Source organism: Pituophis catenifer, unplaced genomic scaffold (genome assembly GCF_029215685.1).
Source record: "Pituophis catenifer annectens isolate HBS135680 unplaced genomic scaffold, rPitCat1.0.hap2 SCAF_1, whole genome shotgun sequence".
NCBI classification, from domain to species: Eukaryota; Metazoa; Chordata; class Lepidosauria; order Squamata; family Colubridae; genus Pituophis; species Pituophis catenifer.
The window spans coordinates 12,912,046-13,171,181 of record NW_027256881.1 but is presented as its reverse complement, the minus strand read 5'-3'; the positions used below and the strand labels follow the sequence as shown (position 1 = coordinate 13,171,181).

Here is a 259,136-nt window from a genome sequence, read left to right as displayed (position 1 = left end):
ATTAAAAACGTAGGCTCCTTTTTGGATACTGAAGGATTTTTAAAAATAATAAATAGGTGCATCCAGCATATTGGAGGCATAATGCCTCTCTTTGTTTTTATATTCCTGAAAAACAATGCCAATTTGGGAAACTGGACTGGGGGTCAGCTATGTAGGCAAGAGGAGCTGTCTCCCCTTTAGTTCAACCTAGTTTGTTAACTTCGGCAACTTTCAGATGTGTGGACTTCAACTCCTAGAATTCCCCAGCCAGCCTTACTTACAATCTGAAAGTTGCCAAGATTTACAAACACTTATCTAGCCTATATAAGACCAACACCCTCTTTTCTCCTTCTCCTTGTTGTTTTTCTCTATCTCAACCTCTTGCCACTGTTTCTCTGGGCCTTTCTCCCATCCCTAACCATGGTAATATCAAATGATTCTGGAAGATCTGAATCTACTTATAGAAATTCTGGGTAGTTGACATTATAGCAACAGCATTTTGGCTCTCAGTTTGGTTAGACAACCAAAAGATTTTATTTTATTTACTTATTTAACTTGCATGCCTCCCATCTTGCCTAGAGGCAACAGACAGACAGATAAACATACACTCTTGAATTTGTCTTCTGGGCCAGTTACGTTTTCTTGGCAGTAGTTCAGAACAGATTGCCATTGTCTTCTTCCAAGGTTTTTGGGGGGTTTTTTTTAGTAAGCTTCCTTCAAGGATTAAATATATTCAATCCTCCTTACCGGTAGTTTTTTTTTCAAAATCAGGTCGGTGTTGCTATCCCCTGCTTTAGCTGTCCAACACTCTCCTTTATCAATATTATTGGAAGGAATACTAGGAAGAAAACCAGGTGTCAGTCAGAAACTACATGTGTGTTAAGAAAATAGGTAGAGGCTTAACAATGTATCACATCATTGGGTCTCTATTGCTATTATGGATTAGCAGGCCTCTGCAGTGATTAGGGAACACTGTGCCGTTTGTTAAAGCTGTGTTTTTTTAAACTCACTATCAACCCAGCCCTGTTCAGTTACAACTAAACATATTGTGTGAACCCAGAAAAGGGAGTTGAGCAAGTTATATGAAGGCAGTCCATTTATCTTATTTGTAATTCTATTTTATTTCTTTAAAGCAAAGTGGTGTGGTCCATAAAAGGAACATTTACAGGTAGTCCTCAGTTAATGAGTGTAATTGGGACTGGAATGTCCTTCACTAAATGATAAAGTTATGAAACCCAACATGTCACTGCATCATTTTACGACCACAATCACAGCAGTTCCATTGCTAACGATAAGTGAGGACTTCATCGCAACTTGTTACGGGCTTCTAACAAGCAAAGTCAGTGGAATCTGGCAGGAAGTTCCAAGTCCCAGGTGGCTTGCAAGGAGGCAGGTACGTAGCTGCTATCAGGAGAGAGAGGATACATGAGAGACTGGCAAGGCATGGTGTGAATGTAGCAGGCCTGAGGGAGGCTGTGAAAGTGCGCATTGGCAGGGCTGGGGGTGGCTGCTGCTGGTGAGGGAGAGCTGGCAGGGATGCAGGCAACCCCAGGGCTGTAGTGCAGCAAGAAGCCCCAGAGCCATGGAGTTTTCCCATATGTGTGGCTGGGATGGCAAGCCCAGCAGAGGGAAAGGCAGCTATGAGGGCCTCTGAGAGGAAGATTGGTTTGAATTTTTATCATAGTAACAAGAGTTGGAAAGGACCTTGTAGGTCATCTAGTCCAACCCCCTGCCCAAGCAGGAGACCCCACACCATTTTTGACAGATGGCAGTCCAGTCTCTTCTTGAAAGCCTCCAGTGATGAAGCTCCCACAACTTCCGAAGGCAACTTCTGTTCCATTGGTTGATTGCTCTCACTGTCACAAAATTTCTCCTTATTTCCAAGTTGAATCTCTCGTTCAGTTTCCATCCATTATTCCTTGTCTGGCCTTTGGGTGCCTTGGAAAACAGCTTGACCCCCTCCTCTCTGTGGCAGCCCCTCAAATATTAGAACACTGTTACCATGTCTCCCCTGGTCTGTCTCTTCACTAGACTAGCCATGCCCAGTTCCTGCAACCATTCATCGTATGTTTTAGTCTCCAGTCCCCTAATCATCCTGATTCCTCTTCTCTGCACTTTTTCTAGAGTCTCAACATCTTTTTTATAGTGTGGTGACCCAAACTGGATGCAGTATTCTAGGTGTGGTCTTACTAAGGCTTTATAGAGTGGTATTAGTACCTCACTTGATCTTGATTGTATCCCTCTGTTAATTTAGGATTGCATTGGCTTTTTTGGCTGCCGCTGCACACTGCTGGCTCATATTTAACTGGTTGTCCACTAAGACTCCCAAGATCCCTTTCAGTTACTGCTGTTAAGCCTGGTTTCACCCAGGGGGTCTCTGCAATTGTCAAAAGTTCAATGACTGGTTACAAGTCCATTTTTTCACCACCATCGTAACTTCAAATGGTTGATGAATGAGTGAACATTGAAGACTTATCAGTAATAAAAATGTCACACAGAACAGCAGACAATCATTATTCTCTGCAAGGCTTTCTCAGTCTAAGCCTAGGGTGTCCAATTTTGGCAACTTTTAAGACCTATGGACTTCAACTACCAAAATTTCCCAGCCAGGCATGGCTGCTGTTGAATTCTGGAAGTTGAAGTCCACAAGTGTTAAAGTTGCCAAGGTTGGGCACCCTGGGCTAAGCAAAGCAGGGGGCTGCATTCCTGACGGAAGTTCCCAAATTGTCTTTATAACTGTGACAGTTCAGTTGGTGTTCCTCCAGTCCCAACACCCAGGAATTCTGGACTGTAATGAAGACCATTTTGAAATCACTAATGGTTTCGTTTAACTGTCAACCTTATGAAGAATTCTGAGAACTAAATCTTGGTTCACAATTTTATTACTGTACATATATATATAATTCTGTCACAGAACATCAAGAATTTTGAAATGGCTAAATGAGCTTTGAACCAATCGGCTCTTTTTTCAACAAGAGCCAAACAACATGTTATGATTAGCTACATTGTAAATCAGTGTTTCCCAACTTTCGCCATTTTAAGATGTGTGGATTTGAACTCCAACATCTTAAAATGTCGAAAGGAAACACTGATTTACAATGAAGGTACATGAAAAAATGTATCAGGCAAGATTCTAAATCCGGGATATGCAATGTAGCACTATCCAAAACCACAGGAGGACAACAGATTACCAGGCCTTGCTGTCAACAGTAAAAGTTTGCTAAGCTCACACTGACATGTCAATAGATTCCAACCTTTGCAGCAAGCCAAGTAATTCCATTACAAAAAAAGATGTCCATAGAGTTTAATTTATTGACTGCAGTTAATAAACAGGGTGCAAATAGGTGAACATAGCTGTAGTGCTGGGGTTTTCTCCAGGACAAGTCACGATGCAGTTCAAAACAAAAATTCATTTTTTTCCTGTACTCGATCAGTTCTCACTCTCTGGACACGGGACTATAGGAAAGCAGCAGATATAGCAGCTTTGCCAAAAGGGAACTGAGCTGCATCCAGGGATGTATGGGGTGTGTGAATGTCAAAAGGTAAAGATTGTGGCTGAGACTGTATGGTCTAAACTGGTATATCAGTAAATGATGTTAATGGTGTGTACAGTTTTTTTTAAATTAATTCTGAGATCTGGATTGCCACATAGCATCAAATTAGCAAGAGAAAAAAGGATCAAAATGTCATTTCCCAAAAAAACAATATACCACAATCTTAAGGGTTCATAACAATGACTATAATCATGGAGGATGCTCAAAGTAGATATAGCTCTTATTATAGGTCCAAAAACAATTTCTATTCAAAACCCTTTTCTTGCTTGCCATTCTTATTTCTGAAACTAATTTGGCAGTTGTGGCTAGGAGAGCCTTTGCACAACTACATTTAGTGCACCCTTTTCTGGATTGTGAGGCCATGTACTCAATCACACACGCCCTGGTCATCTCCCACTTGGATTATTGCAACACAGTCTATATGGGGCTATCCTTGAAAAGTATTTGGAAGCTACAATTGGTTCAGAACACAGCGCCACATACAATTCTGGAGGTACGACATGTGTAACACCACTGTTATACAAGCTGTACTGGCGGAGACAGCAAAAGAGAAGAGAAAGAACGAGAATATAACAAAATACAAAGACCTGCAAGTAGAAATAGAACAATTATGGCAAAAGAAAGCAAAGGTAGCACCAATAGTAATAGACATCTTGGGCTCAATCTCAAAACAACTGAAGCACCACTTGAACATCAGCATTTACAAAATCACCATCACTCAAAGCAGGGGTGGGTTCTAAAATTTTTTACTACCGGTTCTGTGGGCATGGCTTATTTTGTGGGCATGGCTTAATGGTCATGTGACAATTATTTAGGATTTAGCAGAGGTACTGGTCTACCAGGCTTTTAACTGCTTGCAGAGCTGTACCGATCTACCCATTTATTTTTTGCAGGCACTGATCTACTCATGTATTTTTGCAGGCACCGGTCTACTCATTTGTTTTCTTTTAACACTGATCAGCTGTAGAGCAGCCCTTTGAAGCCCCCCAGCAAGAGTTTAAACAGTTTTTTCCCCTCTAGCCATCAGCTGGGACTCAGGAGGCAGCAATAGATTGGGGGTGGGGCCAAATAAAAGGTAAGAATAATGTGGGGGGTGGGGGGGCGTGGGGGGCAGAACCAGTTTGGTGACATCATATTGTCACCGCTACCGGCTCGGAAGAACCGGGCCGAACTGGGAGGAATCCACCACTGGCAGCTTTACTTTGAACAGTTTACATCCTACACCATCAAACAACATCTGCCTATCCTAGGTCCTTGGGAAGGACTGGATAGGTGGATAAAAATGCTAAATCCAGTCTAAGCATCTGGCTGATTGTGTGACCAACCATAATAATAATGTATTAAACTAGTATGGTGACTTCTAGGCAACTCATAGCAATCACAGAAATGAAGGCTGGCTTGGTGACTTTGTGCCAGTGACCCTCTTTCAACTCAATCCACCTCCCAACCTTGTAGTGGGGAAAATAGGAGGAGGAAATAGTTCATACATATTTTGCCACCTTGAGTTATTTATAAAAATAAATGACAATAAAACAAATAAAAGATGATAAGTGTGATAGACCAGATAGAATGAAGTGAGGAGTCTCGGTAACAGTTCTGATTTCCCAGTCTGAATATACTGTACCTTTAATTTTTACAAGGTTGCTAAGCTTAGGTCAACCCCCCATGAATTTAAAAGACAAATTCAGTCAGCAGATTGGTACTGAAGATTTGGCTAAGTCAGAATACAATTGATTTTATTGTTAACAAAAATATTATTTTTAATTTGTCCTGGGCCAAATTATTTAATGTGGTTTTATACTGTCTTTTAAATTTTGTAATCTATGTGTTTTATTTTTTGGCTGTTCACCGCCCTGAATCCTTCAGGAGTAGGGCGGTATATAAATCTAATAAAATAAAATAAAATAAAATAAAATAAAATAAAATAAAATAAAATAAAATAAAATAAAATAAAATTACTAGTAGTAAATATTAAGTGTAAGGCCGTGATGGCGAACCTATGACACGCGTGCCAGAGGTGGCACACAGAGCCTTCTGCTGACATACGCACCGTTGCCCCAGGTCAGATCTCCGTGGCATTTCTTTTGTGAACTTCTGTTTCCATGCAAATGACTAAAAAGAAGCTCACGAAAGAAAAAGAAAGATCTTACTTCTTGCTGTGCTGCTGGTGTTGGGATGCCCCATCTCCCGCCAGCCTGCTGGTCTTCGGGTCTCTGCTGCACATGGCCACATGCCCGCATGTGCATGCACCTTTCAGTTTGTACAAGCACGCACGTGGAGTTTGGGCACTCGGTGTCTAAAAGGTTCGCCATCACTGGTGTAAGGGATACAAGCACCTGTGTGAATACACTAGGAAGAAGATACAAGCTTTATTATACATTATTATAATAAATTATTATAGGAACACGCATAGTAATTGTACATTATTGAAATCAATACTACCACACTTCTTGTTGTTAGTTGCGAAGTCGTGTCTGACCCATCGTGACTCCATGGACAATGTTCCTCCAGGCCTTCCTGTCCTCTACCATCCTCTGAAATCCATTTAAGCTCACGCCTACTGCTTCAGTGACTCCATCCAGCCACCTCATTCTCTGTCGTCCCATTCTTCTTTTGCCCTCAATCTTTCCTAGCATTAGGCTCTTCTCCAGTGAGTCCTTCCTTCTCATTAGGTGGCCAAAGTATTTGAGTTTCATCTTTAGGATCTGGCCTTCTAAAGAGCAATCAGGGTTGATCTCCTCTAGGACTGACCGGTTTGATCGCCTTGCAGTCCAAGGGACTCGCAGGAGTCTTCTCCAGCACCATAGTTCAAAGGCCTCAATTCTTTGGCGCTCAGCCTTTCTTATGGTCCAACTTTCACAGCCATACATTGCAACTGGGAAAACCATAGCCTTGACTATACGCACTTTTGTTGGTAGGGTGATGTCTCTGCTTTTTAGTATGCTGTTGTAGGAAGAAATATCCTTCTGGGTTCAGCTCCAAGTGGGGAAAAAGACACTGGAAACATGGGGACTGCTTGGAAAGATGGTTTAATGGTGGACAGGATCACATGGTTTGAGTTCCTGAACAGAAAAGGGGCAAGATACAGCAAGTCCCCAGGTTTTATGTTCTCTCTGGCTTTGAACTTCCTGGGGCCCAGAAAGAGTATCCTGATTGGTTGTCAGACTCCCAGGGGGTGGGGGTCTTAGCTAGCCTTGCTGGCTGATATAATCTTCCCAGGTGCCATGTGGTGAGTTTCTGTTGCTAAATGGGTCCCATTGTGTTGCAGATGATGGTCCATTGACAAAGATTGAGTTTCTGCCTCTGGCCCATTAACAAAGGGTGGGGGGCAGGAAGGTGGGAGCTGTTTTGTCTTTAAAACATGCTTCTCCATTTCTCATCCAGGGAAACATAATATTCTGCCTTTTTAATATTTCCAAAAATATTTCATTCTTCTAGGAAAGGGGTGGGTGCTAACTTCCTACACTGTCTAGCTTTGTCATACCTTTCCTCCCCAGGAGCAAGTGTCTTTTAATTTCTTGACTGCAGTCCCCATTTGTGGTAATCTTGGAGCCCAGGAAAATAAAATCTGTCACTACCTCCATTTCTTCCCCATCTATTTGCCAGGAATTGAGAGGGCCAGATGCCATGATCTTAGTTTTCTTAATGTTGAGACTTAACTACCACACTAGAATATATTATTAGGGTGGAGTTACACTTGAAACAATTACTTCATTATGTTAACACTATTTTTAATATGAAGCAGAGTAACAGCATGCAACCCGCTGTCTTGTTTTAAAATCAACCTGCAATTCCATTTTGTTTTAAATAGAAGATGGAATATTATGAATTTATCTAAGTTATATTTGGAAATAAATGATTTAAAAAGCAGAGAACTGCAGTTGTAACATTTTCAAGGGGCGACTTCTCCCAAGTGTAAGGCAAACGATCATTCCCAAAAACTAAATATAGTAGGTCTAAATTCCGTCCAGTCCCAATGACCTTGAGAGAAAAATACTGTACTTGGGCAGTTTTTTTTTTTTCTCAAAATGCTTGGATTTATTTTCATTTTCCCGTAAATCGACGATAGCCAGAGATGGGGGCAAAACACTACTGTGGCGACCCTTGCCGTTTTTATTAAGAGCAACTCTATAATCAGCGACGGGGAAAAGGTGATCCTGCCCGTCCTCAGAATCCATGGAGGACGTGGAAGGAAGGAAGGACCTCCTTTCTGAGGCCTTCCTCTCCCTTGCCAAATCTCCGGCCTCTGCAGCAGATTCCCTCATTGTTCAGCGAGAAGCGGGTGGGACACGTATGTGTATGTCTCTCTCTATAGGCGCGCCAGTCTGCCAGGTCCTTCACCTCACAAACAAGGTGTGCAAAGAGTGTGTGGTGTGTGTTCATTCGTTGGCCATCCCGCAAAGGTTTTTTAAAACGCCTCAGGAGCCCCATCCCCGCTCCTTTCCTTGCACCCGCGCCTTTCTGACGGGAGAGCGCTCTTCCCATGGGAAGAAGCTGCAAAGGCCTTAGCAGGTCCACTCGGCTGCCTGGGCTACAGACGTCTTTTCCCCAGCCAAGGTTGTCTCTTCCCCCGCCACCTCCTCCTCCTCCTCCCTCACCCCCCCCCCCCCGCAGCCACTTCAAGCTATGCACAGCCATGTTTTTCCCACCCTCCCACTCCTCATTGACTCTCTGGTCCTGAAGAAAAGAGGCCAGCGTAGCCTTTCCAAGCACGGCCCGCGCGCGCTGGGCTTTCTGGGAGTGGTAGTCCTCCTTTTCCCTCCCCGCCGCTCGGAGGGGCTCCGGCAGAACTACGTTGCCCGAAGTAACCCCGCGGAGAAGACGCATGCGCAGAGGCGGGTTGGAGGAGCAGGAGAGGGAAAAAAAAAAAAGACCACCCTCGCCCTATTCAGCCTCCTCCTCCCCCCTCCCCCCACCTTCTGCTCGGTTCTGGGTTCAGGGTGAGCCGTTGAGCTGAGGCCCGCGCGCCGCCCGAGACTTGAGGATCGAAGAGGCGAAGAAGCAAGCCAAGCGCGGGAGAGCCGAGTCGGCCAACCCCCGGGAGCTTCAGCCGAGCGGCCTGCATTGTTTTTTTCGCGAGGGTGGAAGCGCGGAGGGACGGGGACGGGCTACTCCCCCCTTCCTCCTCCTCCCCCCCTCCCGCGACTCCGGAGCGACGAGTGAGTGGGGGAGGGGAAGAGTTCGGGAGGGGGGGGCGAGGAAGGGGGCCTCGGGGAACGAGCGGCTTCTTTCTCCTCCTCGCGCTCCCCCTCCTCACCCCCACATGGAGGGGCGAGCGAGGGGGGGGGGAGTGAAGGGGAACTTCCTCAGACATTTTTCCGTAGGCGCGTGAAGGGGGGGGCGAAAGGGCCCCTCCCTCGCGCGGTTGACGGGGAGGGGGGTGCGTGCGAGGAACTTAATTGGCTCTTTTACCTCACAACGGGCTCCGTGGAGGTGGGGGACACACACACACAATTCATTTTAATTCATTTCTGTCTAATGAGGGCTATCATCATCCTGATCTTTCCCCTTCTTGGGAGTTTTCTTTTTTCCTTCTCACACTTCTGCCTATTTCGGTGGGGAAAGGCTTGCTCCGCTTTATTTTATTTTATTTTTTTTAAAGGAATCTTCCTCCCAACCCCCCCCCCCCAAAAGCCCCTTCCTGGGAAACGAATGTCGTCCTTGTTTGCTTTTCGTGCCGATTTTTCTTAGCTTAAAAAAAGAGGCGATCTGAGGATTTTTCATGGTTCCCCACCACGGTGACTGTAGGTGTTTAGTTGGCCCTCTCAACCCTTTTCCCTTTTTCATTTGATCGCTTTTGAGAGAGTGGGGAAAGGTATATTCCTTATTAGAAAAGCAACCCATTTCTCCTTTTTTTTCACTAAAAAGGTGGTAAGCGCGTTTTTTTTTAAAAAAAATTATAGATTTAATGTTTCCCTCATACTTCTTACTAGCTATATTTTCCATTGAGCAGATTCATTTTCAAAGTCTGGGATAGTATTATTATGGTAAGCATATAATGTTTTTTATACTGTTACGGACTTTATAAAAACCGTATGATGATTTTTAAAAAAAATTATATGCCTTTTAATCCTGTTTGCTACTCTACGAATTTTTCTGCCCAAAGAGAGGGATCCATACTGTTAAGTAAATTAATTAAACAAAATTAACTTTCCTCCCACTGATGCTGCTTGTTGTTCAGGAAGGGTAATGTTTTGAAAACATTTAAACATAAAAGTTTCAACTCCTGTCCTTTCTGGAAAAATAGCATAACACATGCAAGGATTTCAAACAGCAGTAAGCTTTTCTTTCTGAAAAGTTGGGGCTAGAGATAAAGATAAATTATTTGTATCTAATAATTAATATAAATTATTCAGAAACTGCCCCCTTGGAAAGGAGTTAAGGTAAACTGTCAGAAAAATTGACGAGGAGCTCCCCCAATGGCCTAGTGATTGTAATTGATAATATTGCATTTGCATCAAAATGTAGCTGCCTTACTGGAAGCAAGCAAGCACAATTAGGACTATTATAACTATTGAAGTTCCCTCTGGAAAATCAAGGGATCCCCTGAAAAACGTGCTGGAAAAATTATTCTATTTTTCTTTCACAAACCTAAGTTCCTGTTAATAAGGGGTAAACTTACTTATTTTTTTTAAGTTTATATTCCACCTCTATTATGTCTATAAATAACTCAAGACAGCAAATATACACAGTACTCTTTCCTTCTATTTTTCCCACAACAATCATGTGAAAGTGAATTGGGCTGAGAGAGAGTGGCTGGCCCAAAGTCAGCTTTCATGGCTAAGATGGGACTAGAGCTCAACAGTCTGGTTTCTAGCCTGATGCCTTAATCAGTAGACTGAACTCTTTCTATATGGAAAAAGAGATGTATCTTGAGCAGTTGGGTAAAAAAATCTTGAAGTGAAATGGAGGCGAGAGCATTTACTTTTTCTCATTCCTTTTATCTCCATGTCCACTTTCCTTATTGTAGCAGAATTTTTGTGACCAATTTGGTTGAGGGGCCATCTCTTAGTATTATGCTATTTTTACTATCATCAGCAACATTGAAGCCTTGGGCTTTTTGCCGAAGGGACAGGGAGACATTTTTAATGAGTTTTCTTCAAACTCTTCTTCCATTGTCCAGAGAAGGCTTCTTCAGCCAACTTTCCGAAGGGAAGTTAAAACACCTATTTTGAGAAAGGGCAATGAAGCACTTTCATTTCAGATAAAACAGGGAGGTATTTGTAACCATTTACCATGAATGGTCGTTTAGTGGTTGGTCCTTTATTATTTTCTTTTTAAAACTGACTGAAAAAAGAATATTTGAATATGAACATCTTCCACATATATTTTTTCCCAAGACGAGGAAAAGAACAAATCTGCAACCTTTATTTCCCTGTGTATTTGTGTTTCTTCTTCACATGGTTATTTTACAGTGGCCAAATGAAATAATAATAATAATAATAATAATAATAATAATAATAATAATAATAATAATAATAATAATAATTTTATTTCTATACCGCCCTTCTCCCGAAGGACTCAGGGCGGTGTACAGCCTAATTAAAAACAGAATAAACATCAATTTAAAATAATTTAAAAATATTAAATAAATTTGGCTTAATTTAAAACCCCAAAAATTTAAAACATCCAATTTAAAATTATATTGCTAACCCAGCCTGGCGGAACAATAGGGTCTTGAGTGCGCAGCGAAATACCCGGAGGTCAGAAATCTTACGAATTTCCGGGGGCAGTTCATTCCACAGGGCTGGGGCTCCCACAGAGAAGGCCCTCCCCCTGGGTGTCGCCAGCCGACATGACTTGGCCGATGGCACCCTGAGGAGACCCTCTCTGTGGGAGCGAACTGGCCTGTGGGAGGCTATTGGTGGCAGAAGACGGTCTCGAAGGTACCCGGGTCCTATGCCATGGAGCCTCTTTCCCATCTTGTTTCCTTTCTCAAAAGTAGAGGCGACCCATTCAATTTTTGTAATCATCTTGGTTTTTAAATGTAAGAGTTTTAGTGTATTTTAAACAAAAATTACCAATTTTGGATATGAATGAATCATAAATGTGGGCCCTTATAAGCTTCTTTGGTCATGTAGTTCAGAAAGCAGAAAACTAAATAATTAAATAGGAATAATTTATATCCCCCCTCAGTTGTCCATATTCTCTTTTTTCTACTGTCTTCCCTTTACATTGTTTTTCTTAATATGGAAAGCTTTTTTCCATATATGTAGGATGGAAAGAGATGAGTAATATGATTCTCCTTTTCTCTGTTCCTAGAAGTCAATTCTTTAAAAATTTGTCAGTTTATTGGCAGAAAGTGGTAATGTAAATAAATACAGGCATAGTTTCATAGACACTACTTTAGTATATAGATAACAGCCTATAAATAATCATTCAGAAATAAGTTTCATTTTCCACATATATTATTCCCAATTCTCTAAATAGCTTTGTAGTTGCCCTTAACCTATTTCCAATTTGGGAGATTCATGTACATCTTTGTTTCTGTTTCCTTTTTATGGTCTTTGAGTGGAACCTTTCGTGTTTTTTTCCCTTGGCTGTGCATTTGATTAGGAATTATATCAGAATGGGCCTTTCCACCTAGCTTTCCTCCAGTCCTCAAATGTTTTAATGAATCATGGTACAGGTAGTCCTCGATTTAAAACAGTTCACTTAGTGACCATTCAAAGTTACAACGGCACTGAAAAAAGTGACTTACGAACATTTTTCATACTTAATGACCATTGCAGCATCCCCATGGTCACATGATTTACATTTGGATACTTGACAACTGATTCACGTTTATGACGGTTGCAGTGTCCCGGGGTCATGTGATCAATTTTTGCAACCTTCTGACAAGCAAAGTCAATGGGGAAACCAGATTTACTTAAATCGTGTTACTAATTTAACAACTACAGTTTTTCACTTAACAAATGTGGCAAGAAAAAGTATTAAATGGGGCAAAATTCACTTAACAAATTTCTCTCTTAGCAACATAACTTCTGGGCTCAATTGTGGTCTTAAATTAGGATTACCTGTATATCTTTTCCCTTTATTGCTTTAATTAGGAAAGGCCTCTGAATGAAACCTTTGCTACCCCACCACAATTTATGCCAGTTTATATAAATATTGTTGCCTAAATTTTCATTCCTGCTTCTATGATAACTTCTGTTTTCTGCTGGCACCATTTTGCATTTCTCTTCAGAAGTCCAATTACTGCTTCTTGTTTGTGTATCATCTTGATCTTTTTATGCTGAAAATTTAGAGCTAATCACACTTCCCTCATTTCCCTTTCATTTTTCTTCAAACCTCAGTTCTGCAGATAAAGGAGTATTACTGCTGGTGGTGTTTGACTTTGTGCTTCTCCAAATTAATGCTGTTAATGGGAAATGACTTACTTTAAACACAGCTGATCTTCCTTTTTTACCTTGCCAGAAGTACAAGGGATGAGCAGTACTAATTTGTTTTTGTTCTGATCCTTGGTTCTTCTCTTTCTTTCTCTCCCTTTCCTCTATCTGGTTGAAGATAAACCTTTGAATTTTGTCATGATCCCCTCCCACCCACCTAACATCAATGAAAGCAGTATGCTTTGAATAAACATTTATTTTTGTGATGTTAGGGAACACATATAGGTTAGTTAGAGCAGGGTTTTTTTTAAAGAAAAAACTCTTCTGAAGAATGCACTTGACTAATTGGGTTTTATCCTCATTTTTTCTGTTTGCACTACTTCATTGTAGCCCTTGATACTTTTAATACATGTTATTTAAATGCTTCAGTGCTCTAAATCCAAATAGAGAAGGGGCATTCCAAATTGTTTTTTGTTCAACTGGAATGGAGCATAGATTTTGTTATTAGAAGATCAGATAAGTTTTGAGGTTTTCTGTTTACCTTCAGGATTCTGAAATAAGTTTCTGGACATCTGGCCCTTTATCTTTTTCCTTTAAACCTGAGAACTTTATTCATTCCACAAACTGTTTAAATATTGGTGTGCCCCAAATCCTTGGGCTGAAAGCCAGTTTAGTATACTGCTTAAGGTATCAGGCTAAGACTGAGTTTTAGTCCTGCCTTAGGCACAAAGCTAGTTGGGTGACCTTGTGCCACTCATTCTTGCAGTCCTTGGAAGGAGGCAATGACAAACCACTTCTGAAAAACCTTGCCAAGAAAACTGAGTGAGTAGTTCAGGCAGTCTTCAGCAGTCAAAGACTGATTCAAAGGCACGCACAAACAGACATGCATACACACAAAAATTCTTGAACGAGATATGCAAAATATGTTTTTCTTCACCAAAATATGTTGCATACTTTTCAACTGAATGCTATTTTACCTGGGGCAAAAGATAAGACATTTTTCATAGTCTATCCAAGACCATGTTTTCTCTTTATTTTATGCATTTAATTCAACTTCAGTGCTGGCCAAATCCAAGACAACTTTGGGTGGCTCACAATATAAAAATAATACAAATAGAACAAAATAAATAGAAAGACACTAATAAAAATAAGTTGGCAATCCGGACTAATATCCAAACGTATGTAGCATGTGACAAACATAACTAACAAAGAAGTTCTATCCACTACTCTGAGGTATTGGTAGAACAGCCAGATCTTTAAGACCTTCTAGAATACCTTCAGGGTGAGAGTTGCCCAGATTTCCAACTAATTCAAATATTAGCCATATTTTAGTATGTTTTGTTATGTAGGGTTTTTATTTGTTGCATTTGCATCATGCATTTTGATAAAGGTACATGAAAATTTGTCAGATGAAAGAACTTTAATAGATATTTTAATATGTCACACTAAAATTTTCCAGACACTATTAAAATTTTAATTGCCTGTTCTTTTTTAAAAAAATCACTTTACAGTTTGCAACACTTTATTTTGAAATGTATATTTTTAACATTGGCTAATTGAGATTAAATGGATTACTTTTCATAGAGGTCCTTCCCTATACAAATGTGGTAGAGCAAGTTACATTTCTAGCCTTAATAATGTTAATTTTCAGGCCAGTCTTGGCAAAAATATGGCTGAAGTTTCAAGGTCCTAAAGGTATAAGTTGCTAAGTCCTTACATGAGATTCTAATTGGATTCTTCAATTCCCTTCTAGAGCTTTTCTTAGAGGGGAACATTTTACCTTACTCAGTTGAGTGGCTGGGAAAGATTAATTTTACCTTTTGTTTACTTAAGTGTAGAGGCTAGACTACTATTATTGGACCTAACACATAGTATAGTGAATTAGCAAGACTTACTGTTAGATTACATTTATATCATATCTTTCCTCTGAGAGCTCAAGGCAGTATACATTCTGGGCGTCCATCCCCCCCCCCAAAAAAAAATAGCCAGTCTATTCTTAAGTCAACTAGGAACTTGAACATGGGACTGTGTAATCCTCATTGAAACCATAAACTACCACATATTGATGTATTGATGTCGTCTGAACTATTTAGTCAAATATATGTTGCCTATTTTTGAAACATCCTTTGTCGATATTGAAGCCTTCAAATATAGTACGTACAATTATTTAAAATCAAACAACAAAAGCGGGAAGTAGAATTATGTATGCATATATTTCACTGTATTTATAACTGTCCCAATTGGAAAGACTTTTCACTTTGTAATGTTAGAGATGCTTAGCATTAAAAGAGCAATCATAAGTATATTTACTTAGAAACAAATCTCATTATATTTAGATGCTGCAGTCCTAGCCATAAGTTTTGTTAGTAAAGATAATTAAATTAAGTGGGATATCTGAGTAATGATGCATGAGATTAAGAAGTAAATGCAATAAAATAGGGAGGCATATTTGTTTTCAAACATGTTTATTACATTAACAGGATGACAGGATCCTGATTCTATGCAGCAATATATACTATTAGGCTATTTGTATGGTCTAGCACTCATAACACTTCACATTAAGAATTACATTGCCTAGCCCAGTGGTCCCCAAACTTTCAGTTCACCATTATTCAGATTGTTTATGGACTCCAAATATTTTCAGGTAGTCCTTGTTTTATGACTGTTTAATAGTTTGAAGTTAAGATAACCTTGGAAAAAGTGACTTACAATCCATCCTTGAATTTACGACGATCCCTACGAACATATGAGCACAATTGGGGTACTTGGAAACAGGCTTACATTTAGCATCTTGCAGAATCTTGTGGTCATGTGATGGGGATTTGTGATTTTCCTAGCTGGTATATGACAAAGTCATTTTTGGGGAAGCCAGATTCATTTAACAACTCTGATAGAAATGGTAATAAAATTGGGTCTAGTCTTGTAATGATTTGCTTAATGACTACATTTCTTAATAACTGAAATTCCGGTTCCAATTGTGGTTGCAAGTGGAGGGTTACCTGTATTATATGAAACTAATTTCATAAATGCTACCTTAATCAAAAAATACTATGAATAATATTATCGACCCCTTGGATAGTTCCATCAAACCTTGGGAATTGATGTTGATCACTTTGGGGCACCCAGATCTAACCCCTCCCCCCAATCTAGAAAAGTCATAGAACAATACTTTTCAAACTTGCCTTGTGTACAAAATACCACTTTTCAGATACAATTTTTTTTTTGTTATTTCAGGTTCCATTTTATTTGTGCAGAATTCTTATAATGCAGAGAATAGGTATGAACATAAAAACTGAACTTTTATTAGCTTTTGAAAATAAGGAGTGTTTGAAATTTATTTGAATGGTAATAGCTTGGGTTGGTAGTTGGGCTGTTGGTCTAAGCTCCGAGCTTGGCAATTCGGTTGCAAACGTTTTGTTACCATTTGAGGAGACATCATCAGTGGGCTTTGAATTGTGCTCATCTGTCTTAACACTGGCCTTTAAATATCTTTTTATGTGATGCAAATTAGTGTAGGTGTTGCTAAACAAACAACAGTCACACTAATGTGCATCAATAAAAAGGTATTTAAAGGTGTTCTGACAGATGAGCACAATTCAAAGTGCACTGACTATGTTGCCTCGAATGGTGATGAAACGTTTGCAACCAAATTGCCAAGCTCACAGGTCAGACCAACAACATATAATGAGTGTTTCTAAAAATGGTATATGGATGGGGATATCAATATATATTGATGTGCATTTGTGGATGAAAGATGGCAAATCTGCTTTTTATTGGTACTGCCTTAAAAACCTTCATGATTATGAATCTTAGAATCTTATAGAAAGAAATAGATAATACTGTCAATGTTACTGCTTTGAGCATGATAACGGAGTATGTAGCGCTTCAGATTTAATCTGGAAGAATGATTTAGAGTGTAACATACTATAGAACTAGATAAATGGCAAAAACTTTGGGATAGAAATTACAAATGGACAATGGCTACTACATATAAGAAAAATCTTTATAAAATCTTTTACAGGTGGCATTTGCCACCGGCAAGGTTAGCAAAAATGTTTAACAACATGTCCCACAAATATTGGAAATGTAATCAGACTCCAAGTACCTATTATCATATGTGGTGGACATGTATGAAAGCAAGAAAATATTGGACGAAAATACACACGACTGGAAAAGATGATTAAGCAGCATATAGATTTAAAGCCAGAAATATTTTTGTTAGATATAATACTAGAAAGTTATGATAAAGGGACTATATACTTAATGCTACATGTATTGACAGCAGCGAGAATAGTATTTGCACAATATTGGAAAAATGAGAACACCCACCAGATGAAAATATAATTTGGAAAATATTGAACTGTGCAGAGATGGATAGATTGACATTGAAAATAAAAGATAAAGGAGATGCATTCAACGTGGAATAGGTTTTATCAATGGTTAGGGATAAGAGGTAAAAATTAGATGAAAAAAGATCATTGTTATGTGTAAGTAAAATATAAACATTTATAACAATATGATCATAAATAAGCTAATATAAATATGGTTATAATTATTACTTGTATTATCATTATCACTATCAGTATGTCTGTTACTTTTTTTTCATTATTTTGTAAAATGGAATGCCCGGACAATACACTGTCTTGAAAATATTTATATATAAATACGGTAAAAAAATTGACTTAAAAAAAAAGGAATGTAACAGGGTGGGAATGCAGTATCTATCTGCGACTTATTAAACCAACTCTTATTTTTTTCCAGGAAAATAACATGGGTACATTAATAAATCACAGACAGGTATTACATTTGTCCTGCTTCATGTTCTGAAGTATTTTGAATTGAATCCAAAGTATTGTGCAGACTCTAATTTTGTTTACAGGTAGTCCTCGACTTATGACCGTAATTGAGCCTAAATTACAGTTGTAAGTCATGCCAGTAATTAAACAGGCTGTCGTGACCGATATGATTTTATGATTTTTTTTGTGCCAGCTGTTAAGTGAATCAGCATGTTTGTTATGCAAATCTATGGTCATTAAACAAATCTATTGTCCAAAATGGGCAGTTTTTGCTGGAAACCCGAAGTAAATGCCAGCTTCTAGTAAAAAAAAAAAAAAAGTTATAAATTGTGATTATTTGACCATGGGATTCCACAAATGGCCATAAATGCAGGATGGTTTCTGAGTGGCCAAAATAGGATTAGTTGAGTCCGGGGGCTGGCTTCAGAATATAGAATCCAGGACGTTAGTTGGAATTTTGAACAGTTGCTAAGTGATCACTCATAAGTCAAGGACTATCTGTACTTATTAGAATGATATCCTAACTTTTCTCCAAGTTCAGGGTGATTTATATGCAAACCTCCATTTTACTCCCAGAGCAGCAATCTGATCAGAGAGGTCCAAAATTATCCAATGATTTTTTATGATTGATGGCGGATTTGAGCGTAGATCTCTCAAATCTTAGTCTTAGTCCAGCACCTTAACTACTACACTACATTGGCTCTTATCTAAAACAAAAGAAAAGAGGACAAAAAGGGAGGAAAGAATGGGAAATTGGTTTAGTAGTGCTAGATATATATTTTGTAAAATCGGGGAATAATATCCACTATAGGAGCCTTCTGCAAAAAAGGTGGATGATGCCATCACAAAGGTGTATTCTTGACTTAACAACCAAGGTTTGTCTTTACTGGAGTAGGGCAATACAGTAATCAAAATCTTCAAAAAAACCACAGTGCAATCACATTGTGAATGGGTTGTTTGTGTTTTATATCTACACTTCAATGTAACTATATAGCAAGGATGCTAAATCATAGTGTGAACATTATGCCCTTGGTTTTGATGGCCTGTTAAAAGAAAAATAGTGAAGATACTTTGTGTTTGACTTATTTATTTGTTTACACACATTTATACTCTACCAAGATGTCTTCAAAGAGAAAGAATCTTGAGTCAACTGAAGGAAATAGCAGGAAGCAAAGGAAAGCCATCAGTTTCAGTTTTAAGACGACGATCATCAAAGCTTATGATGCCAGGAAAAAGGTGAATACTATAGTACGAGAAGAAGGCCTGGCCCATTCCACCATCCCACTATTGAAAGATAAGAAAAGGATGTCCAGGAATGAAAGAAGTTATAATAAAAGAGTGAAAAGGCCTGATTCACAAAACAGAAAAACTTGCTATATTTTGGATCAAAGATCAGATACAAAAGAGGATGCTGATTGACCATCTTATTATTCAGGCTAAGACACATAGAAATGAGGTGAGTGCACCAAAACATTCATTGCCAGCCATGGTTTCAGTGAAGATTTTAATTACCACAACATACACAAGAGGTGAAGCTGCAAGCACTGATGAAGAAGCTGCCAAATATTTTTTGGATGATCTTGATGATAACATAGGGAATTATTTTCCTGAACAGATATTCTACATGGGTGAAACTGAATTATAGTGGAAGAAAATGGCAAAGCGGACCTATATGCACAAAGAGGCCAATGCAACGTCCAGATGTAAAGCAGTTAAGGATAGAGTAGCCTTTCTGTTAGGCAGAAATGTCACCGGATTCAAGCTGAAGCATTTCTGATCAAGAAATCATATAACTCCCATTGTTCAAAAGTAAGCATATGCTGCCTATCGATCTAGTTGGAAAGTGAGTGATCCATGTCCGTTTCAAGGATTAGTTTATAAATCACTTTATAGATCAAGTAAAGAAATATTGTTTACAAAAGAAAATTCCCTTTAAAATTCTGTTCCTTGACAATGCTCCTGAGCATCTCCCACATCTTGATGACCTCCAGCCAGTTTATCTACCAAAAAAAACCAATCCCTCTCCACAATCCCTATGGATCAAGGAGCCATCCTGATATTCCAGGCATAACTATATATGTGTAATATTTGCCAAAGCCATAGTTACAATGGAAGATTATAGGGTAACATTACATGAATTTTGGAAAGGCTATGCTATCCTCCATTATATGAGAAATGTTAAAGTAGCATGGCAGGATGTTAATGTGAAACACGTGTGACATATTTGGATATAATGTTTTAAAACATTTTGCTGTTCTTGTAAATAATTTTGAAGGATTTGACCCAAATGAAAATAAAATGTCAACTCATAAAATTCTTTGATTCAGAGCCTGATACTGCATATGTGAAAAAAATAGTAGCCAACATTGAGGGAGAGCTTTCAAATGAAGGTTTAGTTGAATTGAAGGAAGAATTGGAAGCACAAAGTTTTGTGGAAGAAAGGAAGAAGAGGAATCCAAGATATCAACAAAATTTTATCAGAATTGGAAAGTATGGGTCTAAATTTAGAATGTTTTGGAAAGGTACATTGGGAAATGTATGAAATCTCAAAAGTAACCGTGACATATAAAAAGAAAAAAAGGGCTAACTAAGCTTAATGGATTCTTTAAGAAAGTTACTCCTTCCTCAACTTTGCTTTCCTTCCCATCACTTTCCCCATCCACAGGACTAGAAGACCCAGCCAATCCTCAGCCATCAGCCATCATATCAGTGTATCTAATTTTTCCAAGAACAAAGAAAAATAGATAATTTATAGATAATTTAATGTTTGCTGGTACTGTAATTGTAAATTATTATGCCTAATTTTTTACTTAGATAATAAACCAACTTTTCAAACACAGTTTCCATTTAACCTTTTTTGTTTCTTTTTATTTAGGCTGCTTGTTAAAAATGATGCATTAAACCAAAGCTTAAAAAATATAACTTTTAAATTGTCATAATCTTTTATGACAATCTTTTATGATTGAAAAATAATTATTTTTCAAAGACTGAAAAATAATTATTAATACAGTGTATTTTTATGGCAAAAATGGTTAGAATGAAAGGAGTTGAATGTATATGTTACAACTGCTTCATGAAGGCTAAAAAAATTGAGCATGGAACGCTGAAGTAAAGTTGTGAGCTGAGTTGCATTCATGCCTAGGCTATCATGATATTCACTTAGCTACCATTTCACTTTAAAGACCTAGTGTTTGGAATGAACCTTGGTTGCTAAATAAGGAATGGGTGTAACATGAATTTCTAACAAATCTAATATCTTAGTGGAGTTTTTCTTGACCACAAAATCACTTTGGCTGTTCAGTGGTTGCTTTCAGCCAGGCTATCCGTGGTCTTAGAAGAAGAAGATGGGAGAACAACAAAGACGATAAAGAGGGGGAGGGCTTTAATTTTGCATCACCTTTTCTTTGTGCCATAATTGGTAGGCGTGGAATTGCCTGTTTTATAGTGGGTGGTAATCCTTTGTTCCAAATGTCTAATGAGAAAAATGGGGAAAGATTTGGAAAACAAGTGGCTCAACTGATAATTGTCCCTGCTCCAGTAAATTTATTGGGTGACTTTTAAGATTTTCATTAATAAACCGTAGCTCATCTCCCAAATCATCTTCTGTAATGTGGTTCTCACTGTGTGTGTGCGTGTGTATGTGTGTGTGTGATTGTCTTATAGGAGGGTAAATAATTTCCTTCCATTCAGGTATAATTTTGACTCACAATACAGTTTTTTCTTCTCTGTTTGTAGCAAAAATGGCTCAAGCAGCAATGGCGGCAGCAGCAGCAGCATCCAGCCATGATGAGGACTCGTCTGAAAGCAGAATGGTGGTTACCTTTCTCATGTCAGCCCTTGAGTCAATGGTAAGATACAATATGAATCTGCTGCAGAGGTAGGTTTCAGCAGGTTCTGACCAGCTCTGGAGAACTGGTAGCGGAAATTTTGAATAGTTCAGAGAACTGGTATATACCACCTCTGACTGGCTCCGGCCCCATCTATTCTCTGCCTCCCAATTGATTGGGAGGAAATGGGGATTTTGCAGTATCCTTCCCCTGCCACACCCACCAAGCCACACCACCAAGCCATGCCACGCCCACCAAGCCACACCCACAGAACCGGTAGTAAAAAAATTTGAAACCCACCACTGATCTGTACTGTGACTTTTCCCACAGAGCTTATATCTCCAGGGACTTTTTTATATATGTTTGTCTGTTTCTCTTTAATCATCAATTCATTTGCAAAACAGACTAGAAATATTTGACAGTCTAGACCATTGTTTCCTAACATTGCATCGGAGTATTGTACAGGTAGTCCTCAATTTACAACAGTTCATTTAGTGACCGTTCGAAATTATAATGGCACTGAAAAAAGTGACTTATGACCATTTTCCACAATTATGACCATTGCAGCAACCCCATAGTCATGTAATATCCATTCAGATGCTTGACAACTGGTTTATATTTATGGCATTTGCAGTGTCCCGGGGCCATGGGATCCCCTTTCGCAACCTTCTGACAAGCAAAGTCAATAGGAAAGCCAGATTCACTTAAATCGTGTTACTAATTTAACAACTGCAGTGATTCACTTAACAAATGTAACAAGAAAAGTCGTAACGGGGCAAAATTCACTTATCAAATTTCTCACTTAACAACACAAATTTTGGGCTCAGTTGTGGTTGTAAGTCAAGGAGTATCTGTAGAGGGGAAAATAGGAAGCAGAGTTACTCATCTGACTCAGTACAGAAACCAACAGTATTTCATTTCTCCTGTATAGAACCTTTTTCATTCCAGGTGGATGTGGTTTGTAAGTCAATAATTCTCAGCTACAAGAAACAAAAGAAAAATGTTTCCCTTCTCATCCTCCTTGACATCTTGAATGATAGTTGCTTCATACATGCTTTAACTAGTCTCTCTTATAATCCCTCAAATTTGGCAATGAAAATATAAAATTTGGGACATTTACTTAGTGCCTCTACTTTGAGTCATGTTGTTTCCCCAGTGTAGGCATGTGAATATGAACAATCGGTTCTTATCAGGACCCTCATGTGACTAGTGGTAGTCAAACACTGCCAGTTTAATGTTCGAAAAGGACTTTGGTTTTTCAGAACGTTTCCTCTTGTGTCACATGTGTCTTTGCTAGAGAAACAGCAGGTAATTAGGCTCCTTCATTTGGTTTGTCTGCACCACTAATTAAACAAAAGCCCTTAGAAATTGTACTTGGATTTCTAAAACATTTCCAATTTCCAAAAAATTGGAAGTGGCTAAATTTAATTTTCAAATTTCAGTTTAAGAACTGCCATTGTTAATGCCTATAACATTATTTCAGTAAAATGGGTTATTTTTCACTGCTATATGTTGCCTGTCAGGGTTCCAAGTAACACCCCCAACGAAATTAAACTCCAAGGCTTGAAAGTTCTTCAAAACTAACTTTCATTAGAGATGTCATATTGGCACATCTGGGAAAACCAAATCTGAAAGCTTCTCACCCACAAGAGAGTTCAAGACCTTTCCCACATGTCCACACAGTTCCAATCAGTTCTTTCCCGAACAGAAGACATCCTCCAATTTCTTTTTTGCACAGCTGCCGGACACCATGGCCTTGAACTTCTCTTAGAGAAGTTTGTTATGGCTATCTCTACTTGACTCATGCAATCCCCCCTCCCAACTTCCCACAGTATGATTGTGGCAGGCCTGGATCCCCAAGGCACACAGATAATATGGCTTCCAGGTATGACACTGCCCACAGTCACATTTTTGTGAGATGAGTGGGCATATAAATATGGTAAATAAATAAATATTAATTATGCAATTCTATCTTTTACTATATTCTTGATGTTAAGAAACCAGTAAAAGTGAATAAAGAGGAATACTGTATCTGATCTAGCACCTACAGCAGTACTGTAGATAAGTTGTCACATTCTTTTATTGCTGGAACACTTTCATGTTGTTTGTAGAGGTCTCAGATTGTGCAGGTTTTTTCTGTGAAAAGGTTCTCTTTGCAGAACAGGCTGTAGTTGTGGTTTTAAAAAATAAAGCAGTGCCAGAGAGGGAAAAAATATTAAAAGAGAGTATATATACGTTTTCATATTAAATCTTAGGCCTTGCTGTTACAGTTCTAAATGGCGACCTTTTATTTCCATAGTGCAAAGAGCTTGCCAAGTCTAAGGCAGAGGTTGCCTGCATTGCTGTGTATGAAACAGATGTGTTTGTGGTGGGCACTGAGAGAGGAAGAGCCTTCGTCAATACGAGAAAAGATTTTCAGAAGGATTTTGTAAAGTATTGTAAGTCTGAATCAGAAGTTCACAGACTTCTTAACTTACTTGTGCAGTTGATTAGAATCTGCACATAAACATTTTTGCTCATGTAACATTCCTTTTATGTCTAGTAATACTGTAAACAAATAAGGTGGGCTATTTTGAGAACATTCATGCAACATTCATGTGACCATTTTCTGTAGCAGAAGGGAACAGACTATGCATTTAGTAGCATTATACTTTCCCCCCAACAGAAAGTAGGGCAATATAATATGTCTTACTATAATTGCAAACTATGGTGCTGAGTATTGAGAGGACCAGTGAGGAATGAACAATTGACATGCTTAGATTATGGGTTGTTAAGGACATTGGAAAAATGTCCAATTAGTGGGTTTTCAGAAACAGAATATTGGTATCTCATATTTTCTCTAAAAAGTGAACCCCCCCCAAAAAAAATCTTCTGAAAATTATATATAAAAAATTAGTCATACATTACATATAGAGCCTTGGTGGTACAGGGGTTTAAAGCACCCTGTTATTAAGCTTATTAAGACCAGCTGCCTGCAATTACTGCAGGGTTCGAATCTCGCCAAGGCTCAAGGTTGACTCAGCCTTCCATCCTTTCTAAGGTAGGTGAAATGAGGACCCAGTTGTGGGGGCAATAAGCTGACTTTGTATAAATATACAAAAGGATGAAGGCTATTGCTGAGCACATTGTAAGCCGCCCTGAGTCTTCGGAGAAGGGCGGCATATAAATCAAATTTAAAAAAAAAAAAAAATATGTAATGATAATTTACAGAAGTTCCTCAAAGTAGTATCAAACCCATAATGCAAGTAGTGTTTCTAAATAATGCCTTTTTCCCAAACAACTGTATTCCTAGATATCTAATTCAACAATGCTGGTTGTGTAAGAAAATTTATTTTATATGATTTATTTTTATAGAGCCATGGTGACACAGTGGTTAAAATGCAATATTGCAGGCTACCTCTGCATTCCCACTGCCAGGAGTTCAATCCTGACCAGCTCAAGGTTGACTCAGCCTTCCATCCTTCCGAGGTTGATAAAATGAGGACCCAGATTGTTTGGGAGCAAGATGCTGACTCTGTACCACCTAGGGAGGGCGCTAAAGCACTATGGAACAGTATATAAGTCTAAGTGCTATTGCTATTATTGTGGCAAGGTGGTGTGAACACAAGGAATGGGATGTCTGAGAAAGGTCTTAATATATGGATAGACTCGTGATTTAAATTAGTTTATGAATAGTTTCAGATTTCATAATTTCTTCCTAGGTATTAACGAAGAGGCAAAAGCTGTAGAATTGCAGAAGACAAAATCATCCTCTCTTGATAACAGAATGACTGTGGATGTTGTGGAAATGGAAGCTCTCAGGAAGTCTGTGGAGGATTATTTCTGTATTTGCTATGGTAAATATTTAATTTTAAATGCAAATTGCTTTTCAGAGCAGAACTGTGATGTTTCTCATTCTAGATTTAAATGCAGTTGATTTTGATTTGAGGAAGGCAGTTAAACCATCAAGATGGAACGCATGATTTGAATTCTAATTCAGTGATGAATGCGAGTTGCTGTCTGTTTCATGGGATTGGTATTAATTAACTAGGTATATATAGTCAGTTTTATTCCTTTTAAGAACTATACAGTAAAGGCATTTTATAAATTCCTATATAAATAAAATATACATTGTACATAAAGTTAACCTCATTATAACTAATATCATAATGAATTAGTTCTTGAGCATGCTTTTTATTATTTCCAAACCAGCAGAATGTTGGAAAGAACTTAGGTTAAAAAAATCTCGGTCTCTACATTGATTTCAGCAGGTTAATTCTATGAAAACAGAACAGGACCAAATTTGATGTGATGAAAAAAACTGAATTTGACTGCTCCATTCAAAACTCAAAGATGCAATTTGAGGAAAAAGCAGAAATGTCCCCCCCAAAACCTTACACACTAATCTTGGTTAGAATCATACATTGTCAGAGAATCACATTGTCTGATTTGGAAAGAATTTATTTGCAAATTATGGTGGAAAATAAGCATTTGGTCACCTACAAACAAGCAAGATTTCTGGCTCTCACAGATCTGTAACTTCTTCTTTAAGAGGCTCCTCTGTCCTCCACTCATTACCTGTATTAATGGCACCTGTTTGAACTTGTTATCAGTATAAAAGACAACTGTCCACAACCTCAAACAGCCACACTCCAAACTCCACTATGGTGAAGACCAAAAAGCTGTTGAAGGACACTAGAAACAAAATTGTAGACCTGCACCAGGCTGGGAAGACCGAATCTGCAATAGGCAAGCAGCTTGGTGTGAAGAAATCAACTGTGGGAGCAATAATTAGAAAATGGAAGACATACAAAACCACTGATAATCTCCCTTGATCTGGGGCTCCACACAAGATCCCACCCCGTGGGGTCAAAATGATCACAAGAACGGTGAGCAAAAATCCCAGAACCACACGGGGGGACCTAGTGAATGACCTCCAACGTAACAAAGGCTACCATCAGTAACACACTACGCCGCCAGGGACTCAGATCCTGCAGTGCCAGACGTGTCCCCCTGCTTAAGCCTGTACATGTCCGGGCCCATCTGAAGTTTGCTAGAGAGCATTTGGATGATCCAGAAGAGGATTGGGAGAATGTCATATGGTCAGATGAAACCAAAGTAGAACTGTTTGGTAGAAACACAACTCGTCGTGTTTGGAGGAGAGAGAATGCTGAGTTGCATCCAAAGAACACCATACCTACTGTGAAGCATGGGGGTGGCAACATCATGCTTTGGGGCTGTTTCTCTGCAAAGGGACCAGGACGACTGATCCGTGTACAGGAAAGAATGAATGGGGCCATGTATCGTGAGATTTTGAGTGCAAACCTCCTTCCATCAGCAAGGGCATTGAAGATGAAACGTGTCTGGGTCTTTCAGCATGACAATGATCCCAAACACACCACCCGGGCAACGAAGGAGTGGCTTTGTAAAAAGCATTTCAAGGTCCTGGAGTGACCTAGCCAGTCTCCAGATCTCAACCCCATAGAAAACCTTTGGAGGGAGTTGAAAGTCGTGTTGCCCAGCGACAGCCCCAAAACATCACTGATCTAGAGGAGATCTGCATGGAGGAATGGGCCAACATACCAGCAACAGTGTGTGCCAACCTTGTGAAGACTTAAAACGTTTGACCTCTGTCATTGCCAACAAAGGATATATAACAAAATATTGAGGTGAACTTTTGATATTGACCAAATACTTATTTTCCACCATAATTTGCAAATAAATTCTTTCCAAATCAGACAATGTGATTGTCTGGATTTGTTTTCTCATTTTGTCTCTCATAGTTGAGGTTTACCTATGATGACAATTACAGGCCTCTCTCATCTTTTTAAGTGGGAGAACTTGCACAATTGGTGGCTGACTAAATACTTTTTTGCCCCACTGTAGGTAATATATGCACGTTTGCTGAGTTCCTGTAGAGAAAGTGTGCTGATATGCATATGTCTACACACAGATTCAACTTGTACTCCCTCCCAACCCCCCCTGCTTTTAGGATTGACTTAAAATCTTTATCTGCCTCATTCACGAAATTTATAACTAAACCCCACAAAATCAAATATAGATGATAAATGCTTCCACAAAGGATAACTAGGGGTCAAAGCTCACTAAAATAATTAAGCCTTGGAATGCTTATGGGCATACAGAATGCTTATAATCACATAGAGGCTAAATGCACCTTTGAAGAGAGAGTTTCATAATGTGGGAGATGCTACAGAGAAGGCATGTCATAATAATAAATAAAGATGATGCTACAGGGTGAGGCTTTCCTTTGAAGTATACCAGCTGCTCATTTAAAAAGAAAAAGAAAGCCAGTAGTCTGTGTGGATAATTAGTTATGTTCACAGTGCCAGATCAGAGAGCTCCATTGGAGACCTGAGGCTAGTGAGTAGTTAAACTATTTATTTCATCTACATAGAAAGAATTATTGGCTGATTTTTGTTTCAGAACAAGTTCACGCATCAAAGAAAACGACACATTTGCTATTGTTTTGTTGTTTTACGAACAGAAATGTTACCTCATTGGTACAAATTGATTTTCTCCTATCTAGGTAAAGCTTTAGGAAAATCAACAGTAGTTCCTGTGCCATATGATAAGATTCAGAGGGATCCATCTGCTTTGATAGTACATGGGCTTCCAGAAGGACTTGCTTTTAAGCATCCCTCCAGCTATGATGTCACAACACTGAAGTGGATTTTGGAGAACAAATCTGGGATCTCATTTGTCATCAAAAGGTACAAACTGAATTTCGTTTTCTATTTCCTGAGATACTTAGAGCTTGCAGCAAAATGTTCTTAAATCACTTTGCATAATAAAGTGTAAATATGGATTATTAAAGCCATTTAACTTTCTAGCAGGATAGCTGTTCCCATGTAGAAACAGACTCCCATGCAAACCTATGCAGATTCCTGGAGAGCAACCCTTCCCAGGAAGAACATATCCTTCCTAGTTCAAAAGACCAAATTTGGGAATAGATCGGATGCTTTTATGAGGAGGACAGATCATTATCACTACATATTTTTTCTCTTCAGATAATTCAGTAGCGGTTAGAAACTTCTAAGAAATCAATTGTTCTGGCATTGGAAAAGAGGAACATTTTAGTAAAGAACAGTGATTTCACAGAATCAAAGAGCCTGGATAGCTCAGCAGACTAATGCATTGTAATTTAACACCAGCTGTCTGCAATTACTGAAGGTTCGAATCTCGCCAGGCTCAAGGTTGACTCAGCCTTCCATCCTTTCTAAGGTAGGTAAATTGAGGACCCAGTTTGTGGGGGCAATAAGCTGACTTTGTATAAATATACAAAAGGATGAAGGCTATTGCTTAATGCACTCTAAGCCGCCCTGAGTCTCCGGAGAAGGGCGGCATATAAATCAAATTAAAAAAAAAAAAAAAAACAGAATCACCAAGACTTCTCTATAAAGCTTTAAATTAATTTGTAATAGTTTGGAAATTTCCTTTCTAAAACAGAAATGATATCATTCAGCTGTGAATCAGATATGTTTGTTTATGATACTATTTCCACCATTCCTTCATCTTCCTTCTATGGTCCAAAATGGACCTTGTAACATTGGTTGTAGGAAATATGGAGAAAATATTGAAGATGTGATCTGAACCCTCTTAATGCCATTATCATGTTTATAAATAGAACTTGTAGAATAATAGAATTTGTTCTTTCTTTATGTAGGCCTTTCCTTGAGCCAAAGAAACATTTAGGTGAGTCTTAATTTGATCTAAATTAAAAAAATCATTTTCTATACAGTACCAATTATATTTCTGTAGTTTTTTTTAACATAAGTTGATACCTGAAAAGAAGTGTACAATACTGAAAGTTCTAGTTTTTGTGAGACCAGAATAATTTTCCTGGTTTCGCCACCCCTGCTCCCCCCCCCCGACATCTCATGCATAAATTTATTTTGGGTAGTCTCTTATAGTAAAACAAATCCTATTGTTGAGAAGCTATGTATGGTAATTGTCTCAGATATTACAGACCTTAAAATGTATGACTGTGGAAAGCCTGGGTAGAGTGGGAGGAAGACTTTGTGCATAAGCATTACAGCACCTCTTTTCAGATAATCAAAGAAACTGTCATATTTGCAAAGTTAGCCTGGCTGTTTCACAACTTATTCCCTATACATCTGTATATACATTTGTATATATGCACTGGAGACAAATTCCTTGGGTGTCCCATCACACTTGGCCAATAAGGAATATTCCTATTCCTATATGTATGTCAGTGCTGTATTGCTTCTGAAGTAGCTGCTGGACCCTGCGAATGACATAATTTTTTAAAAAGTGCTTTTTGTACATCTCCTACATGTTGCAACACATCTCTTTCTAAGATTTTGCAGTTGCTTATTCATATTGAAAAAATATATGCTATCAAAATTTTCAGTAATGATAATTTGGAAGGAATAGAGCCTTGAATAATATTACCATGACACAATATTACCATTAGAATTTGGGTGGAGGTACAAAATTCTCCTGACAAAATTCTGAATGAATTTACAGAGAGATAAAAGTGGATAGTCCAGATATTTTTTAACACAATCAAGAGCTATCGATGCTAAATGGAACTGTAAAAGTTCTATACAATTACATAGTGACAGGAAAAATATGAGTTTTCTTCATCAACTGTATTATTTTACATTTACATTACATTTATATTCTGTATTCACTTTAGTGTGTGTGTGTGTGTGTGATTAGATTCTTTTTTCATTTTTTTTTTTCAGGCCGTCTTTCAGATTCATCACACATGATGACATCTCCAGTTGTAAGGTATAAATCATTTTATGGCTTTTTTATTTTTTTTCCTACAGTTTTTCTACAAACAATACAATAGTATTTTTTCCAGTATCAAAGCATGAGGTGACAATATTCAGTATTTATCTTCTATCTTTTATCTGTAATTCACAAGTCTGTGAATTACAGCTAAATTCACAGATGACAGATTTGTAAGATTATCATAACAACCCTAACACTAAAAATTTAATTTTATGGTTTAAAATCAGGGTTTGAATTTAGTGCCAGAACACCTACAACTGGCTTGTGCAAATCATCTAATGAGGAATTTGGATTGAGTTGCATATCAGATGTCTAAAAGTTTGCTATAACTATTTTAAGGCCCTTTCAAAGCCTTCTAAGCATAGGAAGTCTGGAAGGAATATTTCTTTTAGCATCCTGGACAGCCAGTTAGCCTAGTAAGTGCTAATTTAGTTGAATGAAACAACAAAATAAATTCATATGATATATTATACTCACCGAGAATTGTCTATTCTCTGTTTGTCTAGTTGCCCTTCCATTCAGGTGAAGACTGAGCCCAATGAAGATTCTGGTACGCATTTCTGTTTCTTTTGAAAATAACAATTCCTTATAAAAAAATAAAAAACTTTTTTTAAAAAAGAGTCAGCACTGACTTCAATGGCACATAATCAGTTATCTTATATTGACATTGTTGAGTGTCCATTTGTTGCATAAACTTGGGCTTTAACATGTTAATTGCAGTTAACTCAGAATGTGTTGATTTTTTTTTAAAGCATATGAAACAGCAAAGGATGAGCATTCATTTAGATTCCTAATTACCCATGTAAATGGAATATTAATTGTTTTTATTTCAGGACTCGAGATGGTAACAGTTAAAGAAGAATCGGAAGACCCTGATTATTATCAATTTAATATTCCAGGTAACAGTGAATATGAACCTTCTTTTATATAGTCTGAAATCTTGAATGGTAAATTGTGCAGGCAAAAAAATGGAATGAAGGACAACATAGTTGGAAAACAACATAGGGTTTCAGTTCCAGTATAATCATATAGTATTTGAAGCAGAACTTATTTTGGTTTAGGTGACCCTTGTCTGGTTCCTGCTCATTTGTGTGCTGCATTTGCTCCCTATGCACCGTTGTTTATGGCCTCCTCCCCCATTTCTTAAAAATTGAGTGGTGTTTGTGGGTGTTTTAAATAAATTAAAGTATAATAACTATCCTATCAATAGTCAAACTTGCTGCCGAATACCAAGTATTACAAATGTGTCATGTTGGAGGGAAGGATGGAAGGATAGTCTGCATGCGGCAGTGCCATATGAAAGTTTTATATATTTATTTATTTGTTCAACTTGTATGCCGCTTTTCTCCGAAGACTCCGATATATCTCAACACTTTATCGATTCTTATTAATGATAGCTATCGAAAACTATGTGGGCTTGTGTGCTTTTATTTATTTAAAAGACACAAAGCCACCCTTGTTATGGACCATAATTTTGGTCTGCTTTCAAACATCAAAAGTCATAAAAACACATAAAACCTGCCAGTTCCTCCCAAAACAACACCCCACACATATCAATAATAACTTTATCAGGCTCTGCTACAGTGTTTGACATAAGAGCCAGCTTTTCAAGGCTTTCTAGAAAGCTAGATGGATAGTAGCTTATCAAAGTTCAGGAGGAAGAATGTTCCAAAGCGTAGGAGTTGCTACCAAGAAGACACTTCCGAGGCCAAGCTAGACAGCAGAAGGCCCTCCACCTTATCTGTCCTGGTGAAATAATCACTTTGCTTAAAAATTACGGGGAAACTGTTTTTGCCCTCTTGGAATATCCATTTGGAAGTGGCATCCTGATTGCAAGCTGTACATACATGGGATTAGCATGGTTTAGTTGACATACTTTGGCATACAATTAAGGACTAATGAATTGTGTAAATTTGTAATGGAGCTTTTGCAGTAGCTGTATACAAATTATTCTGAAAATCATTTCAAAGGACAGCATCATTCGACTTGCCCTATGGGCAAATATATATATATATATATATATTGCCCATGGGTAGCATATATATTCAATAAATAAGTAATTGTTGAATGATCTCAGCCTAATGTAGTTTCCTGGGGCTAGGGTTTAAAATAAAATGTTAAAAATGTAGTTTCATTTCTTCCTTCCATAATTTACATTTATCTTACAGGAGGCAATTTTAATGAAAAGCTAGTCATGTTCAGTATCCTTTGTTGCGGTATTTCTTCTTTCTCCTTCCATTCCCCTGATCCAGATAAGAGTTTTGTAGTGCCCTTTTGGGCTGGTTTGTAGTGCCCTTAAAAAAAAAAAAAGACCCATTCTGAGCAAGATGCTCTGTGAGGAGACAAACATTGAGGATGGCAAATGCTAACTGGACAACTGTCCAATTGTGACCCGTCGCCTAGTGCTGGCATTGCAAAACATCACAGCAAGGTTGGTTTGCACCAAAATGCTGAAAATAGTGTGTATGAGCTGACAACAGAAACGGTATAGGATGGAAGTGTTAAAGCATGGATATTCTTTACAGAACCATATCAGGCTTCGTTTATGCAGCCAAGAAATAACAACATTAAAACCTACTTTGCTTACATATATCTACTTTCATGTCTTGAGAATAATACCACATTGCTCTGTTCTCCAATCTCTATAGTCCTTGAAGCCTTCAGTTATAACAGGCAGTAGTGAAATCATAATCTTTTATCAAGGGCAAGTGATACATGTATAGGGCTGTGGTTCCTTTCTGTAGACTTTCTTTTGACTTTATTATATTTTATTTCATAAAATAAAACTATATTAGTGATGGTGATCACTATACAAAAATAGTAGTGATGATGATACTATACATTGTCAAAGAGAAAAAAACCCCTAAAGTTAACAAAACAAAAAAGTGAAAAAAATATGACAAAGAAAAATATATAAAATAATCACAATTTCAATATATATCTAATGCAAATTTATCAAATGCAAATCTTATTGAAGTACATATATATTTCTGTACATTTATACCCTTTTTTAAACTTACTGTATTCTGAAGGTCCCATATTTCATTATACTTATTTCTACAAGTGAAATGTATGACTCCATTTAGTCAATGGATTGAACACCTGATTGAATTTATGAAGCTACAGACATAGACATAAGCAACCTATTGACTTTAAAAAGTAGCTGTTTGGATTATAGAAGAGATGCAGATCGGGCATTTGAAAGCAATTTCTTAATATGTAACTGACCTTTTTCACTCTGTGCCTACAGAGTTGAAGATTTCTGAAGTACCCTTAGACAGTTTCCATTGAACCATAAATTTTAAGCAAAATCTTACGGTGCGAATCTCATGAGACTTCAACGCATTGTCACATTAAATTCCCAAAATTTCATGATCTTTGTTTTTTTTTTTTTTTTTTACAAAATAACATTGCAGAATAACTTCCATCTATTTATTTGCAAAAGGGCATAAAGAAGCCCTTCGCAGGCAAGGCATACCTAATTGAAAATTCATTACTGTTCTAAAATGCCTTGAATTTGGATTTAAGAGGTCACCTTGGATAAATGGACACTATATACAAGCATATGAATCACTGATAAATGATCCCAACAGTATAGCCAGAAGACTGTACCTAATCTTGCTTACTGACACTGGAGAGTGTTCCTGCCTTTATATTTCTTCACAGTTTTCTCTGTTGATGGGATTTGTCGTGAGATTGATAGTTGGTTAAAAGTCCATTCTTATATACAGAAGAAAAAAGACTGTTGAGTAACAATTGCCCCCAAGAAAATAATTGTATAAGTCTTGCATTGAGATGCTGGCTGAAGAAGTTCTTATCTGTCTTTCTTGCTGCATTGGAAACAATCTGGAATTCAAATAGTAATGAAAGGGCATTCAAAATGGAAATTCCATTGGCTAGATTTGCAAAATATATTCATGTTTCTATGCTTTCCATGTCAAATGAAGTTTTTAAAGGATGGACCGAAAAGGATATTAAAACATTGTGTGTCTATTTAGGTAACAGGTCAACAGAGGAAACTTACCAACAATTTAGTGTTATCTGAAGTGACAAACTGTGGTTTATACAGTTTGTTAAAATTGAATTGGAAGCCATGGAATTATGTAGTTATGCCATTGCTTGACTCCCAGAAATTATGTGCAAAGATTAATGTGTTGAATGAATAGGCAACTTTAAATTACTGCTTGTTTTAATGGTGCTGAAATGGTATGGAGTGCAATATAATTTGCTTTCATTCTAGGATCCTGCGGTAAATGACTCATGGAATTCTTCACACTGCTGTAATTCTTAATTGCATTTCCATGTTACATCAAAAATGCTGAATACAAATACTTCCCATAGATGCCAACCATAATCTTCTCACCTACCATATTTTTCGCACTATAAGACACACTTTTCTCTCCCCAAAAAGTGGGTGTAAATATCTCTGTGTCTTACAGAGCGAATATTGCGGCGGGGGGAAGGGGGTTAGTGCAACGGTAGTGTTTGCTGTTATTGCCTGTCACTGCTGCCGCCGTTTGCCGCTGCCGCAGAATGCTAGAGCCTTCGCCGCCGAGCAGCTGATTGGCGGTTGGATCGGCCTCCTGGAATACCGCCGATCAGCTGTTCTAGGTGGTGGGGATTGCCGCCGCCTATCAGCGATAGGCAGTGATCCCCGCCACCTAGAACAGCTGATTGGCGGTATTCCAGGAGACCGATCCAACCGCCAATCAGCTGCGCTCGGCAGCGAAGGCTCCAGTGTTCCCTGATGGCAGCTCAGCTCGGAGCTGAGCCCTGACAAGCCACATGCTGGGGCTCTAATAACGTGCGGAAGCTGACCAGGCTGTTTGCTGTTTGCTGTTTGCTGCAAGGACGCTAGCCAGATGAATACCAGATGGATGCTGGGAGGCAGAGGCAGATTTTTTTTTCTTGTTTTCCTCCTCTAAAGCTAATGTGCGTCTTACGGTCCAGTGCATCTTATAGTGAGAAAAATACGGTATTTAGAAAATGTATATGGCCACTCATCTGAGACAAATAATTCTAGGTAATAACAATATAAACAATATAAATCTGAATGAAAAATATAATTAATAGCAAATATATTAGCTATAAGAGCTGAAAAATCTCACAAAAAATTGACAATCCCAAATATGCTTCAGCTTCTGCCGGCAACTCAGCCCCAATGTCTTAAGACAGGGGTGTCAAACTGGTGGGCCACGGGCCGGATGTGTTACACACAGGTCATGCCCACCGCAGCTCCACGAAGGGAAAAAATGAGATACCTCACGTGAGAGCAATGTGATGTGGCGAGTTTGACACTCGTCTAAGAGAATCGCCAGATTTTCATAGCCCTCTGGAAGGCCAACAGAATCGGAACCATCTGGATCTCAGAAGGAAGGTTGTTCTTTAGAGTGGGCACCATGATAAGGAAGGTATATCTCCTGGATCCAACAGGATTGCATTGTTTCATTGAGGTGACCCGAGCATGCCTACCCAATAACATCTGGTGGGGTGGGTAGAAATTACTGGAGACAAGCGGTTCCGAAAATAACCTCTGTGTTTTATGGAGCTTTAACAATCGATAATCAGCATCTTGAATGACACCTGGAAGCCTACTGGAAGCCACTGCAGCTTGTTCAGCAGTAGGGTTACATGGGTGAATCTTGGTGGACTGCTGCCTTCTGGACCAAATGAAGCTGTCATCTGTATTCCAGAGAGTCCCATTTAGAGAGTGCTGCAGAAATCCATATAGAAAGTGGCTCATCTATCTATGGATTGTTCAAAGGAAAATCTGGATTTCACAAAACTCATGACTTCTCATGTTAAACTGCGCAATTCATTGCAACTTGAAAGTACATCACAAACACATAGGCGGGTATGTGTTTTATGCAAATGACATTTAGAGGGAGGAAGCTGTAGATGCATTTGGAACTTGTTCATGCTAACCATTAATAGCGGTTTCAATATTGTTCAAAACCTCTCCCCTGTTAATAACTACTCTTTTCCCCGTAATTGCTTGATTCAGCTCAGCATGCTCTCATAATGGAAATGGAAAAATCTTAGTGATTTTTTTATGGCTATCTTTATTTACAAAGCAGGTCCTTCAGAAACTTCGGCGATTGATGAGAAAATCGCCATGGCAAAGTCTTACACAGGTATAGCAATTCACTTGTTCATTATCATGGTATTATTTCTCACAACATTAATGCCACAAAATCATATCCTGCTTGCCAGGAACACTGTTCGTCTAAATTTGATTTCATATCCATGGCCTGAATTATATTGACTAGTGATTTCTCCCCCTCATTACTTTCGTATTTTGGATTCATTCAGAAACTTAGTTTCTGCTTACAGCTGCTGTATTCCTCCTTTTTCCATTTCTGGGAAATAAAGAGACCTTTTTAAATGCCTTTTTTGCACACTTTTCTGTTTTCCATATTTTCTAATCCTTCATATTGGCAAATTAGGAGGTCTAGCAATTCAGTAATACAAAGGAAATCTATTGAATATAATGGAAAAATGTTTATATTTTCCCAGCTACACGCTTTCATCCATTCCCCATTTCTTTTTCAAATCTATACTATCTGGATTATGTGAAGAGAACTCTTCCAAATTATCAGTGACCTAAATACTGTACTTTTAGATTTTTGTTTTGGATTGACTTTTTCCATAGATTTCTGTTTGCAGTGATCCTGCTGGAGGCTGGATGCCAATGTGCCATAAAACTTATACTTAGCCTATTATTTAAGAAACTAATTCTGAAATTTCACGTTTTGATTAGCATCCTCCACTTTTTTATGATGGTATGTTTATATTTGTCTAAAGGGAGCAACCAGGGTTCCGATTGCAGTGAAGGAACAGATGTGGAATTACCAGTAGAAGGTTAGAAATATGTAAATTTTAAAAAATAAACTCTGGTAAGGTATTTCAAAAATTAAAAGAGCACAGTGCAAACATATCCATTGTGTCTGTGTCTTGCATTCTTTTTTCATATTCCACATGGTTGTGTATTTATTGTCCTCCCCTTGAATTGTGATCCTGCATGTTTATTGTGGAAAACTATTGAGAAATATTTTCAATATAATCTCCCTTTCCCCCTTCTTCCATCTTCCAGTAAACTATAAAAGCTATTTGGAAAGATTTGATAGTTGGTTTCCTCCATCCAATTTGTTTTCTCTATCAGCTTCGGTGGATTTTATTTATCTTTTTCCTACTGAGTGGGCAATAGTGCTGCTACATAATAGAAGATCTGGAAAATATGAAGGCAGATATGTGATTTTTTAAAAGGTGGCAATGAAAAGTTAGATATGTGTTTGTAATTAATTTACAATTATTAAATTTTATAATTAGGCCTGTCTTATTTCAATTATTTCAATATTTGGAACTAGCAGTGCAAGATTTGGTGCAATGGGATGCGAAAAAAGTATAAACAGTTATTTAGTTGTATGATGCTTGCTAATACGAATTTTATTGAACAGATTTTCTCTTTCAAATTTAAAGACCTCATTTCTGAAAAGGGATTGTTGCTGTTGCTACTACTGAGAATGTGACTGGTGCTTGCCAAAGCATATATTAACTTTCCAGTTGGTTTCAGTGCCATAATATTAAGGATTCTTGTTTAATAAAAGCTGAATTGGTGGGCTACAAATTGTAGTTCATAGGAACATTTCTATTATGGAAATATTTTTTGAATCAACATACTGCTGAACAGTTTTATGAAGCATTAAGCATGTCATTAGATTTATCTCCCTGTTCATATTTTAAGATCATATTGTCAAATTACTGTGGTTCCTGAGCCTCTTTTGTGCATTGTAAAATAGAATCTGAAAGTAATACTGTTTTGGACTGATCCCAAGATAACGTTACTGAATAAGCCAGTATTTATATCTATTAATATATTTATTTTGAATGTTGAAGGAACCTCCTCTGTTCCTTTAGGGTTGTGTTACTTATTTTGATGGAGTGAATCTGAAAAACTGTTGTTGTTTTTTTATTAGAATCTGAAGAGGAAAATTCAGCAGGTGAAAAAGGCAGTCAACATTTGTATTAAAAATAGTACCCTGTTTTCCCCAAAATAATACATCCCCTGATAATAAGACCAATTGGGCTTTTGAGTGCATGGCAATAAGGCCAAGTGCTTATTCAGGGTTCAAAAAAATATAAGACAGGGTCTTATTTTGGGGAAAACATGGTAGACTTAAGTTAACAGTTGAAGTAGCTTAATAGAAACTTTTCAGAAAGCCTTTGGGGATATGTATAGGGTATTAAAGGATCCTTAATTCTGTACAGTGTAAAATGGCATATTATTGTTTGGACATAGAATCTTTTCCATGTCTTCTTTTGTTGGTAACCTTTTATGCTGTGTAGATCACTTACCTGTCAGTGTAAAATTTTGAATCTGTTTGAAACATGCTTCATTTAAAAAAATGATCACTTGCTGTCCCTTTTTTCTCTGATTCAGATTAAAGAGGAATTCAGAAGTTTGTTTTTGTTCTTCATTAAACAGAGATGGGTCTACTATCCATACTGATTAATCTTTACTATGGTTTATTTGAAAGAGATGAATTTCAACTTTTGTTCTATAATGTTGGCTTGGGTCAACATGCCTAATAGCAATAGCACTTAGAAGTTTATACCGCTTCATAATGCTTTTCAGCCCTCTCTAAGTGGTTTACAGAGTCAGCAGATTGCCCCCAACAATCTGGCTCCTCATTTTATCGACCTTAGAAGGATGGAAGCCTGAGTCAACCTTGAGCCAGTGAGAATTGAACTGCCGGCAGTGGGCAGAGTTAGCCTGCAATTCTGCATTCTAACCACTGTGCCACCATGGCTCTAAATTGTTGAGTTTAAAGTTGGAAAAACTTGTTCTAGATTGTGTGGCTATATGAAGAGAACACCACATTATGTTTTGTATATGTTATTCCCAAAGTCGATATCCTGCACAACATGTTTCCTGACATGCCTTGCTGGTAGGCAAGAATGGGAAGTCTTAACTTCAGAAGAAGACATGATAAGGAAAGTACAACCTTAAAACATTAAGCAAGGTTCAGCAATTCCTAAATTGGAATGGAAAGCTGAATTCAAATCCTTCATGCAACTGTCATTTATATATGCTGCTTTCTGATCCTTCTTGAAACAAGTGACTTACTAGAGCATTATGCATATATAATGTTAGTAAGGTTTGTTTTGCTACGACAGTGAAGAAAAGTCATGCTCTAATACAGCATTGAGAATTCCACGAACCTTTACTAACTAGTCTTCCTACTCACATGGGCCAATACTAGATTTTAAATTGAAAAGCTGAGTGAGTTACCTAATTCAAAACATATTTTCATGCTTACATGCCTGAAATTTAGCAGACTATACCTGCTTTGCTCTCCCAGATTTTCATTAACACAATGGTTACATTTCTATATGTATATTTCTAACTGACTCTGGAGACAATATAAGAGTATAAGTTATATTGTTAGAAATCTCCTTCAGAGAATAATCTATATGTAACCTCTTTCTAAAGTGCAGTTTTTGGACTACAATTTTGGGGTTTTTTTTCCATTTCTGCCAAAGGACAGTGAGCATGGTTAAACATGTGTTTGAATAAATGTTTCTTAGTATATTGAATAAATATACTAAGTATATTTCAGATACTTTAAAATTAATGACTAAAAATGATGGAAACAGTTCTGCTTGAAGATATTAGTAATTTAGTACCTTACTTCTGCTTGAATCGGACATTAATTTTATTTTCTAACCTTTTTTCATGTTATTTACATTTCCTAATAAAGATGGACTCTTTAATGTTATATGCAGGTGGTCCTCAACTTAAGACCACAGTTGGGACTGGAACATACATTGCTAAGCAAGGTGGTCATTAACTGAGTCACATGCCCAATTTTATGATTTGTTTACTATGATGATTAAGCAAATTTCATGGTTATTAAGCGAATCTGGCTTTCCTTGTTGTAAACTACCTGGGAGGATAGCAAAGGATGATCACATGACAATGATAAAAATATAATTTTTGAAAAACTGGTCCAGTGCATGGATAGAGCCAATTGTAGTTTGGAAATATCAGCTCTTTGAATCAAACTAGGTTAAGAAATGCTGGAATTTCTTCCTGTGTTATTGATACAGGCTTGTTTCTCCACCAGGTCTGCCTTGAAGAGCTGAGTGGAAAAAATCAATTGAATAATGGAAGTAGTGGAGTCCATTATCCTTGTTATAACCCCCTTCTCTGAGTCTTTTGACTGTTAGAAAGAGCTGTTGATTTGGATTTGATATGCTTTCTGACTTTGGCACTGGGAATAGGAAAGAAAATAAGAACAAGAATGTCTTATGTTGACATATGATGCTGTATCAATACTTTATGATACTTCCATTATATAAAATGTTACGGCTGATAATTGATGACTTCAGTGTGGGGAAAAAGGTGAACCACTCAGTAGGTTTGGACAGCTATAGAATACAAATGAACTGGAGAAAATACTATTTGCAGTTACAGTTCTAACCTTTAGACAACAGTTGTAGTGTTAACATACATTTTTAGAAATATTACTATAATCATTCTCATTTGTTTGCATCATTGTAATTGTCTTGTGTGAGAATTTGTGAATTTCCTATATTCATCATTTTGAAAATGTTTGACAGCAAAGACTCAAATGAATCTAGAAAAAAGCTATTAATCTTGCTACTTAAACATCTACACGTTTCTATTTTCATTTCATAGATTTTAAAACTTGTGATAAACTATTTTGGCTTATATGTTATGGGTCTGTTTTATCCATAGTGTACAAGATATATGTTGACCTGCCCCTGTCGAGTAAAATCAGTCTTACAGTGTGTCTGCGCCGTTCAGATTTGGTTTTTTGTTCTGCTTTTTTCAGATTCTTCTCAGCATGCCACTTCTGAAACAAGTGAGGATCCTGAAGTGGAAGTGACCATTGAAGGTTGGCCATTTTCTCAACTAATTTTATTTTGCTCACTTGTTTCAGAAGAATCTCAGTCATGTGGCATTGTGTACATCACTTCTATCCTTCCTCCCAAACCCTTCCCATTCCATAAGATAAATTGTGTTGGGCAAGCTAGACTTTTGTAAATGCTGAATTTGAATCATCATGTTTTCTAGAGCGGTTGATGTCAAAAGTGTAAAAAAAACGGGGGGGGGGAGAAATATTCTTATCTGATATTACTGCTTACCAGAAGGAAGCCATTTCAGCAGGTTCTCTTTCAACTGAGGATGTTTCATTGGGCAATGATTAAAGCTATGGAAGTTCTCCAGAGTATTTGAGAAAGATTCACTCATTTGGTAAAACCAAAAGACGTGTTTGTCTTTAATGTCCCCACATCATTTTGATCTTGCTGAAGTTTGTAAGATTTGAAGCAAATAAAACAAAGTGTTCACTTGAGAAATTCAAACGGTAGATTTGGGAAGTAGAAAATACCTTGTGAAGTTGACTGCCTAATGTTAAGGTCTGATAATGTACCTCAGAGCAAAGTCTTCTCAAATCTGTTTCTTCCTATACTTATCTCCTCTCCACCCACTCATTACCTGTAACAAATTGCTATTTTAAAAACTACACGAATCTCATAAAAGAAAGAAAAGTGAGATGAAAGAAATTGAAGAACTGAAAGGGCGTTCAGATTTTGCAGTTCCACAGTAATAACTACTGTGCTAAGAACTGTGAATTTAGTAAACAAGGTTGGTTGAATTCTGATAAGACTATGTTTAGATGATGTATGACTTGATCATGCTTAGTTATTTGGATATCCCTGGATGAGAAATAGGAAAATAAGATATATTTCTGCATGTGAAGAAAATAATATTGATAGTTTTTCCTGCATGAAAAACAAAAGCACCATGTTCTGTGATGTAGTATCATATTTTGTAAATAAAGTTAATAAGAGTAAGTCTCTCAGTGTTAAATTGTGTTATTTTATTTACTTTGTCATAAATTTGAAGGGTGTGACATTGTAGAAATATAATCTCAGAACATAGTTACAATGCATTTTTTCTTCATCTGTGTCTGTTTTATTTCTAGTAATGGCAAAAGTCAGTCTCTTAATTTTTCGAAAAGTATTCAAGAATACTAGTCACTATTTGCTAACAACCGACTCACACTGGAACATCTGTTCATTTTATTTTGAGCAGCTGTTGAATTGTTCCTGGTGGGCTAATTTAGGTTATGGGGGGGAGAAAGGGTGGAAACAAAACTACAAGGGGTTTTCCTATTTATGCATGTGTATGTTTGCATCAGACATCTTCTTTTCTCTTGCCTCATAACTTTTTAGTTGATAATTGCATCCTTGAATATATAGTTTAACATACCTCTTAACATAAATATGCTTTCCTTTTTAAATGTTTTGTTGGACATTATTGATTTCTTTCTGTTTAAAATGCAAGCTTACTCACATTTATTAGATCGCTAGTGACATTTTACACATCGATTCCTCTTAATTTCAGTGTTTATTCATTTATTGCTGGAATTGCAACCCAATTGTCTCTTATCCCACAATCTACCAATATATTTATTTTGTATTCTGAGAGAGATTTATATCCTCTAACTTTAGGATATTTTTATTTTCAAGTCATTTAATCTAATGTGGAAGCTTTATATTTGGTTGAAACTCCAAACTGAATGGGGTAGGATAGGGCCTTGTTGAAAGAAAGATGGGAAAAGCCAGGGTGCACATTCTAATCCTACTGACCTAATTTGAGTTTTAAGTGGGAAAGTTAGGGTTAGGGTAGAATTGATAAAAAGAGTTGATAAGTGTATCCTTATTTTGGAATAGTTCAACAGCAGATTATTTGTCATGATTTTTAAAGACAGTGAGATAATGTCAAGTAACAGCTGTGATGCATATGTTTGTCTCTCTGAAGATGATGATGACTATTTACCACCACATAAGAAGACAAAGAGCATAGAACCAGTTAATGATGCTTCCAATGTGGGGAGAAGAAAAGCCAGAGAGTTCAATTTTGGTAAGTTTTAAATGATATTATTATAAATCTTTCATTTTGAACCAATTCTGGTTTAGACCTATCCATTGGGAAAGTTTCAACAAGGCTAATTAAGAATGTCCTTCACAAGACCTTTTTTGCTAGATCATTGTGGCAAGATGGTACGCCTGGGAGGGGTGAGCAAATAAAGGTAGGAGTATATGCCAAGGGTATATATGTTGAGAACCAGAATATAGACATATTCATTAAGTTCTGGGAAGGAAGATAGTATTGAGAAGAGACTAGGCCTTATTCTTGTCTCACTGAGGCATAAGAGGAAAGGGAGGAGAAGCACAATAAGATTTGCAAGATTGTATTATAGCTACCATATATACTCGTGTATAAGCTGAGTTTTTCAGCACATTTTTTATGCTGAAAAAGCCTCCCTCGGCTTATACTCGAGTGAGGGTCCCACTTACCTGTTCTCCGGTGCAGTGCGGGTGTTCTCCGCTCTCTCCCTCTCATCTGCGGGCACCTGCAGCCTCTGTGGGTGGTCCGATAACTGCTGATATCACCACTCTTCTTTTCTCCTGCACGCTGGCAGCCTCTGTGTTGTCCGTGCCATACTGGGCAAGAACCTCTTTGCTTCTGTGTGCTGGTACCTGGGGCGCACCGCATCCTTGTCAGATGAATGTTGGATGCGTCCGCTTTTCTTCTCCCGCTCTTCTCCAGGGCTATGACCAATGACGTAGCCTTTACAGTCTTACCTGTGCTTGGTCATGCCCCCTTGCTCCGCCCAAGCATTGCTGAATACAAGTACTGGTATATCTCTGGTCTTGGATATACAGTACTTTATTTACAGTACTTAGTCTGCTATATTTTATTTTTTTATTTTCTTACTAACCCCTATCTGGACCCAGTGTTGACTATGCTTGCATAGAGCAGCCTGTGTTAGGGCTCATAATATACATGCTGTGTTGTGTATGCACTGTGTTACTGCATGTGTTGCATTAGCACTTCCCATACATATGCGGTAACTCTGCGTATGCAGGAATGCAGCGCATGCAGTAACACAGTGTGTACACAACGCAGCGTGTATATTATGAGTCCTAACACAGGCTGCTCTATGCAAACAGTCATGTCATCACATTCTGGAATATCATCAGCCTGCGTTAAACTATACTCAAACTATACAAGCTGCGTTGTATACATGTGGTAAGGCAGCCTATGTAGTAATGCAGCGCATGCAGTAACACAGCGTCTATAGTATGAGCCCTAACACAGGCTGCTCTATGCAAACATAGTCATGTCATCACATTCTGGAATATTATCATACCAAACTCTCCAAACCCTGAATTACTGTCAGCTCCCTTGGTGATCCAGCATGTTTTGGGTCTCGTGGTGTCTTTTGAGTGCGATTCTTTTGGGGGATATCTGTTTTCCATGGTGAAGTCTATCTGTCTTGCTGCATTCTATTGCCAATTGTTTTTACTTGTATAGTTGCCTGGACACCACCGTTTTTACTGTAAATTGACCTCTTTTAAGAACTATAACTAGGGCTTATTTTTGGAATAGGGCTTACGGTATATTTTGAGAATTCAATGGCTATGGTACGGCATTCTTTTTTAAAGTCTTTTTTTTTATGATGTTAGAAATGGATCCCAATACTTCTAATCCTGGACCAAAACAAAAATGAAGGTCATATGAAGCTGATTTCAAATTTAAGGTTGTGTCAAGAGCAGAAGAAAGCAATAACAGTATTGCAAGTAGGGAATTTTGTGTTGATGAAAAACAAGTGAGGGAGTGGCGGAAAATGAAAGCTGACTTGGAAAAGATTCCAAAGGCAAAAAAAGCACAACGTGGTTTAACGACTTCATATGGGGCTCTAGAGACTGAATTGCATAAATGGGTTATGGAGTGTCGTCAAAATGGTTACTGCGTAACACGCATGGGAATTCGCTTACGTGCCCTTCAAATGGCTAAAGATGACAAATTAAAAACACCAGGCATTGAAAATTTTGTTGCATCAGCAGGATGGTGTACCCGCTTCATGAATAGGTTTGGCCTATGTTTGCGGCAAAGAACAAAGATTTTACAGAAGTTGCCAAAAGACCTTGATGAAAAAGTGATGTTATTCCATTCATTCATCATAAAACAAAGAAGGACCCATAACTATGACCTGGGAGATATTGGGAATATGGATGAAATACCTATGACCTTTGATCTTCCAAGCAACAGAACTGTGGCAAGTTTGAGAGACAAAACTATTTTACTCAGAACCACAGGAAATGAAAAAAACCATTTCACAGTCATTCTGTCATGTTTGGCTAATGGAACTAAGCTGCGGCCTGTCATTATTTTTAAAAGAAAGACCTTGCCTAAAAAGGTCAAATTCCCACCATGGATTACAGTGCGCGCACATATTAAAGGCTGGATGGAAGAAGACGGAACAAAAAATGGCTGGAAGAAATTTGGAACAGACGACCAGGAGCAGCCTTAAAGAAAAAAACCATCATTGCTACTTTGGGATATGTTCAGAGCCCACACATCTGATGGCATAAAAAAATTGGCAAAGTCTTTTCAAGTTACTTTGGCCGTTATTCCAGGTGGGCTTACATCTGTATTGCAGCCCCTAGATGTGTGTTTAAATAAACATTTCAAAGACCGTGTGCAAATGATGTGGCATGAATGGATGTCATCTGGTCAAGCCCAACTGACAAAAGTTGGAAATCTGATGAAGCCCGACATAGAATTGATAGCAAAGTGGGTTCGTGATGCATGGGAAGAGATTCCAGAGGACATGGTGCAACGCGCCTTCAAGAAATGTGGCATTAGTAATGCTATGGATGGCAGTGAAGACAGCGCTTTGTATGAGAACAACAGCAGTGATGGTGATGACTGCGAACTCAGTGATGATGACAATGTCTATGCTGATAACCTCACACCAGCTAAAGCTGAAGCTCTGTTTGGACATACAGATGAGGAGGAGGAATCCAGTTTTGAAGGATTTTAACTCTTGTGTTTTAGCTTGGTTGCTGGTTGAGCTAAGGTTTTTGTACTTTTAAAGTTATTGTTGATACCATATTGTTTTTGTTGACCCTCTTTTCCATTTACAGAGCTAGTTTACTGTTTTTCTTTGAAATAAATATTCAAAAACATTTAACCTACTGATGCCTCAATTAATGTAATTTTATTGGTATCTATTTTTATTTTTGAAATTTACCAGTAGCTGCTGCATTTCCCACCCTAGGCTTATATTCGAGTCAATAAGTTTTCCCAGGTTTTTTTGTGGTAAAATTAGGTGCTTCAGCTTATATTCGGGTTGGCTTATACTCGAGTATATGCGGTTTCTTAATATAGTTCTGCTTTTCCTGGGGAGTGTGGTGCCTGATCTGGTCTATCTCAAAGGGATGACTATAATACAGGTAGACCTTGACTTAGGACCACAACAGCTAAGATATCGGCGCTCACTCCAGAGCCCCAGAGTTTGCGTTGTTCCACTAAGTTACAAGCCACGCCCTCCCTTGCCTCAGTTGTTAAGTGAATCACTGTAGTTGATAAGTTAGTAACCCGGTTGTTAAGTGAATCTGGCTTCCCCTTCTGACTTTGCCTGTCAGAAGGTTGCAAAAGGTGATACATGATCTTGGGACACAGCAACAGTCATAAATATGAACCAGTTGCCAAGCTTCTGAATTTAGATCACATGAGCATGGGGATGTTGGAAAGGTCGTAACTGAAAAACGGTCATTAGTTACTTTTTTCAGTGCAGTTGTAACTTTGAACTGTCACTAAAGGAACTGTTGTAAGTCAAGGAGTATAAGCAGAGTCACACAAGGCATAAATGTCATCTCAATTCCTCAGCTAAAACAAGCAGGAACCTGTATTGTGCAGTTGTGATATAGGAAGATGCTAGAGGTGAAATATGATTTAGTGACAATGGCAAAGGGATTGTTTCAAATTGCACAAGAGAAGGCAATGGTAAACCAAGCTGTGTGATAAAGCCAGAGTTACAGGATTGAGAGGAAAAAGAGACAGCAGAGCTTGGAATGGGCCAGGAGAGAGCAAAGTCAGACCTTCCCTAGAAAGTCACAGAGTATATCTATAATTATTGCATATATGCTTTAGAAATTTTATATAGAAAGAGTGGTACCAAATATTCAGTATGGATTTGGAAAAGACAGAGGAACGTGAGACATTCCTGATTCAGACTGGATTATTCAGAAAGCCAAAAAATAGCAAAAAGAAGTCAGTATGTGCATTGTTTATAGAACGTTCTTTACTTGTCAATCATACAAAGCTGTGGAACATGCTTAGAAAAATGAGAATTCTGGGGGTGATAAGATGAACTGAAGAAGGCTCCATGAAAGCAGAGCCAATGCAAGAGATGACTCCCACGGAGAGGGAGCTGGTATGATTGTCAGGGAGAGGGCATCCGGGGGGGCAGTGCAGGGAGGATGTGCGATGGAGGGTTGGGCCAAGGTATGTGTGAGAGATGCCATGTATATCAGGGAGGATGTGTGGAGGTATAAGTGAGGGTGCTGCACAGGTGGGAGGGTGTGTGTGAGAGGCACTGTGGGGGCTGAGAATTTCTGAGGATGGTGAGTGCACTGGTCAGGGAAGGTGTGTAGGGGTGCAGAAGTTATAGGCATAAGCCCAGGGGTGGGGGAGTCTTACACCAGCAATGTATGACCTTCTCTGCTGGCTTCCCCATTGACTTTCTAGGAAAACTGGGAGGGAAGGTTGCAAATGGTGATCACTTGATTGTGGGGCACTAAGCAACTAGTCATAAATGTGAGTTCCAAGGATTGGTTGTAACTGTTCAATGCCGTTGCAACTTAGAATAGTTTCAGACTGAATACCAATAGCACTTAGACTTATATACCGCTTCACAGAGCTTTACACCCCTCTCTAAGCAGTTTACAGAGTCAGCATATTGTCCCCAACAATCTGGATCCTCATTTTACTTATCTACCTCGGAAGGATAGAAGGCTGAGTCAATCTTGAACCTGGTGAGAGTCGAACTGCCAAATTGCAGGCAGCCGGCAGTCAGCAGAAGCTACTAACCACTGTGCCACCGTGAATGGTTCTTTGTTGAGGACTACCTGTACATGTCTGCAAGATGATGCAAAATCTTGAGACAACAAAACACTGAAAGAGACTTTTGAAGAATGAAATCCAAAAGGAGTAGCTACAATATCAGACAGATGATGAGAATGAATTAGAAAAAGATACTTCATTGGATCTACAAAAGAAACTGGCTGTGACTTTAAAATTTAAAAAGGAAATGTACAAATGAGAAACCAAAAAAGGGATCTGGATAATTCTTTCCTATTGGATTTACAAAAAAAGCTTGTTAAACCCTGAACTCTTGGTGAGACAAAGAAGAAATGAAGAGAAATCAAATTCTACAAGAATGACTGAAATACCTTGAAGTTCTCTGACACATAAAATCCAAGATTGTCATACTGGCCATGGGGAAAAAGTATATATTTTGTAGAACTAAATAATATTGCCTAGACATATATTTTAAAGATTCAAAATGTTCATATGAGAGTAGATGTTACAATAGATGTAATCAAGCTCTTCATCAGGCTTCTTTGAATTTAAATATCATTGAAAATATGATAGAAGGAGGACAAGAAGGTAGTGATTTGACATCATGTACAAATCAATAAGCTAGACTTTTATAGAATGTAGTAATGTGGTTGATAGTGTGGAGTTAAGCTAAGTGGTCTTGGACTTGTTTCATGTTTGTTATATAATTGGGGATAGCCTTAATTCTGACATGGAGATGGATTGATTCTAAACCAAGCCCAAATTTTATTTGGGCCTAACATTTAAAATACAAGTTTTGTATATAAATTCTTCCATAATTTAGAAGGTCTCCTTAACTTTAATGGAAATAAGCTAATGACTCACTTGCTAAAGAGAGATAATTTTTGTTTTTAAAAAACGTGATTGATTGTCTGGGAGATGGATGGATGGATGGATGGACGGATATAGATTTGTTTGTTTGTTGCAGGATTTACTTTCTATATTCACACATTAGCAACTAGATAGAATTAATACTTAGAATGAAATAAGTTAAAAGGTTTGGTATATCTTCTAGAGCAGAGGTGTCAAACTCAAGGCTGGCCTATGGGCCGCCCTGGAAACAGCAATGGACTGGCCCACAGTGCCTCTGTGAGTGAATACAGAGCTCGGGAGGGCCATGGAAGGCCCTTCCAGAGCTCTGTTTTTGCTGGCAGAGGGCTAGCAAAACGAACTAAAAACAAAACAAATGGAGAAATGTTTCCCCTTTTACATTTCAGCATCCAAAAAGGGACAGGAAAGGAGAAAGGGAAAGGAAAGACAAAGAAAAAGAAGGAAAGATAGGAAGAGAGCAAGGAAGAAAAAATAAGGAAAGGGGGAAGGAAGAAGAAAGGAGAATGAAGAGGGAAGGAAAAAGAAAAGGAAGGGAGGAGATTATAATGAGAGGGAGGGAGGGTCTGAGGGAAGTGCTGCCTTAGCACTTGACCACCACAGGTGCACCCGACATGAGTGATGTCGAACTGGTCATGCTTCCTCTGGCCACGCTCCCAAGGTCAAACATAACCCTGATGTGGCCTCAATGAAATCGAGTTTGACACCCCTGCTCTAGATGCTAACAAGTGCTTTTTTCCTTTCAGAGAAATGGAATGCCCGAATTACAGACTTGAGAAAGCAAGTTGAAGAATTATTTGAAAGAAAATACGGTATATGTCTTCCTCCCCCATTCCCCAGTTGTCCAGTTATATTTGAATACTTCTAATAACTTCTTAAAAGTTTGACTTCTTTATGCCTTTGAGTCTTTTGGTGTATTGTTCTGCCATTGTCCAAGAGCTGTCAATGCCAAAGAGTGCTTATAACTGATTGGTTCTGCAGACTTAGAGAGATTGCAGTAGGTTTTAGTATTTTCTGCTTTACTGAAGGGCCTGCTGTTGGAAGTTCTGCAAGGTAATAGTTTTTAGATTTGGCTTCCTAAGAATGCAAATCCTCTGCATGGAATTTAAATACACTGCCAAGAAGAGCTGTAGCCTGGGACCTGCACAAAACAAAATATTGCATATTTTGTGCGAATTAATTTTTCTCCTGTGTGGTTTGAAAAAGGCATCTATATATGAGTTAATCTCCTATACTGCTTGGAAGGCAGGAATCTCATGACAAGCAAAGCTAATGTTAATGATGGTACTCTTAATCTCCTCCTTCAATTCTGTTTCCCACTTTACCCAGTTTAGGCCTCTCAAAAAGTTTTCATATTCTACTACAGCTCAATTCTGTTCATAATTTTATTTCTCTTACTTTTTTTTTTTTTTGCACACTTTTAAAAAAATTTCTATATTCTTTAGTTGTAGAGGTATAGGTAAAGAATCTACCAAGTATCAAATTAAGGCTGAAAAAAAGGCAAAAGGGCTTTTGTCTAAGATATTTTACTGCTGGAGCCAGAGTGCTTTTTTTTTGGAAACTGGAAAATAATTATCCAAGGTTGCTGGATCCAAGGAAGGCTTCTTCTGAACGGGGTATGCAATGCCTACTTAAATACAGTGAGACAACCCCTGGTATCAAAGAGATTCTGCCAGCTTTCTGAAACTGGTTACAAATACATGCTAACTGCCCAAAAGAGCCAGGAAGAGCATGGATTCCAAGCTCCTTTCCACTTCATCCAAATCTAACAGCCGGAATGAATCCAAGATAATAAAACAAGTTCCTCCACACACCCCACCTAGGAAGAGACATAAATTTTGCCAAATTTAAGTATATACAGGACTCATTATCACATTGTATATTTAGGCATGAGCTTTTGTGCTCAGTCATGTTCACTTTTAGTTTACTGGTGCTCCAGGTGTAATTTCTGCCACATCTCCTGAAGACCCTTAATATAAACCAAGATCTTCTATCAGAAAGAGGTAATTTAGGAGCAGTCTTGTCAAGCTGTCATTCCTAAATGTTTTGGAGAATTACACTCTGACTATCAATACAGTGAGCTCTAGCTGCTAGCTCCAAACAGAATGCCAGCTCCAGCCTTTCAGTACTGCCAACACCATAAAACAAACACTTTGTTGTTGTTGTTAGTCGTGAAGTCGTGTCCAACCTTTCACGGCCCCATGGACAACGTTCCTCCAGGAAACAAACACTACCTCAACATTCCTCCAGGAAACAAACAAACACTACCTTAAAGTAAAAACAAAGCAGGGAAAAAATAATAAAACAATAAATTAACAAAATAGAAAATTCCTGGTGAGTTTCCTCTCAGAGCCAAGTGTCAGGGTTCCAAGTAACACCCCCAACGAAAGAAAACTCCAAGACTTGAGTTTCCTCAAAGTTACATTTTATTAGAGATGTCATATTGGCACATCTGGGAAAACCCGCTGGAGATGCCTCCCAGTTACAGCCTTCCAGGTGCAGGGCAAGTTGGCCTTGACTTCTTGAGAAAGGAATGTTATTATGACTATATATCACCCATGCTCCATACAATCCCCCCTCCCAGTTTCCCACAGTAGTAAACATGGCAGGTCTGAAGGCCTAATACAAAAGATGGATTCCAGGCCTGACATCAAGTGTATCTGACATTTTGAAGATGTTGATGTGCAGTTTTTGTAATCTCCTATGTCTGTAGCTGCCTAACATTTAAAAAGTGGAGTTTAGAGGCAAAGGAAGGGAATATGAAAAATGTATGAAAATAGGATGTTTTTATATTGACTGCATAGACGTCTTTTCCTTTGGGTAGACCTTATTTACTCCTAACCTATCTCCCCAATCCACATATTGCATTGTTCAGCAGCATTTCCTGGCTCACAGATACTATTTCAGACTGTAGTACAATAGACCAGATGTGCCATATTCCTCAAATGCTAGAAGACCTTGCAGTATTTAAGACCAGCAAACATTTTGCTATTCTGTTATTATTTTACTTTGGGGTAGCTGAGATCACGGTATGAGGCTGATTTGTTTTTTGATAAAAGAGAACAATTGCCAGACTAAAAAACATTAAAAGCCAGTTTTCCAGCAGTGGTAAAGCCACTGCACAATTCAAAGATTCTTGAAATTTTAGAGGATCCCAAAATAACAAATTACCTGTCCTGTCAATTTTGAATCTACAATTCTCCCTTGATAATTTTTGGATCAGTCCAATCTCTATGCATTGGCAGAATCCGTTAGATATTGAGGATTCTGAAGTGAACTGTAGTACAGTGTCTTCTTTGCCTATGCAGAAGATTGGGAGACAAAGCTGTCTTATTTTGAGTCACCTTAAGAATAAGAACTGAAACTCCTTCTTTCTTCTCTCTTTTTACTTCCTGCCAAATGCAGGTGTTGCTCTGTTCAATGGGTTATTTGCTCCCACCTCCTCTCCCCCTGAGAAATGATGAGAATACAGAAAGAGGGAGACGTAAGATGGTCCTATTACATTTTTACATCCTGACTCTAGATGAAAACATCCTTTTGTAGGTGTGATCATCCAACTGCAGGCCTACATATTTGTAAATAGCAAGTAAACTCAACTTCTGGGTTAACATGGACATGGCATAGATTTATAGTTGAGGTTTGGTATCTGTGTGAACTAGTGTGATATTTCTGAATCAGAAAAATAAATGAATCAGAAAATAAAATATGAATTGATCTGGATCTGTACCATTTATAGCTTGATGGAATAGCTACACTAGCAATCCAGATTTATGATCATTACTATATCTGTAGAGGACTTGCGCTGAGAGATTACAATGTTAAACCGATCAGAAAAAATAAAATTAGTTAATTCTGAATCATAGTTTGACTATATTGTATGTGTTAGAGCTCAAAACCAGGGTGCTAATATATTGTTAATGAAAATTGCTATTGGTCATTGATGCTGTTTGGCATCGGTTTCAGGTTTGGAACCTTGGGGGGGTCCCTCCTTTTATTTAAAGTAGGCTCCATTGAAAATTGTCATTATGGTGGTTACATTCAGCATCCTTTGGGAACAAATAGTTTGGCATTCTTTATTTAAACTGTAATATAATTTTTCCTTGTTTACATTAAAGCTGAAGCTACTAATGCAAAAGGGCGTGTATCTATCCCGTATCCACTCTTCCAATCTCATGTTGAAGATCTGTATGTGGAAGGATTACCAGAAGGAATTCCTTTTCGTAGACCCTCCACTTATGGGATCCCACGTCTTGAACGGATTTTACTGGCAAAGGAACGGATCCGATTTGTGATTAAGAAGTAAGTAAGTTGGATTTAATTTTGTGAAGCAGCCTTTTCTCTTTCCCCAAAAGAATTGCTGAGTTGTGGTGATCTCCTCCATCTCTCTTCACCTTCTGCAAGAACTAGAATTGAGTCAATCGCACACTGAAATTTACTTATAAATAGGGAGGATGCAAAAAAAAATATGTTTCAATCTTGGAACAAATCACTACTTTCTACAAATTCTGGGAAACCATTCTAGTTACCATTTGGCCAACATCATACCCAGAATGTTTTCACTGTTCCGAATTTTGGATAAAACATAATTGGATAGGGCAATAGAGGAAGCTGCCTATATATTCCTCTCTCTCTTCCCTTTTTTTTCTCAGCAATGTCATATCTCTCAAGCCTGCTCCCCCTTCATCCTAGAGTCTTCGCTTTCCTCCATCCCTTTTGCTGTCCCCATGTATGCATCAGTGCAACATATACTGCTGGCCTGATCCTCAATCTTCCCAGTACTTGGTACACTGGTGACTCATGGCAACATCGCCCAACCCTCTCCACAGCACCATCTCATATTCCAGAATGCAGTCACTATTCATGCCAACCCAAAAGTGCTTTTTCAAGAGGCAATTGGACTTTCTGTTTTTTCTTTGAAGACGTTTCGCTTCTCATCCTAGAAGCTGCTTCTTAGCTGAAGAAGCTTCTTGAGTGAGAAGCAAAACGTCTTCAAAGAAAAATCAGAAAGTCCAGTTGCCTCTTGAAAAAGCACCTGTGGGACAACAATGACCTGGATGACTGAGAATTTCCATAGATATTCATGGCAACATTCCCCTGTATCTGCATAGGAGGGAAGGGAAGATAGATGTTGAGAAAATTGAGGAGAGCAGTCTGTAGAATATTCCACACTGGACACTAGACATGATTGAAGGGAGGGAGAGACGGCATAGAAGGCACTGGGAAGATCAGGGCCTAGGTAGGCTGATGGGATACGCCATGCTGGGAGCTGCTGAGGGGAGAGAGGGAGTGACATACTTCAGCCATTTCTTCCCTTTTCTCAACCACCAATCCTAATGTCCATAAATTCCCCCTCCCTTCTCCCTCCCATGCCCTCTTCAGATTAGAAACAAATTTGTACACAAACCAAAGCATCTGAAACATAGGTTTGACTTGAGGCACAAGTCATCCAAAAATAGCTGTCTCATGCTTGAACAGTTTTAGGCACAGATCATTTGGCTAATCTTTACCTTTAAATTAAAGACAGACAGAAAAATGAAATTTGCTTTTAAGAAATCTAGGAAAATTATATTCAATCCTGAACCTAGGATTGAACCTAGGCTCTCCTCTTTCCCCCCCCTCCCCCCCCAGTTAGATAACCAGAGGGAACTGCGTATGCAATTTGGACATTGAAAGCAGGATTTGAATGATGGAGGAGGTCCCGCGAACAAGATAAGCATAAACACAAGCACATTTAACATGATCCTTGACACAACCACTTTGAATAGTAAACATTCAGAGAAAGGAGGAGCTAAATGGAGCTGTGTGCATGTGGTTTTGGCTCAACTATAACTATATCTGCTGATTATGCTAGAGGATTTTAAGTTTCAAAATTCCATGGCTATGCGTTTGATTTGTTGATGGTTCTTAACATCTATTTAATGTCACTATTGATAATATTGAATTATGCTGAGTTTATTAAAGGATTCCTAAAACCATTTGCATCTTTGCTTGCCAGTGAGGAAGCACTTTGACCATTTTGCCACAGTGGAGCCAGGGCACCCGATAGTGAGTATCTGCTCCCACTCATCCTAGAGGCAGGGCATAGTTTTCTCTTAATCCTTCCTCCTATGGGAGGGGAATAGTTCCCTTCCCCAGTTCTAGCCTTGCCTTGCTTTGAGGAATAAATCTATACAAGGGTTCTGACAGCTATCCACATGTTAACATAGATCAGTGTTTCTAAACCTCAGCAACTTTAAAATAAATGGATTTATGCCGGCTGGGGAATTTGGGGAGTTGAAATCCATACGTTTTAAGAATTGTTGAGGTTGAGATACACTGTTATAGATAATAATTTCTTTTCTTTTCTTTTTTTTTCGCCTTTCCCCTTTACTTTCTCCTTTAGTTTCCTTTGTTAAAAAGCCTAAGTGGCTCTCATGACTAACAACTCACAAATGGAAATTCCTATCCATGGACAGTAGAGAATTTCTCTGATAATTGCAGCCAAAGAAGGGATTGCCCTTCAACTGCCACATTCCCTTCAGCGAAACATGACCAGTATTGCAGTTACCAAGCCATGTGTTGTTTACAACTGCCAGTGGATTTGTCATTGGTTCTCTTTGGAGTTCGTTGGCCCAGACACTACACGGAGTGGAAGATGGGGTCCTGGATACTCAACACCCCAAGCCCCCTCTTCCTCTCCATTATTGGACCATTTTCCTATAGAGAAGAGGAAGAAGAATTGTCCCAAGGTAAGAAGGAGAACTTAAAGCCAGTCCCTGAGTCCACCAGGATTTTTTGAAAGCAAATTTTCTACAAGTATTCAGGAAAGTCTACAGGACTCTTGCCTGTAGAAAACAGCCCTCTGTTCCTGTAGATCTTCTGGTGAACTCACTGATAGCAGAGGGGTTCCTGATGGCTTGCATCCCCATCATCTGTTTTCCATTTCCTGAGATATTTAACAAACTCTTCAAACTGGAGTGGAAGGTCTCGGGGGGAATAAGGGGCACTCCTGCCTTGCTATTAAGCTTTCAAGACCATTCCTTTACTAGATACCTTTCTGGTGGCACTAGTCTTGGGGCCACAAAGAATAAAGATAGTGGAAATACCTCCAAGCTTGTAGTAGTCAAACTAGAGATAATCCAGTGCAATTCTAATAAGGCAGCAAGAACTCCCTCACTACTACTGTCTCTGCCTGGGCTTCTGTTCTCTGGCTCTAGCAATTAACTCTATTTGTCTTAAGCATAGAAAACTCAAGACTCCCATGTCTTCTTAATCCAGTTGTCACCTGGAGGCAGGACAAGTCAGTTTATCCACTTGAAAGCAACTCTGATTGAAAGACTGACATTTCGAGAAAATATCTGCCAAATGCTCAGGTGTAAATAACTATAGACATCTTTTTAATGCTCTATATGTCAAGGTCCCTATTTGGAACTGGGCTGTACAAGCGGCAGGTCGGCATGCACATTCACGCATGCACGGAACTGGACTGCACAAGCGGTGGCCCAGGGCGTGTACACGCGCACATGTAGCTCAACTTGTGCAAGTGCTGGCCCACTGTTCGTACAAGTTGAGCTGCATGCGCACACACTGGTCTGCCACTCCCATGGCCCAGTTCCCCTCTTCTCCACCCACCCCAGCCAGACTGCCAAGCTGCAAAGATTGGGGACCACTTAGTCTTATATACTGCTTCATAGTGCCTTTACAGCCCTCTCTAAGCGGTTTACAGAGTCAGCCTATTGTCCCCAACAATCAGGCAGATACTTTTTCGAAATGTCAGTCTTTCAATCAGAGTTGCTTTCAAATGGATAAACTGACTGTCCTGCCTCCAGGTGACAACTGTGCATTAAGAAGGCGTGGGAGTTTGAGTTTTCTATGCTTAGGACAAGTAGAGTTAATTGCTAGAGCCAGAGAACAGAAGCCCAGGCAGAGACAGAAGCCCTTTTGTGTTACTCCCCTGTATATTCATGAGAGAACGAAAGTGAAAAAGACAAACAATGTCTCAGTGTGATTGTGGAAATTGTTTTGACATTGGGAGCCCCTTGAAAGTGCCTTGGGGACCCTCTACACTATGAAAACCACTGTTCTATTGGATGCCCTGTCTTTGTAGGCAAACAGTCCTTGGATTTACTGTGAAAGTCTGTAGTTTGTAGCAGAGACAAGGCCTCCAGCTCCCACCTAATGATTACGGCAGAAAAGTTTCAGCCCCCCTCCCCCCCCATCTATATCTGCCTCTTTATTCCTAATTTTCTCAAGTATTTTATCTTTGCGTCTTTTTCTGGCTTATTCTGAAACTGGGAAATAGCTTATCCTTTCCCACTGGAAAGTAGGATTAGAAGAAATCTAAGCCCTGCCTCCAAGATGTGTGGGAGAAGATGCCCACTACCAGATACCCTCTCTCTGCTTAGAAAATTAACTTTTATGGTAAGTTCAGTGTACCATCTTCTCAAGCCAAACTTGGTTTATCACATTCCTGCGTAGTGTATTTTCCTGTTGAATGATGGTGTTCTTATTTTAGGTTTATAAATCTCTGCTATAATTTGGACTTCTCACATTGTAAAACATATTCTTGTTTAATTTCTCTGTTCGTGGGAATGAGTAGAGGTATATAACAAGTAAAACAATATTTGCTATGGGCTAAAGTTGGTGATCAGAGTGGAATGTTGATTGCTGAAACACAAACTTTGTTTGAATGTTTGCAGGCATGAGCTGCTAAATTCAACACGAGAGGATTTACCATTAGACAAATCAGTTACAGGAGGTAAGTGTGTGTGCACCCCAGTTGTGGCTACAATTGATGTAGATTTGTGCACAATTTTTGATGGAAGTTGATGGTCAACCATTGACAATATATCCATGGTTGTAAAAACCTGAGCTTGGAATTCATCTAGAGAAGTCCACTGACACTTATCTTAGTGTTTGTGGGGAGAGCTAAGCAAAGATGCTTTCTTACATTCTCAGGCCTTTAAATTTGCTTTATGTCAATAATCATCAATTTTAGATTTGTAATTTTTTTAAAGTTTTTTTTTATGTATATCTTTTTAAGATTCTTCATAAACTGTTTTGAAAGATTCATTAAAATATAGTAAACAAATTAAAGCATTTCAGTAAATAAGTCACTGTAATAAAAATGTAGATGCAAAACATTTGTTACAGAAATTATCTATTAACAATTACATTATTTAACGATGCTTAGCTGAGGAGAAACGGTTATACAATCTGATTTATCTCTAGTGGATTGACCCTGCCCGCCAAAAATCAACCCAAATTAATTTCATTGCTTTGAAAAATCTATAACCTGTTTTTAGAGAACTTTTCATAAATAAACATAAATGAATTATTGCACACAGTATCTTTTTATTCCTAGCATTTGCAATTAGTGAAATTGAAATTGTACCAACTAAAAAATGGAATACTTAGATCAGTGGTTTGAATAAGTTTAAGACTGTGTTTCTATAAGTCATAGGCATCTCTTCCTAGCCACAGTGCTGCAAAAATGACAACTTGTCATGATACTATGACACGTGCTCCACCTTTTGTACATATGCCAAGTTTGCAGTGTACATATGCATTCTCTTTTTTCCTCAGATGTACATACATACCTGAGGTGGGTTTTAGCAGGTTCTGACCAGTTCTGGAGAACCGATAGCAGAAATTTTGAGTAGTTCGGAGAACCGGTAGTAAAAATTCTGACTGGCCCCGCCCCCATCTATTCTCTGCCTCCCAAGTCCCAGCTGATCCAGAGGAAATGGATTTTGCAGTAACCTTCCCCTGGAGTGGGGTGGGAATGGAGATTTTACAGTATCCTTCCCCTGGAGTGGGGTGGGAATGGAGATTTTACAGTATCCTTCTCCTGCCACGCCCACCAAGCCACACCCACAGAACCAGTAGTAAAAAAAATTGAACCCCACCACTGATACATACATACCGATACTAACATCTCTCCATGTACATTGTGGATACCTATGCTACCGATACGTTGTAAATATTAAAAGAGCTGAAATGTAAATAGGCTTGTTTCCTGCTGAATTAGACATTTAGTAATAGCTACTCTGAGATTAGAAGTTCATTTTCTGGTTATCCTTTGCCCTGGTTACCCTTGTCACATGATTAGATCTGTCTGGTGCTTAGAAAAGCTGCAATATCTGCCCATATTCGTTGTTCTGTCCCTTATAGTTGCATTATCCTTGATAGCTATTGCTTATAAATGCACTTATCAAAAGCATCTTCCTCTGGCCTTTTCCTCTACCAAAATTATTCATCCTTCAAGATGGAAAGGCTGGCAAAGTGAAATGGAATTTTCTTAGAAAATAAGGAATTGCCTTTGGAATGTTAACTATTTTAGTAAAATCCTTGTTTTCACCATTGATTATAGTGAAAGAAGAATGGTACGCCAGAATTACAAAACTAAGGAAAATGGCAGATCAGTTATTCTGCAGAAAATTTGGTAAGTACAAAAAATGCTATTTTATAAATCAGGACATTTGTAGTTTATGTCTTATTCTTGCACAGAAACTGAGTGCTTTGTGTTGCTATGTTTTTTAATAGCTGAGGCCTTGGGAAGCACTGAACCAAAGGCCGTACCTTACCAGAAATTTGAAGCTCATCCCACTGATCTTTATGTGGAAGGTTTGCCAGAGAATATTCCATTTCGGAGTCCCTCTTGGTATGGAATCCCTCGGCTGGAGAAAATTCTTCAAGTGGGGAATAGGATAAAGTTTGTAATAAAAAAGTAAGACCAATTACTTGTGCATTTCAGTATGTTCTTATTACATTTGCAGGATAAAAAACAATCCAATTTTAAGCAATATAATATATATTAAGGGAATAAAATAATTGTATGGAATTTATTTCTGGTAGGCTTGTATGTGTTAAAATTACAATGAATGATGCCATTCTCAAGGCTTTTCTTTTTTTCTGTGTCATGCTGTTTAAATAATGGTTTCCAAAATATATACACACATATGAACTTTCATCCAGTCTCCAACCTACCTTTTGTGGGAAAGGTTGTAGAGAAAGTGGTGGTACTTCAGCTCCTGCGGTCATTGGAGGAAACGGATTATCTAGACCCTTTTCAGTCTGGCTTCAGGCCTGGCTACAGCACGGGAACTGCTTTGGTCACGCTGATGGATGATCTCTGGCAAGCCCGAGATGGGGGTCATTCCTCCATCTTGGTGCTACTTGACCTCTCAGCGGCTTTCGATATCATTGACCATGGTATCCTTCTGGGATGACTAAGGGAGCTGGGAGTGGGAGGCACTGTGTTACGGTGGTTCTCTTATCTTTCTGGTCGATCACAGTCGGTGTTGGTAGGAGGACAGAGGTCGACCCCTAGGCCCCTCGTTTGCGGGGTGCCTCAGGGCTCAGTCCTCTCTCCCCTCCTATTTAACATCTACATGAAGCCGCTGGGTGAGATCATCCGACGATACGGGGTGAGGTATCAGCAATACACTGATGATACCCAGCTGTATATCTCTACCCCGCATCAATTCAGTGATGCAGTGGATGTGATGTGCCGGTGCCTGGAGGCTGTGAGGGTCTGGATGGGAGTTAACAGGCTCAGACTTAACCTAGACAAGACTGAGTGGCTGTGGGTATTGCCTCCTAAAGACTATGTTGATTGTCCATCCTTGGTTCTGGGGGGGGGAGAAATTGTCCCTCTCAGAACGGGCTCACAATTTGGGTGTCCTCCTAGACTCACAGCTAAGATTAGAGCAACATCTGACAGCTGTGGCTAGGGGGACCTTTGCACAGGTTCACTTGGTACACCAATTGTGACCCTACTGGATCAGGAGGCTCTCCTCATGGTCATTCATGCCCTTGTTAGATTATTGCAACGCGCTCTACATGGGGCTACCTTTGAAAAGTGTTTGGAGACTACAGTTGGTCGAGAACGCAGCCGCGCGAGGGGGAGGGCCTTCTCTGTGGCTGCCCCAGCTCTCTGGAACCAGTTACCTCTTGAGGTCTGGACCATCCCCACCCTATTGGCCTTCCAAAAAGCGGTGAAAACCTGGCTTTTCCGGCAGGCCTGGGGCCGTTGATCTCGCTCTTGCGATCCGGCGAGATCCGGCCATGAATGGTGTGAATGAGTTTTAATGTTTTTAATGTTTTTAATTTTTAAATGTTTTTATGATGATTTTAAATGCATTGTGAGCTGCCCTGAGTCTTCGGAGAGGGGCGGCATACAAATTGAATGAATGAATGAATGAATGAATGAATGAATGAATGAATGAATACATACATACATACATACATACATACATACATACATACATACATGTAAGAACTAGGATATGTTGAATCTGGTCATTTGTGCTTCAAGCAAGAATTCTGGGCTGATTGATTTGACGATCCAGTTTTTGTTTCGTTTTGTTTTCTTGCCTGTCCACAATATTCTCAGTCTTCTCTGGCACCAAAGTTCAAAAGTCAATACTTTTCTGATCCTGCCTCTTCAAAGCCCAACTTTGTATAGAGTATTTCAATGAATAATGTTTCTTGACCTGTTTTGATCATTTCTAGTTACAGATGCATCACAGCATTTGAGTATCTCTTTCAAGGCTTTCTGGCTGCTGTACCTTTACCAAGTGCTTTGGAAAGTACATCCAGTTTGCTTTCTTCTGTTTCTTCATATTTGGCAGCATCTTTTCACATTCATCTTTAATATCTTTAAATTCCTTCCACTATTCTTCTGGCTGTCTATCAATTATGTTTAGTACTTCAAAGCGATTCCTAATGTTCTCTTTGAAAACGGTGGATATAAGATCAAGATCGTATTAGAGAAACTGGTTGGCTTTTTCTTTCTTAGTTTAACTTGTGCAAGTTCCAAGTTGAGTGCTTTATGAACTGTTGCATATTTCAGGTTTTTCTTCAGATTCTTTTAATTTAAAATAAAGCAAGTCACCATATTGAAAGCATCAGAACTTACCTTTATTCCAACCAAGCTTATAGGCCTTGTGTACATCCCAGAAATGTTTTTAGAAAATAAAATTTTATATAGGTTTTGCCTAACAAGATAAAAATGACATATTTCAGAGCTAAAAGAGAACCCCCTATCTTCTTGACTTTCTGGTAAATACATGTGCATCCCTTGTGTGAAAGTTGGGGACTCCAGTTGAAACCAGTTTATGAATTGTAACATTGTAAGATTATAAAACAATTTTTTGTGTAGTCTTAATGATGAGTAAAACAAATAGGGTTTATATGTTTTAAATGCATTTAAAATTAATGACTGGCCTCTGTTCTATTTTGCATTTTGAGCTGCTATAACCTAATGGAGTTGTTTCAAAATAATTTTCATAATATATAATTCAGAAAAGAGGCTGTAAATATTTGAAGGATAAGTACCGTAGAATCATTGTCTATATTTTTTAAATTCTAGGCCAGAACTACTCACAATCACTTCCACAGAAGTTACTCAACCAAGAACAAACATGCCAGGTAAGATAAGTGTTTCTTAAAATGATAGGAACACTTTTCCCCCTTCAGATAGAGGTGCCTTTCTTTGTTTTTCTTCCCATTTTATATCTAAAGATAGAGTATGGAACTTCATTTCTTTTCTTTCTGAGATAGCTTGATATTCTCCTTTGTTCTTACTTACCTACTGTGATTTTAAAGACAAAGGTTTGATAATTCTTACCATATAAAATTTGCAATCTTTCAAATGTTATAATTCCCAATATCTCTTATCATTGGTCATGCCAGCTGGGGGCTACTTTGACTTAAAATTAAGTGAGATCTAGTGAGCCATTGGTTCCACTCCTCTACCATAGCTTCTTCACCTCTGGCTCCTATTATTCTTATAATTGGAAGCATGTTACTAACTGATTTCTGACTCTGTCTGGCACATTTATCATGGTGGGAAAATAAAACCAATAATAAACTGAGTTAGTAACCTCTTATGGGCTGAAGTGACAGTTGCTCTCGTTTTACTCTTCAACTTAAAAAGACATGGTCTAATGCAAATTCTAAGACAGGCTATTCATTATTTTTGATAGAATTTGAAAACTAGCTTTAGTAATTACAGTCTAGATTTTTAAAAGGAACAATTGATTCAATTAGCAATAGGAACTTAAAATGTTTTGCCTAAGTAAATCTAATCCAGTTTAAAATCTTGTGATCTTTCATCATTTAATACTTTTTTTATCATATAAACAAAGTTAGATTATTGACTAGTTTAGAGTACTATTTTGAAGTTGAGCAAGTAAATGGTATAATTGCATTGTCTCTGTTGTTGCAGCTAAAGATGAGATATAAACACATCTGCATATTTTAGCTTTGCTGAAAATATTGGACCCATCCTGATAAAGTTAAATCAATCCAGATATGTTGCTGCATATGTAGGATTAATTACAGTAGTGGCCAAAATTGTGGAAACCTTTTGGGAAAAGTGTATTTTTGAGATTTGATGACTAATAACACCACTTTTTTGGAGTAGTACCATAAAAATATATATCAATGGAAAGATAATTTAATCAAGAATGTAATGCAACAAAGTTTGTTCAATTATCTGTATTCTATGAAAAGTTATAGCCAAATAACCAGAAAAAGGAAGCACAACTTGCTTAGGTTGATACAGGTAGCTTTCCTTCATCTGATTGTAGCCAGTGAGCATGAGAGCCAATCAGGTGTCATCTTGTTTTGGCAATGAGCCAATCAGATCACAGTAGGATTCAGTTATTGATGTCATGTAGTGAAGCTGAGAGGAGGACATTTGTCAGTGTGTTATGTGATCACTATCAAGCTGGTTGGGGGTTTTTGTGTTCTTTCATTTAGTGAGCTTGTAAAACGTAATAAAATTAAAGTAATGGTGCAAAGAGTTGACTGGTTGCCCAGAAAGTGATATAAAATAGTAGTATTAAGTGAACAAGGCTACAATTATAAAGAAATTAGAAGAAAAATTGGTGGAAACTTAACCGAAGTTTTAAGTTCTAAGTTTTTGAAGAGGTATAAGGAGACTCGGTCACTACAAAACCACATTGTTAAAGGCAGGAAAAGGTGCACAACAGCAAGTGATGATAGAAAAATTAAGAGACTGTGCCTCCGTGACAAAAGAAAATCATCTGAGTGTATAAAAGATGAAATAGTGCAATGCAGTGTGAAGTTGAGTGCAAGGACTGTTCAGCACAGACTGCAGGAATTTAGCCTAAAATTGTTTTGTAGAATTCCGCGAAAAAAGCCACTTTATCTCTCAAACAAGGGTTGAAAAGCATTACATTCTTGATTAAATTATCTTTCCATTGATATATAATTTTATGGTACTACTCCAAAAAAAAGTGGTGTTATTAGCCATCAAACCTCAAAAATACACTTTCCCCAAAAGGTTTCCACAATTTTGGCCACTACTGTAGACGGAATGATTGGGATGATTGGGTCTAATCATAACTTAGACCTTAGCCTGAATTTTCAAGCACACGTATTATTGCTTTTTGTTCTCTGCAACAACACCATCATCTAAAAATTGACTATAAATCACAATACTCCAAATCTGATGTGAATGATTGCCTGGCCCAAGATAATTATAGATGGGAAAATAATATTTATGAGACAATAAGATCTAATAATCAGTAAATGACAGATATTTTTTGTAACTAAGCTTTGATGTAGAATGTACATCTATTAAATATTATTGTATCTTATTATTAAAGTGCAATCTATATTTTTTGTATTTTATTTTAATTCCAGTCAAAGAAGATTGGAATGTCAGAATCACGAAATTGAGGAAACAAGTAGAAGAAATATTTAATATGAAATTTGGTAGGTGAAACATTGTTTGCTCGGTAGTACTGATGTTTCATGTAAACATACAGAATAAACTATAAACTGTATTCATAATTCTTGCGTTCTGATTAATTGCTTGTTTTTGGAAAGGGCGTGAGTGAAACTGCATATGCCAAAGTTTCTAGAACTCCTATAAAATAATGTTAATGGATTATTTAATAAGAAATGTAATATATAAAGAGTACTGCATATTGCTGTATCTGTAGAAGAATTGCGATGCCTTGCCTTGATCTTTTTTTGGATATAGAACACCATTAATCCCAGTAGATTTTTGAATAGCTTGATCTGATTTTCACATGAAAAAAGTGGGAAAAGACAGCAAATAATTGTATTTATTCAAGGAGATACAAATAGAGTGGTATAAGTGCTTCAAATCCACTTGGAGAACTGTGTCTTTATACCATTCTTACTCTCTCTGAGTCAGTGGCAAGGAAATTAGTCATGCTAGCAGAGAAAGAGATTCATAATTGAGTTGTCTTGCCATGCTAAAATGAAATTTATATTGGATTAATGTCTGTAAGATATTCTGAAAAGACACTCTTGGGATTGGAATTGTCATTCCTGCTTTAAAAGGATGTGTAAGGCCCAACCTCTCCCCCCTTCAAGAAAGTATAGTCTCTTGAAAACTTTGTGGTTCAAAAGGAACCTTTTATTGAAAAGGGGTGAAAGCAAGTCAGAATTCAAAGCAGGCTCTAAGGTCCCTCAGGGCATACAACTAGGGTAAAGGAAATTAGGAACCCTTCCCAACAGTCCGATGTGGATTCCACCAATCTGTAGGTGTGAAGATGTTATTGTACTGGCCTCTCTGAGAAACCGATAAGAAAAGTGTCTCAAAGCCATCTTCCGGAGTTGTAATCCATATGGCCCTCCCTCCCCTTGCATTCTCCAAGAGGTGAGAATTTTCCAGGCATCGGAGGCACCAGCCAACAGTTATAAATAAGGTGAAAGGTTATAGAAAAAAGGCAAGGCAAGAAATAGGATACCTAAGATGCATAGAAAGGAAAAATAACTAAATGTATCAAATCCAACCCCACCCCACTCCGCTTCTTCCACCGAAGAATGGCAGATAAACTGATCTGACAGAATGACTGACCAGAACATATTTTTTTATTGAGAGCCCTTTCATTTGACTAAAGGAAAGTTTAGTGTTTTCAAGTTTTTGTATACTTGGAATGGTATCACCAATACAATAACGAACAAAAACCTGAACTTAATTAACTGTTAGGTAGCCTTAGAAAGATTGAGTAAATATCTCTGCCTTTGGTGGGTGAGTTTTATCTTTGAACGCCATTTCTATGACAGGAGTTTGATCCAAATCAAGTTCTTGCCTCCTTTGCAGCACAAGCTCTGGGTCTCAGTGAAGCAGTGAAAGTACCTTATCCTGTCTTTGAGTCAAATCCTGATCATCTATACGTAGAAGGTTTGCCTGAAGGGATCCCCTTTCGAAGCCCAACCTGGTTTGGAATCCCACGCCTGGAAAGAATTGTGCGGGGCAGTGGAAAAATTAAATTTATTGTAAAGAAGTACGTGGATAGTTACTTTTTATTTTTTAATGAGTTTGTTATTTGGTATTTCTTGGATTTCATTTTTCTTGTGCTGTCTCTGGTAGGTTTCTTAATTTAACAAGACATCCGTTTAATTGTGATCTTAGGCCATGTTATCAATAGAGATAGTATGATTTTTAAATGGTTTGCTGAATCTTTGAGGCTAAGACACTTGGGGACATTAAAACTTGCATTTTGAATGAGGCGCAGATAGTCTTTAGAAAGCTTTCCTATTAGCATAACAGATGCCAAAAGCACTTTCGATTATCAATTATTCATTTCAAATGTGTGAATAGGATTGAAGGACATAATACAATCATAATGGGATCAAGATTAACAATGGTTATGTTCTAATTTCACCAATTAGAATTAGATGAATTCTCAATTATCTGGCTCAGTTATCCACCTCTGGCTCTGCTGGGGCATTGTGTACATTTCTGCTATATAAAATGGGTACAGTTTGAGGTGATATTTATGAAGTGTTGACTAATTCTTAATCCTAACAAAAGAGATCATTTCCTTCTAGTCCATTTTCCTTGCAAAATGTCCCCAAACATTATTCCCTACAGTTGTAACCCCATAGACAGATAACCTATGTAACTTGAATGACTGTGAGAATGCTTTAGTAAAAATAAACTTGTCTGATTTGTAGGCCAGAGCTTGTTACCTCATACTTGCCTCCAGAATTGGCTTCTAAAGTGAACACTTCAGGTAAGTGACTAAGAAGCTGAAATACTACAAAAGGAAAAAAAAATCTGGTGTTGAAAGAGGATTTAAAGAGCATTTAAAAAATAAATGCAAAGAAAGAGGCTTTCATTCTCTTAATTGATTGCATCATACATTGGACTTTTGAAAGCAGTACTGCTGAAATTTGTGATGGCTGATGAATCATATGTATTCTCTTTCCTACATAGTTTCCTATTTAAATTTAAATTTAGATTTTGGATTAGCATTGATTTGATGATGTTACCTAATTTCGCAATGAAACATTTGCAAGAAAACAACCAAGCTTGGAGAGCATCAAGAACCCCGCTGTTTTGTATGAGTAGTGCTACTTTCTGTGGGTTTAGGATGCTGGTTAATTAAGATGCATTCATTGAGGGATGCTCCATGGAAGAAATGTTTTCCAAAGTATGCCCCTCTTGTTCTAGTAAAGGGGTGTCAAACACAAGGCATGTGGGCCAAATCCGGCCCGTGATGTGGTTGGATCCAGCCCACTGGGCCATCCTGGAAAATGTAAGGTGCCAGCCCGCATCGCTTCGGCCCGGTCTACCCAATGTGAAGAGAAAGTGTCGGGCCAGCATGGCTTCGGCCCTGTCTACCCAATGTCAAGAGGAAACGTTGGGCCAGCATGATTTCGGCCCGGTCTACCCAATGTCAAGAGGAAATATCGGGCCAGTGTGGCTTCAGCCTGGTCTACCCAGTGCGAAGAGGAAACATGCCAGCAGTTTGAGGAGTGGCGTCAAGCTGGCCATGCCCGCCTGTCCCCCTGAGGTCAACCATAGCCCTGATATAGCCCTCAGTGAAATTGAGTTTGATACCCCTGTTCTAGTAGAAAGATCATTGGAATAAGATGAGCATGTTTTTTTCTATGATCAAGAAAACAACCCGAATTCAAAAGCATATCAGGTGTTAGATGCTTGTATAACAGATGGGAGCTTTAGCTTAGTTAGGAAAGAACGTTTTGCTTCATTAACATTTAGTGGCAAAATATAATTGGTTGTAGAAATAAAGAACAAGTTACTTCTTTTTTTCCCCAGTAGACTTAAAGAATCTTATTTTATTTAAGGCCCCCTTGAATAATGCTTTGCTTACATAACTATATCTCCCTATGTGCCCCTTGTCTAGGTCACCATAAAATGCAGCTTAACGGTAACTCATTGTTAGAAAGGACAAAAGCCATTTAGTTTTATACTGTGCAAAAAGAGGAACGTTTCTCAACCTATTAAATCTGCTGGCAGAAATGTAACACATTCATATTTTATTAATGATGTTAAACAGTTTTCATATATAGCTGCATAAATCATGCAAAAACTAATGGTTTTTAATTTAAACAAATAGTAAACATCCCTGATGGATCTCAGAGTCCCAGCAGCTCAAACTCTACACGAAGTCCTGTAAGCAACTCTAAAGTTCCAGAGATTGAAGTTACTGTAGATGAAGGTATGGAATTCGCCCAATTATTTCCCCTTAAGGATAACTGTTTGGGATTATGTAGGAAATACTGTAAATCCACTTGGAAATTTTTATCAGAACACGGCTCAAAATAGCCTGGGTATTTTGTCAAAACTTTGAAAAAAAAAAATCATTCTTCGAACCAATGTTCTTTGATGATCTTGGAGAATTTGAAATGATCCATTTCAAGTCTGAAACTTCACATTTTAACTATCAAACAATCCGAATATCACTGCTTAAAACAAATAATTTTGTTTCAACCTGGACTCAGAATTCACAGAATGCATGTTCTTTACTATAAATTTTGAAAACCAAAAGTTTGCTAGAAGATTGATATGTTTTGCCTTCTCTTGGAGAGCAGTTTCCAAATCTTGCTGAATCTTACCCTATCAAGAGAGGTTTCTATATAGTTCTTAATTTCCCCATATGTATATTGGAATAGTGGCTTACTGAAATATTTTAAAACTGGGAATCATATTTCTGGATCCTTGGGCAGTGACCTTTGGAAAAAGCCTTAAGAAAAGTTAAGGAACCAAAACAGGTATTTTCTTTTCCCATCATGCAATCAATCATCTTGCACGAACAAAGCAGTTGATGGGGCATTGCAGCCTTAAAAGGAATTATTTAGATAGCTGTCTGTTTTTCCTTTTTAAATATATGCCGTATTCAATTGCAACTACTGTGAGAATAGTTTAGGGTAGATTGCCTCTTGTGGTGTGTCTTTACATTCTCAGATGAAGATGTGCTATGGAGACTAGGTTTTTAGAAAAACACTGGAAATTTTGACTGCATATTCAGGATATGCACCATGAAATTGAAACTTAAAGCTAGTTCTAAAATGGAATGTATTCATTGTGTTTCAATATACTGTATAGGTCCTGCTAATAGGGTATCAACCTCAGATGCTAGAACTAATCCTCAAACCAATGGATCCAATACAGGCTTTAAGCCAAGAGGAAGAGAGTTTTCTTTTGGTAAGTTCATAAGGAAATGTTCTTTTATGTTAAATTAAGCTTCTTAATTTTATTAGAATGGTTAATTAGAAGACGGGATATTTATATGTCTACTAGGTTGTGCATTAATACATTCTATATATCTTCAGCTATCCATTCTGGTTTGCACTCAGTAAATTAGATGTTGGTTGTGTCTTGGTAGTAAAAAACCTTTGACATTTTAAGGTTTGTAGCCAAAACGTTAAAGCAATGAGGGAACAACACAATGTAATTTTATTGCATATTATGTGTTGTGGAATCTATCAGAAACTTGTTCTGAAGAAATCCATCTGAGTGGTTAGGGAAACAAAAATATAATAGGATTGAATGAAACAATTTCCATTATATTTTGACAGAGGCCTGGAATGCCAAGATTACTGATTTGAAACAGAAAGTTGAAAATCTTTTTAATGAAAAATGTGGTAAGTGCTTTTTATCTTATTAAATATAATATGCCTAGCACTTTAGAAAATTTTATTAAGAAAATAACTAAATTCAGTAAGGCATCAACTGTGTATGTAATTGAATTCCCATTTTCTGAAATGTTTGGCTGAATAAAATGGACTTAATGATGTAGAAAATAAAATTGAACAAGCTCCAAATGTTTCCTGTGGAAGGAGTTCTCTATTGCTAAGAATGTGCTGTCTCTTATTCCATCTAGTCTAACCACATAATGGTTAAATACATTCATAATTCTGCAGCCTGATTCTCAAAGAATTAAATCTGCTATGTCACTTCACATTGCAGATAAGAACTCTCATTAGATAATACTCATTTCTTTCCACTTATATTTACTACTTTAAACATTACTTTTTCAAAATTTTATTTGCTTAAATAAATAGAAGAAAAAAACCAAAATGATCAGAAAAAGAAAAGAAAAGGGACAAAAGACCAAATATACTTAAATGGCTCAGTCTTGAAACGGAGCCCATACACTGCAGCATGCATGCAGAAACACTACAACAGTTTGTGTTACAGCACTTTAAAGCTTCCTAACTTTAGTGTGATATAAGGGTCCACTGACTATAATCCATACAGAAGATTAATTCCTTAATAACAGGCTAACATTATCAATCTTCTGAAATTAAAAAAAAAAGACATTTTGGTTCCAAGAATGCCTATTGCCACAAATTGTCTTATTTCAAAATTATAGCTGCAGTTTTAAAAAGTAAATATATTTTGCCTATGTGCAATGTGCCTACCTTGAGATTGGAATAGAAATACTTTGTGGTAGATGAATCATATCTTTAATTCAAGCATTATTATCCTGCTCTTCGCTGAAACAATTCTGAAATTGCTTCATGAAACATTCCTGGATTCACCCATTTTGGCTCAAACCTACCAAACAGACGTGAAAAGCCTATTAAATGAAAAACAAATAACTCACATGTATTATTTTATTCTAGGGGAAGCTCTTGGACTGACAGAACCTGTTAAAGTTCCTTTTGCGCTTTTTGAATCTTACCCTGAAGATTTTTACGTTGAAGGCCTTCCTGAGGGAGTGCCATTCCGTCGCCCATCCACTTTTGGCATTCCAAGATTGGAAAAAATCCTCCGAAACAAAGCTAAGATAAAATTTATCATTAAAAAGTAAGCCAGATATAATGTATACCACATGAGTGGCCTTTTCTACAAAAGTTAAATAAAGATGGGATTCAGATTAGTCAATTTCAGGATTCCTTAAACAGTTGTATGAAGGGTTGAAGTTTAGGCCTTCCTAAGAGAGCAGAACTGTCCAAATAATCAAGTAACATTGAATTATATTCCTTAAAAGAAGATTCAATTTTACAAGTATGTGAACATTTACTTCCTTATTTTTTATTAGAAATAATTGGCAGACTTACCTTTTGAAACATTGGAAAAGAACTTTATCACTGTCCAGACTACACAGATGTGAGGAAACTGAATTATAGAATATGCCAAAATTCCTCTTAATGTGTGGCTATCTATTTGTGACAATGGTAGTTTAAATAAATTCTATTTTCATTTATAACTTCCCAAACAAGCTACAGGTACTACTATATGAACTTCCCAAGTAAACTAGTAAAATAAGAGACTTTAATTGTTTTGATTTTTCTATAAATGAATGCAGAATTATTCAAATTAATTAAATGCAAGAAGCTAAATATAATATCATTAAAAGAGCCATGGTGGTTAGATAGAATGCAGTACTGCAGGCTACTTCTGCTGCCTGCTGCCTGCCAGCAGTTTGATTCACCAGCTCAAGGTTGATTCAGCCTTCTATCCTTCGGTAAAAGGTCGGTAAAATGAGGAGCCAGATTGTTGGGGTCAATATGCTGACTCTGTATACCGCTTAGAGAGGGCTGTAAAGTGGTATATAAATCTTATTGCTATATTAATGATTTTCTCCAGTTAATACATGCTGTATATAACTAGCAATATAGTAAATTGACTGAGCGGCATGCTTGCCTGCTACTCGGAAGGTTGAGAGTTCAAATTTTAGGCAGCAGCAAACATTTCTCTCCTAGGACACAAAGAAGAAATAATCTGCTATGAACTTTTGTGTTGCATCCAATCAGTAAATGCTCAGCTCCAACGAGTTGCTCCGGCTCTACTCTGAACTAAGGGATTGCAGGGTTGTAAAAAGGGAGGACAGTAAATTGTTTGCAGGCTGCAAATTGAGAGTCACGTTACTGATATTGTAATTTGTTGGATAGTGACAAGAACTATCATTCTTGCAACCAATTAAATATTCTGAAATTTCCCTGAGATTTTGTTTCCAAGCCTGGGATTAGCATGTTTGAGGAGCCCCTGCCAATTGTTTTTCCTGGATATTATTTATGTGGCTTTGTCTAGGCAATCATGGTCCTTTTAAATTATGTATTCTTTCAAATTTCTGTAAGCCACCCAGAGTCTTTTGAGAGTTAGGGAGCCTCAGAATCCAATAAAATAAATAATAAAATTCCCTTCTTCCTACTCCTCCTTCACCCATTGGGATTTTGGGGTAGGTACCAAATTCTCTTAATAAATATCTGAAAGATTTCACAGAAGGATTTTGAAAATTAAGCTATGAGTCACCTTACATTCATAGGACGGCCATCCTCACTCCAGTCTCATCCACACTTTCATTCTGGGGTGAAAGCAATAAATGAGCAGCAGGAAAATGGCTTTTAACTGGGAGGGTTTGAAGCTATATGAGTTGAAAGATCCTCAAAGTCTATTGAATTGGAGAAATAAATTCAACATGGTGTCCATATAGTATTCTAATGGAAGTTATTAAATCCATTCAGAAAGCAAAAGGAAGTTTGTGCTTCTTTAATGCAAAGGAAAGTAGGCAAGAAAAATTCCCATTTCTCCCTTCTTTATGGAATCATGCCATTTTCATTTGTTTCTGAATTCAGAAATGGTGTGGCTCCAAGGAAAACTCTTAGTTTCATTAAAATTAAATAAAACATTGGCTTTGTGCATTCTTCCACATCCTGGTGATTCCAAATGTGTTGGATTCCAGTCCACAATACAGTTGTCTGTAGGGCTTCAGTTGGAGTTCCAACACTGATGATGGGCTTCAAATTGGAGAAAACTAGATGTCATGGAAATTTTTGTCTAATCTGTTTTTATTCCTTCAGCATGTCATTTTTACCCCTCCCCTTTGGGGGGGGAGGGAATCCCTTTCTAGATAATTCTTGCTATAATATCATTAGGAATTCAATTTCTGTTTTTGAAACACCACAAAAGGCGCCTCTATGCATAGCATTTGGGTAAAATTACAATGAAAGTCTCTGTTTAGGATGCCCATAGAGCAGCTAAAGTATTCCCTGAGTTTTGTTTTAATCTTTGGCTCAAGGATTACCTGGCATTTCTGAGCTTCTGCGAATGGGACAGGGTTTGAAAAGGAAACAGAAATGATTGTGTTGAGGCAATAATTATCCTTGCTATCCTGCGATCAAATTTAGGATTGTACTCTTGTGACACTTACATTGAGCTGCTTGTAATTTCTTTCCCCCTTCTTGTTGATTTTACTTCTTTATTTTCTTATGCCAAATCTTAACTGTGTTTCTCGGCAGGCCAGAAATGTTTGAGGCAGCAATTAAAGAAAATGCTACTGCTATTCCCAGTCCTCAAAGTGAGTTTCACTTCTGCTTTGGCAGTAATTCTCTTGCATCAAAAGTTCACAGCTATGTTGTTTTTTCTCAGGAATTGGATGCTCAGATAAATCTACAGTTTTTGGAAGAGTTCCTAGAATTTGCTAGAGACTTTGGGCCAATCTATTTCCAATCCCAGGTAGCGCTCGAGTCACAATGGTAATTGGGACCAGAATTTCCATTGCTAAGCGACTGGTCAGAGCATGATGTTAGGTGACTGCATCACTTAGCAAGAACAGTCCAGCAGTCCCTATTCTCATCATTAACCAAGGCAAGGAATCACCCCAATCTAAACCTCTCCCAGTTTGGTCTCTCCCAGGCATGACTCTCAGTAAAGTAAAGACTGCCTCAGAGTCTCCCACCCACCAGGACCATAGAGATGGCACAGTACAGAGGGGAGTGCCTCTGCATTTGTAAATGCAAGTGGGCTGCCAAGCACTTGAATTTTGATTATGTGACTTTGGGATATAACTACCATTTGTTCAGCGCTGCTCTAACTTTGAATGGTCACTGAATGAATGGTGGTTAAGTGAGGACTACTTCTATATCGTGTGAGAAGCCCCCATATGTGATACTGAGCTCCCACAATAAAAAAGAATACATCCGTTAAGTAATATCTCTGTTTCCTGTGTATCATGGTGTTCTCTCCATGCAAAATTTCAGTAGATGAGCATGAAAACTGGGAGTGGGCACTGCACATCTGAGCTGACCAATAACGTTTCAATCAGATTCTTGATCCAAAATGGATCTGTAGCTACAAGGAAATAGATTCAACATCAGCTGTGGTTTACTGACATTTTGCTTCATTAATTATTTATCCAGATCTCTAGCTGCCATTCTGTATGCTGGTCTATATTTCCTTTCTAGTGCTTTTAAAATTCAAAAGCTGCAAATCTTCTGCAGCACTTTCACCCTACTGTTGTAGTAGGAAACAGTTTTGATCCGATTCTAGTTACAGCTGTCATCTTTCATCTAATGCAATCTAATTCTTGCGTAGTCATTTTATTCTTGGTTTATTCTTTAACCTTTTTTGTTGTGCAGTTTCATTAATAAAGATGAAAATGGGGTTCATTTGAGAAGTTTTGAGCTAACGTTTTGCCTCTGCATCTTTTCTAAGGAAGAACCAGTTTATGTAATACTGTGATAAATGCTGTAAGTGTGCCTGACCCAGTGGTGAACACAGCTGCTGGAGTAGAAGACCTTAACATCATTCAGGTGACAATACCAGGTACTCTGCCCACTTCCTGTAACTGAGAGGTTTTAAAATCTGTTGAGTAACACTTTTAAATTCGGTTTATATTTTTGTTCTAACTCAAAAGCAACATCACTTTTTAAAAAGAGGTAAGGGTAATTAATAGTATTTAGAACATTATTTTCCTTTGGATATAAAATAGACTCATATATGCTTTGGGCTAACCATGAATAAAGGTGCCCAGTAGGCACTCAAACTAATCAGCTGCTAGCAACAGTTTATCTCAGGTCTCCTTTTTTACATTGGTACTTTAAAAAAATTAGACTTACAACACATGGCCGAAATTACAGCCATTGCAGTGCCCCCAACTCTCCAGCTGCCTATCTCTCCCCCCCCCCACACACACACACAATCTATGCCCTTCTGGTTGCCCTTCAGCCTGACTTGCGGGAGGGCAAACAGTCCCAGAAACACAGTTGCCATTCCCTGGCAAATGCCAGCAAGCATTCATTCATCCAATTACCTTATCGCCCCAATCCCTCAGCGGCAAGCAACTAGTAAGCATTTGTTCATTCAGCTGTCTTCTCTTCACGTTCCCCACATTAACCTTTTACCTTTTGCAGCCAAAGCAGAAGTGGTTCACTACCCATGGTATTTCCTTTTCAGACCCACCTTCTTCCACAAACATTTCCTATATGTGACTAAAGCTGCATTTAGTAATGTAGCATAGTTGAGCAGTGAAGAGGATATGTTCTGTGCTTCTGGTCTTCCTTCTCTTCATTTCTTCAAGACCCAAAGAGCAAATCAGCTGGGCCAGGATTAAAGCACCATCCACTACCAGGAGATAGAACAACCCCAAATAGTTGATCATTAGGTCGCCTTAAATCTTTAAAAGTCATTTTTAAAAAACCATAAAAATGCAGTAATTGCGTCTTTACATTTTGCAGATGACGATGAGAGAACCTCCAAAGTAGAGAAGGCCCGGCAGCTGAGAGAGCAAGTGAATGATCTCTTCAGTCGAAAATTTGGTAATTTGTGCATTTCAGATAGTCAAAATACTTGCCTTCTCAGCCTTTAAAGCCATCATTCTGCTGAATCAGCAAAACAATCTTCACCATTTTTAAAGTTCAAACAAAGGGGAGATGTATAAACAAATAACTTAATTCTTATGTTTTGTTTTAAGCAGTTGTGGGTCCATGTCCATATGAATGGAAAAGCACATGCTCTGTGGTAAAGAATGGTTTCCTTTAGCAAGCCTCTCCTAGTTATAGTAGCAATCGGTTTTAGACGGATTTATGTGGTATCAGATGGATTTCTTATCAAAATCACTGCATAAAATGGCAGATGGGTCTGTGCTTGAAACTACTGATAAGATGTCCCAAAGGTGCTTTTTCAAAAGCCAACTGGACTTTCTGGTATTTTCTTTGAAGATGTTTCACTTCTCATCCAAGAAACCAGAAAGTCCCATTGCCTCTTGAAAAAGCACCTTTGGGACAACCATGACCTGGATGACTGAGAATCTCCACAGGCATTTACTGATAAAATGGAGGGTGGCCATGAAACCACAGATGAAACATTGACTGGGGTGAGAGGCATTCAAGATTGCTTGATGCATCTATTAGGAACTGTATGCAGTGGTAACATGGTTTTCTTCTAAGCTGCTACATGAGAAATTCTAACATTCAGTTTTTAACTTAATGTTATAATAAGTAAGAGCAACACATACAGACACACGGTTTAAAAGGAGAATTTACTTAGAACAGGGTCACACCCTCTTCCCTTTCCTTCACAAAACTAGTGCTCACAGCCAGCTGCCTTCTAGTTCAAGGCCCAAACATTTAAACTGCACTTGGTCATGTCTCTCCACCCCCCACCAAATGAATCCTACTTCTAGAGCCAGAGCTACCCACCAGGAAGCACCTGCTGCTACTATGGCAGCTCAGGATTCTTGCTCTCTTTTACAATGATTTCCCCATCCCAATTTGTTCTATTATTGACTTTGTTACTTTTAACGCTTTGGAAAACAAAAGTAAAGCTGAAGCACTAGTATCAAAATTATTTTAAGACTGTAGCAAAGTTTTCTTAGCTCTTAAAAGAAATCCTATCCCAAACCGTATAGAATAACAATCAGAAAAAACAGCCACAAATCTCCAGCAGAAATTATCACAGTGCAAATAGAAAATGAAGATTAAAGGCTTTAGGGAATAAAAAGGAATAAACCTGGGGTCAAGAAAGACACCAGGTAAAAAGCACTTTGGGGAGGATATGCCAAAAATGGGGAGCTGTTTCCTTAGCAGCCATTGGCCATATCAAACAGGGCAGGACTTCCATCTGACAGTCATATCTGGCACAGGAGAAGAAAATCCTTCAGTGTGTACAGTGTATAATTATGATACAATGTTGTTTGACACAAAGTGTGCATTTTGAGATTTTGATTTTTCATAATGAGCTTTGAGAACTACATTTTTAAAAACAACTGTTCCTCTAAACAAAAATAAGAATTGCTGAGAAGCAAATAATAGGCAGAAGTGCTTTCATTTCCTGATCATGAAGTTCAAAAACATCAAACATCTCTTTGACTATTGCGATAAAATTGATGTGTGCATGATGGATCTTATCAGGATTTAATTTTTAAAAAAATTATTAATAGATCATGTGAGGTTTTTTTTAAGCCACACTATTACTACCTTGAATGAACAAATCAACATGTAATTAAAGGAATATTTGGTTTCTCGTTGTGTAAAAAAATAGTCATTTGAAGTTTTTTCTCACAATACTGTTCTTTCTCATAACTACTAGGCAGTTATATTCCAAATATGTTGCTTGTTCCTCATGCACTTTTATCATCTTGTTCCCCAGGAATATGTACACGTTTCAAGAAACGCCTCTGAACCCAGAACCGTTTACTTGCCTTCTTTGATAAGCTCCCTTTTCTCTTCTGTAGGGGAAGCTATTGGTATGGGATACCCTGTGAAAGTCCCATACCGAAAAATCACTGTCAACCCTGGCTGTGTGGTGGTGGATGGAATGCCCCCTGGTGTATCTTTTAAAGCTCCCAGCTATCTTGAAATCAGTTCCATGAGGAAGATTCTGGATTCCGCGGAGTTTATTAAATTTACTGTCATTAGGTATGTGACTTTCAGCAGTACAGTATTTAGTGTAACCTACATTGTACACCGTACAATTGTATGTTGAAAGAAGCTGTTGTAGATCAGGATGTTGGCACTCTCAGGGCTGGGAAAAGCCAGCAGTCTTCCCAGTGGCAGGTAGCGTGTTAAGAGAGCCCATCTTGTCTTCTTCTAGCCTCTGTTGCACTCAGCAGCCCAGCCCAGCCTTCTGCAGAACTCTTAAAAGAGGATGTGGTGACTGCACTGGCAATTGGCCTAGGAAATGGACCACAGTCAAAACAGTTCTAAGAAATTTTGAAAGATCAGGAGGGAAGGATCTCTAAATTGAGGCTTGGCCTGGAGATGAACAATTCCGTTTCTGCCCGTTACCTGTAGAACTCTCTTCACATTCTTAGGCCCTACAGGTAGTCCTCGCCTTACAACCATTCATTGAGTGACCATTTGAGGTTATAACTGCACTGAAAAAAGTGACCTACAACCGTTCCTTGCACTTATGACTTTTGCAGCATCCCCACAGATGCTTGATCAAAATTCAGAGGCTTGGCATATATTTAGAACAATTGCAGTGTCCCAGGGGCACATCCTCGCCATTTTCGACCTTCCCAGAAGGCTTCTGACAAGCAAGTCAGTTGGGGGAGGGTGGGGGAGATACCAGATTCTCTTGATGACCATATAATTCATTTAACAACTACAGTGTTTAGCTTAGCGGCTGTGGCAAAAAGATGATAAAAATGGGCACAACTAAAAAAAAAAACTCCCTTAGTAGTAGAAATTCCAGTTCCAATTGTGGTCATAAGTGGAGAATTGTCTATAATTTCTAACCACTTTAAGTAGTGCAGAATTGGAAGATCAACTCTTTGATATAATGGTTAGAATGCTTTATAGCTATCAGGCTTTGTATAATCCATCTTGAAAAAGGGTTTGGCGGACAGCTTCTCTCATCCCTGCTTAAGACAAAGGAGAACTGACGTGAGGAGATATTTTCAATTTCAGAGATAAGTGTTTTGTCCTTGAGGTTTGCCCTGGATAGAGACAGAAATAGAATTTTTGGAATACTTGTGATCTAGGATGGAGATAGCCAAGTTCTAGAATTCAAGTACAGGGTTTTTTTTTTTTAAAAAAAAGGATAAATACAGGTATGGTATTAGATATTGAAAGGAATATGCCAAAAGTGAAAGAATTAAACAGAATTCAATAAAACAGGAAATATGACGATGATTATTAGTTTGAACTGGGCATAAAGATATAAAACTAGGGCTGTGTATTTTTTACGTTGAATATTTCTTATTGGACTTGCTGAATGGTTTAGGAATTATAGTATTGGTAGAGCACAGTTGAAGTTTCTAGATTCCATTAATTCAACTATTTGTTGCATTTATATCCCGCCTTTCCTCCAGGAGCTCAAGGCCGTCTACATTATCCCCCTTCAATTTTATACTTGCAACAACCCTGTAAGGTATGTTAGGTTAAAAGTCACCCAGGGTATTTTATGCCGGAGTAGTGATACAAACCTGGGTCTCCACATTCCTAATCCAACACACTAACCACTATTCCAAACTGTGATTTGGTGGCTGGGGATGAAAGAAGTTACAGTCAGACATATTTGGAGGGCATCAGTTGAGGAAGCCTGAATTAAAGTAACATAGAAAAAAGAAAATCACACGGTTTTTGAAGATTAAGAGGGCTTATATTGGTTCTAAAATCAGACACTTAAAATATTTCTTGGAAGTCATCAGTGGAAATTTGGATTAAATAATTTATTTCTGAGCATTGAAATGTTACATTGTTTTCCAACAGACCATTCCCTGGACTTGTAATGAACAACCGTAAGTATTTCATTAACAAAATAAATCTTTATAACCATTTTATAAATTGCATTAACTCATCTTACTGTTGTATACAGCTCTGGGCAGTGTACAAACAACTATGCATTTCTATCATTTCTGTGGTCAGTTTAGAGGTCTTTTCTGCTGTTTTACCCATTTTAAAAATAATCCATCATTGCCTAGATACAATACAGTATGTCACATAGCAATTCAGCAATATGCTGAAGGATAAATTTCTCAACTCTTTACCAGTAGCAGCTTTTCATATTGGTTTGGCAGCATCAGCATCTACAGTTCAACCCTACATATTATTTTATTTTAGCAAAATCTCTAACCCTTCTAAATTGTAGGGGGTTCAAATGTATCAAAAAATGTTATTGCAGAAAAGGGAAGTGATTTTAATAAGCTCAAATTTTATACGGACAGCAACATTGTTCTGGAGTTTTTCCTATCTGAACTGCCAAAACATTTTAACAGTTTGCACCCCGAAACTGAATAATACCTTATCTCTGATCCTGATTCTGATCCTGTTCGTTCTAGAAATTACTGAAAAAGCAGAAGCAGAAGTCCCAGCAGCCACTGTGCCAGCTCCTGAACAGGTGGTACAAGGTAAATGTTACAGTTATATTCATGGCTCAGTAATTACCAGCATGAGTTCTAAGGAAACTTGTGCTTTCATGTGATGCTGATGATTGTATTGTTATGTTAATGCAATGCATTCTAATGTTTATTTATGTTGGGAGGACATAGCCCAACCTTCCACTGCAGTATTGTGGTAGAAATAGAATGATGTAGTTTTAGATGCTCTTCTCTTATAAAAGAGGCTTTAGAGACTTTGTATAGAGTGGAAACAGTCATTCAAAGGCTACAGTCATTGACAAGGCAGGTTGATAAAAAGTTGGCTACCAATATAGAATTAATACCAATATCTGTACGTATTTTCTTCTAGAACCAATTGAAGCAGACCAAATAGTACAAGTATCTGTGGAGGAAGGTAAGGATCTGTGATCTAATGAGAAGAAAGCACTTGCTATTTCGATATGTATGTCATGTCCACGGAGCTAAAAATAAAGTTAAATCAGTTTTACACCCTTTGTAAACAATCTTGCTAGCTTTTCTAATTATGAATCAGTGACCATAAAGTCATTTGTGAATTGGGTTCCCATCCTTAAATTGCAATGTGTCTTAAGTTCAGTGGATTTTATGAATCATATCCCATTTGCTGCTTTTCTCTCTTTCTTTTTTTAAGCTACTCTTTCAGAGTTTATCAAGATAACGGTATTCGCATCAGGGAAATTTAGCAGCCCTTCTGATTTGTTAATATTTGGACAAATAGAATATAAGATCTCCGTGTCTCTTGTTCTTCGGTGTCCTTAGTGTTGGTCTAAAAGCAGCCAAATACTCTTTGTCTCCACAGATTCAGTACAGACTGAAGAACACACTCAGATAAAGCAGGAGCCAGATCCAACGTGGTAGACCTGACTTGCATTAGGGTAAAGGACAGTTATAACATGAAGCGGAGTGGTGGGTGGTATTCAGATACTTTTCTAGGTAGGAGATGGACCCCCGACTGCTGCTGTGAATGCAGAATCTATGATCTGACTTCCATTTATATTGATCCTGTAACTATGTAGATCACTTAACTTGGCGGAGTCCCTCTTACAGTCTTTTAAGTTGTGCTCCTTTCGTCCTTGGGCCACTTGCTTTGACTTCTAGTCCTTCTGAACCTTTAGAGCAATCTTCCACACCCTCCATTTGTTTTGGGTGACATCCTCTCTGCCCATTGGCTTTGCTGGCTGGGGCTGATGGGTGTTGGAGTCCATGTCTGGAGGGCTTGAGATACCTAACAGGAACCAAGTTAAACTGAATGAAATATGTACAGTATGCAAAAATAGCCATTATTTTCATAGGGCTTCTAGTAGCAGTTTATTTAACTTCCATCTCTGCCATTTTGTTTCTTCCTCCTCGATCTCCAATCAAAAGCAAAAGCATCAAGGCTTGAGAAGAGTTTGTTGGGATGGTTCTGGCCTGTGTAATATAATTGTATAAGAGAAGTACCTTCTGTCTGTCCTGTCCTAACGTCTACGGAGATTCTCAATCACCCAGGTCACAGTGGCCCCATAGGTGCTTTTCAAAAGGCAACTGGATTTGTTTTGTTTTTTTCTTTGAAAACATTTTGCTTCTCATCTGAAGAAGCTTCTTGGATGAGAAATGAAACGTTTTCAACGAAAAAGCAAAGTCAGAGTTGCCTTTTGAAAAGCACCACTGGGATGTCCTATCCTAACCTATCCCATTCCTCCCTTCCTTCCTTCCTTTCTTCCTTCCTTCCTAGATAGAAATCTCTACTTGGGTCAAAGGTCCTTGGGAATTGTTACAAAACAGAGATACTTTAAGTCCCAGGCCTAATTGAGAAGAGAGCCGGAGCATAGCTCACGGTTGTTACTTTTTTTGCTTTTGCTAATAAAAATCAGCAGGGATTAGCAAATAAGTAAATTTGCCTCCTAGGTGAATAGCCCCTAGATGCATTTTGATCTTTTTTTTTCCCCCTTGAAGAAGGATGTCCACCATAGTTCAGGTTAATTTAAACTAGGTGGGGTGGGAGTTGAAATTTCTCCGATTTTAATTTCTCTTTCTCCTTTAATGGCTAATTGGATAATAGTATCTGTATATTTGAAATAATTTTTTTCCTATGATATATCTCTCAACTCATATGTTTTTAATAAATAAATAAAAACTGGTTTCCTGAGCGGCGGTTTCATTTGAACGTATAAAAAGAGTATGATGGTGGGATCCAGATCATAATATGGTGGGCTTCTTAGGGAGGAGAGTAAGGCCAGTCAGTGGTTGTAACCTGTCCTCTCCAGCGTCCCACAGATTCACCCCAAGGGAGGAGTTCCTGCGGCTTTTGTACAATAGGATCAGGTCTCATTGGGTGTTGCACCTGTTGATTTCAACAGCCACGGAATCCAATACAATAACCTTTTCAAGCCCCTCTTCAGCCAGCACCTATTCTTCTTTAGCCAACACAGGTGGCAAGAGACAGGGCAAACTTCCCTACCCTGAAAATTCTGCAATATTGCAGTGGTCAAGCCACGAGATGCCCAAGGCATGACTGTCTGAAGGCTTCCAATCTAGGAAAGGGCACAATTGATTCATTAGAGGAAACTGTACAAAAGCCACAGCTGCTACCTGCTCATCCAGCAGGACCTGTGAACACAGAGAAAAAACCCCAAATTGCACACATCCTTGTACTATTATTACATACAAGGTCAAAGATGGAATATACCCATATCTGGGCAACACCCACAGACATTGGATAGACTGAGTCGGAGAGGGTTCCTCCTGTTATGTTTCTTCCGTCTTCTGACCAATGAAGTTATAGGCAGGAAAGGGCAGGAAATTATTAATTCTCTGATTAATTATTAATTCTCCTGGCTGAGTCAGATTTCCTGCAAATCCATGGATACTTGAAATCTCCCATTACCAGTATCCACGCACCTCTTTGCAAACGAGAAAGACCTCTTCTGCATCTTCCACTCTTCCAGGTGATGTATTAAACAGTCCCACAGCAAATACTGTTTTTGTTTCTATCCTTCTACTCTTAACCCAAACACACTCATCTGGATCAGCATGTTGTGATGAATGAACTTTGGTACAGTTGTATCGCTTCGTTAAATTTAGAGGACCTCTGACTCCAGATCACCCTTTTTACACTTTAAGAACTTAAGGAAAAATCCCTATTAATTGGAGAAAAAGAACCATGTATGTTCAGAAAAAGCATACAATATAACAACAACAGAAAACTCACCTGAAGCCTTAACACCCACCCTACCACAACTCGGGGGAGAACAGATCTTCAAAGACTTTTGAAACTTCTTCATGGAAGCCATCGGGATTAGGGTCATGGGACCCTAATCCTGATGCTGTACAGCTGGGGTCTTCAATTTTGGCCACTTTAAGACTTGTGGACTTCAGCTCCCAAGGTTGGCCACCCCTGCTATAACACAATGCTGTTTTCAGTTTATTTCTTGCAATTGGAACATTTATTATATAGGTAATCCTCTACTTACAATCACAATTGGGACCAGAATTGCCAAGCAAGGCAATTCAGTGAGTAGTCCTGATTTTATAACCGCTTTGTCGCAGTTAAAACGAACCCCTGCAGTTGTTAAGCAAATTCTGTAGTCATTAAGCAAATCTGGCTTCCCCCAGGAATCGGTGTGAAATGACCATCGCAGGAACTTCAGATGCTGCAATCATTGTAAATACATGCCAGTTGCCAAGGGCCCCAATGTTGATCATATGATTATAGGGATGCTTCAGTGGGCGTAAGTGCAAGGAACAGTCATAAGTCATTTTGTTCAGTGCTGTAACTTTGGTCACTAAACAATGTAAGTCAAGGATGTAGCTAAAAAGCAATTTGGCTACATGGCTTATTGTCCAGGCGAGCAAGCATTTTCTTCCCTCAAGCATTTCATTTTGACTTCTTCCTCTTTAATTGAGCCAAAATAGATATTTTATCTCATTCTGGTTTCACACCTGGCCTCCTGAGAGGCTGTATGTTAATTAGACCTAGAATTTCCTCTCACGTGTATTTGGCAAGTCACATTGTTTCTTTAAAAAACAATGTTTGCACCTTTGTCCTTTGTGGTCAGATAGAGCTGGCTTTTTTTTTCACTTTTTGCGTGTCTAATAAAAAAGAGTGAAGCACAAGAAGGTAAAACTTTTAAAGTTTTGTTAGCAGCCCCTTTCCAGAATGATACCAAGAAGGGGAAGTGGTCTTGCTAATAATTTTTTTCCTTTCCTCGGTTTCACTCTTAAAGCCAGGTGTTGGTGGGAGTCACAATGGAAGATATCAAAAAGACATGAAGGCTATTCAGAGTGAGAGAAAGAGAAAGCTACCTTTGATCTGATATTCTTGCTGTCTCATCCTATGAGAATCTCGTATAGTACAATTGGTCTCATATAGACCAATTTCCTTGTTGAATGTAGATTTGGCACTACAGTAATGGCTGACAAGACTGAAGAAATGTGTTCTAGATGTTACAAACACTGGCCAAACAGGCACACCAAGTTAAAATCTAAAAGAAAATTGGTATTAAATGTATACTAGTCCATCAATATTTAAGTTTAAAAAAAAATCATATCGCAGTCTCTGCGTGTCAGGAAGCAGAAGGAATGTTTTGTCACGTGGACATGAGAATATGTTTTCTAATGAAAGATAATGCTTTTGCACGCAATCTGGCTTTCTTGTTTATAAAAACAAAATTATCAGATGTTAAATCCGAATTGACACCTCGGTCCAGATTGTTTCAGCTGCAAGAAATCAAAGCAGAACATCCCTCTGTGTTGCCTATACGTGAGGAATAGCAACAGCAGCTTAATTTGGCAACATGCAGACCAATGAGGACACTGCAGCCATCACTTCTTGAGTCCTTGTTTCTAACCAAGGTCAGTCTCGTCTCCTGAAGGAAGGTCACTTTACTCAACCATTTCCACAGCACTTGTTTCAAAGCAAGCAATCCGGCCTTGTCCTACGCATAACCCTATGCAACAATAGTGTCTCGGTTATGGTGCAATAATTCATTTCATCCTGTTACAATAACCACACCTAGGTCACCAAAAGCAGAACTTCTGCAGGCACGTAGGCCTGTGATGTGAACTCCTGTCCACCGGCTTGTCTGTTTGGGGATGTGTAAAACCCAAATACGAGAAAAGTAGGCAAACAGAAGTGTAACACAGTAACAGAGTTGAAAGAGACCTTGGAGGTCTTCTAGTCCAACCCCCTGCTGAAGCAGGAAGCCCTACATCTTTTCAGCCCAATGGTTGTCCAATCTCTTCTTAAAAACTTCCAGTGTTGGAGCACTCACAGCTTCTGGAGGCAAGTCCTTCCATTGATTAATTGTTCTAACTGTCAGGAAATTTCTCTTTAATCATAAATTGGATCTCTAATACTCTTCCATCTGTTACTTCTTGCTCTGCCATCAGGTGCTTTGGAGAATCGGTCAAGCCCCTCAAATACTGGCATACTGCTTATCATGTCCACCCTAGACCTTCTCTTCATTAGACGAGACATTTCCAGTTCCTGCGACCCATTCTTTATATGTTTTAACCTCCAGTCCCCTGATCGTTTTTGTTGCTCTTCTTTGCACTTTTTCTCTACATCTTATTTGAATCGTGGTGACCAAAACTGGACGCAGTATTCCAAGTGTGGTCTTACCAGTGCAGTATGAAGTGATGCTAATAATTCATGTGATCTTAATATACAGGGCGTACGCTGTGAAATTGATCTTAAAAATCACATAGAGTTGGATGCTGTACTAGAAGCTAGAATGAGGTCAGCCCTTTACCCAGTGCTTCCTAAACCTGGGTAAATTACCCAAAAATGGGCAGAACTACATTTTCTTGGGTAATGACTCACAAACTCATTACCCAATCAATCACAACAGAGACATTTAAAATGACTTAAAACGTTATACCTAGAATTTACTCATACTGTATAGGGTTTCTGATAAATGGTTTCAGTAATGGAGGGAAAAAAGTATTTTATTTCGTATGGCGTAGCAAAATGCAGCATATACAATCCACAGAAACAACATATAAAAATGTGTATCAAAATATAAAACACCAGGGCAGTGAATTATTTTAAAAACACACTATATGTGTGATGAATTAGATTATGTACTATAACAGGTTATTCTCATAGATTAAAAAAACTCAGTGGTTCTCAACTGATGGCAAACCTATGGCACGCGTGCCCGAAGTGGCACTTGGAGCCATCTCACCTGGCACGCGGGGCATTGCCCGTTCCTCTTCCGGGTTCCTGGCGTGCATGCACACACGACGATCAGCTGGCCTTTTTGCACATGGCAGTGCCAGAAAATAGAAGATCAGGTCTTCTGTTTTCCTGCGTGAGCATCCAGCTGATTGTCACGTGCGCACACATGCCAGAAACCCGGAAGAGTAGCTGGCTGAAACTGGAAGTTCAGTAACTGAAACCGGAAGTTCATTTCTGGGCACGCCCAGGTGCACTCCTCTTCCGGGTTGCGGCCCAGGCACACGGGCGCAAAGCCCAAGAGCAGACACGCGCTTCGGTTCGCCATCACTGGCCTATGATTTGAAGGCCGCTCAGGGGGCCGTGATGTCATCACAGGAGGTCTGGGAAGCTTGAAGAATTTATAATTTAAATCTTGAGTTAAGCCTTGGGGGTTCGCAGCCATGGTCCGTGGCCATAAAAGCAGGGGTGAAATGTAAAATGTGTTACTACCAGTTCTGTGGGCGTGGCTTGGTGTGGGGGGGTAATGTGACTGGGTGGGCATGGCCAACTTTTCTTTTTTTAACTTTTCAGAGCATTTTTTCTAATGCTTTGAAAAGCCTCTGGCGATCAGGCAACTCAGCTGGGATCGTCAGAGAGGTTTTTTAAAAAATGCCTCTCTGCCAATCAGGCAACTCAGCTGGGATCCTCAGAGACTTTTCAAAGCATTTTTTTTACCACCTCTTCGGCCCAGAGGTTGCAGAAAAAAATGCTTTGAAAAGCCTCTGAGGATCCCAGCTGAGCCGTGCAATCATCAGAGGGTTTGTTTTTTTTTACTTTTAAAAGCATTTTTTCGTCGGAAGAGGTTGTAGAAAAAATGCTTTTAAAAGTAAAAAAAAAAAAGCCTCTGATGATCGTGTGACTCAGCTGAGCATGGGGGGGGGGCAGGGATTTTTGCTACCGGTTCTCTGAACCACCCGCCGCCATCGCTACCGGATCGGGTGATCCGGTCCAAACCGGGAGCATTTCACCCCTGCATAAACGGTATTTAAAGTGGGTCCGTTTGGAAGAAAAGGTTAAGAGCCACTGGTCTAGCCTTTTAAAGACTTGTAAGCAAAATTGCTCTATCAAAGCTATATGGGGAACAGGCAGCCAGTGTGATCTTTTTTTCAAGGCTGGTTTTTGCATGGAGGAGTGGAGAAAGAACTCTACTATGTAGTGTTGTATCTATCACTTCCCTTCACTAACAATCCTGGTGGCTCAATGATAGATGTCATCCATACCACCTGGAAACTCAGCTGTTGCTTTCCTGCTTTAGGACTCTGGACAACCATGATCCTTTTTTGTTATAGTGGACTTTTCAACATGCCAAAATCTTGGTTTCAGATCCTGAAACTGCTTTTCAACGAGCCAAGATCCTGGTTTTGTACAACGTGGCAGAGCCTCTTTCAGGGTTGCTTCCCTAGTTCTGCAAATAGGAAAAATCATGGAGGAGCAAAATAAATTTTATATTGCAACTTACATTAAAATTTAGCCTCTTTCCCTTTATCCAGCAGTGGGAAACCTGCAACTTTTCAAATCCTGAATTTATAAGTCCTAGCATTTTTCTGCCTTGGCCATTTTGAATGAGGGTTGCTCAGCATTATAGTTTAGCCCTATCTGGGCAGACTTGGGTTCTCAGCTTAATTTCACCCGAAGTAAATTTAATCAGGGAGACATGGATTCATGTAATTGCTCCAATTTGTAGCACACCTTCCTGTTGATTTTCCCCCCTCCTGTGGCAGGTTCATACAAAAGCTGTGTTTGCATAACATTATGGACCACTAGTTACATTTTAATACATCAGAACATGGGTAATTTGTTAGTACAGGTACCGGTAGTCCTCTTTTAGTGACCACTCGCAGTTACAACAATGTTGAAAAAGCAACTTAGCGACCAATCCTCCCATTTATGACATCCATAGATCTGCAAAGCCAAAGAAAGTTGAAGTAAGATCAAAAGCATGATTGCAGTTTCACTTAGTGACTGCTTTGCTTAACAACTGAGTTGCTAGTCCCAATTGTGATCATTAAATGAGAACTCCCTGTATAAGCAACCTATAATTCCCCATTTGTATACTGTAAGTGAGTAAAGAAACCAGAGTAGAGAAATTGGGGCTAATTTCCAAACCTGGAATTACTTTTACTGATCCTTCTCTTAGGATTCTTAGAAATGCTGATCTCAAACTCTTAGTTGGACACAATAAACTATCATCCCAAAGCTTAGGTAATTTTTAAAAAGCCTTCTCAGCCATTCTCAAAGCCAGTGTGAAGTGTCCACCAAAATACAAGTGGTGAATCTTTTAGCAGTTGGGATGTCGTTTTCTTTTTTTAGAGCAACAGAGGATAATCCACTGATGTAACAATGCTCCTGAGTCATCAGGCTGGGGTTTCCTTAGAAGGGAAGGTTGCAACTTTTTTTAATTTTCCTTTTAATTTCTTGGCTGTGGAAAGCCTAGGCAAATATTGCTCATAGTTGGCAGTGCAATTGCTAGAGGTTGTATTTCACTTACCGTATTATAGTCAACGTCAGAGAAAATGTAACAGCAAAACAAGCTGTCAACAGAAGGGGATGTTAGGAAGAAACTTAAACCAAGTCCATCTTAACTTCCTTTAAAAGATGGCCACTTTTTAGAAGAGGAAAGAAAAACACTGCCAGCCTTCCAAAAATCTTTTTGTTATACCTTATAAAAATAAAATAGAGATCAGGAGTTCTTCTGATGTCTGTTTCCGGATGTGTCCTACCTTCAAAGGTTGACATTTATCCAGCCATCCATTCACTTGGTATCACTGTCCATTCACCGTGCAACTCTGGGTAGTTAACATCCAATTGAAAACAAGAACAAAATAATCAAAAATTCAAATGCACCCTATCTAAAGCAAAAGGCTTCAAAAAAAAAGAGGGGAGGGGTTTAGGGCAGGGAAGTCCAACTTTGGCAACTTTAAGACTTGCGTGACTGGCTGGGGGATTCTGGGAGTTTATTTATTTATTTATTGGTTCGATTTATATGCTGCCCTTTTCTGGACACTCAGGGCGGCTTACAATGCGTTAAGCAATAGCCTTCATACTTTTGTATATACCTGCTTAGTAGGGCTTTCGCCCCCCGCCCCCCCTGCCCCCCCCGCCCCCCGCGGTGTTCTTTTTTATACAAAGTCAGCTTATTGCCCCCACAAACCGGGTCCTCATTTTACCTACCTCGAAAGGATGGGAGGCTGAGTCAACCTTGAGCCTGGTGAGATTTGAACTTGCAGTAATTGCAGGCAGCTGGTGTTACTTAACAGTGCTTTAGTCTGCTGCACCACCAAGGCTCAAGTTGAGGTCCACAAGTCTTAAAGTTGCCAAGGTTGGTTACCCCTGGTTTACAACCATATATTAATTGCTGCCTAGAATCTCCTATGTGAAATGAGCAGCTATTAATCCATCAATCAGCCCCAAGAGCAAGGACATAAATTTCCTGCAGCTCACAGGCTGAGAGATGCCTACTGCAAGTATGTTTAACCCCAGGCAGCATTCCCTAAACCTGTGATGGCGAACCTATGGCACATGTGCTGCAGGTGGCACGCAGAGCCATATCGGTAGGCACGCGAGCTCAACTCTGGCGTGTATGCGCGTGCCGGCCAGCTGATTTTTGAGCCTTTTGGGCCTACCTGAAGTCAGGAAAAAAGCTGTTTCTGGGCTCCAGGGGGCTTCCGGGGGAGGGGGGAAGGCTGTTTTCACCCTCCCCAGCCTCCTAGAAAGGCTCTGGAGTCTGAGGAGAGTGAAAAACGGGCCTTTCAGTGGGACTGGAAGTTGGCAAACGGGCCATTTCCGGCCTCCAGAGGGCCTTCAGAAGGCCTTCGGGGGGGGGGGTTCGGAAGGCCGTTTTCACCCTCCCCAGACTCCTAGAAAGGCTCTGGAGCTTGGGGAGAGCGAGAAATGGGCCTACCTTGCCATTGCATGCCAAAAGTGGCGGGAGTGTGGGAGGGTCGCGCACGCATGCACAGGGGGTGGGGGGCATAGAATTATGAGTTTGGGCGCATGTGCGCGAACGACCTCCCCGCACTCCCTCCACTTTTGGCACGTGATGGCAAAAAGGTTAGCCATCACTGCCCTAAACCATATTCCCCTCCCAGTGGTGCAAGTTGAAAACAACCTGGCGGCACATAACCAAACAATCACAACATTATGAGAAGACACTATCTGCAGGATGTGGTCAAAAAGGCCATGATGGTTACCATATTTGGTACGTGCTGCATTTGCTGCTGCTTCTGGCAAAGCTCATGTGAAGGCTTAAGCTAGGATTGGGAAGTCCAGGAATCACACATGACCATGACACATTGTTCTGTTTTTATCCCTTTTCAAAATATTATGATTGCTATTAATATTATTATCACTTCCTTTATGTACTAACCCATGGGCCTCAGCAGGGAGATAACAAAATCAGCAAGAGGTCAGATGTGTCACTGGGATTGAAGCCCCGCCCTTTTTGCAGGTGCATGGAATATTGACAAACATACAAAAGAGGCGGAGCTTGGGCCATGACATCACACTTAGCATCTTCCAGATTTGAACATTGGGTACAGTCAGGTGTTTTGTTCTGTTTGTTTATTTGACATATTTCTGTGCTGCTGCAATCAAAACAACTCTTAACAGGTTATGTAGGAAAAGACAATACGATTTAAATATGCCCAGTACAATAAAAACACACGAAGACTCTAAAAAAAGTGCAGAGAAGAGCAACCAAGATGATTAGGGGCCTGGAGACAAAAACATGAAGAATGGTTGCAGGAACCATGGCTACCCTAGTGAAGAGAAGGACCAGGGGAGACATGATAGCAGTCTTCCAGTATTTGAGGGGCTGCCACAGAGGGGAGGGGATCAAGCTATTTTCTAAAGCACCTGACGGCCAGATAAGGAACAATGGATGGAAACTGATCAAGGAGAGATTCAACCTGGAAATAAGGAGAAATTTTCTGACAGTGAGAACAATCAACCAATGGAACAGAAGTTGCCTTCGGAAGTTGTGAGAGCTTCATCTCTGGAAGCTTTCAAGAAGAGATTGGACTGCCATTTGCCAGAAATGGTGTAGAGTCTCCTGCTTAGGTGTGGGGTTGGACTAGATGACCTACAAGATCCCTTCCAACTCTGATAATCTGTCCAAAGACATTTTTACAAAAATTAACACCAGAGCACAGAAAGTTTCTTTGAACTGCCCTGGTCTTTCAAAACATCTGCAAAATCAGCAAAGCAAAAGTTAATTAATTTAATTTTTTTTTAATTTTTTGATTTATGTGCCGCCCTTCTCCGGAGACTCAGGGCAGCTTACAATGTGCTAAGCAGTAGCCTTCATTCTTTTGTATATTTATACAAAGTCAGCTTATTGCCCCCACAACTGGGTCCTCAATTTACCTACCTTAGAAAGGATGGAAGGCTGAGTCAACCTTGAGCCTTGGCAAGATTCGAACCTGCAGTAATTGCAGGCAGCTGGTCTTAATAACAGGGTGCTTTAGACCACTGTACAGAAGTTGGCCTGATTTTTATTGGGCAGATGTTCCATGTTGGGGTAGAAAACTGGCACCTCCTTGCCTCACTGCCTGAACCTCCACAAAGTATGAGGTTTGCAACTGTTTCTCCTGGCAGATCTTACTGGTCAGGCTGATGCTGACTGCAATAAATGGTCCTGCAGGAGTCTGATACTGAGCCATAAAGGTCTTTGTAGTCCAAACCCGTTTGCAGGTCTGAGAAGAGGTCTAGATCCGCAACAGGTGCAACTGAACAGAAATTAATGCCCAATGAAAGAACGAATGAAAACACACAGGAGGAAGGAAATTGAAAGCAAAATCCTGGGTCGGCAATGTGGGAAAATCGGACTTCCCCCTTTTGTGGTGTATAAAAGCTGAAGTCAGAACGGCACGAGGTTCAAGAGACAAGTACCAGGAGGACCATTCCTACCACAAATTCAAAGGACAGTTCCCAGCAGCAGAGATGGGTGAATCGATCATCTACATCCGGCATATCGAGTTGCTGGGATTTGAGAAGAGATTTTTCCCCAGCCAACACTATGTAAGTACTTGGAGGTCAAAAAACCTGATTTAAGAAGCTGAATTTGACTTCTGGGGGGGCTGGGAGTAGAAGAAACCAATAGATTTCTTTAATAGCTCAGAAAAAGTTATTTAAAAGTTATTTAAAATGTCTTGGAGAACAGACTCCATTTGGAGGTTAAGTGTTGCATTCCACTGTTAAAAGGTCTCTGGTTTAATCCAAAATTTGGGCAGTTATGGAAAGGAGAAAGATAGCAGTCTAAACATCAGAACAGACAATATTGAGCTTGTTTTATGCTTATATTTATTGCTATTTCATCTTCCCCCTTTAAGGCAGATCTTTGAGACAATGATAATTCAATGGAGCAGAATAGAACACACAACATAGTGAAGGGAGAGGATTTTTCAAAGAATCTTAGAAGAACAGGCTTAATCACATTTAATTTTGCCAGATAAAGACCCAACAGTGGCACTCAAGAGTCTAAACCTGGTTAATTTCTAAGCTTAATTAGATGCCTTGATGGCTTAACCTACATTAACTTATCTTGCTCGGTTAGCTTACATTTCAGTGTAGCGCACAAAATGAGAACATTGAATAAATTCAGTGTGCCAGTTAAAGGAGTGCTGTGCACAGCTGGAAAAGGGCATTTTTGGCTATGAAGTCCGACTTCCAGATTGGGTTGAGAATCCTAATGAAAGTATCCCAATCAGATTGAGCCAGATGGCCTCCACCTAAATACAACCTGTAAACAGAAACCTACAGTTTCGCAGTTCCATTGTCAAAGTGCTTTTATCCCTTGGAAATTTTCTCCTAAACATTCAACATCTGCCTTCTTGCCAGTGAAGGCCATTGAAGGATGATTGATTGGGGGGGCGCAGAATATGCTACCACATTTCAAGTATCTGAAAGAGTTCCTTGCAACCTGAGAAGATGAAAAATGAGTCTCGATTCCCGTGTTATGATACCTCTGCAGGGATTTGAAAAAAATGCTACCATGTCATACTCAGATTGAGAGCAACGAGGATCTTTTGAGAATTCTTGTTGCTCTCTTTCTACCAATCAGAGTTTCTTGGATTCTTCTTTCAATGTGGGGTCTACAACTAGACATGGGAAATTGAGGTTGAGGATTAATGCTGAATATATTCCTTTATTTCCAGCCCACTTCTCAAACTTACCAAGATATTCTTACTACTTAATAATATTATTACTGTCGTCTGCCCTCCTAGCCTTCCGAAAAACACAGAGACTTTCCCCGCTTAGGACAGAATGAAATGGATGAGAGGATGCAATGAGGGACTGTATAGTGGAAGTTTAACTTTGGTGCCAGGTTTTTAATGTTTATGGTTTTGATGGATTTAGTGGGGTGCTATGTTTTTATTATTGGTATTATTTTAATTGTTGATTGGGAGCTGCCCAGAGTTTGACTTAAGATGGGCAACTAAATGTTTTAGCTAGCTCATCCGAAGAAGTTTATAATTATCACCTGCAAATGGGATAATAATTCCTCGAATTATTAATTTAAAAAAATGGAGAGAACAAGGTCTAGGACTGAACTTTGTGGTCCTGTTCAATATGTAACTTTCAATATTCAAACCCCACTGTGGTTTGATGAAGAACTATTGACATGCCTCTTTGAGTGTTAATGTTTTATCTATCATCTATCAACCTACTATCTATCTATCTATCTATCTATCTATCTATCTATCTATCTATCTATCATCTATCATCTCTCTCATTTCTCTCTCTCATTTATCTATCTATCATTTTTCTCTCTCTCTCATCTCTCTCTCTCATTTATCTATCTATCTATCATCTCTCTCATCTATCTATCTATCTATCTCTATCATCTCTCTCTCTCTATCATTTATCAATCTATCAATCTATCTAGTCTGTCCATCTCTGTCTCTTGTCTCTTGTCTTTATCTCTCTATCATCTCTCTCTCTCTCTATTTATCTACCTATATCTATCTATCATCTATCTATCTATCTATCATCTATCTATCTATCTATCTATCTATCTATCTATCTATCTATTATCATATAGCACATTCACACTGTACTTCAGTAAAAAGAAACAAAAGGGGTAAAATAAAAAACAGAATATAAAATCCAAAAACTTAACAAGAAGATTACAAACCTATATCTAAGTTGCAAATATAATATTTTACTTCATTTGTTGCAGCCAGGAAATCAGCGAAATCTGCATTATAAGCTCTGTTTTGACACACTGTCACTGTGTGTTGGATAGTTTATTTTTTAGCCCCACAGTCACAATTTAGTAATGGTGTTTTGCCTCTCTTATAGAGGGTAACTGCGCATCTACCATGACCAGTCTGAATGTGGTTCAATGTTATCCATATCATAGAGGGCTGGTCAAATCCAAGTGGTTTTTTCAAGATGTAGGAAAAAGCTTTGATACGGTGGGGGGGAGCAATTTTCTGTCCAATGTTGTTTTGAGTGTGACTGTAGAGCCAGTATGCACCGATACTTTATAGTGCCCCCTCCTCTCTAGTCAAACCCACACATAACTAGCTTTCTAATCAGAATGCCATGACAAAGGTTTTGTTGAAATCAAGATAGAAGTCAATCATGATGTATTATCTTAAAGAACTTCCCTGGCTGGTCAGTAAGACAGGATACATATCCAGAATATAAAACTATCTTTTCATATTCTGGAACATGAATGAATCATCAGTAGATCAAAGAAAAAGAAAACCAAGTAGTTGAAAATCATTGTTGATTTTAAATGCTGTGCTTTTCTCAGGTTTATATGTTTCTGGTGAAATGGCAAGATCTGTCAGAAAAAGTTGTGTATCGGAAGTTCACCGAGATCTATGAGTTCCATGTAAGTATGGATTGGATCCATGCCGCCTGCAAGTTTTATTTTTAGATTAGGTTTGGGGGAAGGCTGAGGGGAAAAAAATAATGCCTTGAATTAAGTTTCCACCAGTCTTAAACTTTGAATCTAACCGCAGACTCCCCATTCATAAGTTATGAATAGATATGAAGATTGTTATCTATCCCAGGTTCTTAGGAAACATTTTATAGGTAGACAAAAATACCAAATCCAGTCTAAACATCTGGCTGGCTGTGTGACCAACCATAATGCCTAGAACAGGGGTATCAAACTCAAGGCCCGGGGGCCAGAGCTGGCTCCCGGGGTGCTTAGATCTGGCCCATGGGGCCACCCTGGAAACAGCGAAGGACTGGCCGCAGTGCCTCTGCCAGTAAAACAAAGAGCTTGGGAGGGCTGTGTGCAGCCCTCCAAAGCTCCATTTTCACTAGCAGAGGGGTGCAGGAGGCCGTCGCAACCGAAAACTGAGCTTGGGAGCCCGTTTTCGCTGGAAGAGCGCTCAGGGCACCAAAGGAGCCCCGACATAAGTGATGCTGAGCTGGCCACGCCCACACTGCCCACGGCTACACTGCCCCCACCCCCAGGTCAAACACCATCCTGATGCAGCCCTCAATGAAATTGAGTTTGACACCTCTGACCTAGAGCCATGTGGCAAGGAATTTTAGGATTTCAGAAGGAATCTTAGGACCTGCTCTATTCTGATTGATTGATTGATTGATTGATTGATTGATTGATTGATGAGAAGTGAGCATAAACTCAGGCAGAATCCTCAAGGCCACCTCAATGTAGTTCCAACATATTTGGCTCCCCAAAGTAGAAATTAATAGCTTAATAGCTTTTTATTTTTTTTAGCTTAACCTACACATTTGCTGAGCATATTCCCAGCAGAGAATAACTTCCTGCAGTTAACACGGACGGGACTTTTTCTCCTTTGGATAGTTCCCATACCAAGATTGGTCTTGTGTTTTATTTTTTTATTTTTTTTAAAAAATGCAGTTGGTTGGAATTTTTATGCCTTCTGATTTGGGCAGGATTATGAAATCATGAAGCTTTCCCATGTTGTGAAAGTGGAGGAAACCCACAAAGAAGAAATTGGTTACGACTGTCTTTTTTTATGTAGCCTGGGTGTTTTTTTCTTTTTGTAGTATGTACGTGCATTTTTGAAAGAATTAGGAAGGTACTTTCTTAGAAAGACAGACTTTTGGATTCTGTCTGCTTCAACTCCCTTTTTTCCCCTATGACTGTTCCTGGTTCCTTTTCCTAGGAAAAGAAAATCGATCCAGGGCTGTGAGGCAGAATTGGCACAAAATGCTGTCAGAAGAACGATTTGGGGCTCCAACTAAAGCCAGGGTTGTGCAGGAATAAATTCAAATGAAATCCAGACAGCTGTGAGGAAAGGAGAAATATTTATTCCCAAAAGCAAAGAGGTTTGCTTTGGGGGCAGCTGCAGAGAAATGGGATACAGGAAGATTGTATTTATAGGGGAGCTGGTCCTAGGTGTGGAAGTGCATACGTGCTGCTTCTAGGTAGGGTGACACTTGAGGGGCATGTGCAGTGGTGAAATGTTACCGGTTCGCACCGGTTTGGGCAAACCGGTAGTAAAAGAAAAGCTACCGGTTCCTCCAAACTGGTATTTCCAACAATCAGCTGTGCCGCATGAGCTGGCTGAGGAATTCTGGGAATTGAAGTCCACAAGTTGTAAAGTCGCCAAGGTTGGAGACCACTGTATTAGATAATAGAGCTTAATGGTGAAATGACCTCGACTTTCAGTTAGATTCTGAAACTGATCTTTTGTTCTTTTCTGTTGCTAGAAAGTTTTGAAGGAAATGTTTCCGATTGAATCTGGGGAAATTAACACAGAGAGTAGGATAATCCCTCACTTGCCAGGTAAGTAACCTAACTGTAGCTGCAGTTCGTTGTGACTAAACTGCATAAAGTTGAAGTTGACATGGGTTAGTTCCACCTGCTAATTTCAAATATGTTTTCCTTGTCCCATCCATGATTGTTTTGGGCATCCAAAGGAAGTGTCCTTGGGTGGACCAGTTCAACTGGTTTCCTGATTGCCTAGGACAAAGGCGACATGGCCATCCTGGAGTTGCCCTCTAGCTGCAACCAGATTTACTTCTGGTGGAGGTTACTGGGAATTGTAGCTTAAAAGCGCTTAAGGGCTATAGGTTCTCTGCTTCTGGATTAAATTAAATCAGCTAGGTTTATAACACAGAATTACCTGCTGGTCCACATAGTTCATTTTTCTACTGCATAGCTCTTCCTAATTCTAATTCTATAATTAGCATATCAAATCCAATATGTAATTACAATATAGCAATAGCAATAATACTTAGATTTATATACCACTCCATACTTAGACTTATATACCACTCAAGCACTCTCTGAGCAGTTTACAAGTATCAGCATATTGCCCCCAACAATCGGGATCATTTTACTGACCTTGGAAGGATGGAAGGCTGAGTCAACTTTGAGGCAGTGAGGTTCGAACTGCTGGCAGTGAGCAGAGTTAGTCTGCAATACTGCATTCTGTGTCACCAGAGCGCCTAGTGATATAAAACTCCACAACTCCTGTAATCTGATACAAAACTCAGACTGTGGCTTCTTTTCCCAACAAGCCAGATTTTATAGGTCAGACATAACAAAGAAGGAGATTTGCGGCACGTTAAACTTAAATTCCTTCTTGGCCTAAGATTTGTTCTAATCTTGCACCAATCTAGCAATGAAGTTGTTGCGCAGTTGGGTAATGAAATGTCTAAGAGAAAATATCTAAAGAGGTTAAATTAGGGCAACTTTAACTTTTAACCTTTTTAGATACTTTTGGCCTGGATGATTGAGTCTTCATTGACATATCTACAAGAAAACAGCCATGTTCACCGAGCACCAAGGATTCCACAGTTCAACCCTGAGCTACATACTATATATTCCCTTCTATTAGTGTTTGCCCCAATATAGAAAAGGAGCCATATGCAAACCAAATACAGACAAAGTTCTTTCATACATGGCCAGATGCCATCAAGATGTTTGAGCAGTACTTGTGTTGTTGCTGCAACAGTCCAGCTAGCTAGCAGAATATTTTGGTTTGATTCCTGCTTCACAATGGAAATTATGACACTGGTTTTCTAAGGCGTAACCAGAGAAAAATCCATAAAACTAAAAAAAGCACACCAGGTATTGTCTATAGGGATTCTCAGTCATCCAGGTCATGGTTGTCCCAAAAGTGCTTTTTCAAGAGGCAACTGGACTTTCTGGTTTCTCTTGGAAGACGTTTCACTTCTCATCCAAGAAGCTTCTTGGATGAGAAGCAAAATGTCTTCCAAGAAAAAATGGAAAGTCCAATTGTCTCTTGAAAAAACACCTTTGGGGCACACTAGATATCGTATTCATGCTGGAGCATTAGATTTGCCAATACTGATTTATGTCACTGGTTGGGGGGTTTCCTAAGTTTTCTAGCTCCCAGTGGTCAAGGCACTGAATTAAAAAAAACAAACGAAGGACTAGCAGCATTTCATGAAATGACAGCAGTTAAACTGATGAAAAAAGTGGAGTGGTTTCATCTTGATTTCTGAAAATTCCCCCGTTTGCTTATATATATAACCCAACATTTTAATGAACGAACTATCTTTGTCATTACTGGATTATTGACCTGCTGTGACTGAAATTCTATCTTAAAAGCCAGCTCTCCTTCCAACCACCAGATGTCTGGAACTTTGTCAAAGTGGAACTGAGACCATGATAGGTTCAAAAGAAATCTTTCCCAGAGATTTTCTGGCTTCCTTAAACTGAAAGGTTTCGATATTTTCACGATGTGCCCAGATTTTACACTAATTTTGGGAAAGGAATGATAGGATTATTAACGTCTACATGCAAGTTCTGGGTTTTTACACACTAACCTAACATGATATGTAGAGGACTCCTGGAAAAGTTGTATTATGGGCCAGAGGCAGGTGGCTGACAAGCAACCATACATGGTCAATGCTGAGGACAGGTGGTTTCAGAATTTGGGACCCATGCTTGCAAGCAAGCAGCCTTGAAACTGCCTTGTATTGAACCCATTCTGTCATAGAAGGTCAGCAGTTATGAGAGCTCCTTCATATTTCTCCTGCTTTGTCTCTAGCCTCTCCTGGCAGGAACAGACTGTTCAGAAGTTCTGCCTTAGAGCAGTGATTGAGACCTGTTTTCAATTATCGTTCTAAGCCCATGATGGTGAACCTATGGCACGCGTGCACGAAGTGGGACGCAGAGCCATCTCACCTGGCATGCGTGGGGTTGCCCGTTCCTCTTTCGGGTTTCTGGCACGCAGGCACACGTGATGATCAGCTGACCTTTTTGAATGCGGCAGTGCCGGAAACTAGAAGAGCAGGTCTTCCATTTTCCTGCATGAGCATCCAGCTAATTGTCACGTCTGCATGCATGCCAGAAACCTGGAAGAGTAGCTGGCTGAAACTGGAAGTTCAGTAGCTGAAACCGGAAGTTCATTTTTGGGCATGCCCAGGTGCACTTCTGTTCTGGGTTGCAGCCCAGGCACATGGGCGCAAAGCCCAAGAGCACACACACACTCCCTTTTTGGCACTCAGCATGTGCGCATGCATGCCAGAAACCCGGAAGAGTAGCTGGCTGAAACCGGAAGTTCAGTAGCTGAAAACAGAAGTTCATTTTCGGACGTGCGCATGCGCTCTGGGCAGCTCCTCTTCCGGGTTGCGACCCAGGCACACGTACACAGATTGGAAGCACACGTGAGCGCGAGCGCTCCCTTTTCAGCAGTCAGTCCTGAAAAGGTTCACCATCACTGTTCTAAGCCATTACTTAATAGTGGTTTATTGATTAACCACATTTGGTTGGGTTCACGCAACTTCCTACACCATAAACATTCATAAAGGCCAGAATTGGAATTCATATACCAAGCTATAAGTCTAAGCCAAACAAGCTGCATTTATTGTTTAGAGAACTCAGACTTAGGAATGTTGTCAGGCTGCCATCATATGCTTGAACTTTGCATCTGCTAGCTGTCAGTCTGCCATGAATTATGGGAGCAGGGAACCGGACAGGAAGGAGAAAGTGAAACTGATGAATGCTTGTGGGGGAAATGAAACTGATGAAATTGATGGGAAGAAGCCTACTTCTTAGAGACAAGTTCTCAAGGTTGTTGCCCTGGGAGAAGAATGCATGACCAGTTTCAAAAACACCTCTTTCAAAATTGATTGGATGATGAGGGGGACCATCCATGGGAAGTGAGGGGGAAAAAAAATTAAAGATTTGGTCCGCGAACTTCAGTTCTGGCTTTGCTATGCTGTAATCCACTTGTCTTTTAGTAAAAGTCTATCTTTCACTACAAATGGAGTTGTGGGACTTTCTTAACTAAAGGACCAAGTCGGGACAGGTCTGACAAATGTACTCAAAGCTCTTCTATTTCACCCAACTCACAATCTGCATTGTAGAATGTAATTATGGCATTTCTGAAAGGTGACCCATTCCTTGTAGGGTTTAGCTGACCTTCTTTCCTTTAATTTCCTTTCCTTCCTTTTCTCTTGCGGGAAGCTCAAAACACACAAAGAGGGAGAGATATCCAAGAGTTGAGAATGTGGAGCAAAATCTCGGTCTGGGATTATGGGGAAGTACACCAGTTTAGACAGTGGCGGGATTCAAAGTTTTTTACTACTGGTTCTGTCGGTGTGGCTTGGTGGGTGTGGCAGGAGAAGGATACTGCAAAATCTCCATTCCCACCCCACTCCAGGGGGAAGGATACTGTAAAATCTCCATTTCCACCCCACTCCAGGGGGAAGGATACTATAAAATCTCCATTTCCACCTCACTCCAGGGGGAAGGATACTGTAAAATCTCCATTTCCACCCCACTCCAGGGGGAAGGATACTGTAAAATCTCCATTTCCACCCCACTCCAGGGGGAAGGATACTGTAAAATCTCCATTTCCACCCCACTCCAGGGGGAAGGATACTGTAAAATCTCCATTTCCACCCCACTCCAGGGGGAAGGTTACTGCAAAATCCCCATTTCCTCCAATCAGCTGGGACTCAGGAGGCAGCGAATAGATGGGGGCGGGGCCAGTCAGAGGTGGTATTTGCCAGTTCTCTGAACTACTCAAAATTTCCGCTACCGGTTCTCCAGAACCGGTCAGAACCAGCTGAATACCATTTCTGAGTTTAGTCTTGGGTATCCTGGAACAGATGGATAAAGAGCTTCACCTGCGATAAGATGTATTTTCTTCCTTTCTCTCTCTAGCTCCACGGTGGTTTGACAGCCAACGCGCCACTGAAAACCGGCAAAATACTCTGTCCGAATACTTCTCTGCCTTGATCAATCTTCCACGCAAGATCTCCCGTTGTGTGCACATCTTAAGCTTCTTCAAAGTCAGACCAGATGATTTGAACCCTTCTACTGCAAACCAGTGAGTATTGGCCAGGCTCTGGAAGATGCAGATTGGGACCATCCATGTTTTGGATGCAACCAATGCTAATAGAATCAACCAGAATTGCTTGATAAATATGGTAATTTATTTATTTATTTATTTATTTATTTATTTATTTATTTATTTATTTATTTATTTATTTATTTATTTATTCAATTTATATACCGCCCTTCTCCTAGTGGACTCAGGGCGGTGCACAGCCAAAACTAAAATACATAACAATACAAAATTTAAAATTAATTAAAAGAATTATATACTTTGGCCCGAATTAAAACAGTGCGAATTAAAACCCATTAACAAATTAAAACTAAACAATTAATAACCATTAAAAACTAAAAAAGGGGGGGCGGGGTTCACGCCAGCCCTGCTTGCTGGAAAAGAAGAGTTTTCAGGGCTCGGCGAAAGACCCGAAGATCCGATATCCTTCTTATCTCCGGGGGCAGATCGTTCCAGAGGGCGGGGGCTGCCACAGAGAAGGCCCTCCCCCTGGGGGTCGCCAGCCGACATTGCCTGGCCGACGGCACCCTGAGGAGTCCCTCTCTGTGGGAGCGTACTGGACGGTGGGAGGCTATCGGCGGCAGAAGGCGGTCCCGCAAGTGGCCTTACAGTGGCTTACAATCATGGCTTCGTCCCAGATGTGTGTACTGTATCCAGTGGTGGGATTCAAGTAATTTAACAACCGGTTCTCTGCCCTAACGATTTCTTCCAACAACCAGTTTGCCAAACTGCTCAGAAAGTTAACAACCGGTTCTCCCAAAGTGGTGCGAACTGGCTGAATCCCACCACTGACTGTATCTATGCAAAATGAAATGACTGAATTCATGCAAACACTAAGCCCAAACCAAACAAAACCACACGATGCGTGACCGCAGGTATAGATTTAAATGGAAACTAGAAGAACTGCAATAGGGAATGGTTTTTTTTCTTATCTTGAGCCTGACCTTGACGTTATTGGCCCTGTTTGTTACCAAGTGGTTTTTCTGGACAGATTTTGATAGGAAAATTGCCGGAGGAGATAAAGAGGATAACAAGGAAGGAAATTCCCTAAAAGTGATTCATTACCAGAAACACAGTCAGAGCTGGAGGCTGGCTGTACTCAAACAAAGCCTTACCCAAATAAAGGGTTCTTATTTTATAGATTATCTACCTAACCCTTAAGGGTGGTTAAGTGCCACATGAAATGGTCCAGGGCTTTGCAATTTCAGAGTCTGAGGACATTTATTTTGGGAAATCCTGCAGCGAAGCCGGAATTGCAAGAACGAAACAAAACACACACAAAAAATCCACCCACTTTTTTTTTTTTGTGGTCTTTTTTTGGTGATGCAAGAGTGTAGCTCTGCAGAGCTTGTGGGCAAATTATTTCTGCAAACGTATTGTCTCATTCCTTCTCCAGGTCCTGAATCTGCTTTTATTAGTTTGAGAGGCTGCACCAGGCCACTCATGGAGGGTTAAAGGCCACAATCCAAAACAGTGAAACCAGGAAGTGTTTGGGACTTAAGACAGTGGGAAAATCGGGTGTCCTTAGGTCTCTGTATTTCGCTCTGTTGGAAGAAATGTCCATCTGGGTTCAGTTCCAAGTGAGGAGAAAGACACTGGAAACACAGAGACTGATTCAAAAGATGGTTTAATGGTGGACAGGACCATGTGGTTTGAGGTCCTGGGCAAAAAAAGGGCAGAGATGCTGAGAGTCCCTGGGTTATATGCCCTCTGTTGGGCTTTTAATTTGAGCTTGTGTTCTCATTGGTTGTTAGGCTCCCATGGGGCCATGCAGGGATAACTTTGTAGGTTGTCTTTTGAGTCCCAGACTTGGTTGACTCTTGCTGGGTGATGATGTAATAGAAGGGCTTTGGGGAATTCTTTGTTGTAGATCTTTGTTATGTAGAATAGACTGGCCCAGGCCTTAATGGCCCATTGACAAAGGGAGGGGGCTGAGTTTCTGCCTCCCTTTTAGGGGAAATATTCTGCCCTTTTTATCTCTCCTAAAATATCTCATTTTCCTAGGAGAGGGGTGGGTGCTAACTTCCTACAGCTCCTTCACATCGCCAGATTCCTCTCCAAATACAATCAAAAGACTGAAACTTTTGGCCCACCTGGAATTTGCACTTTATCAATTGGAAGCTCAGTTGATAAAGAACAACATGCACAAGGATCCCGCTGTTTCCACCTTTTCTTAGCCAGCAATTAGTGGAAATGCAAAGTCTCAGGGAGCTTGGCTATTTCCCCTTGTCTTTCCCTCTGGTGAAATGTGACTGCTGAGTGAGGGGGAAACAGTAGTGTTGTGGAACTACCCACCGGCAATTTTAAAAAGTTTTGCATTTTGTTTAGAACTTACCACTTCCTCTTCCTTTCTTCAGCTAATGCTGCAGCCACTGACCATGGTTTAAAGACTTTGAGAGAGAATCTTATTGCAGATTTATGAGAGATCGTACCACGCTGCTTGCAATGTGGTTTTTTTTTAACGCAAATCGAATGATGATTTAGCAGCCAGGGAACTTTCCCTCGTATACATTCTCAGTTGTTTTCTTGATCATATACTTATCATGTCAAGGTCATCTCTTATCCACCATATGGGGAGACTCCCCTAGGATGATCAGTTATTTTTTCATTAATATGAAGTCCACTCTCGATGCTGGCTGGGGAATTCTTCTTTGTTGAAGTCCAAAGTTGGTGAGATTGAGAAACATTGCCTTATAGGGATGGGGATTTTCAATGTCAGCTGACCAGCCCCATCCTTTCCACTGAATGTTAGAAAACAGTGCCGTTAGAATGGAATGGAATGGAATGGAATGGAATGGAATAGAATAGAATAGAATAGAATAGAATAGAATAGAATAGAATAGAATAGAATAGAATAGAATAGAATAGAATAGAATAGAATAGAATAGAATAGAATAGAATAGAATTCTTCATTGGCCAAGTGTGATTGGACACACAAGGAATTTGTCTTTGGTGCATATGCTCTCAGTATACATAAATAAAATATATTCGTCAAGAATCATAAGATACAACACTTAGGGATAGTCATAGGATACTAATAAGCAATCAAATCATACTAGGAAACAATAAAAACAATATAAGTTATAAAGATACAAGCAACATGGATATAGCCATAAGTGGGAAGAGATAGGTACTAGTAAGGATGAGAAGAAGAATAGTAATACAGTCTTAGTAGCTAATTTGACAGTGTTGTGGGAATTAGTTTTTAAGCAGAGTGATGGCATATGGGAGAAAACTGTCCTTGTGTCTAGTTGTTCTGGTGTGCAGAGCCCTATAGCATCTTTTTGAGGGTAGAAGTTGAAACAATTTATGTCTAGGATGTGAGGGGTCTGTAGATATTTTCACAGCCCTCTTTTCGACAGGTCCTCAATGGAAGGCAGGTTGGTAGCAATTGTTTTTTCTGCAGTTAACATCCTTGGATGCATTTAAATGAATGTATTACAAAACCCCATCAAATTCTCAGGAATCTTCAAAATTCTACGGGACTCTGTTTGACACTCCCTGGACTAAAGCATAGAATTTCATCAATCTCATTATATCTTAACCAGGCTCAGAGGCCAGTCTAGGAATAAGGAATAATTCAATGGTTTGCTAAAGGCTATTTCATTTACATTGGTGGCTAATCGGTAATGCTTGAGAGAGTAACAAGTCTTGCCTTTACCCCCTGCAGCCCCAAGAAACCAGAAACATTCCTGATGCCAAAAGATTCAAAGAAGATTGCAACAGGTAAGTCAATGGGAATCAAAAGGAACCGTTTGTGCAATCTCTTGCCTTTGTTCCTGAGTCAGTTGCATCTGTGTTGAGACTGAAAGGGTTCTAGGATGTTTCTGCACTAAATCCTGGTTCCCTAAGGCATCAGGTGCAGTAGTGGGTTTCAATTTTGTTCGCTACCGGTTTGCTCGTGGGTGCACGCGCGCAGCACTTCTGTGCATGCTCAGACATGTCCGGGTGGGTGGGCGGAGCCTCCCACCGCCGCAGCTACCAGTTCGCCCAATCCGGGGGGAATTGGTAGCAACCCACCAGTGATCAGGTGCCCACTGTGAGGTAAAGCAGAATACCAGATTAGATAGGTCTTTGATCTGTTCCAATGGAAGATTCCCATCTCTACGCTGCCCTTTCTGCACAATTTTATTATCATTTTCAGGAAGTTTTAATTCATAGTTTATCATGAGGACTAGACCCCTGCATTTAAAGAAGAATAGCATTGGGAAAAACTTAAAAATGAAAATTCTCAATGATCAAGTCTAGCTTTTAGGTTATGTGAAATCTCTTATTTTACTAGTTCGGGAAATTATTTCTTTGTTCTGGAAAGAAACTCTTCATACTATATGTATGCTGCTCCTTTAAGATGCTTAGATTCCCTTTTTTAAATTGAAGTGGCACAAAATAACATATATGGCGGTAAATAAACTAAATAAATAAACTGAGATTTCCCCTCGCAAAAAGATAGTCCCCGGTCTCAGGTTTACAACTTGAAAAGATAACACTGCCAAGGAAAAAAGGGATGGGGAGGAAAGAGAGGAATCTATTCAGATGGACACAAATCAGAGATGATCCCATTCCCTTCCAATACCTCTGGGCCAGTGGTGGGTTCCTCCCGGTTCGGCCCGGTTCGGACGAACCAGTAGCGGTGACGATGTGATGTCACCAAACTGGTTCTCTTTGTCCGGGAGCTGGGCCCTCCCACCCACCCCTGTGTTATTCCTACTGCTCTGGGTGATCATGCACAAAGCGCGTGCACGAAGAGAACTGGTAGTAAAGCCAGTTGGAACTCACCACTGCTCTGGGCTAACCCTGTTCTGTTAAATGTTGGGTCCTGTCTGGGCTTCTCATTCCAAAGATTTCTCCTTTTCTGTAGACATCACCGGCCCAATCATCCTACAGACCTACCGTGTGATTGCTGACTATGAGAAGAACTCTAGCACTGAGATGGCCATGAAGGTGGGGGACATAGTAGACGTGGTGGAGAAGAGCGAGAGTGGTAAGAAAATAGCTGGCTACATTTTTTCCCCATCGTGTGTTGGTTCGGGCCTTTTGCTCAGTGAAAAAAAAACCAATCCTTTTTGGTTATTCATTTCAGGATGGTGGTTTTGTCAGCAAAAGAATAAACGAGGTTGGGTACCAGCTGCTTATCTAGAACCAATGGATAGTCCAGATGAAGCTGAAGAACAGGAGCCCAACTATGCAGGTAAATGAACTTTACTGTTGGATTAGAAGTGGTCCTCAGTCTAAGGACCATGCAGAGCAAGGCCCCAGTTTAGTTCTAGAACCGTGATGGCGAATCTACGGCACACGTGCCACAGGTGACACGCAGTGCCCTCTCACACGAGCCATCACCCCAGTTCAGCTCCACTGCACACATGCGCATGCGCCTCCCTCCAGCCAGCTGGTCGTCAGGTCTCTGCCACGCATGTGCAGGGCGCATGCGGGGGGCCACATGCAGGGGGGTGCACGCACATGTGCAGGGGCCGGGGCACATGCGGGGTAGTGGTGTGTGCATTGCATTTTGGGGATTTGGCGCACACACATTCGCACACACTTTGGGCGCTCGGTCCGGAAAAGGTTAGCCATCACTGCTCTAGAACAGAGGTGGGCAAATATGGCCCCTTTATGACCTGTGGACTTCAACTCCCAGAATTCCTGAGCCAGCTTGGCTGTCTCAGGAATTCTGGGAGTTGAAGTCCACAGGTTGTAAAAGAGCCACAGTTGCCCACCCCTGCTCTAGAAGGTAGAGGTAGTCCTCAGTTTATGACCACAATTAAGACTGTAGCTTCTGTTGCTAAGTGATCAATTATTGAGCGAGACCTGATTTGATGACCTCTTTTACCACAGACATTATGTGATTTCTATGGTTAAGGGAATCACACAGTTGTTAAAATGAATCCGGCTTCCCCCATTGACTTTGTGAAAGTCACAAAGGGCAGTCGTGTGATTTTGACATGCCACAACTGTGATAAATACATGCTGGTGCCCAGCACCCAAATTTTGATCATGTGACCGTGGGCACGGTCATAAATGTGAGGACTGATCGTACGTCACTTTTTCAGCACTATTGTAACTTTGAACAGTTTTTCAACAAATGCTCAAATAAGTTGAAGGTTGCCCGAATTGCGTTAAAAAAGAAAAGGAAATGATTTAGGCATTCATATTATAAAATATGCTAAGGATGTCTCCCTATTGCTTCATTCCTGTCAGATTTTAATGTAGTATATTAAAATAATTAGCAATAAAGGCCAGACTGGTTTTAAAACACAAAGTCAGAGATGACTCAGTTTAACAACCATAGAACAAGAAATGATAAACCTTTGTTAGTTTAATTTGAGGCAAATATAATTGGTTTAGACAAAGGAACTGAAGGAGAGAATCTTCATCCCAAGGGTGCTATTGTGAGGGGAAATTAAGGGACAGATGCCATTGTGAGATTTCTTAAAGGGTACTTTTATGTATATTATACCTTATGTAATATTTATTTTATTTATTTATTTTATTTTATGCAATTTATATGCCGCCCTATCTCCGAGGACTCAGGGCGGCTCACAACGGTAAAATGCATAGTTCCTTATTAAAACGATATAAAATTAAAATCCAATTTAAAACAGTTTAAAATTCATTAAACACCCCCCCCCCCCATCAGTCCAGGCTACGGAACAACCAGGTCTTCAACTCGTGGCAGAATGAGCAAAGGTCAGGGGCCATCCCGAGCTCCAAAGGAAGTTGGTTCCAGAGGGTGGGTGCGCCCACAGAGAAAGCTCTCCCCCTGGGGGTCGCCAGCCGACACTGTCTGGCCGACGGCACCCTGAGGAGGCCCTGTCTGTGGGAACGCACCGGGCGATTGGGGATTGTCACAGGCTGCAGGGGGTCTGACAGATATCCCGGACCTAGGCCATGAAGGGCTTTATAGGTGATAACCAGCACCTTGAACCTCACCTGAAGGGCAACCGGTGATATATAAGTGAAAGAAATCATTAATATAGAATACTACAATATATCTGAAAAATTTACAGTGATATTTATTAATGATCAGTACATACTAAACAATAGTACAGTATGTGTGTTTCAGTGATCAATAAGCAATGAAAATATCAAATTATTAATCAATATTGAGTAAAAATTAAAATAAATACGATCAAATTAATATAGATATATAGTCTAGTTCTACTTCAGCTACATGATTTATAAATCAGCAGTAAGTTACTGTACACGTTGCAGCTTCCTTAACATAAAATTATACATTTTTGTAAAAAAAAAAAAAGTTGCCATTAATCACTTCCTTCCTGCATTTTTTCTTTTGGGGGCTCACTAAAAGAAATCTAGTGTGTTTTGAAAATACATATTAACAATCCAAATTGTTTAATTTATTTTCTCATTAAAATGCCTCATTAACTGATAAAATATTCACCATTATAAAAAGACATTTAAAAGAGGTTTGCTGGTTGAAGCTAATTTAAATGAAATATAAAAATATGAAAATTCGTCTGAAGTGGATATTGTCCCTCAGAATTTGTTTCATCTCTAACTTTGAGTTCGTCCCTCTTTTGGCCTTTCACGCTTTGGATGCATAAGCAGGTTTACACACTCCACAGTCCAATCTGTAAAATGGGTAACTGATTTAAAACATGAATGAAAGCAGTTAAATGTTTTTGGGGCACCTGATATCAGTTTCAATTCAGAATCACTTCTTGTGAGATGGGTGGCCGTATAAATTTGATCAATCAATCAAATACTCTCTGTTTGCAAGGTGAGCTCCATGTTGTCCGAAAAGGTTACACAGCTGCTCAGGAAGACGAGATTTCCCTGAAGGAAGGAGAAACCATAGAAGTTATCCATAAACTGCTTGATGGTTGGTGGGTAGTCAGGTAAGGCTCCAGCTATGACTCTTGCAAATGCACTGGGACAAATTTCAGAATTCTGACTGGGGAATCTAGTTGCCGGAGTCCTAACTTGCTTGGAGGACACCAGTGGTGGAATTCAATTTTTTTTTACTATCAGTTCTGTGGGCGTGGCTTGGTGGGCGTGGCTTGGTGGGCATGGAAGGGGAAGGATACTCCAAAATCCCCTTTCCCACCCCATTCCAAGGAAGGATACTGCGAAATCCTCATTCCCACCCCACCCCACTAACCTCCTTTCCAGCTCCGTTCTCCTATGCATGGCAACAAAAGAAGACCCAGCTGATCAGCTGAGACTTGATCAGCTGAGAGTCGGGAGGCAGTGAATAGATTGGGGGCGGGGCCAGCCAGAAGTGGTATTTGCTGGTTCTCCGAACTACTCAAAATTTCTGCTACCGATTCGCCAGAACCGGTCAGAACCGGCTGAATACCACCTCTGGAGGACACCTCATTGAAGGCTCCTGCAGCTGAAAGTGGGAATGACACACATCAATGCCAGCTTTCCTGTTGTGCAAAGGTGGCCCCAACTTATTGTTTGTTGAGGAGATGTTTTCACAACTGAGAACTTGATTTTTTTTTTTCTTTGAAAACGTTTCACTTCTGAAGAACTGAAGAAGTTCCTTGGATGAGAAGCAAGATATTTTCAAAGAAAGAAAGAAAGAAAAGAAAGTCCAGTACCCTTTCGGAAAAAGCACCTTTGGGACAACCATGATCTGGTTGATTAAAAATCTCCATAGACCTAAACCCAATCCAATTGTTTTAAGATCTGAGAATCCCTTGTCTGCAATGATGAATCTGTCAAAATCAATTTTCTCCAGTTTGGTTTCTCTCCAGTTTCTCTTCACGTTTTTCAAGTTCTTCCTTTCTCCCATACATGAAGTCATCTGTGAATGTAGTTGGAGTGCTTCAGGGTGAAACTTTTGAGTGTAGTCTTTCGTATTTAGTCATAACTCAGAGGCATAGACATGACCTGTGGGCAGAAGTTCTAGGTTAATTCTGAGGTAGACTGGGAAAAACCCTTGATAGAAATTTTGCAGGGCAATTGCTGATCCATGGTTGATTTCCATGTCTTTGACAACACATGGAGGCAGAACTCTAATTGTCCAATGTCCATGCATTATTGTACTTTTAGTGTGATGCTTAAAAGGCAATTTTCAGTCAACACAGAATAAATACCCGGATAGAGCCCCAAAGAGGCCCTCAAAAATCTGAAGTGACAGGTGTCTATGGAAATTCTCCATAGACTCCATAGATTGAGAAATTCTCAATCATCCAGGTCATGGTTGTCCCAAAGGGGCTTTTTCAAGAGGTAACTGGACTTTCTGGGTTTTCGTTGAAGATGTTTCATTTCTCATCCAAGAAGCTTCTTCAGAAGTGACAGGTGTTAAAAAGAGGAAGTCTTAGCTGACAGCCATCTGATGAGCGTCTATGTATTGCAACACGGCATTAAATTCAGAGCTAAATTAATCAGTGTGTGGGAGATAGCCCTGGAGCATGACATATTCTGTTCAGCATTATGTACCAATAGAGGAGAATATATATAGCTCAGGGTTGAACTGTGGAATCTTTGGTGCTCTCTGAGTTTGGTTGTTGGCTTCCAGATGTTTTATTACCCAACTAGGTAACATCATCAGTGTTTATGTAGACTTCATCTTTCTTAGAAGGATCTTGCTATGCAGCGTGACCATACTGTAGTCCAAGCTATCTCTGTTTGTTTATTTTTATGTTTCAATAAAATGGTCTTCTTAAATCTTAGGAAGGAAGAGATCACAGGCTACTATCCCTCGATGTATCTGCAGAAAGCAGGAGAGGAAAACATGACCGAGAACAACCAGCTGAGGAATAAAGCAGCACCACCTCGAAGGTACAGTTGGGGGTCTCTGGAAGTTTGTTTGTTTGTTTTGAAGTGTTGAATTAAGACTGGTGAAACCAAACTTCGAGTCCATCCTCAGCCACGGAAACTCACTAGGAGATTTTGGGCTGACCTAATGTCAGCCCAGCCTACTTCACAGGTTCTTGTGGGGACAAAATGAAGAGAGTTCTCTTTAGAATCAATTTGGAGCCCCTAGATCAGGGGTCTGCAACCTTAAATACTCAAAAGAGCCATTTGGACCCGTTTCCCACAGAAAAGAAAACACTGGGAGCCACAAAACCTGGGTGGGTGTGGCCAATTCAATGTCACTCACTTCCACCAGTCACATGACACCCCCTAGCCACGCTTACCCAGCCGGTCATTAGGGCAGAGAACCAGTTGTTAAAAAACACCGGGAACCACAACATTCTTTTGATCTCTCTCTCTCTCCCCTCCCTTTCTCTCTCCCCTCCCTTCCTCTCTCTCCCCCCTCTCCCCCTCTCTCTGTATCTCTCTATGTCTCTCTCTCTCCCCCACTCTCTCTGTATCTCGCTGTCTCTGCCCTAGCTGCTTCTCCATCCCCCGCCTTCGCCCTTACCTTCTCAGGCCAGGCAAGGAGTGACTGGGAGGGAAGGGTGAGGGGCGGGGCCAGCCAGTGATGGGATCACCTGACATGGAGCCACAGCAGAGGGCCAAAAGAGCTGCATGCGGTTCCAGAGCCACAGGTTGCTGACCCCTGCCCTAGATGTAAATGTAAATCAAGAATTAGTTTACTTTGGCCTTTGGCCATAAGTAGACATTGTCAGGCACTCGCCGAGACTAATATATGAATCAGGAGCTCAGATAAATGCTGGTTACTTCAGCAGGAAGTAAGCAAAATTCACATTTTCTTGGGACAAAGAAAATATGAGGGTTTAAGCCTGGAAAATTAGCCAATTGCATAAAATTCCATAATCGGAAAACTGGGAAGAAGAGGTCAACGAATCTGACATTTCGCTCAATGCAAGATCCAGATCAGATCATCCCTAGCCAATGGAACCATGGGGATTTTATAGGAAAATATGCGGAAATTACTCTGCTTGGAAACAATGAGAATTTTAGTCCATACAACCAGGAAAATGACAGATTGGAGAAACCTGTTTTAGCAGATTCTAGTTATTTAGTTATTCATGTGTTTATAGTTTCATTGATGATTTTCCTTTCCTTCGGATGACCGGGCAGGTCTAGCATCAGCAACATCAAGAGCATCCACACGCAAAGTCGCAAGCAGATCAGCCAGGAGACGTATAGGCGGAACAGTGTGAAATACATGCAAAGCAGAAAGAAGCTGAAGACCAAATTCTTGGGCAAAACCAATATTATCGGTAAGTGTGGGGAGCTTCAGAAAAATGTCCTTCCAAAATCTCTAATTTGGTTAAATATGAACAGGTGACAAGGCACAAAATGGCCTTCTCTGACCACCTAAGCCAGTGTTTGTCAACCTTGGCAACTTGAAGATGGGTAGGCTTCAACTCCCAGAATTCCCCAGCTGGTGATTTGTCAGCTGGGGGATTCTAGTAATTGAAGTCCACCATCTTCAAGTTGCCAAAGTTTTTTTTTTTTTAATTTGATTTATATGCCGCCCTTCTCCGAAGACTCAGGGCGGCTTACAATACGTTAAGCAATAGCCTTCATCCTTTTGTATATTTATACAAAGTCAGCTTATTGCCCCCACAACTGGGTCCTCAATTTACCTACCTTAGAAAGGATGGAAGGCTGAGTCAACCTTGAGCCTTGGCGAGATTCGAACCTGCAGTAATTGCAGGCAGCTGGTGTTAATAACCAGCTTAATAACAGGGTGCCTTAAACCACTGTACTACCAAGGCTCTTCATTAAGAAACACTGCTCTAAGCCTTTGTGAACTTGGTTTCTTTGTGTTTTAATTATTTCCTCTTTTTAATATGACTGTCCAACTCAAACAACATGATACTGGCCATTGGGCAAAAATCACCCGGCTGGGGAATTCTGGGATGTGAAGTCCACTCATCTTCAAGTTGCCAAGGTTGGCAAACATTAACCCAAATATTTAATTCTGGTTAAAGGTTGAGAAACACTAACCCAAACATTTAACTCTGGCTAAGCAGGTCCTTTCCTCTCCTTTTAGCAATAGCAATAGCATTTAGATCTATATACTGCTTTACAGTGCTTTACAGCCCTCTCTAAGCAGTTTACAGAGTCAGCTTATTGCCTCCAACAATCTGGGTCCTCATTTTACCCACCTCGGAAGGATGGAAGGCTGAGTCAACCTTGAGCCTGGTGGGATTTGAACTGCCAAATTGCAGGCAGTCAGCAGAAGTAGCCTGCAGTACTGCACTCTAACCACTGTGCCACCTCGGCTCTATTGATTTATTTATATCATTTATTGATACAAATGTCTTCATATGGAATATTTGCATGGAATATTCAACCTGACATGATAGGCAACACAATTATTAGCCTACTCTAGTATTGTGGCAAATTAAGCCTATGAATATTAATTCTCTAATGACCTCAGGGTTACACCATTACAGATGCCAGATATGAAAGAAAGTAAGTCTTGCTTTTCTCCACCACAAATCAGGAAGTCAGTTTGGAATGATGTAAAAAGTTTTGCTGTATCATCTCAAGGCTGTTTTCCCCTCCCCTCCATTTTATTTTATACAGAGGAAACAAATGAGAACGATGAACCCAAGCCTGTAATTCCTCCGAGACCCAGTAAAGATTTGATTCTGATCCGTTGTTCTGAGAGCACAAAGAAAAAAATCCAGTGAGGAAGAAATGGAGGAATTTATCACTCCATCTTTGCTACCATCACTAAAAAGAGTTCACAAAGAATCACAAAGAGTTCACAAAGTTATTCACAAAGAATTGTCTGAGGATCTCTGTTTTTGGAAGAGTTCTTGCAAACCATGTCTAGTGATCTCTTTGCAGCTTTTGTGTTCAGAGAGTATGATCCTTTTTTCTGCTTGCTTGATCAACCTTACAGAGAAATGTTTAGAACATAAAGTAATAGCATACGGCTATTACAACTCTACAGTAATTATATAATTATCAGTGCACATAGAATTTAGCACTGATGACTTCTTACATTTTTTTCCACAGTCTCTCTTATTGTATAATCAGTTGAATCAAGGTGGTGAAGCTATGCTGAATTGACTTAGTGTTAAATCAGTTAACTTTCCTTTCCCCTGGGTTTGTACATTTTGCCAACCCAGCCTGCGTAAACAGAATATTATAACTCAGTGTTCTTGGTTTCTCTGAGCTTGGGTTGTTTTCCTGCAGATGTTTCCTTACCAGATTTGGTAATATCATCAGTGTAGGGGGCAGAATGGAGTTTGTTGGTGGTTTATATAATAGTGGCCTGGTTTATATAATAATGGGCAGCCCTGCCAGTTGTGATTGGAGTGTGATTCCTTTCTTGGGCAATCAACGACTTTCACTCTCACCTATCACCAAAAATACCATGAACACAATGAGTCTCTTTAGCTAGTTTATGACTCAAATGTATTGTCTCAATCCAGAAAACTGGTTAATTCAGTAACCAGGTTAAGTATGTAATAAGAATTGCATCCATGCACTATTCTTGGCCATTTTAAGACCTGATAATAGTATTTTTCCTACATTCAAAGTCTGCTGAGTTTTCACTTCCATCTAGAATTTGTCTAGATGGAAGTGAAGGAGGGAACAAACAAATTTATTTATTTGGTTTAGCTCCCTTGGTTAGTTTGTGTTCAATATGTTAATGAAGTTAAATGGTCGGTTTAGGTTTTATGATTAGTTTATTATATATGACTAGTTTCATTGGGATTATAATTTGTAAATACATGACAGTATATTTTATTCTTTTTGCATGTGTCTAATTACTGTTTAGATCTGATGGTTTTTGTATTGTAATTACAGCACCGAAATTGGTTTTCTTTCTGCAAATTCAGAAAAAGGGTTTCCATAGCCACAGAGTGAGTGAGCACATATGTCCATAGATGTTTTGAATCTTGATCAGTGGGGTAGCTGGCACTATAGGGCAGACACATGCATTGAGCTTATGATTATTAATTATGATGCACAAGTCTATCAACTTAGGGTATTTATTTTTCATGTGCCAACGGTTGTTACCCATACATAAGATAGGTTGCTTTCTAAAATATGTTTTGGGTAGATGGGATCTTGCTTTGCATCCATTATATTGCACTTGTAACATCTGTGGCTATATGATTAATAAACAACCTGGAGTAAGCAAGAGGGCCTTTTGTCTTCTTTTCAGCAAGTCATTTCCAATCAGCAGCGGTTGTGACACAAAGGAAACCCTTCAGTTGTACTTTAGACCTGCAGATTGCTCAAAAAAGCCTCTTGCATAAAATTCTGGGCAGAAAAGAATTTGCAAAACATTTAAAAAAAAGGCTCCTTTTGAGTAACGTTGGCCAACAAACTGAATTTTCAACCGCAAGGTTGCATAGGACCTCTCAACCTCACGCCTTCTCCGGTTTACCATTTCAACTTCCAACCAGTCCGATGTCTGGCTGTCCAGAAATTAATAAAAACTTGGGTTTTCCTAAAAGGTCCTGGGACTGACTGTGAAATTGCAGCTTACTTTATCAGTGTTTGTGTGCATTTTTTTTAAAAAAATATGCCATACGCTTTGTTCATATTTTTGTAATAAAATTTTCAATCATATTTTCCTTATTGCTGTTTTGATCTCACTGGACAGAGAGACGGGTGGCATATACAATAAACACACACATACACACACACATACATAAAATCTGTCAACTGCCTGGAGTCCATGAAGATTGGAAACATTGATTTTTTTAAAATGCCTTTCTGCAGGAAACACCATTGCTTTCGTTTCCTCTTTCTCTTTTTCCAATTGACAAGCAATATGGCTTTCTTTCTTTCTTTCTTTCTTTCTTTCTTTCTTTCTTTCTTTCTTTCTTTCTTTCTTTCTTTCTTTCTTTCTTTCTTTCTTTCTTTCTTTCTCTTCCTTCCTTCCTTCCTTCCTTCCTTCCTTCCTTCCTTCCTTCCTTCCTTCCTTCCTCTTATTTTTTTTTACAAATACTTCAAGGAAGATGTGTGTATCCAACACTTCTTCCTCCTCCTGTTTTTCCCACAACAACAGCCCTGTGAGATGGGTTGGGCTGAGAGAGCGTGATTGGCTCAAAGTCAACCAGCTGGTTTTCATGGCTAAGACAGGACTTGAACTCACAACCTTTCTAGCCTAGGGCCTTAGGCCACTAGACCAAACCAATTCTGTGGTCGGTTTGATGCTTGAACATGGTTCCTGCTCTTGTGCTATATTTCTGCCAATTGTCGCCTTCCGCCTAGTTGGTGGAGACGTCGTCAGCCATTCAGTCGTGTCTGATCCTCGGTCACTCTATGGATCAGTACTTTCCATGCTTCTCTCCCTCACACTGCCTCCTTCAGATCCGCCATGGTCATTCCAGTGTCATCTTTTATAGCGTCCAGCTAGCGGGTACTAGGGTGGTCCCTTCTCCTTTTTCTGCTGACCGCTTCAATCGAAAAGTCGATTGACTTTTCGAGTGAGTCAGCTCTCATGATATGAGACAGTTCTCTGTTGTTGGTGTTGTTATTCTATATTATTCTTCTCTGTTATTTCATAGTGGATTCATGTTTAATCAGTGTTCTTCACTTAAATTCACAAGTAGAAAGAGGGGGAGGTACCATATTGACATCAATATAGGCAGTGGTGGTATTCATCCGGTCCTATACGGTTCAGGAGAACCGGTAGCGGTGGCTGCGGGAGACTCTGCCCACCCGCCTGGACGTCATCACGTCCCATTTTTGACGATCTGTGCATGCATGGAAGGCTTTGCACATGCACAGAGGTGGTGCGTGCGCTCACATTTGCGAACAGGTAGCAAAAGTAAGTGAATACCACCCCTGAATACAGGTAGTCCTCAAGTTACAACTATTCAATTAGTGACTGTTCAATAACAGTCAACAGCACTGAAAAAAGTGACTTACAACCGCTCTTCAGACTTATGGCCATTGCAGAATCTCCATGGTCTCATGTTCAAAATTTGGGCACTTGGCAACCAGCTTGTATTTCTGATAGGGTCATCCCAAGATCGTATGATCTCTGTTTGTGATATTTCCGGTTGGCTTCCAACAAGCAAAGTGTTCTGACCCAGTTCCCCAAACATGACAAACCCTCTGAAGTGAACTCAAAGATTCCTTTAATTAGGAGTGCCGACAGCCCAGCAAAAAAGTTTCTCTCTCATTGCAGGCTAACAAGTCCAGCCGGCCAGAAGAAGAATACTTGTCTGCCACATCTATTCATCTCCGCCCCCTGCCTTTTATCCCCAGAGCTGGGTGTGGCCTTGCTAGCAGCAGTGGCTCTTCCTTCCCAAGGATCGGCCCATGGATTTCCACTGCTCTCCTCTCCTCTGCCTTCTGCGCATCCATGTGTCAGGCACTGGACCCAGCTGTTCCTCCTCTTCCTCATCAGCCACTTCCAGATCTGAGCTCTGTTGACTCTCCATCTGGGGGCTGACGTATGGCTCAGGCTCCGCCTCTGTCTTTCTATCTGCCAGCTCCATTCCCTCTTCTCCCTCAGAGCTCCCAGGTTGCCTTGACTCCCACGCCTTCTCCACCTCTGATTCGGTTGCTGGAGGGGCCGGCAGCCGACAGGCCACAACACAAAGTCAATAGGGGAGGCTGGCTTTGCTTAACAACTGTGTGGTTTCACTGTGTGAAACAGCTGCAGTGTTTCACTTAACAATCATGGCAAAAGTTATAAAATCAGGCGCAGCTCACTTAACGACTGAGTTGTTTAGCAATAGAAATTCTGGACTCAGTTGTGGTTGTGGGTTGAGGACTGCCTGTAGTGTGTTCCTTCCCTCCTGTTTGCTTTGCTATTACAATGTTAATGGCTTCCATGTAGGATGGTAAAGACTCTTGTGCTAAAGACTTTAGAAACCAATTGGACAGGACAAAAACTGGAGGAAATTCCTGCTTAAAAGACCCCACCTGCTCTGAAGAACTACAAAAGGGAAGATCGCTGTTGTGTGATTTGGATACACAACAGTGGAGCCAGAAATAAATGACAATGGCAAAACTATTGTCGGGGTTCCAAGTAACACTCCCAACGAAATCAAACTCCGAGGCTTGAAGTTATTCAAAGCTAATTTTTATTCGGGATGTCATATTGGCACATCTGGGAAAACCGGAATCTGAAAGCTTCCAGGTTTTCCTCATCCACAAGAACATTCAAGACCTTGCCCACATCTCCCACATGTCCACACAGCTCCAATCAGTTGTTGCCTGAATAGAAGACATCCTCCAATTTCATCTTTGCGCAGGGGTGAAATGTAAAATTTGTTACTACCAGTTCTGTGGGCGTGGCTTGGTGGTGGTGGTGGGTAATGTGACTGGGTGGGTGTGGTCAACTTTTTTTTTTTTTTTTAGCTTTTCAAAGCATTTTTTCTACAACCTCTTTGGTCGAATAGGTTGTAAAAAAATGCTTTGAAAAGCCTCTGCCGATCAGGCAACTCAGCTGGGATCGTCAGAGGCTTTTCGAAGCATTTTTTTTTACCACCTCTTCAGCCGAAGAGGTTGCAGAAAAAAATGCTTCGAAAAGCCTCTGACGATGCCAGCTGAGCCGCGCGATCATCAGAGGCTTTTTTTTTTTTAACTTTTAAAAGCATTTTTTTTTCAGCAGAAGAGGTTGTAGAAAAAATGCTTTTAAAAGTAAAAAAAAAAAGGCTCTGATGATCATGCGGCTCAGCTGGGCATGGTGGGGGAGGCGCAGGGATTTTTGCTAGCGGTTCTCCGAACCACCCACCACCATCACTACCGGATCGGGCGATCCGGTCTGAACCGGGAGCATTTCATCCCTGCTTCCAGGCATGACAACTATAGGACCACATTAAAACAAAGATGTTTCTGCAGTGCTGCAAACTAGGCATAAAGGTAGTCTCTTACTAACAACAATTGGGATGGGAAAATTCATCATGCAATGGTACGGTTGTTAAGCAAGATGCCAGGTGATCACGATTTGTGACCTTCCCTGCTGACTTCTGTGTTGACTTTGCTCATCTGGCTGGGAAGCTCACAAATGGCAATCACATGACAATTGTCGTTAATGCGAGCCAGTTGTTAAGTGCTTAGGCTGTGATCATGTGATCACAGCGACGCTCCAACAATTGTAAGATCCAGTTGTAAGTTACTTTTTCCAGCACTGTCATAATTTTAAACAGTCACTAAATAAATGGTTGTAAGTAGACTACCTGAATTTCCACAGCTTACTAACTAGCTCTATCAGACCAATAATTTTTATTAAAAGGTATCAGCTTTCATGAGCTCCCAGTCATTTCATCAGAATGGCTAGTATGTTCATGCGTATTAATAAAGAGCACAGAGAAGAGCAAGAAAAATTATTAGGGGACTGGAGGCTAAAACATATGAAGAACAGTTGCAGGAACTGGGTAAGTCTAGTCTAATGAAAAGAAGGTGTGAGAAATTTTATATCCAAATGTATTTTATTCTTTATACTGTTTCCATCTTTCCTTAAAACATTAACAGAATCCACAATGGTCTGAGAATCAGTGTCTCCACTGGATAATTGACAGTCAAGCTGGAACTAAATTAATCAAGTAAAAACAGCAAACGGGGAAATCCTTTACCCAAACTTCCTCAAACTCCCAAATAAATTACCAAAACCTAATCCACATATCAAAGGATAAGGTCTGCAAACAGAGTTAATTAAATTAGGTCTCACAGCAGAATTGCACGTTTACAAGAACACACACACACACACACCCCTCAAACGTCACTCTAGAATCAGCATGTAGATACTTCCACACCCCGGACAAGCTCTCCGTATAAAAATCTGCTGCTGTACCCCATTTCTCTGCAGCTGCCCCTAAAAGCAAACTCTTAGTTTTTAGGAATACATGTTTTTTTCTTTCCTCACAGCTGTCTGGCCCTAATTTTTATTATATTGTTGCACAGCCCTGGCTCAATTTGCAACCCCAAATTATTCTTTTGACAAAGGACTGGGTGTGTGTGAGATGATAGCCATGTTCCAATATCTAAGGGGGTTGCCACAAAGAAGAGAGGGCCAACTTACTCTCCAAAGAAGTTTAAGGCGGGAGAGGTACCAATGGATGGAAACTCATCAAGGAAAGAACTGAGGAGAAATTTCCTGACAGTTAGAATAATTAATCAGTTGAACAGCTTGCTTCCAAAAGTCCTGGGTGCTCCAATACTGGAGTTTTTTTAAAAAAAATTAATTTATTTATAACATAACACAATATAACAAACACAAGACACATTGTATAAGTTCCCTTTTTACAACTGTTTCGTAACAGTCATCTTCTAATATTTACATCTTCCCTCATTTCCCCTTATACTGCTCTTTTCCTTCTTGTTCCTTTTTCTCTTATTTATATTATAATTCCCAACAATCATGGTATCAATTTTGTACATTTTATACCTTGTCCTATAAACATTTTACATTTATAACTTCTTCCCTGTTCTTATTGTTCACTATTTCTAATCTTCAGCCAGTTGTACTATTTATTCCATACTACATAGTATTCCGTATCTTTCTTTTCTTTAAATTCTTTTGTTAATTTGTCCATCTCGGCACACTCTAAGATTTTTTTTATCAATTCTTCCTCTGTTGGTGTATTTTTATTTTTCCAATTTTGTGCAAATGATATTCGTGCGGCTGTTATAATATGTAAAATCAAGTATTTTATTTCTTTAGTATATTTTCTAGTGAATATTCCTAATAAAAATGTCTCTGGTTTCCTATCGATCGGTTGATCTGTTATTTTTTCTAGCCATTTCTTGATTTTAGCCCAAAACTTTTTTGCGGCCAGGCAAGTCCACCAAAGATGATAATATGTTCCAGAGATCTTGTTGCATTTCCAACATATTGGCGAGCTGTTCGGGAACATCTTAGCAAGCCTTGCCGGTGGGAGATGCCCAATAGTGGAGGTTTTTAAGAAGAGACTGGACAACAGGAAAGAAGAGTCGGAGTATTACAACATATGGGGAAAATTTTATCAATGGATAGAAAGTGAGTATAGACAATAAACATGGTAAAGATAAGAACGTTGGGATGAATAAGTTGTAGTATATTAAAATTAAATGAAAAAGGAAAGACAAATGTATGTATTAAGAAATGATGATAAATTATGAAGACGATGGCACAAAAATGTTATACCAGATGATACATGGATTGATTAATAACGTACAGGAATATAAGAAGAGATATAATTATAAAGCAAAAAAGAAATCTGAAATGAAGATGTATGTGAATAGAAATCGGGGCTGCTCAAATACCATCTCAGATTGAATTGAAAAAGGAAACAACAAGGGAGTGGAAAAGGGGAGAGGAGTAGAGAGGGGGAAGGAGGGGAGTTGGGATGTGAGAAGAAAAGAAGAATGGAAAAAGGAGGGGAAGAAAGAAGGGGAAAAGAAGAGTAGGAGAGATGGTAAGAAAGGGAGGAAGAAGAGAGGAGAGGGGAAAGAGGAGAGGAAGTAGAAAAGGGAAGGAGAGGAGGAATGAGGAAAGTAGAAAGAGATAGAAGAGAAGAGAGAAGGGAAGAAGAAAAGGAAAGGTTGTATTAAAATAAAGGAAGGAGATAGTAGAACAGCAGACCTGAACAACTAATTAGCAAATGGAAGTTAAAGAATAAGCTGAATGAATAATGATTAATGATGGACAAAAGACTGTACATTTAAATATGTTGATTAAAAAAATTAAAAAAAAACTTTGATTAAAAAAAAAAGAAGAGGAGACTGGACAACCACTTGTTTGAAATGGTATATGGTTTCCTGCTTGAGTAGGGGGTTGAACTAGAAGACCTCTGAGTTCCAGTGGTGGGTTTCCAATATTCTTACTACCGGTTTGCCGCGCGCATGCTCGCTTCGCACATGCGCCTGGCCTTCCATGCATGCACTTTGCTCGCTTGCGCACCTTCCACACATGCGCCCAGCCTTGAAAATGTGCCTAAATAGGATGGCATAGAACCGAGGCAGAATTTCCACTACCACCCGCAATTCCGCTACCGGTTTGCCTGAACTGGTACGAACCGGCTGAATACCACCTCTGCTGAGTTCCCTTCCAACTCTGTGGTTCTGTTAAAAGTTGTTCGCTGGAATAGGGCTACTGGACTCCTGATTTTTGGCTGCAATAGATTAACATGGGTTCTTCTCTATAAGAAAAAGTTATCTCTCTCATTGCATCTCTATATCTTTGTCCTCTCTGAAGACCGTTCTTTGTGAAGGGGATTGTGCAAAAGTTTACGATAATATCTTTGTTAATCCTTAAATTGCTACAAGGCTCTTGGTTGATTTTTCTGCAAAAGGCAAAGCCAACTGCTAGTTTTCTGGAAACTGGACCAACAAGCAATCTTTGCGGTAGACTGCAAACCCCTTTTTGGTTTCATGCATGCATTCTGCTTTCAGACTTTTTCCCTTAAGTGAACTCCCCTTCCTGTTACAACACGGAAAAAAACCTCTCTTTTTTTGCCTATATGACCCCACCATTTCAAGTTCTTCTTTCACTCACTTTTCTGCTGATTCAACCATTTATTGGTGAGGCTTTCTAATCTCCATTGCGGTCAAATTATTTTGGTGCTCTTGACTGGAAAAATAATGGTGGTTTAGGTTCCAGTTTTGTTTGCACCCAGCACACTCCTGGCCAGTTCCTATCCAGACCAGAGCAAATGTACACCCAACTCAGTTCAATTGGGCAAAATATTATGTAGTTTGATGATTAATTAAACTTCAGCAAACTTCAGAAACTGGAAGAAAACAGAGCAAAAGTAAGGAAAGAGAATCATGGATAATCATGAACAAGGAGATAAAAGGAGAACTTCATATTTATTTATTTATTTATTGGTTCGATTTATATGCTGCCCTTCTCCGGAGACTCAGGGCGGCTTACAATGCATTAAGCAATAGCCTTCATATTTTTGTATATACCTGCTTAGTAGGGCTTTCGGCCCCCCCTAAGTGGTGTTCTTTTTTATACAAAGTCAGTTTATTGTCCCCACAATCCGGGTCCTCATTTTACCTACCTTGGAAGGATGGAAGGCTGAGTCAACCTTGAACCTGGTGAGATTTGAACTCGCAGTAATTGCAGGCAGCTGGCAGCTAAGTGCTACTTAACAGCACTTTAGTTCGCTGCACCACCAAGGCTCCTCCACAGACCATTCCACAGCTGCTGGAAACAGATGGCAGATAATTAGCTAAAGATAAGAGTCAAGATAATAGAACCAAGAAGGAAAATACAGCTAGTCTTCGACTTACAACAGTTCATTTAGTGACCATTGTTGTAACAGCACTGAAAAAAGGGACTTTTTTCACACTTACGAGCATTTTAGCATCCCTATGGTCATGTGATCAAAATTCAGACACTTAGCAACTGACTCATATTTATGGCTGCTACAATGTCCCGGGGTCAGTTGATCACCTTTTGCAACCTTCTGACAAGTCAATGGGGAAGCCAGATTCACTTAACAACCGTGTCACTAGCTTAATGCCTGCAGTGATTCGCTTAACAACTGGGGCAAGAAAGACAGTAAAATGGATCAAAACTCACTTAACAAAATGTCTCACTTAGCAACATACATTTCGGGTTCAATTGTGTTCGTAAGTCGAGGACTACCTGTATGCAAGGATCCTGTAGTTAAACTTTCTGATATTTATTTGATTTCTACAACCGCCCAATTCAACCAATACCCAACTCTCATTTCCATATAATAAAATGGATAGAAACATATTGTTGAACCCAAACATTTTTGAAAAGCTCTTTCAATTAACATTGCTTGCTTGCAATAGGTTGGAAGATGTGGTCCTGCAGGTATTTTGCTGTCCCACCATACAGTCTTTGGAGTTTGTTTATTTATTTATTTATTTATTTATTTATTTATTTATTTATTTATTATTGCGATTTATATGCCACCTTTCTCCCTAGGGACTCAAGGTGGCTTACAAAATGACAACTTCAATACAAATCACAATACAATACAAAATTAAAATCAGTAACCCAATTAAAAAACAGTTTAAAATTATACCAGTGTACCCCTAAACGGATCAGTTTAATTGGCGGAAGAGCCACGTCTTCAGCTCGCGATGGAAGGAAAGAAGGTCGGGGGCTGTGGAGTGACTTCCGACTTCCTGACAGTTTCCCCATTGTTTTTGCTTGTTGGATGCTTTAGAAATCATGATTGTGTGACTGTGGGGATGCTGCAGCGGCCACAACGTTGCACATAAAACTGTTCCTGAATATCATAAAAATTTCAATTCCACAGGAGTAACGGGTGCCACACTGGCATTCTTCAAGTTAGCGAGTTTTAGGCACCTTGATTACAAAATAGTTGTGGCACAGTGTACTGCTTGGGTTAACTTGAGGGTACCAAAGATAGATAAACACCATGAGAATTTTAGTACTGCAATATATAGATAAGGGCAGGGGTGAAATTCAAAATTTTTCCCTACTGGTTCTGTGGGCGTGACTTGGTGGGCATGGCAGGGGAAGGATATTGCAAAATCTCCATTCCCACCCCACTCTGGGACCAGCCAGAGGTGGTATTTGCCGGTTCTCCAAACTACTCAACTTTTCCACTACCGGTTCTCCAGAACCTGTTAGAACCTGCTGGATTTCACCCCTGGGTAAGGGGAATAAAAATATACCTTTGGGAGGGGTTTGGCTGCTTGAAATGCATGTTGCTTCATAAACTCTGATTTATGCCACATGTATGAGACATATGATGTGAAGCAAGGTCTTCTGTGGAATAAGGGCGTTTTTCAAAATTATAAGGTAACATTTCCTTTGTATTGAGCTTGAAGTCCAGGAAGCGCAAGGCCACATCTGCACAATTTTCTTGTTAGCAGTTTCCCACAGCCCTCTTCTGGGAAGTTGTGTGACTTGCAACACTTAAAAAAAGCCAATATATTGCATTTGTTACAAGCCTTCCTTCTGGAGCATCTTTAAAGAAACTGGTTTCAGTTTCCCCTTAGTCTCCCTCTGTGTTTCTATCAACCCAAAGGAATGCAAATTGAAAATCCTATACAGGTAGTCCTCAACTTTAACAGTTCATTTAGTGACCATTTAAAGTCACATCACTGAAAAAAGTGACTTATGACTATTTTTCAAACTTGCGACCCTTATGGCCACTCATTACCTTTATAAAGATAGAATCAAGATCACCTGAAGTGTTAATACCACTTTATAATGCCATGGTAAAACCACATTTGGAATACTGCATCCAGTTATCAGTCACCACAATTTTTAAAAAAATGTTGAGATACTAGAAAGAGTGCAGAAAAGAGCAACAAAGATGATTAGGGGACTGGAGGCTAAAACATATGAAGGCTGGTTGCTGGAATTGGGTTTGTTTAATGAAAAGAAGGACCAGGTGACATGATAGCAGTGTTCCAATATCTCAGGGGTTGACACAAAGAAGAGGGAGTCAAGCTATTCTCCAAAGCACCTGAAACAGTGGTGGGTTTCAAAATGTTTTACTACCGGTTCTGTGGGTGTGGCATGGCTTGGTGGGCATGGCAGGGGAAGGGTACTGTAAAATCTCCATTCCCTCCCCAGTCCAGGGGAAGGTTACTGCAAAATCCCCATTTCCTCCGGATCAGCTGGGACTCAGGAGGCAGAGAATAGATGGGGGTGGGGCCAATCAGAGGTGGTATTTACCGGTTCTCCGAACTACTCAAAATTTCTGCTACTGGTTCTCCAGAACTGGTCAGAACCTGCTGAAACCCACCTCTGACCTGAAGGCAGGGCAAGAAGGAATGGATGAAAACTAATCAACCTAGAACTAAGGAGAAATTTCCTGACAGTGAGAACAATTAATCAGTGGAACAATTTGCCTCCAGAAGTTGTGGCTGCTCCAACACCGGAAGTTTTTAAGAAGAGATTGGACAATCATTTGTAGGAAATGGTATGGGGTTTTCTGCCTAAGCAGGGGGTTGGACTGGAAGACCTCCAAGATCCCTTCCAACTCTTATTCTGTATTCCTTGACTTACAACAGGTTGTTTAGTGACTGCTCCAAGTTGCAATGGTACTGAAAAGTATCTTATGACCATTTTTCACACTTACGACCATTGTAGCAGCTCTATGATCACGTGACCAAAATTCAGATGCTTGATCGTTGCACTCTCCTGGGGCCATGTGTTCTCCTTTTGCGGTCTTCTGACAAACAGTCAGTGGGAAACCAGAATCACCTAATGACTGTGTTACTAACTTAACAACTGCAATGATTCACTTAACAACTGTCGTAAAATAGATCGTAAAATGGGGCAAAACTCACTTTACAATTGTCTGTCTTGTTTAGCAACAGAAATGTTGGGCTCAATTGTGGTTATATGTCAAGGACTACCTATACATTAAACTAGCACTGCATTCTCCTTTCGTTAAATTTTTAATATGTGGTCCAATTCATCACAGAGTTGCCTCTGATGTCTGACAGCCACTGGCCCAATAGGAAATCATCCGGTGGGCGTGCGCCCTGGCTTTAATGAATGAAAGGCTGAAACTGACAATTCACATTCATCTTTTTTTTTTTGTCGATCAGAAAGGTCGGCAGTTCAGTGGTTCAAATCCCTAGTACAGGTCTCCTGCGTGAGCACGGCGTTGGACTAGATGACCTCCAAGGTACCTTCCAACTCTGTTACTGTTAGTCTCTTGGTTATAGGTATGGCAATCTCTACTGAGTCCTTGGTGCGCCTGCGCAGAGCGAAATAATCTCGAAATTACAGCTCAGCTCCCAAAGGAGGCGCTAGAGATTCGGATGCGGCCACGCTCTTAAAACCAGGAAAACATTCCTAATAAAAGTACCCCCTGAGGCTTTGACTGGACAGTACCTTTTGCGTCTGCGCAAACAAGAATAGCTGCACTGAAAACTACCACCGCCACTGCGCCTGCGTTAGACTACCAGCTGGCTAGCGATACCTCGGGCTATATTATCATGGCGGTTCTTGGAGGGGAGGAGTTGCGCCTGCGCAGAACAAGAAAGGGTGAAAGGTTAACAAGATGGCGCTGCCCATGATCCCAAGATGGTGATATTTTTTCAGGGGGTAGAAACGTGATCCGTTGGTCTCTCCAGGCAAAGGGATCTGGGATGGGGCTTACTGGCTGCCTGACAGCCTTCCAGACAAGGATCTGGGTGGGGTCCAGGAAGCAGCTCCTTCAGCGATCCACAAGCAAGGATTTCGGTGGCCTGCCTAGATTCTGCACAAGGGGGCTGTCTGGGGGATGTCCGAGAAGGGGACGGGCCTCTTCCGGGGTGCCATCGCTGAATCCTTCCCTCCATGGTCCCCCCCGGTCCTTCCTTGGCCTTCCCCTCGGGCTCTTCTTTGAAGGCCGGCCTCGCGGCTTCGCGAAAGCTGCCAAGCCAAAGAGTGTCCGGCACGCCAAAGCCGCCGACGAGGCTGCCCCCATTTTCCAATATGTGGGAGACCGAGCCAAAAGGAAGGACCGGGTCTTCGTGTGCGGCTTCACCTACTCGGGAGCTCTGGGCATCCCTTCCTTTATCGTCCCGGATAAAGGGAAAAGGCGAAGGCGGATCCAGCCCACGCCTTACCGCCTGGAGGTGAAGGAGAAGGTGAGAGAGAGAGGAGGGAAAGCTTCCTGCTTTCTTGGAGTTGGGTCGTTTCAAGAATGAGAAGGGAACAGCAGCACCTACTTCAGTTGCCACTGAAACCCCAGTCAAAATCAGACCTAGTAAGGGTTGGGATGGATGACCACTAGGAAATCCCAGGAAAGCTGGTGTAAACCCTTTGAGGCAGTCCAATTGGGAAACCAGAACAGAAGTACTGCTACTTTTGTAAGGTTACAGTAAATAAATTTAACAAATAAATAACAGGAACTTGAAAGTCACTTCTCCCCTTCCTTTATATGAAGTATCTAGAGAGTGAGGGAAGGTCCCTTCTGAGACACTTCCCAGGTCTATTTTCCTTTCTAAGATACCTTTTGCATGATGGTCATCTAAGCTGTGGCTCTCCCTCCTACCTCCCAAGGTTGTTCACACAACCTGGTACATCCAGACAGTGACATCAGCAAGGAGATCCCAGAAGAAGGCAAAAACAAGCCATTTCTGAACTTTGTTTTCCATGAAATCAGCAAGAGTCAGGCTTGACTTTAAAAATGGAGATCCCGGAGGATATTGCTGTCACTTAGGGGTTAAAGGATATTTCAGGATTGCTACTGGACTTTTCAGAACAGCTTTCCAACTAGGTAACTTTCAGGTATGGAAAGCTGGTGCTGCTGATTGTCATACCATCTTAGGTTAAATACTAAAATTAGCTTGATTTTAATTATGTTTCATAGGTTTCTTCCCCTCACTCCCTACTGAAACAATCTTATAATTCCACCAAAGTCTTTTTTTTCCCTTTGTTTTAATTGCCTGCTAAGAAGTGTATCCAGCCAAAACTGATCCTATGCATTATATTAATGTATGCAAGAAGATTTGTTTGCAAAAGAAAGAAGATCCCTTTATATCTAGCCTTTAAAATTCCTCAAGTCTTTCTAAATGAACAACGGATCTTTGAGGGACCAAAAGAAGCACTCTTTGTTCATAATGAACATAATATAAAGGAACAACTTTTCAGCATACGTCTCCCTGTTCTAATTCTTGAACATTATGCATCAGTTTCTCAGAACAATATATGAATTGTTTTCTCAGCTATAGTATATAGGAGGAGATTTTTGAAGCACCAACTATCTCTGTAACAGTTGTTGCTAAAAGAACAATGATTCAGTTTATTATTTATTTGTATTCTGCCTTTATTATTTTTACAAATTACTGAAGGTGGCTTTTGACATCTCTAATCAGCATTCCTATCCTTGAAAATGCAAAGGAGAAAAACAACTGACTTTTTGAGTTGCTGAATGAGAGCCTGATTAAGTTTCTGTATACAGTATTCTTCGCTTCTTTCTGATTCAGAGAGTTGGATAGACTTCTTATTTCCTTTCCTTTTTTGACATTAGAAATGGGGAATTTGTGTTTCCTAAAAATAATATTAGAGTGTCTTTCTTGTTATATCAAAGCCTATTAGCTTTGATGAGGATTGTGATTCAAAAATAGTGGAGAACTACAGATTCCCCATCTTTATTGTATGCTTGTATATATCAAACTAGGGCTAAACATCTAACATATATTGTTTTAAAGATTTCTTCTGCTGCCTGTGGCTACGGGTTCACACTTCTGTCATCCAGAACAATGGATATTACCAAGATATGGGGAATGGGACTGAATAAAGATTCTCAGATTGGATTTCACAGGAGCAGGAAAGATAAATGTATGTAAAACTCTGGTAATTTTAAAATGCTGTACGCTATCCTTGTTCTTTCACTCCATGCTTTTAATGGATTATTACATATTTATTCCATCCTTTAGTCATCTTCCCAGAATGCTTGGCAGAAAAAAAAATAGAATTTTTAATGTTAAAATTATACATTAAAAATAAACACGGATAGTGAAGTCAGACTAAAAAGCAGTCTCTAGACTTAAAATTAATATCTATAGTTCTCAAAGAATGGGAAAATGTCTTTGCATGGCACTGGAAAACCGTTGGGCAGTTGTCAGGCAAACCTGTTGCAGGAGAATCTGACATTTGGACCAGATGAACATTTGGCACAACCCAGTAAATCTTTCTGTAAGTAGTAGCTACAAATAGAACATGTGTTCAAAAGTATATGACTGGGGACAATAGTTGCCCTAATATCATTGGTGGTGGTCTTATGGAAACATCTTTCTGTCTTTTATTACAAACACAATGCTATGAATAGGCCACCTATGAACAGGTGTTAAATTTTTAGATTTTTAAAAAATGGGCATTGCAAGGCCTGCCTTGAAATACATATTACAAGTAGTGATGGTGTGCCTAGCCACAAATAATAGTAATTGTACCATAAATTGCAGAGAGTTTGAAAGCTAATAATTAATAACTAAGCAGTAGTTGAAGTAATTTAAATCCATTTATTGTGACATTTGTTGAATATTAGTAACTTCTGTAGCAGATTAAAGGTACTCTTTGTGTAATACATTGCAATAAATTGTCTGTTTCTTTATTTTTAAGCTAAAGGCTATGAATATGTCTTGGAGCCAAGCCCTGTTCCCTTGCCACTGGCCAAGCCACAGCAGAGCAGAGTTTTGCAAGTATCTTGTGGGAGAGCACATTCTTTGGTGTTAACAGAAGAAGGAGGTTTGATGGTACTTTTATACTTTATAGAAAGAGACTGACACCAAAGTTAATATATAACTTTGTCATCTTAGAGATGAGCAGCATCTCATCTCAAACAAACCTCTGGTTTTTAAAGTACTGGTTTAAATACACCAATGTGGTGTAGTAGTTAAGTATTGAGCTGTGACCTGGGACATCCTGTTTCAATCCCATCCTTAGCTGTGGCAGTTCATTGGGTGATGTTGGACCAATCGTTCTTTCTCAGGCCAGCCTATCTCATGGAATTGCTGTTCTAGAATTTAAAATAAAGGGAGTTCCATAGCAATCTATTACCAGCCATGATGATGTCAAATGCCATCGTAATCCATCGTATCATCAAAAATGATATGAATTGTGCAGTTTACACCAGCAGTGTCATGTCTAATATCACTCCATAAATTGTGCAGTGATGGCATGTGGTTTTCTCATTTGCGGATTCCTATGGAGAGATCTTTCTATCTCTTAAGCTCCTGGAGGAAAGATAGGATAAAATTATGAATTTATTGATTCATGAACAAGTGGCTGTATTGGTGCATCATGGTAAACTATAATCCATAGTTTAGCAATCATATCATCTGGGTTTGATATTGTGGCAAATCAAACTAAAAACTGTACAGTATGGTAAAAGCAAAGGCTTAGCATTAGGTGTCAGTGCCAATCTTGGACAGATTAAAGATTAAGCTGGCTAGTGGTGATTTTATGTTCAGTACATCTTCCCTGATTATGGACTTTTGTTTTTTAGGATGTCCATTTTCTCAAACTTTTACTGGTGATGAGGGAAAGGGAAGGTTAACTTATTTGACTTACATCTTCCTTAGCTCTAGTTCCAGAACCAAACTCTCATGTGTCTTCGTGTGAAAATCCATACTTAACAGTTAAATGCACATGGTTCTAGGAATATTTAAAAGAATAAATAATTGCATATTCCCTTTCCAAATTTGAGGAAAGGAAAATCTTTCTGAAAAGACATTTTTTTCAGCTAAGCAGGATATTGGATATTTACCATAATTTATAATTATGATGGTGTCTCATAATTTTTCTTTCAGTCTTTAGCATGGGCAACAATGCTTATGGCCAGTGTGGCCGAAAAGTGATTGAAGGTGAAATATACAGGTGAGAGAACCTGTTTGGTTCCATATAATGGTTCTTGCTGGAAATGTATCTCTAAGCAGGCCTAGGAGGCGTGTGATTGACTTTGTTTTAACGGGAATTCTGATTCAAGTTCTATTGGTACTTTGCATTCTAGAATGTTGACATCTGAAGTTATGTAAAAAAGCATAATATGCTGTCATTGGCTCTCCCTCCTAGTTATTGCTTCATAACATCTCCCACCAGGCACCACCAATGATGAGGGATGCAGAGAAATGTTGCCTAGCAACACCTAAGGATCAGATCCCTATTCCTGTTTTAAAGGATCCACAAGTTTTCCCTGAGCTCCTAACATGCCCCTGGAATGGAGGAATAATTGTTCTAATATTACATCTAATGTAGACCATTTTCTTTCTATTGGAACTTTTAAGGGAAAAAAAAACAGAAAAATTCTACCTCAAGCATTTCCCCCCTCTATCTGTTGATGGGAGTGCTCTGTGATTTCAACTTAATATTCAGCTGAGATTCTTTTAATCTCAGAACAATTCCATGCTATAGTTTCAAATACTAAAAAGCCCTTATGCAGTATCAGGAATGTGCTGTGGAAAATACAGGAAGCTGTATACAGTGAGCGCTTTGAAATTTTGTCGGTAAAATTTCAAAAATTGCCACAACTGTATTTTTGAAAGTTTCACCTGTTCACTTTCTTGTTATGACTTTTTTTTTCGTTGGCAAAATGCAGTGAGAGCCAGATCATTAACAAACTGCAAGGATTTGAAGACAGAGTGGTCCAAGTAAGTCGTGCCCCAAAACCTGTATCCTCTTTTTGAAGGAAAAATGTTGTGTTGCACTGCATCAGCTTTTGCGTGTGTCTTTGGAGAGGAAACTGTAACAGGTTGAATCAGACCAGAGATCAGTCTAGTTTAGCACCCAGACCCTAGTCAAATTTCATGTGGTCTTTGGCCTAATTTCAAACCCCTAAAGCAGTGGTGTCAAACTCAAGGCCCAGGGATCAGATCCAGCCCGCGGGGTATTGAGATCTGGCCCACGGGACCACTCTGGAAACAGTGAAGGTCCAGCCCATGGTGCTTCTACCAGAGAAAACAGGCTCCCGAGCTCCGTTTCCGGCTGCCACGGCCTCCTGCAACCCTCTGCCAGTGAAAATAGAGCTCGGGATGGCCCATTTTCACTGGCAGAGGGTTGCAGGAGGCCGTGGTAGCCGAAAACGGAGCTCGGGAGTCTGTTTTTGCTGGCAGAGCACTTGGGCCACCACAGGCACTCCCAACACAAGTGACATTGAGCTGGTCACGCCCCACCTGGCCACACCCATCCCGGGACCCCAAAGTCAAACACAACCCAGATGCGGCCCTCAATGAAATCGAGTTTGATACCCCTGCCCTAAAGCAAAGAGATCATTTCAGAATTTGCATAGAAAAAGATGCCAAAATGAAAAAAAAAAGTTTTAAAAAAATATGGTGTTTTTACTTATTTTTGGTTGGGGTCCCATCTTCTGCTTTTTTCAGCTCTGCCCACAATTACCTTAGAGGGGATGCGATTGACTAATTAAAGTCAGCTTTTAGCTGCAATCTAGAATTTTTCCCAACTGGGCTATGAGAAATAAGTGAGGAATCTTAAAGCTTGGATTTTATCATCTTCCATGGCTTTCTTCAACTCGGCACCCCACAAAGATTTTGGCTGCCCAGCACCCATTGTCTCCTGTCCAGCCTAGGTATGATAGGAAGTTGTAGTCCATAAAATTAGGAAGGATCCAGGTCAGGAGAAGACTGGCCCACATTGACTACATTCAAATAATGTAGGCTTAACCAATTCAGCTAAAAAAGTAGTCACTGCATATTACAACATGCTAAGTTGGGTTAGTATTAAACTTGGGTTCATTTATTTTGGGATGTCTCTATTATGTGAACTCAGGAAATGGTTTAATTCATAACCAGCCAAAATGTGCAAACCCAGCCAGTAAAAATTAGCAACCCCACAACTTTTCTCTTACTTGTTTTAGTCTCAGAAATCTTGGTTTCATTGATTTATTCCCCCCACCCCCCATTAGGCCTCTATGCCACTCCAGTCATATATGATTCCGGTTCTTGCAGAAGATCTTTTAAATTTTAATAATTCCACAGTAAGGTTTGCGAACTACAGGTAGTCCTTGACTTACGGCTATAATTGAACCCGGAATTACAGAAAATCATGATGGCCATTAAGCAGGTCATCACGTGACTCTGCCTTAATTTTACAACCTTTTTTGCAGCAGGCTTTAAGCGAACCCTGCAGTCATAAAGTGAACGCCAGGTTGTTAAGTGAATAGAAATAGGAACGAAATGCTACTTTCCAGCAAAAAAAAAAAAAAAAAAAGTGACCGTATGGTGTTGCAGACAGCCATAAAAGTGGGCTGTTAACTGAGCACCCAAAATGTGGTCACGTGACTGCCAGGGGGTGCTGTCTGTCAAAACTTTGAATCCAGGTTTGAATCCAGCTCTGGGGAGGTTTGTCATAATTTCAAACAATTGCTAAGCGGCTGGTTGTGAATGGAGGACTACCTGTAAATGCCAAGTTATAATAGAAACGCCTGGTTAGGGAAGGTTGTTTTAATCCTGGTTCCTTCCTCAAACCTACCCTTCCCCCCCCAAAAGGGGGTGAAAATTTAGTTTAGTTTAGTTTAGTTTACTTAGATTTATATACCGCCCTTCTCCCGAAGGACTCAGGGCGGTGAACAGCCAAAGATAAAACACATACAATATAAAGTTTAAAAACAATTTAAAACATATTAAACAAATTTGGCCCATACTAATTAAAACCCCATTTTTAAAAGCAAATTAAAATTAAACAATTAAAAGGAGTTAGGCCAGCCCAGCTTGTTGGAATAAAAAAGTCTTGAGGGCACGGCGGAAAGTGCGTAAATCCGGGATCCTCCGTATCTCCAGGGGGAGCTCGGTGCATCTTATACACCGAATGTAGCCCCGCCCACCCACTGGCCCCCACCCTTTGGCCTCTGCCTCCCAGCAGTTACCTCCTTGCAGCAAATATCAAGAAGAAACAGCTCCTTTCAGCTTCAGCACAGCCTAATTAGCACAAGTTGATTGGATTGGCCTCCTGACTCTCAGCTGTTTTGCTCTCAGCTGTTTTGCGCATGCCTCTGCTGCTTGCTCCAAGGAGGTAAAATCCTGGAGCAGATTTTTTCCCCCTTGTGCTAATCAAGCTATGCTGAAAACGAAAATGAAAGTAAAGCAGGGTGTTTGCTGTTTGCTACAGGGAGGCAAAATTGCTCAGAGGCAGAGGGAGATTTCTTTTTCTTCTTTTCCTCACTAAAAAAGGTAGGTGCATCTTATAGTCCGGTGCGTCTTATACTCCGAAAAATACGGTATTTAACTTTGATTTGAAATAGAGTTGTTTGAGCAGCAAGCATAGCGTTTAAATTCAATAAATGTTTATTTTTTATTTTGCCTAAAGGTTGCCTGTGGGCAGGATCATAGCCTTTTCCGGACTGAGAAAGGAGATGTCTATTCTTGTGGTTGGGGAGCTGATGGCCAGACAGGTAAAGTGTCTGAGATGGATCATGCCAGCAATTTAATTATTTAATTTAATTTTGATTTAATAATTTAATTGAATTTAAGCAACTAGGAAAAAAAAGAAAAAGGAACAAGAAAGAAACACAAAAAAGAGGTTTACAAGCCGCATAAAATTGAATAAGAATTTTCAAATTAGGTTAATGCTACATATAAGGGTGATTTTTTAATCAATTTTGCACTTGTTAAAATCAACTACATCATAGCAAAGGCAGCCAATATATGGCCCGAACTGTCAATCAGAATAAACAGTAGCAATTGACCCAATCTAATATACTATGTCCTTATAATGCATCAAACAAAATCTAATGTTGCATGTTTATGTTGAGAGAAACCTGAATTTTGTATACGGTGTAATTCCATGTGCAGAATATTAAATTCTATAAATGGTTTCCAGAACAATTAACTTCACTATCAAACACAAAGGTTTTTTTTACAACAGTGCCAACTCTTGAGGTTTACTCTGTTATCCCTCTTAAAAAGGAATTGTATGTAATTTCAAGTTAGAAGCAAAGTATTCTAGCAGCTGTCAAAGTGTAGTGCTAAAAGTGTTGTATACTTTGTAGGAATCTAAGGCTATTAATGTTCAGTGGAAAAAGAGCTGGCAAGAAAATAAATGGGAAAGTTGGATATTTATCATTGTTTCATTCTGAGGTAAATCGTTTTCCAGAATCGTTGTGGTTTATGACATTGCCGCCAAGCATGCAAAGAATGATTCAGCCTGATAGCTGCATCGCTAGCAGTGTTTTTGAATCTGTTCAAAACCATAGAAATGGAGACTGGGGCATTGTTGGTTTTGCTTCCGAAGTAGAAGTGATTTTAAGTATTTTGTACCTATTGAGCAAGTTACTTTGGAAGACTGAAGGGTGCTGCATAAAGTGAAGGAAAGGCAATAGAAATGGTTCCATCAGATCTGACTTGCAGAATAAATACATTAATTAAAGAAGAAGGCGGAGCTCCCTGACTGGCTCAGTGGTTAAAGATCCTGAGCTTGCCAGTTGCAAAGCTGACAGTCTGGGGTTCAAGTCCAAGCACGGTGTTATGGGGTGAGTTCTCATCTTTGCCTCAGCTTCTGCCCACCTAGCAGTTCAAAAACATGCATATGCAAGTAGAAAAATAGGTACCACTTCGCTGGGAAGGTAACAGCGTTCTGTGCACCTTGTCATATAGTCATGCTGGCCACATGACCATGGGAACGTCTTTGGACAATGCTGGCTCCCTCAGCTAAGAAATGGAGATGAATGTTGCCCCCTAGAGTTGGATATGACTGGACAGGGGAAATCTTTACCTTTACCTTAAGGAACAAAATTTTTAGAGTCATGGATGAAATAGACCAGAGGTAGTCAAAGTGTGGCTCATAGAAGAGCTTCTGGCTGTCCTTTATCTTCCTTCTGATGATTAAGATCAAAACCATTTTGAACTAGATTGGATTCTATAGGAGGCTGACCACAGTCTGGTGATTTTCATAACTTTATTAATTTTGCCCTAAACATTATTTATCAGTTAAAGCCAAGGTTATGGTTATAAATATTACAATAACTGTGCTTTAAGTTGTAGCATGAGTTTGTGTGCATGCATACAAAGATGCACACATAGTTTATGCGGTGATCTGCAAACAGTCCTTAATCATCTTTAGTGGTCTTTAGAAATTAACGCAACATAATTTAGAAGCATTGCTTCATTAATTCCAGGAATACAGTACATATATAACATTAACTTGAATAGAGCCATTATAATGAAAAGTCTAAAGCCCTGAATAATTGATGCATCATGTATGCATTTACCTCCTATCTATTTGTTCATATTCTGTAGAAGTGAACAAATCTTCTTGCTCCTTCGTCTTTTTTTTCAGGAGTGTCCTCAGGTTGTGGTACAAAAAAGACAGTACCTGCAAAGTTCACTTCAAAGCTCTGCCTATTTTTGGTTTGTGTTGCTGCCATCTTGACTATGGAGCACACCCTGCGGATTATCCCATTCAATAGAAATGAAAATCATCATCTTCTTTCTTATATATATAAAAAAGGCTGTATGTATGTATGTATGTTTCAGCATACCTCTGGAACACCTCAAACAATTTCAACCAATTTTGGTACACAGATGACTTACCCTCTGGAAACAAATACTGTGGGGGTAAGACACCCCTAGCACCCCTAGGTGTGTGTGTATGTGTATGTATGTTCACGTATAACTCTGGAATGCCTTGAGCAATTTCAGGATTAGGGTAAAGAAATACCTGGGCAATGCTGGGTTATCAGCTAATCAGCCTATAAAATGCCCCTTGTACCAGCTCCTGGGGTGTGGAATCAGTTGTAGTGGACGAGAACCAGGAAAAAGGTCCCATTAGATTAGCCCAGATTGCTCAATTTTGGAGAGAGCCAGTTTGTCTAGTGGTTAAAGTGGTGTCCCAGAAACCAGGAGATTTGTGAGTTCTAGTCCTGCCTTGGGCACGCAAAACTACCGGGCGACTTTGAACCAGTTATACTCTCTCAGCCAAGCTCACTTCATAGCCTATGTTGTTGTGGGATAATAGGAGAAGGAAGGAGTATTGATAAGTTCACTACCTTGAGTTATATATGAAGAAAGGGATACATTGTAAAAAAAAATACCCTACTTTACAGGATTGTTGTGAGGATAAAACTGGCAGGCGGAGTTCTTTATGCTTAAAGAGCAGTACGGATAATCCTTGATTTACAACCACAGTTGAGGCCAAAATTTCTGCTGCTCAGCAACACAATTGTTAAATGAGTTTTGCCCCATTTTACAACCTTTCTTGCCACAGTTGTTAAGTGAATCACTGAACTTGTTAAGTTAGTGCCATGGTTGTTAAGTGAATCTGGCTTCCCCATTGACTTTGCTTGTCAGAAGGTCACAAAAGGGGATCACATGGCCCTGGGACACTGCAACCGTCATAAATATGAGCCAGTTGCCAAGCATCTGAATTTAGATCATGTGACCATGGGGATGTTGCAGCAGTCCTAAGTGTGAAAAATGATCATAAGTCACTTTTTTTCAGTGCTATTGTAACTTCGAATGGTCACCAAATGAACTGTTGTACGTTGAGGACTACCTGTAGTGCTTAACTTACCACACTTCAGTGAAAATATAAGGGAGCTCCAGATCAGAGAAGGTGAACAGAGGGTTTCTCAACCTTAGCAAATTTAAGACATATGGACTTCAACTCCCAGAATTCCCCAGCCAGTTATACTATGCTGGCTGGGGAATTCTGGGAGTTGAAGTCCACTTATCTTAAAGTGGCTAAAGTTGAGAAATATTGGTCTACAGCATAATAGAAAAATAAGCCTAACCTAATACAATATAATCCAAAAGATGTGAACCAGAGCTATCACTAAACAAATAGTAAATTGAGGGCTACCTGCATGTAATTATTAACTGTTAATTATTAAGTGGTTGATTTGCCATGAGTATGCATATAATGCCCTGACTTTCCTTCTCTTTCTCTCCCAACTAGGCCTTGGCCACTACGATATAGTGAGTGCTCCCACAAAACTGGGCGGGGACATTGCAGGCGTCCGCATTACACAGGTCACAACCTATGGAGATTCGTGCCTGGCTGTGTCCGAGAGCGGCGAGCTCTTTGGCTGGGGAAACTCGGAATATCTTCAGCTGACTTCTGTTACTGAGACGACCCAGGTTAAGAACGGTTGCCACTTGCACAACTCGGCAAGCCTTTTGTGCCACAGGAAAAGAAGGAGATTGGATTGGCGGCGGGGGGGGGAGTATGCACTCATCCTCTGGGTAGCATGCTGAGGTCTCCTTTCGCAGAACTCTAGACGTGGCTAAGATTGACAGGCGAGAGCAGGGAGAAAAAAAATAAATTTCTTTGAAATGTCAGGGTAATTAGAACTACATTAATTAAAATAATGAATATGTTATAATCTTTTTTCAGTTCACCCAAGGTTTTCGCAGGTTGGGGGCTCGAGTTCTGAACTTCTGCATTAGGCAGAATGAGGAGGCCTATCCTAATGCTCCATAAGGTAGAAATCTATAGTAGGCACAGCATAACTTTCCAGGTGTTGTGGCCCGTCAGCAGCCTGTGCAGCTGGCGCTCGAGTCGGACAGTGAGGAGGCTGGAGAAGATGTGGTGCCAGAGGCGGGGATTCAGCCAGGGCCTTCAGAACCTCCAGAAGCTCCTTTAAGTGAAGAGGACGAAGAGAAGGAGCCTCTTCTCAATGCACGGGTGTGCAGAACTGCCAAAAGGCAGGAGTGGCTCCTCAGGAGGAGGTCTCCTCAAGAGTAAGGCTTGGGGCTAATTGGCCACTCCCTTAGCCTATTTAAGGAGGAATGCCGCTTGCAGCAAGCTGTAAGGAACAACTTTAGTTCACTCTCCTTTGCGTCTGGATTCTCTGCAAAATTGCTTCTGGGCTTTCTGCCAACTCTAGTAAGACTGTGATTACCTTATCTTAGAATTCTGGTAGGCTGTTAAGACAGTTTATTAACAGCCTTTGGTTGATAAAGACTAAGTTATTTGAGTAAAATAAGCTTTGTATAGAGTTTGTGTGTGCTGCGTTCTTTGGGGTCAGAACACCAGGCATCTGCTAAAGGTCAGTGGTCCCATCAGGCTGGTGGCATAGTCAAAAGATGTCTAATTCTGGGAATGCCTACAGTGTTATCTTCATATTGGACACATATTGCTCTGTCCCGGGCTCAAACGAAGAGCTGGTGGCTGTATATACAGATAGTCCTCGACTTCCAACCAATCATTCAGCAACTGTTTGAAGTTACAACAGCACTGAAAAATGATTTACAACCAATCCTCGCCTAACCGTTGCCGCATCCTTGCAGTCACATGCTCAAAATAGGGACACTTGGAACTGGCATGTATTTATGTGAGTTTCAGCATCTCAAGGTCATCTGATCACCATTTGTGACCTTCCCAGCCAGCATTTGACAAGAAAGTCAATAGGGGAAGCCTGATTCGCTTAACGACTGCATGATTCACGTAACAACTCCTTGGTGGCGCAGCAGATTAAAGTGGTGTTAAGTGACACCAGCTGCCTGCAATTACTGCAAGTTCGAATCTCACCAGGCTCAAGGTTGACTCAGCCTTCCATCCTTTCGAGGTAGGTAAAATGAGGACCCGGATTGTGGGGGCAATAAGCTGACTTTGTATAAAAAAGAAGATCGCTTAGGGGGGCCCGAAAGCCCTACTAAGCAGGTATATACAAAAGTATGAAGGCTATTGCTTAACACATTGTAAGCCGCCCTGAGTCTCCGGAGAAGGGCGGCATATAAATTGAACCAATAAATAAATAATAAATAAATAAATTCCAGTGATTCGCTTAATGACTGACAAAAAAGGTCGTGAAACTAGACACAACTCACTTAACGACTGTCTTGCTTAGCGACATACTATTGGGCTCCATTGTGGTTGCAAGTTGAGGACTACCTATACCCGGGCTGCATTTTTTGCAGAGCTCAGGATGACACTGTTCAACCTCACTGTGTATGCATGTGTATAAATGAGATTTCATAGCTGTCAAAACTTGTCAAGCCTTGAGTTTGTCTTTGTAAAAGAGACTGTAATGCTCTTCTTTCAGTTCAGTTCAATACCGTTTATTGATGGCCATTGACCAGTACATAAAGCTCTTTTTTCTGAATGTCTTAAAATAACAGCCATGTCACATTCCATATTTCTGCTCGTTGTAGGTCAACGTCCCCAGACATTTGCACTTCGATGTTGGGAAAGTGAAGGAAGCTTCCTGTGGTGGAACTGGCAATGCCATCTTAACTGGTGAGCCTCTTGGTCATTCCCCCACCCCCAAAAAAACAAAAACAAACCAAAATAAGATAGAAGTCAGCAATATTGTAAGTTGCAATCCTTTAATATGGGTTGTGCTGGCCGAGGCTGATGGGGATCGAAAGACTAATTTTCAGAAGATGGATTTACTGCTTGTGAGTCAAAGCACCTTTGCATCCTGCATACTGGTTATTGTATGTTAGCTGATTCCTTTCTGGTTTGTGTGCTGCTTTGGGGAGCATGGTCCTAAAAACGGCTTAGAACAATCTAATTCAGTGTATCTCAACCTCAGGAATTTTTAGATACTGTATTTTTCGGAGTATAAAACGCTCCGGACTATAAGATGCACCTATCTTTTTTGGTGAGGAAAACAAGAAAAAGCAATCTGCCTCCCAGCAATTTTGCCTCATTGCAGCAAACAGCAAACAGCCTGCTTTACTTTTATTTTAGTTTTCAGCATAGCTTGATTAGCACAAGGAGAAAAAATCTGCTCCCAGCAATTTACCAGCAAGCAGCAGAGGCCCGAGCAGCAATAGGCAGTGGCAATCCCTGCAGCCTGAAACAACTGAGTCGGGAGGTCAATCCAAAGAACAATCAACTTGTGCTAATTAGTCTGTGCTGAAGCTGAAATGGGCTGTTTTTTCTTGCTGTTTGCTGCAAGGAGGTAAATTGCTGGGAGGCAGAGGCCATAGGGTGGGGGCCAGTGGGGGCTGGGGCTACATTCGGTGTATAAGACACACCCAAATTTTCACCCCCTTTTAGGGGGAAAAAAGGTGCTTACACTGAAAAATACGGTATGTGGATTTCAGTTTCCAGAATTCCCCAGCCATTGTGAAGTTCACACATCTTGAAATTACTGAGGTTGAGAAATACTGATGTAAGCCAATGCATAAATCATACTTGGAATTAAATCAAACCAAACAAAGATGACCAAGATGGTAAATACTAAGTCTTGCTTGTTGGTGCTCATTACTGATTGTGGAAGCTTCCTACAATCGTTTTGCTTTTCTTGATAACAACTTTTAGCTGACAGCTTCGGGGAGCACAGAAAATAGAGAAGTCAAATAGAAGAATAAGGTAAATGAAGGCAGTTTATATCCCATGCAAATTGGGTTTTCCCAAATTGTGAAGTCGGTTGAGCTGTCATGCAGTCCCTGAGAAATATCTAATGGGTAGCCCTAGTGTTTATATGATGTGCTATAATGACATGTGGCAAAGAGATACTGCCAAGGGAACGGTCAGATGAGAAACAGCATAGGCTGCAAGTGGGTAGCAGGTGGGGCAAGAGACTCAGGAAAGATCCTCCCTAGTTTCTCAAGCTGTAAAGTAGACCGGGGGTGGGGGTGGGGATTCTATTTTCAGACTTGCAAAATTCTGTCAGCATAGTAAAATAGTATAGTATTAGTATTATAAAGATATAGTCATATATATTATATACTAGCTGATAACACGGCATTGCCCAGGTATTTATTAATCCCAGTCCTGCCTTTGAGATGATTATCTGCATTAGCAGGCACCTCCCCCAACAACTTGCCCTCTTTGCTTGAAGCTGAAGGCCTAGAGTGTTTTTCTTTTTTTAAAGAACCAATCTCCCTTACCAGAGGGATTCCCCTTGTGGAGTACTGTGAAGCCGTTACCATGGCAGCTCCACTGTGTTGAACAGTAGAAGCCATTTTAAGGCACAACAGGCTATATCTTAACAGAACTTGAATCCAAAATGCACACTATCACTGTCAAAAGTACTGTGATTTGACACTATAGATATAATTCATTCCTTTTCATTTCAGTGGCCCAGGTGTTCCGGAGTTATGCTGGAACACACACACATCCCCCCCCCCCCCGGAGGGGTATTAGGGGTGTCGTATTTTTTTCCAGAGAGTAAGTCATCTGTGTACCAAGTTTGGTTGAAATTGCTCGAGGTGTTCCAGAGTTATGCTGGAACATATACACACACAGAGCCATTTATATATATAACTGAACCATGGCCTGCCCATGTAACTATATTTCTGTATATAGTAGTGTCTTGCTGAAGCCGGCTGTTGTTATCTTGCTTATTTTTGTTTCTAATAATCTAGAGGAAGGCCATGTTTTTGTGTGGGGCTATGGAATTCTTGGGAAAGGACCAAATCTTATGGAAACAGCCATTCCTGAGATGATCCCACCTTCCCTGTTTGGCTTGTCAGACTTCAACCCTGATATTTGCGTGGACCGGATCCGTTGTGGATTAAACCAGTTTGCGGCGATCACTAGTAAGTATCTTGGAGTAAAATTGTAACTACATCTGTTAGGAAAAAGAAGCCTCTTTTGTGAGAATTACTTCTATCTATTTATGTAAGGGGTTGTTTTTTAGTTGTCTGCAAGGTTTTAAAATTCTCTCCTGTTTCCAAATCTGGAGTTGATTTTTTTCCCCCGTCTTCTGGAAATTATATTGCTTTGCATAAGTATCCAGTATTGACCCCAAATAATATTTTGCAGTAATCAAAAGTCCTTTTGTAGAGGGCTAAGATTGTTGGGGGCAACATGCCGATTCTGTAAACCACTTAGAGAGGGCTGTAAAACCATTATGAAGTAAGTCAAAAGTGCTATTGCTATTGAATGACATTTGATTTTTTTTTTCTGTTGGTTTGCAGACCATGGAGAACTCTTTATATGGGGCAAAAATGTGCGAGGATGCTTAGGAATTGGCAGGATGGAAGATCAGTACTTCCCCTGGAGGGTAAGAAATGTCCTTGTTATGGTTTGTCACATAGTCAGCCAGATGTTTAGATTGGACTTGACATTTTTATTTACCTATCGAATGCTTCCCAAGGACCTGGGGTAGGCAGATGTTCTTGTTTGGTGGTGTGAAAGGCATCATCACGGGATGTCAGCTGTTCCAACTAGAGCTGCCTTTTGCAATTGACTGATGATTTTGTCAACACCGGTGGGTTTTCTCAATGCTGAAGGTTTTTGTCAACTATCGTTATTTAAATGTATATGCTACCCAGCTCCCGGCACCTCTGGGCAGTTTACAAATGATTTAATATTTGAAAAACAGACAATAAGAAACAAGAAACAAAAGAAGAGTGGAGATTGTAGAAAAAACAGACCAGCTAGAAACAAACTAATCTAGGTTAAAAGGAAGCTTCACTCATCCTCACTGAAGACTTGGATGAAGAGTTTAGTCTTCAGGTCTCTTCATAATCCTAACAGGGTTGGGAATGTGGGGGGGGGGGATTCATTCAGATCTTGGGGGGGGGGGGAGCCTCATTCCAGAGTCTTTTGAAGAGTATTTACTTTTAAAAAAGAACTCGCTGCAACTGTAGGGTTGGGCAGCAACAGCCTAAATAAAATGTCAAATCAGCAGATAATATCTGTATTCCAGCATCCTGAGTTCCAGGAGATAAATTGGGATGCTCCTGCTTTTGATTAATTGTAGCTTGCCTACCAACCCAGCATATAGTATTTTTTGCTAATGTGGTTTTTGCTATTTGATTCCGGTCCTTATTAGAAGCTTTATTAGTTTGAAGCAGTGGTGGCTTGCTACCGGTTCTCCCCGGTTCTTGAGAACCGGTAGTAGAAATTTTGAGTAGTTTGGAGAACTGGTAAATACCATCTCTGTCTGGCCCGCCCCCAATCTATTCGCTGCCTCCCGAGTCCCAGCTGATCTGCTAGAAGGAAAAATCAGGGCTCACTTGACAAAAGAAGAGAGAGAAAAAAAGACACCATAGCTTTAAATTGAGAAGCCAGGAAGCCTCCCAGCTGATCTGCTAGAACCGATCCGCTCCTTGTAAACCACTCAGTGGTGGTAGATTGGCAATTGAGGCCAAGCTGCCTGACAGCTGAGCCTGGTGGCTCAGCAGACTGATAGCATTGTGATTAACACCAGCTGTCTGCAATTACTGTAAGTTCGAATCTCACCAGACTCAAGGTTGACTCAGCCTTCCATCCTTTTTAAGGTAGGTAAATTGAGGACCCAGTTTGTGGGGGCAATAAGCTGACTTTGTATAAATATACAAAAGTATGAAGGCTATTGCTTAATGCATTGTAAGCTGCCCTGAGTCTCTGGAGAAGGGTGGCATATAAATCAAATTTAAAAAAAAAAAGCGGTTTCTGATGCTCTCGGTGGTGGCAGAGTGGCAAAAAACTGTTTAAACTCTTGCCGCGGCACTTCAAAGGGCTGCCCTACAGCTGATCAGCGGTAAAAGGATGCAGTGTGGTGGTAGACTGGTGCGCTCCAAAAACAAATGGGTAGACCGGTAGGGCTCTGGAAGCAGTTAAAAGCCTGGTAGACCAGTACCTCTGCTAAATCCTAAAGAATTGTCACATGACCATCAGACCATGCCCACAAAATAAGCCACGCCCACAGAACCGGTAGTAAAAAATTTTAGAACCCACCCCTGGTTTGAAGCAACTACAAAGCTCTACAAAGGTGGAAAAACTTTAAAAGTTGCTTTCCTCAAGGTTAATCCTGATTTCTGGGCTCAAGTGTTCAACATAGCAAACCTTCCCAATGCTACATCGTAGTCATATTGGTGGAGAGAGTGTGTGTGTGTGGGGAACGGAAATCCAAAATGCTCCAACTGGTTTAAGGGCCTCAGTATGTATTTAGTAGCGATATGTACATTTCAAAAATATTTCAGAAGTGGTTTGGACCTCATGGAAACCGAACCTCTTGGCTCCTTCTAAAGCAGCCCAGTCTTTTGCAGCCTTATTCATCAGGCTGCAAAATTCATGCAAAAAAAAATGTTTTTGCTGCCGGTTTATGGAATCCACTTCTTAAAATTAAGATGGATGCTGACTGGTGCAAATTTCAAAGCACTTTTCTTAGTTGTTTCCGAAGCATGCACAGCCCTGATCGTATACAAAAGGAGCATCAAACTAAAGGCCCATGGGCCAAATCCTGGAAGATCCGACCCGTAAAGGACCGGCCTGCGGTGCCTCTGCCCACGGCCCTCCCTAGCTCCGTTTTCGCTGGCAGAGAGTTGCAGGAGGCCATTGCAGCTGAAAACGGAGCTCGGGAGCCCGTTTTCACTAGCAGTGCTTGGGCCACCACAAGCGCTCCTGACACGGGTGATGTCAAACTGCCCACGACCCCCTGAGGTCAAGCACAACTCTGATGCGGCCCTCAATGAAATCGAGTTTGACATCCCTGGCATACATCACTAATAGTGACTACAATAGATGCCAAGGTGCAAGATAATGAAACTTTTTAAAAAATAGCTATAAAATTGTGGCATGCTTAGGCCAAAGGCTCCTTTGGTCCTGCCTTCTACTTTTCACATTCAGCAACTGGAAACCTTTGCAAAGTGCAAGAATAGGCATGTGAGTAACAATACAACCCTCCTTAAATTCTCCAGCACTTAAAAGGCTACATAGGGAATTTGTCCGTGCAGGAGGGATACCTGGTCTTGTTTGGCAGCTGGTAAGCAGAACCACCTGGCAGCTTTTATCCAGGGATGTAGGAATCCTGTGCATTGAGGCTCCCCAAACTCACTATTTTGGCAATCAAAATCTGCCCTTGCAAAATCATATGGCATCCAGTATGAAAGGATAAAGTGCAGGGTGCTGGACCTGGGTTTTGGGTGGTGGGTGGAGCGGAGTGACTGATCTAGATGAACTCCATGAACCTTCTACTGGATCACCTTGAATAGAAGTGGGTGGTTTATATTAGGGGCCATGAGACTACTTGAACATGATGCATTTTGCTAGGCACATTTGCAGATTTCCAGCTTTTGCCATTCCAAAGCCTGGCATGGGAAGACAGTGAGTGAGACAGCTAAAAATATGCTTGGGATTTGCTATAAGGCAGGAAAAAAAAAAGATATCAGCAAGTGGATTTTCCATTTCCTTTCTTCTTCAGGTGACGGTGCCAGGTGAGGTGGTGGACGTAGCCTGTGGCGTTGATCACATGGTCATCCTGGTTAAATCTTTTATTTAGTACCGTACCTGCGCATGAGTGCCTGTCCAGATGAGCGGGAAGCCAAATTGTACAAGCCTTTGCTGGGGCCCTGTGGTTGGCCTGATGGTGGAGAACTCACTGAAGCTTGAAAACACTTTGTAAAACGACTAGGAGAGATTGAGTATGCAGTAACTGTAGCCCAAGGAGCAGCTGAAGGAAATGCAGAGAGGATCATGTGTAGACTTTGCAGTCGGGCATTTATTGCTAATGCCAGCCATCCTGAATTATTTTTTTAAAAAAAGCACTCCTGTTTTCCTGGGTGTTGTAAGCATGTTGCTACTGTTGAGGTCCAGAAATGGCACAAAGAAAATCTTTATTTAATAGTAAAGGAAAATGTGCTACATTGCAGGGCATTTCTAACAACTGTAAATAGTACTTGCAGATCCTCAAGTTAAGTTAAAAGTCTATTTTTTTAAACGAACAGTCTTACAAGATCACCAAGAATCTCATATGTTTTCAGCGAAATCATGTGAAATCTTGGGAGTCAGTTTTGGTGGATCCATTAAGTTTTATGCCATTGGTTAATAAAATTATGTATCTCATGCCAAAAAGATTGCTGATTCAAGAGTCTTTTATGTAAGGGTAAATACTGGGAGATGAACCTTGCTTCCAAATAGCCCTTTCATTATTATTCCTTCCTGAAGGCCATTCCTCTCTCTAAGACGATTTTCATGGAATTTTTTCCTGGCCTGTCCCCACTGACGTCATTTCCATCACAGGCGGTTGTGTCCTTACTCTATCTCAGATACCAGCGCTTTCAAAATTTCCCGGCAAGAGAAACATAATTTTCATCCCCTGGCCGAGACCGTTCCATGTTGGTATTAACTAATGATGTTGGAGAACTTTGCATTACTTTTATGTCGGCGGCCCAGTGTTTTCATCAGCATCCCCATTACTTTGTCTGACATGGCGAACTCAAGATCTGAACCAGAACAAATAACGAGCAGTCTTTAATTGTGACTTATTGAAACAAGCCACTTTCAAGCTAAGGAATATGAAGGGACATTTGTTTTCTCAATTATGTTTCCCAAACAAGGCTGAACTGCAATTAATTGAAATGGAAGCTAGAAATGGCCTTCCTTACAGTTGACTCATAAAGCTAGTTAGGAAGCAGGAAGAGCTTCCATTGAAACTATTGTCCCCATCTGCCACCAGAGCGGACAATAGCAATAGCACCTAGACTTATATACCGTTTCACAATGCTTTACAGCCCTCTGTAAGCGGTTTACAGAGTCAGCATATTGCCCCCAACAATTTGGGTCCTCATTTTACTCACCTTGGAAGGATGGAAGGCTGAGTCAACCTTGAGTCTGGTGAGATTTGAACTGCCAAATTGCAGGCAGCCAGCAGGCCGCAGACGTAGCCTGCAGTATTGCATTCTAATCACTGTGCCACTGTGACTCATAATAGTGCTTTACAGGGTTGGAAATTCTCAGACCAGAAAAAACATCGAATCCTGGAATTTAGTAGTCCTGTCATGACATGTGAGCGTTGCACCAGAATTCTGTGTTGCAGAATAAATTTAATTGCCGTTCCATTCCAATTTCTGGCTGCTAAATTCACCACCGAATAAGTGTGTTTAGATTTCATCGAATAGTATAGAATTAGTCCTTCACTTACAACTACAATTGAGCCCAAAATTTCTGTTGCTAAGCAAGATAATGGTTAAGTGAGTTTTCCCCCATTTTATGACTTTTGTTGCCATATTTGTTAAGTGAATCACTGCAATTGTTAAGTTAGTAACACGATTGGTTAAGTGAATCTGGCTTCCTCATTGACTTTGCTTGTCCGAAGATTACAAAAGATGATCACAAGGAACCATGGTCAACCATGAGCCGCATTGGGATTGAACTCCTGGCTCTGGGCAGAGTCAGCCTGCAGTATTGCATTCTAACCACTGCGTCACCATGCCTCTTCAAGGAAGAGCATGAAATGGCAGTTGACACACATTCTGGTGAGACAGAAGTTCCCTGAGGATGGGCTACAGCATGAGTCTGAAAGCATGGAAGACTAAACCCCTGGTCCTGGTGACCGACCCAGACTGGATCCTGCAACATGATCCTGGGACACATAAATTTGCCTTCATTCATGAGTAGATTATTATTTGCCATCTAGTAAAAAGTAGAATGGGCATAAAGAAGGGAGAAAAAGATTCAGAATGACACCAAAACTTAAATTTTGCACCAAAGATGTATTGGGAGGCCGCAGAAGGCTCTCTTAGAGGTATACAATTGCAGCAACACAGAAGAGATTTTTCTAAGTATAAGTATTCAGAAATTATATTTTACATTTCCAAAACACCACAGCTTGGGCTCAGCCCTTTTAGTAATCTTCAATAGTTCAAGAAGGAATTACATTAAAAAAAAAAATTAAAAGTACCTTTTTTCCTCCTTGCAACTGAACTGGATGTAAAATAATCCAAGTGCTTTTTGAGGGGGCTGGGTATTTCAAAGAGTCGTAATGCCCAACTTGTTTAGAGGGCTCCAGGTTGGTGAATGTTACCCTTTGGGCAACCTGAGCCAATAACTCGCCCATTATTATTACTTTTTTTTTACACTAGATGTTGCACCCTTGCCCAAGCTGGTGAAAAATCAGCTAGATCATGCTGGTTGAGAATTAATGATGCCGTGGTCCAGCACATCTGGAGAGCACCATTAGTGGATTAAGTAGAAACATACAGGTGTAAAATTCGCTGCTGTTTTAAAGCAGCCTTCACCCAGACGAAGGAAAATGCTGCAGGCAGGAAGAAATTCTATGTTAGGCTAGAGCTATCTGGACAAGCAGTTCAGTCTCGTCTTCTCTGGCTGTAGTGGCTTTTCAAGATTTCGAATAGGGAAGGGTCATTTCGCTCCTGGTACTTTTTCAGTGTGCAAACTATTCCTGCTCATCGATGTGCCATCCAGCTCTGATCACCCAGTGACATCTTGCAGTTAAAGGTCTCTCCATGGTCATTGTGGAGAAACAAGAATATAAGAGGAAATACCCTATGCCAGTGATGGCTAAGCTTTTCCTGACCGAATGCCCAAAGCATGTGCACCCAAACCCCCAAAATGCAAGCGTGCAGCCCATGCGGATGCGCTGCCCCTCAGACACACAGCCACTGCATGTGCCCCACCCCCATGCATGCGCACACGGGCCCACGCAGCCCCCCTGCACACGCCTCGCCCCTGCGAATGTGTGGCAGCTGGCCAGCGGGAGGCGCGTGCACATGCGCAGCAGAGCTGAACTGGGGCAACAGCTCACGTGCCATCAGAGAGGGGGCTGCGAGCCACCTCTGGCACGGGTGCCATAGGTTCGCCATCACGGACCTATGCCTTTTTTTTGGAATCCAGAAGACTTCCTTTCCTTTCTATAATCTGGAGGAAAGCAGAGAGAGGAACAGAAGTCCTAAGATAGATTCCCCCCCCACACACACACACATTCAAGGGAGACCAGGATATGCAAAATTAGGCAATCTTTTCGACCCTTTGGGAATGCGAAAGCTGCATGTGGGAGCTGCAATTACAAAATGGCCACTGGGATATATATGTGTGTCTGTGTTCATCCACAAAATGGCAGCTGCAAATACCACAGGTATACCTATCACAATCCATTCATCAGAGAGAACGCATAAATGAGTCAGTTGGTGTGAGCTTTCCTGCTTGTCAGCTGCCTTTTGACTTAAGATTTTTTTTTTGTTTTAAAGAAAATCAGAGGTGGAAGGAGGCCTGCTGTGACAGCAAGGAGAACAGTCTAGCTACGTGCGTAACCATGTTTTCAGAATTAATCCAATTGTCTGTGTTAGCACAATAGTCAGAATCGCAAATTAACCAGCCAGAATGTATTTCACATTCATTCCAGTCTCAGCTTGTGCAAACGTTTGTCAATAGTCATCTTAACACATACTATTTCAGCCAAAATTTTGGGATAAAAGGCCATTTACGAATCATTTACTTAACACATCTGATATTTCCATCCATACCAATTTGTGAAGACTGCTATTACTGAAGAGCTGTTTGTGATATTAATCACAGCAAGGTTATCCTTAAACATTGTGGGGTTCCACGGGAGGTCTTAACGTGTGATCCAGTGTCCCCCCAGTATGTGTTGATTTGATTGCAAATCCAGGGCTTTCTATTCCTCTTATTTTCCTCTCAATGCATCTTTTATTTTTCTACTTCCTTCCCAATAAAAACTGGAGCATTCAATTTTATTTTTCAGCTGCAATGTTAATAGCACAACCAGAAATATTCCTGGATTTCATACCAAATGTAGGACTATAGTCTAAAATGGTTGGTTTACTCAAGCGGAAGCAACACAATTCAACATTTTCTTCTCCTTAAGTATGCTAGTCCACTATCCATCCATACAATCTAGTTTCTGGTTGCTAACCAGCATGCTGGCACTTGCGAGACAGGCTGGGTCATCTCGGAAGCAGCAGCTGGCAGAGCACAGCTGCCAGGATCACGAGCCACTCTTTTCCCTTGGTGGCAAGTCAGAGCCAAAACAATATATTTGGCTTAGTTTAATTTAAATGAACTTAAATCTGTTCCATTCACATGATTACTCCCTACATATTAAACAAGTTTCCCTATCAGTCACATGAACAATCTTAAATTTAGTAATTGGCAATGTTTGGAAGTGGTGTGTGTGTTGCATCCAAGGGTTGAGGGAGGGGGGACAATCTTTGAGTTCCTAGGCTAACATGGATTTATCAGAGAGGGAAATCTTAGTGTTATAATCTAAACATGACCAGCTTTGTCAAATCAACTCCAGATCAGGATTTGTGGAGACAAACCAAGAGATAGGAGGATGAGCATGAAGCTTAATCAGGACTCAGCAACCTTTCGATGAGATGGATCTAATCACTCGTGATAGCACACAGACACATACACACACACACACATACACAAAGAGGTGGGTTTTGGCATTGTCACCTGAACTCTCAAGGAGATCTTACGAAATCCTGCTAGATTTGGCCATTGCAATTGCAACGTTTCGAAGGCTGTTTTGAGTTTTGTGGGCACCCACAAGGCGTGGCCCAGGCTGGAGGGTATCCATGAGAGCTTGTTGCCGATTCCTGAAAAGCCACGTCGGTTGAGAAGTTAGGAAACTTGAAGTCCAACACATTCACAAGCCCGGATTGGGAAAAAAAAATGCTACTTCCTGTTCCAGTCATTTCTGGGTACGCTGCCCCAATCTGGCTAAGCAAGAGGATCTCCAAACAACATGTAGCAGGCTGCTTCTTTTCTGATCAAATGGCACCATCAGCAATTCCAGGTTCGCATGTTCAGTGAGAATGCAACTGTGGCATATGCCAACTACACCAACCAAAGGAAAAACAAAAAACAAAAACAAACAGCATAATAGTGACATTTCGCTTCAGAGCTGAATGTCAAAAAAACCTTCACAGTGCTTTAATCCCAAAGATTCTTTCCTCGTCTCCTCCCTGCCTTGAAGATATATATTTTTTATTACTATTTTTGTAAAAAGCTACTGGGAGTCAATTTGCCTATGCAATAGTCTTTTTGTTTCATCACTTCTTCGTGGCATGACAATATTTCTCCCGTGCTCTCTTTGGAGTAAAAAAGAAAAAAAAAAGAAAGAAAGAATCACCCACCCCATTGCTAGGAAATACTGAGAAGAATTCTTTGTCTTAAAATACACCTAGGTCCCATTCTGAAAAAAAAATATTAATATTTTTCAGGTTGACTGACTTGGAGTGCATTGATAACACCGTTGATATTTTCTTCTGGAACCTGCAAAGAGAAAAAAGAACCAAAAACAAAGGTTGGAGGTTGGATAGCAGTAATATTTAGGCTTATATACTGCCCCATTGTGCTTTTCAGCATTCTCTGGGTGGTTTACAATGTAAGCATTATTTGCCTGCTGCCCCCAACAATCTGGGTCCTCATTTTATTAACCTTGGAAGGATGGACGGCTGAGCTGGTCAGGATCGCCCCGAGTCTTCAGAGAGGGGCGGCATATAAATTGAATTAATTAAGTTAAATTAAATTAAATCGAACTCCAGGCAATGGGCAGAATTTGCCTGCAATATTGCACTTTTAACCACTGGGCCACCAGGGATTGTTTCTCCTGATCAAATTCAACCTACCAGTGTGTTCAAGCTCTGCTGTTCTAGGTCCCCACCAGCAGTGGGAGCTCTAAGGTGGCCCCTATGCAAAAAGTGCAACATATTTTGCATTTGGGAGGTACCTTCTTGCCTGCATTTTGCAGAGCAGAGATAAGCCACCCCATTCTGATGGGACAGAGTTGGTGTGGATGATAGTCCTGGTCCACATCTTTTGGATTATATTGTATTAAATTAGGTTCATTTTTCTATTATGCTATAATAGAACCTTAGCCACTTTAAGATGAGTGGACTTCAACTCCCAGAATTCCCCAGCCAGCATAGAATTCTGGGAGTTGAAGTCCGTTCATCTTAAATTGACTAAGGTTGGGAAACACTGATTTAGACCATCAATAGATTGTCTGCAGAGGAAAAAGAAAATGAAGAAACCCCAGCTTTTTTTGTTAGTCCCACCCTCTGCTCACCTCTGATCTGAAGCTCCCTTATATTTTCATTGGAGTGTGGGAAGTTAAGCACTACAGGTAGTCCTCAACTTACAACAGTTCATTTAGTGACCAGACTTACAATAGCACTGAAAAAAGTGACTTATGACCATTTTTCACACTTACAACCATAGCTGCATCCCCACGGTCATGTGATCAAAATTCAAATGCTTGGCAACTGACTCATATTGATGACATTTGCAATCATCATATGACCATTTTGCAACCGTCTGACAAACAAAATCAATGGGTAAGCCAGATTCACTTAACAACTGTGTTACCGACTTAACCGCGGTAATTCACTTAACAACTGTGCCAGGAAAAGTCACAAAATGGGGCAAAATTCACTTTAACAGCTGTCTTGCTTAACAACAGAAATTCTGGGCTCAGTTGTGGTCATAAGTCAAGGACTACCTGTATTATGCCATGAACTAATCCCTTGGAAATAAAGTAAGCGCAACAGATTCACCCTTCTCCCATTAACATTTCACCGTTTTTCTTCTTCTTCCCTTTGGAAGGTACACGACTTACTTTTTATTAAGCCAAAGGAAAATGATCAAAACCAAAACTGGAATAAAGATTTGGTGTTGCGCTAGCGGAAAAGGAGAAAATTCATGGAGACAAGAGCTACCTAAGCTTTCTCCCTTGATTCAACAAATTCTCTGCCTGGAGCTTATTTATGGGTAGATGAGCATTAGTAAGGTGAGAGCCTCACCTGAAGAGGTAGAGCCAGATGTAGACGTTATCACATGAGTGAGAAATAGGTCAGTGTGTTAGTTTTGAGACAGGAGTGGATGGGCTTATCTCACTGCTATGGTTAATGTTCAAGGAAAGTAAACCCAACTGATCTAATCATTTGACCTTCGCTATCGGAGATCATGTTGACTTTCTGCTCTTAAATACACATGACGGCTTCCAAGCTGGAAAAAGAAGGTGATGCTAATAGCAAAGAGACGGGGGGGGGGGGGGGAAAGAAGGTGCAGTTTGGACTTTTCTGCTCAAGCTTTTAATAAGTTAAAGGTCAGGAGGTGGAAAGGAGCTTAATGCCTTGTTAACAGGAAAAATAATGGACACCCCATGAGAATTGGTGTGTTGGTAAGGGCAGAAATACACAGTGCCTGGCTAGATAGTCCAGGCGTGGTGTCAAATAGAAGAGGAAAAACTGTTGAGAATTTGTGTAATTCTCAACACCTCCCCAAAATGTTCAGGTAAAGAATGGTACGCAAATAGATTTTGGCACTGACACTTGTTGGAAGTGAATTTGCACGCTTCACACCCATGAGATTTTTGCTGGATGAATGTGAGGTGGGCAAAATTTGGTTTCAGTTGATTCTTCCCTGAGGGGAAATATTTTTTTTTTAAAGTATACAGCATGGTGGAGGGTCATTCTAGGAGGTATTGGAAAAAAAAACCAGGATTCTCAAAAAGCCCCCAGGTTTTTCAGATCTTCTTGGCTTTTTAATAAGGAAACAGGAATAAAATTCCCACAACCAACTCATGTACTTTTCAAAAAATAAATCCGAACTTTTCTAATTTTTGTTTGGAGGGGGAGATTGCACTTTTAAAGAAAATGGCAAATCAATATAAAATGGAAAGTCATCCCTACTGACAAGGGGAATTTGAAAGGTTTCAAATCTTCAGCCAAACGCAGGAGGGTAGATTTCCTTAGGTAGATTTCCTCTATAAGCCCCATACAAATAAGCAACACAATGTCCTTCAGAATCTTGTTCTTTTTTTATAAGGAAGATTAAGGAATTGCCTGAGGCTTAGTTAGGAAAAACATGTTTCCAACATCTCCAGGGTAAAATTACTTTTGAATCTAGGGACAGCTGGTTAGTGGTTATGCAAACAAACTTTCTCCAAGTCGGGGTTCTTCTGAGATGTTGGCTAAGCCTGTCTGGAGATTTGCAACGGACGAGAAAGGCAAGCGACAGAGTGAGAGTAGCGTAGACATTATTCGTCTCAATCAACTCACCAGTGCATGATCAAACTTAAAAGTACTGATGTAATAGGCAGGGATGTCTGCGGCAGCTAAAGGCTCAGAGATCTGAGCCACGATTCCACACTCATCTGAGGAGAAGAAAAAGCTCATTACAACTTCACAATGGGAAAAAAAAGAGCTTGGCTGTAGTTCTCCGAGCCCCAATAACATCCAAATTAGTTTACAGCAACACTGTCTACTCTGAAGCTGGCTAGACAGTGGCCATCTTACTATTCTACTGGGGTTTCAATGCTGACACAGACTGGAGTTGAGGGATAGGGAGGGGAGTGTAGAGATAGCTGGGGTGCTATAACCAAAACAACATTGTTTCCCTTGGGAAGCAAGGTCATGTGTGCCGGTGGTTGGGAGGTGGAGACTAAGGTCATCCCACGTCTGGACTGTGTGCTGATTGGACCATGTGACTGATGCCTCTGGGAAAGTGAAAATCTTTTAATTGGGGGGAAACCGGCGGGAACTTTTAGATCCAGTTTTCACCAGCATCGTGCCAATATGATATGCTCTAATAAAATGTTCTTTGAGGAGACCTCATGCCTCGGAGTTCTTTTGTTTGGGGGTATGTTAGTTGGAACCCTGACAAACACTCTGCATAGAGTGGCCTATTCACATTATTCAGAAACCTCTGCTTAGTTTATGAATCAGAAACCCCTTTAAGCAGTGGTGAAATGTAAAATTTGTTACTACCGGTTCTGTGGGCGTGGCTTGGTGGGGGGGGGTAATGTGACTGGGTGGGCATGACCAACTTTTTCTTTTTTTTACTTTTAAAAGCATTTTTAAAATTTAAAATTTAAATTTAAATTTAAAAAAAGCATTTAAAAATGCTTTTAAAAGCCTCTGATGATCCCAGCTGAGCCCACGATCATCAGAAGCTTTTTTTTTTACTTTTAAAAGCATTTTTTTTTGCCAAAAAAGCTTTTAAAAGTTAAAAAAAAAAGCTTCTGATGATTGTGCAGCTCAGCTGGGCATGGGGGGGGGGGGTAGGGATTTTTGCTACCGGTTCTCCATACCACCCGCCACCATCACTACCGGATCGGGCGATCCGATCTGAACCGGGAGCATTTCACCCCTGCCTTTAAGCATTGTTGCAATAGAGATTTCAGCAACTCTCCCCTGTCTCCTAGACCAGGGGCCCCCAACCCCCAGTCCGTGGACTGGTGGCTGAAACCGGTTCGCACAAACAAGTGAAGCCCCATTTGCAGGATGCAAGCAGCATGCAAAACCACACCCCCTCTGGTCAGTGGAAAAACCTCCCTCCATGGAACCGGTCCGTGGTGCCCAAATGCTTGGAGGCTGCTGTCCTAGACCTTGTGAAATTTCAAAGCTCATAGAGTCTACAGCAGACACCTCTGCTAGGCAAAACTAACGAAATCTTGCCAGACTGGATCCATACATTTCCCCCCCACACCCAAAAAAATTAACCTCAGAGCTTCACAAAGGACCACTTTTAGGTGCTGCATTGTTGGTAAACTGTAAATTAAATTTTAAAGCAGAAGCACGCGTTTGTTTCAATCTGCATGGGCTATCGGCCCATATTTTCACTTGTCCTAAAGAGGATGCCAAATATAACAAACAGATATAAATAGTGGCATGTGTTTTATCATTTCTACCAGACCATTATTAATTTAGTGGCAGGATGGACAGTTGCCTTTTGACTATGATAGCAATTCTTTTTTGGTCCCTCCGGGGTATGCCGGAAAAAAAATAAAATGGTGGACAGTTGCTGCAGCAGCTTGGCTGTTTTCATAAAAATGACATGATGGAAGACACTAAGAAGTGGCTGCTAAAATCAGCTCTGTGGCAGGAGACAGAAAGAGCTGTTCTTTTTTTTTTTTTTTTTTTAGAAACTACAGCCCTTCAAGGCAATAAGGATAAGAGGTGAATAATACATTCCAAGAGATATTTAGTTTAGTCCTACTTATCATGTGGACACAGATATATGTAAGGTGATTTAACTGGGGGAGGAGGGTGCATAGTTCTGGCTCTATTTTTAGAGTGAGAATTAGGATTTAAATCTTCAGAACTTGTTTGTTTGCTGATTTTGCAACAAAGCAAAGCCAATCCTTCTCCATTACGTGCCTCAGCGAGGAGTGTTCCAGATGTTCGGTCCCCAATTCTTTTACAAATCTACCTCTCAGTGAGTAAGGACTATGGGAACTGCAGTCCAAAATGCTAGAAAATAGTGGGCTAAAAATGAAGCATGGATGTGACTCAGTTAACTGCTATATGCTATTTCAGTCTCCACTTTTCCCCAAGGTATTATAGATGTACTGAAACTACAATTCTCTATATTCAGAGCATCTAACAGCGGCTGGATTATTTTGCTGACTTTCTCTATGGAAAACGGTCACAAGCAATAGTAAAAATTTGAAAGCCCTCATTAATATTAATACTTTTCTGTCAGAAGCACCGATGTGCTTCTGTGGTGAAAGGATTTGCTGGCGACATCACCGTTGCCCGGGAAAGCCCAGTTGGGGGCTCCTTCCATGTCCCCCACAAAGTTGCCCACTGAAGTGGTACCTATTCATCTACTTGCTTGCTTTCAAACTGTTGGGTCAGTGGAAGCTGGAGCATGTGGCAAGAGCTCACCCTGCCCTGCGGCAGCAATGGGTCCCGAACACGAGGCTGCCAATGGTCAGCCCAGCGTTCTAACCTTGTGAGCCACTGCACTCCTTTTGAAAGCCTCACAGGGGCCTTCTTCTCTCGTCTACTAAAGTCTCAGATTTATGAGAGGTTCCTCCCTTCTCAGCTCCATTGAAACAAAGGCACCCAGGCATATTAGAAGTGACTGCAGAGCAGTGGTGAAATCCAATTTTTTTTACTACCGGTTCTGTGGGTGTGGCTTGGTGGGTGTGGTGTGGCTTGGTGGCCGTGGCAGGGGAAGGATATTGCAAAATCTCCATTGCCACCTCACTCCAGGGGAAGGATACTGCAAAATCCCCATTCCCTCCCCACTCCAGGGGAAGGATACTGCAAAATCCCCATTCCCTCCCCACTCCAGGGGAAGGATACTGCAAAATCCCCATTCCCAACCCACTCCTGGGGGAAGGATATTGCAAAATCTCAATTCCCACCCCACTCTGGGGCCAGCCAGAGGTGGTATTTGCCGGTTTTCCGAATTGCTCAAAATTTCCGCTACCGGTTCTCCAGAACCTGTCTGAACCTGCTGGATTTCACCCCTTTTGCAGAGATTGTAGCAGTGACAATATCATTGCCTAAAAAAAAATCTTACTTTCCTGTAACCTATCCTGTAAATTGGCTTACAAGAAGAATTAATGGTAGCTATCATGTAAAACTAATGGGACACATCTGCCTTCTTTTTCTTTCTCTCTCTGAAAAAGGGATGTTTCCAGAAGGTCATCCATTCCTTGCTCTGAGGTGTTGTCCTTCTCATACCGGCATTTCCTCGGCCTCAAAGCATTTGTGAATGCAGGGGAGAGCGCTTAAAACAAGCCATAAACAACCATGTAGGCTACCAAGTACATAATCTTTATTGCAAGGAGAAGGTAAGGAAGGGCTGAGAGAATAAGGGAAGCCTGCAGACTTAATAATGTGGGATTTAATACTGTTAAAAATTCCTCCGAGGCAAAATAACAGAGGAAATTGAGATGCGAAATAAAACTTTAGATAATAGGGAGCAGGCCGCAATCAGGGCCAGCCCTATCATTAAGACAGAATGAGGTGACTGCCTCAAGCAGCAGACACCGAAATATGATTCAATGTATTTATTCAGACATCCTCAGCAGATGGAATTGTATATCATATATCTTAACCTTTTTGCCCAAACACCAAAAATGTCTTTGACTGGGCCTTGTTGCAAGGGTCTATGACAGGGGTGTCAAACTCGATTTCATTGAGGGCCCCATCAGGGTTGTGTTTGACCTCAGGGGTCTGGGGTGGAGGGGCCAGGGTGGGCATGGCCAGCTCGACATCACTCCTGTCGGGGGGCGCCTTTGGTGGCCCAAATACTCTGCCAGTGAAAACGGGCTCCCGAGCTCCGTTTCCGGCTGCCATGGCCTCCTGCAACCCTCTGCCAGTGAAAACGGAGCTCGGGAGGAGCCCGAAAAGGGTAACTTAATCCTAATACAGACAATGCTCAAAACCCAAAGAGATCTGGATTCAATCACCATATGGCCATGAAGCACTCTGAGTCACCTTGGAACAGCTAATTTCCTATAGTTTGCTATGATTTGGTAACAGAACTGCCAATCAAAATATACTAACACGGAGTACCTCCCCCCACCCCCAATTTATATTTTTGGGGAGGTGGGAATTAAGGGGAGAGAGATTTGTGCAGGTTGGAGGGAAGGTCGGATTCTGAGCCTAAGAAAACGTTCATCTCTGAGTGACATTAGATAGGTTGCAACTCTTAAAATGATTTAATAAAGTTAATGTTTAAATGAGGGATCCAATTAACCAAGTGACTGTGCAATTTTATACTTTTCCCCAGTTCTGCCTTCTCAAGTTACCACAGATATATTGGAAATATGGGGAAAAAAGGACCTCCAAAGAAGGGAAGGGTTTGATGATGACACCAAAACTGTTAAAACTCTTGTGTCTGTCTGTTTGTTTGTAGCCTTCGACTAAGCGGAATGGAGCATCACAGGGGAACCATTTTTGAATCAACATATCTCAAATGTTCTCACTTACAGAATTGCATCCAAAATCCAGGAGCCATGACTCATGTGGGATTGAAAGTTGCAAGTTCATAATTTCTAATGCTCCTTGCCAGCTTCCTACAAGGAAAATTAATGGGAGGAAGCTGGCAAGAAGTTGGAAATCGTTCCTGCTCCCACTGATTTTTATCTGCCCGTCACTTTATGACTGCGTCCCAATTATTGTCATTAAGCAAGGACTACTTGTAATACTTTCAGAATAATGATTCCTCAGCTTGGAAGAGCATTTAGCAATAAGAGCAGTTTTCAGATAATCTTCCCAGAGGGATGGACCTTTTGACATTATTGGGGGTGTTTCAGGAATATTAGTTTAAAAAAAACCAACAACCCGCAACAACCACAAAAGCAGCAGAGGGCTTTCTCCTGATCCAGATGGGGCAACAGAGAAAGGAAGAGAAAGCCAGCAGCCAACCAGTATGATGTAACATACCAAAGCCAAGGGGTTGCCCTCCAATGCGAACCATCTTCCAGAGTTCTCCTGATGCGCTTGTAAACAACAGATTATTAGGAAATCTAAACAGAGAAAAAGACAGAGAAAATAGCAGAAAAAGGAAGAAGCGTCAAAACAATATATATAAATAAATACAATCAATTCTAACAATCAATTCTGAATCAATAATTCAATGGTGGCTGAGGGATGTCTACTCACATCTATCTCTATCTATTTATCATCTGTCTGTCTGTCTGTCTGTCTGTCTGTCTGTCTGTCTGTCTTTCTTTCTATCTATCTATCTATCTATCTATCTATCTATCTATCTATCTATCTTCTACTTATCTATCAATCATCTATCTATCTTTCTATCTACCTACCTACCTACCTACCCAACTACCGTGTTTCCCCGAAAATAAGACCTTGTCTTATATTTTTTTGAACCCTGAAATAAGCGCTTGGCCTTACTGACATGTGCTCAAAAGCTGATTGGGCTTATTATCAGGAGATGTCTTATTTTGGGGGAAACAGGGTATCTATCATCTTTCATCTATTTACATTGATCTAATTCATCTATTTCTCTCCCTCTCTGTCTATCATCTATCTATCTATCTATCTATCTATCTATCTATCTATCTATCTATCTATCTATCTATCTATCATCTGTCTATCATCTGTCTATCATCCATACATCCATTCTTCATCCTCTTTTTCAAAGGTGGTTTGGTTTAGTCCATGAAGAGGCAACCTTTATGGACTGGGAGTATAACTGAAATTTAAAGCCTATCTCAGGAAATGGCTGCCAAGAGAAACTTGTCTTTTTATAAAATGGCTGTCTTGGTGGGCACAGCTAGTTATGAAACATCCATTTTTCAGAAGGTGGAGGAGCTCCTCAGAATACACTCTATCTCGTTCCAATCAATCAAATATTTATTAGAGTTATAGATCAACATATATCCTACTCTAGAGAATCCTAAACACATTCTTGAAGATAAGTGTGATTCTAAAGACTAGCATATTGACTCTGCAGCAGCATGCAGATGCATTTCTATCTGATTTTTTAAAATAAAAATATTTTAAAAGACCAAGAGAGTTATGGAGGCATCAAAAGATATTCCTGTAAAAAATGGTTATCGGAGGTTGGACCAAGAACCTCTTAATTATTCTGGGAATCTTTTCAGTCCCTTCTTGACAATGCACATAACTTTTGAGACATCCAAAATCTTGACAAGTATTTCAGATTTATTCCAGCTTTTACCTTTTCTGCGTCTGTACATCCATCACCAAAGAAATGTATCCCTCAATGAGAGAAAATGAGAAAAAACGAATGTGTTCAGAATCTTCATTGCTTGCCACTAAATCTTTTACTCTGGAGTAAAGAAAAGAGCCAAAGACAAGCATGGTTAGGGTCCATTCAACTTACACAAAGTCTACTGGATATGGACTGAGGCTGTCAAATTACTGTTCCTAGTTATCATGGTTTGGAGATACACTGGACTTTTTTCTTAGAGTCATAGAAAGTTGAGAGGAGTTTTTCTAAGCATCATTTCTCAAATTGTAAATCTGCAGCCGCCACTGGATTTCAGCATTGCCTGGAAGGATCCTATTGATTCCTAGATAGCAGTTAGAGAAGACACTCTAGGCCAGGGGTGACATGTCGTCACGTCACATCACGTGATTTATCGCAACTTTTTTCCCCTTCGCTAAGCTGGCTGTGGCCAGCATGTGACACATCCGGCCCGTGGGCTGCGAGTTTGACAGCCCTGCTCTAGGCAAATGGCCTGAAGATGTGATATTTTCAATAATAAAAATACATTATTTTTAATTTAGAATTTAATCTTAAACATTGCCCTCAGAAAATTAGATGAAGGCAATCTTTCAGTAACAATTATTTGATGCTCCAGCCTTCTTTCTAGTAACAGCCATTCAAGGATTTTTAACCTTTTCAACTGTAGCTGTGCCTTCCCTCTGAATGGGTTGGATAGCAACACTTGCTGGCTGGGAGTGACTGGAGCTGTAGTCCAAGACATCTAGAGGCAACAGGGCCAAAGGAAGGCTGGTTTAGTTTGAAGAGACATTTATTGAGGAAAGACCTAACTTCATCCCACTGCTATGAGAAATATTGTTAGTGGGATTAAAATAAGCAAGTTTAGAAAAAGAAAATACCCCAGTCTGAACATACCCATTGGAGTAAAACATGACATCCATAAGGAGTGTAGCAACGGAGGGAAGGGTATCAGGGTCCAGGCTGGTGACACAGAACATGTTACTTGGACTGGAAAGGGGGTGGATGACAGGCCTTTGAACTGGAAGAAAGGGAGAGAAGAGACAGCAAGTTTGAAAGCTTCACAATGAAAAAAATGAAACTGCAGTATGGATTCCACATTTCTAGCACCGCTAGAAATACAATAATGCGAAGATTATTTTTACAGACAGAAAGCTAACATGACAAGGAACATTTTCTTGGCATGCTAGTTTTCTACATGCAACGCAAGGGCATTCAACCATCCCTATATCCTGGAGTTGCAAGACTAATAGCAGACTGCACACAATGGCAACTTGCTTGTAATGCCAGAGATTGCAATCCTATGTGCCAAAGGAAAGCATTTTGAGGACTATAGGTCAGATGCATCTACTACAGGTAGTCCTTGACTTACAACATAACTATGGATCTCCTTCTCTGCTTTTCAGTGTATAGGTTGAGAAACAAGTTTGTCCTTGGAAAAATCCTGTACAAGCATAGCAGCCCTTTCACCATCATTGCTATTGATAGTAGTAATAAAAAAAAAGGTAGAATGTTGAGGAACATTTCTGAGTTGCAGAATTCACTATCCACCCATTTCTCTGACATGCCCCAACAACCAGAAAACAAATGACTCCCTTCCAAAATAGGAACACTAATTCTGCATCCCTTTGGAGGCAAGAGAAAGGAAGAGTGCTAAGAAACTCTTTAAAAAGGTAGCTGAAAAGTGGGACAGCAATGGGAAAAAAAACCCATGTTCCTCCAGGCTACACCTATATTCTAGGAACTGAATTTCCCAGAGGGAAGGAGTTGAAAATCAAGGATTCTTAGGCACTTATCAATGCATTTGAAATATATTATCTCCCCTTAGGCAATCAGCTTTTGTGGGTTGGATTAGAAAAGAAGCATTGGACCTGAAGTGGGACAGCTGAAGAAGGCAAGAGAGTTCTTTACCCAATTTTGGTTTCATAAATCCATTGGTTATCCCAAGGTTATCGGCTGCCACAGTCTCCCCATTCACGACTCTGAGGATGGTGAACTCAGAAGCCAGGGTGTGCGTGACAAAAGCCAGATCCCGCTCGCGTACCTGAGGGGAAAAAAAATAAAATCTCCTTAGGGCAGGGGTGAAATTCAGCAGGTTCTGGAGAACTGGTAGCGGAAATTTTGAGTAGTTTGGAGAACTGGCAAATACCACCTCAGGCTGGCCCCAGAGTGGGGTGGGAATGGAGATTTTGCAGTATCCTTCCCCTGCCATGCCCACCAAGCAACACCACGCCCACCAAGCCAGGCCCACAGAACCGGGTAAAAAAATTTGAATTTCACAACTGCCTTAGGGGAACAAACATCATGTCAACTTTCAGGAATTTAACTTCCTCAATGGAATCTATTGATCTGGGATAGATTCTTGTAGATCACAAACATTTGCACTTTGTGTGTGAAAGCTACCACCAGACAGGGCTATGGAGGCTATGTTTGTACTACAAGGTTATTGCCCTTTTCCTATCTTTTTTATCATGGGTGGGTTAACATAAGGTGCTCAACTCTTAGCCCTGGTTTTATTTTTTTTAAAAAATACAGTTGCTGCCTTCACACAATATGCTATGCCTGAATAAATATTGAACAATGCCTCTTCTTTGGGGCTCTTGAAATGTTTGACGGACAAGGTGAGATTTGTAAACTATTGATGAACTATTCTGAATTGAGTTCAGAATTCTGAGCTTCACAAATGACAATTAAGTAGGCCTTTCTCTAAAGCACTTCATGTTCCTTATTCACAATTACTTACCAGCCAAACCTTTCCTGTGTTATTGGAAACTCCTTAAACCTGCTGTTCCAATTTTGCAATTGGTCAACGAATATTGATTGTTAAGCAAGAAGTTTGTTGAATATACATATGATCATAGAATAGAATAGAATAGAATAGAATAGAATAGAATAGAATAGAATAGAATAGAATAGAATAGAATAGAATAGAATAGGAATAGGAATAGGAATAGGAATAGAATAGAATATGAGCTGGAAGTTTTTTTTTTTTTTTTTTTTTTTTTTAATTTGATTTATATGCCGCCCTTCTCCGGAGACTCAGGGCGGCTTACAATGTGCTCAGCAATAGCCTTCATCCTTTTGTATATTTTATACAAAGTCAGCTTATTGCCCCCACAAACTGGGTCCTCATTTAACCTACCTTAGAAAGGATGGAAGGCTGAGTCAACCTTGAGCCTTGGAGAGATTCGAACCAGCAGTAAATTGCAGGCAGCTGTGTTAATAACAGGGTGCTTTAAACCACTGTAGTACCAAGGCTCTTAAGAAAGTGACCTTGGAGGTCTTCTAGTCCAGCTCCCTGCTCAAGCAGGAGAACCTATACAATCTCAGACAAGTGGCTGTCTAGTCTCTTCTTAAAAACCTCCAGTGATGGAGCGCTCACGATTTCTGGTGGCAAGCTGTTCCACTGGTTAATTGTCCTCACTGTTAGGAAATTTCTCCTTAATTCCAGGTTGCTTCTCTCTTTGATCAGTTTCCATCCATTGCTTCTTGTCCAGGTTGAAAACTAATCAAAGAGAGAAGCAACCTGGAATCATAATGTGTCACAAAATATTGCAATACAAATGCTGATGGACAGGATTACTTCTCCCTAATTTTCCATTTCAAACACCCTGTTCTTAACCCACAACAGATATTTTATCTCCACCAAGCGGTTTATTCCTTTTTTCTACAAACAGTCTTCATTTAGTGACTGCCTCATACAGTGACTGCTCATAGTAGTAATGAAAAAGTAACTTTGTGCCCAATCCTTGTATTTATTTCACAGGTCTCTAAAGCAAAGGAAAGCTGAAGTTAAGATTACAAGCCCAGTCATGGTTTCACTTCGATGACTAAGTTGTTGATCCCAACTGTGGTTGATAAACGAGGACGGCCTGTACTCAAAAAGCACTCAATGCATTCAATGCCTGAACACTTTTGGGTCCTTGCTCTGCATGGTTGATGTAAAAGTAATGTCAACTGTTGCTTGGAAATAAAGACAGTGTTTCATCTTTTTTATTAGAGAACATTTTTAAAAAGGTGCTAAAAATGGACTGGCGGCACTACAGACATGATGCATATTTGCAAAAGACAAAATGCACTGCCCTGCTTACTCAAAGAAGTTGAGAAAGATCTGAAGGATAACAATATAAAGATTCTAAACATTTAACCGACAATCATAGATTAACAGATGATTTCAAAATGTGAGTGGTAATGAAGACTGGGTTGGATGGTCCTGGTTAAATTGCAATCCTGGACAGTTAGGGACAAATGCAAACTATGGTTTTTTGAGCCCAGAGATTTGGCTCAGCTGAGTTCAAGAAAGCAAACAGGTGTGTCAAAGCTTACTATGCACATTATAGCAATTTGTCATGAATAGCATCACAGGAAAAATAGCATGAGAATTTAGCTTCACCCCTCCAAATGTGTGCTTAATTCTTATTAGGATGTCTATGGAGATTCTCAATCATCCAAGTCATGGATATCCCAAAGTTGCTTTTTTCAAAAGGTAATTTTCTTAACCCAGCTGCCTTTTGAAATGCATCTGTTGGGACTCTTATTAGGATCTTGGTGGAAAAAATATGCCTTCTCCCAGCATTTGTTCACATCAAGTTTTCCTTACCAGAATAAAGTCTGTCTGATAGGTGGAGAGCATAAACACTGAGATATTCTGATTGGCTAGTGGAGCTATGACTGATTTGGCAATTTTGGTCACACCGATAGGCTGAGAGCCGGAGAAGCCACCTCCTCCCGAGACGACGTTGAGGGCCAGCCATGTTGCATCTGCTACACTCAAGTGTTCTGATGAAGGGAGCTCTGAAACAGAAGGGTGAAAAAGCACATAAAAACAATTTTATTTATTGCCTTTTAAGGAGAAGAACATAAGCACTGCCCCGTTGGATTGGACCTCTTGGCCCACCTACAATCGTCCTATTGCTATTTATGCTGCTGAGAGCCAATTTGGTTTAGCGTTTAAGGCACCAGGCTAGAAGCCAGGAGACTATGAGTTCTAGTCCTGCCTTAGGCATGAAAGCCATCTGCATGACTTTGGATCAATGACCAGGAGACTGAGAGTTCTAGTCCCTCTTTAGGCATGAAAGCCAGCTGGGTGACTTTGGGCCAATCACCAGGAGACTGAGAGTTCTAGTCCCACCTTAGGCATGAAAGCCAGCGGTGTGACTTTGGCCCAATCATCAGGAGATTGTGAGTTCCGGTCCCACTGGGTGACTTTGGGCCAGACATTCAATCTCAACCCAGCCCATCTCACAGGGTGGTTGTTGTGGAGAAAGGAGGAGGAGGAAGGAATATTATTATACAAATAATACATGCAGGATAAAAATCTAATAAATAAATAAAGGTTGGAATTCTTTAACTGACAGAGTCTGCTGCATACCCTTCCTACCTGACTGACATAATGGAATGAAGACGGTTTTATCATGTAGCACTTTAAAGGTCATAATCAACCCTTGAATTGAATCCAGAAGCAAAGCAGCATCAAATCTGATTTGCGCAGCGGAGGTGTTATATATACGCAATCCTTGGGGTACCCAAGACTGCTCAGACTGTTTTTGTAACAGCTGAAGCTTCCGGTTACTTTTCAAGGGTAAATTAGAACAGCTTAGGTTAAACAGAAACAATTTTCTATTTATGAAAAGACAGATTTTTATTAAGTTCTGGAGCAAACAGCTCACCTAAGTATACATACACCCACATGTGTTGGTGTTTGTGTTTCCTCTAACCTTTGGTTGCTGGATTGTAGTAAAAACAGAATTGATCCCACATGTTTGAGTCACGCACCCAGAGTAAGAAAAGGGCACCATAACTATTTCCCAAACAGTGATGATTCAAGCATTAAGAGTCAATATTTAAGTATAACTTTATTGTCATTGTACGTATATACACAGTATACCCATACAACGAAATTCACATAAGACCCAAAGACCAGGCCCAACACACATAACAATCTCCAAACACCCCCCCACCCATCACAAATTCCCCACCCCTGAACCACCCAAACATCCATACAACAGACCAAGTAATGCTGTCCAACAGCTTTACAAAGATAACAAACTAAATTTAAATAATGTTGTATTTTCTCTGATTGATCCTTATTATTAGCAACTTCTCTTATGAGCCCTGCATCCAAATAATGATTAAATTGATAGAGATAGGCTCAGAAACAGAGCTAGTTAAAGATTGTATGATAAAATGAGTGCAGAATTTTGAACAACCAATAATGATGGAAATATGGGAAAAAATATGGGTAAGAAATGTGAAATTTACACAAGCGCAAAACTTAAGGGAGAACTTTTATAAAATGTTTTATAGATGGCATCTAGATCCAAAAAAACTATCTTGTATGTATCCGAATGTACAACCAAAACGTTGGAGATGTGATTGTGAGGATGCTACATACTTTCATATTTGGTGGACATGTAAAAAGGTTAAAGCGTTCTGGATAAAAATTTGGTGGATTTTACAAAATATTCTTAAAAAGAGGTTAAAATTTACACCAGAGTTGTTTCTGCTGGGTATAGTTACGGATTGTACATTTAAAGAAATTAATTTGATTTTGAATTTAATAACTGCAGCAAGATTGTTGGTGGCACAATATTGGAAGAAGCAAGATTTACCTACAATCCAAGAATGGACAATGAAAGTAACAAACCTAGCGGAGATGGCAAAAATTTTGGCGTACTTGAAGGAACATTCAAATGAAAGATATTTAAGGGACTGGAGAAGATGGATAGATTATATCCAAAGTAAATACCGGAATAAGAAGTTGCAGATAGGTTATGAATAAGTATGTAGATATTTGGCGTGTTTTTAGGTAATTAAGTTAGCAGGGTAATTACGGAATTGAAGGAATAAGAGATGCTGAATGTTATAATTATTTAGATTAGGATGGATTATGATTGTTGAATGTTATACCCTGTAATTTGTTCTGGGAAATGGGGGGGAGGTGGGCAGATGGGAAGGGGTGGGGGTAAGGGAGGGGAGGGGGTGGGGGTGGTAGGGAAGGGGGGGAACAAACATGTAAACCTTTTGTAAAACTTTTTAATAAAAACAATAAAAAATAAAAATGCTCCCTTCTTTAAAAAAAAGTCCAAAAGTGAAAATCATATTCTGCATTAGCTTCCATGGATGGAAGGTGGAAATTGATTAGCTAACAACTTCCATTGAAAACACAAAGGTCAGAGGTGGTATTCAGCAGGTTCTGACCAGTTCTGGGGAACCGGTAGCGGAAATTTTGAGTAGTTCGGAGAACCGGTAAATACTACCTCTGACTGGCCCTGTCCAAATATATTCTCTGCCTCCCAAGTCCCAGCTGATCGGGAGGAAATGGGGATTTTGCAGTAACCTTCCCCTGGAGTGGGGCGGGAATGGAGATTTTACAGTATCCTTCCCAGTGATGGGATTGAAATAATTCAACAACCAGTTCTCTACCCTAATGATCAACTGGGTAGGCGTGGGTGGGTGGTCATGTGTCTGGGTGGGCGTGGCCAGCTCAACATCACTCACATCGAGGGGCGCTTCACCTCGCCTGGCCTCTTGTGACCATGGGAATGCTACAACGGTTGAAACAAAACAAAACAAAAGGAGATTTCTTTCAACAAACGGTACTCTGAACTGCTTAGAAAGTTAACTACCGGTTCTAGCGAATAGGCGCGAACCACCAAGCCACGCCACGCCCAACAAGCCATGCCCACAGAACCGGTAGTAAAAATTTTTTGAATCCCACCACTGATCCATAAATATATATTTGCCTCCGTATGTATATGTTACAACTGGATTCCACAACTTCTGAAACCAAAGCTGACTACTCTCTCGTTTGCCTAAGGCTAAGCAAACTGCATCTCATAAACAAGGCATCTCTTATTAAAAGAAAAATAATAATAATAGAAAATGATTGAATTGCAATTTCTGGGCACTTTTCTTGGCAGGCTGGGTGGAAAAGTACAATTCAGGTTTATAGTAAAACAAACAAAATTTAGAAAGTGATTAAGCGTAGCTGAGAATGACCTAATTGAATGTGTGGGTGGATTTTTCTGTTCAAGAGACTGTGAAATATACAGAGTACAAAAAGTGCCCTGAACTCCAAAACACAGCTTTAATGGATTGGGGGGTTCCAGAAGGCAGAAGAATTTATTAAAAAAAGAAAGTAAACAACTAGGGTGCTCAAATGCCTTTGGCGAGGGAGAAAGGGACTCCTGCTTGCCGTTTTTAATTTAACCAATAAATAAATAAAACTAATAATAACACTGGAGCATCACTTGAAACACCATCAGCATGGATAAATCAATCAACCAATCTTGATTTGATTGTGATTTGTTTGTTTGGTGGTTGTGAGCCATCCAGAATCCTTGTGAGTTGAACCCTTGAGAATCGAGCAGCATACAAAGTTAAATAATTACACTGGCGGGGTCCACGAGGACAGCCTTCTCTGCCCTTTGGAACATCTTATCCCCTTTGGGCAAAGGTGGGCTTCAAAAATTTTAGCAAGGGGTTCTCTGCCTGGTTGCTGGGTGGGCATGGCCATGGTGGGCGTGGCCTAGTTGGCTGCCTGCACCACAGTGTGGGGGTGTTTTTGCCCTCCCTGGGCTCTGGAGGCTTTCCTCGATCCTCCGAGAGGGTGAAAACTGCCAGGTTCCAGAGGCTCTCTGGAGGGCCCCTTCCCAAACTTCCGGTAGGCCCATTTTTTGCCCTCCCTGAGCCTCTGTGTGCGCCCTCCACTTACCTGCATCTAAAACGGGCCATGTGGGGACTCCTGGGAGGGGTAGGGCAGAGTGGGGGGGGCAGCCAGTAGTGGGATTTGGAGGTTCTCCGAACTGCACAGCATCTTAGCTAGAGGTTCTCCTGAACCCCTGCAAACACCCAGCAGCCCACCCCTGCCTTTGGGTGAGATCTGCTCCCATCTCCTGATCATCCATAAGGGCCTGAAGACCTGGTTCTGCCATTTGGCTTGGAGTCCCAATGGGGGAGTATCATGCTGGAGGAGCTTCATGGACCAATAGAGGAGGCCATCTCCCTCTCTGCGTATCCTGCTCTATCCCTCCCCATCTATGCATGTGTTTTTAATGTTTTTAAAATTCTTTTATAATGTTTTTTTTAAAAAAATTATGTTCATTGTTTGTATTATTTTTGTTGTAAGCCGCCCAGAGTCCCTTGGGAGTTGGGCGGCATAGAAATATGATTAATTAAATTAAATTAAATTATAATTATAATTCAATGATCATGTGTATCTTTATGATTAGAAATATTTATTTTTTTAATGGTTTTATTACTTTTAATGTTTGTAAGATGCCCAGAGTCTCTTTGTGGGAAGATGGCCGGCAAACAAATATAACAAGCAAGCAAACAAGAAAATAAAATTTAAACATATAAAGAATGGTTGCAGGAATTGAGTATGTTTCGTTTAATGAAAAGAAGGAGTGTGTGTGTGTGTGTGTGTGTGTGTGTGTGTGTGTGTGTGACATGATAGCAGTGTTGCAATATCTGAAGGGTTGCCAGAAGGAAGAATGGGTCAACCTGTTCTCCAGATCATCTGAAGGCAGGACAAGAAGCAATGGATGAAAGCTAATCAAGAAGAGAACCAACCTAGAACTAAGGAGAAATTTCCTGACAGTTAGAACAATTAATCAGTGGAACAACTTGCCTCCAGAAGCTGTGGGTGCTCCAACACTGGAGGATTTTAAGAAGAGACTGGACAACCATTTGTCTGAAATTATATAGGTTTCGTGCCTGAGCAAGTGGTTGGACTGGAAGACCGCCAAGTCCCTTCTAGCTCTGTTATTCTGTTAAGTAAATAAAATTTATACTAACACTGGAGCACCAATTGAACACCACTATCAGCACTGACAAATTCACCATCAGTCAATTGCAAAAGGCAGCTTTACTGGGAACAGCTTACAACCTTTGACGATACCTCTTATATCATAAAAAAGGAGTATCAAACTCAAGGCCCGTGGGCCGGACTGGACCACGGCACACATCTGGCCCGCGGGGTGCTTAGATCTGGCCCATGGGGCTGCCCTGGAAACAGTGAAGAATCAGCCTTCAGAAACTGAACTAGTTAAAGACTGTATGATTAAGTGGGCACAGAATTTTGAAGAACCAGTGATGTTGGAAACATGGGAAAAAATTTGGGTTCAGAATGTTAAATTTACACAGTCGCAGAACCTGAGGGAAAATTTCTACAAAATGTTTTATAGATGGCATTTAGATCCCAAAAAGTTGTCATGTATGTACCCTAATGTTCAGCCAAAATGTTGGAGATGTGAATGTTTGGATGCTACGTATTATCATGTTTGGTGGACCTGTAGGAAAGTTAAGGCTTTTTGGATAAAAATTTGGTGGGTCATGCAGAATGTTTTGAAGAAAAAAATTCAATTTTCTCCACAACTGTTTTTACTGGGTATAGTTAAGGGTTTTACATTGGGTGAAACAAAATTGATATTGTATATGATAACAGCAGCAAGATTGTTGATAGGTAAATACTGGAAGAATGAAGCTTTGCCCACTATTGAGGAATGGACTTTGAAGATGGCCAGTTTTGCAGAGATGGCGAAGATCTCAGCATATTTAAAAGATTGTTCACAAGAGACTTATGAGTGGGAATGGAAAAGGTGGATAGAATATGTTCAGAACAAATACCAAACTAGAAAGTATCAAATAGCTTTTACTTGATAATAATGTACTAGAAATTTTTTAAAGTAATGAGATAAAGAGAAAAATTATACAGGGGAGGGAGGGGCTCAAGTTTATATATAAGTGTTATATTAGGGTTCTTTATGATTATGAGTATATTATAGGGAAGTCTGGGGGGAGGGGAGGGTTAGGGAGGGTTAGGGAGGTTGGGAAGTTTGGGGGGGGAGGTGGGGGGGAAAAAAGGGGTGAAAATGTAATTGTAAAACTTTTGCAATAAAAAAAAAAAAAAAAAAGAATCAGCCCATGGTGCCTCTGCCAGCGAAAACAGTGCTCGGGCCATCACAGGCGCCCCCGATAGGAGTGATGTCGAGCTGGCCACGCCCCCACCTCCCTAAGGTCAAATACCACCCTGATGAGGCCCTCAATGAAATCGAATTTGACACCCCTGGTATATTCTATCCACTCCATCCTTATTTCCTGCTATTCAAAATATGCTTGCTTTTCTAGTTTTCAAACCTGAATAATTACTATCCAAACGTATTAACTTTCATATGCCTGCCAAGAAACATGCAAGCAACAAAGCTAAAACTGTTTACTTAGAATATAATTTTCTATAGTATATTTAATTTTGGAACATTAGTTCCCCTCCAGGGCTTTTATTCTCAAGAGTTCATTGAAAAATTTAACACTTTCTAAGCAATCCAATAATTTTGGGCTACATAATCTAAAAATGAATGAATGAAATAACAGGTCAGTCAGACACAATATTATCCAGCAAGCTAATTTTTAAGAAAATATTTTGAAATCTATCCCAGATATTTGGGTAATGCATACATTACATCTACTTTGGTTCTATTATATAACAAGAAATACTGAATTTTCTAGAATTGCACTGAAGCCGTAGGCTGTCAAAAAAATAATCTTATAAATATAAGCATTTTTAATACATCATCTTTTAATACACATGGTGCACCTGCTTTGTACAAACTTTAATTACAACCTTTTTTTCTTTTTGGTTATTATTTGTTGTTACATAAATCCTATTATGAATATCATGAATCTGAACTAAAGCAAACAACAGTGGCAGCATTTAATAAGGGCTGTTTCACCCACACACGTATGTCACTTGATTAAATCAGCCCTGACAGCCAAATATGAGGACTAATTTCCTTGAAACATGACTAGTTTTATATATTTTCATGAGTGTCAGCTATGAAGTATAATGGAAACAGGTATTACAGAATAAGAACATATTTTTTGGGGAATGACTTACGTCATTCGTTTAGTGACTGTTCAAAGTTACAACAGCATTGAAAAAAATGAATAACCACAGTGGTTAGAATGCAGTATTGCAGGCTACTTCTGCTGACTGCCTGCAGTTTGGCAGTTCGATTCTCACTGGCTCAAGGTTGACTCAACCTTCCCTCCTTCTGAGGTCGGTAAAATGAGGACCCAGATTGTTGGGGGCAATATGCTGACTCTGTAAAACCGCTTAGAGAGGGCTGTAAAGCACTGTGAAGCGGTATATAAATCTATATGCTATTGCTTTTATGACCGTTTTTCACACTACAACCATTGCAGCCTCTCCATAGTCACATGATCAAAATTTGGGTGCTTGGCAACTGGCAGGTGTTTATGAAACAAAGCTGTCCATTATAATAAAAGATGTAAGGTCACTAATGATACAGCAAAAAGGTGTTTTGGAATGCAGGTATGAACACGAACCCTCCTACAACTCATTAAAGCAGCTATATCTTTTTTTTGGAATCACATGGAGACCCTCTGCAGCTATAGTACAATCCTGGGAAATGAGATGTTTGGTTTAAGGCATTGCAAACAGATGTTACATTAGCAACTTTTCTTTCTCTGCCTTTCCCCTTCAAATGGACAACCTTAAAATGTAAGGCATCTGTGTCATTCTTGTGGACAGACGTTATCCATTGGGATCTAGTGGTTGAACTTTACGTAACTGTTTTGAAATTAGAAAGGATCTCAGTTGTTAAATCACACTATCAACAAAATAATTTCTCTCCTGCCCTAAAATATATAGGTAGTCTTCACTTAGAGACCACTTGTTCAAGCAACTGCTCGAAGCTGGCTCTGAACAAGATGATTTATGATTGGTGCTTGAATTTGCAGCTGTCACAGTGTCCTCACAATCATGTGATGGAGTGTGATTCGGGCACAAGGCAACTGGCATGTGATTATGATGGTTGTAATGTTCCATGTCTCGTGAGCACCAGAGGTGGTATTCAGCCGGTTCTAGCGAACTGGTAGCAGAAATTTTGAGTAGTTAGGAGAACCGCCAAATACCACCCCTGGCTGGCCCCGCCCCCAATCTATTCGCTGCCTCCTGAGTCCCAGCTGATCGGCTAGATCTTCTTTTGTTGCCCTGCACAGGAGAACAGAGCTGGAAAGCAGGTTAGTGGGATGGGGAATATCCTTCCCCTGGAGTGGGGTGGGAATGGAGATTTTACAGTACCATTCTCCTGGAGTGGGATGGGAATGGAGATTTTGCAGTATCCTTCCCCTGCCACCCCCACCAAGCCCCGTCCTGCCCACCAAGCCACATCCACAGAACCAGTAGTTAAAATTTTTTGAATCCCATCATAGGTGAGCACCATTTGTGACCATCACCGCCAACAAGTGATGTTGCACTTAATGACTACAATTGGAACTTCCAGAACTGCTATTGTAAGTTGACACAATTCTGTCATTTTTCACTTTACGACATATTGCTTAGCAATAGAGTTCCCAGGCTCAATTCTCTGTTCACTGAGGGCTACCTGCACTGCTGAGATGAAATAACAGCTTGGAGGAACAGGAAGTGAAATTCTGTGTGTGGGAGGATCCATTTAATTGGGGAAGTCAAAACAAATTCCTGGGCAAAGGATTACTTAATTCTGGAGCTGTTTGAACACTAGCAACATTTGCCCTCTTTTTGGATTTCCCAACCATCCTTGAAGTGATAAAAAAATCTATTATTCTTCTTCTTACACAGTATCACGATTGCATGATTCTAGAAGCCCCTATAAGTGACTGTGGGTGGGGTGGGGATCCTGCAGAATTGGAGGTCTTTTTGCATCAAGCTCTGGTTGGTAGATGTTGAGTTCTAATAATAGGAGAAAATCGATAAATGCCACAAGCATCTGGTACATATTGTACCTTAAGATTCTTTCTCTTAGAAGAATGGGGGAAAAGACTCTTAATAATTAAATTAGGAGTCTATTCTTTCAGCTTTAAGCTTCGGCTGAGTTATTGAAAATCCAATCTTCTGTTTTCATCAAGGTAAGAGAGAAACCATAATGAAACAAACAATAGTTGGCAAGGAAAGAGCTTGGGGCCTAGGAGACTTTTAATTGATTCATTATGTGTCATCAAATTGTTCTTGACTCTAAGCAATCATAGACAGATTTTCTTCAGGATGATCTGTCCTTAAGCTGCTCCTTCAGGTTTTCCAGTGGGACACCTATCATCACTCTGAGTCCATCCACTTTGCTGCTGGTTGTCCTCTTCTTCTCATCTATGAGTAGAATGAGCAGGAGAACCTTCTCATCTACTAGACTGCCTCTCTCCAATGGTCTCTGTCCACCTGGCAAGATCTAACTGAGTCACCATGTTTATTTTATTTTATTTTATTTTATTTTATTTTATTATTTTATTTTATTTTATTTTATTTTATTTTATTTTATTATTTTATTATTTTATTTTATTATTTTATTTTATTTTATTTTATTTTATTTTATTTTTTTATTTTATTTTATTATTTTATTTTATTATTTTATTTTATTTTATTTTATTTTATTATTTTATTTTATTTTATTTTATTTTTTTTATTTATTTTTATTTTATTTTATTTAATTTATTTTATTTTATTTATTTAGTCAAACATGTACGAGATAACAGGTATAAGTATAAACGTGGACATAAACACAGGTAATGAGTACAAATAAATGGGACAGTGGGACACGGACGGTAGGCATGCTGATGCGCTTATGCATGACCCCTTACGGACTTCTTAGGAATGGAGTGAGGTCCACGCTAGACAGTTTAAGGTTGAAGCTATGGGGGTTTGAGGATGTAACAACGGAGTCCGGTAAAGCATTCCAGGCATTGACCACTCTGTTGCTGAAGTCATATTTTCTACAATCGAGTTTAGAGTGGTTTACCTTGAGTTTGTATCTATTGTTTGCCTGTGTATTATTGTGGTTGAAGCTGAAGTAGTCGTTGACAGGTAGGACGTTGTAGCAGACAATTTTGTGTACTATACTTGGGTCAGACCGTAGGCGGCGTAGTTCCAGGTTGTCTAAGCCCAAAATTTCAAGCCTGGTGGCATAAGGTATTCTATGGTGAGCAGAGAAGAGGAGCACTCTTCTCGTGAAACACTTCTGGATCCGCTCAATTGTATTAATGTCCGATATACAGTGTGGATTCCAGGCAGACGAGCTGGTATTAGAGAATTGGTCTGGCAAAGGTTTTGTATGCCCTAGTTTGCAGTTCGATGTTACTGGAGAAGAAGCTTCGTAAAATTAGGTTAACAACTCTTAATGCCTTTTTGGCGATGCTGTTACAGTGAACTCTGGGGCTTAAATCATTTGAGATGAGTACTCTTAGGCCCTTGACAGAGTGGGGGTCGTCTACGAGGTCGTATCCGCCCAGCTTGTATTTGGTGTTCTGATTTTTGTTGCCAATGTGTAAGATAGTCTTTTCAGCAAAACAAAGGCCCCTTGCAGAATCCCAAAGTCAGGCCTACCGTATTTTCCGGCGTATAAGACGACTGGGCGTATAAGACGACCCCCTACTTTTCCTGTTAAAATATAGGGTTTGGGCTATACTCGCCGTATAAGACTACCCCTCTTCCAACGCACACCAAATAAAAATAAAAAAACATCAGATTTGATTTCAATATGGTAATTTTAATTCAAATGCTTATGACACACAGATACTTAGCAGGAAAACTGTCACTTATAAACATAAGGCTGTTTGTCATCAAACATGTCAACATAAAACAGTGCAATTGGATTAAACTTTTCCTAATTCACTCTAAAGCTGAAAGGAAGGATAAGACAATAAACCCATGGGAGCTGCCATGCTGTTTGTTTTCTAAGCTGTCAACCAAACTGGAACTGATTATGATAGGAGGAAGATAACAAACAATAGGAGCCAGTGCCGGGCAAGTCCCTGGCGAGTCAGCAATGTCCATCGTAACTGCAAGCTATTTTTACAGGTTTTGCTGGCGGGACAGTTTCCCTTTAAAAGCCTTCAAAATCCTCCTGTTCATCATCTGATATCATAAGTACATCAAGGACATCTTGTGATACATTTGTAAGGCAGTCATCATATGGATCTAATTCTGTATCAGATGGTGTGGTCTCAGCTTCGGCTTCCTCTTCATCTTGCCACAAGTAGTCGTCCTCCATACCATCTAATGAATTTGATATGCCACACTTCTTGAAAGACTTGATTACTGTTTCTGCATCAATATCATTCCAGGCTTTTATGACAAACTTGCACAAAACATCCAACTGTGGAGCACGCATGTTTCCTCCTTTTGTGAATGACTTTTCACCGCTAACCATCCACTCATTCCACTGTTCTCGAATGCGATCTTTAAATGGCTTGTTTAGGCACACATCCAGTGGCTGTACCAACGATGTCAATCCTGCAGGAATAACTGCCGCATCTGTGTTTATTCTTGCAAGCCTTTGCTTGGTGCTGGGAGTTAAATGAGCCCTGAACATATCCCACACCAGTAGACTACGTTTTTGAATAAGTCCACCTGGTCGCCTGCTCCATATATTATCAAGCCATAGCTTTACCCCTTCTTCATCCATCCAGCCTTTTTCATTCACATGTACAAAACAACCAACAGGGAACTTTAGTTTCGGCATTGTTTTTCTTTTAAAAATAATCATTGGTCTCAGTTTGGAGCCATCAGCTGTGCATGCTAGTACCACTGTAAAACTGGACTTCTCATGTCCTGTTGTTTTAATTAAAATTGTTTTTTCACCTTTTGGATGGACAGTTTTATTTCCAATCATATCAAAATTCATTGGAGTTTCATCCATATTTCCGATACTACTTAACGCATAGCCATGTTTCTTGCGCTGTTTTATTACATATCGATGGAAACTATTTACTTTGGCATCAAGATCTGCAGGTAATTTTTGTGCAATTTTTGTCTTTTGCCTCAGAACCAAATTATGCCTTTCCAAGAATCTAGTACACCAGGATACAGTGGCCTTAAATCTGTTGCTGTGATCTGGGTTAGATTTGGCCCACTGAAGTGCAAACAAACGTATTTTATTTCGTGTAACTACATAACCGTTTTGGCGATGCTCATTCACCATGTCTGCTACATGTTTTTCAAGTTCTGGCCAATGTGGGGTGCCTCTTCTTAATGCACACTTACCCCTTGGCATACTCTTTAATGCTTTTACATTTGCTTTCCAGTCCCGAACCATCTTTTCTGTTACTCCATATTGTCTTGCAGCAGCACAGTTATTATGTTCCATGGCAAAGTTTACAACTTTAAGTTTAAAACTGGCTTCATATTTCTTTCTTCTTGCTGGTGGAGCCATGATGGGGTCTTGACTGTTATATTTGTATACTATACTGTATGTACTGTTGCTGTACTGTATGTATTGTTGCTGTACTGTAGAGAAAGGTAATGGGCTACGCTACGTGTAGTGGCAAGAGGGCTATTTTGTACCAGGATTTTTTCCTTCACCCATGCAGCCTTGTCGAGATCCGCACAGCTTCATGAATCTGAATTGCTGGCACTGATTGATGACGCTAAGGAAGCGCCGACAACATTGACAGGAAGCTGTGCCGATCTAGTCAAGGCTGCGTGCTGCTGAATGCTGGAACCAGCTGGTTGCTGAGCGGAGCTTCTCCCAGACATCTAGGGGGATAGTACCGACGCTCCGACTTCCCCAGCTGACCCCCACTGATGGCGAGCCCCACCGGTCTGGGGAAGTCAGAGCGTCGGTAATATCCCCCTAGATGCCTGGGGGAAGCTCCGCTCAGCAACCAGCTGGTTCCAGCATTCCAAGGCGATTCCAAGGAGGTCCACGGTGAAAGCGGCGCCGCGGTCGACCTGGGCCAGCGCCTTGCACACCTGGCTCTGCGTCTCCATTATGAGAAGCCCCATGCAACTTCGCATGTCTCCGCCCCAGTCGCGCAGCTCTCGCAATCCGCTCACCGGAGGAGCCATGAAGTGCTCGCACCGCCTTGCCAGATCTTCCTCGTCCTCCTTTCCCCACAGCTTTTCCCGTTGTAATTGCTGCTGCTGCTACCGCCGAGGCTGCTCCTTCATCTCCGCCCACCGCACCAGACCCAGCCCGGCCAGCACCGCCGTGGCTCCCGCAGTCCAAGCGGATCGGCGCCCGGGCTCGCAGGCGAAGGGTGGGAGTGCGCAGCGCACTTTCCTGGCTTGGCGCCGATCCGGACGGCTGCGGAAAGAACTGGGCACCGGCTGTCATGTCTTTTCTGCTGTGCCGGGTTCGGCACCTGGGCTCCTGGGGTTTAAGCCTTTGGGCCGGCCCGTGCTGCTCCAGGATGTTCGCTTCGGGCTCCTTGGAATTGCTGCTGGGCGCTTCTTCCCGTTGGGGCGATGGTGAGTGGACTGCGGGAGCCACGGCGGACTCCTTCCCCACGAGGTATTGCTCTGCATTTCACCACCTCTTCCAGGCTCGCAGCCACCCACCATCGCCCCAACGGGAAGAAGCACCCAGCAGCAATTCCAAGGAGCCCGAAGCGAACATCCTGGAGCAGCACGGGCCGGCCCAAAGGCTTAAACCCCGTGAGCCCAGGTGCCGAACCCGGCACAGCAGAAAAGACATGACAGCCGGTGCCCAGTTCTTTCCGCAGCCGTCCGGATCAGCGCCAAGCCAGGAAAGTGCGCTGCGCACTCCCACCCTTCGCCTGCGAGCCCGGGCGCTGATCCGGATGGCTGCAGAAGGAACTGGGCACCGGCTGTCATGTCTTTTCTGCTGTGCCGGGTTCGGCACCTGGGCTCACGGGGTTTAAGCCTTTGGGCTGGCCCGTGCTGCTCCAGGATGTTCGCTTCGGGCTCCTTGGAATTGCTGCTGGGCGCTTCTTCCCGTTGGGGCGATGGTGAGTGGACTGCGGGAGCCACGGCGGACTCCTTCCCCACGAGGTATTGCTCTGCATTTCACCACCTCTTCCAGGCTCGCAGCCACCCACCATCGCCCCAACGGGAAGAAGCGCCCAGCAGCAATTCCAAGGAGCCCGAAGCGAACATCCTGGAGCAGCACGGGCCGGCCCAAAGGCTTAAACCCCGTGAGCCCAGGTGCCGAACCCGGCACAGCAGAAAAGACATGACAGCCGGTGCCCAGTTCCTTCTGCAGCCATCCGGATCAGCGCCCGGGCTCGCAGGCGAAGGGTGGGAGTGCGCAGCGCACTTTCCTGGCTTGGCGCTGATCCGGACGGCTGCGGAAAGAACTGGGCACCGGCTGTCATGTCTTTTCTGCTGTGCCGGGTTCGGCACCTGGGCTCACGGGGTTTAAGCCTTTGGGCCGGCCCGTGCTGCTCCAGGATGTTCGCTTCGGGCTCCTTGGAATTGCTGCTGGGTGCTTCTTCCCGTTGGGGCGATGGTGGGTGGCTGCGAGCCTGGAAGAGGTGGTGAAATGCAGAGCAATACCTCGTGGGGAAGGAGTCCGCCGTGGCTCCCGCAGTCCACTCACCATCGCCCCAACGGGAAGAAGCGCCCAGCAGCAATTCCAAGGAGCCCGAAGCGAACATCCTGGAGCAGCACGGGCCGGCCCAAAGGCTTAAACCCCAGGAGCCCAGGTGCCGAACCCGGCACAGCAGAAAAGACATGACAGCCGGTGCCCAGTTCTTTCCGCAGCCGTCCGGATCGGCGCCAAGCCAGGAAAGTGCGCTGCGCACTCCCACCCTTCGCCTGCGAGCCCGGGCGCCGATCCGCTTGGACTGCGGGAGCCACGGCGGTGCTGGCCGGGCTGGGTCTGGTGCGGTGGGCGGAGATGAAGGAGCAGCCTCGGCGGTAGCAGCAGCAGCAATTACAACGGGAAAAGCTGTGGGGAAAGGAGGACGAGGAAGATCTGGCAAGGCGGTGCGAGCACTTCATGGCTCCTCCGGTGAGCGGATTGCGAGAGCTGCGCGACTGGGGCGGAGACATGCGAAGTCGCATGGGGCTTCTCATAATGGAGACGCAGAGCCAGGTGTGCAAGGCGCTGGCCCAGGTCGACCGCGGCGCCGTTTCACCGTGGACTGCTGGGAAAGGAAGGAAGGTGATCCGAATTCCGGGGTAGAGTGGGGACGCGTTCCTTTCTCGTGGGCCCCGCACTGCCTGGCACCTCTTGTAGGTTGGAACTAATTCGGAGTACAGCTTCCCCTCAATGTTGCCGGCGCTCCCAAAGTGTCATCGGTCAGCGCCAGCAACTCAGATTCGGGTACCCGGCGTATAAGACGACCCCCGACTTTTGAGATGATTTTCCTGGGTTAAAAAGTCGTCTTATACGCCGGAAAATACGGTACTTTGCTGCTGTTCTGAACCTATGGATGATTATTCCTCCCCAATCCCTAAGGTCTTGACCCTGTTGTCATTTAGGAAAAACTGTGAAGACGGGGGTTTCAGGAAGAGCATGGAGGACTGAGTGAAACACTGCTTTTTGCAGTGGCTGAAATAGGAACTGGTGAAGGGCACAGCTCCTCAGAATTCCTCCTCAGATTAAGGAGAAGACATGGATCATCCATATTTAGCTCCATACAGATTCTCCAGATTTTGATAAGGGAGGAGAGGTATGCAAGAAAATGGCAAGTGTAAAATTGAGTATAAAATTGAACTTTTTAATTAAGATTAAAATATAAATGTTAGTATTTCTGGTATTTATTTATTTATTTATTTATTTATCAGATTTATTGGCTGCCCAACTTATCTCAGAGTAACTCTGAGTGACTTATAATATTAAGTTCTTAATAGATTTTTTGCTGATTAGAAGGAATGATCTGGCTTTTTTTGTAATTTGACTATTGATAAGGCATGAGGTATGGGAAGAAGAGTTTTTTTTTTAAAAAAATTAAGTATTAGAGAAGGTGTTACAGGTTGTCCTCAACTTATGACTGCTAGGTTGATGACAATCTGAAGTTACGACAGCCTTGGAAAACTTGTGTTTGCACTTATGACCATCATAACAGCCCAGGAGTGAAATCTGCTTACTTTCCCTACCGGTTCGGATGTGCATGTGCAGAGGGTAAAAAACAGGTTACTTCCTGGTTAAAACCAGTGAGGTGGCCATGGAGGTCTGTGGTCAGTTATCCTAGACCCTTTGAAGACTTAGCTCTTCCAGAAGGTTCTAGGGTAAAGTGATTTGTAATTCTGCTCGGTGAATTACATGGCACTGCTTTTTCTTGATGTAGGATGTATTTGTAAGTATGTGTAGAAATACTCAAACATATATATCGTAGTATAGATACATTTTCTTCCATTTTAAATGTTTATTATTGTTTTATACCAATTAAAGCTGTTTCGCAAATGAGGAAACTAACGCCTAGATTAGATAAACAAACAAATTTAGGTATGTATGAATTGGGTAAGGAATTTCATTGGGTATTATTAACTCATAGCAGCTACTGTTTCAACAGCAATTTTGGTCTAATTAAAGCACTCTAGCAAGGCATCACATTTGTCATTGAATATGCAAAGATACATCTTCTAATGTGTGGAGGGGATCTTATATATCATTCAATAATCAGCGGGTTCCACCAATTCATTAATGGTGATCCCCAATGCCTCCTATGCCACAAGAAGGCTATATATACCCCATTGGCTCTCTCATTAAATGTGGAAATTAGGGGAGGCACCTCAAAAGATACTGTACTGTTAAGAAAATTGAAGGTTCTTTAATTTGGTCATATGATTTGGTCTTGTCTAGCTTTAGCTTTGTTTTGATTTAAAATTACTTTTGTCAGTGGCCATTTTGAGAAGACATACTACAGTAATAATCTCAATGTATTATTGAACTACTGTATTTTTCAGAGTATAAGACGCACCGGAGTATAAGAGGCACCTTACTTTTTGAGAAGGAAAATAGGAAAATGAAAAATTTCTGCCTACCAGATATTCATCTGGCTAGTCCTTAGCCTGGTCAGCTGCAGCACATTAGTTCGCTTGCTGGTTTTGAGATTGGGGCTGGTTGGGGCTAAAAAACAGCTGATTCTAAAGCACAGCTGATCATTGGAGGGAGCAGCAATTAGAAAAGCAGGCAAAGCACAGAAGATTGCTTCGCTTGTGTTGGGGCTGAAAAACAGCTTCAAAAGCACAGCTGATTGTCGGAGGGAGCTCCAGTGACTAAAGCAGGCGAAGCCCGGAAGGGGTAACAGAAGGCAGCAGCTGTTCCAGGTAGCCATTTTGGGCACCGCAAGGGGTTACATTCAGAGTATAAGACGCACCCAAATTTTCAGCCTCTTTTAAGAGGGAAAAAAGTGTGTCTTATACTCCGAAAAATACGGTATACTCCTAAAACATGAATTTGTCATCTTATGAAAAATGCTGGCTCTATCAAATCTGGTGCATGGAAAGAGCATATATTTTATGCAACTGCAACAAAAATCTGTTGATTTTAAGGAATGGGTGCATGATATGAATTTTTTATCTATTCTGTAAAATAGATAAAAATTTTAGGATCTCTGTGTCCTAAATATGAGAAGGTGACATAATATGTTCTTTATGGTGTTGTCTTTAACGATGCCCTACATTTCTATAAAAATAGCTAAGTTGACTTCAAAATTACAGAAACTAAAAACATGCATAGGGTCAATGCATGCCTAATTCACTTTGACATAAGCCAGGAGAATTCTTGTACCTAGATATACTCTTGACTGAAAAACAGTAAACTCTTAGCTGGGATGGTTGTTCTCTTCCACTGAAAACACAGCTACAGAAAAGTCACACACGGAGTGGGGAGAGGGGGCAGAGACACCTGCCTAGACAGCCAGAGCAGCCGAATCAACTCTGATGATCAATGAGGTGACAGATGTTGCAGCCAGATTGTCCTCGCATCTGAGACTTGTAGCTGATGGCCTAAATCCTTGCAACGTAATCCAAATTGTCTGCCAAGACAAACCAAAAAGTGACGCAGCTTCATTGCCTCAGTCTGAATGCAATAAACAGTGTCTGCCTACACAGTTGTGCTTTGGCAACAACTGTTTGGTTGTGAAAAGTGCCAAGTGCGGATGTGTCAGGAGGAATGCAGCAGAGCCTAAAGTTAAAATTAGGACCTTTGTACCGTGCCTCTGTTGTATCTCGTGGATAAGCAACATATGTGAGCAGTATTGGAATAAAGAACTCGCCAGCTGGAGATTATGAAGAAACAACCAGCGTCTGAAATATTGCTGTGTTCGACTGTTTTGGGTCTCTTTGGGAGCCAAAAGGCTAACAATTTCATTGTGGTTTCATTTTTTTTTTTGGTATGATCATACTGACGTGTCTGAATCCTTAATAGGGACAGTAGAAGTTGTAATACTGGAGACCAGTGGATTGAAAAGAAGCAGATTCAGATATATTAGTTATCGGGTTCAGTCTTGCATATTTTTAAGAATAAGAAATCCAAAGCCTTCATCGTAGTTCAGTGATGGCTAACCTTTTTGCCATCATGTGCTAGGAGTGGGGGACAAGTTGGCAAACGGGCCGTTTTTGGTCTCTGGGGGGGTGGGGAAGGCCGTTTTCACCCTCCCCAGACTCCTAGAAAGGCTCTGGAGGCTGGGGACAGCAAAAAACTGGCTTTCTGGTCCTACCGGAAGTTGGCAAACGGGCCGTTTCTAGCCTCTGGAGGGCCTCCGGAGGGGTGGAGAAGGCTGTTTTCGTTCTCCCCAGACTCCTAGAAAGACTCTGGAGGCTGGAGACAGCAAAAAAATGAAAAAATTCCCTACCACCCCGAGGCCCTCCGGAGGCAGGAAACAGCCTGTTTCCCTACTTCTGGTGGGCCCAGAAGGCCCGAAAATCAGGTAGCCGGTGCATGGTCCTAGTCTCACACATCCTTTATCTAAGTAGCCAATTAGATATCTTTGGAGTGCACACAAGAAGAAGATGATGATGATGTTATCCATTTACTTGTGTCTGACTCTTGGTGATTCTATAGGCCAGGTGTCTCCACATCTTCCCATCTTGTACTACTTCTTTCAGTTGTTCTATGTTCTGGCTGGTGTCAGCTTTGGTGGTGTCCAGCTACTGTGTTCTTTGTCGGCCTGGTTTCCTTTGACTGCTAACTCTTCCAAACATAATTGCTTTCTCCAGTGAATTCCCCCACCCGACATGGCCAAAATTAGTGAGATGCAGTTTTGTGATTTTGCCTTCCAGTGACATGTCTGGTGTTATGCGCTTCAGTACTTGCTTGTTAGTCACCTTTGCTGTCCAAGGAATACGCAGAAGCCTCCTCCAGCACCGTAGCTCAAATGAGTTTATTTTCTTCCTGTCTTGCTTATTTAAGGTTTAAGGACACAACCTTCTCTCACTGTTATTCTCCCTCAACAGGTATTTGCAAGCATGCTGACAAGCTTGGAAACAAGCTCTCAATAGGCCTGCCATCGGAGAATGTACGCAATCCTCTTTTAAAGCCAGTCAACAACCACATCATCTTCTGCTAAAGAATTCAACAGATTACCAATAAAAGATAATGTTTGTTGCTCGAAGTTGAATTGTGGGGTCCTTGCTGCTCTCTGAGCTTGGTGGCTTTCTTGCAGATGTTTCATTACCAAACTAGGTAACATCACAGTTTGGTGATAAAACATCTGCAAGAAAACTACCAAGCTCAGAGAGCAGCAAAGACCCCACAATTCAGATTAATTAGACCTATGGGAAGAAGTCCTCTCTTTGGTCTGTTTTAAATTTCCTTCCAAGCAGCTTCATTGGATGGGCCTTGGTTCTACCACTTGGCGAGTGGAAACTTCTCCCCACCATGCCATATCTCAGGGGCTGCCACAAAGAAGGAGGAGTCAAACTATTCTCCAATGCACCTGAGGGCAGGACAAGAAGCAATGGGTGGAAACTAATCAAGGAGAGAAGCAGCTTAGAACTAAGGAGAACTTTCCTGACAGTTAGAATAATTAATCAGTGGAACAATTTGCCACCAGAAGTTGTAAATGTTCCAACACTGCATATTTTAAAGAAGATGTTGGATAACCATTTGTCTGAAGTGGTGTAGGGTTTCCTGCCTAAGCAGGGGGTTGGACTAGAAGACCTCCAAGGTCCCTTCCACCTCTGCTATTCTAAGTAGATTTTTACAGTCAAATAATTGCTTTTTCTTTTCTTTCCAAATGTGAAGACCAGAACTAATTTTAAATGTTTGACACATTTTTTCATGTTCCATTTTATTCTGCACATAAAAATCCAGAGATCCTGCTGAATCCAGCCAAGACTCATCTCAGTCACCCATTATGATTCTCACTGAGACCAACTAGATGCCTCTGGGATGCTCTCAAGCAGGACATTCCTCTCTCCTGCAGTTGTCCATGGCGATTCTCTCCCGTAATTGTCCTCCTGCAGCTGGTATTAAAATACATGTTGCTATCAACCTTAAGGTAACATTAAGACTTCAAAATCTATTTTTTTAAAAAAAAAATCCATTCAATCGTGTCCGATTCTCAGAGATTGCCTGGACAAGTCCCTGCAGTTTTCTTGGCAAGGTTTTTAAGAAGTGACTTACATGGCCTTCTTCCTAAAGCTGAGAGAAAGTGACTGGCCCAAGGTCACCCAACTGGCTTTATGCCCAAAGTGGAATGAGAAATCTCAGACTTTCTAGACTGATGCCCTCACCACTACATCAAACCGGCTCTCCTCAAGGTCCCTAGTCCATGATAAATCACTTCTCCATACATTTCCTCCATCTCCTTTGAAGTTCTCTAGATTATAGAGGAACTTATTAAACTTGTGTTTCCAACCTAGCCGGAATTCACCTAGCTCTAAATCAGAATCCTCCACAAAACTATGAATTATATTTTATAGGTATAAAATAATTGCAAACCATTCTCTCTCTCTCTCTCTCTCTCTCTCTCTCTCTCTCTCTCTCTCTCTCTTACGTCCTTGAAACTTAAATAGATGAAAGAAATAAAATATAATTCTACTGAAATAAATCTTACTTATAAATAAATCCTACTTTTTTATAAGTAAAACCACATCTGGAATACTGCATCAGTTTTGGTCCCCACATTACAAAAAAGATGCTGAGACTTTGGAACAAGTGCAAAGAAGAGCAACTAAGATGATTAAGGACCTGGAGACTAAAACATATGAAGAACAGTTTCAGGATTTGGAAATGGCCAGTCTAGAGAAAAGAAGGATTAGGGGTGACATGATAGCAGTATTCCAGTATTTGAGAGGCTGCCACAAAGAACTTATTTTCCAAAGCACCAGAAGGGAACGGATGAAACAATGGATGGAAAATAATCAAGGAAAGAAGCAACTTAGAACTAAGGAGAAATTTCCTAACTGTGAGGACAATTAATCAGTTGAACAGCTTGCCTTCAGAAGTTGTAGGTGCTTCATCACTGGAAGTTTTTAAGAAGAGACTGGACAGCCACCTATCTGAAATGGTATAGGGCAGTGATGGATAACCTTTTTGCCATTGCATGCCGGGGGGGGGGCGGGGGAGGTTTGCACGCATGCGTGCCCACATCCATAATTCTATGCGCCCTCCAGAGGCTTCTCTAGGAGTCTCTGGAGGCGGGGGACAGCAAAAAACATCACTTCCTGTCCAACCGGGAGTTGGGAAATGGGCCGTTTCAGGCCTCCGGAGGGCCTCCGAGGTGAGGGGGGAGGCTGTTTTTGCCCTCCCCAGATGCATAGAGAGGATCTGGAGCCAGGTGAGAAAGAAAAACGGGCCTTCCCCACCCCCCCAGGCCCTCTGGAGGAAGGAAACAGCCTGTTTCCCTACTTCTGGTGGGCCCAGAAGGCCCGAAAATCAGCTGGCCGGTGCACGCATGCATGCCAGAGCTGAGCTCGTGTGCCCACTGATATGGCTACGTGTGCCACCTGTGGCACGCGTGCCATAGGTTCGCCATCACAGGTATAGGGTCTCCTATTGAGCAGTGGTTGGACTAGAAGACCTCCAAGGTCCCTTCCAGCTCTGTTGGATTGAAATGTATTCATTTCTTAATAAACTAATCTTCACAAGCCTGGATATAATAGGCAAATTTTAAGCTCATAATTAGATCCTGTAGAACCAGTTAGGGGAGAATCAATTCTTTCCAATACATCCATTTTGCATTTTAATTGCTATTAATGAAATGGTAACCTCGATTATGTAGAACTTCCTTCTAAATCATTTCCCAATACTTTAACAAGTCCATTGGAAATAATACACTCTGTAATCCTTTCAGTTTAATACACTATTAACTGCTAAAAGCGTTTAAATTTTTATCACAGTTCTTAAAAAAGAGTGTCCAACAACAATCCTGATGTAGACAATGCATCAAGTTTAATCTATTGAGTGTTAAAAAAAACCAATGATGCAATAGTTTATAGAAATCGAGTTTCAACTTTACTGCAAGATGTCCTTAGAATCCTAAAATCTTGAAGCTGGAAACAGCTGTGTGGAGTATTGATTTCAACTCCCTGCTCTCTGCAGGAAACTTCTCAGGCAGACTGAGCATCCAGACTCTGCTTAAAGCTTCAATGAAAGGAAGCCCACTCCTTCACTTGTGTTTCCTACACATACAAAGACACAAATATAGATTTCTGTGATGTCTGTACCAGGGGTGAAATGCTCCCGGTTTGGACCGGATTGCCCGATCCGGTAGCGATGGAGGTGATGGAGGCGGGTGGTTCGGAGAACCGGTAGCAAAAATCCCTGCCCCACCCGCACCCCCAGCTGAGCCGCACAATTATCAGAGGCTTTTTTTTTTACTTTTAAAAGCATTTTTTCTACAACCTCCTTGGCCGGAAAATTGCTTTTAAAAGTAAAAAAAAAAAGCCTCTGATGATCACACAAAAAGGTTTTGTTTTTTTTAAATGCCTCTGACGATCCAAGCTGAGTTGCCTGATCGGCAGAGACTTTTTAAAAAAGCCTCTGCTGATCAGGCAACTCAGTGGGGATCGTAAGAGCCTTTTGAAAGCATTCGCTGAAGAGCTTGTAGAAAAAATGCTTTTAAAAGTTAAAAAAAAAAATGGCCACGCCCACCCAGTCACATTACCCCCTCCCACCAAGCCACGCCCACAGAACAGGTAGTAACAAATTTTAGATTTCACCACTGGTCTGTACCTACATCTTTTCTTGCTCTTAAATATATAGGTAGTCCTCAAATTATGACCCCAATTGGGATCAAAATTTTGGTTGGTTAGCAAGGCGGTTGTTCAGAGAGCCGTGCCTAATTGTATGACTTTTTTTTGCCATGGTTATTCTGTGAAATCACATGGTCATTAAGCAAATTTACCTGTTGACATTACTTGTTCAAAGCTAGCTGTGAAGGTCACAAATTATGATCATGGGACCCCCAGGATCCTGCAACGATTGTAAATACATGCCAGTTGCCAAGTACCTGAAATTTTGATCTCATGATTGTGGAGATCCTACAATGGTTGTTAGAATAAAGACCAGGTTTAAATCAAAGGTGTGGCATCTATGGCCTTAGATTCTCTCCTGAATTCCTCAGAACCTATTGCTAGTAGATAGTCAAAGAGCTGAAAGGGATAGAAGTCTAATTTGTAAAGAAAAGTTCTCAGACTCTGGAACTAATGATCTATGGGGAAATTACCTGTTGCTTTTTTTTTTTTTTTTACTTTAATTTATATGCCGCCCTTCTCCGGAGACTCAGGGCGGCTTACAATGTGTTAAGCAATAGCCTTCATACTTTTGTATATTTATACAAAGTCAGCTTATTGCCCCCACATTGGGTCCTCATTTTACCTACCTTTGAAAGGATGGAAGGCTGAGTCAACCTTGAGCCTGGTGAGATTTGAACTTGCAGTAATTGCAAGCAGCAGATGTTAATAACAGTGCTTTAGTCCACTGTACTACAGGCTCTTTTGAAGAGCTTTGTTGAACCTGACTTGGCAGGACTTAAATAATTATATGTATCTTAGGTGAAGGCCTGATGGTTCATCTAATGAACTTCTTGGACTGATTTGTATTTTGACATTTTTCTTTCTGAACCTTCTGGAACTTCAATGTGTGTCTATTGACTATATATACTTAACAGTTGGGGTGGATATAGATACCAGACTGTTGGCTTGCAAGGTAGTCTCCAGATTATAGTGGCCTGCCTAGAATAACATGAGCATCCTTGGGATAAAACTGGATTTGGCTGTGCCTGGGGCATACTAGCCAAAATATGCAAAAACTGATCCCTTGCCATTATCAAGAAATGTGGTACGAGTATGATCACAGATGGTAACCTAGCTTTATGGAATAAAACTCAACAATACGTTAATGAAAGTGAAAATGTAGGTTTAAATTATGAATGAAAAGGCTAATATATATGTCCAAATGTTGAGCCGGTATCATCTACATTGTGTGGGAATGTAAGGAATTCCATGTTATGTTGAAAGACGTTAAATTTTTTAAAGCGAAATGGTTTATTAGTCTGATAGCTAACAACAGGGGACTTTACTAAACTTACTTGAGATGTTGTTGGGTAGAATTCTGGTGAGAAAAGACAATGAACAACAATTTGAAAAACATGATGTAGGTTTGTACCAGATATGTTTGTGCTGACCATCTCATTGGAAAATGTATGGGTAGATAATCCTTGACCTACAACGATTTTGGAACCTGTCCATTATGCTCATAACTTGTTACGGTTGTAAAGTGAACCCACAGTTGTCAAGCGAGCTCATTGACAAAAATGTTGTCATGTGCAGTCATGTGATTGTGAGACACTGCAAATGGCCATAAACATGGAGTGATTGTCAACTGTCAAAAATGTGGTCATGTGACTGCAAAGAGCAGGTGCCAGTCAGAACTTTGAAACCAGGTCTTAAGTATCTTTTGGGGAAATCCAACGTAACTTAACATTTGTTAAGCAACTGCTTGCAAGTCAAGGACTACCTGTATGTGACAATGAGAATTTTCTAAATTGAACTGCTGTTTTTAAATTATTCACCAGAACCTGGTTTCCTGTTAATTAAATGTCCTTCTCATGTCCTCTTAAATGACTTTCTTCATTCTGAACGAGGGAGATAAGTCCTTGAACTTCTGTATGATATTCTTTTTTGGTACTGGAGAAGTGCCAGTTCTTTCAGTAAGGTGGAACATATTGATCATCTTTCATCCTTCTTCATGAGAGGTGATAATTCCCCAGTCTTTCTCGTGACCCTTCTCTGACCCTTTCTTCTTTCTAAATAACTTCTTGAGGGCCCATTATACAAGGCAGGGTGTGTTTAAAACACCCAGATCCGGTCTGATTTGAAATGATGCATCCATTCATGTTGGGTTCTGACTTCACTTAGAGGAGGACTAAAGTGTACAAACCAGATCTGAAATTTTCTTGATTGGTTCTGCTGTGCCCTTGAGGTCAAAGGAGATCTCATCCTGGGTGTGAGCAATTCCTTATCCCCTGCCCCAGGACAGGATGCCCAAGATACGTGAAGCTGAGGTAACCACATACTAAAATCCAAACTTGTTCAGCAGGTCCCAGTGTTGCTATAATTAGACTTGGAAAGATAACTCACCTTTGGCTGGCACTACTTCCTCTGATCAGGAATGTGTTTACATGAAACCCTAAATCTGCAGAAGCCAAGTGGCAGTTTTTTTTTCAAGCACAGATGCAAGCTGCTTTTCAAGCTCTACTAATCTGGTAAGATACCCAGAGAGCTATGGGTAAACAGTAAAAGTTAGACAGAGGCAGGTTGTTGTCAATCTGAAGTGAGGGAGAGCAAATGAAAGCTCCCTTTGTTCCCTTAGGTCAGAGATATTTAATCCCGAGGATATTGAACCATGCAGAGAAGATTGGAATCACTGAAGCCATGAAGGATCCGACTTAAATTTTTTTTAATTATTTTTTTGCCTTGAAAGTCTAAAAATTACACAGCAACAGAGTTGGATGGGACCTTGGAGGTCTTCTAGTCCAACCCCCTGCTCAGGCAGGAACCCCAATACCATTTCAGACAAATGGTTGTCCAATCTCTTTTTAAAAACTTCCAGTGTTAAGAGCATTCACAACTTCTGGAGGCCAGCTGTTCCACTGATTTAATTGTTTTGTCAGGAAATTTCTCCTTGGTTCTAGGTTGATTTTCTCCTTGATCAGTTTCCATCCATTGCTTCTTGTCCTGTCGTCAGGTGCTTTGGAGAATAGGTTGACCACCCTCTTCTTGGTGGCAGCTTCTTAGATATTGGAAGACTGCTATTATGTCATCCTTAGTCCTTCTTTTCATTAAACTAGACATACCCAATTCCAGGAACCGTTCTTAGCCACCCTTCCTTTTTTTTTTTTTAAAGGGAAGCTAGCATATGACAAAGCAAAGTGATTGTAGTTTTGTCTTAATTTACAAAAACCACTTCTGGGCCCATCTGAGTCACACAGATAACATGTGGTAACCCTGGGTCCTTACATTGTCCATACCTGGCTTGGGACTTCAGAGCTGCATGGATTTGGACACAATGCAAACTAAGGTTACAGATGGTCCTTGACTTCCAATCATTTGTTTAGTGACTACAACAGCACTGAAAAAAGTGACTTATGACCGTTTTTCACACCACCACACCACCAACATCCCCATTGTCATGTGATCAAAATTTAGATGCTTGGCAACTGGTTCATATTTATGACATTTCTAATGTTCTAGGGCAGGGCTGTCAAATTCACGGCCTGCGGCCTGGATGCATCACACGCTGGTCACACCCAGAACCGGTTTAGCGAAGGGGGGAGGAAAGTCCCGATACGTCACGTGACGCCACCGTGACGACTTGAGTTTGACACCCCTGTTCTAGGTTCATGCAATCACCATTTCTGACCTTCTGATAAGCAAAGTCAATGGGGAAGCCAGATTCACTTAACAACCGTGTTACTAACTGAACAACTGCTGTGACTCACTTAACAACAGTTTTAAGATTGTAAAATGGGGCAAAACTCACTTAACAAATGTCTCGCTTAGCAACAGACGTTTTACCTGTACTTTGTACTCTCTCCTTAGCTTTAAAGATGCTGTGGGAAGAGTCCATAACCTGAGCTCTATGTTTAGCAGTCCATGAGTATGCAAATCCCCTTCTGTCAGACATTTTTAATAATCCCTCAAATTGAGAGAGAAACAGATATTCATTTCTTTCTCTAAAAAGAGGAGCATGCTTCCCGGAATTAAAAGTTAAACCAAAGTATATTTTTGGTTGCCTCTTGATTATGTAAAAGTTTATTATGTAACTAACCCTAGAGTTGAACATTTTGTTTGGTTGATTTAAAGCATGGCAAGATTTTGGCTTTGCTGTCCAAGTAGAAAGCCCCACTCCCCAACAGCTTTTCAAAATAGCCAGTTAGTTCCTTGAGGCACATTAATTAAGAAATCACAGGTAGTCCAATATAAACATTCTGACTAGATGACCAAATACTTGAGGTGTACATGTGTATGCACAGATACACACACAAGCACTTTTTCCTCCCCACCATCTCTCCTCTAACCTCCCTCGGCTTTAGCCTAGAAAAAGGAATTATCCAGACCAAAAATAGGAAGCTTAATTTGGAGATGTTTTCCTTCTCCAGTTTTTGTACCTATCTTACAAACAGGATATTTGCTCTTAAGCCTCCTAAAACAATTTGTCTTTAGGCAGCCTCTTGGCATCTATCCCCATATTGAAAAAACCCCACGAGGCTGGGAGCTGAAGAAGAAGGGGTTGCATTTTGCATTTAAAAGGACAGTTTCTTCTAAATTCAGTTTGGACCATTTTCGGAAGGCTAGGGGTGATGTGTCGTGTTTTGTTTGGCAGATAAAGAGTTATGGGAGGTGGCGCAATGGCCCCAAATCGGTGGGGCTGAATCACAAATGTTAACGGGCCTTCTTTATTTATTTTATTTTATTTTATTTTATTTTATTTTATTTTATTTTATTTTATTTTATTTTATTTTATTTTATTTTATTTTATTTTATTATTTTATTTTATTTTATTTTATTTTATTTTATTATTTTATTTTATTATATTTATTTATTTTATTTATTTATTTATTTATTTATTTGTCAAGCATATATATAATTTGTCAAGCAAATTATATCAAACATAATTTGAATACATGAAAAGAGTAAGAGTAAAAAGGAATATTAAGACAGGGACGGTAGACACGCTGGTGCTCTTATGCACGCCCCTTACTCTTAGGAATGGGGTGAGGTCAACAGTAGACAGTTTAAGGTTAAAGTTTTGGGGGTTTGGGGAAGAAACCACAGAGTCAGGTAGTGCATTCCAGGCATTGACCACTCTGTTGCTGAAGTCATATTTTCTGCAATCGAGTTTGGAGCGGTTTACCTTGAGTTTGTATCTATTGTTTGCTCGTGTATTGTTGTGGTTGAAGCTGAAGTAGTCATTGACAGGTAGGATGAAGACTAAGAAGCTTCTTCAGTTCCGAACTGAAGAAACGTCTTGGAAGAAAAGCAAAATGTCTTCAAGGAAAAAAACAACATCAAAGAAAGTCCACCTTTGGCACAACCAGTTCTTATGAAGCTGAGCAATTGTTCAGACCAGGCATGATTGCTTAAGCTCCCACCCTGAGCTGCCTTAGACCCCTAGATTCCAGAAAAACAGCATTTTTAATTATACAGCAACCTAGTGAAATAGTTAAACTGAAAAAAAAAAAAAAGAAAAGAGGAATATTAACTAAGACTGAAGAGGGGTTTAAAACTGGCTCTTCCAGTCTAAATCTGTTTTATACATAAGAATACAACCACTGGAAGACCTCAACTCCAAAACTATGTTAGAAATCTGGGAGCTGAAATATTTATATATTTGAAGGACACTAAGGTTGTGAAAGACACTAAGGTTGTGAAAAGGGGCACGGTGGCTCGGTGGCTAAGATGCTGAGCTTGTCGATCGAAAGGTCAGCAGTTCAGCGGTTCGAATCCCTAGTGCCGCGTAACGGGGTGAGTTCCCGTTATTTGTCCCAGCTTCTGCCAACCTAGCAGTTTGAAAGCACGTAAAAAATGCAAGTAGAAAAATAGGGACCACTTTGGTGGAAAACAGTATTATCTTTACCGAAGGTTTTGAAAGGAGCAATTTCCCAATATTTCCCTCAAAGTCTTTCAGTGCTATATTTAGTGATTGTCGTCTTTCATGATAAAGGACAAGCCTTTATTTCAGAAAAGATTTATTTATTTGCCTGGTTTTCCTCTTGAATTTTCCTTTGCAAAGCAGAGTTATAAACATAAACATTTTTTTCCTAATTCTTATAAGCTTTTTTCAGTTTTGCCCCCTTTTTGGGAGTTGCCCTTTCCCCCCCCCAAGAAATATGATCACTGTAGTTATGTCAGAAGATGCTAAGGATTTTTTTTTTCAAACAATGTAAAACATGTATTCACTTGCTAACCTTTGCTTTTTTAAAAAAATATTCTAGGCCTTGTATTTCTGATTGAAAAGTCAATTCAAATATAAACATCTGAAGCTCCTCGTCTAGAGATAAGCAATTTAAGTATTTGTTCACACTGACTACTAGCATCTATATGCAATTTCAATGGGTCTTCTTATTCATACATGGATGGATGGATGGATGGAAAGATAGATTTTATTACAATCTGAGTTCAGAAACAAACAGTAAAACCGTAGGGTAATAAAGTAAAATTAGTTCAAAGGGTCCAAATAAAAATATTACTCACGTAGCTAGAAGTTGGCAGTTTAAAGATATTCACATCTTATATGCAAAATTATGTATAAGAATGTTCTTACCCAACCAAGAAAGATTAACATAAAATTAATCAGACTAGCCTGGACTAGCCTGATAATGAAGAAAAAAAAAATACAGCATCTTTAAATGTCATTGTCAAAAGATCAACAGAAGAACATGCAAAAGATGAAGTCAATCATGCCAACTCCTCATTTCTCCCCGGTGGAAAGGAGGAAGTGTATGAATTTGGTTGCAAATCTTCACTCTGAACATCCTGTCTCCTCAATATCCTGTTCCAATAATAGTTTCCCTGTCCTATTTGGATGGAATAATCCATTCAAAGGACATACTCATTTGCTGAATACTTTGGCAAATTGCAACAATCTAGATAGCAATAGCACTTGGATTTATATACGGCTTCACAGTGCTTTACAGCCCTCTCTAAGCGGTTTACAGAGTCAGCACATTTCCCCCAGCAATCTGGGTCCTTATTTTACAGACCTCGGAAGGATGGAAGGTTTTTTATTTTTATTTTATTTTATTTTGAATTTGTATACCGCCCTTCTCCCTGAGGACTCAGGGCGGTGAACAGCCAAGTAAAAACATCAAGTACAAATATTAAAATACAGTTAAAATATACATATATAAATTTGGCCCCATTAATTAAAAACAATAAACAAAACACTTAAAAACACTTAAAAAAATTAGGCCAGCCCGGCTTGCTGGAAAAGGAAGGTTTTAAGGGCACGGCGGAAGGCACCGAGGTCTTGGATTCTCCTTATCTCTGGAGGCAATTGATTCCAGAGGGTAGGTGCCCCCACAGAGAAGGCCCTCCCTCTGGGGGTCACCAGCCTGCACTGTTTGGCTGATGGCACCCCGAGGAGGCCCTCTCTGTGGGAGCGCACGGGTCGATGGGAGATTGTCGGTGGCAGCAGGCGGTCTCGAAGATAGCTAGGCCCTATGCCATGGAGCGCTTTAAAGGTGATAACCAACACCTTGAAGCGCACCCGGAAGACCACTGGGAGCCAGTGCAGCTCGCGCAGGAGCGGTGTTACATGGGAGCGCCAGGCTGCTCCCGTCACTACCCGCGCTGCTGCATTCTGGACCAGTTGGAGCCTCCGGGTGCTCCTCAAGGGGAGCCCCATGTAGAGAGCGTTGCAGTAGTCAAGGCGAGAGGTGACGAGGGCATGAGTGACTGTGCACAGGGAATCCCGATCAAGAAAGGGCCGCAACTGGCGGATCAGGCGAACCTGACAAAAGGTCCCCCTGGTTACAGCCGTCAGATGTTCCTCCAAGGACAGCTGCCTATCCAGGAGGACTCCCAGATTGCGAGCCCTCTCTGTGGGGGCCAACGACTCGCCCCCAATAGTCAGTGATGGAGTCAACTGACTATATCGGGATGCCGGGAGCCACAGCCACTCAGTCTTGGAAGGGTTGAGCCTGAGCCTGTTCCTCCCCATCCAGATCCGCACAGCCTCCAGGCACTGGGACATCACTTCAAGGGCATCGTTGGGGTGGCCTGGGGTGGAGATGTACAGCTGGGTGTCATCAGCGTACTGGTGGTATCTCACCCCAAAGCCACGGATGATCTCGCCCAGCGGCTTCACATAAATGTTGAACAGGAGGGGCGAGAGGACCGACCCCTGAGGCACTCCGCATATAAGAGGCCTTGAGGTCGACCTCTGCCCACCTGCCAACACGAACTGCGACCGGTCGGAGAGAAAGGAGGAGAACCACCGTAATACGGTGCCCCCCATCCCCAACTCTTCCAGCCGGTGCAGCATGATACCATGGTCGATGGTATCAAAAGCCGCTGAGAGGTCTAACAGGACCAGAACAGAGGAACAACCCCTGTCCCGAGCCCTCCAGAGATCATCAACCAACGCGACCAATGCCGTTTCCGTGCTGTGTCCAGGCCTGAAACCCGACTGGAACGGATCTAGATAGGATGTTTCCTCCAAGAATTGTGGAAACTGTCGCGCGACCACACTCTCAACAACCTTCGCCAGGAAGCGAAGGTTGGAGACAGGACGATAGTTGGCCAATATTGCCGGATCCAGGGACGGCTTCTTGAGGAGAGGCCTCACCACCGCTTCTTTCAAAGCGGCGGGGAAGTGAGTCAACCTTGAGCCGGTCAGAATCAAAATCCTGGCGGTCAGCAGACGTAACCTGCAATACCACATTCTAACCAATGTGCCACCTTGGCTCTTCTTGATGACCATCAGATGACAGCAAAAGGGGTTTAGGTGCCCCCCCTCTGGTATTAAATCTGGAGTTTGCAGTCCAGTTTTAGTGGATCAATTTGAACGCAGCAAATTCCCACATTACCCCAGGGTGGATGATTGATTGTTACACCAACTTCACAGCCTAGTTCTGCCAATTGCAGCACTGTGACTAAGCCTAACTTTTATATCTTTGGGGATGGCTGGGAAGGTCAGCTCTATTTCTGATATAGGTGTCAAATTTATGAAAAACTGAGAAAAACAAACAACAACAACAACAAAAAGATCCTATGAGAAATTGCAAAGTTTTTTTCAGCAGCCATGGATTTTTATTTTTGCTTTCTGCATCCAAGTGTATACAACTTGGAAAACAGTCCATCTTTATTGCTTTCTAATGCAGCCATAGTAAAATAAGGATATTTTAAAATGGTTACAGAGCAGTTATTTATTTATTTAGCACATGATGAGAACATGACAGAAGAGAAGTAAACATATACACACGGTCCATGTAATTATATACAAAACTGCTATGGGGCTAAGACAGTGGCCTCTATCGTATTTTTCTGACTATAAGACACACCGGTGTATAAGATGCACCAAGATTTCAAAGAGATAAGCAAGGGGAAAAAAAGTTTTTTCCCTCCTCAGCCCACAGGAGCACTTTGCAGGCCTCCCAAAGCCTCTGTGCGCCCCGTTTTTGTGAAAAATAGGCCCGTTTTTCGCAAAAACGGGACGTGCGGGGAGGGGCTTCGGGAGGCCAAAAATGGCTGTATTCGATGTATAAGACGCACCAACATTCCACCCTCTTTTAGGGGGGGAAAAGTGTGTCTTATACTCCGAAAAGTACGGTAGATGTCCAATTCAGCTATCCAGGTGATCATCTCTAGTTTATTCTAGGAAACCAGAAGATGCACATTGTGAGCAACCTTGCACAATATTGAGCACTTGAACTTCCCCCCTTCCTAAGTCCAGCGTCTCTGATTCATACACCTTTTCTCTTCACACAGTACAATGTCAACTTGAGAGTTGAAAATGTTTTATTTTGAAACACTGTGCTCAACACGGTATCAAATTTGTCTGCTATTAGGGAATTGCTTGTCTGATTTCATTTGAAGAGCATGTTCCTATCTTAAAACATAGCCTAGCAGAAGACCGACTGGCTATGAGGCAGTCCTAGTAGAACACACACAGCTAAGGCCACTAGGAAACCTAGCATAGATGACGTTGGCAACAAGAACTTGCATATTACCTGTAGGTTGGACTACTGTAACACCCTCTACATGGGGCTGCCCTTGGGATGCGTCCAGAGGCTCCAGCTAGTCCAGAACGCAGCCGCGCGGGTAGTTACGGGGGTGTCTAGATACTCCCGTGTAACATCTCTCCTGCGTGAGCTGCACTGGCTGCCGGTGGCACTCCGGATACATTTCAAGGTGCTGGTGCTCACCTATAAAGCCCTTCATGGCTTAGGCCCGGGGTACTTGCAGGACCATCTCCAGCCGCTCTCCCACCGTCCTGTGCGCTCTCACTGAGTCGGCCTCCTCAGGGTGCCGTCGGCCAAACGATGTCGGCTGACGGGCCCCAGGAGGAGAGTGTTCTCTGTGGGAGCCCCGACCCTCTGGAATGGATTGCCCACCGAGCTCAGGACAGCCCCCGACCTTCTTTCCTTCCGTTCGAGGTGAAGACGTGGCTCTTTCGTCAACTCAACTGATCCGTTTGGGGGTACACTGTCATAATTTTAAACTGTTTTTAATAGGGTCACTGATTTTAATTTTATTTCATTGTGATTTGTATTGGAATTTGTCATTTTGTAAGCTGCCTTGAGTCCCCAGGGAGAAAGGCGGCATATAAATCGCAATAATAAATAAAATAAATAAACAAATATTGAGCAAATGGTTTCTAAGCTGGCTTTCTGAGGTCATAGACAATTGAGACTTTGGGGTGGTGACAGACTATTGACAGGCTATTGAGCAATTGACCTATCAAAATAAGACAAGATGTTGCATCAGAATGGATTTCAAAAAGAAATGGTATTGATGCTCCAAAGTACTTATGATATGTTGATAAATAATCACAGGGAGATAAAAGACTTAATGCATGACATTGTGGGGGAATCAGAAAAAATTCAACAAGTGACAATGAATAAAGATCATAAAACACAAGAAATAGAGGAGTTAATAGAAAGACCAGAGGAAAAGACAGAACAGATAAATCAACAAATAAAACAAGAAGAGAAGAAGGAGAAGACAATAAAGACTTATGAATCAAATAAGGGACAATATATATTAGGAGATTAAAAAATGGGATTGGATAAAAAGAAATATATTTTTGAAGAGAAGATAGGGGCTTGGGCAGAACCTTCGGAGGCACGGCAGCAAGAGATAGTAGAGATGGAAGAAATATTTGAGTTAAATAGGAAAGATGTAGACAGAGACAAAGACCCAAGGGAGGAATTTGGGAGGCAAATCAAAAAACGAATAAGAATTGAAATACTAAAGCGGGCAAGAGATGATGGTTAGAAAGGGAATGCTGTTTAATATAAGACTGGCTTTATTGAGAGCTAGAATAGAGGTAGAAACAAGATCAAGGGGGAATATTATTATACATATTTTTAGATAATATACTAAAAGTAATAGCTAGATGTAAAAATTAAATGTTGAAAGATGATAATCACTATGTACGCTTAAATAATATTGATTGTTATTAGAATGGCGCACAAAAACACTGAACAACTAAACAATGAAGAAACACACTCTAATACAAATATGTATAACAACACAAGTACAAAAGTATGATTAATGTAACAAATGTTATTAATATTACTATTGTTATTTGTATTTAAATGAATGATACCCAGATCCCTCACTGTTCATATGATATTGATGTATATCCAATAATAATAATAATAATAATAATAATAATAATAATAATAATAATGACTCTACAAAAAACCACCTTACTCAGAACAGCTTACATCCTCCGATGATACCTTAACAGTTCCTAGGTCCTTGGTTAGGACTCAAGCTGCTGAGCTATTAACCAGTCTCAAAGGCTGTGAATCTTACTAAAGATTAAATAATAATAATAATAATAATAATAATAATAATAATAATAATAATAATAATAATAATAATAATATCATCCAAAAAGTCATGGGAACATCAAGTGGAAAAAGTTATAGAAAATGAGAAGGTGAAGATCTTGTGGGGCTTTCGAATACAGATGGATCATCATTTGGAACACAACACGCCAGTCATAGTTGTCGAAAACCGAAATGTACAATTTATTGACATTGCGGTACCAGGAGATGCCAGAGTAGAAGAAAAAGAACTGGAAAAAATCACGAAATACTGAGACCTGGCCATTGAAACTATGTGATTATGGATGAAACATGTAACACTGATACCCATTGTCATCGGGGTACTTGGTACCATGTCCAAGAATTTTATAAGATACATCAACAGATTGCAGCTTCCTGCAATAACACCAGCGGAACTGCAAAGAACTGTGCTATTTGGAACATCGTACATCTTAAGAAGGTAGTTGGTTGATACCTAGGACGCTGGCAGCTACCCATATCAACCATTAGCACCAGTCAATGGTATTTGTGATGCATTTTTGAATGTTCAGTTGACTGAGTTTCATGTTTAATGAATAAAGAATAATAATAATAATAATAATAATAATAATAATAAATAATAAGAAGAAAAAAGTATGGTACATTGACATTGCAATACCTGGTGATGCACGGATTGAAGATAAGCAGAAAGAAAAAAATCACAAAGTATCGGGACTTGAAATTGAAGTTGAGCGACTGTGAAAAAAGAAATTGTGTGTTGTCCCGATTGTAATTGGAGCTCTTGGAGCAATACTCAAAGGGCTACCCCACTATTTAGAAATTCTAAATTTGCCGGACTTGAACATTTTGACTCTACAAAAAACCACCTTACTTGGAACAGCTTACATCCCCCGACGATACCTTAACAGTTCCTAGGTCCTTGGTTAGGAATCAAGCTGCTGAGCTATTAACTAGCCTCAAAGGCTGTGAATCTCACTAAAGATTAACCAATAATAATAATAATAGAACTTGCATATAGATAGTCCTTGACTTACAATCAAAGTTACAATGCCTCCCCCCTCCCCCAGGTACTTTCAACCCAGTCCCAAGTTCTGACACTATCTTGTTTTCTATGGGCATGGCCATGTACAATAATTAAAGGTACATTTCAAAAATTGGTCTCCATGATGTGTTAAATCCCTTATTTATTTGCAAGTTAAACTTGTTCTTTATCCTCATGGCATTGTTTGTCTCTCTCTCTCTCTGTTTTAAATCCATCTAATCCCCAAGCCTCTGGAGCACTACTTGACCACCATCGGCATTGTCAAGATCAATTGCAAAAAGCAGCTTTAGTTGGAACAGCTGACATTTTGGGACAATACCTTTTAACACCATCAAATAACCTTGGGAAGGACTCAATAGGTGGACAAAAATGCCAAATTCAGTCTAAACATCTGGCTGACTGCGCGACCAACCATAATAATAATAGACAGGTGTGTGCTCCCGAAGTCTTTAATTACACTCCCCAGAACGTTGCTTGCGAAAGCGCACTTGTGGCAAAAGTGCATTAAATAGAAAGCTTTGAAATGTACTTCATTTAATTCAGTAGTTATAATAAAATCTAGTTTTTTGTCCTGCCCTTGGCTGTTCCATCTTGCCCCCTACACACTAGTTAAAGGACGAAGGGCAGCCTCATTCAATAAAACAACTGTGAATTCTGGCATAGAGCTTGATGCTGCCCTGTGAGCAGGTGTGGAAAACCAACTGCGAAAGGACAAGCATGTTTTTGACTTAGAAGGAGATTTAGGAGGAGGAACAGGTTCCCTCCAGATGCTCATGGGAAGCAGTGCAAATTGGAGCACATTTAATTGGCCCCGAACCATGTGTGAGACTTTAACACAAATCAGATGTAGAAAACATCCGCTTTCAAGAAGTGGCTATTTCAGTGTTGGTGATCTAAAAATAAAAACCACATTATTACTACTGTAAATTAAGGTTTCATTAACAAGCGTAATTCTTTTACCGGGTCTCAAAACCAATAATATTGAAAAGGGCTGCCTTCGATAAATAAGCTTATTACTCCTTCATGATCGATTCCTCAAAACTTTTTCTTGTGGCCTCTGACATCAGAGGACTGGGCAATTATCAGAATGAACTTCCAGAGGTTTTTCTAAAACAGGAGCAATAAATCATTTCCCAGGATATTGACAGGCTCTCCTTGCTGTGGCAAGGGAAGGAGACTGGAGTGAGTATTTCAAGTTAACTAAAAGAAGAGAATGGAAAAAGAATCAAGCAGTTTTTTGGTGTGCGTGTGCCCAACCGTGGGTCTTTTCTTTTCTCTGATGGAATTTTTCACCATAGAATAGAATAACAGAGTTGGAAGGGACCTTGGAGGTCTTCTAGTCCAACCCCCTGCTTAGGCAGGAAACCCTACATTACTTCAGACAAATGGTTATCCAACACATTCTTAAAAACTTCCAGTGTTGGAGCATTCGCAACTTCTGGAGGCAAGTTGTTCCGCTGATTAATTGTTCTAACAGTCAGGAAATTTCTCCTTAGTTCTAAGTTGCTTTTCTCCTTGATAAATCTCCATCCATTGCTTCTTGTCCTACCCTCAAGGTGCTTTGGAAAATAGCTTGACTCCCTCTTCTTTGTGGCAGCCCCTGAGATATTGGAACACTGTCTCCCCTAGTCCTTCTTTTCATTAAACTAGACATTCCCAGTTCCTGCAACCGTTCTTCATTTGTTTTAGCCTCCAGTCCCCTAATCATCTTTGTTGCTCTTCTCTGCACTCTTTCTAGAGTCTCAACATCTTTTTTACATCGTGGCGACCAAAACTGGATGCAGTATTCCAAGTGTGGCCAAATGAGGAATTCACATTGCAACATTTTTTGTAGGATTACTTGTATTTGTTTATTCATAATATCCTAAAACAGTGTAGTGTCCTAGTGGTGAAGACACTCGCCTCGCATTTGGAAGACTGAGAGTTTAATCATAGGTAGGGGCAGATGTTCCTCTTCTAGGGCGCAAAGAAAAAATATCTGCTGCAAACTCCGCATAGAGGAATGGGACAACTTGGTGCAGTCAACTTGGTGTGGCCAACTCGGCATGGTCAACTAACTCACTGTGGGACAACTTGTTGTGTCCAACTTGCTGCAGGACAATTTGCTGCAGGACAATTCAATAATTCAATTTAAGTATTTAAAATAATTTAAAAGAATATTTTAATTTGTGTCATTCACATTTCATTTTATCCCTCCTTTTGCATTCTTTTTAAATGATTCTGTTCCATCATTTCTTTGACATTAGTGTAATTCTTGTCACGGGGGAGTTGGCTATGTTGGCATCTGGAAGGGGATCCAGCTAGTAAATGCTCAATTCCATCCAGCTGCCCCGACTCTACCCTGAATTAAGGGATTACAGGGTTGTAAAAAGAGAGTTTAGCTGTCTGGATCCATATAGGATGGCAAATAATTCCAGCCTAAATTAAATTAATAAATAACGACAACAACAACAATAATACATTTCTAATTAAAATGCTTTTGAGCAAAGAGAAAATGAAAATGTTGGAAATCTACAAGTTTATTTTGGAACTCCGCTTATCTTTCTTTAAAAAAATGGGGTGATTAAACATGATCCAGGGATTAGACGGAGCTGGTGAGATAACAATTAAATAAGAATGAACCCAGTACATATGCAGGTAGTCCTTGACTTATGACTGCAATTGTGACCAGCATTTCTGAGGCTAAGCAAGGCGGGTTGTTAAGTGAGTGACGCCTGATTTTATGACCCTTTTTGCCATGGTTGTTAAGTGAATAACTGCATTTATTAAGTGAATCCCATGGTCATTAAGCAAATTTGGATTCCCCCATTGAATTTGCTTGTTGGAAGCCAACTGGAATGATTGCAAGTGGCAATCACGTTACCCCAGAATGCTGCAACAGTCGTAAATATAGGCCCGTTGCCAAGTGCTTGAATTTTGATCACGTGACTGTGGGGATGCTAAGACAGTCATAAGTGCGAGGACCAGTGTTAAGTCACTTTTTTCCCCACTGCCATTGTAACTTTGAACGGTTGCTAAATGAATGATTGTAAGACAAGGAGTATCCCCGTCTTACATTGATATCCAGTCTAAGAGCTTTAAGAGGAGTAAATGGGTTACCTCCTGTTATATATGATGGATTGAGACAAAGTGCCAGGCAGAATCATCCACTAAGCTTCATGGCTGACAGTAGACTGAACCCTGAATATTAATCACCCTACCACACTAGCCCAAAATATGGATATCTCATGACTGGCTGTGCAGCCATCTTGTGAACAATCTAGCTGCCATTTTGTGAGATCATCAATGATGAGCTTTTGGAAACGGCAAAGCTCAAGCACAATGCAAAATGAGAACGGGGGATTCTTAATTAATTTAATCTAGTTATAACCAAGAACAAAACCTCCTCAGGGTCAGCTTTCAAAGAATTATTCCACTATCGCTTATCTCGGATTCTCATTTGGTCTGACTTGGGAGAGTAAAATGGAAGTGGAACATCAAAGCGGAACAAGCCTGTGTTTTATTCTGAAGCTTTTTCCCCCTCTTGGGAATGATGCGATTCCTCGATTGCAGTATTCATAATTATATTTATTGGAAGCTTGAAAATTAACTGATATTAGATTGCCCAGTATATTGCGTATCTAATTAGAGAAATTAATAAGTAATACTAGATTGCAAGAAGAGAACCCAGGAATCCATGTTTAAAAGACAACAAAGCCTATACCAGTGATGGCTAACCTTTTCCAGACTGAGTGCCCAATTTGCCTGCATGTGCCCAAACCCCCAATATGCAATGCACGCCTGCTCCCGGGCATATGCCCCGCGCCCACACATGTGCATGCCCCTGCATGCGCACTGTCCCTCGTGCATGTGCAGGCAGCAACCCGCACTCGCCCCAACCCACGCATGCGGCCCCTGTACACGCCCCCACCCCCCACACATGCCCCCCGCGCAGGGGTGGGTTCTAATATTTTTACCTACGGGTTCTGTGGGCGTGGCTTATTTTGTGGGCATGGCTTGATGGTCATGTGACAATTATTTAGGATTTAGCAGAGGTACTGGTCTACCAGGCTTTTAACTGCTTGCAGAGCTGTACCAAACTATCCATTTATTTTTTGCAGGCACTGGTCTACCCATTTATTTTTGCAGACACTGATCTACTCATGTATTTTTGCAGGCACCGGTCTATCGATTTATTTTTGCAGGCACTGATCTACTCATGTATTTTTGCAGGCACCGGTCTACTAATTTGTTTTCTTTTAACACTGATCAGCTGAAGGGCAGCCCTTTGAATCGGCAAGAGTTTAAACAGGTTTTTTCCCTCTAGCCATCAGCTGGGACTCAGGAGGCAGCAATAGATTGGGGGTGGGTCCAAATAAAAGGTAAGAACACTGGGGGTGGGGGCGGGGGAGGGGCGGGGGGCAGAACTGTTCAGTGACATCATATAGTCACTGCTACCGGCTCAGGAGAACTGGGCCGAACCGGGAGGAACCCACCACTGCCCCCACGCATGTGCAGCAGAGACCCGAAGATCAGCTGGCTGGCGGGAGGCGCGTGCATGAGTGGCAGAGCTGAACTGGGATGACGGCTCACGTGCCATCTGTGGCACGCATGCCATAGGTTTGCCATCACAGGCCTATACCAATCCAATTTTCTCCCAAAGTTCTACTTATCTTTTGGATTTCTCTTTGTAGCCATAGAGAACATGTCTTTCTGAAAATGTATCAGTCACAGCAGAAGAAAGGTGGGTGGGCTCATCCCCTATCCCATTGCAGGCTGGAGGTTTTAATTTAAACAGAAGACTGAGAGAAATAGAATCTGCACCAAATGTGATTTCTGCATATTAAGGGCAGCTGAAGGTCGCTGGCCCTGAGCACCAGTGTTTGTGGACCCAAGGGAAGGAAGAAGAAGGAGGAGAAAATATGTTTTCCTTTTGCATTACAATTCCCTGGACTGAAACTCACTTTGGGACTTGCCATCCACTCTTTAAATAAGTGTGACTTTTCATCCCTTCAAATTGGAGGCCATTTCCTTAAAGGCATACCTAGATCTTATCAGGATAGGACTAATCTATACAACAAATTCATGACCAGCACAGATGTTGAACCAGTTGCTATCACAATCACACTCCAGCACAAATGTGGGTCAATTACTATTTTGTACAGTACAGGTAGTCCTTGACTTATGACCACAATTGAGCCCAATATTTCTGTTGCTAAGTGAGACAGTTGTTAAGTGATTGCCTCCCTCCCCATTTTGCAAGCTTTCTTGCCACAGTTGTTAAGTGAATCACTGCAGCTGTTAAGTTAGTAACACGGTTGTTAAGTGAATCTGGCTTCCACATTGACTTTGCTTGTCAGAAAGTCGCAAATGTCAATCACATGACCCCAGGACACTGCAATCATCATAAATACAGGCCAGTTGTCAAGCATCTGAATTTTGATCACCTGACCATGCTGATGTGATGCTGCAACAGTCATAAGTGTGAAAAATGGTCATAAGTCACTTTTTTCAGTGCCTTTGTAACTTCAAATGATCCCTAAACGAATACAAAAACACTCCTCCTTTCCTCACATACATCTGAACTTATTTGAGCAGCATGAAGTAAAAAGGGGCCAGTATAGAACAGTCTCTTCTAAAAATTGCTTCCAAATTGTCATCTCAAAGTGACACAAGAGGAATGTATTACTGTAAATGCTTGGAAAATGAACCTATTTATTACATTAACTCCACTTCACTTAAAATAAATCAAATTTAATTTTTGTCTTCCACTACATCTTTGTCCTGCCTTTCTTATATTACACAGCCCTTTACAAAGGCCCTTCTAAATCTGAGTGGATATCCTTACTTTAGTAGACAAGGTTCTTGGGAAAAAGACTTAAAAATCAGCGATAGGCTCCTCACAGCTCCTGGCATAGGGCAAGTTGACTCAAAGCCAGGAGTGAAATCCAGCAGGTTCTGACAGGTTCTGGAGTACCGGTAGTGGAAATTTTGAGTAGTTCGGAGAACCGGCAAATACTATCTCTGGCTGGCCCCAGAGTGGGGTGGGAATGGAGATTTTGCAATATCTTTCCCCCAGGAGTGGGGTGGGAATGGAGATTTTGCAGTATCCTTCCCCTGCCATGCCCACCAAGCCACGCCAACAGAACCGATAGTAAAAAAAAATTGGATTTCACCACTGGTCAAAGCCAACGTGGTAGCAGATCAGGCATGCCTCAATTTTTATTATTCTGAGCAAATTCTTCAGCGGGATTTTATGGTCGTATGGTACCTCAATAGTTAATATATATAATTGATAAAAAAAAAAAGAACCTATCACCTGAAAGGCACGGAGATTACAAAGACATGCTATTCATCAGCCACTCCTTTGCAAACCGTGAAATTTCTGAATGATTAACCACGAGTTCCCGGCTCCAGTGAGAAAAATGCATTGTTAAAAAGACACTAAACATCAGAAACCTCACAATACAGGCAGTCCTTGCGACCACAATTGAGCCCAACATTTCTATTTCTAAGCGAGACAGTTGTTAAGTGAATTTTGCCCCATTTTACAACTTTTCCCGCCACTGTGGTTAAGTAAATTACTGCAATTGTTAAGTTAGTCATACGTTTGTTAAATGAATCTGGCTCTCCCATTGACATTCGCTTGTCAGAAGGTCGCAAAAGGTGATCACATGACCCCAGGACACTGCAACCATCATAAATGTGAGTCAGTTGCCAAGCATCTGAATTTTGATCATGTGACTATGGGGATGCTGCAACGGTCATAAGTGTGGAAAACGATAATAAGTCACACTTTTCAGAGCTATTGTAACTTCGAACGGTTACTAAATGAACTTTTGTAAATCAAGGATTACCTGTACTCGGGCCCAACCGGTGATATATTTGACAAGTTTTCATGAGAAGATATACAGGTAGTCCTCAATTTACAACAGTTCATTTAGTGACCATCTGAAGTTACAATGGCATTGAAAAAGTGACATGACCATTTTTCACTTACGACTGATGCCATGATCATGTGATCCAAATTCAGATGCTTGGCAACTGACTCATATTTATGATGGGTGCAGCGTCCCGGGGTCATGTGATCATATTTTGCAACCTTCTGACAAGCCAATTCAATGGGGAAGCCAGATTCACTTAAAAACTGTGTTCCTAACTTAACTGCAGTGATTTACTTAATAAGTGTGGCAAGAAAGATCATAAAATGGAGCAAAACTTTTTTTTTAAAATATTCTTCATTAGTTTTGTAATTAAAAACATCAAATCTCTACTAAAATCAGAAGTGCAGTTTTTGTACATATTTACAAGATATTTACAAGATAACTTACTTAACTGTCTTGTTTAGCAACAGAAATTTGGAACTCAACTGTGGTCGTAAGTCGAGGACTACCTGTACTCGTAGAACTACAGCTTCCAAGACTCCATATGAAGGAGGAATGCCCATGAAAACAGTTCCTCAGACACTCCTATTTCAGAACTGCTTGCTATCTCAAATCTGGCAAACAGGTTATTTATTACAAACCCCCATGAAAAACTACTTATTTTTTGTTGACTAATGAATACCTAGAGAACCACTCTGGTATAGTGGTCAAGGCACCAGGGTAGAAATAGGAGACCAGAGGATCTATTCCCATTTTAGGCTTGAAGGAAGCTGGGTGACCTTGTTCCAGTATTCATTCATTCTGTCTCTCTTTCTCTCCCCCCCCCCCCGCAAGGGAGAAGGCAAGGGCAAACCACTTTTGAAAAAAATCTCACCAAGAAAACTGCAGGGACTTGCAAAACATACGTTTTTTCTTCATTTTTAAATGATGGGTAACGCTGTTTTAATTAAAAATAATAATTGCAGCTTTTTTGCCTTGATCTAGTAAATACTTCTCATGAATCTAAGTAGATTCTTTTTTTTTTTTTAGTTAAGTCCAAGATTCTGCAATAGAGGGTACATGGGACTTAATTTAACCTTCACTAATCTGGTATGCTATCGGTGTGTTAAAAAAGCAAGCAGTAGCTGAGAATCCTTGAAACTGCCAATTCCAACAAACCTAGAGAATGCTTGGATGGGTAAAGCTAATCTAATCTATGGCCTTTGCCATAAAATGTGATGAAAGTCACCACTGATTTGTTGATTGTGGTGAATTGTTAAGTTGGTGTCCTTTCTCAGCAGCCACATAGATAGGTTTTTCTCCAGGAGATCTTTCAGGTTTTCCAGTGGTGCACCCCCACTGCCAGGGTAAATTGAGTCTATCCATCGTCATGCTGATTGTTCTCTTTTTTTCCTCTTTCCTTCCAATTTTCCCAGCATTGTGGAATTATCAAAACTGGATTTTTGAATAATGTGTCCAAAATATAATAACCTGAGCTTAGTCATTTGTGCCTCAAACAAAAATTCTGGATTGATTTCTTCTGTGATCCATTTGTTGTTTTCTTGGGCATCCACAATATTTTCTGGAGGCTTCTCCAACATCGAAGTTTGAAAACATAAAATACACTACGTTGATTCTTTAAAGTCCCACTTCTGCTTCTAATTCCTTCCTTACTGTTCACTGTTTTGACGAAGAACGGAGATGTGGAAAAAGCAGTAGAGGAGGTACATTTAAGCCTTTTGACTTTCAGCTGAAAATTTAAATGATGAAGTAGTAACATCAGGGGTGGGTTCTACTTATCTTTACTTCTACCGCAATGGGAGCGCTCATGCGCTTCTGCGCATGCGCAGATCACCTGTGATGATGTCATGGCAGGTGGGCGGAGCCTCCTGCCGGTTTTACTGCCGGTTCTATAGAACTGGACTGAACCGGGGGCAACCCACCACTGAGTAACGTCCCCTTGGAATTGAACTTAACTCTTAATGTCTTCAGAGATATTTTCATGTATTTTTTTGGTAACAGTATGGTAGTGGCTTGCCAGTGTCGTCTTCTGTGACATTTTAGCCACAAAGATGTTTTTTCAAAAGGCAACTGGACTTTTTTTGTTTTTCCTTGAAGATGTTTTGCCCCTCATCCAAGAAGCTTCTAGACTTCTGTCACCTATTGAATCACCAGAGTATGAGACCATAGTTGGAAGAGAGCAGAGAAATATCAAAAAGGATGAAAACATAAATCTGTTGCAGCCTCATTTGAAGCTAGACAAGAATGTTTTCTCTAAACTTTTCCATATTATTTCCGAATAAGCTCAGCAGATTCATTTCTACAGGATGGCCAACTGATTAGCACCACCTCCTCCAGCTTCTCCCGATCCAGTTCATTATCCCGGGAAATAAATTGTTCCAAGTGAAGTGTGACACTTGCATGAGGGTGACTTTCTGGTTGCTGAGGCTATTAATGTTTAAGATGCAATTAGAAGAGGGGTAGAAAATAGCTTTAGCAAAGCATTTCTCAGGCCATTAGTTTAAAGAATTTTCCACATAATTTCTCCCTGACATTCATAAATAGAAAAGAAAAAAAATCTATTTCCTCTCGTTTGCTAAATGTAGCTTGATGATTCTAATCGGAAACAGTAGTAGCCATCTATTTCATATGCTCCAGTACATGATGCTTTTTCTCTGACTATACACCAAAAGATATTAGTAGAAGAGTTTGTCTCTAGATTTCTAAGTTTCTAGCCTTCATCCCTGAAGGTCTCTTAATTTTGTCACTTATAGGACTCAATGAGCTGTATCAGTGTTTCTCAACCTTGACAAGTTTAAGATGGGTGGACTTCAACTCCCAGAATTCCCTAGCCAGCAATGAGGAACATCATTCTTCTTGACTACTTCTACTTCATTAAAAGCTACACAATATGGCAGAAAAGAATACACCATGGATGATTTTAAAATATTTTTATTTATTTATTTATTTGTCAAGTTCGTATTAGATCATATATATAAGTATAAGCATGAATTGAATACATAAAATGAATACAATTAAAGGGAACATTAGGACAGGGACGGTAGGCACGCTGGTGCTCTTATGCACGCCCCTTACAGACCTCTTAGGAATGGGGTGAGGTCAACAGTAGCCAGTCTAAGATTAAAATTTTTGGGGTTTTGGGATGAGGCCACAGAGTCATGTAGGGCATTCTAGGCATTGACCACTCTCTTGCTGAAGTCATATTTTCTGCAATCGAGTTTGGAGCGGTTCACTTTAAGTTTGTATCTATTGTGTGCTCGTATATTGTTGTGGTTGAAGCTGAAGTAGTCATTGACAGGTAGAACATTGTAGCAGATGATTTTATGAGCTATGCTTTGGTCATACCGAAGGCGGTGTAATTCTAAATTTTCTAAGCCCAAAATTTCAATATAAGGTATAAGGTATTTTGTTGCGAGCGGAGGAGTGGAGGACTCTTCTTGTGAAATATTTCTGGACATGTTCAAATAGAAAGTTTAAAGATAACATCTTTAGAATATTGATATCCTGAGTAATACTATGATAGTAATATAATAAAACATCATATATAGTATCATGATATCAGGAATACGATAGTTATATTATATTTCACACAGCTGGAGCTGGGCAAAATACTAAGCTCTGACCTATGGTTTACAAGGGCAAGGTTCACATGGCATAGAAAACCAAAACCACTGGTGTAGAACAATATATGAACCCATACCCAGGCATATTTTATGTATGTTGCAAAGTAATTATTGATTCCTTTTGATTAGGTGTTTGCGAAGCTCTGCTATAAGCTTTATTTGCACAACATTTTTCCCAGATCCCAAATTAACTGCACAAGCTGTGTCTGTGCGACAAACTCATCCACAAATAAGCAAACCACATTGATCCACTCTATTGTGAGTAGTCTGTTCTGACCTTTCATCTGGACGTCCACTAGGTGGCAGGAAAGAGACTGAATAAATAGCAATAGCGACTTAGACTTATATACCGCTTCACAGTGCTTTACAGCCCTCTCTAAGCGGTTTACAGAGTCAGCCTATTGCTCCCAACAATCTGGGTCCTCATTTTACCAACCTTGGAAGGTTGGAAGGCTGAATCAATCTTCAGCCGGTGAGAATCGAACTGCCGAACTGCTGGCAGCCGGGAGTCAGGAGAAGTAGCCTGCAGTACTGCATTCTAACCACTGCGCCACCACGGCTCTTAGAAAATAAAATACAGAAATATAAAAAGTACAATGAGAATTTGCAAAGAAGCTGAAGAAACAGAGGACCACCTACACAGACTGACTACAGACAACGGCATGACAAAGTAACAACAATGCTGCCTTGGAATATATGCAAGAAATACCTGCAAGCAACAACTGGTGGTACCACAAAATAGAGACAGCAATCAAAACGAAGAAGCTAAAGTGCTCTAGGACTTTAGAATCAAACAGATAAGCACCTGCCACATAACAACCCAGACTTAATAACTGTTGATAAGTAAGTTAATAAAGTCTGGATAGTAGACGTGGCAGAATTTGGAGAGAGCAGGATAGCAGAGAAAGAACTGGAGAATATAACAAAATACAATGACCTGTAAATGGAAAGAGAATGACTGTGACAAAAGAAAGCAAAGATAGTACCAATATTAGTAAGTGCCTTGGGTGCAACCTCAAAACATCTGGAGCACTACTTGAACACCACTGGCACTGACAAAACCCTAATCAATTACAAAAGGCAGCTTTACTTGAAACAGCTTACATCCTGCCACCACACTTTTAACACCTTCAGACAACATCTGCTTTGGGGAAGCAGATGGTAGGTCGATAAAAACGCCAAATCAAGTCTAAACATCTGGCAGGGTGTGCAATCAATCTTAATAATAATAATAACAAATGAGCTTTCTAACAAATGAAGAGCCTTGGTAGTACAGTGGTCTAAGGCACCCTGTTATTAAGCTGGTTATTAAGACCAGCTGCCTGCAATTACTGCAGGTTCGAATCTCGCCAAGGCTCAAGGTTGACTCAGCCTTCCATCCTTTCTAAGGTAGGTAAATTGAGGACCCAGTTGTGGGGGCAATAAGCTGATTTTGTATAAATATACAAAAGGATGAAGGCTATTGCTGAGCACATTGTAAGCCGCCCTGAGTCTCCGGAGAAGGGCGGCATATAAATCAAATTTAAAAAAAACAAAAAACTTTTTGTTAAAATCTAATTGATTATCCTAGCAAAGAAAACAAACAAATGTTCCATAGAATAAATCAATCCAGAGTTTTTAGTCAAGGTACAAATGACCTGGTACAAGATATTGTATTTTGGTTACATTGTGTGCAGCCCCAGCTCTCTTGAGAAATCTGTAATTCTTAGAAAAATGGAAGAAAATAGAAGAAAGGAAGACCAGCAGCAAAGTGGATAGACTCCATTATAGTGGTGATGAAGACCTGTTGGAAGACGTGAAGAATGAGGATGGAGCTAGATTGCCTTGGAGATAATCTCTGTGATTGACTTGTTGGCATATAATCGTCAAAAATCCTGAACAAAGGTTATTCTCTATGTTTGGTTGGGTTCGCTCTTTCTTTTCTACCAACAGAGCTCTAAAAACCATCAGCTGTTTTTATCTCTTGGAGCTTCTCTAAAATTGAGGAGACTCTCCTGGATATGTGAACAGCAATAATCCACGTAGGACCATCCAACTGAAGTCATTGTCACCCATTCACTTCAAGCAACCAAAGTCTAAATCGAATCCATACACTAGGACAGTGATGGCTAACCTTGTTTGGACCGAGTGCCGAAAGAGCACACTCCCCCCAAATGTGTGCACGTGCACCTGAACCCCCAAAATGCAATGTACGCGTGGCCTCCATGCATGTGCTCCACCCCCATACATGTGTGCGTGCCACCGTGCAAGTGCCCTGCCTGCCCCACGTATGTGGCCCCCCGCACACACCCTGCACATGCGCGGCACAGAACCGAAGACCAGCTGGCTGGCTGAACTGGAGCGACAGCTCGCGTGCCATCAGAGAGGGTGCTGCGTGCCATCTCTGGCACACATGCCATAGATTCGCCATCACGGCACTAGGACCTCAGATACAACCCCAAGGCTCATTTTGAAACCCAACTAGATCCATCAGGTTCTTGGGTAGACCAATTAAACAGGTCCTTCCTCCCTAAGGGGGGGGGGGGGGAAACAGCCACAGAAAAGTCTAATAGTAAGAGGAATCTAACCATGATAAGGGAATAATAGTACCCTCCCCCAAAATCCCAGATCACACTATAATTGCCCTAAGATTATAACCAGATTCAACATGTCTGGAACAGGGGTGGGTTCTACTTACCTTTACTACCAGTTTGCAATGGGATCGCGTGCGCGCCTTGCTTCTGCGCATGCGTATAAGCTTCTGCGTATGCGCAGATCGGCGATGACGACGTCTGGGGTGGTGGACGGGGCCTCCCACTGGTTTTACTACCAGTTCTTGCAAACCAGTCCAAACCGGGGGCAACCCACCACTGGTCTGGAACCCTTGCTGTCCTGGGTTAGGTTCCTAGTTCCCACAATGGGCTTCAACACCCAGGCTACTTCTGATTCCATGCCTAGAGAAGATAGGTTGAGATTCCTCAAGACTATAAAGTCTAGAAAGCTACCAGCCTGGTTCTGGTGTCCAGCAACTCAGATAATGAAACAGCAAAGAGGTTGGTAAGTAGCAACAATCTCATCTGTTCCGTCGAGCCCAACATCACAAACAGGCTCTCCTATCCATCTAATCAGTGAAGCAGCAGCAACCTTGACAAGTATGAGTCTCTCTGATGAGGATGATTAGATCTGTCCGAGCCCATCTAGGATAGACATGATAAATAGGATTTGAAACAAAACGCTGTACCAGCCTACTTACCTTGCTCTCCTCCAAAATACTATACAGGCAGTCCTTGATTTGTGACCATTCATTTAACAACCATTTGAAATTACAACAGTGCTGGGAAAAAGTGACTTATGGTCTGGTCCTTGCGCTTATGACTGTTGCAGAATCCTTGTGGTCAATGTGATCATAATTTGGGCACTTGGCAATTGGCATGCATGTATGACAATGGGCAGCATCCCGGGTTAGATGATTGCCATTTGAGACCTTCCTAGATGGCTTCCGACAAGCAAAGTCAATGGGGAAGTTGGATTCGCTTAATGACCATGTCAAAAAGGTTGTAAAACCAGACATGGCTCACTTAACAAGTGCATTGCTTAGCGACAGAGGTCCAAATTATGGTCATTTGTTGAGGACTACCTGTGTTCCATCCTGTCTCACTGTCCATTAGGACTCTGTCAAATAAATAATGACATTATTTGGCTGAATTCTGGGGGAGGGGGCAATCTTCCTTAAAGAGTTATCTTAATGATTTTTCATACTACAGTTCTGAAAATGTTAAGAGTTTTCCTAAATCATCCACTGTTGCATTAATGACGTCTCTTGGCTACTGAAAAGATTCAGGTTTGCCTTTGACTACTGATCATGCTGGCTGGGATTGAAAAGGTAGTTAAACCTACTGAAGGGAATTAGTTGGGGTGGAGATGGAATGTAGAATAACAGAACAGAATAACAGAGTTAGGAGGGATCTTGGAGGTTTTCTAGTCCAACCCGCTACTCAGGAAACCCTATGTCATTTCAGACAAATAAGCCTTGGTGGTGCAGCGGACTAAGTGCTGTTATGTAGCACTTAGCTGCCAGCTGCCTGCAATTAGTGTGAGTTCAAATCTCACCAGGCTCAAGGTTGACTCAGCCTTCCAATCTTCCGAGGTAGGTAAACTGAGGACCCGGATTGTGGGGGCAATAAACTGACTTTGTAGAAACACCGCTTATGGGGGGCCAAAAGCCCTACTAAGCAGGTATATACAAAAGAATGAAGGCTATTGCTATAAGTGCATTGTAAGCCACCCTGAGTCTTCGGAGGAGGGCGGCATATAAATTAAACAAACAAACAAACAAACAAACAAACAAACAAACAAACAAACAAACAGTTGTCCAATCTCTTCCTAAAAACCTCCAGTGTTTTTAAGTTGCGCATCCACAACTTCTGGAGGCAAGTTGCTTCACTGATTAATTGTTCTCATGGCCTGAAATTTTCTCCTTAGTTCTAGGTTGCTTCTCTCCTTGATTAGTTTCCATCCATTGCTTCTTGTCCTGCTTGCAGGTGCTTTGGAGAATAGAAGCGAAACATCTTCAAAGATAAAACAAGAAAGTCCAGTTGCCCCCCACCCCCAAAAGCACCTTTGGGACAACCATGACCTGGATGACTAAGAATCGCTACAGACTTTGGAGAACAGGTTAACCCCACGTCTTCTTTGTGGCAGCCCCTTAGATATTGGAACACTGCTACCATGTCACCCCTAGTCCTTCTTTTCATTAAACTAGACCCAATTCCAGCAACCTGTCAGAGTCAGTTTAGTGTCAGGGTTCCAAGTAATACTCCCATGATAGATACCTCAAAGAACTGATTTATTGGAAATATCATATTGGCACAGGCTGGTGAAAACCGACTCTGAATATTTCCACGGTTTTCACCAAGTTAAAAGTAAAGGTTTTTCCCCTTCCCCAAACAGTAACATGGTCCAATCATCGTGTCATCCGGTTGCCTGGTAACATCACTCCGCCTGCCTCTGATCACCTGTGGGAATGTCCTTGGTTCCCAAGAGAAAGTATTTTGTTTTGGCTAAAAACCATCTCTATCTCTACTCCCCCCACCTCCCCAACCCTCAGCTCCAGTGTGGCAATGCTGAAGCTAGAAAATGGCCTTGCTCAGGCCAACTTCAGAGTTGACGCAACCATTCTTTATATGTGTTAGGATATGGTTTGAGCCTAACAAGTTGTCCAGGCAATATATGTGTTCTGTGACTTTAATATGAATATGTATTGTATGACTTTGAAGTTTTTCTTGCTGATTTATTGTAATGCTGAGTTATGCTGTAATTAGGTAATCACCAGTTGTGAGAGTATTTAAGCAAGGTATTGTAACGTTTTCAGTTGCTGCTATGATATGCTGCCATTGTGTATGAAGCTGATGTGATATGCTACCATTGTGTGTGGAGTTGCTATGATAAGCTACCATTGAGAGGAGTTGCTATCTGCTAATCATGGTTGGATGGATCTGCCACCATCGTGGTTTGTGAACCAGAGTGAGTTTGTTATTCTAACCAACTACTGTTTGTTTGGTGAGAAGATATCTGTAACTACTGGACTGATTTAACTGGCAAAGACTTGGAATTTGTTAAAAGACTATGAGACTGTTTTTCTACTATAAAGTAAGCTTTTGATAAACCAGTTTGCATATCTCTTATTCATTGCTCTCAGCAACATTTCCTTGTGCATTTACTCTGATGGTTGGTAACACAACACCAATATCCTTAACAATATGTTTTAGTCTAACAATATAAATAACATTATAATCTTCTGGGCTGGCTAACACAATGAATGGAACGGGAATGCAGTAGCTCACCTAAAAATCCTTCTTCATCCACTATGACCGTGTAGTCTTCAGGTGTCTCAGTCAGGCTGAAAAATTTGCACCTGGAAGAGAAAAATCAGGAGGAAAAAAAGGTATGTTTAGCTCCCAGCCAACCATCAAGATTAATACATGATTAATTTAGAAACCACTCTCTCCAAATTCACCTGTTTATCGAATATTTATCCTTCCTTTATTTTTGTATAAGTAACCAAAGGTAGTTGAACATACATAATCCTCCTTCCTCTATTTTCCCCCTACAACAACAATAACCCTATGAGGTGGGTTAGGCTGAGAGAGAGCAACGGGCTTGAAGTCACTCAGTTGGCTTTCAGCCAATAGATCTAAGTGGAACCTTTGTTTTTATAGATGACCATATAGTTACAGCCTATGTCTTTCTGTGATGGACGTTTATTTGAGAGTAAATTCCAAGAAGGGACACGAGATACAGTCCTGACTGAGCTTGTAGAATATGAGGCTGCAAGGTTTTTGCGTGTGTGCACCTTTGAGTCAGTTTTCACTGTGGCGAATGCTTGGACTAGTTCCCTGCAGTTTTCTTGGCAAGATTTCAGAAGTGGTTTTCTATTGCCTGCTTCCATGGAAAAGAATCAAGTTACCTTTAAAGTAACTCTGCAACAGGTTGTTTTCTTACAAGTGCACCTTCAAAAGACCGTGGTGGCCCAGTGGTTAGAATGTAGTATTGCAGGCTAACTCTGCCTACAATCTGAAATTTCGATCCTGATGGGCTCAAGGTTGACTCAGCCTTCCACCTTTCCGAGGCGGGTAAAATGAGGACTCAGATTGTTGGGGGCAATATCAGGGGTGAAATCCAGCAGGTTCTGGAGAACCGGTAACTGAAATTTTGAGTAGTTCAAAGAACCGGTAGCGGAAATTTTGAGTAGTTTGGAGAAACGGCAAATACCACCTCTGGCTGGTCCCAGAGTGGGGCGGGAATGGAGATTTTGCAGTACCTTCCCCTGCCACGCCCACCGACACGCCCACAGAATCGGTAGTAAAAAAAATTGAATTTCACCACTGGGTAATATGCTGATTTTGTAAACCACTTAGAGAGACCTGTAAAGCACTGTGAAAAGTCTAAGTGCTATTGCTATTTAAGAACGCATTTCAGCATGCATTTTCCAGCTAGTTACTCATTATTCAAAAAAGAGAGTAATGGCATTGCTGAAACGGGATGGAGAAACAGGATGCAAGCTCAGATTTGCATAAAATTAGCAATATGGTAATTCAGATAAGGACAGATAGGTGGTAGAATCTTGCTGATGTCCTAGTTCCACTCCATGAACTTCATAAAATAATGCCGTTGAAAATCCATTCCATTTACAGGGCTAGCAAGAGCTTGATACCATGACAAGACTTATGAATAGGATGTCTCTAAAGCAGTGTTTCCAAAACTTGGCTATTTTAAGATGTATGGACTTCAACTCCCAGAATACCTCAACCAGGCATACTGGTTGGGGAATTCTGGGAGTTGAAGTCCATGCATCTTAAAATAGCCAAGTTTTGGAAACACTGTTCTAAAGGGTTTATGTGAAGGTGACCCCTTGCCCACATTCTTCTACACATCTAAACCTCAACTTCTTCTATTGGTTGCCATTCTTGGGAACTGATTGCAGAACTATTACACATGCTCAGGAATTGATAAAATGCAGTGAGATGTGCAAATCTGTACACTGGAGTAACAAAACAACCACTTCACAAACGCATGGCACAACATAGGAGAACAAACCCATCAGCACAAGATCCAGCAGTCCCTCTGCATTTGAAAGACAAAGGTCACTCTTTTGAAGACAGAAAAGTCCACATTCTGGACAGAGAGGACCACTGGTTTGAAAGAGGGGTCAAAGAGGCCATCTTCATTAAAATTGAACAGCCCTTTCTCAACAGAGGGGGGAGGGATATGACATCACCAGGGGTGAAATCCAAGCAGGTTCTAACAGTTTCTGGAGAACTGGTAGCGGAAATTTTGGGTAGTTCGGAGAACCGGTAGTGGAAATTTTGAGTAGTTCCGAGAACCGGCAAATACCACTTCTGGCTGGCCCCAGAGTGGGGAGGGAATGGAGATTTTGCAATATCCTTCCCCCAGGAGTGGGGAGGGAATGGGGATTTTGTAGTATCCTTCCCCTGGAGTGGGGTGGGAATGGAGATCTTGCAGTATCCTTCCCCTGCCATGCCCACCAAGCCACACCCACCAAGCCACACCACGTCCACCAAGCCACACTACGTCCACCAAGCTACGCCCACAGAACCGGTAGTAAAAAAATTTGGATTTCATCACTGAACACCACCTATCTTTTGCTTACAACACAGTCCTTTAGCAGTTCCAAGAAGGTTCCACATCCATCTGCACTATTCCGGTGACCCTGAGGGCATAGATAAAGTGGCCTCAATGACTCTCAGGAAGAATGCTAACAACCAGATGACCTTCCATTCTCCACCATTCAGTCAGAACTGAAGAAGCTTCTTGGGTGAGAAGTGAAATGTCTTCAAGCAAAATCAAAGAAAATCCAGTTGTCTTTTGAAAGCACCTTTAGCATAAAAGCCAACCTCATTTGAAGGTAATTGTGTGTCCTTGAACACACAAGCTTTTATTTTTTAGAAGTGGAGACTAACTTGTTGAACTTCCCAGACATCATTAGCTCTAATGAACTCTGAACTGCTGGTGAATCACTCCCAACCACCCCATCAAAGAACATGCCCCCATATCTGCCTTCACCATACACAATTGCTTCCCTTCCTCTGCTTTTGCTTTTCTGATTAAGAATTTCCCAATTGCTCCTGCAAGACCCAGAAACTCATTTTACAAGGTTCAGCAAAAAGTCACTCCTGGGCTGCAGAACTGCCATAAAAGCAGGCAGACATAACAAAACAAAATATTGCCAAGATGATGAGTGGGGCAAGCCCTCATGAAAATCTTGAATTAGATAGATGCTATTGTGCCAGCATGGCCAAAAATATGTGGATCTCTCCTAGGTGATTTTCTGCATCTGCTTTACTGCGTCTGCTCCTTAGCTCTTTATTTTCTTTCTATACCGCTCGCTCTTAAAAAAAATCTCAAGGTGGTCCACCATAAATCCGTAAAACAGAGATTAAAACCATTAATAAAAGTGTGTGTTGTGACCCTTTACAAATGCACAAAACAAAATCAGCAATAACATAAATGAAAAATGAAGAGTAAAAACAGGACTATGTTAAAAATATATCACCACCCACATGCTCCCGTTGAAGGGTAAATTCCAATGTTCCTCTTCTGCTTTTTTTTTTTTTTTTTATGGCTCCTGATCTTTGGACTGGACAGCGCTTTAAATAGGGAGCAGTTAACCACTTCTACTGCATCAAATAAATTAAATAAACAAATAAATAAACAAATAATGTATTTTTCGGATTATAAGACACACTTTTCTCCCCCAAAAAACTGGGTGGAAATGTCGGTGTGTCTTATAGACCAAATACCACCATTTTTGGCCTCCCGAACCTCCCCCGTGCATCCCATTTTTGCGAAAAATGGGATGTGCAGAGTGTTTGGGAGGCCTGCAGAGTTCTCCTGGGGGCTGGGGAGGACAAAAACAGGACGCGCGGGGGGGGGGGGTGTTTTCAGGAGGCCCAAAACTATTTTTTTTTCTTGTTTTCCTCTTCAAAATCTAGGATCTTATACTCCAGTGCGTCTTATTGTCCGGAAAATACGGTAAATAAATATTTTTAAAATGCATGGTGGCATTCCCACTTTATAAGCAGCTTCTTTCTACATTTTGGAAAGGAAGGAGAGGACTGGGACTATCACGATGCTTTCTAAGTAATGGATTTTGGCTTAGCATGTTTTAGAAAGCAGGTTTACTCAGAAGCCAGACCAGACTCAAAATATACGGTAGGTAGTCCTCAACTTAGGACCCCAATTGAGCACAAAATTTATATTGCTAGGTGAGAGGTTTTGCTCCATTTTAAGACTTTTCTTGCTGTTTTTGTTAAGTGAATCACTGCAGTTGATAAAGTAATCACATGGTTGTTAAGTGAACCTGGCTTCCCTATTGGCTTTGCTTGGCAGAAGGTCGCAAAAGGGGATCACTGCAAACGTCATAAATATGAACCAGTTATCAAGCAACCGAATGTAAATCATGTGACCGTCTGGATGTTGCAACGGTTATAAGTATGAAAAATGGTCATAAGTCACTTTTTTCAGTGCCCTTGTAACTTCAATCGGTCACTAAGGGAACTGTTGTTAAGTCAATGACTACCTGTCCTGAATGGATTTAACCTGGACTAAGTACAGGTAGTCCTCGACTTATGACAATTGTGCCCCAAATTTCTGTTACTAAGCAAGACAATTAAGTGAATTTTGCAACCATTTTACAACCTTTCTTGCCACAGATGTTAAGTGAATCAGAGTAGGTCTTAAGTCAGTAACACGGTTGTTAAGTGAATCTGGTTTCCCCATTGACTCTTTTTTAGAAGGTCACAAAAGGTGATCATAGGATCCTGGAACACTGCAACCATTATAAATATGAGCCAGTTGCCAAGTGTCCAAATTTTGATCACGTGACCACAGGGATGCTGCAACGATCGTAAATCGTAAGTGTGAAAAACAGCCATAAGCAGGGGTGAAATTCAACAGGTTCCGGAGAACTGGTAGCGGAAATTTTGAGTAGTTCAGAGAACTCTGGCTGGCCCCAGAGTGGGGTGGGAATGGAGATTTTGCAATATCCTTCCCCTGGAGTGGGGTGGGAATGGAGATTTTGCAGTATCCTTCCCCTGCCATGCCCATCAAGCCACGAATACAGAACCAGTAGGGAAAAATTTTGAATTTCACCTGGATAAATCACTTTTTTCAGTGCCACTGTAACTTCAAATGGTCACTAAACAAACTGTTGTTAAGTCAAGGACTATCTGTAATGGATTTTGGCTTAATTAGCATGTTTTAGAAAGCACGTTTACTCAGAAACTAGATTCAATGTACTAAATGAGATTTAACCTGGACTTAGTAACGGTCTACAGCCTTAATCACCCTCCTCCTCTTGTTGATTTAGTTATAGCAGGGGTCTGCAACCTTAAACACTCAAAGAGCCATTTGGACCCGTTTCCCACAGAAAAGAAAACACCGGGAACCACAAAACCCTTCCTGTGCCTGGCTATTTCTTGAGTAGCCACAAAACTAGCATATGTAGTTGAATTAAACATTCTGTTTTCTTCTGAAACTTTTCTTTTCTTGGATTTATCCATGGTTGGCCTGCTGGGGGTTGAAAAGCTCAATAAATTGCATGCCAGCAGGTGTTGCACATTGGCGGTTGTGATGCTTATTTTGAGTGACAGGGAGCCGTAACAGAGAGGTGAAAGAGCCACATGCGGCTCCAGAGCCGCAGGTTGCTGACCCCCGAGTTATAGCAAGGAAGGATTTCCTGTTTTCAACCAGAGTAGGAGAAACTAGAGTTACAGAGGATGCTCAAGAAAAATATGAGAAATGAATACACAGGTTTGTAGGAAAGAAACGCTTATGAGGTCAGCTACCATCTGAAGGTCAGCAGTTCCTTCAGTTATAAAGCATAGCTTCATTCCTTGAATAATAAAACACCACAAATCAAGCTATGGAAAAGATCTAGGAAAGTTCATAATTTCTTTCATGCTTGCTCATATGCACCTGTGAGCTCCGAGAAAGTACTTGAGAAGCAAATTGTGTTGTTTAAGAAGGTTCCATACACAGGAAGCATCATTGCTTTTGGTAGAACATATGGCAAAAGGGGACCATCACACACTGCTCTCTTCCATCTGCTTTATATCAATGGATCTGACCTCTCGTATGTCTGTTGTGACCCAGGCCCAAGTAAGTAGTAGGAAAATCAGTCAGTGAAAAAACAAACTTTATTCGAACAGCTGAGAATTATTTCATTCCCAGCATCGTTCAACTAAATTAAAGCAAATTCCTCCCAACACAAATTCCTTAGTCCTATCTCAAACCTTGGTCCAATTAGGCAAACTGCCAAAGGCCTTTCTTGGTAAACATTCAGAAGTCACAAATACAAAAATAAATACAAGACGTAGACGAAGAAGAAGATGAAGCTACCAACGTTGTTTTCTGGCAAAGCCCAAACGCCGTTGCTGGTCTGTTTTAAGCCTTATGGGAGGGGCCAATCATCACTTGGCCCTACTCCCGAGTTGTCCTCTTTGCTTGAGCTGCTCTTGCCTTCTGACAGCTCTTCTCATGCGTGCATTAGGAACAGGCTCCTCCTGTTCCTCTGCCTCACTCTTATCAGTCTCTGGAGGCTCTGGAGTCCGAACCTCACTCCCCGATGGCCCTGGCCCCATCTCTGCCTCTGACGCAGAGCTCTCATACGGGCCTTCCCCAGGACTGGCCCATGTTCTTCCTCAGCCTCATCACTGTCTGACTCCACTGCCAGCTCCGCAGGCTGCTGGCAGACCAAAACAGTGTCCATCACCATTCTTTCTTCTGCCTGCATTCTCAAGAAAAGACCAAATTGAAGATCAGAAACAACTCTTTAAGTTGTTTTCAGCCTGGACACAACAGTTAATTGATGAATATGTCTCAGTTTTACCGCATTCCATGTTCACCAATAATGGCTGTTGACTCTTAGCCTCATTGACTTTATTGGCTTTAACATTTGGACATCTACATCAGTAGTGTGTGTGTGGACTTCAGAACTAAAAAAAAATTGTTTTTCTTCTATTGATAACTCCAAGATCGATCAGGTGAAGTCTGTCATGTAGAACAGGGGTCTCCTACCTTGGCCAGTTTAAGCCTGGAGGACTTCAACTCCCAGAATTCTGCCAGGCTTAAACTAGTCAAAGTAGGAGACCCCTGATGTAGAACACATTCTGGATTTGTACATTATTTTAAGTTGGAGATGCACAACTTGAGAAGCCAAGTGGTATAATAGTTAAGGCGTTTGATTGACACCAGAGAGATATAGGTTCATGCCTACCCTCACCTATGGAAGCTCATTGGCTAAGTTTGGGCCTGGCACTCTTAGTCAACCTAAGAACAGGTATAGAATAGTATCATGGTCAGTGGGGAAATCCAATTTTTTTTACTACTGGTTCTGGGGGCGTGGCTTGGTGGGCGTGACAGGGGAAGGATACTGCAAAATCTCCATTCCCACCCCACTCTGGGGCCAGCCAGAGGTGGTATTTGCCAGTTCTCTGAACTACTCAAAATTTCCGCTACCGGTTCTCCAAACTGCTCAAGATTTCTGCTACCGGTTCTCCAGAACCTGTTGGATTTCACCCCTGACCATGCTATGATTCAGGTGTTAGTCAGGGAGTGGGGAGACTGAGGTTTTAATCCCCTCTCATCTATGGAAGGTCTCTCGTAACTTTAGACCCATCGTTCTTTCTCAGACAAACTTCCCTCATAGGATTGTTGTGGGAAAAACAACAGTCACAAGAAGATGCTATGTGTACCATCTTAAAGCACCTGAAAGAAAGATAATTGTCCAGATTATTTGTGTTGTGGCCTGTCAGCAGCCTGTGCAGTTAGTAGCTGATTCCGACAGCGAGGAGGCTGGTGAGGTGCTGTGCCAGCAGCCTGTGCAATTGGCACTCGAGTCAGACAATGAGGAGGCTGGAGAAGATGTGGTGCCAGAGGCAGGGATTCAGCCAAGACCTTCAGAACCTCCAGAAGCTCCCATAAATGAAGAGGAAGAAGAGGAGGAGCCTCTTCTCGATGCACGAGCGCGCAGAGCTGCGAAAAGGCAGGAGTAGCTCCTCAGGAGGAGGTCTCCTCGAGAGTAAGGCTTGGGGCTAATTGGCCACTCCCCTAGCCTATTTAAGGAAGGACGATGACTGCTGCAATTTGCAGGAAACAACTTCGTTTACATTCCTTCGTGTCTTGATTCCAGAAAACGTTTGATTTGGCTCTTGTTTCTCTCTTATCAGTTTTCCTGCAAATTGATTCTGGGCATTCTGCCAACCACAGTAAGATTACAGTTATCTGAAATATTGTGCCTCAGAATTGATTTATTATTCTTTGGATTCTTGTTGGCTGTTAATGAAATTAAATTAACAGCCTTTGTTCAGAAAAGACCGATTTAAATTAATAAACTGAGGTTTGTATGGACTTTGTGTGTGCTGTGTTCTTTGGGGTCCGTAGCTGGGACAGAACAATTTGAGAGCTATTTTGGTCAAGCTAGGCTTGAAAACCAGAGAGTGAGTTCAAGTCCTCCCTTAGCTATGAATGCCAGCTGAGTGACCTTGGGCCAGTCACTCTCTCTCAGCCCAACTTAACTCACAGGGTGGTTGTCATGGGGAAAATAGGAGGAGGAAGGTTTGCCGCCTTGAGTTATTTGTAAAAATAATAAAGGCAGGACATACATACATACATACATAGATACATACATACCAGTAGTGGGATTCAAATCCCGTTGTTACTGGTTTGCTTGTGGGTGTGTGTGCAATGCTTCTGCGCATATGCAGAGATGTCCAGGCAGGTGAGTGGAGCCTCCCGCCACCACCGCTACCAGTTCGCCAAATCCGGGGTGAACCAGTAGCAACCCACCACTGATACATACATACATACATACATACATACATACATACAATAATTAAACAACCAAGCTGGAGCTGTAAAATTTGCCTAACAAAGAAATTATTACATATAGTCCTGGAGAGCAATCATTTTATTTTCCTGTAAATTAAAATGAACATATGTTTTAAAATGGTTTTGTTCATTTTCCATTAGTAGAAGATATCTAAATGAAGGCTGGCAGTTTTTAACTCAGAAGCGGAGGGGGTGCACAATTTCTAAAACCTGGATTGACAGCACACCTCGGGAAACTGTCCTTCACTTAATTTCGAGTAATAATTTGTTAGATTAGCAGACAGCAATTATTAATCCATTATGCATCTTTCAGTGAGTGTTTAAAATACACTTTAAAGTCCTTTCTCCCTTTTTATATTACACAATTCACTGGCTGATGTGACAAGTGTTCACACAGCCCAGTTTTTTTCCTTCCAATTTTTCTAGAAAATAAACATTATTTTTCCTTTAATGTTCAGACAAACATATTTATGCACACTGCTTAGTTGATGGTGCTGTCAGAACAGGATTGTGGAGCAGAAATCTGGTATCCGTTCAACAATGAGCAAAAGGTTCCCCCAAATGCAGTCTAGCAAGCTTTCACTTTAATGATTTCTTAATGTCACTGAGTACTTATGATCACTATTGGGACCAGAATTTCCATTGCTAAGCAAAGCGGCTATTAAGTGAGTCACACCCCATTTTATGACCTTTTTTATCACCGCAGTTAATAATTGAATCATCTAGTTGTGCATCCAATATCCCATTGACTTGATTTGTCAAAAGCCAGCTGGGAAGATTGCAAACGGTGATCATACGATCTGGGATGGTACAACATGGTAAATACATACCAGTTGCCAAGCACCCAAATTTTGATCATATGACCTGGGAATGCTGCGACAGTTGTTAAATGCAAGAGGTGGTTGTAAATTACATTCTTCAGTGCCATTATAACTTTGAACGGTCACTAAATGAATCATTGTATATTGACGATTACATGTAGATCAAGTTCAGGTCAATGGGGGAAGCTGGTTTATCAGACTATGGTTTAGGGTAGCTTTAGTTCAGAACATAAAATTATATTTCAAGATAATCTAGGGCAAGGTATGCATTTTTTTTTATTACTTTCTCATCAATCTTACCATGTTTTCATGACCCAATGTTTTCTCTTGCTAATGCAGACTTCTCTTCAGAGGCAGCCAATCCAAATCATAGTTACAAACACCACCCAGTTCAAGCCATGTTTTCTCCCTGAATTGGATGAGTGGTAGCAAACCACAGTTTGAGTTGGCATTGTGACACATCACATTGAAACTTCACTGCGGCTTGAGATCCAAACAGAATCGTAAAAACCAAAACCATATCAGGCTAAACTGGAAGGCTTTTTTTCCCCCAGCCATACAAAACATCCAATTCATTTGCTTTTCCCGAGGCAACAGTTTGAAAGCCACACTGCCCTTTTCAGCCAAATAAGCACAACAGAGGAAGAGGGATGAATTAAAAATAGCTCAAGGGACATGCCAACTACACATTAAGATGAATAAACAAGTGGAACTTAAGTAATTCCGAGCCAATCATTTGCAAAAGGTTAAACTACCACATAGTGTACCACCTCTGTAGTGGAATGACTTGTGTGTTAAGTGCACAACCTACACAGGAAGATGTAGCTGATATGGAGTCTATGGCACTCAAGTCTACCTACAACCGTCAGGTTCTGTCCTTCCTGTAGCCTGTCAAGCCTGAATTGCCTTCTCCCCTTACACACAACCTGCTTCTTCCTTTTTCACTTCTGCTCCCTGACCTCTGACCATATAACTTTAAGCATTGCGTATAGTATGGAAAAGTGCAGGGCAGGAAAATATCTTTTTACCCCTCTTGGATAATGCTACAATACTGAAAGACATTCAGCGATTCAGAAATCCTTCCTTCGTGCACTGCATAACAGATGTTTGGAATTTGCTCCCCTAACTTTCATGAAGAGCTGACAGCTTAGATGACTTTCAAAAGACTAGGAAGAAGAGAAAGGTCTCAATGCCCACTAGCCACAAAAATGTCCCCTACTCTTCAGGGACAGTCTCTCTCTATATGCAATTGCTACAGGCCATCGCCAATAATGGAGGCTTATTGTCTTCACACTCTATTTGAGATTCCAAATTCTCAATGGATCCTAGACAAAGTTTCTACATGATTCTTCTGATTAATATTAATCTGTAATAGCTAAAGCTGGAACTTCTATAGCAGCGGTGTCAAATTCAAGGCCCGGGGGCTGGATGCGGCCCGTGGGGTACTTAAATCTGGCCTGCGGGGCCACCCTGGAAACAGCAAAGGACTGGCCCACGGTGCTTCTGCCAGTGAAAATGGGCTCCCAAGCTCCGTTTTCGGCTGCCACGGCTTCCTGCAACCCTCTGCCAATGAAAATGGAGCTCGGAAGGGCGGCTTGCAGAGCACTTGGGCCGCCACAGGCACCCCCGACACGAGTGACACCAAGCTGGCCACACCCACTCCGGCCCCCCGAAGTCAAACACAACCCTGATGCAGCCCTCAATGAAATCGAGTTTGACATTCCTGTTCTATAGGCAAAGATAATGTACTCCTAGTTCCAGAATCTATGGATATACAAGAAAGCCGGTCCAGCTCTTAAACTTTGAACTCTTTTTGAATCTTAACCTGCTCATTTTCCAAAACCTTCCTGAATTGATAGTCCCAGTAGTTTTTACGACACTGAAATCCAAAGTTCTGGCAAAGTTGCCAAATAATAATTTTGTCCTGCTTATAGTCAAATTTGTGAAGTTTTGCTGCAGCCACTGATTATATTATTATTATTATTATTATTATTATTATTATTATTATTATTATTATTATTATTATTATTATTATTATTACTATTATTACTATTATTACTATTATTATTATTGCCTGTCATAAGCAGAATGCATAAGAATGAAAAGTGGCTTCATACCAAGGTGGGGTATTCTTCCATGCAGTTTGGCCTATACTTCTCCAGCTAGCTTCTATTTTGGAAGACAGTTCTAATCATTCACAACTATACTGACTGAGCAAGTGTAATCCAAGGCATTGGGTACGATTGGGATGGTTTTCCCATTCTGAACACCCATGGCCTGCCCCTTGCAAAGCATGTGCTCTATGACAGAGCCCAAATTTCCCCAAATTGCTTCTATTTCCTTAATGGGAGCATTTGGCCTCTTTACATCAGGCTGAACTACAGGTACTGCTTGACTTATGTCCATTTGTTTAGTGACCGTTCAAAGTTACAATGGCACTGAATTTCCCCCCCCCCACATTTATGACCACTGCAGCACCCCCCCCCCCCCACACACATGATCAAAATTCAGATGCTTGACATCTGGCTCATCTGGCTTATGACGGTTGCATTGTTCCAAGGTCATATGATCAGTGTTTGCAACCTTCTGACAAGGAAATTGAATGAGGAAGCCAGATTTACTTGACAACCAGGTTACTAATTTAACAACTGCAGCGATTCATTTAACAACTGTGGCAAGAACGGCCGTAAAATGAGGCAAAACTCACTTAACAACTGTCTTGCTTAGCATTGGAAGTTTTGAGATCAATTGTGGTCATAGGTAGAAGACTACCTGTACTGATGGCCTATATAGCTCAGCAGAGTAAATCATCTTGTTTGACTTTGAGAAGGTCCTAAATTCAATCTTTGCTTTTTGAAATTAAAAGGATCTTAAAGGGAAAAGTGGGAAAAGACCCTTGTGGTGATTTGACTTAATTCAAGCTCTCTCAGCCAAGTTTTCGAAGGTCTCTTGGGGGTGGGGGTGGAGATTTCTTTGCATGGAGATAAATAGTAGCCTAGTGTCACAGAATGCTGATTGACATGCTCTCCCAATGCAAAAGTACACATACAAAATGAAAGATAAAGCTAAACCATATGTTCCACTTGGCAAGTCTGCTTGGAATGCCAGGCCCTGCAAAGAGAGTTAGTTCTTTCCACTGTAAAGACACAGCAACAAAGAGGAGCCAAAAAAAGGACAAATATACCCTGAGTAACTGCAAAGACTTAAAGGCTGTCTTCCCACAAACATATTTATTGTGGTTAAGAACCAACAAATAAATTTGCAAAACCTGTTTAGTTTTTTGGGTGGCTTAATGATGATGAAACACCAGCCTGTTCTGTAAACTCAGAGTGAAATCTGTAACCAAGTTGTATGAATGCCACCAGGCTATGCAACTGGAATGTGTTAGCTGTGCGTGCACACATGCAAACAACTCCTGAACCGTTTTGGTTGTGGCTGGCTGAATTTCAAAAGTTGTATTTTTAAAAAGCACACCTCTAAAAGGGGGAAACTGGAGACCACCAGGAGTTTGTATGGACTACGAGGCAACGATCAATTCCCATCTCCCCAGCTTCAAAACAAACCCAAGAACAGCCAGGATGAATCAGGCAAAAGGTCCATCTATTCACTGCATGGCTTTCCAAGAGTGAGCAATCAGATATCGCAAGCCAGGGATTAAAGCGGTATTTCAACTCTATTACATGTTCCCAGCAGTGCTGCTGGGGTAGTTTAAATTCATAACTAGCTTGAGGCATTGCAATCTATATTCATCTGGGTTAAACTGTTTAGGACATTGCTTAATTCAATGTGAGGACCTCAGTTTTTAAAGAGGGAATTCTAAAATAGATAGTGTCCTAACTCAGCAATGTAAACTCTTATCTCCAGTAATCCTTACTGTATCCTATGGCTGCAAGTTCTACAGGTTAATCATGATTCACGCTTTCTTTTCCTTCTTTGGTTCCTTCTCATGAATCCCATCAGATAACTCAAAGGGTTGTGGGAAACACTATCTCTCTGCCTATCTTAATTAGTTATTTACTCCTTTTGCAAACTTCCATCAAATCTCCCAGGCTGTTTACACAAACACTTTCAGCTATTTTTCGAAGGAATCATTTTACACAGCTTGGCAGAAGTAGCCTGGTGTATGCACACCTACGTATTTTGGGCTGGCTTGGATTCAAAATAAAGCCATTCCTGACCTTTTTTGATTGTGTGTCATCAAAAAGGTGTTAACTCTTAATGATTTCCCCATAATGATCTGTCCCCAACTTGGTCCTTCAGAGGACTCAATTACAGCAGAGATGGGTGAACAGCTGGAAGACCTGAAGGAGTAGGTTGGAACAGATCCTCCTGGAAAAATTTACTGATGGGGTTGCCAAGAGTTGACACTGACTTGATAGCATATAATCAATCAACCAATTGGGTCCTTGTCCAGCATCTTCATCATTACACTGCATTGACTCTTATGCTTGATTTAGAGTTGCTCACAACTGTGTGTTGGCATTGCTGCAACGCCTACGCTGCAAAGGGCTTGATGAGTAAGCCTACGTAAGGAATAATCTAGCAAAGATTACTAGAATAATCTAGTAAAGAAGGAACTGATTTCCCTTATATTACTTGGAGGACCTGAATAGGTTGAGAGCTGGAGTTCCTAAATGTAAAATGAATGTGCTCAAGTGGAGATTCTTAGCAGATCACAACATGCAATGTGATTGTGAGAGACACAGAGCCCAGCCCATCTGCTGGTATGTGGACTACTACCAGTAACATGTACCAATAATGACTTATTTTTGGCCAACAACAAAGCCAAGAAAGTGGCTTCACTGTGGCCGTTTAAAGTTTGATGATGATGAGGAGGAGGAGCAGGAGCAGGAGCAGGAGCAGGAGAAGGAGGAGGAGGAGGAGGAGGAGGAGAAGGTTTGCAGATAGCTGCAGGTGGGCTGATGCGCACACCTCAACTGTGCAGTGTGCAGAGGTGAACATCTTGCATGCTGATTGGTTGATGAGACTTCCTGTCCCATGCTTTGCTGTTTGAGCTCCCCCTAGCCAGAATGAACATTTGTAGATCAGTGGTGGTATTCACTTACCTTCGCTACCGGTTTGCAAATGTGAGCACGTGCACCTCCTCTGCACATGCGCAGAGCCTTCTGTACATGTGCAGAGGGTCAAAAACGGGACAGGATGATGTCTGGGCGGAGCCTCCCGCTGCCGGCACTACCGGATGGCACGATCCGGATAGAGGCGGCTGAATTTCACCACTGTTGTAGATGTATAAATGCAACGGTAATGCAACCGTCTCCGAACAACAGATCCTACATTTCCTGATGTTCAACGACAGAGAAGTTTAATCCATGCTTTAGGCTGGGAACATGAGACGGGCTCAAGGTCACCCAGGGAGCTCGTGAGAGTAACTAAAACGGTGCTTTTCCAACTCTAATCCAGCAGTTTAACCACTATATCATACCACAGTCCAGCCTCATCTGGAGAAACACTATCTCCCCAACTTGTGTTCAATGCCACATAAAAATGGCATCCTTTAACTCTGAAGTGAGTTTCTGGTAAAGCCCTTGAACATCTCATATCTAGGACAGGCTTAGGCATACCAACATCATCATGTGGGAATTATATGCAATATACTTTCCACACAGAAGTGGGGTAAAATATAGTTCAGCATCAGCGACGATACTTAGTAATAGTTCTCTAGCAACTAAAATCCTTGAGGCTGAAATCTCTTTTAAATGGAAAACCAAGGATGTAAAGCATGAGAAATGCTACTGAAGTATAGATCTCCTTGTGCTTGCTGTTTTAATGCATTATTTACTCAAAGGTGATTTAAAAAATAAAATTCAGGGTCATATGCTAAGAGGCAGCATTCATGAAACACATTACAGCATATTTTAATACTCAAAAGCAAAACATTTCTTTAAAGCTGAGCTACCCAAAGTGATGCTCATGGGTATGAACAAAGTTAAAATACCTTTCTTAATATCGGCAAGCCTCCATGGATCCTTGTTGATTAAAGTGGTCATGCTCCAAAATGAATGTCTAAATTGTAGCTGCCGCTTTTTATTTTCCAAATAAAATAAAGACCACAGAAACATTCATCGAAGATAAAAATGACAGTGCCACAGGCAAGAATGAAAGGAAAATTACTTTGGGAAAAACTAGCATGTGTCTGTAAAATGGGTATATGAAGAGAAAATTATGAGTTCAACAGATGTGCATGACTCAGATGTGTCATGACATCAACTCATGACTCAGATTATTCTCTTTCTAGTACACGTAGTCCTTGACTTGCAACCGTTTGTTTCGTGACAATTCAAAGTTACAACAGCACTTTAAAAAAGTGACTTATGACCACTTTTCACACTTATGACTGTTGCAGCATCCCCATGGTCATGTGATTTATATTCGGATGCTTGACAACTGACTCACATTTATGACAGTTGCAGTATTCCAGAGTCATGTGATCCTGTTTTGCGACCGTCTTCAAAGCAAAGTCAATGGGGAAACCAGATTCACTTAACAATCGTGTTACTAATTTAACAACTGCAGTGATGTGGCAAGAAAAGTTGTTAAAACTCACTTAACAAATTTCTCACTTAACAACATAAATTTTTGGCTCAATTGTGATCATAAGTTGATGACTACCTGTACTCAAGCTTTCCAGGAAGATCTTTAGCTCACCTATTTGTTTTTTTCCTTGTAGAAAATGGTTATTTTGTGACTGAGCACCTGCAATATGGCAGCCATTTTGTAAAAAAGAACCCACCTGGGCGGCAGACATTTTATGACATACTCAATGCAATCGCCATCTATGACACATAATTTGCTGGTGTATTTATCGCATGTTTATGCTACCCAATGATAGTTCTCAGAGCGGTGAGCAATCCATCAAAATATGTTATTAAAAAAGTAAAGAAAATATTTAAAAAACAGCAGAGAGAATAGTGCAATAGGAATTCAGGAACATCAAATGTTTGCCAATGACCAAAATGTATCCGCCAGCTCCAAAGAATAAATAATCAGCTAGGACAAAAACCACACAGCTGCACAAAAGAAATTCTCAAAAAATGCCAAGAGAGTTGTTTTAACAAAAAAACTCATCCACCTGGGAGCATATAACTGAGAAGAACAATAAGAGATCAGTCTCTTATGCTCATCGGCTGAACTGATCTGATTAGTGGGCATTTAAACAAGTATTTTAAAGCAGATCTTAAAGAAAAAAAAGGCTCAAATTGTCTTCATTTTTGGAAATAAACTCAAGCTTGATTCCTGGAGACTTGATGGGAAATTCCAAATAATTTCTTAATAATTCCTCTGATGTTTTCTGGGATTTTTTAAAAAAATCCTATTCTAACCTATAGACCTAAGATTACATTATAGTACAAATAGTCCTTGACTTACAACCACAACTGAGCCTCAAATTTCTGTTGCTAAATGAGACGTTTGTTAAGTACATTTTGTCCCATTTTATGAACTTTCTTGACACATTTGTTAAGTGAGTTACTGCAGTTATTAAATTAGTAATATGGTTGTTAAGTGAATCTGGCTTCCCTGTTGATTTTGCTTGTCAGAAGGTCACAAAAGGGGATCACGTGACCTTGGGACACTGCAACCGTCATAAATATGAATCAGTTGCCGAGCATCTAAATTTTGATTACATGACCATGGGGATGCCGCAAACTTCCTAAGTGCCAAAAATGGTCATGACACTTTTTTCAGTGGTGATGTTCAAACTGTCACTAAACAAATTGTTGTAAATCGAAGACTACCCTGTTTTCCCCAAAATAAGACATTCCCTGATAATAAGCCCAATTGGGCTTTTGAGCGCATGGCAATAAGGCCAAGCGCTTATTTCAGGGTTCAAAAAAATAGAAGACATGGTCTTATTTTCAGGGAAACACAGTACCTGTATCCCATCCAAATACTAACCAGAATTGATCCTGCTTAGCTTCTGAGCCTAGGTTGGTCAGGTGTTTCCATCTGCTTACAAGGTAGCACTTTGGATACCTGGATAGTTACCCTCTGGGATAGGAAGTTGGGTGGCACATACATTCAATAAATTATTATTATTGCACTTTTTACAATGTTTCCTTACAGTCATATGCTGCATTCTGCCGAAGCTCCTCTGAAATCAGTCACTGAAGGAGGCAGAAGTACAAAAAGGCAAAGTATTTGTTTTGTCTGTGGAAAATATCTTCCTGGATTCCTGGAATCTTCCTACAGATCTGAGAAAAAAAAAGTTCTGCCGGAACTCTGTGAAAACAAACATCAATCCTATTTGGATCTCAATTTTTTTTCTGGTCCTCAACAGTGCCATCTAGAGCAGTAAGCTGTATTTTGCAGCCTAATCAGTCCTAAACACACATTTAGATCCTTGTGAAATTCAAGATGTAAAATTGCAGTGCTACAGATTTAAGAAAGATGTTTGTGTTTTGAGAGAGATTGAATCTTATGGAGTCTAAAGACATTTATTTATTGCAGCCTAAACATTCATAGACTGAAGTTCATTTTATTTACTTGAAACTTTTTTTTTTTGAAAAGGTAATTTTAAAATATTATGTAGTTTGAACTTTCTTGAATTTAACAAGTAAGAAACTAGCTATTTCTGACTAATGAACATGCCAGTTGCAACAGAGCCTTTCAGAATATTATGACATCTTTGCATCAACCAGATGCTGTTAAAAATATTCACAAAATAATATTCTCGCGCTTTGGGTACTCGGTCCGGAAAAGGTTAGCCATCACTGCCCTGTACCATTTCAGACAAATGGTTCTCCAATCTCTTCTTAAAAACCTCCAGCGTTGGAGCACCCACAACTTCAATGCAAGAAATCCGTAGCACAAGAAATGGGAAACTTCAGGGTTTTCAAATGTTGTACCACATATCCCAACAGCCTCAGCTGAGAAAGCCAATGGGGAGGAATAATGGGAGGTGCTGCAGTATCTGGAGGGCCACGGTTTACCCAACTGACTTCTAACACCCTGGCCACACAACTGTCCAGACTTTGAAGTTAAGCGCTTCTTCTAGGTGAGGGTTTCTGTTGCCAAATTACTTTTACCATCAAGAAATTTCTCTTAAGATTCAACTCAGATGTGTCCACCTATAATCTACACGTATAAAATTCCAGGAGATAGTGTGTCTCTGCCTCTTCTTTATGACAGCATTTTCAATCCAAAATAATCCATATCCCTAACTGTTTTCCCACATTTTCTCTTTCCAAGGTAAAAACACAGATTTCCGTCTTTGTTTCATCATGCTGATGTCCAATAAATCTAACAGTTGGGACACTGGCGACTAGCAGCAGACTCAAACATTTTGAAAAGGTTTACCCAAGATCCAACATAAACTCTAAAATGGGGTGTTGGCTGGCTGCAAACTTCATCATCCTTAATCCTGCCAAGCCTTTTTTTTTTTTTGGTCTTTGCTAATATTTTTCTCACTTACCTAGTCAAGCAACTAAATTGGCTGCATTTAATAAAGCCAAGCAGTGGAAAGAATAAATAAATACATAAATCCAGATCTTGCTGCCAAGCAAGAGAAGACAATGGCCTCTGAGACATGCTTCTTTTCTTTTTTGGTGGAAAACAGGGTATTTATTTCTGCATTGTACCCACTGTTCAGAGGTGGGTTTCTGGAGAACCGGTGGTGGAAATTTTGAGTAGTTCGGAGAACCGGTAGTAAAAATTCTGACTGGCCCCACCCCCATCTATTCTCTGCCTCCCAAGTCCCAGCTGATTGGGAGGAAATGGGGATTTTTTTTTTTTTTAAATTTTTATTAATATATTCTATGCACTAATACACAAATAAAATATACAATCCTGCCACCATGGTATAATATGATTACATTGTCCATAAGTATAAAATCATTCCTTTATACATACATATTTGCCACCATATATATATACATCATCATATATCTATTCTATCCCACCTTTTCTGGACCCAATCGTACCATACTTTCCAACTGTTATAAAATTCTGAATCTTTTTTACCATTGATCAATCTAGTTAATCTATCTGATTCCGCACACTCATTAATTTTATATATTATTTTCAAATCTATCGGTAAATATTGATTTTTCCACTCCTGCGCATACGCTAATCTTGCTGCAGTGATAATGTGAATCAACAAGAACCATATATCTGATTTAATATTCAAAGGTTTTGCCCCCAATAGGAAAATCTCAGGTCTTAGTTCCAAATTAATCTGTGTAATTTCCAAAATCCATTGCCGTATTTTTTTCCAATATTTAACCGCCTGCGGGCAGGTCCACCATTGGTGAAAATAGGTTCCATTGCTGTAACCGCACTTCCAACAGCAGGCAGATGTCCCGGGAAACATTTTAGCTAATCTCGCCGGGGGGAGATGCCACCGGTAGACCATTTTATATATGTTTTCTTTATATGAGGAGGCCATGGTTAATTTCATATTTTTCAACCAAATCTGTTCCCATTGCTGGAAGTCAAGGGAATATCCAAAATTTCGCCCCCATGCTATCATACAATCCTTCACTACATCCTGTCCTATCTGCAGAGTCAATAAATATGCATAACATTTAGATAATATCCCTTTCCCTCCTTCTAATAAGATCTTATCCAATTCTTGTCTTTTACAGTAGATTCCTTCACTATGTAAATCTTTTTTATACCTGGAGTGCACTTGAGAATAAGACCACCAGTCTATCTTATATCCTTGAAGAATTAATAATTCTCGTGACTTCGGATTACCCTGAACATCCAAAAAGCCTTCATACGTCAAGGTTTTCTCCCCTTTATACAATGTCGGGTAAACCTGAGCTTCCTGCGCCGAAATCCAACATGGAACTTTTAAATATACTCTTCTTCTAACCTTTTCCCAAGTGTACCCAAGCGTCCTACGTAAATAGTGATCATCAAAGTGTCTAGGGCGGCCGGATGCTCCTGGCCATAGGAAATAGTGCCAGCCATGTTGAAGACCGGCTCCCTCAAATGTCAAAAGTCGTCTCTTTTGTAGGACCATCCATTCTTTCACCCAAATCAAGTTCGCTGCTTGGTGATAGAGCTCCCAATTTGGGAGTCCAAATCCTCCTCTATTTTTGGGTTCTTGTAACATTTTAAGTCTAATCCGCGGTCTCTTTCCCTGCCAAATAAATTTAGATATACTCCTATCCAGATTTGTAAAAAACTCTTTATTCAACCTTACCGGGGCTGTTTGGAATAGAAATAACCATTTGGGTAACACGCACATCTTAATAGTTGCCACCCTTCCCAAAATTGAGAGCTGGAGATTTTTCCATCTTTCTAAGTCTCTGAGCATCTGGCTGTAAAGAGAAAGATAGTTATCCTCCTTTATGGAGGAACATCTGGCGGTCAACCATATACCCAGATACTTAATTTTGTTTGTTATTCTTAAGCCCATTAACTGCTCCAGCTGTTGCCTTTGCATCTGAGTCATATTTTTCACTAGGATTTTAGTTTTTTCTTCATTCATCTTTAACCCCGCTACCTTCCCATACTCTCTAATCAAACATAATAATTTCAGGCCCGAGTCCAGTGGTTGATCCAAGATAAATACAAGATCGTCTGCATAAGCCTGAACTTTAACTTCCTCCTGCCTAATCTTCATTCCTCTTACTTCCGTGTTTCCTCTCACTTCTCTAAGCAGGGGCTCTAAAGTTAATACAAATAGCAATGGGGAAAGGGGACATCCCTGTCTTGTACCTCTACGAATTTGAATTCTCTCCGTCTCCTCTCCATCTATGAGAACTCTTGCAGTCTGCTCCCGGTAAATAGCTCGAATTGCCCGAATAAAATTCCCACCAAACTCCATATATTCCAATTGAGAAATCATAAATTCCCAACTGATTCTGTCAAACGCCTTTTGGGCGTCAACAAAAATTAAAGCTAATTGTTTATCCGGGCGATTTTCGAAAAATTCTAGTGTATTCATGATAATTCTAAGATTATCTCGTAGATATCTATTAGGAAGGAAGCCGTTTTGGTCTGAATGAATGAATTGGTTAAGGAAGCAGCTAAGCCTAGCTGCAAGAACCCCCGCAAATATCTTATAATCGGAGTTTAGTAATGATATTGGTCTATAGTTCTTAATAAGAGATAGATCAGTTCCTTCTTTTGGGATAATAGAAATATAAGCCTCAGTCCAAGATACTGGAACCTGAGCCTCTTTCATAACCGCATTGAATAAATCCGTCATGTGTCTTCCTATCACGTCAAACACTATTTTGTATAATTCAACTGGAAGGCCATCTCTACCTGGGGTTTTGCCATTCGCCTGTGCTTTCATAACTGTTTCTACTTCCTCCATCGTGAATTCCGCATTAAGAATTTCCTTCATTGTTTCCGAGACTTTAGGCAAGTCTGTCTTTTCCAAATATTTCCGAATTTCACAGATATTTTCCTCTCCTTTCTGATAAAGCTGTGTGAAGAAATCCTGAGCTACCATTCTCTTGCCTTCCTTAGTACAATGGAAATTCCCAATTACATCTTTCAGCCCTTCTATTCTCCGTTGTTCCTGTTCCTTTCTAAGCCGGTAAGCCAACCATTTTCCTGTTTTGTTCGCCCTTTCAAAAAAATTTTGTTTAGTCCACTTTAGTTTATTTGCTAATTCCTCTTGATCTAATAATTTAATCTGGTGTTGCCAGTACTCCCTTTCCTCTATCAATGTTGTCTGGGTTAATCCATTTTGCATCCTTTCTTCCACCCGTTGTAATTTATTCAAGAGGTTGTCTCGGTGTTTCTTACCCGCCCTACGTTTGTCAATCATATATTTGATTAACCATCCCCTCATCACTGCCTTAGCCGTATCCCATGTATTGTATATTGAAGTATCCTCTTTCTTATTTTCCTGGAAAAAAAGATATAACTCCTTCTTAAATTTACTCATGAATTCTTCATCTTTCAGGATACCTATATTCATTCTCCATCTACTCTTCCTACAATGTGGGATCTTCCAAGTTACCATTAGCGGGTTATGATCCGCCCACTGATTGGGCCCTATTTCCACTTCCGAGACCAGCCCCCTCAACTCAAGAGACATCCATATCATATCTATTCGGGTCCACGAGTGGTGTCTGGGAGAGAAATAAGTATATTGATTTTTATTGGGATTTCTCAACCTCCATATATCCTGTAATCCAAATTCCTCCCTTAAATCATTACATATTTTTGGTAATGTTCTCTTAATATCCTTTAACCTTCCTTGTATGTTTCCCGGGACATAATCCTGCATTCTATCCGTCACAGCATTGAAATCCCCCACTAGACAGACATGTTCATATTCCAGTTCCCCCAATTTAACATATAAGTTTTGATAAAAAGTCCTCTGATTGTCATTAGGGGCATAAATACAAACCAATAAAGACTTCCACTGGGCAATTTCTATTTCGAGCATAAGAACCCGGCCTTCCTGGTCAGCAAAAACCTGTTGGGATTTCAAATGATGTCGTACATATACCACTATCCCTCTTTTTTTTTGATCTGCTAATGAGGTATAAGTTTTACCCAACGCCCGACATTCTAACAAATGGTTTTGATCTTTTTTTATATGAGTCTCCTGCATGCAGACAATATCATACTTAGCCTTTCTTAATTTATTCAAAATCCTACTACGTTTATTAGGAGCATTTAAACCGTTAATATTTACAGATATCAAACGCACTAATTCCCCCATTTCCTTTTCTCAGCTAAGTTTTTACTTTCCCGCTGTTATAGCCTTCTTAACTGTTTGTCTTGTCTCCCTCTGAGGTGCTGTTAATTCCTCGACTTTTCGTATTCCCCCACCCTTCTTTCCCGTCTTTCCTTCTCTCCTCTCCTCTACCTCTTCTTCCTCTTGCGATTCCTCCAAACTTCTACTTTCCCCTTCTCCTTCAACATCTAATTCTAACAAATTAAGTTGTTGTTCCATGAATTCTCTTGCTTCTTGAAGACTCCGAATCCTCACCTTCTTATCCCTCCATGTCATCAATAAACCTTCAGGCAATAACCAACGATACGAAATTACATTTTTCCTCAGGAAAGTCGTCAAAAATTGATATCTACGTCTCTGTTCCCTTACCCGACGTGGGATTTGTTTCAAAACTATCATCGGTTGGCCTTTATATGTAATAGTTTGATCCCTTGTTCGTTTATAAAATTCTTCACACAAAGCTTTCTTATTAAAACGAACATGAATTTCCCGAGGAAGATTGTTCCTTTTTGCGTAGCTAGTGAATACTCTAAAGGCCTCATCAATATCCCGTTGGATCATGAGTCTATCTGCCTCCAAAGTTTCTGCAACTATTTCTCCTACAATGTCATCCAGTTTTTCCCCTTTCTCTTCCGCCACATTCTGGGATTTTTTTTTTTTAAATGATTTATATTCTGCCCTTCTCCGGAGACTCAGGGCAGCTTACAATGCGTTAAGCAATAGCCTTTATACTTTTGTGTATTTTTATACAAAGTCAGCTTATTTCCCCCACAATCTGGGTCCTCATTTTACCTACCTTAGAAAGGATGGAAGTAAGTAAGCTTTTTATTGGGGTCAGAGACCAAATTAAAATACACATAGAAGGGGGAGTATATTTTACAAATATAGATAGATCATGTGACAGTACACCATCTACGGATGGAAGGCTGAGTCAACCTTGAGCCTGGTGAGATTTGAACTTGCAGTAATTGCAGGCAGCTGATGTTAATAACTGTTAATAACAGTGCTTTAGTCTGCCGCGCCACCAGGCTCTGTAGTATTTTGCAGAGTATTTTGCAAAATTTACCATTTTGCAGTATCCTTCCCCTGGAGTGGGGAGGGAATGGATATTTTACAGTATCCTTCCCCTGCCACGCCCACCAAGCCACACCCACCAAGCCTCACCCACAGAACTGGTAGTAAAATTTTTTTGAAACCCACCATTGCCACTGTTGCAGCATCTCATTCCATGCTTAATCATATTAAATGCAACTGGCATTGTATCAATCATGTGCAATAAAAATGTAACATTCCCAACTATCTATTCGTACTTTTTTGCTATTGGGTATTGGATAATTATGCGGGCAACATTTTCTTCAATTAATATAGTTAAGAATTCGAAAGTTATTTAAGGCTGTGAGGTCCTTGGTGTTCTCTGAGCTTGGTTGGTTTTTTTGCAGACATTTCATTACCAAACTATGTAACACCATCAGTGCTACCAATTATTTAAGAGTTGTAATGAAACAATTAAGAATATGATTCTGCTTGCACCCTCAAATCTGTTTACTCAAAAGCTGATGTCACTGGGTTCAAGGGAATTACACTCTAATACAGTGTTTCTTAATCTCAACAATCCACAATCCGTGGATTTCAACTTCAGAATGGAATTGTGGGAATTGAAGTCCACACATCTTAAAGTTGTTGAAGTTGTGAAACGCTGCACCAGTAAATAAGATTCAGGATTGCAGCTTCAATTGTACGTGCAAAGACAAACTTGTTTCTGGTCCGCAGCATTTCAGCTTCGTGGTGACTTCACAGATATCGTAAGATAAATTCCATATATAATATAAAGTTCCTGCATATCACAAAACAAGTGTAATAGGAAGTAGTATGCAATCTGCTACCAGCAGCTGTGTTTATGGCAGCCAATTGCTGTGGCTATAAAAGATTTTAAAAGAGAATGCAATGAATTCATGGAGGATCAGACTATCAATGGCCATTAATACCATTGTGAAACCTCCTTTCAAATGATTAACGAGGGGAGAGGTGGTTGTTATTCCTAAAAGTCCACTGAATCAAAGAGTATATATCATTTGCATAATGTCATCATTATGCAAATAACACAAATTGAAGCAGAATTTGGTGTGTTGCATGCAAATTCTGGAAAATCAAGGTTTTACTGTATAATGAGGTAAAGTAGGCCTGAAATATTGGTTGCTGGGAAGCAACAGTGGAAATACTCTTTCAGCCTTCAGTCCAAGCTTGTACAGGTACTTCTTAATTTACCTTGTTTCTCCCAAAATAAGACATCCCCTGATAATAAGCCCAATTGGGCTTTTGAGCGCATGGCAATAAGGCCAAGCGCTAATTTCAGGGTTCAAAAAATATAAGACTGGGTCTTATTTTCGGGGAAACACGGTACAATAGTTCATTTAGTGACCGTTTGAAGTTACAACGGCACTGAAAAAACGACTTATGAGCATTTTTCACTTAACCAATCATTGCAGCATCCCCATGGTCACGTGACCAAAATTCAGACACTTAGCAACTGACTCATATTTATGACGGTTGCAGTGCCCTGGAGTCATGTGATCCCCTTTTGCGATCTTCAATGGAAAAACCAGATTCACTTAGCATCCGTGTTACTAATTTAACGGTCGCATAATCAAAATTTGGGTGCTTGGCAGCCGGCAGGTATGTATGATGTTTGCAGCATTCCAGGGACATTTGATTGGCATTTGTGACCTTCCTAGACTGCTTCCAACAAGCAAATTCCATGGAGGAAGCTGGATTCAATTAATGATGCATGATTCACTTAACAACTGCAGCGATTCACTTAACAATTGTGGTAAAAAGGTCATAAAAATCAGGCACGATTCACTTAACAACCACCTTGCTTAGCGATGGGAGATTCTGGTTCCAATTGTGGTCATAAATCGAGGCCTACCTATATAGGCCCCACTCCTAGGAGAAGATAGCTGTGTGGCCTAATCAGAAGAGGACAAAGCCTTATTGGAGAAGCCCAAATTAAAGCGTCAAGGCTGTGTGATGTTATTCATCAAAGTACCTGAATAACAGATATGTATACAAGTACATCTGTTTTGTTTGACTTTACTGATAATAGGCAAATGTTATCCAAATCAGTACCCCTTTAATGTTTTGTTTTTAGTTGTCAGTATCCTTTTACTGGGGGCGAAGTTCCTCTTTCTGGAAGTAAACAGAAAGAAGATTTACTGTATATTTCCTGTTTTGCAAATGGATATAAAGCCTATTTTCAGGTTAGTGTTTAATGAGAAACCTACTGTTTTTATGGTGCTTCTGATGAAGTTCTTATTTTCCTTTTTTTAAAAAACCCCATGTCCTATTTATTTCCATTGGGTGTTGATTTGCATTCCTTTTTTTTATTGTATTCCCTTTTGTTAATTATTAAGATGAGCAACCAAATGAAACAGAAATCTAGCAAGCAGGGAAAAAAGAAGAATAGAGAAAAGTCCACCACATTTCTCTCCTACCTAAATTAAGCTAAATTGAGGCAATGTTTAGAATCAGTGGGCATATCTGGAATTTGGGGAGCGTTGTGAACATTCATTTATCCAAAGAAAATGAATCAGAATGCTCCCCACCATTGCTGTAGCCCATGAGTCTTTTCTATCATTTTAGTTTAAATACATTTTGTGTCCTCTCAGGTTAATGTGCTTCCCAAAAAAGCAGAGTTGTACCAACCTAGTCGCCCTTTAAAATCAGTAACTCAAGTCCTTCTCCTTGGCTTCCTCTGAGTGCTATCAAGCTAGTTAACAGAAAAGCCGGGGCCTTTTTCACTGTGGCCCCATCATTGCAAGTTTTAAGAAAGCTTACCTTTATTTGTGGGTTGTTGTTTTTTTTTGCAAAGATTTTACTGGAACTTTTTCTTTAGCTTTAACTGACTCTTCTTTCAATAAAATGCTGCAATATTTGGCACCACTTTGTTATATGTTTATGAGTAAGCCACTCATAGGTCATTAAAGGGGGACATACAGGTTCAGTGGTGGGTTTCAAATTTTTTTACTACCGGTTCTGAGGGCATGGCTTGGTGGGCGTGGCAGGGGAAGGATACTGTAAAATCTCCATTCCCAGCCCACTTCAGGGGAAGGTTACTGCAAAATCCCTATTCTCTCCCAATCAGCTGGGACTTGGGAGGCAGAGAATAGATGGGGGCGGGGCCAGTCAGAAGTGGTATTTACCGGTTCTCCGAACTACTCAAAATTTCCATGATTGGTTCTCCAGAACTGGTCAGAATCTGCTGAAACCCACCTCTGTACAGGTTGTCCATGACTTACAACAGTTTGTTTAGTGACCATTCAAAGTTACAACGGCACTGAAAAAGGTGACTTATTGTTCACACTTAATGACCATTGCAGCAGCCCCATGGTCACATGATCAAAATTCAGAAGCTTGGTAACCGACTCATATTTATGACGGTTGCAGTGTCTCAGGGCCATGTGATCCCCTTTTGCGACCTCCTGATAAGCAAAATCAATGGGGATGTTACTAACTTAACAACTACAGTGACTCCCTTAACAATTATGGCAAGAAAGGTCATAAAAATGGGGCAAAACTGACTTAACAAGTGTCTCGCTCAGCAACAGAAATTTTGGGCTCAATTGTGGTTGTACATAGAGGACCACCTGTATATTGCAAATATTTTTAACGAATAAGTAAAACGTAAACCCAGATCACCCTCAAGTAACTCAATAGCAAAGCACATCCTATTCAGGTGGGAAGCACAATCAGTTCTGGTAAGGTAAAGGTAAAGGTTCCCCTCGCACATATGTGCTAGTCGTTCCCGACTCTAGGGGGTGGTGCTCATCTCTGTTTCAAAGCCGAAGAGTCAGCACTGTCCGAAGACGTCTCCGTGGTCATGTGGCCGGCATGACTAAACGCCAAAGGCGCATGGAATGCTGTTATCTTCCCACCAAAGGTGGTCCCTATTTTTCTACTTGCATTTTTTAGGTGCTTTCGAACTGCAAGGTTGGCAGACATTGGGACAAGTAATGGGAGCACTGAATATTAGATTATCCTTGAGGTGGGGCTGCTTGGAGAATAAAACATGGCCCCATCCACTGGATGAAAAGAAAGAAGTTTCAAGGCACTTCCGTTTCCCTCTTGGTCAGAAAATAACAGAGTTGGAAGGGACCTTGGAGATCATCTAGTCTAACCCCCTGCTCACGCAGGAGACTTATACTAGGGATTCGAACCGCCGAACTGCCGACCTTTCAGTTTTCAGTTGCTCCGGATGAAGGAGACAACCCATGTCTCCCATCTGTCAGCAAAGGAATAAGCACCACTAATCAATCTTTGGTGCAAGAACATGAACAAAGGAAGACCATCCAGGCCTGAATGGCACAGACCAGTCTACTTTTAGCTCACCACTTTTTTTTCTCTTTTTCTTCTATTTTCCTTGCCCTATGCTGCTGCTCCTTTTTTTTGTTTGTTTGTTTCCCTTGGTTTTTGTTTTATAAAGTCTGAGAGTTGGGTTTTATTCTCTCTGATTCAGGAGATGAAATTTTGAAAAAGACAGTAATAAATACAGAAAGAAAGCAATCACATCAGTGGTGGTATTCAGCCGGTTCTATCCGGTTCGGGCAAACTGGTAGCTGCGGCCACCCGTCATTACACTTTTTTGATGCTCTGTGCATGTGCGCTCACATTTCTCGAACCGGTAGTGAAGGTAAGTGAATGCCACCCATGAATCAGACATTGTAAGTTTATGAATAGAAATTGAGATGGAAAAAAAAATTAGAGACATCATTTCCTTGCAAAGTACCAGTGAAATGTCCAGTGGACCAGAAAAAGCCCAAACCAAAAAGAAGTGTATTTTCTTGCCCCGGTATGGATGATTTCCCTACTGGTTGGATTACTCCTTACTACTAGATGCAGGGATTCAGATAGTCCTGATTTATAACCACAACAGGGACTAGAATTTCTACTACTAAACAAGTAAGTGTTAAGTGAGTCAGAGTTGTTAAGCAAATCAGTGCAATTCTTAAGGAAATCACACGGCTGTTAAGGAAATCCAGCTTCCCCCGCTGACTTTGCTTGTTGGAAGTCAGCTGAAAATGTCATAAATGGTGATCACTTGATGCCGTGACACTGCAACCGTCATAAATACATGCTGTCTGCCAAGCACTCAAATTTCGTTCACTGATGGTGGCGATACTGCAATGATCATAAGTCATTTTTTCCAGTGCGCTTGAAGTTGCAAAACAAATGATTGTAAATCAAGGGCTATCTGTAGATTCTATTCTCTATAGGCAGTTAAAAGTATCTTAGAATTAGGGAAAAGCTTGTCTCAATCCAGCCCAATGCCATACTTAGGTTTGGATTTACACAGCCCACTGTTTTATTTAAGATTTTTTTAAACCTAACTTTATTAATTTATAAATAATTCAAGGTGGCAAACATATCTAGTACTCCTTCCTCCTCCTATTTTCTCCTATTTCTCCAACAACAACTCTGTGAGGTAGGTTGGACTGAGAGAGAATACACTGGCCCAAAGTCATCCAGCCGATTTTCATGCCTAAAGCGGGACTAGAACTCATAGTTGGCTGGTGATTGGCTAAAGTCACCCAGCCCGTTTTCATATCTAAGGCAGGACTAGAATTCACAGTCTCCTGGTGATTGGCTAAAGTTACCCAGCCGGTTTTCATGCCTCAGGCAGGACTAGAACTCAGTGTCTCTTGGTTTCTATCCTGCTGCCACCTTAACCACTAGACCAAAGTGGCTCTCCATTAACCACTAAGTCCATGATTTGCTTTGTCATAGTATAATCTCACAGGTTACATTCATCAAAAGCCTGCCAACCACAAGAGTTAGGTTTACAAAATAAACTCTTTTATGGAACAGCACTCTATATTAAATAGATTACAGAGTCAGTTTTGGGATAGTGAAAGTTGAAGGAAGATTGTTCTTACTGAAATAATGTATATCCAAGCATTCTATTACTAGGCCTTGAAAAGCAGGATCTGGAACCAACACATTCAAAATAACCATAAAAATGCAAATGCAATAATCTTATGGCTTTTAAACAATTTAAACTACAGATTGGGTAATATACAGATTATTCACTGCTGGTGCTAGTTACTGTCCCGGTTATTTAAAGTTTAAATGCACACACCAGTGTATCTAAATCATGCCAGTTCAAGGAGTAGGCAATAAGATAAGAAGAAAAATAAATATATGCTAAGAATTATTACTTTCCCCCACTTCAGTTTTGGACTTCAAAGAAAGAGTTTTGATGCTTTGAGACTTTGGTGTTGGGGAAATCTTGTGAGAATATCATGGATAGGCAAGAAAGCAAACCAATTGAATAAATCAACTTAGAGTTCTCACCTGAGGCAAAATGACCAGGTTCAAATTACCATACTTCAAATACTTTATGTGAAGACTCAGCTTTCTGGAGATAGTTCTAATTTTTATATAATTAATTAATTAATTGTTTGCTGCCCATCTCACTGCAAGGCAACTCTGGGTGGCTCACAACATTAAAAGCAATAATATCATAATATATATATATTTAAACAGAGTAAGAATACAAATTTTAACTAAAAGATGGGGAAGGAGGGAGCAGAATGTGCACGGGGGGGGGGGGGTGGGGGGGGGGCGGAGAGGTGGGATCTGCTATTGGTCTATCAACCACCTCCAGTGTGATGCTCTTTCATTGGGGTCCCAAGCCAATTGGTATAGCCAGATCTTTGGACTCCTGTGGAAGATCAGAAGGATGGGAGCCAATCTCACTTCATGGGATAAGGTGTTCCAAAGGACAGGAGCAGGGGTGAAATCCAGCAGGTTCTAACAGGTTCTGAAGAACCAGTAGCGGATATTTTGAATAGTCTGGGAAACCAGGAAATACCATCTCTGGCTGGCCCCAGAGTGGGGTGGGAATGGAGATTTTGCAATATCCTTTCCCCAGGAGGGAAGGGAATGGGGATTTTGCAGTATCTTTCCCCTGGAGTGGGGTGGGAATGGAGATTTTGCAGTATCCTTCCCCTGGAGTGGGGAGGGAATGAGGATTTTGCAGTATCCTTCCCCTGGAGTGGGGTGGGGATGGAGGTTTTGCAATATCCTTCCCCTGCCACGCCTACCAAGCCACGCCCACAGAACCGGTAGGGAAAAATTTTGGATTTCACCCCTGAACAGGAGCCACGCCAAAGAAGACTTTGAATTTTGTCTGAAATGGTACAAGGCAGCGTTTCACAAGCTCAGCAACTTTTAACATGTGTGGACTTCAACTCCCAGAATTCTTCAGCCAGCATGGTGGGAGTGGAAGTCCACGAATCTTAAAGTTGCTGAGTTTGAAAAGCACTGGTATAGGGTTTTTTTTTTTTTTGTCTGAAATGGTATATAGCTGTGACGGCGAACCTATGGCACGCGTGCCAGAAGTGGTACGTAGCGCCCTCTCTGATGGCACACAAGCCGTCGCCCCAGTTCAGCTCTGCTGCACATCCGTGCGTGTCTCCCGCTAGCCAGCTGGTCTTCTGGTCTCTGCTGCACATGTGCAGGGGGGGGGACCATGTGCGGGGGCCCCCGCGTGCAGATGCGGGGGCCGCACGTGCATGCGTGGGGGGCAGGGCATGTGCAGGGGGCCCACGCGTGCATGCGGGGGGCCCACACACGCATTGGATTTTGGGGGTTCGGGCGCACGCTTTGGGTACTTGGTCCGGAAAAGGTTAGCCATCACTGGTATATAGTTTCCTGCCTGGGTAGGGGGATTGGATTAGAAGACCTCCCAAGACCTTCCAATTCTTTTGTTCTGCTGTTCTAATGCCCTGCTAGCCAGAATACCCTGACTGACAGGATCCAGAGTCCACAGCATTCCTTATCTGCTGGCATGGACAGGGTGGGCCAGTCCCATAATGCTGGGAAAAGAAGAAGGACAACCAATAGCAAGGTGAATGGAATCAATTACAATAATGATCGATGCAGTATTGGAAGGCTTGAAGGACTGGATAAGGAGATCTTCTGGGGGAGGTCTATGTCCGTGATGGCAAACCTATGGCACGCATGCCTCAGGTGGCACGTGGAGCCATATCTGTGGGCACACAAGCGTTGCTCTAGCTCAGCTCCAGTGTGCATGGGCATGCTAGCCAGCTGATTTTCAGGCCTCCCGGGCCCACTGGAATTTGGGAAACGGGCCATTTCTGGCCTCCGGGGGTGGTGGTAGAGGCTGTTTTCGCCCTCCCCAGGCTCCAAGAAAGCCTCTGGAGCCAGGGGAGGGCGAGAAATGGACTTTCTGGCCCCACCGGTAACCTTTTTGCCGTCGCGTGCCAAAAGTGGGGGGAGCGTGCGCATGTCCGCGGAGGGGTGGGGCGCATTGAATTATGAGTATGGGCACGCGTGCGCTCGACCCCCCCCACTCCCTCCGCTTTTGGCACGCAATGGCAAATAGGTTAGTCATCACTGGTCTATGTGGTCACTAAGAGTTAATATCTTCATGGCATATAATCAATCAATTTCAGGAGTGGTGTGGTGGCCTAGAGGTGGAGCTCTCACCTCTCAATTAGGCGGCTGTGATTTCGATCCTAGGTAGAGGCAGATATTTCTCTCTCTGGGCACACTGAGAATATGTCTGCTGAACAAAACTCTGCATTGGCAACAGGAAGGGCATCTGGCCATTAAAACACTCTGCTAGCTCCATTCAGTTGCCCAGACTCCTCCCCGCAAGGGATTATGGGGTCATTAAAAGAACATGATGATATAATCAATCAATTTCAATTTATAACAAATATTCTACAGCACGGGTAGCCCTTGACTTACCACCACAATTGAGACCAGTATTTCCATTGCTAAACAAGGTGGTTGTTAAAGAAGTCATGCTAATTATTTTTGCAATGGTTGTTAAGCGAATCACTGCAGTGGCTAAGTGAATCACACGGGCATTAAACAAATCTGGTTTCCCCCATTGACTTCGCTGGTCGGAAGCCAGCTGGGAAGGTCACAAATGGCGATCCCCTGAGCCCGGGATGTTGCAAGTGTTGTAAATACATGGTGATAGCCAAGTGCCCAAATTTTGATCACGTGACCATGAGGATGCTGCATGCAATAGCTATAAGTGTGCGGACCAGTTGTAAGTCACTTTTTTCAGTCCTGTGGTAATTTCAAATGGTCACTAAATGAATGGTTGTACATTGTGGATTATTTGTAGTTACTTCTGCCTGGACAGTTAAGGGATAGTATCTACTTTTTCCACCAGTGGAAAAAAAACAACAAAATGTGTCATATCTTCTACAGAACAATCATTGGTTTTCTTCCCACTTTGATTTATGAAATTGTTTTCCCCAGAAATTCCATGCCAAGGTTTTCTACTTCCTTCTCCCCAACTCAGCACACACCAGATCTCATCTGATTACAACAGCTAGAATTCCAACATAGTGGCTCAGTGCCTAAGACACTGAGCTTGTCGATGAAAAGGTCGGCAGTTCAGTGGTTCAAATCCCTAGTGCCGTGTAACGGGGTGAGTTCCCGTTACTTGTCCCAGCTTCTGCCAATCTAGCAATTTGAAAGCATGTAAAAAATGCAAGTAGCAAAATAGGGACCACCTTTGGTGGGAAGGTAACAGCGTTCTGTGCGCTTAGTCATGCTAGCCACATGACCACGGAGACATCTTTGGACAGTGCTGGCTCTTCGGCTTTGAAACAGAGATGAGCACCGCCCCCTAGAGTCAGGAACGGCTAGCACATATGTGCGAGGGGAACCTTTACCTTTACCTTTTACAATCAGTCATGGGAACTGGGAATTCTGGGATTTATAGCATCTCTAAGAAAGGGAAGAGCCTTTTAGTGGTTAAAGCACCAGGCTACAAATCAGGAGACTGTGAATTCTAGTCCCACTGAAGGCATGAAAGCTAACTAGGTAACTTTCGGCTCAGTCACTCTCTCTCAGCCCAACCCATCTCATAGGATTCTTGTGGGGAAAATAGGAAGAGGAAAGATCTTGGCTGCCTTAAGTTATTTTACAAAAATAATAAAGGCGGAATATAAATAAAATAAAATAAATAAAAAGCCAAAGATACAAAAGAATAGGTGGTCAGCCTATTGTAGCTACTAAAACAAATGCTATCACATTCTCTGCCTGTCTCCCTTACCTCTAGTAAAGAATGCAAAGTATGGGGAAGCAATGAGTTATTGTTTGAGACTGGTTTCCTCTAGATGCATCAGACTTCAGTTTCTAGAATTACACAGAAACTTCTCTTTGTTCTGTCATATATAATCTACCATAGCTAGAGAGCATAAACATTGTGGCTCCTTTAGGTTTGGAGAAAACTGGAGTGGGGAATTCGATTTTCACCTTGCATCAGATTATCAGTGTAAAGCAGAGGTGATATTCATCCGGTTTGAGTGAACCGGTAGTAGCTAGCTACATTTTCAAGCCATGTGCATATGTGGAAGCTGCGCGTGCAAGCAAAGCGCATGCGCGGAAGGCTGTGCGCATGTGCGGAGGTCACATTTTCGGTGCCTGGTGAACCAGTAAATTATGTGAATCCCACCCCTGGTCTAGAGCCATGTGATTCGGAAGGGAAAAGAAACAAGGACTTAATCTGAATCCTAGAAACATTTTTCTTTTTAAATGAAAAGAGTGACTCTTTAAAATAGCTACCGAAAGTACCATTGGTTCTAAAATACCATTATGTACTTCTACTTTTACAGAACATATATTATGTTATTTTGGGTTACAGCATCCTCTTTTAATCTTGAAGACCACACAGTCATTGAACTGTATGATTTACATCAGACCTTTCCTTTAAGGGCAAAACAGCCTTGTGAGGTAGTTTGGGCTGATGAGCAGCCTAAAGTCACCGAGTGACCTTCTACAGTTGATTTGAACCTGGGTCTGGTGCCAATCCAACATTTTATCTGTCAAGAATAGGGTCAGAGTAAGAACAAATTTTAATTTGAAGAGAATTAGATATATTTTCTACTTTGCAACAGCTAGCCAATTTTTGGTGGTATCAGAAAAGTTAGGCTGGTCAGTTTATTATTAATAGATTATCATTTTTTATATATATAACTCAAAGTGACAAACAACTAATACTTCTGCCTCTCGTTTTTGCCACAACAACCCTGCGAGGCAGGTTGGGCTGAGACTACAGAGAGAAAATATCTTAAGACAGTTGACTGCAAAGTGCGATGAGAAAGGGCAAAAGATGTGCCTGTTTTGAGCTTGTTGAAGTGCCTTTATTTTATAGAAATAAAATCACAATGGTGATTTGGCCCTTAGTCAAGCTCAACTTGCAAGACTGTTGTTATGAATAAAAAGAAAGTGGGGAGCTCATGCTTGCCATTACAAACTCTACCATACAATAAAAACATTCTATAATGAAATATGTTAAAATGGTTTGGGAGAAGCGGAAAGAGATGAGTAAAAAGAGATTTGGGTTTTCTCCCCCTCCCCCCATAGATGAAAGAAAAAAAGGATGTGCCTAACAATGTAAATAAAAATTGCTTCTCCCAAATCTCTCTCTCTCCTTAAATAATACTGTAACTTCATAAGTTTTCTTTTAAGAAAAAACATGAAGTGTTCAAATCTGAGAATTCCAACCTGCATTGCACTACAAATTGGTACAATCCAGGATTCTATTGGTTAATGGCTGTATCCAGCAGAATTGATTGGTAAAGCAGCAGTTCCTGGCTATACCACATCAGACTGATGGTGGGAGCTGAAATGTTTCAATGCACTTTAACAGGCTGGGTGGACACGGTTTCTCTACAAGAGAGCACTAGTGTGCCAGAGAAAGGATCACCCTTGGCTTAATTCTGAATGAACAGGGAGTTGTTTTTCATGAAGGAACTGCAGAACTATCTCGGCAGGTGGCAGCACTGGGTCAATTTAGTCTTGATGGAGAATCTAAATGAGTATAAGCTTATAAACTGCTTATAATAGGATGGAACACCACTAGGAAATCTCAGAACTGTAGGCTAGATTGTAAAAGACAAAAACAAAACCCCCACCACCTCTCAGAAGACAATGGCAAAGCACTTTCAGAAGCAAATAGTCACCAATGATCCAAAGTGTCTATTGCATTTTCTATAGAAATATGCAGTTGGTTAACAGAAGTAGCCTAAGTCAGGAGTCTGTTTTTCAATTGCATCTGTCCAGGTCATAGAATAATTATTCTGTCCCTAGAGCAATTACATTATTGCAAAGCACAAGGGAGAATAACAACTCTACTGGCAAGGCTATCACTTTCTGTAACATCAGAGTTAAGCATTCCATCACAAGCTTAAACAATTTCATCCAAGAAACTGAGGCAGCCCAGTAAAGAACTATATGTAATAAAATGCCATTTGAGACACTGATTTGAAAAGTTAAAGAAAATCTCTGGGGGGAAAAAAGTTAGCCGTATTACCCAGCTCCTAGCAAGGTAAAGAATCCAACTTCTGCATTCCCTTTGGCATGTGTTTTCAAGGATTTGCAATGTGCTAAACTAGGATATAAAAGGCTGCTGTGCTGAGGTCTGAAATGCAATATTTTTAGACAAGGAGGATTTAAAGGTTATTGGTGACATTTAAAAAAAACAACAACCTTTGGGATGGTTTCCCCTCTCCCATAACACCAAAGATTAATAGAACGAAAAAAGGGAGTTCCGTTGCCATCCATCAACAGAACTGTTTTTTTTTAAAATAATAATTCTGTTGTACTGTAGGCATAATACTCAGTTGAGTTATTCAAAAGAAGCTGTAAACAAGTTAGCAGTGGTAACATTACACAGCAAACCACATCAACTGCCAAGCCACAAATCAAAGGGAAATTTCAACCCAGTGAAGTTTTCATTGGAGATAAAGGACAATAATGAAATTCAATTGCAAACACCCCCATTTAACCAAGCAGATTGAGATGGAAAGAATGGGTGTGGGGGGGACGTGGGGGGGGGAGAAAGATTATCTTTGCATTTTTAATTTGCAATTTAGTTTCAACATGAATACGCACACTTGTTCTATTAGCAGCCTTCCCTAGGGCCATTAGGGGTGTGTGGTTATTAAAAATGGTTTTTGAAGGGGGTTCTTCTCAGCATACTTAAAAGGCTCTACAGTCAAGAGGCAAGAACTGAGTTCAGAAATGGTTTTTTTCTCAACTCCATCTACCTAGTCTAACTGCAACGAAATAAGCAGAGGTGGGTGAGGAAAAAACCTATCTTTCTATTTACTATGCATTTGCAAGTCAAATTATTTGTGTGGGGGTGGGGGAGGAAGGAATCCAGCGATTGAACTCAACGGTCCAAACAAAAAAACATTTTTATTATTTTGTTCTGCTTGTTCATATACATATCTTCATCTAGCCAATCCAGATCTCTTGACTTCCTCCAAAAGAACATTATTCAAAAAGAGAGAGAGGAAAAAAAAAATAAGGCAATGTTGCAGAGAATATAACCTCCCCCCCACCCCATTATTTATCAATAAATCCTCCCATTCCCCAAACCTGACATGATTTTAACAGATAGGAATAAAATATGCAACCCACAAATATCTCCCGTTTTGCCCCCCTCCCGTTCTTATTGCTGTTCTTTGTTGTCCTGGGCGCTCTCTTTGAGTTGTTGTTTAGACACTTACACCTCCTTATTAATATGACTATTCTTCTTCTTTCTTTTTAAAGGTGAGTTTGGAAATTTATGGAGCCCCAAATCCTAAAAGCTAGTTTCCTTCAGCAACATCTTTTAAAGGAGAATTTAAAAAATCGACTCCACTGAGAGGGTGGGGGGGAAAGGGAAGAAGGGGGCGTGTTTGTGCAGAAACTCAGAGTCTCTATTGAAAAGATACTAGAAAATGAAAGAAACCATTGAGAGCTCTAAGCAAGAGGCTGGGGGTACGAGATACCTATGTGTGGAGCCACATCCACACACAAGTGTGTTAAAGTGGGGAGGTGGTCATCTCCTTAAGACTAAACCCTCTGTAACCTCCCCCCCAATTCCCCCCCCCAAAAAAAAACAACCCTTGTGATTATTATTATTATTATTATTATTATTATTATTAAATGGCTCTTTCTGTATGGCTTCCTTTGCAGGGCAATTTTCCTTCGCTTTTCACAATTCTGTGTCAACAATTAATTGTTAGTTCTCTAGCCGGCTTACCTGGTCTTGGAGGAGAGGAACGCCAGTTTGATCAATCCATAGGTAAACAATTGGATGCTGTCTTTCGCTATGCTGGCTACTTTTAAGCGGTGCTCTAAAATGTGCAATTCCATCTTTTTTTTTCTTTCTCATTTGTAGTTCATCTGTTTCGATTCTCCGCTTTTCTTGTGGGCTGTTTCTCTCCCTCTCTCTCTCTCTCTCTCTCTCGCCCCCCCTCCCCTTACTCAACCAGAGTATTTTTCCACTGTCTTTCCTTTTACGTTTTCCAGCGCAGGCAGAGAGAAGCGGGGGGGGGGGGAGAGAGAGAGAGAGAGAAGGCTAATAATGACTTTAGAAAGGGGGTGGAATATGGTATTTATTATAAAAAAGAGAAAGAAACGGCGGGGGGGAATACAGGAAAGGAGTTATTGCTAAGTCCAAAAGTAGAAGGAATGAGGAAAGGAAAAAAAAAAAGCAAAGGAGAGAAAGGGGGGAAAAATGAGGAGGGGGGTGGCAGCAGAAGCTGGGAAGAGAGTTGGGAGCTCGAGAGTGCAGGAAAGCTGCTGCTGTTTCAGAATGTAACAAACAACTTGCCAGTCAAACGAACCCCTAGTGGGCATGCGCGTAGAGCGGAGCTTCGTGGGAAATGTAGTTCGAAGGGCGGAGCGCTGCTAAGAGTTTTTTTTTTTTCCTCCTTTAAATAAGCAAATTGAAAAAGAGGGCGGTTGCTTCTCAAAATAAAAGGATGCCTATATTTCTCTCTCTCTCTCTCTCTCTCTCTCTCTCTCTTTTGCTGAGCCAATTGTCTCAGTTTCCTGATTTGTTTTTAAATAAATTACTAAAAGTAACAAATGGTTTTCTTAATACCATGGGTATTTTTTAAAATTTTGTGAAGAGTGGAAAATGATAGAGTAGCTCCTATAATGTGCTTCTATGCAAGTTAACTTGGGAGTAAGTGTTCAGTTAAATTTAGTCCCAGGTAAAGTATAAAACTACATACGGTGACTGCTATTTTTATTTTTTATAAGTATTGCTGAACCTAACTTATCTAAAAGTCTTTGTTGTTAAGCATTGTTTTCTAATTTTTTGGGGGGAAATAGCTGTGTTATTTGTAGATCAGTAAATAATATTTTGGCCATAACTCAGAAATAATTGAAAAATATACTAAACATACTTGAAAGCCATTAGTTACAGTAACAATACAAACTATATATACAGGCCATGTATGAGGTAACTCAAACAAAATTTAAAATGAAATTGAGTTGAATTAATAATAGCAATAGCACTTAGACTTATATATTGCTCCATAGTGTTTTACAGCACTCTCTAGTAATAACAGAATTGGAAGGGACCTAATCTAGTCCAACCACTTGCTCAGGCAGGAAACCCTATACCAGTGATGGCTAACTTTTTCTGGACTGAGTGCCCAAAGCGCACATGTATGCACCCGCGTCCCCGAACCCCCAAAATGCAATGTGCGCGGGGACCTGCCCGCATGCACCCTGCCCCAGGGGTGAAATGCTACCAGTTCCCTCCAGTTTGGGCAAACCAGTAGTGATAAAAACTACAGGTTCAAGCAAACCAGTAGTAAAAAAAGCTACGATCCGATGATCAGCTGTGCCTCACGGTTTAGCTTTGCTAGAAAGCAGGATTTCCTGCTTTCTAGTGAAGCTAAACCGTGCGGCACAGCTGATCGCCCCTTGCTGTTCTACTTACCTTCCCAAGCCTCCTTTTGGTGTGTACCAGCAAACCAGTAGTATACCGGTTCAGATTTCACCACTGTCCTGCTCCCCCCCACATGCACGCACAGG

General features: G+C 40.6%; 4 protein-coding genes across 7 annotated transcripts; 3 read left to right on the top strand and 1 right to left on the bottom strand.

Annotated features, from left to right (window-relative positions):
• The first annotated feature begins 8,519 nt into the window (after positions 1-8,519).
• GTF2I (general transcription factor IIi) lies at positions 8,520-82,531 on the top strand. 3 transcript variants are annotated; one of them, XM_070932065.1, is made up of 35 exons: positions 8,520-8,692; positions 16,097-16,139; positions 21,394-21,506; positions 23,785-23,923; positions 25,187-25,321; positions 28,012-28,195; positions 29,149-29,177; positions 30,194-30,239; positions 30,752-30,795; positions 31,079-31,144; positions 36,320-36,379; positions 37,050-37,106; positions 41,105-41,167; positions 43,099-43,200; positions 49,827-49,892; positions 53,196-53,379; positions 57,759-57,817; positions 59,432-59,503; positions 59,605-59,788; positions 62,435-62,493; positions 64,738-64,809; positions 66,173-66,356; positions 67,030-67,088; positions 68,439-68,540; positions 69,428-69,526; positions 69,901-69,966; positions 70,951-71,134; positions 73,570-73,628; positions 74,765-74,875; positions 75,787-75,867; positions 77,784-77,967; positions 79,765-79,793; positions 80,334-80,402; positions 80,743-80,787; positions 81,211-82,531. In XM_070932065.1, exons 2-35 carry the CDS (start codon positions 16,127-16,129, stop codon positions 81,267-81,269), a joined length of 3,078 nt encoding a protein of 1,025 aa, XP_070788166.1. In that variant the 5' UTR covers positions 8,520-8,692; positions 16,097-16,126; the 3' UTR covers positions 81,270-82,531. The 3 variants fall into 3 exon arrangements, with proteins under 3 accessions (XP_070788166.1, XP_070788165.1, XP_070788164.1); XM_070932064.1 differs by lacking the exons at positions 36,320-36,379; positions 37,050-37,106; positions 41,105-41,167; XM_070932063.1 differs by lacking the exons at positions 36,320-36,379; positions 37,050-37,106; positions 41,105-41,167; positions 80,743-80,787; positions 81,211-82,531 and adding an exon at positions 79,365-79,423 and having other exon boundaries at positions 8,670-8,692; positions 80,334-80,371.
• Positions 82,532-92,550: 10,019 nt separating this feature from the next.
• NCF1 (neutrophil cytosolic factor 1) lies at positions 92,551-114,448 on the top strand. The gene is made up of 11 exons (XM_070945624.1): positions 92,551-92,628; positions 95,372-95,452; positions 97,273-97,348; positions 101,708-101,873; positions 105,562-105,617; positions 106,750-106,872; positions 106,972-107,079; positions 109,630-109,747; positions 111,534-111,641; positions 112,851-112,993; positions 114,312-114,448. The coding sequence occupies exons 1-11, from the start codon at positions 92,551-92,553 to the stop codon at positions 114,416-114,418; spliced, it is 1,164 nt and encodes a 387-aa protein (XP_070801725.1). The 3' UTR covers positions 114,419-114,448.
• A 13,246-nt stretch (positions 114,449-127,694) lies between these two features.
• RCC1L (RCC1 like) lies at positions 127,695-147,728 on the top strand. Of its 2 annotated transcripts, none has more exons than XM_070932061.1 (11): positions 127,695-128,237; positions 129,804-129,933; positions 130,714-130,839; positions 131,904-131,970; positions 132,689-132,740; positions 135,412-135,496; positions 138,997-139,178; positions 141,195-141,279; positions 143,361-143,534; positions 143,916-144,001; positions 147,128-147,728. In XM_070932061.1, the coding sequence occupies exons 1-11, from the start codon at positions 127,755-127,757 to the stop codon at positions 147,203-147,205; spliced, it is 1,548 nt and encodes a 515-aa protein (XP_070788162.1). In that variant the 5' UTR covers positions 127,695-127,754; the 3' UTR covers positions 147,206-147,728. The 2 variants fall into 2 exon arrangements, with proteins under 2 accessions (XP_070788162.1, XP_070788163.1); XM_070932062.1 differs by lacking the exon at positions 127,695-128,237 and adding an exon at positions 128,826-128,880.
• Positions 147,729-149,397: 1,669 nt separating this feature from the next.
• Positions 149,398-257,902, bottom strand: CASTOR2 (cytosolic arginine sensor for mTORC1 subunit 2). The gene is made up of 9 exons (XM_070932060.1): positions 257,347-257,902; positions 219,212-219,282; positions 166,766-166,959; positions 164,077-164,209; positions 163,063-163,186; positions 162,139-162,249; positions 160,881-160,963; positions 155,754-155,848; positions 149,398-152,964 (listed from the first exon to the last, which is right to left on the bottom strand). Exons 1-9 carry the CDS (start codon positions 257,457-257,459, stop codon positions 152,899-152,901), a joined length of 990 nt encoding a protein of 329 aa, XP_070788161.1. The 5' UTR covers positions 257,460-257,902; the 3' UTR covers positions 149,398-152,898.
• Positions 257,903-259,136: the final 1,234 nt, after the last annotated feature.

Excerpts from the sequence above, each read along its gene's own strand:
- GTF2I (XM_070932065.1), top strand. Across the intron at positions 41,168-43,098 it reads AGTGGAAGTGACCATTGAAG|ATGATGATGACTATTTACCA; the intron begins GTTGGCCATTTT and ends GTCTCTCTGAAG. Across the intron at positions 74,876-75,786 it reads CATTCAGGTGACAATACCAG|ATGACGATGAGAGAACCTCC; the intron begins GTACTCTGCCCA and ends TACATTTTGCAG.
- NCF1 (XM_070945624.1), top strand. The coding sequence starts at position 92,551 with ATGGGTGAATCGATCATCTACATCCGGCATATCGAGTTGCTGGGATTT. Across the intron at positions 97,349-101,707 it reads GATAATCCCTCACTTGCCAG|CTCCACGGTGGTTTGACAGC; the intron begins GTAAGTAACCTA and ends TTCTCTCTCTAG. Across the intron at positions 105,618-106,749 it reads TTCAAAGAAGATTGCAACAG|ACATCACCGGCCCAATCATC; the intron begins GTAAGTCAATGG and ends CCTTTTCTGTAG.
- RCC1L (XM_070932061.1), top strand. The coding sequence starts at position 127,755 with ATGGGGCTTACTGGCTGCCTGACAGCCTTCCAGACAAGGATCTGGGTG. Across the intron at positions 141,280-143,360 it reads TGGCAATGCCATCTTAACTG|AGGAAGGCCATGTTTTTGTG; the intron begins GTGAGCCTCTTG and ends CTAATAATCTAG. Across the intron at positions 144,002-147,127 it reads ATCAGTACTTCCCCTGGAGG|GTGACGGTGCCAGGTGAGGT; the intron begins GTAAGAAATGTC and ends TTTCTTCTTCAG.
- CASTOR2 (XM_070932060.1), bottom strand. The coding sequence starts at position 257,459 with ATGGAATTGCACATTTTAGAGCACCGCTTAAAAGTAGCCAGCATAGCG. Across the intron at positions 166,960-219,211 it reads GGATGAAGAAGGATTTTTAG|AGCTCCCTTCATCAGAACAC; the intron begins GTGAGCTACTGC and ends CTTCTGTTTCAG. Across the intron at positions 160,964-162,138 it reads GATGTACAGACGCAGAAAAG|ATTTCCTAATAATCTGTTGT; the intron begins GTAAAAGCTGGA and ends TTCTCTGTTTAG.